The 273,258-nt window shown below is 39.5% G+C and overlaps 6 protein-coding genes across 9 annotated transcripts; 3 read left to right on the forward strand and 3 right to left on the reverse strand.

Moving 5' to 3' along the window:
* Nucleotides 1-82,302: 82,302 nt before the first annotated feature.
* dsc2l (desmocollin 2 like) lies at nucleotides 82,303-104,945 on the reverse strand. Its single transcript, XM_057858397.1, has 16 exons — nucleotides 104,670-104,945; nucleotides 104,485-104,575; nucleotides 104,202-104,398; nucleotides 100,106-100,204; nucleotides 97,488-97,643; nucleotides 96,924-97,068; nucleotides 96,679-96,833; nucleotides 96,463-96,597; nucleotides 96,076-96,261; nucleotides 95,755-96,002; nucleotides 95,532-95,674; nucleotides 94,912-95,133; nucleotides 94,587-94,808; nucleotides 94,103-94,218; nucleotides 87,576-87,827; nucleotides 82,303-83,567 (listed from the first exon to the last, which is right to left on the reverse strand). The coding sequence occupies exons 1-16, from the start codon at nucleotides 104,706-104,708 to the stop codon at nucleotides 83,367-83,369; spliced, it is 2,607 nt and encodes an 868-aa protein (XP_057714380.1). The 5' UTR covers nucleotides 104,709-104,945; the 3' UTR covers nucleotides 82,303-83,366.
* LOC130930437 (uncharacterized) lies at nucleotides 101,653-192,136 on the forward strand. The gene is made up of 2 exons (XM_057858402.1): nucleotides 101,653-103,579; nucleotides 191,978-192,136. Exon 1 carries the CDS (start codon nucleotides 101,971-101,973, stop codon nucleotides 103,036-103,038), a length of 1,068 nt encoding a protein of 355 aa, XP_057714385.1. The 5' UTR covers nucleotides 101,653-101,970; the 3' UTR covers nucleotides 103,039-103,579; nucleotides 191,978-192,136.
* On the forward strand, nucleotides 114,993-129,983 carry LOC130930432 (desmoglein-2-like protein). The gene is made up of 14 exons (XM_057858396.1): nucleotides 114,993-115,194; nucleotides 117,532-117,645; nucleotides 118,567-118,722; nucleotides 118,796-118,937; nucleotides 119,009-119,172; nucleotides 120,656-120,790; nucleotides 120,858-121,043; nucleotides 121,159-121,436; nucleotides 121,519-121,661; nucleotides 121,776-121,997; nucleotides 124,767-124,997; nucleotides 125,204-125,325; nucleotides 125,411-125,725; nucleotides 126,861-129,983. Exons 1-14 carry the CDS (start codon nucleotides 115,144-115,146, stop codon nucleotides 127,926-127,928), a joined length of 3,327 nt encoding a protein of 1,108 aa, XP_057714379.1. The 5' UTR covers nucleotides 114,993-115,143; the 3' UTR covers nucleotides 127,929-129,983.
* LOC130930435 (tubulin beta-2A chain-like) lies at nucleotides 132,717-141,623 on the reverse strand. 2 transcript variants are annotated; one of them, XM_057858401.1, is made up of 4 exons: nucleotides 141,477-141,623; nucleotides 140,347-140,455; nucleotides 137,906-138,016; nucleotides 132,717-133,975 (listed from the first exon to the last, which is right to left on the reverse strand). In XM_057858401.1, exons 1-4 carry the CDS (start codon nucleotides 141,531-141,533, stop codon nucleotides 132,903-132,905), a joined length of 1,350 nt encoding a protein of 449 aa, XP_057714384.1. In that variant the 5' UTR covers nucleotides 141,534-141,623; the 3' UTR covers nucleotides 132,717-132,902. The 2 variants fall into 2 exon arrangements, with proteins under 2 accessions (XP_057714384.1, XP_057714383.1); XM_057858400.1 differs by lacking the exon at nucleotides 141,477-141,623 and having other exon boundaries at nucleotides 140,347-141,470.
* LOC130930434 (solute carrier family 22 member 23-like) lies at nucleotides 149,653-216,011 on the reverse strand. Of its 2 annotated transcripts, none has more exons than XM_057858398.1 (10): nucleotides 214,923-216,009; nucleotides 202,566-202,669; nucleotides 202,310-202,464; nucleotides 183,779-183,947; nucleotides 177,590-177,717; nucleotides 163,907-164,009; nucleotides 161,228-161,463; nucleotides 160,823-160,855; nucleotides 159,076-159,199; nucleotides 149,653-155,436 (listed from the first exon to the last, which is right to left on the reverse strand). In XM_057858398.1, the coding sequence occupies exons 1-10, from the start codon at nucleotides 215,373-215,375 to the stop codon at nucleotides 154,344-154,346; spliced, it is 2,598 nt and encodes an 865-aa protein (XP_057714381.1). In that variant the 5' UTR covers nucleotides 215,376-216,009; the 3' UTR covers nucleotides 149,653-154,343. The 2 variants fall into 2 exon arrangements, with proteins under 2 accessions (XP_057714381.1, XP_057714382.1); XM_057858399.1 differs by having other exon boundaries at nucleotides 155,342-155,477; nucleotides 214,923-216,011.
* Nucleotides 216,012-247,088: 31,077 nt separating this feature from the next.
* On the forward strand, nucleotides 247,089-267,340 carry LOC130929955 (desmoplakin-A-like). 2 transcript variants are annotated; one of them, XM_057857593.1, is made up of 24 exons: nucleotides 247,089-247,539; nucleotides 249,043-249,127; nucleotides 249,287-249,405; nucleotides 249,480-249,627; nucleotides 252,217-252,342; nucleotides 252,461-252,520; nucleotides 252,596-252,763; nucleotides 252,838-252,942; nucleotides 253,086-253,181; nucleotides 253,284-253,409; nucleotides 253,916-254,074; nucleotides 254,333-254,487; nucleotides 254,567-254,693; nucleotides 254,771-254,957; nucleotides 255,051-255,241; nucleotides 255,337-255,518; nucleotides 255,600-255,738; nucleotides 257,596-257,789; nucleotides 257,887-258,049; nucleotides 258,138-258,221; nucleotides 258,345-258,452; nucleotides 260,641-260,739; nucleotides 260,822-262,636; nucleotides 263,621-267,340. In XM_057857593.1, exons 1-24 carry the CDS (start codon nucleotides 247,286-247,288, stop codon nucleotides 266,819-266,821), a joined length of 8,091 nt encoding a protein of 2,696 aa, XP_057713576.1. In that variant the 5' UTR covers nucleotides 247,089-247,285; the 3' UTR covers nucleotides 266,822-267,340. The 2 variants fall into 2 exon arrangements, with proteins under 2 accessions (XP_057713576.1, XP_057713577.1); XM_057857594.1 differs by having other exon boundaries at nucleotides 247,092-247,539; nucleotides 260,822-261,319.
* The last annotated feature ends 5,918 nt before the right edge of the window (nucleotides 267,341-273,258 follow it).

Genomic DNA, 273,258 nt, shown 5'->3' on the forward strand with positions numbered 1-273,258 from the left:
TTCTATATTGTGGCACTGGTGGATCCATGCTGCTGTATTGTCATATCTATGTTGTGATTGTCTATGAGCTAGAGGGCCGCTGAGGCTAGACAAAAGAGTGCCGCATTATAGCCGGACTGTCGGCATTTAAGTTAATTGAAAGCAAGAAATAAAACGTTGGATACGGCACTCGAAGTATTCTATTTTTTTTCAAGACAAGATAAAACAGACATGACAGTAACAATAGGAACTATTGTTATTTGGGTTAGTTGACGGACACACACAGGAAGTCTGTGTTGTTACGTTTGTTATGGTCCGAGTTGCGGAGCTGCAATAAACGTCGACTCAAATGAGTTCAAGAAACTAAATTCTGTGCTTTATGAAGAGTGAAAAAAGCAGAATTTAACACAGACGAAATAATTCGGCAGATCAGAGTGAAGTATTACCGAAACAAAACGGTGACGTTAGTATATACAGTGCCTTGCAAAAGTATTCGGCCCCCTTGAATCTTGCAACCTTTCGCCACATTTCAGGCTTCAAACATAAAGATATGAAATTTAATTTTTTTGTCAAGAATCAACAACAAGTGGGACACAATCGTGAAGTGGAACAACATTTATTGGATAATTTAAACTTTTTTAACAAATAAAAAACTGAAAAGTGGGGCGTGCAATATTATTCGGCCCCTTTACTTTCAGTGCAGCAAACTCACTCCAGAAGTTCAGTGAGGATCTCTGAATGATCCAATGTTGTCCTAAATGACCGATGATGATAAATAGAATTCACCTGTGTGTAATCAAGTCTCCGTATAAATGCACCTGCTCTGTGATAGTCTCAGGGTTCTGTTTAAAGTGCAGAGAGCATTATGAAAACCAAGGAACACACCAGGCAGGTCCGAGATACTGTTGTGGAGAAGTTTAAAGCTGAATTTGGATACAAAAAGCTTTCCCAAGCTTTAAACATCTCAAGGAGCACTGTGCAAGCCATCATATTGAAATGGAAGGAGCATCAGACTAGTGTTGTATCGGTCGCGAACGATTCGTTCTTTTTGAACGAATTGTTTGGGTGAACGAGACCGAACTAATCACCATCTGCACTGATTCGTTCTATGAAGTTGGTCCTTGTTCACTGCGTGGGAGGGCGTTGAGCAAGCGGCAGCGTCTTCTAACATCGCACACGACTAATCAGACGCCAGCCTCATCGCGGGCAGGGGAGGGACCGGAAACAGAATCAGGGCGTATGTCACTCACTTCCACGTGTGGCCAATGAGCAGCCAGCGTGCAGGCAGGGGGGCAAGACTGAGTTTTGTCACTTCCCGTTCAGTGACTCGGTCCTCCGGTTCCTGACCTAGCTTGCTGCTAACTTGACTTTCCAGTAATGAATATGTGGTGAACGAATCAAAAAATGAAAGGAAAGGACTTTGTCACATATTTGTTAACGTGGAGCCTATCAAATGCAGCTCAAAAAGACAAAAACACCACACAAATCTAGCGAGCATGGTTTAGTGTACTACTTTTCTCAACAGACTCGCGACTACCTATTACCACATACTATCAAATTTACAGTAATTTAAAACACGGGTAGCTACGAGGCAAGCAAAAGCTGAGCTGCGGTCGCGTGACGGCAATGAAGGGGGCAAAGAACTGTCACTATAAGGAGGCTTCATGGCAGCGATATTTACCTCATGTGCACAGAAAAAAATATTTAGTATGATCACCATAATACTGATTTGCAATGAAACGGTATATACATGTCCATTTTTTCCAAGTGTTTTATTATTTTTTTTCGTGTCAGGTGTTGGTTGGTTTGACAAATTATGTCAATCCGTCCATCATGTGCTACTCAAGCGCCCCAAAATAACGCACATGGACACGGGAGATGTCGCAATATGTCTACATTTTTCTTAACAGACTAATGAGAGTAGAAAGGCGATATCGTAAAGAGCAAACAATTATTTCTCGTCAGCATTTGACGATCTGAGATGCGGGGTCGACAGGGGAACTGACCGGATTATTTTATTTATTAATACCAGTGCAAAAATTCAATACGATCACCATAATACTGATTTGCAATGAAACTGTATATACATGTCAATTTACATGTCAATTTTTTCCGAGTGTTTTTTTTTGTTTGTTTTTTTTGTGTCAGAGCGTGTCGGTTGGTTTGACAAATTATGTCAATCCGTCCATCATGCGCTACTCAAGCGCCCCAAAACAACGCACGCAGACACGGGAGATGTCGCAATATGTCTACATTTTTCTTAACAGACTAATGAGGGTAGAAAGGCGACATCGTAAAGAGCAAGCAATCATTTCTCGTCAGCATTTGACGATCTGAGATGCGGGGACGACAGGGGAGTTGACCGGATTATTTTACTTATTAATACCAGTGCAAAAATTCAATACGATCATCTTAATACTGATTTGCAATTAAACTGTCAAATATCAAAATGTAGTGTTGTCTTCATTTCAGAGCAGCACATTCGACAACTAGCTATTTACACTTATAGTTTTAACAATAGTAACTAAAAATAATAGTGATGAGCATAAAAACAAAAATACAACAGAGCGAGAGGTAAATATGATGTGTTGGTCGTTCCATATTTTGAAATTAAACTTTCGATTTATTTTTATTTTCGTGACAGCAAGCATTGTAAATGTGATCAAGAACATGCTAAAGAAAGTCCGTGCGCCCCCGACCCCAACCCCCCGCTCCCCCCACAAAAGGAAAATGTTTAACCGTGTCCTCAATCGAAATGCAAGCACGAGCCATGACTTTGAGCCCATAGAACTAGGACAGACGACGCGGAAGTTCTCCCCCGCTTTTGCAGCAGCGGGAGGGAGACGAGGCTGTCTGTGAAAGCAGAATGATATTGCCTGTCACTCATTACTGAAACTACGACGAGCGGTCAATGAGGAGCCTGTGTGCAAGAGAGAGGGAGGGACCAAGAATGTCACTTCCCGTTCAGTTATACTGCGAAGCGGTCTTTGGTGATTCGTTCGGCAACGTCACTTCCCGTTCACTAACCGAACGATTCATTTGGGCGGGGAGGGAGATGAGGGGGGCGAACGATTCGTTGAACGATTCGTTTGAACGAATCTTTTTACTGAACGATCCGGAATGGATTCGTTTACTCAAGTGAACGACAGATCCCGTCACTACATCAGACCACTGCAAATCTACCAAGAACGGCCGTCCTTCCAAACTTTCTTCTCAAACAAGGAGAAAACTGATCAGAGATGCAGCCAAGAGGCCCATGATCACTCTGGATGAACTGCAGAGATCTACAGCTGAGGTGGGAGAGTCTGTCCATAGGACAACAATCAGTCGTACACTGCACAAATCTGGCCTTTATGGAAGAGTGGCAAGAAGAAAGCCATTTCTCAAAGATATCCATAAAAAGTCTCGTTTAAAGTTTGCCACAAGCCACCTGGGAGACACACCAAACATTTGGAAGAAGGTGCTCTGGTCAGATGAAACCAAAATTGAACTTTTTGGCCACAATGCAAAACGATATGTTTGGCGTAAAAGCAACACAGCTCATCACCCTGAACACACCATCCCCACTGTCAAACATGGTGGTGGCAGCATCATGGTTTGGGCCTGCTTTTCTTCAGCAGGGACAGGGAAGATGGTTAAAATTGACGGGAAGATGGATGCAGCCAAATACAGGAACATTCTGGAAGAAAACCTGTTGGTATCTGCACAAGACCTGAGACTGGGATGGAGATTTATCTTCCAACAGGAAAATGATCCAAAACATAAAGCCAAATCTACAATGGAATGGTTCAAAAATAAACGTATCCAGGTGTTAGAATGGCCAAGTCAAAGTCCAGACCTGAATCCAATCGAGAATCTGTGGAAAGAGCTGAAGACTGCTGTTCACAAACACTCTCCATCCAACCTCACTGAGCTCGAGCTGTTTTGCAAGGAAGAATGGGCAAGAATGTCAGTCTCTCGATGTGCAAAACTGATAGAAACATACCCCAAGCGACTTGCAGCTGTAATTGGAGCAAAAGGTGGCGCTACAAAGTACTAACACACGGGGGCCGAATAATATTGCACGCCCCACTTTTCAGTTTTTTATTTGTTAAAAAAGTGTAAATTATCCAATAAATTTTGTTCCACTTCACGATTGTGTCCCACTTGTTGTTGATTCTTGACAAAAAATTAAAATTTTATATCTTTATGTTTGAAGCCTGAAATGTGGCGAAAGGTTGCAAGGTTCAAGGGGGCCGAATACTTTTGCAAGGCACTGTATATATGTATATTTCTCTCTCCATCCATGTACCCGTTTATAATGCGCACCATGATTTTACAAGTTGATTTTGTGGAAAAAAAGTGCGTGTTATATTCGGGAAATTAAGGTAAATTAAACTTTGGTTTCATCAGTCCACAAAATATTTTGACAAAACTTGTCCAAATGCCTTTTTGCGAACATTAAACGAGCAACAATGTTTTTTAGACAGCAGTGGCTTCCTCTGTGGAGTCCTCCCATGAACACCATTCTTGGCCATAGTTTTACATATAGTTGATGTGTGCACAGAGATATTGGACTGTGCCAGTGATTTCTGTAAGTCTTTAGGAGACACTCGAGGGTTATTTCTTCATTATTATTATTATTATTATTTTTTTTTTTTTTTTTTTTTAGCTCTCTGAGTATTCTACGCTGATCTCTTGGCGTCGTCTTTGGTGGACGGCCACTCCTTGGGAGTGAAGCAACAGTGCCAAAATCTCTCCATTTATAGACAACTTCTCTGACTGTCGAATGATGAACATCCAGACTTTTAGAGACGGATTGTATCCTTTCCCAGCTTTATAAAAATCAACAATCCTTCACATTTGATGGTGATTTTATGCCGAAATGTGAGAAATTCCAAAAGGTTCAGATACTTTTTCATACCACTCTATATTTCTCCTTTTGCTATAAACAACCCGTTTGACTAATGTCTGAGGTGAAGGACTATATGGTGCTAGGCCTAAGGGTGAGTCGCTTCTTTTGCAATGACAGTCAAGTGGGGGTCGTGAGCATTGGATGAGTGAGCATGTGAGGGAAAAAAACAACATTTCACTGCTACTGCATCGACAACTTAACTGAGCAATACATTCTTGTATCCCCCAGGACTCAATACAGCTCTACTTACTTTTGACTTTATCGAGAAAGCAGGGACAGCAATAGAGATGATGGGTGATGGAGGTCTAAAATGGTTCTATATCTTTACCTTGCTGTGTTGATTATATCATGGCTAGAAAAACCTTGTGTAGGGGAGGTTATCATATAGGCTATTATTGTCACAAAACAGAAAGGCAGGAGTGTAGAAAGGCAGCCTACAGCCTACGCAGAAAAGTACAAACATTTCTATAATATTTTAACAAGCTTCTATGCATTTCAAGTTTTACATACTACCTCAAATTAAGTTAGACACATCTGCAAGGAGGTTTGTCTGCAATATGAAAGTAGCCTGAAAGACTATCACTGTCAAGTTACAGTTCAGTTTCCTGCTGAAGGATAGTCGTGAACACCGCAAGCATCAGTTTGTCCTTGCGACTAGTTCCACAAAAGCGAGATGCATGGAGAAATACTGCCGAGTGCCACTAAATCCACTCAGGTCAATGGGAATGACAAATGCTGCGGTTTCCCGTGGACTCATTTATCAGCATTAAGTCAAATAAATAAGAGATAGAGACAGGTAGTGGAGGGTTGCGGTGAGCGTGCGTTGATTATTTAGCGTGTGTGCGTATCCAAACAACACACACCTCCTAGATAGTGGATTGAAAAGCTCAACACAAACTGTCGTTCCCTACTTCCTACTGCATCCAGCTCCAGTGGTTTTAATAATGTTGTACCAGCTAAGACACCTCTGAATAATGTGTAAGCACTTGCATAAGGCCTTGAAATCATGTTTCGGTGGTTTGGTGGCTTTTCAACAGAGAGAATTGACAATTCTGCATTTACAAAAATGCTCCTGCAGTTACACTAAAATGTATTTCTCATTTGTAGATGGGAGGGGAAGAAAATAAGGGGAAAAAACACAGGCAACTATTCCTTACAGCATCATTAGTGTAATCACATTGCATTTAATCAAAAGATGTGATTTAATTAAAATAATCGGAAAAGCAGAGCTGATTCATTGTGTTTGTCTTAACAAAGATTTATTGCCCTCATTCTTTTTTCCTCATTAATAATTAGACACACACCCATTTACACAAAATGCAAGTCAAAGCATCATGCATCAGCAGCATGCAAACTTGGCTGAAGGTGGACATGATTTAGTCCAGTGATGCTTTATCAATAAGAAAGGATACAAAAAAAGTTTTTTTTTGTTTTGTTTTTGTTTTTTTTATTATTATTATTACTTTTAAACTATAATATAAATTTTTGGTCTAGCAAATATACAGTATATCCAGTAATCCTGTTTTTTGTGGTTAATGGGGACCACAACCCGCAGAGTTGGATCCACCTGTCCTTCCCAAAAAGAAAAAAAAAAGATCACAGCAGTATTTACAGGTATTTACATATTGTATACTTCACATATACTGTAAAGAAATCAATGTGCTCACTGAGGACCCGATGGTGCGCAGCCAATCAGCTTACAGAGTAAAGCCACTCTTATTGGCGGTCTCGTCATGTCGGTCATAGTAGAGGCTGCTTTGATGGTGCTCATTGGTTTTGTCATATGTCAATCTCGCACCAGGAACCAATCACGGGCCTCGAATGAGGTGTGTACAAAGCTCCTGAGTCATGTACAACGGTGGCTGAGAGGTGTCAGGCGAAATCAAAGTCCAAACATTTTGCAGATAGAAAAAAACACGAACGCCAATTGCAAACGCTTTGCAAAAGAAAAAATAAGCACAAATGCAAGCTGGCACAACAGGACTCCCACTTTTCAAAGCACAACTGCAAGTTGGGAAAAGCTCGAACCCCAATTGCCACAACAAAAATACAAAAGAAAAACGCACGGATTCAAACTGCCGAAACACGATCCCCAATTCCTAAAACTCGATTGCAAATTGCCAAAAGCACGAACCCAAATTGCCACAACACAAATGCAAATGGCTCGCAAGACGAATGCAAAAAGCCACAGCACAAGGGCAAGAGGACGACCCTGAAGTAAAAAAAAAAAAAAAAATTATATGAAAATGATGTTCATCGTTTGTGCTATAACGTTTTTTTTGTCCTGCTATCGTTTGAGATATTTATAACCTTAACATTAATCTGAGGTCAATCAGCCTCCCATTTTGAGTGAAAATTGTGTCACTCGTTTGTGTTGTAAAAAATTGTCATTTGTGCTGCTATCGTTTAATAGATATTGAGATATTAATTTCAAGTGAGAACGTCATAACTCCCGTGGCTGACGTGGCTCTCTCAATAACAGAGGGGTGTCCAACCAATTAGCACAAACGTATCAGAAAAGATTGACCCCACTTTGTGTCCATTTTGCAGTAAATGATAGTCTGAGGCTGACGTCATCTTCCGAAATTCAAATCTCAAGCCCCCCATTTACTACAAAATGGACCCAGATTTGTTTGTACTAGTTGTTGACAGTTTTTGAGAGTTGATATGCTGTCAGCCACGGAAGATATGACGTCCTCGCTCGAAATTAATATCTCAATATCTACGTACAAAATGATAGCAGCAGAAACAACGTTTTTTTTACACGACAAATGTTGACATCATTTTTGTATAAATTTGTGTCTGATGGGAGGGGTGGGGGGGGGGGGCAATTTCACGGAGGTCCGCAGAGATGGTCCCAAAGCACATTTAGCAAAATACAAAGTGTCTGTGTCTTCTTGCGGTTTTACTTTTGCAAAGTGTTTGCAATTGGTGTTCGTGCTTTTGTCTATTTGCAAAGTGTTTTGACTTTCCATTTCGCCTGACACCTATAATGCACAGTTTTGCTGCGAAACATTCTCGTGCCTCAAAATGAAATGACACATATTTATTTCATTTCTATTTTTATGAATACTTTTTAAAATGCTGCGGATAACTGAAACCGCAAATTGTGAAGCGTGATTGCTGTACATGAAATTCAGTGAGGACAATAATAATATTTATATCACTATTATCCATCCATCCATCCATCCATCCATCCATTATCTATGACTTAATCCGGGTCGGGTCGCGGGGGCAGCAGTTTATTTATTTATTTTTATTTTTTTTCAATATTATATATTATACACTCACCGGCCACTTTATTAGGTACACTTGTCCAACTGCTTGTTAACACTTAATTTCTAATCAGCCAATCACATGGCGGCAACTCAGTGCATTTAGGCATGTAGACATGGTTTAAGACAATCTCCTGCAGTTAACCGAGCATCAGTATGGGAAAGAAAGGTGATTTGAGTGACTTTGAACGTGGCATGGTTGTTGGTGCCAGGAGGGCTGGTCTGAGTATTTCAGAAACTGCTGATCTACAGGGATTTTCACGCACAACCATCTCTAGGGCTTACAGAGAATAGTCCGAAAAAGAAAATATATCCAGTGAGAGGCAGTTCTGTGGGCGGAAATGCCTCGTTGATACCAAAGGTCAGAGGAGAATGGCCAGACTGGTTCGAGCTGATAGAAAGGCAACAGTGACTCAAATAACCACCTGTTACAACCAAGGTAGGCAGAAGAGCATCTCTGAACACACAGTACGTTGAACTTTGAAGCAGATGGGCTACAGCAGCAGAAGACCACGCTGGGTGCCACTCCTTTCAGCTGAGAACAGGAGACTGAGGCTACAATTTGCACAAGCTCATCGAAATAGGACAATACAAGATTGGAAAAACGTTAACTGGTCTGATGAGTCTTGATTTCTGCTGCGACATTCGGATGGTAGGGTCAGAATTTGGCGTCAACAACATGAAAGTATGGATCCATCCTGCCTTGTATCAATGGTTCAGGCTGGTGGTGGTGGTGTAATGGTGTGTGGAATATTTTCTTGGCACTCTTTGGGCCCCTTGGTACCAATTGTTCATCGCTGGAACGCCACAGCCTACCTGAGTATTGTTGCTGACCATGTCCATCCCTTTATGACCACAATGTACCCAACTTCTGATGGCTACTTTCAGCAGGATAATGCGCCATGTCATAAAGCTGGATTCATTTCAGACTGGTTTCTTGAACATGACAATGAGTTCACTGTACTCAAATGGCCTCCACAGTCACCAGATCTCAATCCAATAGAGCATCTTTGGGATGTGGTGGAACGGAAGATTCACATCATGGATGTGCCATCATGTCAATATGGACCAAACTCTCTGAGAAATGCTTCCAGCACCTTGTTGAATCTATGCCACGAAGAATTGAGGCAAAAGGGGGTCCAACCCGTTACTAGCATGGTGTACCTGGTGAGAGTTATGTATTATTGTTGTCTTCTTTTTGACAATGGTTCAAATCCATCGCACACTTGTGTGTGTTGTCGCTGTGTCCTTGGTCAAGACAGTTCACCCTACTTGCCTGTGTGAAAGTAATGCTAGAACGAGTGGCTGGTTGGTCAGAATGGGCAACAGCCAAATTGGCTGCCTCGTTTCTGTCAGACTGCCCCAGGGCAGATGTGGCTTCTATTGTATTTTACCATCCAGGCACAAAAATGTAAGTCAAATAATTATGAAAGGGGTTTTTGAGTGTCCTTAAAAGCACTATATAATTCCAATCCAATATATTATCATAAATTTATTATTATAATAATAATAGTTATTATTATTATTATTTAGACCAAGCTAATGATTTAAATGAATGAATGAAATGTGAACTATTCACATTTAGTTTGTTTCTGGCTGTATCCTAATTGTTGTCCACCTATTCTTCTCAGCCCTTCCAGCCCTTGTGTCGTCAGCTTCCGTCAGCAATTTGTGTCTTTTCCAGGGGTTGCTTTTGTGTGTTTTGAGTTTCCTACTTTCATCCGGTCTTGTTGGTTCATAGTTTCTGTCAATGTCACATCGTTATTTTACTCCCTAAGTTAAATCCCTGTTAAATCATGTTTCATTTCTCATGCCTTATTCCCTTTGTATATTTTTTGCAAGCCATGTCTACAATAACTGCCTCTATTCCATCGGTTCCCATCATTTGGGTCCACACTTCCTCACTCCATCCCACCATCCCTTTAACTCATTTGCTCCCTAAAACGTATAAATACGTTCTATTTTTAATTGTTTCAGTGTCGCAAAGATGTATTTATACGTCTTTTACGTTTTTTTTATTTTTTTTTATTTTTATTTTTTTCAAAAAATACCTCTGGGTCGTGATTCAATTTAGCTACAAAGCACAAAGCTGAAAATCCATTTTAAAGCAATAAAACTGGCCACTGGAGGGCAGTAACGCATTTAGTAAGACCCGCAACACGATTCAACGGCAACAAACTGCAAGACGACCGAATGGATGCCAGGCGGCGGACGACCGAGCTGAACAACCGGTAGGACGCCCGCAGCGTCATCTTTCAGGTAGATATGTGTAAATAAATTGTTACTTTGCTATCAAAAACAACAAGACAAATAGAGCTTATCTTATTTTGTAAAAGGAAAACATTATCCAGATGTTTGGGATGTAACTAAAGCAAAAAATAGCAGTGTATAAGTCAAAGTTATGTTTGAAATTTATGCTTTCACAAAAAGCTCAATTTCTCCGTTTTTTTCATCAGAAATTGGAAAACTTTTTTTTCTGCTGAAAGAAGAAAGTCTAATCCTTCCTTTGGTAGGTTCCTTGTTTACATAGCAAAAGAACAGAATTTTCTGTGGGCTTTGCAAAATCAGTCAAAATCCAGTAAAACGGCCGGGAGCGAAGGGCCTTGCGCCGGTGAAAATGGCTGGGAGTCAATGAGTTAAAGTTCAAGTGTGATTTAATAAGTTTAAAAATGTGTAAAGCCAGTGGAAGGGTTCAACCTTAAAATGTGTGTTTTTTTTTTTTTTAATACAGGCTCTCTTTGTTGAATTTTCACCAATTGCAGGCAGATCTGGGACATTTCACTTGCTATAAACAAGGCTTCATTGCATGCAAAATGGATGGATGTTTTATTTGACACGAGTTAACGGCTCTTTACAAGCAGCCAAGACACAGTTTTAATTGTTCCTTTTTGCGAGACTATTTGTCCACTAAAAGGACTGCAGAGAGCCTTGCTTGTAAATAAGCATGAAGTTTGTTAGTCCAAATGCTGTTTAGGCTCAGTAATAGATGTCAGATGATGATTGTGCAATAAAAGCCGTCGGCTTTTGACGTAGCACTCTCAGAAAAACATTCTGAGTAGTGATAAAATAAAGTGCTCATCTTTTGACCTTGCATTACCCCTTGTGCCCGGCAAAGGCTGGCACATAAATCATGCCGACCTGGTGTTTTCACACGGTCAGGACAAGCTGCTGAAGTATTCCAGACGAGTGAGAGGGGACTTTTCATGAAAGGTCTGGTTCAAAAGTCATAGTCTTGTTGAGGAGTAGGTCAACTCGCCCGATCAGGTAGAGAGCAAAGCGTGATACTGGTACATTTGCAGGTCTTGTCATAGACTGCTCAAGTTTTTTGTCTAAAGGAGCAATATATTGGACTTTTTATTGACTTGGATAGAAATACCGGGGTACCGCCACCAGTGTTGTTAATAACGGCGTTACAATATAACGGCGTTACTAACGGCGTTATTTTTTTCAGTAGTGGGTAATCTAATTAATTACTTTTCTCATCTTGGCAACGCCGTTACCGTTACTGAGGACGGAAAGGCATGCGTTACTATGCGTTAACATATTGGTCGAAAAGTCTGAGGGAGACGGACTCACCGAGACGACAGAGCAGAGCAGGAGTAGGTAGGAGGTAAGAAAGTTGTGACGCCGAGCAAACGCGATGCTAGGTAGCTCCAATAATACATGTTGTAGCCGATAGCTAGTACAAACTACGCCCGCATGTTATGGTAGATATGGTAGACATGGTAGATATCAAATGTACTGTACATAGATATAACTAGATGCACAATGACAGACATGGCACTAAATGAGTTAGTAGACAGCCGCCATCTTAAAGCAGTAGACTTTTTAGGACGGCTCTGTTGTAGAGACCCTTCCTAGCGAACCTAAGTAACTTTTTATCTAAAATACTTCTAACATCTTGACTTGAATCTATCTTTAAATGATGAAACAGTTTTAAAATTTTCATATGTCGAAAGTAGAGAGAAGGGAACTAATGCAATAATGGGAGCAATTTTAACAACTTTTAACAGTTGATTCAGGGTAAAGGGTAAATTAGGGTAAAGAATTGGGCTCGAGCCAATTGTACCAAAAAACTTCACAAAAAACTTCACATAGTGTGGCCATTTTTTTTTTTTTTCCTCCAAAAAAAAAAAAAAAAAAGTAATTATCACCAATTACTTTGCCAAGTAACTAATTACTCTTACATTCAGGTAATTGAGTTACTAACGCAATTACTTTTTGGGAGAAGTAATTTGTAACTATAATTAATTACTTTTTTTCAGTAAGATTAACAACACTGACCGCCACTAATAAGCATCCAAACATATACGTTTTTGGAGTTTTCTTGCTAAGCCAAAACTTGAAGTTACAAACCATTAAAACAACACAACAGTACTAATTGTTTCACCATGGAGACTCAGTTCTTTAAAGCAACGCCGCTTATGTAAATGAGCAATTACTCTCCTGAGAACCTTTGCACAGCATTGCAATACTTACCATAATAATAAAATTTGCTAAACAAGTGTCTGTGCACATTTGCCTTCGGATGTGATGCAAATGTCTCACCCCTCTTGCGAACTCTTACGTCTTTCAAAACAGGGGGGTTAAATATGGTGAATTGAAGCTGACTTGGTATATATAGATATATATTAGATTCCCTATCTGGGTCATGCCTATGTGAGCTTCCGCAGGGAGAGCTGCAAGATGTCAACTGAAGTGAAAGGGAGACAAATTTTAGAAATATCTTGTTCTGCCGCTGTTACATGGAAAATAAATCAGAGATCAATCAGCCGCACAGTGGGACCCAATGCTCCAAGTCTTACCGCCTGTGTCTGCTTGCCTTTCTCACATACACACACATTTTTTCAGTAAGAAGGGACAGCAAACGGCAGCAGTGGATAATTTCCACCATGCTAAGCCCCTCTGCTACCTCGAGCCCTTGTGTCGCCAGCCTGTTAAGAGTTTAATCATGGCGGCCTGAGCAGACAAGCTATGTTATTGGAGCACATTGCCTCCTTGGCTGGCCATCCTGCAACATGGGAAAGCGACGTGAAAGCCACAGACTGTCTGTTTTGGGTTGAGAGTGGGGCTGGTCATTTTAACGGTGCACCAAGCCCAGCAAGCGCTCCCAAAGCTGAGCGCGCGTGTGATGGATGTCCTTATCGCTCGGTGCACTCAGTCCAGGTGCCTGCACAGTGGGGAGTGGAAACGGGGTAGATAGCGTAAAGCGCTTCTGTTTTATGCCCTACTAGCTTCCCGTTGCTGGCAGGTGAAAAAAGGGGGCTCGGCCTCGGGTGTTAGGGAGGGGGTCTAAACAGCGCAGTCAAGAGCAACAACTTTGGCCGAGCTGCTTGCAAAATGGAGGAGTGACATACTACTTTTTACTTTTGAATGTTACCTACTTTTGCAAATAAGTAGCTATAGCTTATGACACAAAATGTCATCTGTCAATTGAGAAATTCCTCCTATTCACATTTTCATGAAAAGCCTATCTTTGACTATTGACTGAAAAACTTTCCTGTTCACCAAGAAAAATAATTGTGATCGATGACCTTGAAAGATTACTTGCTGATTTGGTGCTACCTTGTGTACATTATATGGTATTGAACAATGTGTGCTTCTAATTGGAGCATTGGTGCCATCATAATGGCAACCAGTGGAAAGTGACGTTCAAATCTTTGTGGTCATTTTTATCTTATACTCAGGGGTGAAAGTGGGCCTGAATGCTCTGGAACGAAGTTCCGGTATAAAATTCAGACGTAGAACGGTGCTTTGATCCCGAAAATACGACGGCAACTGTCAAACCTCCATGTTAAAAAAAAAAAAAGAAGAAAAAAACTTCCAGGCTGCCACACACGTATGTCCAAGCAGAAAACAATTTACTAACGACAGATTTACATACACAAGTGTTAACAACAACCCTAATAAAGTCCTTTGGTTGCATCATCCATTTCCACGGATATTTATTATTTATTTAGTTCTCCCAGCATGTGTCTGACAAGTCGTGTCGATGACTCGATGTGTGCTTGCGCTCAGCTAACCACAATCCCTGGTCTGGTCCGTTCATTGGGTGACATACTGACATGTGATCAGTATGGAAAGTTAGCTCTGAATGGTTCAAATGCACGTTTTCTGGGACAACAAAAAAGAAAAAAAGAACAAGCTTTTTGAATTAATGCAATCAAAAAGGGCAATGCAACGGAAAATTGGTCAGTTCTTAAAGAGAGAGGAAAGAGTTGAAGACTCATTTTCTCTGATGGGAGGTTCAGAACATGTTAACCCTATCACTTACTTCATAATTTACAGATGGGACACGGGGCGCGGGGCCGATTAATAGGGGCCCTATCTCCATCAAAGCTGACTGAGTGGAAACACAGACAGAGCGCTTTTTACATTGAAAGTTCTTGTACATAAATGCTTAAATCCCTGAATTCTTTATAGATTTTATTTTTACTTTTGTTGTTGAAAGTTAAAAAGAGTGAGTTGCTTTGACTTCTTTTGTTCACCAAATATCCCAGAGCTCCTGATCAGTTTCGCCCGCTTCCGGGCAACGTACTGACATTTTGTAGTGATGGTCCAACTCACTCAATGATGAGTCTAATCTTATATCGCCTGACATTACAAATAATGAACAGAAAAATCAGATTGTTTTAAATTTGAAAGCTTTATGTACCGTAGTCCTTAAACATAATACAAATAAATAAAACATTTTAATTGATTTGCATATATGTTTTTAAATTTGTATCATCAATGATACATGAAGTTCTCGTGGTAAAATAAATACAGGTTGTCCCAGGATTACGAACGAGTTCTGTTCCTACGCTGGCGAAACTCTACAGTTACCCTCTAAATAACCCGAAATACCCCCTAAATCTCAAAATAACTATCCAAAAACATATATTATACGTCATTGTAAGTCCTAGCTAAACAGCGAGCTAAGCTCCGAAATGATGATGTCAGACGTCTGTGTGGTTTTCTGACTTTACTCAGCTGCACATGACATCAATACTTGCAGAATAAAACTAAAATAAAAATGAAATCAGTTTCATCTTGAATAACAGCAATTCAAATTTGCCCTTATAAGTAGCTGCTGATAAAGCAAAAACGATCCACACAAACGATTAGCTTGTATCAGTTAGCGTCTCCACATCATCAAAAACAATCACATAAACTCACCCAAGTATTCGACCACTATTGAAAACGAACGATAAACAGTACAAAAGGTGTTATATAGAGGTGTTGCCTAATTGGATGCTTCACAAGGTACAAATGTGCGCGCAGGCTTTCATTTCCATCTCTCTCTTACTCGCCTGCGTGACTTCTTCGTTTGTGCCAAACAGTATTGTCACAGATTTATTGAAAAAGTCATTTCATTACTGATTACGCCTCAAAAAAGTAATCTATTGACTTTAATGATTACTTTATTATCAAAGTAACTAAGTTTCTTTAAAAGTAATTATCAGTTACGTTTTACTATTTTTTTCTCACTTTGCCACTTCAAGATAAGAATGACAACAGAAAAACGTAATCGCATGTAAGTGACTTTCCGACAACTGAATTTCAAAGGGAAGATCAGAATTTTTCACATACATATATCTAAATATTCGAGTTAGCGGAGGTTTAGTTAGTCGATGGAGTTCATTCCAACTACCATTGACTCGCGCTAGCTTAGCCATTCCGGAGCCCGGAAACTAACAAATAACCGAAAAACTGCATGGAATTTGTTGAAATCAACTCCACCGACTAATTAAACCTTGCTAACGCGAAGATTAAGCCTAATGTCAAAAATTCTGAATTTTGGGTTAGAGTTAACAGCATATCAGTGCCAATGTAAAACAATGCAAATTGACCGCACAATAATCAACAATACACAAATGAATTGCACAGTGCAATAAACACAAAGGTGGGGGTGGGCACACAACCTGGAAGTACGCCGTACACACACGCGGTCAATTTGGCCACAAAACGGGTTGGCAACTTAGCACTTTACACTCAATCGGATGTACAACACATCCCAAAGATACTAAACGAACACGTCACCTCACGGCATAAATGTGCAACACAAATATGATGTAAACAATGCTTCCCAGCTTGGAGCAATGACTACCCGTCGTTGCAACAGCAAAGCTACGAAACGGCCGCGCATGTAGGGGGTCCAACCTATCGCTGGAACCCTCCTGAATGAAGGAAAAATACGTTCATTCATTCATTGACGTACACTGATCAACATTCCCTGACACATCTCAACATGTGGCCTTTCTCAGTCCCAATACACTTAGCGCATGTTACTTGAAACCAAAACAGGAAGTAACTGTCAGCAATTACCATGGAAACGAACACGTAGCAGGAACCTTTCTAGCATTTTCTATTCAAAATGCTCTTCGCACATGACTACAATATTTTTCATTCTATATACATTATGAGGCAATAACAAAATAGTAACGCAATGACACTAAGGAAAAATGAACCCGTAAGATTACTCGTTACTGAAAAGAAGTACAGGAACGCATTACATAATATCACATTACTGACAACACTGGTGTTAAATACATTCTTTTTCGTGTGTACATGTGCTCATACTCACGTGTGGCAGTAATACCTGCTCATGCTTCCTACGCCAAAATAAAAGCATGCATCACAAAACAAAAGTCAAGTAAGTCGGGTACGTTATAACCCGGGGACTACCTGTATAACTAAAGTGAGGTTGAACACAATAAGGTTTTTAACAGTTTAGTTTTTTACTGCAATGAGATTCAAAATGGTTTTATCAAATGTGATACATTTGTCAATAGAGGGTTAGGGAAATCTGAATTATTCACTCAACAACACTTCACCATATGATCTTCGACCCTACTCTAAAATGAAGTCAGGCTAATGACTTACTGTATTTTCTGAGTTGCAGTGTTGCAAATGGACTTATACTATGATAACACTTGTCAAACTATTAGAACAAACATCATAACAATAATGATGGGGTGGCCAAAAGTGTAATCGCATGTAATTGACTTTCCAATATATGAATTTAAAATTAAGAGTTTGCCGGTGAAATACTGTCTATAAAAGTTGTAAAGCAATGAAACAAATAATAAAAATGAATAAAATGAACATTAAATATATTTTTATTATGGGTCAAAATTATTTTTCGAACAGATCATGTGACTAACACCTTAAAGACGGTCATTTGCTCTACTTAGCCAAAATTTTTTTTTAAATAACACCAGAAGAGGCAAGATGGATATACAGTGATCCCTCGTTTTTCGCGGTTAATGGGAACCACAACCCACCACGATAAGTGAAAAACCGCAACGTAGCGCTTAGTGTCCATGGAAAACGACATTGAGGCCGTCAATACGGTTGATTCGTTTAGAACGTAATGGCGTGCAACCGACACATACAGTGGGGCAAATAAGTATTTAGTCAACCACTAATTGTGCAAGTTCTCCCGCTTGAAAATATTAGAGAGGCCTGTAACTGTCAACATGGGTAAACCTCAACCATGAGAGACAGAATGTGGGGGAAAAAAAGAAAATCACATTGTTTATTTTTAAAGAATTTATATGCAAATCATGGTGGAAAATAAGTATTTTGTCAATACCTAAAGTTCATCGCAATGCTTTGTTATGTACCCTTTGTTGGTAATAACGGAGGCCAAAAATTTTCTGGAACTCTTCACAAGCTTTTCACACACTGTTGCTGGTATTTTGGCCCATTCCTCCATGCAGAGGTCCTCTAGAGCAGTGATGTTTTGTGGCTGTCGTTGGGCAACACGGACTTTCAACTCCCTCCACAGATTTTCTATGGGGTTGAGATCTGGAGACTAGCTAGGCCACTCCAGGACCTTGAAATGCTTCTTACAAAGTCACTCCTTTGTTGCCCTGGATGTGTGTTTGGGATCATTGTCATGCTAAAAGACCCAGCCATGTCTCATCTTCAATGCCCTTGCTGATGGATGGAGATTTTCACTCAAAATCTCTCGATACATGGGCCCATTCATTCTTTGCTTTACACAGATCAGTCGTCCTGGTCCCTTTGCAGAAAAACAGCCCTAAAGCATGATGTTTCCACCCCCATGCTTTACAGTGGGTATGGTGTTCTTCGAATGCAATTCAGTATTCTTTCTCCTCCAAACACGAGAACCTGTGTTTATACCAAAAAAGTTATATTTTGGTTTCATCTGACCATAACACGTTCTCCCAGTCCTCTTCTGGATCATCCAAATGCTCTCTAGCGAACCACAGACGGGCCTGGACATGTACTTTCTTCAGCAGGGGGGCACGTCTGGCAGTGCAGGATTTGAGTCCCTGGCGGCGCATTGTGTTACTGATAGTTTGTTACTGTGGTCCCAGCTCTCTGTAGGTCATTTACTAGGTCCCCCCCTGTGGTTATGGGATTTTTGCTCACCGTTCTTGTTATCATGTGGGTGAGATCTTGCATGGAGCCCCAGATTAAGGGAGATTATCAGTGGTTTTATATGTGTTCCATTTTCTAATAATTGCTCCCACAGTTGATTTCTTTACTCCAGCGTTTTACCTATTGCAGATTCAGTCTTCCCAGCCTGGTGCAGGTCTACAATTTTGTCTCTGGTGTCCTTCGACAGCTCTTTGGTCTTGGCCGAAGTGGAGTTTGGTGTGTGACTGACTGAGTTTGTGGACAGGTGTCTTTTACACCGATAATGAGTTAAAACAGGTGTCATTAATACCGGTAACGAGTAGAGCCTTGTTTGACCTTGTTAGAGCTCGTTAAAAGAAGTTAGACCTCTTTGACAGCCAGAAATCTTGCTTGTTTATAGGTGACCAAATACTTATTTTCCACTCTAATTTGGAAATAAATTCTATAAAAATCAAACAATGTGATTTTCTTTTTTTTTTTTTTTTTTTTCTTCCACATTCTGTCTCTTATGGTTGAGGTTTACCCATGTTGACAATTACAGGCCTCTCTAATCTTTTCAAGAAGGAGAACTTGCACAATTGGTGTTTGACTAAATACTTATTTGCCCCACTGTAGCTGTGGCCAAGTTTAAGCATGTCCAATAATTGTACTTTTTCGTGCACTGTCATCATATTTCTTTGCTTCTTGGGTTGGCCAGCGTTTTAAGCAGGTGTAGGACGTTTGGGAGCCATTTTCAACGACGTCACAAGCTTAAGAAGGCAGCATGCTTAAACGTCTCGGCCAATCAGCTTGCGATATTCCAGAGTGATGCAGGCCAGCGAATCAGAGTGGTGGATTTTGGCGGGCTGTCTTTGCCTTCTGCCCGGGAACGGGCAGCTTTTACATGATATTTTCTCAATTACTTTATTTTTTTGTGTACAAATTTATTTATTTCTGACTGAAAAAAATCCACGATATCGGGACGGCGCGAAATTCGAAGCGCGAAATAGCGAGGGATCACTGTACGTAATTTTTTCAAACCTAAACTTTCAAAAGCGACAACACCTACTGAGCGAGAACCAAGGATTGAAGATGTGGACCATGAAACGCCAGGGCACTAAAATGGTGAGTGGATTTTCAGTTTGCCCCAGTAAATATGTTAATTGTACAAACAAAAAACACTCATTTTCAACCTATTATTATAAATATTCCTGGCTGCAATATTCAGTCAAAAAAACATGCGGCGTCCACTTCACCACTATGTAAGACAGAAAAATGTCCGCGCTCACACACGCATGGACACGCACACACACACCTGGGATGCCTGTATGTACGAGCATGGGCTAAGCTACTATACGTATATCTTGTAAGCTAATTTTATTGCTGACCTTGTGTTTAGGAATGTTTTCATCATACTTTTTTGGCTGCTTTTGCAATGTTTGGCGATGTTTAATAAGACTTTCTCCGTAAATGCTGTCCACCAGGCTTACTTCTGTCAAAATGACTGCATTCATTTTGTCTGTTTCTTAGAATTAAACTCTCTCGTTGTTTTTTCACCAAGAATTGCAAGAAGGGTTGAAAAAGCTTTTACAAAGTAGATCCTTTCAGTTTCCAGTCTTCTTGTCAGTATGATCAGTGCACGTCAGAGGTTTTGTTGCATTAAATCGATCAATTGCCGTGCCTGAGGAAAGAGTGATTCATACTTGACTGTATGCAGTTTTTACTTTTCTCCACTAATTTCATTTTGTTATTTACTTTGACCTTGAGAAACATAAGCAAAAAAAGATCTGGAAATATAAAGCACTGTGTAGCTGGTTGCCTTTTGAATCCTGTGAATGTGACTCATGTTAGGTTTATGAATGTGCTGCTTTCATTCCAGTGTCTTTTGAAAGTACATGTAGTGAGAGGGCAAGAAGAACGCCCACGTTGTTCACGTTCAACAATAGAAAACTGCTGGATTTTAGGAATTGTGGTTCGTTTCGAAAGTCTCATGAATTAACCTACAAAGGAATCGACTTCTTTGTCTCGCAAGGTTTTTCTTTTGTTTCCATTACCTGTAACAACCTGCAATACCTACACTGTGTTATTATTGAAGAAAACTTTTTGATCAACAGATTCACTCTGACAACATGCATTGTTGTCATCTCAAACTTGTCACAAAGGAGCAAGAAAAATATGACTTATCACTACCTCCTAAACCATTATTCGACTTTACTAATCCACATCTCTGTTTAATTTCAAGAGAGCACTGTTGTTTAGTATGTTGGCTAGGCACTGGACAGCCATTGCAGTTCCTCTTGTGGCTCCTTTGGAAAATTAATTGCCACCGCTACGCTTTGCTATGAAACACAATATTATACAGGCCGGTTCATTGAAGAGAAACAGGAGTCCCACTAATTACAACAACTACATTTACAGTAGTATAGTATACTTTTTAATCATTTGTTTTTGTTTTCTATATTGCTCCAATGAACTATGTCTTCATTTGAAACTGTTCCCTGGACAAATAGAAGTCAGCTGCATTCTTTCCAAAAAAAATACTGACATTATCATTTTATTGATTTTCATTACATTGTGGTAGATGACACAAAATCTTAAAGGTGAACTAAGCCATGTTTTTCAAGTAAACAGCACATTGAATGTGCCTGCAAGAGTTAAAATATGGTACTTAGCTCTAAACTTCCAAATCCAACACTTAATATCAGTGTCTCGCCAGCCATGAATCACGCCGCGCTTCGTTGGTTTGAAGATAATGTGCAGAAATTCTCAGAAGTGTTACTTGTAGGAGGATCGGCTTCCTGAAGGATACAGTATGTCAGGCTGTTGGCAGAGTTTATGAGGTCTTGCTTTGCACTCCTGTGGTTCCACAGAAAGCTCATGGTGAGGTTTTCAGATCTCCAAAGCACTTCTCTGTCATATGTTCACTTTGAGTGCAACTTCAGAATTCCAGGTACCCATAATACCAAGAGATATGTCAACCAGAGTTTCTTGCAAACACATCTCATAGCCAGGGCACTATAAAAGATTAAGTACATGTGGGTACTGTACGTAGCTTGAAACAAAAAACTATTAAAAAATTAAAATAAAATTAAAATAAATACATTAAAAAAAAAAAAAAAAAAACATTTGGCTCTCTATTAATGCTATGGAATCATATATTGTGCTGCATTTATCACTTAAACTATCATGCCATCTTTCCTTTATCACAAACTCTATCACTTTTAAGTTAGATAAATTATAATATACTGTAGGCAGAAATATGCTATTGGCTCTGCCTGGTCAAGATCTAATTCTGCATGAATATTCTTTAATGATTTGATCCCCCAAAATTACCCGGAAGAAGTATACAGTACTAACAAGGTTTACAACTCCACACGTAATTTTGCTAGTGTGTGTTTCAATAGGGGTGGCACGGTGGCTGAGTGGTTAGCACGTCTGCCTCACAGTTCTGAGATCAAGGGTTCAATCCCGGGCTTCGGCCTTCCTGTGTGGAGTTTGCATGTTCTCCCCGTGCCTGCGTGGGCTTCCTCCGGGAACTCCGGTTTCCTCCCACATCCCAAAAACATGCATGGTAGGCTGATTGAACACTCTAAATTGTCCGTAGGTGTGAGTGTGTGCGTGAATGGTTGTGTGTCTCCTTGTGCCCTGCGATTGGCTGGCAACCAATTCAGGGTGTCCCCTGCCTACTGCCCGAAGTTAGCTGGGATAGGCTCCAGCACCTCCACGACCCTCGTGAGGAATAAGCGGCATGGAAAATGAATGAATGAATGTTTCAATAGGACACGCATGAAAAAATGTAAATAGCCTGTTTTGGGAATGTTCATTTTCTGCAAAAACTAGTTCAAAGTCAGAGGTGGGTATTAACACATTAGACCTACTCCGTTACATTTACTTGAGTAACTTTTTGAGAAAAATGTACTTCTAAGAGTAGTTGTACTGAGCTATACTTTTTTTTTTTTTTACTTGAGTAGATGTGTGAAGAAAAAACAATACTTTGGTTACATAAGAGTCATTACTATTTTCCTCTTTATTCTAAAGTACATATTAGATATATATATTTTTTTTTTTTTCACCAGCGATGCCAAGAATAGAGCCTGGTGTATTACCGGCAGTGTTGTTAATAACGGCGTTATAGTATAACACCGTTAATTAATTAAGTTAACACCGTTAACAATTGTGAGTAATCTAATTAATTACTTTTCTCATCTTGACAACGCCGTTACCGTTACTTAGGATGTAAAGGCATGCGTTACAATGTGTTACTACGTTGGTTGAATGACACGTGAAAAGTCTGAGAGACACGCACTCACAGAGACGAGAGAGCAGAGCGGGAATGGCGAAGAGGGGAGGGAGTTGTGATGCTAGGTAGCCTACAGACTATGCCCACATGATGATACGGTAGATGTCACATGTATATAGAACTAGATGCGAAATCGCCGGCATTAGTAAAAGCAGTAAACCTCTCAGGAAGGCTCTGTTGTAGAAAACCTTCCTTGCGAAACAAAGTTACTTTTTATATAAAATAATCCTAAATCGGCAAAATCTTGAATTGAATCTATCTTTAAATGATGAAACAGTTTTACAGCTTTCACATGTCGAAAGTAGGCAGAAGGGAACTAAAGCAATAACGGAAGCGATTTTAACAACTTTAAAGGTTGCTTCACAACATTAAATGACCTCCAAACATAGCAAAGGTTACTATGTTTTTTTTTTGTTTTGTTTTGTTTTTGGGGGGGGGGGGGGTTGGAAAAAAAAAACAGCATGAAAGGCAACACCAGTTACTTTGCCAAGTAACTAATTACTCTTACATTAAGGTAACTAAGTTGCTAACTTAATTACTTTTTGGGAGAAGTAATTTGTAACTACTATTACTACTATTACGCCTGTGTGCATCATCTTTTCTGTTGTTGTTGTGTGTTTTCCACCTGCGATCGGAGACTTAGAGCCAGTTGTGTGGTTGTTTGAACGATGTGCTAATGCTAGCGAACGCATGCTAACCAGTTGTTTCATTTCTGTGATAGCAGCTAATCATTTAATTTTGGTCTTTATTTGTCACATAATGGAACAGTATGACATCTCCTATCACGCCTATGCAGATGACAAACAACTGTACATTTCTGTGTCCCCACATGATTATAGTCCCTTAGTCTCCCTGAGTAAATGCATTTATCAAATCAATGAATGGATGTGCCAGAATTTTCTCCAGTTAAATGTGGAGAAGACAGAGGTGATCATTTTTGGGCCAAAAAAGGAAAAGTCAAAAATAAGCAGGCAACTTAGCCAATGTCACTTACAGCTACAAATCAAGTCAGAAACCTTGGCATAATTATTGACTCAGACCTAAAATTTGATAGCCATCTAAAGTCCGTCACTAAATCCGCTTATTACCACCTAAAAAATATAACCAGAATTAAGGGGCGTCTGACTCAACAAGACATGGAAAAACTTATGCATGCATTCATTTTCAGCAGATTGGACTATTGCAATGGTATATTTACGGGTCTTGATAAAAAATCAGTTATGAAGCTGCAGCTAGTACAGAATGCTGCAGCCAGAGTCCTCACAAATACAAGGAAGCTGGACCACATTACACCGGTTTTGAAATCGCTACACTGGCTTCCAGTGAGTCAAAGGATAGACTATAAAATACTACTGCTCATCTACAAAACACTTAATGGCCTTGGACCAAAATACATGCTTGATTTGTTAGATTCCTATGAGACATCTAGACCCCTAAGGTCGTCTGGAACCGGTCTCCTGCATGTTCCAAGAACAAGAACCAAGCAGGGTGAGGCAGCATTTAGTTATTATGCTCCTCACCTCTGGAACAAGTTACCTGAACGTCTGAAGTATGCTCAAACTATTAGCTCTTTTAAATCAGGGCGAAAAAACACTTCTGTTTAGCACTGCATATCCATAACTGTCTATATATTTCAATCTACTTGCTTTCTATTCCTCTTGTGCTTATCTCCATTGCTGATTTGTATTATTATTAGTAGTAGTAGTTTTTGTTTTATTTTTATTTATTTATTTTTATTCTATTTGTTATTAAATTTGATTTTTATGTATAATTTTATTTCCGATTTTGATTGTCTTGGTTTTTACTTTGTATTGATTTAAATGTGATTTTTATGATCTTCATGTGATGTAAAGCACTTTGATTTGCCTTGTGTTGAATTGTGCTATATAAATAAATTTGCCTTGCCTTGTCTTGCCTTGCCTATTTACGTTGATGCGAACCTGTTTGGTATCAAGGATGAAATTGATTTGTATTATTTCTATTTTTAGTGTCACTCTTTAAATGATGGTGTCATAACGAAGGCCAAAATAAAGTCAGCAAATTATACGGACGTCCAGCATCGTCATTTGGGATTTTAGCTCGCTGTATAGCCAGGACCGAGCCGTAGCGTCCTGGTGAGGACAGTATATTCGCATTTCGTTGTTCATGCATGTAACATTATCATACTGTACACTTATTCAACATGTTGTTTTTATGTTAAATTGCCTTTCAAGATGACATATTTGTTCTATGTGTTGGATTTTATCAAGTAAATTTCCCCCAAAAATGCGACTTATACTCCGATGCAACTTATATACTGTATGTTTTTTTCCTCTTCATTGGGCATTTTATGGCTGGTGCGACTTATAATCAGGTGCGACTTATATAAAATATGGTACACGTTTTGGATGATTACTTTTACTTGAGTAATATTATTTTGAAGTAACGCTACTCTTACTTGAGTAAAATTTTTGGCTACTCTTCCCACCTCTGTTCAAAGTTCATTTTGAAATTTTTTAAATGAACTAGCCAAGGCTAATACCTTTATGAACTCCTACTAGAGTACTGACAAGCCCCGACGTGAAGCAGGCAGACTCGACAGCTGGGTGATGTTAAATGTTAGATGTTTTCTGAGTTTGCAAGAGCAGGACATGAAGTTTGATCATTAAAATGAGGATTTGACATGAAAAGGGAGGTTTGCCCGCCATTCATTGGTGTTTGCGGCTTTGATTAAAAATTGTAACTGAAATATAAACAAAAAAGGCAACTTAGTACTACTATTGATATCATGCACCCGCTAATTAACAGAAGCACACTGTCTATTAGAACCAATGAACTGTGCTATTTTCATAACCTTCTCTGATTAAAATGAAATGGTTTTATAGTAATAATGAATAAAAATGATTTTTTTTTTTTTTCCCGTTTAATTAGAGTGCACTACTTTTAGTGTAAAATCTAATAAATTGTCATGACAACTGGCTGGTCCACTTACAAAAAGCGTACCGTAAATATGCCTTCAAGTGCGCTGCCCTGCTGAGGTGCCCCCATCTAAGACTTCACACTGTTAGCAATTTAAGTAAAAAAAGATTTATTTTTTTTTTAAAAAAGAAAGAAAACTTGATTTCTGAACAACCCCTTTTGCACACAGTGTTGTGCTCTTTGAATAGCAGCCTTACTGGACCAGGCAAGACTGTAAGGTTATGAGGTGGTTTGAGCTTATTTCACTCCATTTTGAGTCTCTCTCTCATGATCAAAACGATACCTCATGCAGACTAAAGCACAATAAATCCAATCAGCAGCGCAGAGCCGGTGGCTTTGGTACAAAAAAACAGAAAGGCTTGCTCCTGCTCACTATGGTCGGTCCCTGCCGAGCTGGGACGTTTACCTGGCGAGTCAGTTTTATAATAAGCTTTGCAAGTGAATGGACAGCGGGTGAGGGAAAACCATTAGAGAGGAACTTGACTCCAATAAACATGTAATGGCATTAAAAATGTTCTTTTTTGGCTCCACCAGCCAGGGATACGCCATTAAGAGGGACCAGAGTGCTGTAGAGTTGGCAAAATTTTACTCAAGTAAGAGTAGTGTTTCTTCAAAATAATATTACTCAGGTAAAAGTAGTCATCCCAAAAATGTAGTCAAGTACAAGAAAAATAAAAACATTCAGTGAAAAGAATACTGAAGTAATGAGTAGCATTGTGATTAACTTTTTGTTTTAAACAATGGTATGTTTTTTTCTCAGCACAACGTAATCCATATAAACTGTTATACTGTACTATAACCTTTTACGTATATAACCATATTAAACACACACACACACACACACAAAAAAAAATACACAAAAATCATCGAATTCCGACACACAAATAAAACATCAACTGTCTCTTTCAAAGAACACGAGAGCCCTCTAGTGGATTAAAAAAAATTGATCGTATCTCCAGTTTTCCGTGAATGAAAGAAAGGTTGAAATCCGCGCTTTAGAGTAATATGGACTCCATGTCGAATAACTAAATTTTTACTTTGTTTTATAGACCACCACATGATTGAAAAGGTAATTATAGGTCTTCCGACTGCAATGAAAGAGTGCCACTAAAAAGGTAAAAGTTTGGTTTTGCTAATTTTAAAGGCTATATTTGACATTTTTAATTTTACATCATAGTTATGCAAAAAATATTTGTTAATTGTCATTTCTTCATGTTTCAGGTCAAACTAATTCTATAAAATAAGGAGGAAAATGTACATATATGAAAGCATTAGAAAGTACAAAAGTAAAGAAAAGTGGAAAATAGCATTTCAAAGTCGTGACCACAAACCCAAACTTTTTGGGAAGCAAAAGTTTTTTTTATCTGTCAATGCGAAGAATCAAAGTAGGAAAAAACACTGAGAAACTGGGAAAAAATATGTGTTACATCGAGTTATGTGACATCTTATTGGTGAAACTGATAACGCCACTCTTGGCATCTCTAGAAAAAATAAGGTAAAATCAAAATGTTGCAGAGGAAAAATGTAACGACTCTCGTGTAGCCCAAATTAGCCGAGTGAAGGCTGAGTTATGCTTCGGCGGCAGACCTACGCAGTCAAGGCAGACCCAATTTACGCCCCTCAGCCGTAGCCTGACATGCACCTCCACAAAATCTTGACTAGGCGTCACATCAACGCGTGGTGATGTGACGCAAATGGACTGTGATTGGTCCGCTCAGGCTGTTGTTTCCGGTTCAGCGCGAGATTACCGCCATTTTCAAACATTGTTGTGCTACATGCAAAAATGGACCAAGCCGACGAGAGTATCATTGAAGAGGTTCGCAAGTACGACAACCTCTTCAACGTCTCGTTAAGATAAATAATAATAAACATAACAACGATAAAAACAATAAAAAACAAAAAAACAATAAAATATAACAATAAAGATTTTGCAATTTGCAAGCAATTAATGGAAGTGGAATTGCTGAAACGGGGCTGGAGGTCAGCAAATGCATAAAAAAAATGGAAGAACCTCAGAGAAAATTATGTGTGTGTTCGGAAGCTAATGGCCACACGAAGCACCGACCCAGCCGACCAAAAACTGCCAGCTTTTTATCAATTTCTGTTGTATTTTTGGTTGGTCCACTTTATCATTTATTGTGTAGGCCCTACATATGTTTGCTGTGAGTCTGTGACTTATTTACATTTTACATTTCAAGTATATGAAGCATAAAGCACAGGTTTGGTATCAAACAGTTGTTTCGTTGTTTAATTTTCAACAACAGACAGTTCACACACTAGATACATCATCACTGATTGAGAGTGCCTCGGTGCTTTTATGATAACGTGTTTACAATCAAGGCTTCCAAAGCATTTTGAGAACTTCCATAGCCGCCAGAAATCTGCTATGGCCTCCCACTGGTTGGTTGTAGCACACGGCAAAGACACCGGACAAAACGCTGGACAACACAGCTTACTGGCTTCCACCCGATGCTAGAATTAGTAATGTGACTACCAGTCTCTGTGTGGCATCAACAGTCGGACAAACCACCTCCGCAGCGTTCTGCGTCGCCTGTGCCTCAACATTTGTATGATCAACATTTGTTGTTCAATGTTGATGAGCTGAAGATTCACATTCAGGCGTTCCATCTCCATTGCCATTGAGTCCCGCAAAAACGCACAAACACAAGACAACAACACTTAAGTGGCTTGGCGGTGAATTACAGAACAACGCGTTCCCTTGCCGCAGAACTACTGAATACTCATTGACAACGTAGGGTCTACATTGTTGCTACGTCGTCACCGCAATGCAGGAGCATAACTCAGGCTTAACTAAGAATAGCATTTGTTCTTCACGAATCTACTTAAGAAAAAGTAAAAAATATAGCGTGTTAAAACTACTCGTAGAAGTACATTTTTCTCAAGTAAATGTTACGTGTTACTACCCACCTCTATAAGTCTTAGAATAGCTTTCCCGTTTAAAAATATAACTGAATTAAATTGTTAAATCGTACTTGACAGTAAGCATTCTGATTCTAATTGAAAGGTTTACTCATCTTGGGCACTGAATGAATTAATTGGAAAGTTTTCCCTTTGATACCTTCAAATAACTTCACTCTTGAACTCAACTTGATTCATGTCCTGTCCTGAACCACGCCTTCACTCGTCTACACTGTTTGATGAGAAACGGAAAAAGCGAACGTTAGCTGTTGCATGTTGCGGCAGCCAGCTATTAATTTGTTTATTTTATTGTTTCCACAATAAAGTGGGGAAAGCCATCATCGAATTCTCTCCTTCCCCCTAATCCGGGGTTATTACAATACAAATATTAATGCGCAGGCGACGCAGAAGACAGTTGCGGTAGAAGCCAGCAAGCTGCGTTGTCCAGCGTTTTGTCCGATTTCTTTGCCATGTCCTACTTCCCAAACTGCGTTGGAAGCCTCCATGGTAAACACGTTTTCATAAAAGCACCGAGGCACTCTCAATCAATGATGATGAATCAAGTGTGTGAACTGTCTTGTTGAAAATTAAACATCAGAACAACTCTTTTGACACCAAACTTGTGCTTTATTTTTCATGTACTTGAAGTGTGACGTGTAAATAAGTCACAGAATCACAGCAAACATGTGTACACAATAAATAATGACGCACACCAACCAAAAATACGACATAATGTGATAAAAAGCTGGCACTTCAGTCGACTGGGCCATCGCTTCGGGTGGCCATCCGCTTCTGAACACACACATACTTGTCTCGTTGGTTCTTCCATTTTTTTATGCAATCGCTGACCTTGCCATCAGGCAATCTTTATAATACTTGACGAGACTTGCTCTTTGATGATACTCCTGTCGGCTTGGTCCATTTTTGTGTGTAGCAGAACACTGTTTGAAAATGGCGGTGATTTTGCACTGAACCGGAAACAACAGTCTGAGCGGACCAATCACAGTCCATTTCCGCCACGTCATATGCTTCGACGTGGCGCTAGGGTTAAAGGCCAAGTTATGCTTCCCTGGCCGAGTTATGCTTCCACGTCAGACCTGCGCCGTCAGGGAAGACACAATTTACGACCCTGCGCCGTAGCCTGTCACGCGCCTACTGAATTTTCTAACCCTAGCGTCACGTCGACGCATATGACGTTGCGGAAATGGACTGTGATTGGTCCGCTCAGACTGTTGTTTCCGGTTCTGTGCGAAATCAGTGCCATTATTATTTTACATTATTCTTCTACATGCAAAAATGGACCAAGCTGACGTGAGTATCATCGAAGAGCAAGTCTCGTCAAGAAATCATAAAGATTGCCAAACGGCAAAGTCAGCGATTGAATAAAAAAATGGAAGAACCAACGAGACCTTTGTGTTCGGAATCAAGTGTCCACACGAAGCGGTGACCTAGTCGGCCAAAAACAGCCAGCTTTTTATCACTTTATGTCGTATTTTTGGTTGGTGCACTTCATCATTTATTGTGTACATATGTTTGCTGCGAGTCTGTGACTTATTTACGTGTCACACTTCAAGTATATGAAGAATAAAGCACAGGTTTGGTGTCAAAAGAGTTGTTTTGATGTTTAATTTTCAACAACAGAGTTCACACATGATACATCATCACTGATTGAGAGTGCCTCGGTGCTTTTATGATAACGTTAACATCAAGGCTTCCAACGCAGTTTGCGAAGTTCCATAGACGCCAGAAATCTGCTATGGCTTCCCACTGGCTGGTTGTAGAACACGGCACACAAATCGAGCTGGAGGACTCTGCAGACCTCAGACAAAAGGCTGGACCCAGTGCTCGACGCCAGTTTGAAGCTAGCCACCACAGCTAGCTGGTTTTCACCCGAGGCTAGAACTCTCTATGCAGCATCAAAAGTTGGACAGACCGCCTCGAAACCATCTTCTGCGTCGCCTGCGCCTCAACATTTGTATGATCAACATTTATTCAATGTTGATGAGCTAAAGATCCACATTGAAGCGTTCCATCTTGCATTCTTTATTTTATTTCCGTTAAACTAGACAAGAGGAAGTCAACTAGCATGCCCCAAAACTACAAACATAACGCAAAAACCCTCTAGTGGCTTGGCGGTGAATTACAGAGCAACGCGTCACCTGGCCGGAGAACCATCGAATGTCGAATGATGCCGTAGTTGCTGCGCAGTCACCGCAACTCAGGCTTTACTATTCAGACAAGTGACTGCATCTCACCAACATAAATATTAACTGACTGCCTGTAAGTATCTACATTTCACCTGCACTTCAAGTCACCACCAGGGGATGAAAAATAATTGCTTAATTTCTAACACATCCCTGAAAAGCCCAAAACCGTTTGCATGGATAAAGAAAAAGTAATAATTGATTACAAATATTTGATTTGTCTGAAAATCCAGATTATTCTCACTCAGGTTTATTGTAAGAAAATCTATTACTATTCATTTCGAGTTCCTGGATTGGTGCTTGAACATTAAGGGGAATAGTTGGGGTATTTTATTGTGCCACTGTTTAGAATAATCCAAGTCGCATAGTGTCTTTCCAGCTACAAGCACTGTGTATCCGCCATTTACTGGAGGGTGCATTAATGTTGTTTGTATTTTAAAGGGCATGAATGAAATCCTATTTCTGGTTAATTCCCCTATCCAGTTGAATTAAAGCTGAAACAAAAGAAATGAGCTGATCACTGCCATACTCTTAAAAAAATAACCATATTGTAAAACAAAATTGATCGAAAAACGTGTGACATTTTAAATTTGCCAGATCCTAGGTACTACACCACATTAACCCAGACAGAAAAAAACTGCCAAAACATTAAGCTTTTAGTTTTCATTATTTTGTGAGCAAGTCCTTCAAAATTAGTAAGCACTGTAGGGGGTTTAAATGGACTTGGTCATCTTAAGAACATTACAGTTTTCTCTCTGGAGCTTTGCTCGTTAATTCAAATGAGTCATTACTTTAAATCTCCATCACTAAATAACAAATCTTTCTGCTGCTCCATGCCTCCACCTTTTTCCATTTCCTCAATTTTTGGCTTCTTGCACACATGCATGCTTGCTTTCACAAGCCTGTTCTTAGCAACTAATTACTTTAAATGAAAAAAAAAACTCCTTTGGGGCGTACATTTCATCTAGTGTCTGTTGAGCAGAAATTACATCTCTAATGGAATGGAAGAGTGGTGTAAATTAAAGAAATGACACTTTTTTTTTTTTTTTTAATCTTGACGTCACCATAGAATTAGATTTTAATTTGGCCCACACATGCTCAAAATGGAGTAAGGTAAGCTCTTTGGCACCTTTCCTAATGGCCTCTGGCTCTTCTTCCGCCTGCAGGGCTCCTGCTGTATTCATTATCAGCTCCACTGGGCCATCTTTTTGTGGCGAAGTTTAATGTGATGGCAAAAGTGGTAAACCCCGGCCCAACTCTAAGAACAGAACTACATGAGGCAGCAACGCTTTCATGCTGCTCTTAACTGGTATACTGCGGCATCACTCAAACTTTTGGAACTCTACAGTACATAATAACTGTCATTCTCCTTTGGATATAGGTAAGGGAGTTTTGCTACCTAGATAAACAAGTTAATAACAACAGCTCTTTAAAACTCTCTATCAGCCAAATATTTACCTCTTTGTCCCAAATGCCCCTCATGGTTTTAAGCATAGGCGGAGATTGGGGAGGGGGTGGCAGTGCTCTCCCTGTGGCCGAAAAATGTGATTGCATGTAATTGACTTTCCTATGAATTGATTTAAAGTGCCAATGACAGCAAAAAGCATGTTTATCTCATATTTCATGCGGTATTTTATGCTCCTGAATGAAATGGACCTCTTGGATGTGTGTGGAAGCAATCGATTTATATATTCGATTTTTTTTAATCCCGCACCATGATAATAAGTGACTTCCTGGATTGAGGAGGAATGCGAATGTGACGACACCCGGGTCAACGTCTCACAATACATGATTGCTTTATATCATGCAGATGGACTGTGGATTCAGCTGATTTTACGGATTAATTCGTTTATTTTTTGCATCACGCCAGCCAAATGTGCTGCAGGGTTTTGTTGCTGCACCAGGGAGAGGCGTGTGAGCCTTTTTGGGTTTTAAAAAGCTCCCATTCACCACGGAGATTGGCCAAAACAAGTACGACAATCAAGAGACCATTGGGCGGATGACTAAGTGAGTAAGATACGTGTTTTATGTTATGTCAAATAGTGTGATTATTGCACACGGTTTAATAAGGAGGTGGCTTGCATTTTGTGGCTGACAATGCTCCTTGTCCAACGAGAAGGCCACTCGGGCGACGACCGGCGGCTTGTCGCACACCCCCTTTAGTCCTCTTCACGTATCCCCCGGAAGAGCGCTATACTTATACTATACTCATGCCCGTGCAGCCCCCCGCTGTCGTCTGCGGTTCTCCATTTCGTCCAGACTTCCAGCCCCCTCTGCCCCCTACATGTGCCCGACAATAGACCACTATCCTCGGGTTAGGCTCAAGCAGCAACGCGCTCCTCTGACGTCGGCTGATTTGTCAGGCAGTCATTTTCCGGCTGCTTCTCCGGCAACAAGCACTCCTGGCCGCAGCAGGGGAACGATGAGCTGTAACTTGTTCACCAACGGGGGCGTCGCGATCAGAGAAGAAAATCGCAAACCCCGCCGCTGTGTGATATGGTCCAGGGTAGTTTTGTGATTTTTATCTTCGAAAGGCGAGAATAAAACTTGGAAACACAGCTCGGTTCGGGTTAGCATGTCGGCTAGCTGTCACGCCTCCTGGTTTGTTTACACTCTTTCCTCTGTCTGGGAAGCCGGGGCAGGCAGGAAAATGACAAACTCCGGTGGCATAAAATATCGTTCAGGAGGTGCAAGAAGTCGACAGTTTTGACCATTATGGAGTAAATTTGCCATGTCATACTGAATAAATACACTTTTAATATTTCATATTCCATTTAACACAAGACTGTTATTTGTCATGACCATACCATTTATTTAGCAATTGGGGAAAAATACTTGGATATGGAAATATTGGAGTAGAGAGATTGAAACAATGACATTTTGCTGCTTTCTTCGTCGCATTTTCCTCGTTCTGAATAATTCCTCCTCAATGGGCTGAATTCTAAATCAGATGAAATTGTGACCCTGCAGCTGGGGACGCTAGAGCGCTGTAATGGCAGGCGGGGCTAAACGCCAGATTTCCTAAAAGAATATTTTCTTGTCATCTGCGCTTTGCCAAGTTTTTGTATACAGTCGAATCGTCTCAAAATATTATTCTAATTCACATAATAATGCTATTTAAGATTTTTTTATGCTGTCACAGGCACTTTTTGAATTTTTCTGAATTTTTTACATGAGGATTAACCTTCGCGTTAGTGGGGGTTTAATTAGTCGGCGGAGTTGATTTCAACAAATTCCGTGCAGTTTGTCAGTTATTTGTTAGTTTCAGGGTTCCGGAGTGGCTAAGCTTGCGCGACTCAATGGTACCTGCTTAGTATACCAATAAAAAACAAAATATGCACGCATGAGAATCACCAATGACCCATGCAATCAATAGTGTTGGCTATGTTTTCGAGATAAAGTTATTAAAACTTACCATTGCATGTCAATACTTGTAGTATGAACAGCAACATTTGTAATCCAGCAGCTCTGTAGAAGCTGTAGGAGGAGGGAGAGGCGTGTGCGCCTTTTTGGAGTTTCAAAAGGTTCCCATTCACTGTGGATATTGGCCAATACAAGCCCTATTACTGTGGGACCATTGGACTTACGAGGAAGTGAGTAAAAATCTTGTTTTGTATTATGTCAAATACGAATACAGCGATTACAAAGTAAACACTACAAACTTTCTTTAAATAAAGGACTACTTACGTTTGATCATTGATAGGCATATAAAAAGCTCTCCTCATGCACATTAGCTGCTGGTTAGTGGCACAACAACTGCAGCCGCCCTCCTCCGGGGAACGAACTGTAAATTGCTCTCCGCCGGGTGGTTTGCCGATCCGCAAAGACAATCGACAACCCAGTCGTCATGTCAAATAATCCGGGCTAGTTATGTGTGATTTTCCGCCTCGAGCACTTTGAAACATCACTCGGTTCGGGTTAGCATGTCGGCTAGCTGTCACGCCTCTTGGTTTGTTTACATTCTCCAAAGCCGGGGAAGGGAAATGACATATGTCTGATTGAGGTGTCATAAAATATCGTTCGGGAGGTGCGACAGTAAAGGTGAAGTCGACAGTTTTGACCATTTTGGAGTAATTTTGCCTTGTCATCCTGATTAAGTGCATTTTTATTGTTTCATATTCCATTCAGCACAAGACTGTTATTTGTCATGACCATGCCATTTATTTAGCAATTGGGGAAAATACTTGGATAAAAAGAATATCCTGTAAAAATATTGAAGTAAAGAGACAGAAACAATAACATTTTGCAGCTCTCTTCGTCACGTTTTCCTCATTGTGAATAGTTCCCCCTCGACGGGCTGACTGGTCCTTCTCAAGCCATTTATTTAGCTATTGGGGAAAAATACTTGGATAAAAAAAATATCCTGTAAAAATATTGGAGTAGAGAGACTGAAACAAAAACATTTTGCGGCTCTCTTCGTCGCGTTTTCCTCGTTCTGAATAATTTCCTCTCAATGGGCTGAATAGTAAAACCGATGAGCCCAGTCTCCCGCTGACGTCATCCACCTGTTGGGGACGCTAGAGCCCTATAATGGTAGGCGTGACTAACCGGCAGATTAAAAGACTAATTTCTCGTCATCTGCGCTTTGCTAAATCTTTGTATATAGTCGAATCGTCTCAAAATATGATTCTAATTCACATAATAATGCTATTTAAGACTTTTTTTCTCCTGTCGTATGCTCTTTAAAGACCTAGTCGTTAAAATGTTGTCTATAAAAGTTGTAAAGTAATAAAACGAACAACAAAAATGAATTAAATGAACAAGAATCCTCCAAAGTATTTCATAATAGGTCATAAAAAAATTTCAAACAGATCATGTGACTAGCAACTTAGATACGGTCCTTTGCTTTGCTTAGCCAAAGCTATACCCGATGAGGCAAGATGAATATTTAGAATTTCTTTAAACCAAAGCTTTCAAAAGCTTCAACCACAACTGAGCTTGAACCGAGTATTGAACATAACCAGTGTCAAGATGTATGTACATATATATGACGGAATACACAGACAAGGCTGAAAAAACACTTTCTGCTCTTGCAAACCTCTTTAAAATAAACTGCTGTATTTTAAGCCAAAAGAACCGTTGTGTTTGATAGAACTATATGTCTATATGCTATTTATAATTTGTTCGTTTTATCCTGTACACCCCCGTTTATAGACACCGGCCAACCGCTTTTGTTTCAACCCAACAATAAAAAGAAGGTAAGTAATTATATTTATTATTCGAAATGTATATCATTTGTAGCTTAGAATCATTAATTGATTAATTGATTGATTGATTGATTGATTGATTGATTGATTGATTGATTGATTGATTAATATTTAGTTAAAAAAAAAAAAAAAACGACTTTGGAAAATTATGCACTCGCATATTTTAAACTTTTAAACAATTGTACGTCACAATGAAAAAAATAGTGTCTCTAAGTGGATCAAGGATATCTACCTCATAACTATCGCTTAATTGTATTTTTTTTTTGTTACTGTCGCATTTTCCACGGTATTATAGATGATAAATAATCGATCCAAACAAAGAAAAAAATGTTCTAAAGGGTAAATATTTGAAAAAAAAATCTCGACCACTCCTTGATGTCTGCGATTTCTGCATTGCAACCCTTGTTATATTATCGTGTTTCACCCATAAAATCCTCAAAAAGTCCGACTATGGCCGACATGGCTGTGTCTTGACACTCGGTGAGACATGCTACACGGAGTTTTTGGATCGAAACAAGGTAAGTACGCGATAATATCTCGTTAATATCATGGTGTCTTTTATTATGTTCTCTCATGCTCTCACCTCCAGTTAGGGTTTAAGGGTTTACATTTTTTTTTGAATGCCCTCCTCATCAAATTTTTTCTTCCCCCAGAAAATTGAGATTTTAAGCTTTCCAATGATGTATCACACATGTATATAGGACAATTTTGAAATTTGGCCAAATTGGGGGTCTCAGAGCGAAACAAGTCACCGAAGTGTTTTCCGCCATATACATATTGTAAGTTAATTTTATCGCTGACACTGCGTTTCGGGGTCATCAGCATGTTTTGCGCCCCCTCCCACAAAAGTCAAACTATGGTTAATGTGATGTCACTATAAAAAAAAATAATACATTGAAATGAATAACAAATCCTTCACAGGATAAAAAAAAAAAAACTTTCTAAAGGTGAGAGTTGATGGTTTGAACAGAATTGTCACGGCAGGGATATGGGTTATCATTTTGGAAAGAAAAGATACTAACACAACAAAGGAAGCCTAGCACAGTGGTGGTTCAAAGACAACTTGTTTGAGCTTCGCTATTCATGAACTGTGCTGTTACTGCTATTGTTTTCTCTTATCCTAGACAGATGGTCTTGTCTGACTTGGTCATCCTCTGACTGAATAAAATAGGAACTATACTCCCTGAATCCCACATAAGAGTTCAATCGGTCATTATGATGCAAGTCAGGAAATTTCAATTGACTAGGTGGTTTTGGACAGGGAGAAACACAGCTAAAAGAAAGGAATTTTGTAAATGCCTACAGACCAAGAAACCTAAGGGAGTGCAGGCAAATTTTTCAGTATTAGCCAGCACTTCCATGACAACATTAAGTACGATGTATAATGTTCTGCTACTGTTTAAATATTATCTGTGTGCACACACACAGCAGTGGTAATTGTATTTATTGAAAGTCTTCAGTGGCAACCTTTAGGATCATGACTTTTTTCCTCACAGCATGAAAACCAGATTGCCTTAAATCAGCATAGTTTATAGTCAAACAGATTCGAAGGGGCTTCTTACATATTAAACAGCGATCGACAATTCAGGTTTTGCTTGTATGTTAAATTCGTATCAGAGTACCTGCTTTCACATATTTGTTTTTCACCACATTGTGGTCAAATGAATGTAAAAAATCAGTATAATACTGCATTTGTAAAACTCTATAGCAGTACTAATTTACAGTTTGACAGGTATGATATATCAAGATTAACAACTTGTTAAAGTCTCATCACAGTAAAAGGTCACTCTAAAATGTGCAGTTTATCTAAAATAAATACATTTATTAGAGGCTCTTATCTCTTCTCATGTGGCATTTTAGTGCAGGGAGCTTTTTAGTATCTGACATGAACGCAATTTCTACAAGTTACTGGGATGATTGGCTGTTTGCACACCTTTAAAATGCCCTGAAAAAAACAACAAACAAAAAAACGCCATAATACATCCTTCTACGTCATTCAATGTGTTCCACAAAAGCTTGCCACATTGTTTAAAACTGATTATCCATTATAATCAGTGTTGGTCATCTTACTTTAAAAAAGTAATTAATTACAGTTACAAATTACTTCTCCCAAAAGTAATTGAGTTAGTAACTGAGTGACCTCACTGTTAGAGTAATTACTCAGCAAAGTAACTTCTACAGGTTATTACATTATACATTCTATAACATCTTTCACATCAAATAATTTTGTATTAACTGATTAAAGAATAAAAACCATATATACAGTATTTTAGAACATTTGGTGTTTGTTTGGATCAAATACAGTGGGGCAAATAAGTATTTAGTCAACCACCAATTGTGCAAGTTCTCCTACTTGAAAAGATTAGAGAGGCCTGTAATTGTCATCATAGGTAAACCTCAACCATGAGAGACAGAATGTGGGGAAAAAAACTCAAAATTACATTGTTTGGATTTTAAAGATTTTATTTTCAAATTAGAGGGAAAATAAGTATTTGGTCACCTACAAACAAGCAAGATTTCTGGCTGTCAAAGAGATCTAACTTCTTCTAACGAGGTCAAACGAGGCTCCACTCGTTACCTGTATTAATGGCACCTGTTTTAACTAATTAACGGTATAATTAGACACCTGTTCACAACCTCAGTCAGTCACACTCCAAACTCCACTATGGCCAAGACCAAAGAGCTGTCGAAGGACACCAGAGACCAAATTGTAGACCTGCACCAGGCTGGGAAGACTGAATCTGCAATAGATAAAATGAATGGGGCCATGTATCCAGAGATTTTGAATGAAAATCTCCTTCCATCAGCAAGGACATTGAAGATGAGACGTGGCTGGGTCTTTCAGCATGACAATGATCCCAAACACTCAGCCAGGGCGACAAAAGAGTGGCTTCGTAAGAAGCATTTCAAGGTCCTGGAGTGGCCTAGCCAGTCTCCAGATCTCATCCCCATAGAAAATCTGTGGAGGGAGTTGAAAGTCCGTGTTGCCCAAGGACAGCCCCAAAGCATCACTGCTCTAGAGGAGATCTGTATGGAGGAATGGACAAAAATACCAGCAACAGTAAGTGAAAAGCTTGTGAAGAGTTACAGAAAACATTTGGCCTCCGTTATTGCCAACAAAGGGTACATAACAAAGTATTGAGATGAACTTTTGGTATTGACCAAATACTTATTTTCCACCATGATTTGCAAATAAATTCTTTAAAAATCAAACAATGTGATTTTCTGGGGCGGGGGGGTCACATTATGTCTCTCATGGTTGAGGTTTACCCATGTTGACAATTACAGGCCTCCCTAATATTTTCAAGTGGGAGAACTTGCACAATTAGTGGTTGACTAAATATTTATTTGCCCCACTGTATATTACTCTCTGTTGAGACATAAATGTAAACTGACTATTAACTAGTGTTGCACCGATACAATATTTTGGCCCCAGATACCGATACCTGGCTGTGCAGTACCGGCCGATACTGATACCACTTCGTTTGAAAAGTAGTGTTAATTCGTGAAATTAAAACATGTATAATACTGACCCAACAGTAAGGAAGTAAAAATACAATGAATGAACTGAATAAAGTTTTTGAAACCCTGAGTTTTGGCTCTCAAAGGCCAAACAGTGCGACTTAATGAAATTATAAGTAATAATAATTGACCACAGCATCCTGTTGTTCTTTTAGCCTCCCTCTCTGTGCACCAGCAGCAACACACACTTAGCCACCTAGCTTAGCTTACTTCTACTGCACTTTTGAATAGGCCTGCCACTCGTCCTCTGAAATAAGGAATCGTTCTGAATTGGGAATTAAAAGTTGCGTCCCCTACGGAATGTATATAAATAGATACATTTCGATACATTTTAGGAGTTTTGGGGATGTCCCTTATTTTAGTAGCCTGTACGGCTTTGGGCGGGAGGGGGGGTCACTTATTTCTATGTCTGAAAGGTGGCAACCCTACTTTGGAAACAGGTCTCAAATTACTGCGGCATTTCTTTCAGTAAAAGACAAAAGTAAAGTAGGTGGTGAACTGACCAGGGATTATTGCTACGGTCCAGCACCCTTCCTTTGGACAGCACTCCTGCTGTTGCGGCCTCAAACTCTTTGTGTTCGTTCACATGTTTCGTCTTCTAATGCTTTATTAGGTTCAAAGTATTGAAACTGAGAGATTATCAGTGGTCTAGTATGTCTTCCATTTTCTTATACTTGCTCCCACAGTCGATTTCTTTACACCAAGCGTTTTACCTATTGCAGATTTAGTCTTCCCAGCCTGGTGCATGTCTACAATTTTGTCTCTGGTGTCCTTCGACAGCTCTTTGGTCTTGGCCATAGTGGAGTTTGGAGTGTAACTGACTGAAGTTGTGGACAGGTGTCTTTTATACCGATAATGAGTTAAAACAGGTGCCATTTATGAGGGAATGAGTGGAGCCTCGTTAGACCTCGTTAGAAGAAGTTAGACCTCTTTGACAACCAGAAATCTCACTTGTTTGTAGGTGACCAAATCCTTATTTTCCACTCTAATTTGGAAATAATTTTTTTTTTAATCAAACAATGTGATTTTCTGTTTTTTTTTCCCCACATTCCGTCTCTCATGGTTGAGGTTTACCCATGTTGACAATAACAGGCCTCTCTAATCTTTTCAAGTAGGAGAACTTGCACAATTGGTGGTTGACTAAATACTTATTTGCCCCACTGTACGTAGTTCGCATGCAGTTTCGATAATAATGATTATGTTTTGAGGTGAAAATAAATTAACTCTATTATATAAACTGCACATAGACTACTTTTCATTGTGTCAAAGTGTCATTTTGTCAGTGTTTTCCCATGAAAAGATATACTTAAATATCTGCAGAAATGCGAGGGTTGTACTCACTTTTTTGATACACTGTATATAGCAAATGAATGAGACCCCTTTGAAAACCTAAAGGACCAACCTTCAGACAAATGTTGTAGTGTGAACGTTGCCTTGGTTGAGAACTTTGATTGTATGCATCCATTGTTACTTTTTAGTGGGTGCTTTAGAGTTCTCTCCTCATACTTTAAATGATCATCTTTGGCTTTTCCCTATACAGACTCTTGCTGGACAAAAAAGACAAAAAAGAAAAGCCTCGACCTTCAGAAGTGGTCATGCAGACTTGTTTGCTCAGCGCGTGCAACAGCCTGCGCTGAACAGGCTTCAACCCCTGCTGTGCAAGAAGCAATCAGTAGTTGCATAAGACTTCTTTTAAGAAAAGCCCCCGAGCTAGCAGAGGCCGTCCAACTGGAGTTGCATTTACATTGACACGCTGCTCTATCTTCAACACGTCTCCTGAAATATTGTCAACACTGTTATACTGTGCGCAAGCTACTACCTAGGCTGAGCTTAGTGTTTAACAGCGCCGTCCATGTGATACACCCGCTTTTAGAATCTATTCCACCTGAGCGGGCTTACTGAAATCCTTTCATTGTAAATGAGTGAGAGCGCCCAAAGAACTTGTTGTGTGGAATGTTTGCCTCCTCCGTCTTATCTTATCTGTCAGATTTGCCCAAAGACGAAAGCAAAAGAAAGGACAAGGTGCAGCCGCTGGAGTTAAAAATAAATAGAAGTGGTGCCTATGGGAGGAGAGTTGCCAAGAGCTTTAGAGTGTGCTTCAAGAGGCCAAAACTAATGGCCCCGCAGGTCACGCTTGTGTTTATGTTAGCAGAGGAAGCTGAAAATGTCAAACAAATATATTTTTTAAGGCCAACTCAAAATAAATAGACTCATAGATATATCATTTATTATATATAATGTTTATCCTGTGCTGCACTGCGGGCATACTTCACGATTATGTAGAAATTGGACAGACACTTTTGCCAACAGTCTGTTGGTTATCGCAACGATTAATGTAAATGGTAAATGGTAAAAGTAAAAAGAAGTAATTTGCTCAACTAGTCATCATTCCTCAATCTTCTTTTCCATTTAAAAGAAAATACCATTGCAGACCGTCAAATATAAGTTTTAGAAAAGTGGTTTAACACTGTGGATTTCTACATTCTGTCATCCAGTGGAAGAAAATTTCATTTTGTCTGGTACTATAGAATATGTAGATACTACAGTATTGTATTTATATTAGGGCTGTCAAAATTATCGCGTTAACGGGCGTTAATTAATTTTTTAAATTAATCACGTTAAAATATTTGACGCAATTAATGCACTAGGCCCGCTCAGACAGATTTAAATGTCAGTACAGTGAAAGGCCAACTTGTTAATTGTGTTTTATGGAGTTTTTCCGCTCTCTGCTGGTGCTTGGGTGTGACTTGCATATGTTATGTGGCATAATGTCGCCCTCTGCTGGCGATTCAGTGCAGCTGATTATTTGGGTTTCGGCGCGCTTTTCTGACGTGATTATATGTCGACGCGAACTCACACTAATAGACAGTGCTATTCAGAGCAGCTAACGTCCGCATCCAGTATTCAGTAGCAGTTCTCATAGCCCCATCACACTGTTTGTGTCTAATACATGCATCGCTTGTGAGTTATATTCCTCCTTTGTTTATATTCATGAGCATTAGATAGTTATTGATGATGTGTATTTGAATTTGTTCACATATATGGTGAAATGCAGTTACATTGTTAGATGCTTGTGAGCTAATTGGCTAGTGCTACTGCTCAAATGGACACGTGTGTGTACATTTTATGTTATTTTGTGATTTATGCAAGTTATTGACACATTGCCTTGTTGTTTTCAGTTTTACAAAAATACAAGAAACGTGCTCCTGTCAAAAAGAGATGACTTCAGTAAAGCCCATGCAACTTTGCCACACCGTCTGATTTCTTTTTGGAACTTATGTTCGCTATCTGTCAATTTGTGTACTCACACACATTGAGGACAGAATAGGGATACTAGTTTATTTTTTGATTGAAAATTTTACAAATTTTATTAAAACGAAAACATTAAGAGGCATTTTAATATAACATTTCTATAACTTGTACTAATATTCATCTTTTAAGAACTACAAGTCTTTCTATCCATGGATCACTTTAACAGAATGTTAATAATGTTAATGCCATCTTGTTGATTTATTGTTATAATAGACAAATACAGTCCTTATGTACCGTATGTTGAATGTATATATCCATCTTGTCTTATCTTTCCATTCCAACAATAATTTACAGAAAAATATGGCATATTTTATAGATGGTTTGAATTGCGTTTAATTGCGATTAATTATGATTAATTAATTTTTAAGCTGTAATTAACTCGATTAAAAATTTTAATCGTTTGACAGCCCTAATTTATATTAATAATTTTCAGACCAGGTAAGTAAAATGTGGACAATTTTCCCCAGCAGACAGCCTTTATTCACTGGCTGCATCGTCCACTAAAAACAAGCACTTCCCCAACTTAGACATTAATAGACACATTGACACGGAGACCTGAAAAATTAACAATTGAGCACATTTGACTCTGTTGCTGACCAAAACAGCAGAACTGGAGAATGTAATATCTCTAACATTGAATGATTTGTGATGAATGGGATTTTTGTATAATAAACTTGTCTTCCTGTACTTTCAGTAGAGAATTGCAACTCTTGGGACTAATTAGATTGTTCAAGATTATTCAACCCATTCCTGGTCAGACCTTTGACATGTTTCATGTCTCCATGTCAAATTGTATGACCTCTTTCCAAAGACAATGAACTATGCAATTAACTTTCCAAGAACTTGGTTCATGTATTCTCTATCACAGTTTTGGGCTTTGTAAAGATCGGGTCTGAATCAAGGATCAGCGTTTTCCAGTAGATACTCATGCTGTTATTGAGTGTGTCCATTATTTTCCTACTTCAATTTTTACTATTGTGTGAAGCATACAAACATTGGAATAAATGGTCAGATAAATGTGCGGCATACATTGCAATGTTAAATAGGAACGTGAGCCGCAATATAAATTCAGTCAAAAGCTTTCAGCGCACACCTCACACTAAGCTTTTTGTTCAATGTAGATTATAGTGGGCATGCACTGTTTGCATTTCCCACAAGACGTTAAACAGACGTTGCAAGGCTGAGTGCTTTTTCTTTATTCACACTCATAAACTTCACTTCACCATCATTGATTCAAGCATGTTTTTAACCTGAATCTTGGACAGGCAAGTAATTTACTTCATGTAAGGTGTCCACTCATTTTTTTTTTTTAAACAACAACCTTTATTCGATAACTGAAGTGGTCCCATCAAGCTCTAAAGTATGCATCTAGCATCTCAACTGAGCTACCAATACTACCTATTTCCGTTTCCCAAAGTAAGATACTCTCAGGAAGTGTGGAATAGAACATTGATAAGCATTGCAAAACTGGTATGGTCTTGGTAAAACATAACTGATCAATTCCTAACAAAACCATAAACCATTTAATAAGAATTCATCCTGTAATAAAGGATGATGCCACAGTTTACAATACTGGATTCTTTTTTTTTTTCTCAAGTCGTAAACCATAATTTTCGGAATTATGGAATTATTGTGGAACTCATAGTTATCCACTCATTGTGTGTGTCTGGCACATACAGCAAAGCAGATACCTTTAGAGTTCCATTTTTCTCTTACAAACTGCCAGAACAGAATAGATTTGTATGCTTGTGATAAAATGTCAGTTCAATCTTTCAAGAGTAGATGGTGAAAAACAACCTAAAAATCAATGGACATTTGAAACTTGCTAGCATACTACCCTGCATTGCAAAGGCACACTTCTTAATTTGAAAATAATAAATAAATAAATAAAATAAAATAAAATAATAATGATGTCCTTGTTGCACCATTCTCCACATAGACTGTTTTGCTTTCATGCAGATTTTATCCTGATGAAACACTGTCTCTGATGACAATTACAGTTTGGATTCACATCCTAAATTCAGATTAGCTATTCGTGTTGATAGTAGCAAATGCCATTCAAATTGAATCAAATGCTTGTGCCTTGCACATTTCCTGGGGACAAAAATACAGTATGTTTAAATTGGGGAATTTGGTACACCACTAAAGCGCTTCATCTACACCTCAAAAACACATATCCTTAAAACTAGTTAAATTCCCTTGTTTTCAGTGTAAATCTACTAGAAATAAGTAGGGGTGTAACGGTACACAAAAATCTCGGTTCGGTACATACCTCGGTTTTGAGGTCACGGTTCGGTTCATTTTCGGTACAGTAAGAAAACAAAATCCAAAATATAAATGTGCTTGTTGTTTATTACACACCTTTGTGCTTTCAACAATAGGAACATTAGCCTATACAAAGCTAGAATTCTGCTAAAAAAGTAGCGGGTATTTAAAGATAATCCAACAACAATTTGCGTTTCAGACCCCGCGTATTGGTCAGCTTTCTTTCTGAAAGAAAGAAGAAAAAAGAAGTCCGGTGCTAAAGAGAAAAGCAATCCCAATGACAAAGATTTTAACATGTATTTTACAAATGAAATGCCTCAATGAATATTTTTTTTTTTCTTATGAACGGTTTTCAAAAGCTTTATTGTTGGATTTTCTCAAGTTAAAGCGCCACACAGAAATTAATAAATTTAATTGTGTAAGCAGGATCTGTGTATTATTCTTTTTAAATAATTACAGGTATTTTAGCTCATTTCAATTTATTTTATTCAAATGGGCTATTATTTGTTTTATTATGTGTTTATATTTTACAAATGTGATGTAGTATTCATTTATATTGTATATTTTATGTTGTATAACTTTAGTTCCTACTTGCTTTGTTGTGGAGGGTTTTGTATTGAACACAGGGCCGTGTTGGTTATTGTTATAGCAGAGAAGACAGCAGTAAATCAACAAAGACAAGTCAACTGTGCCCCGATCTACCACTGAAGAGATCTGATGGACTCAAAAAGTGGGTTACGAATGCATATTAGTATGAAAATCGACCGGATCCACCATATTTTTACATGAGTGACTTCCGGTGTGCCCGATCCTAGCTACCGGCAGTAGTATTGACGCAGGAGGGTCGCGTCTCGTGTCAAATAATAAACTCTGCCGTTCTTTTCATGTGCATCGTCTTGAGCTGCCTCTGGGACGCGTCTAACACGGAGCCGCACTGCGACTGGTGTGCATTGGCTGATTGACTTAAATGCCCGCGTTTTGCTGCGTTCTCGCTGCGGCCACGTTGTCGTGCCGTTGATGTTTCTGGGTTATATACGGTCCTACCGTTTTTGTCCTCATTATAGCAGAGAAGACGGAGTACATATAATCTACACAAAGAAACTGTAACCCGATCGACTCACAGCCTCGAAAAGTACGGGTTACATTACGTCAGAAACTCATTCGGTACGCCTCCGTTCTGAACCGAGCACCACGTACCGAAACGGTTCAATACAAATACATATATTACACCCTTAGAAATAAGTATAATTATCTGTCAGTGCTTCAAATAAATTTTACTCACTTAGATTACTAGAAATAGGAGAAAAATAGCTAGGATTCCTTTGAAGGGTACCACAGATAGAAAGACATTTAGTTCTTAAAAGATCAATGTTGTTATGAGTTGTAATATTTGATATTAAAACCCCTTTTAATATTTTCGTTTTAATTAAAATTGTAAAATTTTAAATCAAAATATGAACTAGTAGCTCGCCATAGTTGTTGACGTCGCAGGACGGAGACGTCACATGGGTACACTGCCGTACTTCCACAGTGTCACTCTTTCACTATGTAAGGTAGTGATTTAAATACACCACAAAGTGTCGATGGCGACTTTTTGATTAATTAGAGATCAAGCCAATGCTTGCGTTTTGTCCCTCGACTGACGCCGTAGTTTTCTGTTTAGTGCGGTTCCATTGTACCTTACGTTCATTTGAGTGTTGTCTTCACAACATATAAGACTCCTGATAATGGCTCCCAGCATCATAGTTTGTATATTGTGACTAAATATTGCCAACAAGTGTATTTGCTGAGCTAAACGAGTTGCTAAAAGGTTTAAATAGTTTGACCAAAGTCTGACTAAGTTTTATGTGTATTTTGCATCTCTATTTTGATTGTGAATTTGTGAATGCCAGTTCTCTTTGCATTGTTGTTTAACTGTGTGAGAATAGGGCCTCATTAATAAAGATTGAAGCACTTTTCTTTTTGTGAACATTATTTTTTGGGGAGATATGAATATTATTTCTCTTGTATTTTTACTATATGATACTTATGTTTGTTGTGAAGGAGTTGCCGAAGCTTACGCCAATAAACGGCGCGGTGCGAGCTAAAATAAGGTGTCATTATAATCTGTTGGGCAGAAAATGCCACGTGGTGCATTCAGGTACAGCACGCAAAACACAACCGCCACATTAGAACCCGATTCGTTAGATTATTACAGGAATTATTATTATAATCATTATTATTATATTTCTATTATATTTATTGTTTTTCTGATATTTATATATAATTTATTTGTTTCGCTATGTGTAATTGCCATTTGTAATAGTACCAGCAGTATTTATCAAGGATTTAGTGTAGGTTTCGGGCAATCTTCTTTTGGGAAAATCCTGCTGGGCATACGACCATTTTGATTTACAAACAAGGTCCTGGAAGGAATTAACTTCGTATGTAGAGGTACCACTGTACATCTGTCATGTTTTTGTGTGTTCTCAGTTCCTTTTTTCATTCAGCACCTGATTGAGCCGGATGGGCGGGGCTGTACGACACACCTGTAGAGCATCAGGAACGCTTAATATTTAAGGATGCCTGTCACGATTTGCGAATGTCGGACCATTGCTTGCTTGCTTACAGCTGTGTGCGTCATCTTGAGATCTCTTGCCTGCTTACTGTTATATTCATTGTTATCACTTTGTAGTTGTGCGAGTATGTTTGTTGGATTTTGCTATTATTTGTTTTTGTCTTTTCTGGCCATTGTTGCTTTCCCCTTGGTTCCCTCGCCGACTCGGTTCGTGCCGTTTTTGTTTGTATTTTTCTCGACTGTTCTGGTGTGCTCCCTTAGTTGTTTTTGTTTTAATAAATACTAAGCAAACTTCCCTGTCTGTTTTGGGATCCATATGTAACCGCTCACCGTTTCATAACAACATTTTAGCCTGTCAAAATTATTTTGCTTATATCTGGACTAAGGCATGCTTATTTATTTTGCCGACAATTAGTACACTTAACCTCTTCAATATATGGAGAAGTCATCCACAGTCACAGGAATACAATGTTGAGCAGAAAAAAATCCAACGCTATTGTGACAAAGGGAGCGTTGCCGTTCCATTGCACCGATAGGGCATCCAATTTGTTGCACTGAGAATTACCTGCTGTAAACGAAAGCTTGGGCAGGGTTGGTGGAGATAAAGTGTGAGTGGGTGAAAATATAGAAATGCACACACCGCCTGCCGATTTGTTATACGAAATAACTGTCCATTATCTAGCCGGGCCAGCATGCTTTAGCGGTGAAAGGAATGCTAAGGCCTGTGAGTGCGTGGGTGAATATGTGTATGTATCTATTCTTGCATGCAATTAAAAGATAAAAATTGTTGGTTCATTAGGCGTGTTGTGCTGTTATGCATTCAATATTCCAGTATTGATCACCTGGACATCCCGGCTCACAGGACTTCTGACACACTCCATCCATCATGCCACACACCTACACCATATTTATAGAATTCTAATTAGCTCTAAGTGCAAACCATCGTTATTAACATCCCCCCGCTCTTCCGACAAACAGCCGTGGATGGAAAAGCGACGGGTATTTAGACCAAGGACGGTGCAAAAGAAACACAGAGCGCAGGAGTAAAGGTTGACAGTTTAAAATGACAATGAAAAATGGAAGCAACAGAAGAACAGGCGGGAGAAGAGGGGGAGTTTGGTCACAGTGTAACGTGGAATGCAGGCAATAATGTCACCTTGGAATAATTCAAGTGCGATTAAATGAGCAGCCAAGCCATTTCTCTGTGATGACAGTATCTGGAAATAGTCAATAAAATGGAATCTCAAGTACATACCTGCCCACTCATACATGCTTCACATAGTAGCTAGTACACAAAATGAAGTGGCGACAGCTTGCAGCGTTAGGAATTTCCACATTGAAAGTGCAGTACTTAAAGGAGACATACATTATTGTGTACTTCAGTTCACTGCACATCAGTTTGAAACATTTGTCAAGTGTCTTCCAAACATTTTTTAGATTCAATCACTATATATTTTAATATCCAAAAGATCAAGAATACTACTATTTACATGCTATATCTTGCATTGATGGGATAAACCTATTTGAGGAACTCTGTCTAATGCAAGACAGTAAATGTCCAGTACGTGGGTCATTCCAGAATTGAAAGACATTTGGGCTTCTAAATTTTTGTAAAATAAACCTTGTCTTTTGTGATTTTCTGCTACATTTTCATCAATAGCAGGTTATAAACTTCCAAAGGCGTGATTATCTTAAATTAGATATCAATATTATAATTCTTTTTCTATTGCTTATTTTGTGTTGACGATACTTGGTTATAAGGAGGGAGCAAACTAAAACATTACAGGGTTGCATATTATGTTACTATTGGTACCTACACTATTTACCAAGCAGTGATATAAGCCTCAGCAACCCTGCCCATGAGGTGCATTTTTGGTCAAAGTGAATCTTCACACTTTTTTCACTGCCATTGACATCTTTCGCAGTCAAATGTTATCTGCGATGGCAGTTAATGAGTTGTTAACTCATTCACTCCCAGCCATTTTCACCGGTGCAACCCCCGTCTCTCCCGGCTTTTTACTGGATTTTGACCCACGGAATATTCTGTTCTATTGCTATAAAAACATGGATCGTACCAAAAGAAAGATTAGACTCTCTTCTTTCAGCAGGGAAAAAAAACATTAGTTCATATCTTTTTCCATTCTTTAGAAATCAGCATTAGAAAATTGCTTAGTTTGAGCAATTTTCCAATTTCTGATGAAAAAACAAAAATTGAGCTTTTTGTAAAAGCATACATTTCAAACGTACCTTTGACTTTAACACAGCTATTTTTTGCTTTCTGACATCCCAAATGTCTGAATAATGTTTTCCTTCTACGATATAACTTAACAAGACAAATAGAGCTTTTGATAGCAAAGTAACAATTTATTTGCACATAACTAAACTATTGAACTGAGAGATGACGCTGTTGTGACAGCCGGGGTAAACTTTTCCCTCATCGCCGCCTCTCATGAAGATGGATTTTTTGGGAGTCTTTCTTTTGTGGTGACTACTGCCTCGTGGCGGAGTTCGCCTGGGGAACTTGTGTTTCTGAGGGAAATGGTTTGGCCGTGCGCGTTTCCGGCTGAGTCACGGGACACTGGAGGGTGCAGGGGATGTGAGCGGCCGTGCGCGTCGCTGCTGACTCTGCTCGGCGAGCAGCACGGACTCAATGGCATTGTCCACTGTACTGGTGGTCATGGTTGTTCTGCTCGGTCGTCCAACGCCTGGCATCCCGAGCGTCCTCCCAGTTGTTCTACTCGGTCATCCTCCACCTGGCATTCTGGACGTCCATTCAGTCGTCTTCCGCTGGCACCCCGGCCGTGCGGCACGGCCGTTCGTTCCGTTGAATTGGGTTGCGGGTCTTACCAAATGCACTACTGCCATCCAGTGGCCAGTTTTTGTAAGGATTTTCAGCATTGTACTTTGGAGCTATGTTGCATCAGAACCTAGAGATGTCTCTTGTGAAAAAAAACGTAAAAGAAGTATAAATACATCTTTGGGACACTTAAACAATTAAAAATAGAACGTATTTACACGTTTTTGGAAGCAAATGAGTTAATGGTAATGCTGTAAAGAGGTAATTTGTGTTTTGTGGCATTTTTTTTTTTCCATTTTAATCATGCGCGGAGATTAAGAGGGGCCGGGGGAACATAGCCCCCCCTAGTGAGCAAAAAATGTCATTGCATGTAAATTGACTTTCCTATACGGTGTATAGACAAGTCTCCGAGGTACTTCCGCTTTACTTCCTTATGTCTGCCAGCAACTTCCGTTTTAGAATTACTCCATTCAAACAATAGTGGAGATGGATTAACATTACTCATCAAAACCCCTTAAAAAAAGACAATTTGGTAATACCGCATCCATCTGCCATCATTGCGACAGGGGAGGACAACATGTTCATGAAGGCAGATGTGGAACCAAGTTCGTGCCTCCACAAAGACCAGGTGTTTTGTAGCCATGTTGCCGTTTTGTTATGGAAGCTATCCCTGCATTTTCATGTGTACGGTACTCAAGAAATACTAAAGCTAAAATCTTATGCATGAAATGACTTGTTGCCTTTCATATTGTTATTATGATGATGATTGTAATTATGATTATCTTTAATATTATTTACTACAACTACTGTATCTGCTGCTAGCCTGTTACTAATCAGTATATGTAGATGGCACAATTATGTCAACGCATAAATGCAAGTGTTACAGGTTTTTTGTTCGTTTGTTTAAAGGTGGAAAACGTTGTTAGGCAAAGGAAGATAAGTTGATGTGCCTTACATCAACACTTACTGTACATTGATGGACATATATCGAGACTACATGCGTTCTATCCGGGTGTGACCGAGAGGCTGGGGCTGGAGACGGTGGCTCGTCTCGCGATAGACCGTCAGCTCGATCCCGAGATCCAAGTACGAGCTTTTTAAATGCAGCAACTTTAAGATATGCTATTGGAGCTGGAATTACCGAGGTCAGCGGGAGTATGCCCGTTTGGATGCCGCCGAAGGTCTGCGTATTGTTGGGTGAAATTTCGGTGAGGCTCTCATGCCGCTCTGGAGCTCTGCTGTCGGATATCACATTCTAGTATGCTATTTTTCCACTAATTTTATAAATTGTGATTTATTGACCTGTTTTGGACATGCACCAATCATTTTAAATAAAACAATAAATTGAATCATGTTGTCCAAATTATTTATTGCAATCAATATCTGCAATTTAAAAAAAAAATAATGACAGACTATTATTTTTATAAATGCAATACATACCTTGTAGTATTTCCTTGTAACAACAAAATCCGTGTTAGCCCTTCTGCATTCAGCAAGTGTAATATAAATTGTAATTTCACCTCATTTTGGTCACTCAAGTGGCCGGCGTATCAATCTACAGTATATACCTCACGTTAACACAGGCTGACAGGTTGTTATAATTTTGTCCACGAATGATCAACGAAGTGATAACAAGAGTCATCCAATCTCATCTAGGTCTCATTTACGTCGTGCTGAATCCATTTTTGGAGATTCCATGAGCTCCTCTGCTTTAATTTTACAGTTTTAACTTTGTCAACACACTGCTTACTTCAACTGTAATTCAGGTTGTTTTTTTTCTGAACCGGAAATTTGAGGCAGACATTGTCCAAAATGGCGCCGCTCATATTTCGCTCAGGTAACTTGTCTATATGAATTTTAAATAAAGACTTTGCAGTTAAAATGTTGTCGATAAAAGTTGTAAAGCAATAAAACAAACAACAATAACGAATGAAATGAACAAAAAAAAAATTATAATGGGTAAAAATAAATGTTCAAACAGCTCATGTGACAGAAGAGGCAAGATGGATAATGACGTAATTTTTCCAACCAAAGCTCTTAAAAGCGACAACAACTAATGAGTGGTAACCAAGGATTGAAGATGTGGACCATGAAACGTCGGACAGCACCTCCAAAATAGTGAGCGGCGTTTCAGTTTCCCCCACTAAAGACCTAATTGTACAACAGAACCACCACTGGCGTACCATATTCAATGGACGATGATCTTGGCCAAAAGCATAGCTGTCCTAAGCAGCCTAATTATGAATTCCCCTAAAAAAACATAATGGGAAACAAAAAAACTAGGGCTGTCAAACGATTAAAATTTTTAATCGAGTTAATCGCAGCTTAAAAATTAATTAATTGTAATTAATCGCAATTCAAACCAGCTCTAAAATATGCCCTATTTTCTGTAAATTATTGTTGGAATGGAAAGATAAGACACAAGACGGACATAAACATTCAACATACTGTACATAAGTACTGTATTTGTTTATTATAACAATAAATCCACAAGATGGCATTAACATTATTACCATTCTAAAAACATTCTGAACATTCTAAATTAAAGGGATCCACGGATAGAAAGACCTGTAGTTCTTTAAAGATAAATGTTAGTACAAGTTATAGTAATTTTATTTTAAAACCCCTCATAATGTTTTCGTTTTAATAAAATTTGTAAAACTTTCAATCAAAAAAATAAACTAATAGCTCGCCATTGTTGATGTCACCACGCAGGACGTCACATGGGCTCCCTGCCGTTCTTCCACAGTGTCTTTAACTATGTAAGGTAGTGTTTGAAATACACCACAAGGTGTTAATGGCCAGTTTTAAATTAATTAGAGATCCAGCCCAGGCAAAGTCTGAGTAAGTTTTATGTGTATTTTGCATAGCTGTTTTGATTGGGAATGCCAGTTCTCTTTGCATTGAGCGCTTTTCTTTCCGTCAACATTATTTTTTTGAGAGATAGGAATATTATTTTTGTTGTGCTTTCACGAAAAGATACTGCAGCGACTTAACTGTTCCACCCAAATGCATGATGGGACGTTGGGCAACTATGACTGTCAGTAGTGGCTGCAAATGGTATATGTTCTGCGTTGTGTTCAATAAAGCGTGTTAAGAAAAAGCTCGTCTCCTGTCATTCTTCCCCACGTCGCTCACCACAATCTTTATATTTATTTTGAAGCAGTTGCCAAAGCTTATGCCAATAACAGGCGCGGTCCAATGAACACCTGTGTCCACTCGCATTTCCCTGCCTTTTCACTTTAAAAATGTGCTAAAACAGCATCATTGTAAACTGTTTGAAGCAATGCATGAGCGGGTCATTCTGTGCATGCGTTAATTGCGTCAAATATTTTAACGTGATTGATGAAAAAATTAATCACCGCCCGTTAACGCAATAAATTTTACAACACTAAAAAAACATTCATTTTCAACGTATTAGAAATATTCCTGCCTGAAATATTCAGTTAAAAATGGATGCTGTCTCCTGGTTTGCTTGCCGCCATTTTCAAACTGACCATGGTGAGGATTTGTTTCGCAAGGGTGCGAGTGACTGGAAAAAAGGTGGCAGTAAATTGGATATCTACGCCGAACGCAAAAATCAGCGTCTACTTCTCTACTAGGTAAGACAGAAAAACGAACGCCCTCACACACGCACGCACACACACAAAACCCCACACACGCCTGTGATGCCTGTGTTTATAAGCATGGACTAAGCTACTAACTGAGCATATATCTTGTAAGTTAAATTTATTGCTGACACTGCCTTTCAGGGTCATGAACATGTTTTGCCCCCCTCTGCCACAAAAGTCAAATTCCGCTAATGGTTTTGATGTGATAATATAGGCACTGATTATTGTTGGTCATCACTTAAAAGTCGCACTGAATCTTTTCATAGCCAAGCTGCAAGTCATAGGTTCAGAAAACCTAATTGTGACTTTACAATTGGGCAAAATAAAGGCTTTAATAAAGAAGACAATTGGACCATGCAATGGATTCATCTGATTTCCATGATTTCCTAAGGGAAAAAAATCAGAAGTCTGCCAGCATCCCAACACGGATTGTTTTAGCCCTGAGAGGTTGTGCGAAGAGAGTAAAAAAAGAAAAAGCCAAATGGATTGTAGAAATCTGTTGCTTGTTACTCTAGCTTGCTTCAGCTTGTCAGCTGCTATCTGAGTGAACGCAACACACTCATGCTTTATGCAGGAGAAAGATGAGTGTCGTAATGATGATGATGATGATGAAGATGTGTTCAGGCTCCATTATTAGAAACAATCTGGAAATACAGTATGTCAAATTTTGTCATCCATAATGACTCCATGCTCAGCTGTTGAGAAGACATGACATGACAGTAAGGATAAACAGTATGCCTAGGAGTCTGAAACATGCCTGTCAAAACAATATCAACCTGCATCATCCCACATGATGCAAATAAACATGGCTATGAAAGCATGTTCCATTGAATATGCTCCCATGTGATTTTTTTTTTTTTTTTTTTTTTTTAACATCATACTGTATGTTCTCATTCATGCGCTATCACACAACACTCACTTGAAGGTGATCTTATTAAGCCTACGGGTAGATGTAATTACACATAACCTTCATCCGACCTCTTTTCTATTGTTCTGGCCGCTCACTGCTTATGGTCAAAGCCACTGAATAATGTGGCTAGGAAATAAACATCATTCATATTAATAAAGATATAGTACAGTTCAGCTCAAAGCCTTTGTTAACTTTCCGTGCGTATACTGCATGTATGTGTATCCCATTAGGGTCTCGTCACTTAGCCTGATAAAGAAATGTTATGAAATAATTATTCACATGAATAATGAATATCTCCTTGTGTATTTTAAATGAGCAAAAATTTCAAGTGGAATTCTCTATTCACTGGCTATATGTGTGCTCCTAATGAACCAGAAGATTGCTCTTCAGGTGAAAACAAGCTTTTTAAAGCACTCCGGTATGTTCTGGAGTGGAAAAAAGCAAATTATCACTTCAAGGTTTTCAGCCACTTTCCAACAACCTTGCTCCCAAGTTTTCAGGTTATCCAGAGAAAATACTAGGTGAGTAAAACTGCTTCTTAAAGCACAGAATTTAACCAACCAAACGCCAATGTATTGAGTTATACAGTATGAGAAAGCGTTTGAGGAGGAGGATTTTATATACTTTTAAGTTTTGGCGTATATGAATTATAAAATGAATGGAAAAGAATGAGTCATGAATTAGATGGAATCACCATATTGGCCCGAATATAAGACGGCCCTGATTATAAGACAACCCCCTCTTTTTCAAGACTCAAATTTGAAAAAAGGCTTTTTGAACACCAAATTAATTTTTATTCAGAAAATAATTACAGCACATCTGAAACAAATGATTATAACGATATATTTGAGAGAACAAGCATGTTATTTTCCCACATTTAAATATGTAAACTAAAGTGCAATCACATTCGTAAATGAATGACTTCTGGTTTTTGAAACGTAAATAAACCTATTGTGATAATACAACAAAATTGCAATAACTACATTAACCATCAAAGTGAAGTCTAACTGTAACTGTAGTCTTGAAACAAATCTGAATAAGGAAAAATAAAATAATAATAAAATTCTGTCACGTTATGTCATGACAGAACATCGCTTCAATGATATCTGGCGCCATCTAGCGTCATGAATGGGTATAATGTCTAGACCGCCAATATAGGACGACCCCCTCTTTTTCAGTGTTATTTCAATGCAAAAAACATCGTCTTATACTCGGGCCAATACGGTAGTTATGGAACTTTAATACTGTAATCATGTGAAATTTTGCATTGAAATAATTTGTCAAATCCCTACTTACCATAAGTGAGTAAGGGATTATATCATTCAATTAATTTTAGACTATTGTAATTTTGGGATTATAAAGCACACATGATTATAAGCCGCCACCCGCAAATTTTAACACAAAAACTGTTAGGTTTTGTGTTGGTTCCCTCCGAGTGTGTCCCTGTGATTGCCCATTGATTTGACCTGTTGTGCCTGCTCCTAGTGTATCCTCCAACCTGCATCCTCCTGTGTCACCCACCTGTTCTTCATTGTCTCGTAACCCCTTGTCTACATGTGTATGTAAGCTCCCAGTTTCTTTTCACTCCTTGTTGCGTCATTGTCAATGTCCAGGTCCATGTTCTAGTTAGCATTATTCGCGTCTATTCAAGCCCTCATGTTCTAAGTTTTTTGAAAAGCAGTCTTTTGTTAGTGACAGTTTTGTTTGCCTCATTGCTTTCTTTGGATCACCACAGCCTTTGTTTTGTACTTTGTTTTTTTGTTTTTTTTGGCTTTAAATAAATCATTTTTTGCACCGTTCATCTGCCTCGCCTCCCGTCCACCTGCCTGCCCGTGTCCCTGACAAAAAAATGGCATTTGTTTATAGATAAGCCGCACCGGACCATCATTAATTTAGGGGAATTTTACACTAAAAGATATTAACCAGCAACACTTTATTTGACAGCGGCGTCATAAGACAGTAATAATTATGACATGACACTGTCATGAGCATTACTAAATGCTCATGACATATGTCATTTATTGTCATCTGGCAAATTATCTCACTTATGTATGGATGTAAAAGATCCGAGATTTACTGGACTGTCTCAGAAAATTAGAATACACAATATTCTAATTTTCTGAGACAGTCCTGTACATTAATCCACCATTTAAAGCAGGGGTGTCCAAACTTTTTGCAAAGGGGACCAGATTTGGCGTGGTAAAAATGTGGGGGGCCGACCTTGGCTGACGTCCTTTACATAGAACAATATACAGGACTGTCTCAGAAAATTAGAATATTGTGTATTCTAATTTCCTGAGACAGTCCAGTAGATAAATGGAGTTCATGATAAAATTTGCCGAGAATTTGAATTTATTGAATTAGCAACATACAGGCAGTCTCCTTCCGCGATTTCGGCTTTACGATGCCAGAGGCTCTTCCGCCATTTTGTCTCCATTGTTTTTTTTGTTTTGTTTTGTTTTTTTTTTTTTTTTTTTTTTTTTAGCATAAACACGACCTTATTTTACCTTCCAAGAATCTTATTTTTACTTTACTTTATTGATATAACATGTTCTATCCTAAATAAGCGTGAATTTGTTCTGCTTTACAGACAGCAAACAAGGCGATTGTGCTTTTTGAAGCACTTCACTTTTTCACTTTTGACATTTTGTAAAGCTGTACACTTATGTTCAACACGGCATGCATTTTACCGATAAAACACATTTGAAACAAAACAATTGGTGCTAAAACATCCATCTAGTCTCATCAATATGTAAATTTAGAAGGTTAAAATAGCCTAATTCGCATAACAAAGGTTGCTAGCTTAAATACTATGAGTGCTAAGGTACAGTATTTACAATTCCCCTAGCAAAATGCTCACATGTAACTCCACAAACTGTAGCTCTAAGCTTAATTATGAATGTATACACATACATATATTAGCTGAAACAACTTACAGCCTTATGTGGGCCAAACCAGAGTTCAGCTATCCTTTATCCATGTCAGACAAGGCGACAGTCCAGCCAGACCCAACGCTGCCGCCAGAGGGCCGTGTACCCTCCATCATTAAACAAAATACAATACTGTTGGACTTTTTGGATTGTTATTTTGAGATTTAGGGGTATATAAAAGGGATAATTACGACTTAAACGGAAATTCGGGTTACTGCGTCAGCTTAGGAACGGAACTCATTCGTAACCTGAGAACTACCTGTATACGTGCATTGTAATGTGATACATTTGGCAAGAAAGGGTTAGGAGTTTTGTAGAGTTTTCATAAGGATCATACAAAATGGTATTTCAAAATGCAATATTGATTAAGTCGGCAAGTAAAGGGAGCAAATTAAACTCGTAAAGGCAAGGTATCACAATACCAAACAATAAGTAAGGTGAGTCAATACCCTTTTACAATGAATCTTTGAACAAAGTATTCCTACTAAAAAATGACATAAATTAGCTCCAGTGGGATCTGATGTAGCAGTATTTTCTTTACACTTTTATTGTTCCATTAGAGTTTTTTCCCCACTACGCCTGCCTGGAAAAGCTAATGGCTATGTTATTGTAAATTAATAATGTTGTTTACAAACTAGTCATACCAAGAGAACATGATAGTAGATTCAGATCAATAGAACAGACTCCAAAGATTTTAGCTACTCGCAAAGAATACAGTATATCTACAATACAACAGTGTTGTGTAAACTTACCACATTTTATGTTAACAATTACCTCTAGGTGTGATCATGATTTATCTTACTAGCACCAATTAATGATATGTGAAAGTGAAATTACTGTACGTATTAATTTCTCTTTTTTTAATCAGAGAATCAATCATGGCTCGACTGAAAACTTCCATGAGAGAAGCTTTAAATCAGGACTGTGTAAGTTATGGAAGGGTCTGGTGATGGAGGTCTCTGATAAGAAATGTTATCACACAAGCTGTCACCCATGGCAGCCATTTGCTGTTCGTAATTAATCACCGGCAGCAGCGCATACATTCATTCCATCTAAGGGGGATTCATCGTCTTGGACCCTCCAAAGGTCAAATTCCAAAACGGCTTTGCCTTGTGGAGGCTTTCGTTTGTAAGATGTCAATAGAAGTTCATCACTATGCACATATCAACCACTTTCCACCATCATTTACTTGCTTAGCGCGCTTTAAACTAGTGATGGGACTCGATTTGTAATTCATTAAGAGTTTTGGTTTAATATTTGCCTTTAATTAATTACAAAACAGCCAACCCAGACATCTATATTTTCAATGCAAATATAATTCATTGAACGATCTTAAACAACTGTTGTCAACTCCTCCTTTAAATATAACTCGATACACCTAGTGGGCTTATAATGTCTAGACATACTGGACTGTCTCAGAAAATTAGAATACACAATATTCTAATTTTCTGAGACAGTCCTGTACATTAATCCACCATTTAAAGCAGGGGTGTCCAAACTTTTTGCAAAGGGGACCAGATTTGGCGTGGTAAAAATGTGGGGGGCCGACCTTGGCTGACGTCCTTTACATAGAACAATATACAGGACTGTCTCAGAAAATTAGAATATTGTGTATTCTAATTTCCTGAGACAGTCCAGTATTTAATACGGTAGAAAGTGCAATGCTAAAACATACAGAGATTCATTCCTCGCTGTGAGAATTGCAAATGACAAGGCTTTGATTTGACCTCTTTGAGGCAAGGATTAAAGGTCAGAGGAGAGGAAAGACTGCGGAATGTTCATGCATCGATTTACCACCCTCCATCACTCCTTTATCTGCCACTCAAAGATGGATGGAGAGGGGATTTGGTGACTGGGACGTAATGTGTCAGTCAGTCGAAAAAAAGCACAAAAAGAGAATTCAGTTGGATGAAGATGATGATGGAGGGGGGGGGGCTCAATCTTGCTGGTATGAATTTTGGTGAACCATGAGGCTGAAAAAGCAACGTCAGCTGACTTGGTCTTGTAATCTGACACCTCTATTCCAAAATATAGTGACATTGTGTTTACATATTATATTTTAACTTATACAGTACTTCATTCAATCTCAAAGATAAATTGTACCGGGTTGTGCAAAGCAGACTTGTGACTAATGCAAGTTACATTTATAAACAATATACTGTGCATTATCGGTGTTGATTTTTTTTTTCCATTAGAGTCTCAATAGTTAAATATATCAAGTCAAAAAGGCAGTATTTGTTGTGAGTTTTATGTGAAATAAGTGTTATTATTTTTTTAAGTAAACTGAAAAAAAAAAAACTTTTTTCCCCTAAAAATATTATTCGTGAACACGATGAAATATCAGGGAAAAAAGTGGTTTTGTCAATGTTAAACAGCATTGCACAATGTAACTAGTAAACCAACTTGTAATTTAACTTTGTTGCTTTCAAGTAATCGATTACAGTGGTACCTCGACATACGATCGCTTCAACAAACGATCCTTTCAACATTCAATGTAACATTTGACTAATTTCGAGCATGTCGTCATTTGTCGAGACAAATGACGACGTGCTCGAAATTATTTATGATTACTTCGGAATTTCATTGTTTTCTGGCAACACGGACGCACAGCGGATTTCCTTGTGAGAGAAATCAACATGGGTCCCGAGAAAGTTAGTGGAGGTGGTGAAAAAATGAAAAATGTGACGCTTACTATTGAAATTAAGAAGGTGATGACATAAAAATAAGAGGGTGATGTGCGTGTCAGTGAACTGGCTCGACAATACCGCTGGAAAACAGTCTTGAGGACGACTCTCATTATTATTATTATCATTATTATGCTTTCAGGAACAGCATGCGAAACACAACAGCCACATTAGAATAAGATTCGTTAAATCACTATTATTATTATTATTATTAGACTATTATTATTCCGGTTTGTATTTATATATATATATATTTTTTTTTTTTTTGCTATGTGTGATGTTAGTCCAGCTCCACTGTTGTTTTGGATGGAGAAATTCTAAAACGGAAGTTGCGAGCAGACATGCGGAAATAAAGCTGAAATACCTCGGAACTTACGACCATTTCGATTTACAAACCGGGTCCTGGAAGGAATTAAATTCTTATGTAGAGTTACCACTTAGTCCAGGGGTCGGGAACCTATGGCTCGCGAGCCAGATATGGCTCTTTTGATGGCTGCATCTGGCTTGCAGACAAATCTTCAGTTATTAAAAAAAAAAAAAGTTTTGTTATGTAATGGCAACGGCGCTAGGACCTCGGGGGAAACCTGGTGGGCATAAGAGCCACAGGGGAAGCGTTAAAAAGAGCAACCAGTAAGGGGCTCTCACATTTTTTCCATTGGCAAACCCAGTGATCAGGCGACATTCGGGACACTACAGGTGCGGCAGTGGAGAACGTCTGAAGTCTGATGATGTGTGTGGCAGTCGGTTGAAATAATAGCTATGGATCTGTAGCGTGGTGCAGACAGGGATTAAATGCTTCAGTCTGTTGCTTCCCATTTCATTTTGCTTTATTTTCATTTTTCGTGTACAGCTAAAACAAGAAAAAAAAAAAAAAACGTCCGTCTCGCACTGCTGCACACAGATGGCTCATTTCTTATTTGTTCTAAAGTGTGGACTCTTACATAATTATATTAATAAACAAATACAAGTTTTTGTGACAAAACATTTGACTTCTGCATTTTAGACACTACTAGTATTCACTCGTCGTCCGCTCGCCATTACAAACACACTGCACATACTGTAATGGCCCCGAATGGGGAAATAGGAAGGAGAGGAGTGGGTGCTGACTTTCCCACTTTATTGTGGCAACCATAGAAATAATAAACAAAATAACAGCGTTATCCGCAACATGCTAACTTCGCTCTCATGCCGTACGCTCTCTCCTCCTTTTTTCCCGCTACTTCACTACTCTGCCGTCTGATGGCCTCTTCAAGGGCCCACAAATAGTTACGGACATTACAATTTTTAATAATTAACATATTTCTGAACTATATTAACACACAGCACACATCGCAATCATCATAAAATAAAGCAATCCGCTAATATACACAGTCAAATTATACTCTTTGTCTCACCTCAAACAAGAAAAAAATACTAGTTTACAACGTCCGTCTCACATTGCTGCCAAGACGGCTGATTTCTTATTCGCTCTAAAATTCGAACATTTATTGCCCATGCACGCCATGTAGCGAACGCCTCCCCCCTGCTGGTTCAAAACCATAAGTACAACAGTCTATCTGTGGACACAAAATGCTAAAATAATTATTTTAATATTATTTAATAATTATTATTTTATTTAATTATTATTATTTATAAGTTATTAAAAATAATTCAGAGACTTATTGTACTTTAAAAGTGTTGAAATTATATAAAATGCACATATTACTTGTATTTTTAGTTTTAAACTAAACTTTGTATGGCTTTCACAGAATTACATTTAAAAATATGTGGTGTTCATGGCTCTCTCAGCCAAAAAGGTTCCCGACCCCTGACTTAGTCAGTTAAATAAGTTAAGAACCACTGATTACAACACCAAAACACTGATAAAATTTCTGAGTATGCGACTGTTTGTATTGTTAATATTAGGCTGTGCAGACTTTTTTAAGGCAAGCGACATTGCTTGCCAAAAGTATTGGCACCCCTGCAATTCTGTCAGATAATGCTCAATTTCTCCCAGAAAATAATTGCAATTACAAATGCTTTGGTAGTAATATCTTCATTTATTTTGCTACAAAAAAAGAGTGGGGGAAAAAATTTTAATCATTATCATTTTACACAAAACTCCAAAAATGGGCTTGACAAAAGTAATGGCACCCTTTGAAAAATCATGTGATGCTTCTCTAACTTGTGTAATTAACAGCACCTGTTACTTACCTGTGGCACATAACAGGTTGTGGCAATATCTAAATCACACTTGCAGCCAGTTAAAATGGATTAAAGTTGACTCAACCTCTGTCCTGTGTCAATGTGTATACCACACTGAGCATGGGGAAAAGAAGACCCATGAACTGTCTGAGGACTTGAGAAACAAAATTGTGAGGAAGCATAGACAATCTAAAGGCTACAATCTCCAAAGACATGAATGTTCCTGTGTCTATCGTGCGCAGTGTCACCAATAAGTGTAAAGCCCATGGCACTGTGGCTAACCTCCCTAGATGTGGACAGAAAAGAAAAATTGATGGGAGATTTCAACGAAAGATTGTGTGGATGATGGATAAAGAACCTCGACTAACATCCAATCAAGTTCAAGCTGTCCTGCAGTCCGAGGGTGCAACAGTGTGTTGGCGTCTGAATGAAAAAGGGACTCTATTGTAGGATACCCAGGCAGACTCCACTTCTGACCCAGAGACATAAAAAAGCCAGGCTGGAGATTGCCAAAACTTACCTGAGAAAGCCAAAAACGTTTTGGGAGAATGTTGTGTGGTCAGATGAGACAAAAGAAATTTTTGGGAAAAGGGATCAACATAGAGTTTACAGGGGAAAAATCGAGGCCTTCAAATAAAAGACCACTGTCCCCAGAGTCAAACATGGTGGAGGTTCCCTGGTGTGTTGGGGTTGCTTTGCTGCCTCTGGCATTGGACTGCTTGACCGTGTGCATGGCATTATGAAGTCTGAAGACTAGCAACAAATTTTGCAGTATAATTTAGGGCCCAGTGTGAGAAAGCTGGGTTTCCCTCAGAGGTCATGGGTATTCCAGCAGGACAATGACCCAAAACACACTTCAAAAAGCACTAGAAAATGATTCGAGAGAAAGCACTGGAGACTTCTAAAGTGGCCAGCAATGAGTCCAGATCTGAATCCCTTAGAACACCTGTGGAGAGATCTGAAAATGGCAGTTTGGCGAAGGAACCCTTCAAAACTCAGAGACCTGGAGCAGTTGGCCAAAGAAAAATTGTCTAAAATTGCAGCAGAGCATTGTAAGAATCTCATTGATGGATACTGGAAGCAGTTATTTTGTCTAAAGGTTGTCCTACCAAGTATTAGGCTGAGGGTGGCAATACTTTTGTCCGGCCTATTTTTGGAGTTTTATGTATAATGAAAATTATTTAATTTTCAAATTTTTTGATTTTTAATTATTTTTTTTCTCTCTCTCTTTTGTGTTTTTTCATTGCACCGAAGCATTTGCAATTGCAATCATTTTCTGGGAGAAATTGAGCATTAGCTGACAGAATTGCAGGGGTGCCAATACTTTTGGCCAGCACTGTATGTGCTTGTCTGCAATACAGAATTTGGCACTCTCGCTGTTTTCTGTTTAGTTTGAGAACTTGAGGCCTCTAACATGAAGAATTGTCCACTCAATACTTAAATTGCTGTGTATTGTAAATTTGAATAGAGCTGAGTTCACTGCCACCATCCAGTGCATGTCTTTAAAAATGTCCATGACCTGCTAGCAATATTTTAGGATTTAGAAGGGAAAATGCATTTAAAGAGTGCACACTTCAATCACGGTCATCAGAATGATTGATTGAAACAGCAGATATTGGTTGGATCGTGCGCCTACGCTACTCGGAATAGCAGTCGAGCTTGATGCTCTGAGTCTTTTGTTTCATATTGATAATTCAATACACCCACTCAGTTGAATCAGATTTTCACTGGCTTCATGCAGCTGTCAATATTTAGGGAAAGCAATCCAAGTTTGCTCGGCTTGGCTCAATCCTGTAGCCTACTGTATCGGGGTGCCAGCCACATGACATGCAGAGGGTCAAACTCACACACACACACACACACACACACACACACATTTTCATTTGTGCTCTATTTGTGTTTTGCTGGTCACATTGTGAGGTGCTCAACCCCCTGATAGGAGTTGAGACTGGCAAAAAAATCCATAAATTGTATTGTTCGTAGCTATACCAGTCTTTAAAAATGAAAGGAATCAGATTTTAATCGTTTGCATCTAAACCATATTTTTTGTTTGTTTTTTTTGCCAGGAGATCGTAGCCATGCGATATCTTCTTGACAACTAACATGGAGCCAAATCTGATCTTTTGAATGTTGTTGGAAAGGAACGTGACAGCTGAAAGTCATTTCCACTCTCGGAATTCACAAATCATTGGAGATTTCTGAGAGAGAAAACATGAAACCAGTTGCATGGGCAGACTGATAAATACCAAATACCTCAACATTTATCTTCACATAAGAAATAATACAAAGCTTTAATGCCACATACATTTTGGTTGGTCTGTGTGGACACACCTCTAATGTAGATGTAATGTCTACACTTCCACTGTAGTTTAATATAAAATTGATATTTTTCTATGCGATTCGTGTAATTTTGCAGACACGGATGCACTTTCTGTTCAGAACATCTCTCAAAGTTATATTTCAGTAATGTTGGTAAACTTATATAGCGCCTTTCCACCTTTCAAGGCGCTCTACACTATCTCGCCATCTACCTACTGGTGTTGCAACACCAGGAGCAACGTGGGGTTCAGTATCTTGCTCAAGGACACTTAGACGAGTTCATCAGGACGGAGAATCGAACCCACAACCTCTGGTTTTGGGGGACAGCTACTCTACCACTGAGCCATGCCACCCCACGTTAGCCATTGAAATGTCATACAAAATGTCAAATCAAAATGTATTGACGGGACACAGGGCGCGAGGCCAATTAATAGGGGGCCAGCATTGTTGGCGAGGCTGTCAAAGCTGACCGAGTGGAATCACAGACAAAAAGCTTTGTTCTTGTGAATAAATGCTTAAATCCCTGATTTTTTTTAATCGATATGGACGTAAAACAGTCTCGATTTTTTGTTAAAAGCAAAAGAACGTGCAGTTAGCATTTATTTTACGTAAATATGTTGAAGTACAATGCTAGTCTGTTAGCAAATGTAGCTAGTGGCCTCCTTATGTAAACAGAGCTTTTCCGGTAAAAAAATTATTGTGAATAAATGCTTAAATCCCCAAATTCTTGACAGATATGGACGTAAAACAGTGTCGATTGTTGGTCAAAAGCACGGGAAAAAAGACAAAAAACGTGCAGTTAGCTTTTATTTTAGGCAAATATGTTGAAGTGCAATTCTAGTCTGTTAGTGAATACAGCTAGCGGCCATGTTATGTAAACAGAACTTTCCCGGTGAAAATTCTTTAAAAAAATGCTTCACTCCCCAAATTCTTGTTAGATTTGGACGTAAAACAGTCCTGATTCACGGTTAAAACAAACAAAAAAAACATGCAGTTAGCATTTATTTTACATAAATATCCCGAAGTACAATGCTAGTCTGTTAGTGATCGTAACTAGCAGCCACCTTACCTAAACAGAGCTTTTCCAGTGAAAATTCTTATGAATAAATGCAAGAATCCCCGAATTCTTTATCGATATGGACATAAAACAGTCTCGAGTCTTGGTTAAAAGCAAAAAAAAAAAGACATGCAGTTAAACATTTATTTTACGTTGTCGACGTACAATGTTAGTCTGTTAGTAAATGTAGCTGGTGGCCGTCTTATGTAAACAGAGCTTTTACGATGAAAATTCTTTTGAATAAATGCTTAAATCCCCAAATTCTTTATAGATATGGACGTAAAACAGTCTCGATTCTTGGTTAAAAGCAAAAAAAAAAAAAAAAAAAACCTGCCGTTAGCATTTATTTTACGTAAATATATCGAAGTACAATGCTAGTCTGTTAGCGAATGTAGCTAGTGGCTGCCTTATGTAAACAGAGCTTTTCCGGTGAAAATTCTTGTGAATAAATACTTAAATCCCCAAAGTCTTGGACAATGAAAGATTTGGACGTAAAACAGTCTCAATTCTTGGTTAAAAGCAAAAAATAAAAAAAACATGCCGTTAGCATATATTTTCCGTAAATATTGCGAACCATGATGCCAATGCAGTAGCAGCTAATTTCTCCCATTGGTTTTTTTCACGTTTCAAAATGCATGCATGTTACGAAAAATCGAATAATTTCCTTGAATCATCGAACAAATCACTCCTGAAACAATCTTTCCCGTTTGTATGCGGTAGAGCTTTCGTACTTGTTCAACAGAAATCTGGCATTAGATCGCTGCATGCGAGTGTTTGTGAATAGCTCCTCTTGATGTGTGCGTCCCCCTACTTGAATACGAGGCGTAGTGCATGACCAATCTGACCTGTCAATACCATTATAAGGTCTATGCGTTGGCATATCACAATTACAATACGCCACTTGCTCATTCATTGCCGTACAGTTAAGTTGACCGCGAAAAACGTCCAGTCCATTTGAACCGGAAGGATGGCATTGATCATTCACCATTAGGTATCCCAGTTCAAACGGATTGAATATCTATCGCTGTCATCACCAGTAAATGAGTTAAGCGCAATAAATGGGAATATTTTCATTTTAGCGTTGCAATGAAATATCACCCTGCGACATCTGTCTCGCTATTGAGCGCAGGGACGGACTGGTAATCTGTAGCTTCTGGAGGATCACAGAACGGCCGGTGCTCTGGACGGTCGGCGGCCGTCATACATACATCACTGTTTTTATACCCCCTATCCTCTATGATGATCTACAGTTCGCATCCAGTCCGACAGGTGGCAGCAATGTGCCTGGCTGTTAGACGCCAATCTGATAAGAGAAGAACGAAGAAAGCACAGAGTAGCCTACTTTGGTAAAGCCTTACTCCTTGTGGAAGCAAAATAGCGACGAGCGTGGATAAACAATATGGATGGCCGTGGCATAAAAAGAAAAGAGAAGGGTGGTGCGGAGAAGGTTGGAGAGAAAAAACTGAAGAAACTCAAGAGCGAACCATCGAAATGTCTCAAGTTGACACACGTTCGCAAGCAGCAGTCTGGCTACAACGGCCACGCCGGCTAGCAACAGCCCAGCCCCCGGTGATGGTGAGAGTGAGAGCGGCAGCTGCTCTCACGTGCAGCCGGTGCAGGGAGGGACAACAGACGAGGGAGAGGGTAATGATGAGCTGGTGAAAGTTCCCCAGACAAGCGCAGGGCAAGTAAGTAGGGATGAAGTGGGTTACTTACTAGGTATATTGGCAATTGTTATCCACCAGGTAGCTACATTTTAAATGAAATAAATGGCAATTTAAAGGGTTAGTGCCAGCTAGTCCATGTCCCCATTTGCAATCGTGTCAAGTTACAGTTTGCTAGTCCTACTATCCCTCTCCTAAGAAAAAATATTTTAGCTGTAAAACAACGTATGCACATGCAGCAGCAATATTAATTCAGAAGAAATATAGTCTCCTGACTTTTTCTGGTTCTACATAGAGATCCCGAGAGTGTTCTGTTCATTTCTCAGTGAATATTCAAGTTAAAATATATAATTACAGCCTCTTTTCATTGAGATTTATCATAACTCATACCATGTTTTCTTTGTGCATCAGGCAGTCTCCTGCCTTTTCTGGTTCTACATTGAGACCTGGACTGTGCTGTTAATTTCTCAGTGAGTATTCAAGTTAAAATGTATAATAATGCAATGTGTAGTTCTCCATAGCTGCTTCATTTCTCCCAAAGTGCACGAAATTGATGCATTTTACAATAAAATGTAAAAAAAAAAAAAATTCTCCCGGGGGGGCATGCCCCTGGACCCCCCTAGAGGGTCTGTGTTTCCCTTCATATAGCAATTCTTGGGGGCTGGGCTGAGTCAAATTCCAGTGCTGCTTTTTAGTCTCACTCCACCCCTGATTGTGCATAAACTCCCAACACTGTCTTGCCAAGCTCAAGCTGATAAAATCGACTGGACAATTAAAAGACGGGAACAATTGACATTCTTGAAGGAGATTGAGGCAGAACCTTCAAGCCTCTATAAAATAGTTGTGAATGACGAAATTACTTTCAAAAGTTTTAACAACTGTAAAAACATTGCCTGAAAGGGATGTTTAAACCTCCTCCTCAATGTTTAAGCAAAAACACCATTTCTTTGGTTTCTACTCTTCAACTATGCTCTGTCACAGTGTTTTCCCTCGCAGTTCTTTGAGGTAGTGACACAGAATTGAAGTTGAAGATTGCTTCCCAGGTCGTATCAGCACTTCAACAGAGGCAGGACTGTAGTTTTGTGAAAGGAAATATCAAATAGATGGCCCGGAAAGCAATTGTTACTGTCTGTCAGGTTTTGCATACGTCACACTAGAACAGACACGTCTATTAGTCTATTTGCGGCAATGTCTCGCCACAGTGAGATGTGTCTGAATAGCACAAGCGAATAAATGCTCTTTACTTGCAATAATTTGCCAGAGCAGAAGTTTTATCCCAACTAAACAAACATATTCCATAACAGAAGACGTTTAACTCTTCTCTGTAGTCGTTTTTTCATTTACTTTTCTACTTGTTAGTCTGGTTTAGCTTTTGTGGATGGGAGTGCTTGTCCAATCCCCTTCCTAGTTATTTTAAGTCCTTACCCTTTTTCCGTTTTTATCAGCACCTTCCCAGATGGATTCGTAAAGCAACCCTCCCTATCTGTGAATCCAACCATCTGGCGTGTCACATTAGTGATTCTTGGTCTTTTTGTTCACAATTGTACACATTTTTGTTCTGGCAGCCAGGGCCAAGATCTTCTGCTTCCACCTCTGGCAGCCCTTATTTCTGCCCCGACTAAGCGGAAAAACCTTGAAATCAAAAGTGCAAGCAGCCAATTATACTCCGCACAAAGTCTGTGCGGTTATCCGGCCACGACCCCCGCGTGAGAAGACAGGTTGTCGTCTCTCAGCCTCAAAGTGCTGCCAGAGAAGGAAAAGCAGCAAGTCGCACAGAAGGTGGTCTATAGATCCTCACGGCAGGAAGAACAGGCTGAGGCCCGTTGACTTAAGCCGTACATCAAACTGTGGAATCGGCTCACAAGCCCACATGCTGCTTTTTCTTCACCTCCTTGTTTAGTGTGTGCGAGACACCTGTCATTCAAGAGGAATACAGTATTACTATTATATCTGCTGTTCTAATTCTGACAAGGCACACTGAGACAATTAGTTTCCTCACCATTTTTCTTGGAATGACTATCATTGACTGGAATGTTTTTGTGAGCTGCACTTTTAGTTTTGAAGTTTGTTTTATAATCCTTTTCGCGCTCTTGTTCAAGAAAATGCTTGGTGTTTACATAAAGAATCAGGACTGATGTCAGTTCTGGCCTTTGTCAACTTGATCTCTCCGTGCTTGTATAGGTTTTCTCCAGGTACTTTCGATTTCGTCCACATTTCAAAAACGTACACGTTAGATTGTGACAAGAGTTATCTAACTTAAGATTCTAAGTGTGTATGTGAGAGTGAACATATCCAGTAGTATATAAAGACATTCAAAAAATATTTTTAACTGTTTATCACCATATGTTATTACATTTGAAACACTTAGAATTTCAGGATTTTGAGACTCCAATTCACAATATTAAAATGTATTTCTCCAAAAAAATTGATGGGTGCAAGTCACCAAATGCATCTGCAGGTTCCATGAGGTAAAAAAAAAAATCTGGATTTAGCCTGGGTTTTACACAGTGCTTAATTTGTAAATCATAAATTGCCGGAACGCAAAGTACATTTGACAGGGCAGGGATGACGAGACGGGCACAGGTCCTGGAACGCATGCAGAAAATGGTGCTGAAAACAACACGCAAATGCCCAGTTGCCATACTGTGGGACTTGCAAGCCTCAATTTCAGATAATATCCATGGTATAAATGTTATGACAATAATTTATAATTATTTTGGCTATACTCTGCGTAGCATGGGCAATTGCCCACATAACCACAGGTAGGACTGACAGTACACAGACAGCAAATAGTTTCTCAACAGGTCTAACTTGTACAACATTTTTTTTAAAAATCAGAGGTTACAATAAATAACACAAATCTCCCATTATTATTATTTATTATAATAACGGGTGGGTTTGAGAAAGCTCTTTGATTGGTCAGTTGCCTTGTATTAATGACGATATAACATGGCTAGATGATTTATACATGGCTATAGGGCCTCATCACCATATGTACAGTGCCTTGCAAAAGTATTCGGCCTCCTTGTATCTTGCAACCTTTCGCCACATTTCAGGCTTCAAACATAAAGATATGAAATTTAATTTTTTTGTCAAGAATCAACAACAAGTGGGACACAATCGTGAAGTGGAACAACATTTATTGGATAATTTAAACTTTTTTAACAAATAAAAAACTGAAAAGTGGGGCGTGCAATATTATTCGGCCCCTTTACTTTCAGTGCAGCAAACTCACTCCAGAAGTTCAGTGAGGATCTCTGAATGATTCGATATTGTCCTAAATGACCGATGATAATAAATAGAATCCACCTGTGTGTAATCAAGTCTCCGTATAAATGCACCTGCTCTGTGATAGTCTCAGGGTTCTGTTTAAAGTGCAGAGAGCATTATGAAAACCAAGGAACACACCAGGCACGTCTGAGATACTGTTTTGGAGAAGTTTAAAGCCGGATTTGGATACAAAAAGATTTCCCAAGCTTTAAACATCTCAAGGAGCACTGTGCAAGCCATCATATTGAAATGGAAGGAGCATCAGACCACTGCAAATCTACCAAGACCCGGCCGTCCTTCCAAACTTTCTTCTCAAACAAGGAGAAAACTGATCAGAGATGCAGCCAAGAGGCCAATGATCACTCTGGATGAACTGCAGAGATCTACAGCTGGGGTGGGAGAGTCTGTCCATAGGACAACAATCAGTCGTACACTGCACAAATCTGGCCTTTATGGAAGAGTGGCAAGAAGAAAGCCATTTCTCAAAGATATCCATAAAAAGTCTCTTTTAAAGTTTGCCACAAGCCACCTGGGAGACACACCAAACATGTGGAAGAAGGTGCTCTGGTCAGATGAAACCAAAATTGAACTTTTTGGCCACAATGCAAAACGATATGTTTGGCGTAAAAGCAACACAGCTCATCACCCTGAACACACCATCCCCACTGTCAAACATGGTGGTGGCAGCATCATGGTTTGGGCCTGCTTTTCTTCAGCAGGGACAGGGAAGATGGTTAAAATTGACGGGAAGATGGATGCAGCCAAATACAGGAACATTCTGGAAGAAAACCTGTTGGTATCCGCACAAGACCTGAGACTGGGACAGAGATTTATCTTCCAACAGGACAATGATCCAAAACATAAAGCCAAATCTACAATGGAATGGTTCAAAAATAAATGTATCCAGGTGTTAGAATGGCCAAGTCAAAGTCCAGACCTGAATCCAATCGAGAATCTGTGGAAAGAGCTGAAGACTGCTGTTCACAAACACTCTCCATCCAACCTCACTGAGCTCAAGCTGTTTTGCAAGGAAGAATGGGCAAGAATGTCAGTCTCTCGATGTGCAAAACTGATAGAAACATACCCCAAGCGACTTGCAGCTGTAATTGGAGCAAAAGGTGGTGCTACAAAGTATTAACGCAAGGGGGCCGAATAATATTGCACGCCCCACTTTTCAGTTTTTTATTTGTTAAAAAAGTTTAAATTATCCAATAAATTTTGTTCCACTTCACGATTGTGTCCCACTTGTTGTTGATTCTTGACAAAAAATAAAAATTTTATATCTTTATGTTTGAAGCCTGAAATGTGGCAAAAGGTTGCAAGGTTCAAGGGGGCCGAATACTTTTGCAAGGCACTGTACTACTAAGCCGTTATAGTCGTGCCTTGAGTCTGTGTTTTACAAACAATATTTATCCGTTAATTCATTATAGTTCTATAATAATTTATTCCAATAACACAGTTGTAATTATTGTATAGGCCCAGCCGCTTATGTAAGCAAATAAATTGAAACTAATTCAAAACGGTGTCGCCTACTTTATTGCATTCAGCTTGTACTGAGCTGCTGTCCATCCTTGACCTGCCGTTGGATGTCCCACATTCTTCTCCGCTCAGTGCGCTCTCCTCTCCTTCTGAATCTTCCTTTAAGCGAGCTGATGTCGCGATTCCCGCCTTTTGCTCCGGTGTAGCTTTTCTGACTCGTTTTGAACCATCTTCCTTCTTTTTGAAAAAGGACGGTAAATGCAACTGTCTTTTGGCATGTTGAAATACAGTTTGATCCTAGCTGCTTGCTCCCCAGATGCCGAAGTTTTTGCTGTTTTTGTGTCAGTGGCGTGATTTGTTAGTCCAGCTTTTCAATGCATCAATACATTTCGGACTCTTTCAAATGACGTTAAATTTTTATAAACCACATTGCTTCCGGCATCCCGAAGGGGCTGATGTCCCGTTTCAGTGTGACTGACATTGCCAATTTGGTATAGAAGAAGAAGTAGGCAAGTGTAAGGGGGAGAGAGAGGAAGCGAAAAGGAGAGTTGCTTGAGGGCGCGTTGTTGACTTTCTGACTGTCCCCCGCTGGTTTTTGTTTAGTTAATAAAAATCTCCATGCAACAGCCATCCGAGGCGTCTCTGTGTTTTTACACACTACACCACCTCCCCGAAGGAAGAACTGGACGTAGGAGCGACGATGAACGAGCCACGGAAATCGCCGGTCCACATATTATTATTATTTTCTATACACGAGAGGTGCCGGATCAGCACAAATAAGTCCCGGAATACAGGGAGGCCAAAATCAAGAGGTAGCGGGTCTTGTTCCGGCAGGATCTGGCACAAATTAACCTCTGGTTATAGACTGAAAAAAGTAAACGTTTAAAAAAAATTGGCCAATCAATCACACCAAAATTTTTACAGCAAATATAATGTAAATAAATAATTTGTTTCTAAATAAATTAACGTTTTTAATATCTACAGTGAAAAAAGTTGGCTCAATTTAAAAAATATTAGCTAACCAATCTCACCTAAAATTTTACTGCTAATACAATGTAAACAAATTAATTTATTTGTACGTAATTAATTTATTTACAAACAAATTAATTTTTTTACCATAAATACAAACAAATTAATTTGTTCCTTGTGTGTTGAAAATGTATATTATTGTATAAGAGTTTCACGTTTTGAATGTAAAAACTTAAATTTTAATTTAAAACCATAAATGTTAAAATGTTTGTCATATTTACTTTATTGGGATGCTTGCTTCTGCGTTGTACACAGTTCTAATTAATTCGCACGGTAATGCCAAATCATAGACTTTAAATCCATGAAAACTCGGAGGGTTGGCATTGATCAATGTATTTGATGTCAATGTTAGCCAATGATTTAAATTGTACAAAATAAAGTGGATCAGTTATCTCCACTTTTACCCAAATACACACTGCTGTGAAGAAGACACTTTCAAGTGATTGAAAGATTCTGTTTTTCAGTTATGAGGTTTATATAGTGAATTGCTCATCAGCTCTTGATAGAGGAATTCAAGGAGAACACTACAGAAACAAAAGAGTGTAGTGTTCCTCGTATGTAGCCCACCGGAGTTGTTGGCGCCTCACCTATAATCTTTCTCACATTAAAACAACACTGGGTCTAATCATGCTGTGCTGGACTTTAATCAGTTTTCTCAGAACATCGCTCCAAGCTGTGGCATCTGAAGTGTATACCAACAACAGGCCAGACAGTAATGACCAGAAAATGCACCATGTTGCGCTCTTCTCGCTGTATAGGAACAAACACATTTTGGTGTGAGCGTACAGATGAATAGCTACAGGACCACAGGCCTTTACACCTAATCATAATGAATGTGCGACATTTACTGTGCTGTACTGTACATTCCATAGTGAGAGTTATGTGACAGATTGTGCAGTTTGATCCGTGTTAGTTTCTCGTTAGAAAGAACGAGATGAAAGACTTGCTTTCATCCCACACTTACTTTGTTGTTTCATCTCTATTATTTTGTCATTTGCCATTATGGAGAGAAAACAGGTCAATACAATGAAAAAAAACATCTGTTTTGGTCTGTTCAGTCTCTTATTTCCCAGTCTATTACTCTTTATTTGTGATTTATTCATACTGCAAACGCCCACTCTGGAACTTTCTGGCCATGTCTGGGTTGGAACGGCTTGTAACTTTGGTATGCAGTAATTCCAAGGAAATTCTTCTGTGCCTTTGTCGGCGATTGATGTTCAATCCATTTGAAGCGAGACGGCCTGCAGTAAAAAATCAACTGCCAACACTTCTGATTTATAAATAGGTTGGATTTCTCGCTGTCAATGTCAACCAATGCGTTTATGTGTTTCTCATGAGAAATTGAATACATTTTGTGTATTTTGCTTTAATATTGATTACATGATACTACAGGCAGACTTTCTAAAGTTTCCCCTCTTCAATCCCATCAACAGGCTTCAACTAAATAACTTCAAAGTGTGCAGTTGTGTATTGAATGTTGTCGTAGAGCAGTCTCTTGTGACTTTTAATGAGGCAGCAGGTGTGAATGCAGGAATAAACTGAGATGTTGTCAGGCAAGTGACAGTTCATGTCTAATTGAAGGTCTGTTGGGTGTTTGCCTGTCTCACGTTCTTCTTGCAACACCCTCACGCAGCATGTTTTCTAATCCACTGAAAGGTAAATGCTGCCATCTAGTGCAAATCTGTTTGGGCTCAGCTCAACCTCTTTGGGATAATCAATGATTTTCCAATCCACGTCTTCCCTTTTTATGTGGTGGTGGCAGGGGCGGACTGGGACTAAAAAGCAGCCCTTGACTTTGACTCAGCCCAGCCCACAAGAATCGCTATACGAAAGGAAACACAGAACCGCTAGGGGGGTCCGGGAGCATGTCCCCCCGGGGAGAATTTTTATTTTATTTTATTTTTTTAACATTTTATTGTAAAATGCATCAATTTCGTGCACTTTGAGAGAAAAATTAAGAAAATGTGTCTATACTGTGACTGTCTGACTTGGGGCGCTCAAAGTACTGCAAGTCTGAACTGGAGTTGGATTCATTTTCTGTACTAGCTCTATGATCAACCTGAATAAACAAATTAAAGAATTTATTTTTCAAAGCAAGTTTTATATATCCAATTGATTATAATATATCTCTATATATAAAATGACTTCATTGTTTATGCCATAATTCAGTGGTCTCCAAACTATTCCACATAGGGCTGCAGCGGGCGCAGGATTTCATTCTAACAAAACAAGACAACACCTCTGCACCGATCTGGTGTCTTACAAGTGTAATCAGTTGATTGCAGTCAGGTGCTGCTTGTTTTAGCAGAAACTTCATTGGTTAAACTGTCGGTACTCGATCGGTTGAAACAAAAACCAGGCCCCACAGCGGCCCTTGAGGACTGGTTTGGAGACCCCTGCCATACAAATAATAAATTTCAATGAAAATACAATAAACATTTCAAGACAAATCCTGTATACATAACCTTCATTGGAAAGTATTAACCAGAAAACAAAACGATATATAAATTATTAAAAATATACTGTATATCATATCAGTTTAACTACCTAAACTTTAAAGTAAAACCATTCATTTTATTAATATTTTGTTATATTTCTTCTGAATTAATATTGCTATGCTGCGTGTGCATACATTGTTTTACGGCTAAAATATTTTTTCTTAGGAGTGGGATAGTAGGACTAGCCTACTGTAACTTGACACGATTGCAAACGGGTACATCGACTAGCTGGCACTAACCCTTTAATTGTCATTTATTTCATTTAAAATGTAGCTACCTGGTGGATAACAATTGCCAGTATACCAAGCAAGTAACCCTCTTCATCCCAATTTACTTGCCCTGCGCTTGTCTGGGGAACTTCCACCAGCTTACCCCCCTCTTCTTTTCTCTCTCCCTGCACCGGCTGCACGTCAGAGCAGCTGCCGCTCCCTCTCACCATCGCCGGGAGCTGGGCTGTTGTTATCCGACGTGGCCGTTGCAGCCAGACTGCTGCTTGCGAAAATATTTGTCAACTTATGACATTTTAATGCTTCACTCTCCAGTTTAATTTTTTTCTCCCTAACCTTCTCCGCGCCATCCTGCTCTTTTCTGTTTTTTGCCACCATCATCCATTTTGTGCATTAACGCTCGTCGCTATTTTGCTTCCACAAGGAAGGAACCAATGAAGGCTACTCTGTGCTTTCTTCGTTCCTAGTCTATCAGATTGACAGTGAACAGCCAGGCGCATTGCTGCCACCTGTCGGATTGGATGTGAACTGTAGATAATCAGAGGATAGAGGGGATAAAAACAGTGATGTATAATGAATGGCGGCCGCCGGCCGTCCAGGGCACCGGCCGTTCTGTGATCCCCCAGAACCCACAGATTACCAGTCCGCCCCTGGGTGGTGGTGGTGGTGGTAGTTGGGTTGGAGGTATCCTAACTGGAGAGATTGTTTTCACACCAAGCTGCAATCTCATTAACAAGCAATAAATTAATTTCACGCTACTGCTTTGGAATTAATTGCATCTCAGCAGAAGTGGCTGTGATAAGGATGGACTTGACGCCGTGGATTAAATGAGGCGCTTTTATCAGACAGTCCTTGACTTGATGCACTTGATGATCTTTGAGGCAAATATCTTTTTTTTTTTATTTATTTATTTTTTTTATTGTTATTATTAGTGCAATCCTTGGCAGAAGGCTTAGCACGTCCACAGTTCTGAGATCAAGGGTTGAATCCCAGCCTGTGTGGAGTTTACATGTTCTCCCCGTGCCTGTGTCAGTTTTCTCCGGGTCCTCTGGTTTCCCCCCACAACCCAAAAACATGCATGGTAGGCTGATTGAACACTTTAAATTGGCACTAGGTATGAGTGTGTTTGCAAATGATTGTTCGGCTCTTTGTGCCCCGTGATCGGCTGGCAGTCAATGCAGGGTGTACCCCGCCCAGAGGCGTCGCGCCCCATTAGGCAAGCCAGGCAATTGCCTAGGGCCCCCAGCCAGCAGGGGCCTTCAGAGGGCCAACAGATTTAGTACAGGCAGCTTTACTGCACTATTGCAGCGACAAGTGTAGGGAGTGTTTCAATACCATGGAATCATTTGGTAGATTATCTAATGATTCTGTTACCAATCCAAATCAGCAATAATCATGTCACGTAGATTATACATGTTTAAGAAAGTCCAATCAGCTATTAATACCACATGAATGTTTACAGAGTGCCTCACCAAGTACTCTCTGAAAAGTCCTTGCTGAGTTGTTTTACGTTCATTTTCACAAGCCACCTCATTATTCATGTGAATACTTAAAGAAATAGTGATTTTTGCAAAAAAGTCTATTAATGGGTCTATCGTATTCCTCGTCGAATACTCTATAAGAAAAATATAACATATATGCATCTAAACCAATCCTAAACAATATTATTAGCAGATTTAATACTCATTTCGGTCGGTAGTCCACCAATCAGTGGTTTTTACGGAATAATTTGAATTTGGTGGGTCTTAGGGCCAATCTGACTACTGATTTCACACAAACGTATATAACGCTGCATCCAATGGTGGTATTTTTGTGTTGCTACTCTTTCTTCTATTGCTCAAAGTCCAACTGTCCCCCTTACTTGCACACGCTCGAAGGGCCCCATGTTGCTTGTTGCCTGGTGCCCCCGGGGACCCTTGCTACGCCTCTGACCCCGCCTACAGCCCATAGTTAGCTGGGATTGGCTCCAGCACACCCGTGACCCTAGTGAGGATAAGCAGCTCGGAAAATGAATGAATGAATGAATATTATTAGTACTATTTATGGAGTATGTGAGTCATGATCAGGCAGGTGAAGTAGCTGTTAGCACTTCTGCCTCTCGGAGAAGAGGTCCTCATTTGCAACCTCTACAAAAAAAAAAAAAACTAATTTGTTTGTAAAATGTGGCTAATAGAAAAGCTTCAATGCTCTTAGAGAATTCATTAAGTATTTAGGTTAACTGTTTATTTTTATTATTCTGACTGTTCAAAACTCTCTTAATTGGCCTCGCTGGGATTTGGATTTGATGTTTACATCTCGACTGCATGCTGACAGTGTTTCTGTAATCCCTACTGATCATACTGTTGTATTTTAAACAACATTTCTCCTTTGTAATGTATCATACTGATGCATGATCAGCATACTTTCCAAACAAAGGTCTGTGAATTGTTTACTGCATGTGCACACAAAATCATTTATGAATTAATCATGTCTTTGTCTTCATTTAGGACAAATTTCATTTTGGTTCATAATTCATTTTTCATAGCGTATCACTTATTTAGAATATCATGGTCGCTGCGTAATGTAGATAAGCTTGTTATCTACAGAATCTGTCCCATTTTAAAATATGCGTTGAATAATTCATTCAAAGGGCTGTTGATTGCATGCTGCAGTGCTTTTTCTTATTACTTTTTTCCACTTCAAATAAGGCCTATCAAATACTGCTTTGCGCTACATCTATTTTTTGTACAAAGGAACACACGTGCACAGCAATGGTTTGAGATTAATTTCCATATAACAATACGAAATGAATGCCTATTAAAGTATAAAACAATATTGACAGCATATTGCAAATTTTTTCAAGTAAAAACATGAGTTTAAGCTAAATTTAATTCACTAGCTGGCGGTGCCGGCAACTTCTGACAGTCTCAGTTCAAGTGGATTGGACGTCCATCACAAATATTTAGGGGAGAATGATATGAAGGGAATGTTATGGAGAAATTCTGTAAAATTGGTGAAACACACCAAACCCTAGTTTACTGCATAGGCTATCTAATACTGTCCTGATTTAGAACATGCAAATATCTCGACTGGCATGTCCAGACTGTTCTCCTTGTATTTTTCAAACACCGGGAGAACAGTCTGGGACCCAGCTCCTCATTGGCCTCGCAAGCCCGAAAGAAAGTAAGCGTGCAATCAGATTAGTTTATTTACGTGACATGTTCTTAACGAGCAACGTCACTCTTCCACGTCGGAAGTCGTCTGTACAACAACACAGATGGCGAACGGGAGAGCCGAGAATATGTTCCAATCCGCGGTAAATTCAGTTTTAAATGAACAACAGCAACTGACAGCACTTGAAGGATTTCTTTTAAAAGACGTGCTTCCTCACGCTAGAGTTTCTTGTCGCTTTACCAACGTCACGTCCGCCGGTCGCTGATTGGTCCACTCCGCTGTCTGTTTGCTGTAGCTTGCTCCGCCCTGGGAATTTAATCTGTTTCAGCAGTGAGTCTGGAGTTCTATGCAAGTAAAAATCCACACTTCACTACTGAAAGACTGCTTTACAGCCTTTGGCGCCAAGATTTAGCTAGCAACAAATGGGTTTAGCAGCTAACTCTTCAACCCTCTGGACATACACAGAGATTAAAGGGGGGGCGGGGGGGGGGGATCATAGCATCCCCTGATGGCTGAAAATGTCATTGCATGTAATTGACTTTCCAATACTGTATATGAACTTAAAATTATAATAATAAAATAAAAAAAACCTAATAATAATAACAAACAACAAAAATGAACGAAATGAACAAAAAAATATTTTTAATAATGGGTCAAAATTATTTTTCAAACTGATCATGTGACTAGCACCTTAGAGAAAGTCATTTGCTTTGCTTAGCCAAAAAATCCCCTGAGGACAGAACAAGATGGATATACGTAATTTTTTTTCAAACTTAAGCTTTGAAAAGCGACAACAACTACTGAGCGAGAGCCAAGGATTGAAGATGTGGAGATAGCTGTCCTAAGCAGCCTTATTTACAATTCCCCTAAAAAATGATGGGAAACAAAACTCTCATTTTTAATGCATTCTTATAAAATTGCTGGCTGAAATATTTAGTCATTTTTAGTCAATATTTTGCCATTTTCCAACTCACCACAGTGAGGATTCGTTTCGCAAGGGTGTGACTGGAAAAACTTGGCACATGGATATCTCCGCAGAATGCAGAAATCGGCGTCTACGTCTCCACAGAAAAACGTGCGCGCTCACACATGCACGCACACCCACACACACATAGCTGGGATGACTGTATATACGAGCATGGGCTTAGCCAATGTTTTTCAACCGGAGTGCCGTGGCACACTAGTGTGCCGTGAGAGATCGTCACGTGTGCCGCGAGAAATGATCCAATGTCACATTTATGTATATATATATATATATATATATATATATATATATATATATATATATATATATGTCCGTAACTGTGTGCGGGCCCTTGAGGGGTCCATCAGACTGCAGAGTGGTGACATAGCGGGAAGCAAGCAAAGAGGGAAGGAGAACGGCATGTGAGCGAAGTTAGTGGTCGCATTTTGCGGATGCCGCTGTTATGTTGTTTATTATTTTCCATTATTGCCACAATAAAGTGGGAAATTCATCACCGACTCCTCTCCTTTCTGTTTCCCCCTTCGGGGCTATTACAATTTTTTTTTTTTTTTTTTTTACGTCGTCGGGCGGAGTTGCAGTAGGACGGAAGGAAGGAATAGGTAGAAAGTTCTCGGTCATGTGTAGAGGACTAAGTATCGCATGTGTCGCGTTCAAAAACTGCTCGGATTTTTTGCCATCAACGACCTTGCTGTCCGCGACAATGTGGACCACAGCATGTCTACTGCACATCATTTGGTTAGACTCGTCATGTGTCGATATACTCGAAAGTGTCCTTTCTATTTTATCCAAATGTACCGTCAATCCTCCCCCTGTGTTTTATTCCAACACATTGTTGGGAACAGCAAGAGGGCTAATGGCTAAAAATCCGAGCAATTCTTGAACGCGACACGAGCATCGATCCATTCCCTCAGCGCCATGGTACCAAGCAAGCTTAAACGTCATCTGCAAACGAAACACCCGTCGCTTCAAAACAACTCGATGGACTACTTTGTTCGCCTTCGTGAAAACACAGAGAAACAGGCAACTTTTTTGATGAAAAAACTACGAAGGTAAATGAGAAGGCCCTCAAAGCCAGTTACCTTGTTGCTAAATCCAAAAAGTCCCACACCATGACAGACATTAATTAATACTACCTGCCTGCAAAGCCTTGTCTGCAAGATGCTGGGCCCTGATTTGGTTAAAGACATTGCTCAAGTCCCCCTGTCTGATAATTCTGAGCTTTATCAAGCCTAACTGCTATAAAAAATTAAAAAAAAAAAAAAAAAAAAAAGAAATAAAAACAGAGGAAGACTGAGAGCTGTTGATGAATGAGGATATCGACTTTGTGTTCCTCTAAACAGGCTTTTCACACTGAGTAAGTTTATATGCTGAGAAATTATTTTATAATGAAATATACTGTACAGAAAATAATTTTGGAACATTTTTGGTTTGTGGTGTGCGAGATTTTTTCCAATGTAGAAACGTGCCGTAAGTCAAAAAAGGTTGAAAAACACTGGGCAAAGCTACTAACCGAGCATATATCTTGTAAGTTTATTTTTTGTTGTTGTTGCTGACACTGCGTTTCCGGGTCATCAACATGTCTTGCCCCCCTGCCACAAAAGTCAAACTCCGCCTATGCCTTTAGATCGAGAATCTAGCAACTGAACGTAACTGCAAGGTTATTGCATGGAGTTATGCAATACCAGGTTACCACACCCCAGTAAATCATTCACAATGAGTAACATTCCTCCTGCCAGAGAAAACAGTCACACTTGTACAAAAACTTCACTTGATACTTTTATTATTCTAAAGCCACACACAATACAAGTGTTACAGTGAAGACATTCAGCCTGTTAGGTCCAATGTTCAATAAATTAAGTGTGTACTTTCAAGTGAGATGTTTAGAAAGTTCATAGGTAGATTTCCCACCAGCTAGCTTTTCTGCTACGTCCTTGTCAGTCGTACGTCGGTCGCTGAGTAAACGCCCTTGTGCCAACTTTCACTTCTTTAGCAGAATGTTCAATAATTGCTGCCGACGGCTGCTGCTGCCACACCCATTCAACATTCGACAATCCCAACTGCAACTGGAATGCACGTGCACAAATCTTGTATGGTTTAGAGCAAGTATAGTAGTCTAAAAAGGAATCATTTAAAGTAGGGTTTGACATCTGACGCCAGTCATTCATTAATTTTTCTTGTGTCAGTATTTGATTCCAATGAGAATCACTGAATTGAATAAGGGTATCTTATTTGAACTTATAATAGTTGACATCATGTTGCAGTTGTTTAGACAGCAACTAATAGACAATCAAATTATTATTGATTATATAATGCCCATCCCTACTTCAACATTTCCAGTTTAATGTTTCTTAGGTCACTGTATATCTTAGTTCATATTATTTGGTCATAGAAAAAAATATCAAAACTCTTTAAAAAAGACTCTGGAAACATTTAAACAAATATTAAACCTAACTTTGAACAGTGTGTCATTACTTACACATGGATTTAGTATGTAGAACTCAAAATACCTAAAGTTGTTCCCGAATATTACAAATACCCAAAGCCAGTCACTTACGACACATCATAGTTTCAGCTACCAGCAACCAGCAAAACCAAAAATGCAAAAGGGAAAATAAGCGCAACTTAAACACATATGTACAGCAAGGTTTCAGTGCTTAGGACTAAGGTACAGGCAGCAGAGATTAAAAAACAGAAAAAAAACAAATCAAAATTGACACAAAACCGTGACTCTGCTTCTTTCTCCCCTTTCTTTTCAGGTGGCACGTTGTAAGGTGCTGCATCCTGTGCACCAAAAAGGCAAAAGGCCATTATCTTCCAGCTTAGCTGTTCATGTCTGTTTGGAGACGGCCGCAAGATTTTTGAACTTGGGTCCAAGTGTATTTAAGAAGTCGAGGTTGTCATTGTTCCCGCCATCGTCACTGCAGCATCCGACCGAGCCAGCTGCCGAGCCCACCCCTTCGAAGCCGTATTGGTGGATAATGTCATCCGCATATCGTCCATCCTCCTCGCCTCCGAAATAGGTTAGTTTCTGGAAGCAAATTCAAAACTCTTACAAAAGCCCCAAAATCATAAAAATTTAACTCAACGCCAAAATGTTTCCTTATCCAATCATCTGTTATATGTGTGGCCACAGATTAAAATGTGGCATTTTGATTGATATTCACAGATTAATTTTTCTAATTTTGTTAATCTCAGAAGACTTCATTCTGTCCAATAATGCTATTTGCTGTCGAATGAAAGTGAATTCCTAGCGTCTTTAATGCAAGGGATGTGAATGTCCAAATCCGCAAATTGAATTTTATCGTATATCTCACCATAACTTGCATAACCATGTGTTGGCGGCATTCTGGTGTGCACCAAAAGAAAACAAAAAAACAAATATAGGTAAAACTTTCATATCATCAACCAATATTCATGCTAGTTGTCATAGATACACAGGTTTGGTCATGTGACATTCACAGCCCGACCCTTCCACTTCACAGGTGTGGTGACTCTAATACTGGTTGACAGCAGAGAGGTGTATTGGACAAAATGGCAGCTTGAACACAATACAAATCAGAATTCTCTGTTTTGTAAATACGTAATAATATTCTTGCCCCCTTTTTCATTCTTTCTTTCATTTATTCATGCATCATAGACTTCACGATTAGTTGACGGGAAACGTGGCGCGGGGCCAATCCGTAGGAAACCTATTTTTAAAAACTTTTTTCAAAAAGTTTTTAAAAATAGAAAAAATATTTTCAAAACCAAAGCCGCTAGTGACCTAAAACCAAAACAGGCATCTTCCTTAGGTATATATGAGTCTCCATGAGCAGCGGCATCAAAAAGTCGTTCCCCAATAAAATCCCGATTAATTATTTTTATATAAGTATAACAAAACTTAAAATTGCTTTAAAAGTTTACAACAGCTAATAAATCACTCAATTTTCACATCAGAAACTTAATACTTGAGGAAAGCATGCAAAAACATCTTAATTTTCCCTAACAAAAACAAATTTTGCATTTTTCTACATACAATCATAACTTACATACAGTAGGTTGAATTCCAATGTCACTATTGCATCAGCACGTCTTGCCGGCTATCTGGCCTTGGCCATTTTTTGATTGAAATGTTACATAAAATAAAACACGTAAAAGATGGGGGGGAAAAATTGTATGGATGCAGAAATTATTTATTATGATTATTTGAATGTAAAGTTACTCTATTATGTATGGATACAAAATCCAAGATGGTGGCCATCACAGAAAAAGAGCTTTTTAAGTTGAAAATTCTTGTAAACAAATGCGTAAATCCCGGAATTTCGATAGATATAAATGTAAAACAGTCTAGATTCTTGGTTAAAAGCAAAAAAACGGGCAGTTATCATTCATCTTAAGTAAATATTTCAAGCTAAAGTTACGCTCATTTTTTCCCTTTCATTTTATTTTTTTTCACGTTTCAAAGTGCATGCATGGTGCTATTTTAAATAATAATTACCTTAAATCCTCGACCAAAACACTCTTGAGACATTCCTGCCTGCTTGTATGCCCTAAGACTTTCGTCCCGTTTCTACCTAAATCCAGCGCAGCGTGTTTGAATTTATCGCAGTGAAAGCTGGCACGAGATTCTGCCTGGCCCGGCCCCCTAAAGGAAGCATTGGCGCAATGTCTGTTGGAGCTGTCTCGTCAACTGACTGAAATCTACGCATTCATTTACTCATTCATCTTCCTTATCCTCATGAGGGTCAAGGGGACCTTTTTCATTAACTGTGAAAGTATACATTTATCAACCAATTTAATTGATCTTTCACAAAACTCCGCCTCCTAATCGGCTATCGACCAATCATACATCTACAGTACGAGACCGTTGTAAAGGAGCAAGCTCCGTCAAGCTTTCCTAATTGATTTATTTGGTGGTTTTGTGATAAATGTTGAACCTTTAAGTGTTGAACCTGTATGCTTTTGCGTCAATTGCTTGCTAAAGTTTTTTTGTTTTGTTTTTTTTTTTCAAATTTTTTCAATTTTACCCTTCCGCCATTTCATATTGTAAACCCTTTAGCCTAAATCTGGAGGATGTTGTGCTGGAATTACTCCAAAATAAATAGCTTGCTATATTTTCAGTATAACCCTCATGCCACTGTATTTAGTAAACCCTTTTGCCTTAATCTGTTGCACTGGTTTTGCTCCAAAATAAATCACTTAAAACGCTCCGGTATACAGTATACTGTACGTCCGCCTGCGATGGCTGTGCCCTTAGAGTGACAAAGCTTGTATGATTAGCAACCGTAACTAAGGGGGGCAGAATTTTTGCAAAAGGTTAATTTATGTGAACAAACATTTCTTATTTTGCTCCAGCCTGTCTCTCAGCAAATCCTCCTGTAATAATATTCAAGACGTAAAATTTATCAATTCCACTTGGACTCTAACTGAATCTTGTTATTTTGTTTTTGTTGTTTGACCTACTAATGCATTTGATATAACTCACTAATATTACACCATTATGACGCTAGTTCTTAAGGTTTTGTAGTTCGTTGGGCAAACAAGTCTGGAAACAATAACGAAAAGTAAAAAACAAAGACCGCAGCAACACATTGGGGAAAGGGAGGAGAGAGCTATGAAATAGTTTATTTTTGGAACAATGTACGCAGTTCAAATTTTCCGATTACCGTATTAACTATGAACTGAACTAGTTTATTTTAAAATTTGTGAACTTAACCTTGAACTTATAAATGGAACTTTCCCACACTGTCAATTGTACTTAATTGGTCTGACTACAAACATTGTTCTGTGTTCATTATCATTCTTGTCCGCACGCTGCTGTAGATCTTACCTGCAGCAAAAGCATAGACGATTAAAGATTGTCTAATTATGTGACATTACAGGCGTATCCATCCTTAATTACGCTTCATAGCCAAAGGTAGCTAGTGGAAATGACCTTAATTCAAATCAATTGGGAGTGAAAAATTTGTAGCAGTATATATAGGCATGTGCCGGTATTAGATTCTGATGGTATGATAAACTTCAGCAAAAACATCACAGTTTCACTGTATCGCAGTATTGCCATTACAGCTCTAAAATGTGTTACTCTGAGGTATCTGGGTTGAAAAAAAAATTTTTTTTTTTTACTTTTTTCCATTGAACAGGATTTTTATTTTTCGAAACATATTAGCAAATTGGAACATAAGTATAATGTGTAGTTAAAATAAGTTGTAAAAAATAACAAAAAATAATCAAAATATTCGAAATAAATTTAAAATAAATGTAGTCATTTAGGTGAATGTAAATCTAATGCCACAGCTCAACATTATTACCATCAGAACAAAAATAATTGAATTATTTTCCATAAAAAGCACGTGTGTATGACTTCTATCATTTATTTACACGATGCACACACTCTGTTTCTCAACACAGACAGTTGCCAGAGAGAAAAGACACATGTTTTACCACCACTAGACACACTAAATAGGCTGGAGTTAACTCTCGTAGCTGGTGGGAAACTTTCATGACAGTATTTACTAACCTTTAATTTTGTATAAATGCAAAATCATATTGGAGGTATTGCCTCCTCGGCAGCCACCCCGCGCAAACATGTTTTACATGTCGGTTGGCCCTCCTTTTAAGCCGCGGCTGTCTGTAACTTTTTTTGTAACCAAAGTATTCCCACACCAGCTATTTTGTTTTCTTTGATGGGGCGAAAAAGTTCAGGAGTGTCACCTCCTCCAGCCATTGTGTAGCACAGCTGACTCACTGACACTGGGCAACAACCGGTGGGGGAGGATTGAGCATTGCGGCTGCAAGCGAGGGATTTCTCCCTGCATTTTTTGGGACAAAAAAATAGCTAATACCGTAGGGACGATATGACGGAAAATTTTTGTGGTTTTGAAATCGTGACGTTTTCATATCACGGTATACCTTGAAACCGGTAATCGGCACATGTCTAAGAATATATATTGTTTATGTATTATTATTTACTTCTGTATTGTCAGTGCTTGCGTCGTCAGCCTAACAAACCAACTAACAACAGACATGGCACGTATATAAGGTAGCAAAACATTACCTGGTGCAAATAGCGTCCGTTTGTTTGCCAGGTATTGAGAAAGTTTGCGTCGTAGTTCATCCCTCCATTGAAGCGTTGCGTTCCATACTGGCTGTCATACTGGCCGGTGAAGAACTCAGTTTCCGTTGCACCAAAGCCGGTCTTGTAAATAGAAGTGTCTTGCCGTCCAATGGTGGAGCCCTTAATTTGCCAATCCTGATTCACTTCTGAGCCCTTTATGTCGCTGATGGGAACCTTAATAAGACTGGCATCCTGTTGAGGAAAAACAAATTAAAAGAACAAAAAAACGTTATAAAGTTATTCCTTTAGATAAGGGGTGCCCACTGCCCCCACCTTTTAATTGGCTAACCCACAATTTTAGATATACAGTGGGGCAAATAAGTATTTAGTCAACCACTAATTGTTCTCCCACTTGAAAATATTAGAGAGAGAGGCCTGTAATTGTCAACATGGGTAAACCTCAAACCGTAAACCCCAGAAAATCAAATTGTTTGATTTTTAAAGAATTTATTTGCAAATCATGGTGGAAAATAAGTATTTGGTCAATACCAAAAGTTCATCTCCATACTTTGTTATGTACCCTTTGTTGGCAATAACGGAGGCCCAAAATTTTCTGTAACTCTTTACAAGCTTTTCACACACTGTTGCTGGTATTTTGGCCTATTCCTCTATGCAGATCTACTCTAGAGCAGTGATGTTTTGGGGCTGTCGTTGGACAACACGGACTTTCAACTCCCTCCACAGATTTTCAATGGGGTTGAAATCTGGAGGCTGGCTAGGCCACTCCAGGACCTTGAAATGCTTCTTACGAAGCCACTCCTTTGTTGCCCTGGCTGTGTGTTTGGGATCATTGTCATGCTGAAATACCCCGCCAGGTCTCATCTTCAATGCCCTTGCTGATGGAAGGATAATTTCACTCAAAATCTCTCGATACATGGCCCCTTTCATTCTTTCCTTCAGATCAGTCAGATCAGATCAGTCGTTCTGGTCCCATTGCAGAAAAGCAGCCCCAAAGCATGATGTTTCCACCCCCATGCTGCACAGTGGGTGTGGTATTCTTCGGATGCAATTCAGTATTCTTTCTCATCCAAACACGAGAACCTGTGTTTCTACCAAAAAGTTCTATTTTGGTTTCATCTGAGGATAACACATTCTTCCAGTCCTCTTCTGGATCATCCAAATGCTCTCTAGCGAACCGCAGACGGGCCTGGACATGTACTGTCTTCAGCAGGGGGACACGTCTGGCAGTGCAGGATTTGAGTCCCTGGTGGCGCATTGTGTTACTGATAGTAGCCTTTGTTACTGTGGTCCCAGCTCTCTGTAGGTCATTCACTAGGTCCCCCCGTGTGGTTCTGGGATTTTTGCTCACCGTTCTTGTTATCATTTTGACGCCACGGGGTGAGATCTTGCATGGAGCCCCAGATCGAGGGAGATTATCAGTGGTCTTGAATAGGGATGGGAATCGAAATCCGATTCCAATTCGGAACCGGTTCCGAGTGTTTCGAGGCCTCGACATCACAATGAAAAAGCCTTAACGATCCCTTTAACGATTCCTAAATACGCGTATTGCGTCGTGACATGTGTTGTTGTCCAGACGCATCAAACTAGCATGGCGCCAAGAACCACTCGCTCCAAAGTTTGACTACACTTCACCAGGAAAGAGTGTGAAAATGAAAGGTTAGGACGGGTAAGCACGAGCATTGCAGCCATAAACATAACAATGACAGCACGTAGGTTCAAACGCTCGAAAGTGTGTCTTCACTTCACGAGGAAAAATTACAACAAAGCGACTTGCAGTCATTGCAAGGTGGAGATAACTGCATCGGGAGGGAATACGATTGCGCTGTCCTCACAGAGAGGCTAAGGCTCAGTCCTGGCTATAAAAATAAATCAATAAAAGTCCCGGCTATACAGCTAGCTAAACTCCCAAATGACGATGCAGAAGACGTTGGTATAATTTGCTGACTTTATTCAACCATCACCTGAAGAGTGAAACTAAGAATAGAAATGAAACAAATCAATTTCGTCCCCAATAACAAACTGGTTTGCATCAACGTAAATCAGCGATGATTAGCTGCTAATAACAGTATGGTTAGCATTCGTTCGCTAGCATTAGCACTAGAGCTGGGAATCTTTGGGCACCTAACGATTCGATTACGATTACGATTCAGAGGCTCCGATTCGATTATAAAACGATTATTGATGCACCCCACTCCTTTTTTTTTTTTTTTTTTTAATTTGTTTTGTACATTAGTTCCAAAATTGTTCAAAAATCCTCTCAGGCTAAACCAAACTACTATTTCAGTATCAAGTTAACATATAGCAGTAAACAAATATACAAAAAAAACAGTAAATAAAAAACTCCAGTCCCCATTCTATATCAGCAGCTTTAAACTACTTTCAATTAATTTAATGTTGTGAATCAACCGTTAAAGTTGTTAAAATTGCTCCTGTTATTCCATAATTTCTCTTTTGTCTACTTTCAACATGTGAAAGTTTTAAAACTATTTTAAAGATAGATTCAAGTCAATATTTTACCGATTTAGGAGTATTTTAGATAAAAAGTTAATTAGGTTCGCTTGGAAGGTTCGCAACAACAGCCTTGCAGGGAAGTGTACTGCTTTAAGATGGCGGCCGTTACTAACGCCCGCATCTAGTTTTTTGTAGATGTGCTGGTAACGATACCGAAGCTATAATGCATCTAGTCCTACATAAATTATATCTACCGTAACATAATGTGGCTTGTAGCAGCTTTTCGGCGGCAGTCAGGTATGTTGTTGTTTTTTTTTTTTTATCTCGTGGCATGAGTTGAGCTAGAGCCGTGAGTTGAGCATTGGCCTTACCCGAGGGGCCGGGTAATGAGAAGCATGATGTTTAGCTACTCTCGCTCCGTCCCTAATTGTACCGAAGACCGCGCGGCGCGCTGAGTGTGTCGTACTTCTGCTTTACTTGGCATATTTCAATAATCGGAATTTGGATGTTTGTGAATCGTTCTCGAATCTTCCACGGCCGAATCGCGAATAATCTAAGAATCGGAAATTTTGCACACCTCTAATTAGCACATCGTTCAAACCACTACACAACTGGATTTAAGTGTCCGATCGCGAGTGGAAACACAACAACAACAACACAAAAGATGATACATACAGGCGTTGCCTCTGTAGATATTAACATTAACAAAGAACGTAGGCTCGTAGAAGTGTTTCCCTCTCTCACTCACTTGGATGCGGCATTTCTTCTTTGGGTGTATGCGCGCTCCAGGAGTCCTCAAACTGCGGCTCGCGGCCCAAATACGGCCCGCCTCCACATTTGGTCCGGCCATTTTGATTTTTTTTTTTTTTTTCTCGATCGTGTTATTTATTTTCTGGCCTTTTCCTTGAAGAATTCTGAGAGGGTTATTTGGTTATTATCTATTTAATTAATAGTGTTTTTATTATTAATTATTATTATTATTATAAAGAATCCAGAAAGGGTTATTTGATTGTGGCTTTCTGAAAAACAATAATTTTTTACATTTATGCACTTCTGCAATCGTCACACTTTTTCTGTAACAAACTGACCCCGGCCCCTCATCAGAGAAGGGAAAAGTTATGTGGCCCTCACAGGAAAAAGTTTGGGGACCCCTGCTTTAACACATATTGCCAAAGGCAGAACAAAAACCTATCTGCCAATATATACCAATATTTTTTATTTCTATTAGATAAATGTTTCAGTAAAATGTTACACATTCTTGTGTATTTGCCACTTATTGCCACAGTTAACATTGAGGCTTTGGGCCTCTTTTGATCTCGTTGTGAGTTTGTAAGGTTGTGACTTCTGATTAAACAAACTCGATGCCAATCAAAACGTTTGTTCTTTTTCCCCAAATTAGAAACGATAAGAGAATCGATAAAGAATCGAATCGTTAAGCAATATCGATAATGGAATCGGAATCGTAAAAATCCTATCAATTCCCATCCCTAGTCTTGAATGTCTTCCATTTTCTAATAATTGCTCCCACAGTTGATCTCTTTACACCAAGCGTTTTACCTATTGCAGATTCAGTTTTCCTAGCCTGGTGCAGGTCTACAATTTTGATTCTGGTGTCCTTCGACAGCTCTTTGGTTTTAGCCATAGTGGAGTTTGGAGTGTGACTGACTGATATTGTGGACGGGTGTCTTTATACCGATAATGAGTTAGAACAGGTGCCATTAATACAGGTAACAAGTGGAGCCTCGTTAGACCTCGTTAGAAGAAGTTAGACCTCTTTGACAGCCAGAAATCTTGCTTTTTTTGTAGGTGACCAAATACTTATTTTCCACTCTAATTTGGAAATAAATTCTTTAAAAATCAAATAATGTGATTTTCTGTTTTTTTTCTTCCAGATTCTGTCTCTAATGGTTGAGGTTTACCCAGGTTGACAATTACAGGCCTCTCTAATCTTTTCAAGTAGGAGAGCTTGCACAATTGGTGGTTGACTAAATACTCATTTGCCCCACTGTATGTATATAATAGGGGTGAGACTTAAATTTTTAAAAACGTAATTAATTTGAGTGTGGTGGTCCTTGCCCACACTCCCCTCTTCTGGCTTTTATTGTTGTAACACTTCCTTTTTTATGTGGCATGAGTTCAAGCTTGGCAGGCTGGGTGTGGCAGACCTGGGAAAGCACCTGCAGCTCATCGCAATCAACACTGCTTTTAAGGAGCGGCCTGGGCAGCAAGCAGGTGCCAGTTGATTCTGCCAGTCAGCATTGGTACATCGGCCAACTACGCCTGTAGTTTTTGACGATTGTTTTTTTAACTCTTGATTAATCTTGTGGTTTTTTTGCCATCAGGACACCCACTCACCAAGCCTTCACAGCCATAGCCATTGTTCAATAAAAACCCTTCACTCCACTTCCGTTTCCTGGTCGTACTTTGGTCCCCATCAACTTTGCCGCGACATTGAGGCTGTGATATTAATCTTGATCAGTGTTTTTAATCTTACTGAAAAAAAGTAATTAATTATAGTTACAAATTACTTCTTCCAAAAAGTAATTGCGTTAGTAACTCAATTACCTGAATGTAAGAGTAATTAGTTACTTGGCAAAGTAATTGGTGATAATTACTTTTTTTTTCCCTCAAAAAAAAAAAAAAAAAAACATTGGCCACACTATGTGAAGGTTTTTGGTACAATTGGCCCGAGCCCAATTCTTTACCCTAATTTACCCTTTACCCTGAATCAACTGTTAAAAGTTGTTAAAATTGCTCCCATTATTGCATTTGTTCCCTTCTCTCTACTTTCGACATATGAAAGTTTTAAAACTGTTTAATCATTTAAAGATAGATTCAAGTCAAGATTTTGCCGATTTAGAAGTATTTTAGATAAAAAGTTACTTAGGTTCGCTAGGAAGGTTCTCTACAACAGAGCCGTCCTAAAAAGTCTACTGCTTTAAGATGGCGGCTGTCTACTAACGCATTTAGTGCCATGCAGTGTTGTTAATTTTACTTTAAAAAAGTAATTAATTACAGTTACAAATTACTTCTCCCAAAAAGTAATTGCGTTAGTAACTCAGTTACCTGAATGTAAGCGTAATTAGTTACTTGGCGAAGTAACTAGTGATATTTTTTTTTTCTCAAAAAAAAAAAAACTGGTCACACAATGTGAAGCTTAAAGGGTTTGGGGGACAATTGGCCCAAGCCCAATTCTTTACCCTCCACTTAACTAGACACAAGGGTATTGCGATAACTAGCTAGTAACCTTTGCTATGTGTGGAAGTCATTTAAAGTTGTAAATCAATCGTTAAAGTTGTTAAAATTTCTCCCGTTATTGCATTAGTTCCCTTCTGTCTACTTTAAGCATGTGTAAGTTTTAAAACTGTTTCATCATTTAAAGATAGATTTAAGTTAAGATTTTGCCGATTTAGGAGCATTTTAGATTAAAAAAAATTACTTAGGTTCGCTAGGAAGGATCTCTACATCAGGGCCTTCCTGAGAGGTCTACTGCTTTAAGATGGCGGCTGTTTACAAACTTATGTAGTCCTTAAAACATGTTGGCAATGCAGCAGTGTCTGTCATTTGCATCTAATTCTATAATATGATATCTACCGTGTCATGTGGGCGTAGTTTGTCGGCTATGGCTGCAGTCAGGTATTATTGGAGCCATCTAGCATCGCGGTTGCAACGGCGTCTTCCCCACTCCTGCTCTGCTCTCGTCCCCGTGAGTCCGTTTCTCTCAGACTTTTTTTAATTTAACCAACTTAGTAACGCATAGTAACGCACGCCTTTCCCGCCTCAGTAACGGTAACGGCGTTGCCAAGATGAGAAAAGTAATTAATTAGATTACTCATTACTGAAAAAAATAACGCCGTTAGTAACGCCGTTATATTGTAACGCCGTTATTAACAACACTGATCTTGATTAATCACATTATAGTCATATAGCAATATTTATCCCAAAAAGCTACATTTGAATTTGAAAGGACAGACAGACAGATCGATATACGTATTGGGCTCATCTTTGCCTTGATTGAGCTCACATTGAAGGAAACAACTCTTTTTGTTCCTTACCACTTCTTCCCCTGGGGCTTCTGTGTTCGACTTTATCAGGATTCCACCGCTGTCTGTTGTATCCTCTAAGATCTGCAGCTCTGGCTTTGTGGTACAGAAGCAGACGAGCAACAATACTGCAAGAGCAAAATGAGGTGTATTAGATGTCATTGCTGAATAAACAGTCCAAACTTGTCAACCAGTAAGTCACCATTCACAGACAGAAACCTCAGCACAAGCTTTGTTCGTTTACTAGTTTGTGGAAGCACTCGCAGGTAATGATTGTGTTTCACGGCCAGTGACTGCTATAGATGTCTAACATATTTATACTATTCATGTGTTGTGGACGTCTATGGTCTTTAATGGCAGTTAATGAGTTAAGAAACATTATTAGACTATTTATGCTATATTAGCTTACATTACTCTTCCATAAAATTTCTACTGTATGTTTCACACCAATGCACTATTTATATGGGCTGTGCAAGTACGTAAGAGAGGAACTGACATAGCAGCAGGAGGAGGAGCAGAGGCAATAGGAATGCCAGCCAACCCAGCGGTCCGAGCGAGGCTGACCAGGGCTTGGTCAGGCAGGCCCCGTTCCTGCACTGGCAGAGCCTGACATTTACTGTCTGGATTTTTCCATTGCCTTGCAGATCCTTGACCTCAACAGGAACATGGTGCACCTTCAACGGAAGGTCTTTCAGCTGGTTCAATGTAGCAGCAGTGTCTAAAGGGGAACCATGCAATGTATTAAGCCATGATGAGAGTATGTTGAATAAATAGATACAGTAGCTGAGGCTGATTGATCAGTACGGAAAGCAAGATATTACCATTGAATCTGGTCAAAGACCATTTGCCATCTTCGCTATTTGGCAGACTGAATGTGAAGGGGCCTTTGAATGGTGCCTCATCAGCATCTTCAGCCACAAGCAGTGTAGAGCCAAGTTCACCTTCCTTCTCACACACCACTCTCTCAGCAGGCGGGATAATCGGTACGTTGTCATTCACATCTTCCACCTGAATTATGACAGTTCCCGTACCAGTCTTGGAAGCTGAAACATATCGAATCGATCACGCTAAAAAACGTCATATATTTGTCGGTTCATAAAAAAATATTTGGGCACAGAGCCAGGTTTTCTGTGAGTCACAGTCAATCAGGTCAGACAACGCGAGGGCGTAAGTAGCATAGACAGATACTGCTGAGGAGAGGGCGGAGTTGGCGCTCCTCAAAACCTCAGACAGAAACAAAAAACACCAAAAGGAACAGACAGGGCAAACATTATCTGCAATGCCTTGACGTAGAGATGCCTTCCATAACGAACTTGTCTGACTGACTGGTTGCTTGCATCAATAGACATGTAAAGTGTTTCGGTATTTTAACAGAATTGTATTAGAGTTTCATCCTGAAAATTCAGACAGCCAACTATCCTTAACATTTTGTAAGACATACTTGCGTCAACAGCTCTCATGGAGATGTTGTAAATGTCATCCTTGACAAAATGTGACTCTCTGTCAATGGTGTTTGCCACTCTCAGCTCTCCTGTGTTCCGATCCACATTGATCCAACCAGCAGGGTCCATGACCTTGTAATACCTGGAAGAAGGTTTAAAAACTCCTTGTCAGTAAAACATTCATTAGCAAGTATTGTCAAGTAACGGGAAAGAAACGCTTACTTAATGCCGTCACTGCTCTTGGTTTCTGGGTCTATAGCTTTGTAAATTCCAATGGAAGTGCCGTTTGGCGTGTTCTCTTTCACTTTGAGCCGAATGGTTGGTGCCGTGAATTCAGGGCCTTCATCAATATCGCGAACGGCCAAGTCCACAGGGACAATCTGCCACTTTGCCGTGGTACCGGTCAGTTCAGGTTCGTTGCGCGCCATAATTTCCAGCCTCATTTTGGGGGTTTTCTCAAAATTTAATGGCTGGAGAGACAAAAAAAACTCTTATGATTAACTTACTTCTCGTGGCGCTACTTCCAAGTGAAAGTTGACTCACCTTTGAGACGTATAGAAGCCCCTCATTTGTTTTGGGGTCAGTCTCCATTCGGAAGTTTCCATTTTCGTTTCCCTTAGTGACAATGAATTTAGAGCTCCAGTTGGGTGTGTCTTTCAAATCCTTGTCTTCAACAGGAATTCGGAGAATTAGTTTGTTGATTTCATTCTCATTGGCAGTGGCTTGATACTGCAGGGTGAAAAGATGATAATATGACAATTACTGATCACATTCTGAAAATCCAGAAACTCATTTAAGATGTTGGCGGCTATTGATGGCAATGAGCATCCTACTTCAACACCTTGTATATGATCTTCACGTTGAGAAACTTGATATTTCCCGCCATTTTCTCCACAACTAAAATGCTGTTTAAATTGATCAATCAATTACCAATTCCTGTGTGAAGGTCGGCGGGTTGTCGTTGATGTCATTCAAGGTGATGGTTGCTGTGCCAGTGGTGAACAAACCATTGGCTGCGCCGTCCATATCTTTGATTTGCATAATCACGCTATACTTGTCTTTGACCTGATGAAAGAAGATTCCACACATTTCATACAAGATAAAGCTGACGTCAGTCAAATAGATAATGGCTATACTGGTCATCACCTCTCTATCTAATGTGTTGGTAGCTGTGGTGATGACACCAGTTGTTGGGTGAATTGCAAATTGCCCCAATTCGGATAACAGGGAATATCGGATCTTGACATGATCGGTGCCCGGTTGGTCTCTGTCAGTGGCGTTCACCTTTCCAATTATTGTCCCTGTGGTGTAAAATGTAAAAACAGGTTATTGATTGTTGATAACACTATGCAATTAACAACCCAGAATGGTGGGTTTGTCATGTTACCCACCTACTTTGCTCTTCTCGAGCACAGAAAATTGCAACTGCCCTTGAAACTGTGGCGCATTGTCATTCTGATCGTCTACATTCACAAAGACACCTAAAGGATCATCGGTTTCCTTACGTGTTGTTCTGTCAAAGACCCTGGCTATCAACTGTAAAGAAAAAGGGCAAGTAAAACAATTGATTGGTTGAGCTATTCAAACATAGTTAACTCAATGGCTGCCAGTGACAGCAACAGATATCCAATCTATTTGAAACTCGGAGGGGCTAACCATGGGTAATCACTCCCAGCTTCCATTTAAAATGGACTGGATGTCCATTGCCGTCAATGGCAGCGAATGAGTGAATTTCATTGTTAGATGGACAGATAAAAGGAAACAACATATATTTATTCTTACAGAAAGGCAAAAAGGTGCTTGATGTTTTGGAGAGGTTTTTTTTTTTTCAATTTAACATGAAGCCTATTACCGGTAGTCATATTTCAAACCATGCACTCCTTGTGAACATGCAATATTGGTAAAATAAATTCAATTTTACAGAAATATCTTAAAAAAATAAAAAGCAAACTCACAGCAAACTGCGGGTACTCCTCACGATCAACTGGTTTAAGCACAGTCAACATTCCACTGTCGCTGTCAAATCTAAACACTCCCACTGGATGCTTGTCGTAACCGGGCCCCGTGAGAGTGTAGTAAACCCGATGCACTGCTTCAGTGTCTGACACAAGCTGCAAACCAAACCAAAGACGAGAACATTAATATAACTTTTACCAAGGCAAATATTTTCCTGTCCATTCATTGCTGAAATTAAGTGTTTTATGTAATGTGGTTGGATGGCAACAATTCAGTAATTTGTGATAACTTTCCTTGTCAAGTCAGTTCAACAGGGCAAATCCAAACAAACAACTCATTCGGGGTTCAAAATGTGTATCTCTGCTATCAAAAGTCATTTTAATTCAGACAAAAATACTGCAATGAGGACCAGAGTGATACCTCTGAAATCTGTGACCTTCAAAGACAAGACGAGAACAATCATAAACTAAGACTTTGAATGACAGGTGTTTTAATTAAATATAAAATAAATTTCAAACTCTTTGTAATTAGTGTGTTGTACTTGAAGAAGGAAGCAGTCCATTCTAGATGTGTACACCGCTTTTGATAAGATTTGGACTATAACATAGTATTATATTACTCTTTTATGTAATCGTTTGTGTTGTGTGTGTTAAGCCCAGTACAAGAAAGCTCTTCCCTTTTTATCTTAAAGCTGCTGAGACAATCATAAAAAGTCAATGACAAACACACACACGAGCATACACGTGCATGTATGTCTACTGTAAGTGTGAGTCACAGTGTTGAAATAATTGTCCCAAGTTACTGTGACGAATGAGAAACTGTTTTATGGCACCTAATTTACAACATGAGACATGTAATCATGTGTTGTTTCCTACAACTGAAATAAAAACAATATCAGCGTTTACAAAGGTAACAACATTGAGTTTCGACTGGCTGAGGTATCCTGGAAGTTTAAATAGTCTTGAAATAGAAATGCAATTTCTAATTGTTTTGCAAGTCATGTAGGTCAATAGCAGTGTTGTTAATCTTATTTTAAAAAGTAATTAATTACAGTTACAAATTACTTCTCCCAAAAAGTAATTGAGTTAGTAACTCAGTTACTTCAACGTATGAGTGATTTTTTACTCAGCAAAATAACTGATCTTACTTTTCATGTTCTACACGTTATTACATGATCCATTCTATAACGTCTTTCACATCAACTATGTTTATATTAACTGATTGAAATGAACTGTTTTTTTCATTCCAAAAAAAACATACGTAGATCGCCCATTTTACATTGTCTTAAATTTCACCTATATGAGAGTGTAATTTAATTGTATACAAATTTTTAAATGCTGTGAGAAAAAAGCCTTTTTGTTTCTCCTGTTGTACTGAACCCGTAAAAAACCGTGACCCCCGTACCGATGTACGTACTGAACCGTGACTATGTGTACCGTCACATCCTCAATATATATACCGTAAATTTATTTTTCAATATACAAGTGAAGCTCTGAATCTCTTCCCTCTTCTATCTTTGCTCTAATTGTTTTGATTTTTTTTTAAATCACACAAGTTTAAAGATACGTCATTCAAGAAAATTTAAGGGCAAGTGCCTATTTTTGGTAATAAAAACAAATTATTATTATATTGTAGCATCTACAAGGACAACATCCACTTGGTGACGATAATGCATACTGAACAGGAAAAAAGTCCATTATTTTTACTTTGCGTTGCAAAGATTGGAAATGTAATTAATTAGATCACTCACTACTAACAAAAATAACGCTGTTATACTCTAACACCGTTATTAATGACACTGGCCAATAGATACAGCACATATTTGTGTTACAGTGCAGTTGTACACCAATGTTACAATAGTACTCTGACTATCATTTAAAAATCCTAATATGGACAGATTATGCATCATAATTCAATCATCATCAAGTGTTTTAATGAACACAAATACACAAATACACACAAATAGTGCTAGACACGTTTTGCCATTTGTAACAGTAAAGAAGAATTCAATATTCAATTCATCTTTTTTGGGAAACTACCAGTTACTTTTATCAGAAGTCAATAAAAGAACATTTAATAATTCAACTGTTTTTCTTTCCGTTCAATAATGTAAGTAAATAACTACAAACTCATTTTATAATAAAGACATAATCATCCACTTTACTATGTCCTTTAGTTACTTTGTAAAACGGTCATTTGATATTACAGAACGAGCACCAATAATTGTTGGTACTGTTTCTGTAACAGCATTTCAACATATGTGTATTAATCATTTCAGGAGTGAGGAGGGTTTACCTGAGCCTTAAAATGAATGGCACATACATTGAAAAAAACCACATGTCAAGCAGGATTTTGTGACAACAAACGAGCATTGTGTGCCTACTTATGGCCAATAAAGAACATTTTACCTTGACAATTGGCAATCTTATTTAAAAACTAATATATATATTTGAAAATTATGCATCCATTTTGGATCCTAAGCCTTGGTTGGTAAAGCCAGCATTGGTGTGTGGTGTTTCTGTTGTTATGACTGATGAATTACCAAATAAAAAAGTGTATATCGAATTACATATGTGGTCAAATGCTTAGTGAGTAATGTATGTTTTAATTCAATTACCCTTTCAATGTCTCTTGGATAGGGGCCGGGGTCATTCTCCAGGATATTGAAGGGTGGAGGGCTCCAGCGTCTTTTGAACCGTTGCAGAACTTCATTAGGCTGCACACATTTTAAATACAGTAAATTACAGTACACCAACAACAAACAATTTATTACTGTGTTTAAGTTCATGAAACAATTTGGCGTGCTAAATGTTTTCTTTCAATGAACAGCATTATCAAAACGAGTATCGTATTTAATTTAGATTTTTGTTCTTTCACGCATGATTCACTTCAGAGTCTGCGCATTAACTCATTGGCTGCCTTTGACGACGGAGCTTGATGTCCAATCCATTTAAACTAGGAGTGTTTGGCAGGGAATTGGACGTCTAGCGCTGTCAATAGCATCAAAAGATATACTATAAGCCGCAACCTAGCAAATTTGATACGAAAACAGCATTTGCTCCTAGATAAGCCGCACTAGACTATAAGCTGCAGCTGCCCTCACTGTATTATGCGATATTTACACCAAAAGATATTAACCGGTAGCACTCTATTTGACAGCGACATCATACGACTGTCATAAGACCAAATGAACCGTGATGAAGCTTTAAACCAATTGGCTGCAAAGCTTCATTGCTTCAAGAAGCCTCATTTGGCCATCACTGCTCCTTTAGGGGAGACAGTCAAACTCTGCTGCCATCTGTTTTCAACACTGTTGTCGTCCAACATGCCTCCTACCATGCATTGCAGCGCTACAGATGTAAATTTCAATCAAAATTCATGTTCTGCGCTAATTATTTCTTCAGTTACTGTTCCAACTGTTTCATTAATTGTTAGTTATGGTATTTGGTAACACTTCATGGTATTTGGTAACACTTTATTTGACAGTGGCGTCATAAGACTGTCATAAGACCATCATAACTATGACATGACACTGCCATGAGCATTAGTGAATGCTTATGACATCAAATGATCTCACTTTTGAATGGATGTAAAATATCCGAGCTGGATATAATTGGAGTTAGTGACATAATTTGCCGGATGACACTATGGCTCCGTTCATACTACAGGTCTTAATGCACAAATCCGATTTTTTCGTGTTTTTCCGACTCAAGTGAGGCATTAACTTGACGGTCTGAACGTGACAAGTTGCATAGAATTGGACCATTTCAGATACGATCTGGGTCACTTTCGTATGTGTTTCAAATCCGATCTGGGCCACATTTTTCCAGACTGTCGCGGCAGTCTGTACTGTCCAGTCTCTCAAATCGGAATTCATGCAGCATATACGGCATCAAAAAGTCAGAGAGACGCTACGGTAACGGTGCAGCTGTGCGTTATTAGCGCCTAGCTTGCCTTGAACACGGCTTTTTAGGACGGGTCGGACTTGACAACAGTCATAAAAAAATGGGTTGAGGATAAGCCTGAGAAGGATCAGTTTTCTGTCTGCTCCATATAAGCAATATTTCAACATTGCTTACACGGCCGAGAGTCGGGGCAAACTCCCCATGTGTGTGTGACATTAGGGTGGTCCTTATTTTTCAACTTTCAAATACTCATGCTCTCACCCCACCAACATGTTACAATCAATGTAAAAATAATTAGGAAAAATTTTTTTTGAGATTAGAGAATATTTAGAGGTTGCTCAAGAAGTTTAAAAAATATTGTCATTTTTCTGTATTTTTGAGTTTTGTAAGATGTATTGTGTGACAGATTATGGTATTTTGTATCATACATTTATGTTGAAATTGACTTGGCTATTCTTAAAAACACAGCCGTGAATTAATATTGATTCATGTTTGTCACATTCAGTGGTTTTATCCAGTCAGGAATCCATGATGAATGAGCTAGCGTCACTGACTGGTTCCGAAGACAACACAGAAGATGATAGTGATGACGAGTGCTATTTTGCCCCAGCATGTGCTTCCAGTGGGTCCAACCTCTGGTCCTGATGTTCAGATTTTCAAAAGGTTTCAGAAGCACTGGGAGTACATTGACCGCACAGATTTCAGGCCGGCTGTGACAACTGATGATAATGATTTGATTGCAGACATCAAAGATGATACCACTGATTTTGTCATGAAACACCTCGACTGTTTTCAACCAAGAGATGATTACAGAGAGCTCCTGGAACTCGTCATAATTTTTCTCGGCGGTAGTCCTCCTCGTGGTGTTCATTTCAGGATTCCTGGAGCTATACATCATGCACGCTGGATGGCGAAGGCATTGTATGCGCTCAAGATTTATCTATTTCGAGAACAGTTCAAGCTCACTGCTCATGAAAACAAAGGCATTCGTGATGTTTGTGTGTTCATCGTCCGATTGAACGTCCGAGTCTGGTTCACTGCTCCTGATGCCGTCTCTGCTCCTTGTCATGATTTGTGGTTTTTGCAAAGTTTGAAGATGTATGAGGACATCAACCCAGCAATTTCCAAAGCTGCAGTCAGTAAGTTTTCAGGACACCTTTGGTATTTAAGTGAAGAGTTGGTAGCGTTGGCCCTCTTCGACCCAGCAGTAGCCAATGATACAAAGAGAGCCATGGTGGAAGCTATGTTGGAGGAAGGATCTGCTTCTGATAGTTTGCCAAAAGGTCCAAAGCGCATAAAAGCTGCCAAGAAGTCCATCCAGGAAATGTCCCTTGTGGGGTGTGTGAACCGAAACACCAAGATTTTCTTCACAAATTTGGACATAGCTGCAGAATTTCTCCAGGCTGAACCAGAAACATGGGACTCCCGAGACGACTTCAAGGCAGCATCTTCCATCGTGCACAGTCCGAAGGTTGTTAACGATTTAGCTGAAAGGGGAGTGGCACTCATCGAAGAGTACAATCCTTTGTTAACTAATGATGAGGAACAGAAACAATACTTGCTGCAAGTCGTACAGGACCACAGGAAGAGATTCCCCGATGCAAAAAAGGCCACACTGCTCCAGACTAGTGAAATCAATAAATAATCATCAGTCACTGATAGTGAACCTTTTGTATGTTGCCATACTTTTTAGTTTATTAATCAGTCAAAATATCTTGACAATAGTTTGGTTCAAATCAATTTGTTTCTTGTTTTGAAGCACTCCTCACAGTTTTGCACTAGCTGTGAACCTGAGGACACCAGCGGTATTCTGTAACAATGACTGTAATCATAAGGCGGTTGCAAATTAGGTTTATGATTCCACAAATATACATGTAACCATGTGTTGTTTGTATTATGCTTTAATTTTTAGATTTGTATCTGGTGTATGCATTGTGAAGTTTCACTACATTCAGTTGATAATAAAGAAATTGAAAGCATTTTTTCCAAAATAACCGATAACGGTAACATTTCTAAAAATACGAACATTTTGGAAATTTCAAAGGCTGTGAGCAACCTCAAAATATTGCATAATTACTTTGAAAATTTGCACAGTTTACTTTTTTTTATTTCCTAACACATTGAGGAGGTGAGAGTTGAACATTTCCCCCCCAAAAAATTTGACCCCATATAAGGACCACCCTAGTGTGACATGCACAGACAATGCGTGCATGCTATCGATCCATATACTTTGAATATAAGCCTAAACTGGGATTATTTATGTCTGTTATTTGTGTCCTCTTTTTAAAAAGCAAAATATGATATCCCTGAATTTACGGATGACAGCCAGCATGTGTGGTCATTTGTTTTGATGCTTCTGCGCATGCGGGTCGTCTTGTTCAGCGCATGTCGGACTGCGAATTAGTGCGCATGCGTAATACTTGAATGGTCTCAATGGACAAAGGCAGTCTGAACGGGCACGCCGAAAAAAACGATATGACAAAAAATCGGATTTGTGCATTAATACCTGTAGTATGAACCTAGCCTAAATGTCAACTGTCATATGCATTCATTAATGCTCATGATAGTGTCATGTCATAAAAATGATGGTCTTATGGCAGCTGTCAAAAAAAGTGATACCTATTAACCCAAATAAATCAACAAATAAGACACACTGGACTATAAGCCGCAGGATTCAAAATGATGGGGAAAAGTAGCAGCTTATAGTCCGGAAATTACGGTAAGTATAGTAGGTGAATCAGTAGCCTGCTTCCCTTCCAAAAGTATATTTTACCAAAGTATCTGTACTTATTGGTGTTGCTTTTGTACCTTTCTGCTCATGAGGGGGTTGGCGATGAGTTCGACGTTCATCTGCATCTGCTGCCCGTCTCTGCGCTCAACCAGCACGAAGAAAGTTCTGCCTTTGGCCAAGACCTCAACGTTCCTTTTAGCCGTCACCGAGCCATTGGACCAAACTCTGAAAGCACTGTCGTTGGAAGTGACGCTCTCACAGCTCGCCACATTGACTAAAACACACGAAAAGGCAAAACATAAGTGACATTTTTTTAACTGAACAAATAATGGACCGGTTTGTTCATTATAAAATAAATACCTCTTGTTATCTCGTATCCGGCTGGGATATATTGCGGCACAGGGACGTAGATCAAGCTCGGGACAAAGCACGACTCGACTCCAGCCAGGATCTAAAGTTACACGGCGTTAGTGTCAAATATCACAATTGACTGAAAAGTTCCTGTTTACACTTTCTATGTCCACTAAAAACCTGTTTGGACTCACCAGCGCTAGGCAGACGTTGAAAATGACAGCGTTCGCCATTTTTAAACACGGTTATGCACCTTGCCCCAAGCTGAATGTAGTCCTCCAACCAACACAAAACGAAAAATAAGTTGAAAGCGTTCCCGTGGTGATTGGGGAGCCAAAATAAATAAGAGAAAAGAAATCCTGCTGCTTCTCCTAAACCTCCATGGCACCTTTTGCGCTCGCGGTCTCCCTCGCTGCTGGCGGTGTGTCAATAATCCAGACACACCTTGAACGCCCCACCCAAAGGCTGAGCCTCCCCAGCAGGCTCCAGAGTGCAACCAAGACAAGACGACTGAAAATTCCTCCAAATTTTGCCAACTATAATATCGTCCAGCAGGCGGAGCCTTTTCACCAATGGTCCTTATCATTTTTACACTAATTTTTGAGATTTTTAGAAAGTGATTGCATAATGTCGCGCATAATGGCTCATAAAGGTTTATGTTTTAAACACTAATTATGCTGTTCCATAGCTGTAAATGTAATGCATGCCTTTGAGGGAGAATATGAAGGTTTTTTTGTGCATCTTGCCTCACCACAATTGTCCCTTCTACTTGTTTTTCTAGTGTATCCGGTCTGTGGAAGTTTTCCCAAGTCTGCACAGATGAACGACCTCTGCGTGCCCCTCCTCTTTCCCTCAACACAAGCTCCTCGGTTAGTGCTGCAGGAATGTGAAATAAATGAGCCTGGCAAGGGGCGGCCATCTTCCCACTCACTATCTCTGAAAACTATTTGCAAAGAAGACTAAAAAAAAAAAAAAAAAAGGGTCAAATAGTGGTCAACAACATTTCAGGCATGTGTCCTCAAGTGTGAACTTTGCAGAGAGAGACAAAAAATTACGTGAAGATGAATGTGTGTGGGGGACTACTTTTTTTGTACATACAGGAAAGGTGAGAAAAATGTCAGGAAGATTGCAGTGAGTCATGGGCGTGTATGCAACACGAGGAAACCGCCCAGGGCTGGGAGCCATAACAGTAAACGCAAAACAGACTCAGCAAATAGTATTGTCACTCCCAGAACGAAAGTGACTTATGAGCCACACTCAAGCTGGGACGTGTGCATGGACGTGTATATTAACTTCACCAATCTTGAACTCTTCACTTTGAGTGACAAAGTAAAAAATGAATCACTTTCCCTGTGAATTTCACTGTTTCAGTAAAGTTCTTTGGAAAGTGAGGAACAGTGTGTAGTAAAGTTGTTAGAAATAGGTTTCATTTGTAAGCATTAGTCAGGAAAAATATGAAACTATGACACTAAAGTGCTGATCCAAGTCATGAATTTTGTGTAATATACGGTGTAAACATAATCACAGTTCAGGTTAGGGTTTGAATGTTTGCTTTGGGCCACGAGTTTGGAGTTTCCATTGTTTTTCCCCCCGAGGTTCTCCGACTTCCTTGACCCCGACTCACGATCAAAGTCAGCTGGGATCGGCTCCAGATATGAATGAATGGGGTTGAAAAAGGAACTTTACTCTCACTACTACCTAACCCGAACTACAGTACTTGACTCCCTGACTGCTGTTTGTCAGGAAAATGCGGGCAGGCAGGTGGACCCAAATGCAGCGAAAGGGAGGCGAGGCAAATGAATGGTTGCCTGGCACGGCCAGACTGTTCTCCCTGTGTTTTTCAAACACTGAGAGTATATTAACGGCCTCTCGAGCAAGTACAAAATCAATCGACAAATCAGATTCGTTTATTTGCGTGACGTGTTCTTAACGTGCAACGTCACTCTTCTGCGTCGGAAGTCGTCTCCACAACAACACAGATGGCGAACAGGAGAGCCGAGAATATGTTCCAATTCACGGTAAAATCAGTTTTAAATTACCAAAAATGCATAGACACAAGTCATTGACAACAGTCTGTCTCGCGCTAGCCATGTTGAATAAACTCCGCTCTCCTCGTATGTTTACTTCCGCGCAAGTCCCTCGTCCCGCCCGTCGCTGATTGGTCCACTCCGCTATCTGTTTGCTGTGGCTTGCTCCGCCCTGGAAATTTTATCCGCTTAATGGTGGCCAGACCCAATAGCTGGAACAGCGGTGAGTCTGGAGTACCAGGCTAAATAAAGCCAACAAAAAACAAAGTACAAAACAAAGGCTATGGTGATCCCTAGAAAGCACAGAGGCAAACAAAATTGTCACTAACAAAAGACTGGTTTTCAAAAAACTTACTTGGAACATGAGGGCTTGGATAGACATTGACATAGACAATGACGCAACAAGGAGTTAAAAGAAAATGGGAGCTTATATACACACACGCAGACAAGGGGTAACGAGAACGAAGAAACAGCTGGGCAACACATGAGGATGCAGGTTGGAGGATACACCAGGAGCAGGTACAACAGGTGAAATCAATGGGCAATCACAGGGACAAGTCACACTAGGAGAAAACCAACACAAAACCTAACACCGTTGACATCAATAGACATTGAATCCATTTGAGGAGTTCAAATAGATTGGACGTCCATCACCGTCAATGGCAACAAATAAGTTAAGAGTCACTTCCTCAGTAAATTGTTTTGAAACCACAAGGAATCAACCATTGCCTCACAGCAGATTTTCAACCTGACTTTACTTGAAGAATCCCACCCAAACATTTAAACAACCCACACGTGTCCACACTTAACGCTACTTCTGTGCCATTGTATATTTAATCTAATTGCAAAGGTCACTTTAATGTCACAAGATTGTACATGTGTACTTGAACGGCTATGAGGCAAGCCAAGGCTTTGAGTGCCCCTTATGTAACTGCTCCTCCTGGGCGTGTGTGCGGCAAAGTGGCAACTCCAGTGGGCACGTCACGTGTGTGTTGGTTGTGTTTTTGGCCTGACACGTTTGTCAGCAAACACACACCCTACTATTCGTGTGTAATTTATCCAACACCTTTGTGATAATGCCAGAAAGTTAGGGATGAAACTTGTGGAGCCACTTCCTGGCAGACTTAGGTGCTATTAATGTTCATAGTTGAGTGCAATGGTTGTACAATCTGTGCCACACACTAGAGTGAGCATACAATGTTGATTTAAGTCGGCGTATGATTAAAGCAACAATGTGTACTAGAAAAATATCCTTCAAGTGACAGATTTTAGGTCAAACAAACATTAAATGGAATCTCCAAAACAACTCAAGCCTAATGCTTAATTGACAGGCTGCTACTATAATTCATAGAGTTGGCCTATTTTTTTTAACAACCTTCCATTGGATTGATGTGTTCTCACTTGAATGTAAAAGTTGCCCTATACCCGTGAAATTCCCTGGAAGCCCATCTTTGGCACAATGTTGCATTCCCTGTGTGCGTGTTTGTTTTACAGTCAAGGGAGAGGCGGGTGGAAGAAGATAAAGAAAAAGGCTCGCATTGGCTGACAGCGTTGTCTCCATGCAAAGTGCAAAGGCGTGTCAAAGGGGAAGTTCTCTGGCATAATTACAGTACACTTTTTACAAGGAAATGTTGAATGTGTGTTTGTGTATTTGTGTTATCCCACACAAAAACAGTATCTTACAGTCAGTGTGATACAAAGCGGAACAGGTGGTTTGGGCGAAAAAAGGCTATGACAATTACATGCTAAAAATCCTCCCATTGTGTGAAAGATACAGACTCATGGTATTGCAAGAGACTATCTGCTCTAGATAAAAATGAGTCACTTTGTCTCATAGTCTTTTTGCGGTATGAATGTGTCAGTATGCACGTCTGTCAAAACTTAGCCAGTGCGTGGACAGAACACAACAACACAAACACAATATTACTATGTAGGTTAGCATTTACATGAAACCATTCACTACCTTCAATGGTGATAGATGTGATCATGTCCCAGTGCCATTTATGGCAATAAACTTCCAATCTGTTTGACTTTCACTTCCAGCCTACAATTTCAAAGACAACTCCCCGAGTTCAAATATATTGGATATCTAACACTGTAAATGGCAGCCAATGAGGTTACTGGTTGTGGTCAGTTTTCAGATTATTCTCTGATTAAATCCAAACACAACACAGGAGCACTGGAGGTGGCATTCAGACACAGAACCTCAGAACTATGAGGCGGACTTGCTTTTTTCGGTCTGTAAGCCATTAAACCCCTGTTATTGGTGTAAATATGCCATATAACAGATTGGACACCGGCGGTTTGTAGTCTACTTTGTCTCATTCATTCATTCATCTTCTGCATCGCTTATCTTTATTCGGGTCAGGGGAGTGCTGGAGCCTATCCCAGCTAAATATGGGCAGGAGACGGGCAGCGTGATTTATATATGAACAAATACATTTTTCTCGTAGAATTTGGTGGTTGCAGCTCATAGTGAGATGCGCCTTATAGTCCAAAGATTATGGTATGTCCATACCCTTAATTTACAATGGTAACCCCTGTCTCTCTCACATACCATAAAAACATAATATAAAAAAATTAAGATAATTCAAATCCACTGTAAGAAAGTCGGTAAAGTAAGTAAGCTTAATTCCTACAGCGCCTATCTCAGACCACTCACAAGGCACATTACAATTAAAAAAAAAAAAAAAAAAAAAAAAAAAAACATACCAAATAGTTCAATTTAATAGGCAAATAGAACTTAATAACAATCATAACAGTCCCAAGACCGTAAAGAAAAGGCTTGGACAGGTATTGTTGGCCTGCGTCTAAATGTGAATAGAATAGAATAGAATAGAATAGAATAGAATAGAATAGAATAGAATAGAATAGAATAGAATAGAATAGAATAGAATAGAATAGCTTTTTTGTCTTTTCTTTCCTTGTTTCTTTTTTTTTTTTTTTTTTTCATTTATTAAGACACAATGGTGCTTCTATTTATGAAATTAATTGGTTCTGGAAGTAGTTTCGTAACTTGAAAATTCGGTAAGAATAGACGCCTTTTTCATATAAAGGCCCTAATTCGTTCCAAGTTCCCCCAAAATTCGGACATAAATCTATTATAATGCATACAAATAACATTAAAACGTGTAACAAGTACATGTTACAATTAAATTATTACACAATAAACATAAAATCAGAGTTGTCCATACTGTTAAAAACCAAGAATAGAGTTAAGAATAAAAGGTAATACACTGATGTAAAGCTGTCGGAACACGAGAGGCGAATGAAGAGGACGCTGGGATACACACATACAGTAGAGGTCCCTCTTAGCCAATTGGATGGCAGAAATGCCAGGCAATAGCCAATGGCAGAGCAGCTAAAGGTATGTTACGTTCAGTAAATTCTGGGAGCTGCAAGTACCTGCCATACTGTAGTTTTGCCTTTCGTATCCTGAAATTTCTTTCGTAACAACAGGCAATTTTCCCAATGAGGCGTGTCTTAACCTGAAAATTATATATGTAGAGACGTTCATAAGTAGAGGAACACCTATATTTTGTTATTAATTTTTTATTATTATTATTATTATTTTAAATCATCATCATAGATGAGAACTACAGGAGCACTCTGAGAGAGACCTCTGTCTAATAGGGAATTATGGTCGGGGTCTGTTATCGAGTTCTCCCAAAATTCTTACCTGACCTCCGTGACCTTTAACCAAGTTGGCCTAATCACCTCGTCCTTTTCATAAACATATCCTGCTAAGACCAAACAGACTGGGTGAACGGGTGTCAGGGCTACATTTCTCATAAATATGAACTTAATTAATTGATAGGCTCATGATCATTGCAAAATAAATCCGCATTGACTTGTACTAACTTCAATGTGTATTGATTCAGGTGATACACCTTTCGATTAAAACCTTTAAAAGAAACATTTTGGAAACTTCCAGGAATGCAAAAAATAAACATTTGTCTTAAGACCACTCAAAATTTTCTAAATAAATAATCATAACTGAAAAAACTTCTTAGTCAGTGTATAACAAAAATAAATAGAAATGGAGCCTTTCTTCAGCTAAAACACTACTTCTTTTGTCCAACAGTACTGCTTTTGTCCACAAACACAGCTAAATGCAACCAAAATATGAAAACTTTTTACCCCGACTATGATTAAAGTATTTTTATCAGAACAAAATGTCTGCATAGGCTGCAAATAAAATATTTTTAAATACATAATGTAGAAAATAAATAAATACATTTTAAATAAATGCAAATTAGTCTTCGTCTTTTGGACGATAATACTTATTCGTCTTAGTCACATTTTAGTCATCTCAAAAAGTCTGTTTTTGTCTAGTTTTTCTTAATGAAAACTCAAGACTAATTTTGTCTAGTTTTAGTCGACCTAAAATACAAATGTTTTCGTCAGTAAAATTAAGAAAAATAATAATTATACCCACCTGGATGCCACGAACTGTGAGTAAAAAAAGTTGTACGAGAGTTTAAGAGGACCCTCGCCGTTAGCAATGTCCTGTTGCTAACGCGAATGTGAATGCTAAGCTAATGCTACCAGTTACATTTAGTGTGTGATGATCACCCAACGCAGACATTTGAAGGCTAAAGCAACATTTCATAGTCTAGCTTCCCAAGATAAGACAACTTATCTTAGCATGTTTCTCAAAACAAGCAATGGGGTGACTGGAGAGGACACCAGCGGGTGAGTTGGGGGAGGCGGATCACGTAACATGAGTGACGCAACCAGACACTGCTACTATGCGGGCTAACTACACATAAAATGTCACGGACATTGTGGACGTGTGACAAAAACTATGGTGCATTTTCGTCTTGTTCTTGTCTTGTCAGCCGTAAACTGGCATTCGTGTCGTGATGTTTTAGTCTCCCATAGACACGTTTTTAGCTCGTTATCATCTCGTCATCATCATGAAAAATTTGTTTGTCGACGAAATATTTTCGTTAAAGTCATCGTTGACGAAAACAACACTGGTCTAAAAATAACAAAAATATCTCACTTAGTAATGGTTGGGTCAATTCTACGCTTACAGCATATGGGAAGACAATGTAAATTACCTGTATAACTGATTTAATTATAAAATGCAAATAAGGTAGCTTAAAAGTTGGTAGGAACAATTTGAGCATCCTGGAAAGTTGGTAGTGTTATGTCCCTACCATCTCTGTGCAAACCTACGCCTTTACCAGTTTTTCAAAGTTTGTGATTCCCAGAAGGAAATTTGTGATAGTTTTTTGAATTACTGAAATAAATACCAAAGAGGTGAAATCTGTGAGCAAGCATCCTGTGCACGTTGTATAGAAAAAGCAGCTGGTCAACAATTTATTAGTTGCATTTGAAACTACACTGCTGTGCAAAGGTATTGGCACCCGTGCAATTCTGTCAGATAATCAATTCAATTTCTCCCAGAAAATGATTGCAATTTCAAATGCTTTGGTAGTAATATCTTCATTTATTTTGCTTGCAATGAAAAAATACAAAAGAGAGTGGGAAAAAAATTTAATCATTATCATTTTACACAAAACTCCAAAAATGGGCTGGACAAAAGTATTTGCACCCTTTGAAAAAAATCATGTGATGCTTCTCTAATTTGTGTAATAACAGCACCCGTTACTTACCTGTGGCACATAACAGGTGGTGCCAATGACTAAATCACACTTGCAGCCAGTTAAAATGGATTAAAGTTGACTCAACCTCTGTCCTGTGTCCTTGTGTTTACCACGTTGAGCATGGAAAACAGAAAGAAGGCCAAAGAACTGTCTGAGGACATGAGAAGCAAAACTGTGAGGAAGCATGGGCAATCTCAAGGCTACAAGTCCATCTCCAAAGACCTGAATGTCACTGTGTCTACCATGTGCAGTGTCATCAATAAGTGTAAAGCCCATGGCATTGTGGCTACCCTCCATAGATGTGGACGGAAAAGAAAAATTGATGAGAGAGTTCAACGAAAGATTGTGCATTGTGGATAAAGAACCTCGACTAACATCCAAACAAGTTCAAGCTGTCCTGCAGTCCGAGGGTACAATATTGTCAACCCGTACTATCCGTCGGCGCTGAAGGAAAAGGGACTCTATGGTAGGATACCCAGGAACACCCCACTTCTGACCCAGAGACATAACAAAATCCAGGCTGGAGTTTGCCAAAACTTACCTGAGAAAGCCAAAAACAATTTGGAAAAATATTCTCTGGTCAGATGAGACAAAGTACAGCTTTTTGGGAAAAGGCATCAACATAGAGTTTACAGGGAAAAAACGAGGCCTTCAAAGAAAAGAACATGGTCCCCAGAGTCAAACATGGCGGAGGTTCCCTGATGTTTTGGGGTTTCTTTGCTGCCTCTGGCACCGGACTGCTTGACCGTGTGCATGGCATTATGAAGTCTGAAGACAACCAACAAATTTTGCAGCATAATATAGGGCCCAGTGTGAAAAAAGTGGGTCTCCGTCAGAGGTCATGGGTCTTCCAGCAAGACAATGACCCAAAGCACACTTCAAAAAGCACTACAAAATGGTTTGAGAGAAAGCGCTGGAGACTTTTAAAGTGGCCAGCAATGAGTCCAGGGGTGAAAGTGGGCCAGAACGGTCAGGAACGCAGTTCCGGTATAAGATTCAGGGCCGGAACGCAGGTCCGGTACAAGATTCAGGGCCGGAGCGATGTTTCGGTATAAGATTCAGGGCCGGAGCGCTGTTCCAGTATAAGATTCAGGGCCGCAGCGATGCTCCGGTAGAAGGTTCAGGGCAGGAGCGATGTTCCGGTATAAGATTCAGGGGCGGAACGCTGTTCCAGTATAAGATTCAGGGGCGGAATGCTGCTCCGGTACACGGTGCTTTGATTCCAAAACTGTCAAACTGTCAAAACGCTATGTAAAAAAACTAATTTTATTAAATGCTAAGCTGCCACACATGCGTTTCATCTCCAAGAACAAAACAATCTATCAACATCAGATTTACATACACAAGTGTTAACAACAAGCATAATAAAGTGCTTGTGTAGTGTAATCCCTTGACACCAATATTTATTATTTATTCTATTCCACGGACGGCATGGAGGTTTCCCCAGGGGCTGCAGTTATCTGAGTCTGACGATGATGAGTCACGTCAATGTGCAAATGCACGCAGCAAAGCAAAATGCCTGGACTCATTTATCCGTTCAATTGGCTGACATACACGTGATCAGCAGAGATATTTAGCTCTGGTTGGTTCAAATGTGCATGTTTTCTGGAACGGCAAAAAAAAAAAAGGGTGTTGAATTGATGTGACAAAAAAGGGCAATGCAACATAAAATGGATCAAATCTTTAACCGCAACAAAAGAGTTGAGGACGCTTATTTATCATATGTAGTTTTATTTGCTCTGATGGGGAGGTCCAGATCATCTTAGCTGTCAATGTGCACTTTGGACTTGTATCTTGAAAATATATTCCATTTCACTCCTGCATTATATAAGTCATTTGTACTTATTTTTCTAAATGTATGTTACTTATATCTTTGTTATTAAATTTAAAAAAAAAAAAAAAAAGTAAATGTTTACATTAACTTGAATTTGAATATACATTCTATGTTCTTAAGTAGTTAAATTTGAGGTATGGCATTTAGTATGTGAGAAAATGAGGGAAAATAAAAATTAGGAGATGGAGGTTGGGGATATTGTTGTTTTAACTTTTATTTTGCAAATCATTGAAAAAAAATACAATTTTATACAATTTTGAATGAAAATCAGTTTTTGTATGTGTTATAAAAATAACTGAGTAGTTTAAGAGGTTTGACCCCCCATCCCCCCCAAAAAAAGGGAAAAAAATGAAAGAAAAAAAATGTATAAATAAATAAAATTTCTGGCTCCGTGGCGACCTTCACATCGGGGAGTTCTGGCAAGAAATTCTAGCCACTTTCACCCCTGAATGAGTCCAGACCTGAATCCCATAGAACACCTGTGGAGAGATCCGAAAATGGCAGTTTGGAGAAAGCATCCTTCAAATCACAGACCTGGAGCAGTTGGCCAAAGAAGAATGGTCTAAAATTGCAGCAGAGTATTGTTAGAAACTCATTGATGGATACCGGAAGCGGTTGTTTGCAGTTATTTTATCTAAAGGTTGTGCTACCAAGTATTAGGATGCTGGTGCCAACACTTTTGTCTGGCGTATTTTTTTCTTTTTAGTTTTGTGTAAAATGATAAAGATTTCATTTCCCCCCCCCCTATTCTCTTTTGTGTTTTTAAATTGCAAGCAAAATATACAAAGATATTACAACCAAAGCATTTGTAATTGCAATCATTTTCTGGGAGAAATTGAGAATTATCTGACAGAATTGCAGGGGTGCCAAAACTTTTGGCCAGCACTGTACATCCTACATCCAGAGCAAAGTGTTCTGCAGTGGTCTTCAACTCTCACAGAAAGCAAATATGGCAGCTATGCACAAGTGGACGACCAGCAGTGCACGCACCTCCTCTCCCACGGCCCGTTATCAGCAGCAGTTTGCCGAAGGAGGGAGGGAGGGAAGGAGGGACCATCCCGTCCACCCGCCCGTTGCTGCTGTACATGTTCTTCCTCCTCGCCCCACGAAGGGTCAAAGTTTGCCAGCAACAATAGACGGAAAATAGCGTCGAAAATTAAGGATTATCAAGTGGAGATTTGGCCGTGAGACAATGGCCCCGCTGTGGAGATGCACTATTTTAGGTCTACTTTGCTGTTTTACGGTGAGTACGAAGCAGGTCGAACTGAGTAAGTATGTCGTGTGGTGGTGAATAACGGACCGTCTTCAGGTGTGGCTGCGAGTTTATGAGCTTGCGTGTCAGGACAAGCAAATGCCTCTCTGCCGAAAATTCGAGCAGAACAAAGTAATTGCGTTAGCTTTCGTGTTGACGTTAAAGTGATTTGAATGTTATGGCTTCACTGTTTATACTGGTTTCCCGTGGAAACCAAAGCGAAAAAGTTGAGCCAGAGAGACCAATTTGCAAAGGGCTCAGTCGAATGAGATGTAACTCAAAAAAAAAATAAAAATAAAAATAAATCTATAAATATAACTGTGAGAAACTGCATTATTCTGACAACTCTGAAATTAAATGTAGTGGGAAGGGCACAATAATCCCTTTTAAAAGAGAAGAGTTGGGATTTTAAGTAGCCTACTTTACATCTCATTAATTTGTAATCATAGTAAACGAGAAATTATACTATACTATATACTCGTATAGTAGTATATACTAGTATATTTATATACTACTATACTATATACTAGTGTATATATATATCCTAGTCCTTCTAAAAAAAATAGCATATTGTAATAAAGTTATTATTTTATTTACTGTAATGTACTGATAAACATTAGACTTTCATATATTTTAGATTCATTACACACATCTGAAGTAGTTCAAGCCTTTTATTAGCCTTTTACTATACTATATACTAGTATAGTAGTATATATTAGTATTTATATACAGTATATAGATATACTACTCTACTATATACTAGTGTATACATATACTAGTGTATATATAAAATATATTTGTATATGACAGGTTTTTTCTTTAATGTCTTGATTTCTGGACATTGGTACAATAATAACATCAGAATATTATTTATTTATTCAAACTTCAACACTATTTTTATTATTTATTATTTGAATCCACTCTGAAAAATATTGTTAGATTATTATGTATTGATTGAACAATAATATTCTCATGGAGGATAAGAATAATTAAAACATTATTTCTTTATAAAGATTCACAACAGTGGAGTATGTCTTTATACTTAAGGAATAGAAAAGTATTTATTCAATCAAAATTTTATATTAATTTATCTCCTAAGTTATCCATTATATTTCCATTTTTAATTTTATTTATGCATTGAAGTTTGAGAATAATAAATGATATCAACGTTATAGAAATAGAATTTATCTATTTGAATTAACTAATTGAATTTTAAATGCATATTAACCTTGGAGCTAATTGAGACAAATAGTCAAACACTGAAGAAACATATACCATAATTATCGGACTAAAAGGCGCACCTGACTATAAGCCGCCACCCACCAAATTTGACACAAAAACGGCATTGGTTCATAGACAAGCCAGAATGGACTGTAAGCCGCAGCTGTCCTCACTGTATTATAGGGTAATTACACCAAAATACATAAACCGGTAACAGTTTATTTGACAGCGGCATCATATGACCAAATGAACCACCATGAAGCTTTGAACAAGTTGGCTGCAAAGTTTCATTACGTCAAGATGATCCATTTGGCCTTCACTGCTCCCTTGAGGGAGACTATCAACGTCTGCTGCCACCTGATGTCAACACTGTTGTCATCCAACATGCCTCCTAGCATGCATTGCAGCGCCACAGACGTAAATGACAATCAACATTCATGTTGTGTGTTAATTATTTCTTCAGTTACTGTTCCACTTGTTTCATTAATTGCTAGTTATGGTATTTAGTAACACTTTACTTGAGAGTGGTGCCATAAGACCGTGATAATTATGACATGACACTGCCATGAGCATTAATCAATGCTTATGACAGATATCATTTTGTGTCATCCGACAAATGATCTCACTTTTGAATGGATCTAAAAGATCTGAGCTGGACATAAATTGAGTTAGTGACATAATTTGCCGGATGACGCTTAATGACATCTGACATATGCATTCATTAACGCCCATGATAGTTTCATGTCATAATTATGACGGTCTTATGGCAGTATTATGACGCCGCTGTCAAATAACGTGTTACCTATTAACCAAATAAAAAAACAAATAAGCCGCACCGGACTATAAGCCGCAGGATTCAAAATGATGGAAAAAAAGTAGCGGCGTATAGTCCGAAAATTACGGTAATGGTTCTAATTAGTTTGTGTAAGTACCGTACTCATAATTGATGCCTGTCTGTGTTTTTGGATTAAAATGTGATTCATCTTAACATTTGAAGGGCTTCTATTTGATATTCTGAAGCACCACGCTTATTTTCAGTTGTGACACACTTTTCATAATGTCTATGTTTATTTCCACCCTCCATCTCTCCCTTGTGCATACCTGCAGCTTGTTCCTGTGTGGGCAGAAGGAAATGGGCTGCACAGGCAGAAAAGAGATTGGATTCGTCATCCCAGGCAGCTAAAAGAGAACCACGACTACTCTGGCATAAACATTGGCAGAGTGAGTGCTTTTTTGCAATTGCGAGTATAAATATGTCATTAACTAATTCGCTACCCTTGACAGAGATACACGTCCAAATCATTTGAACTGGGAGGAGCTGGTAAATGCTTTGAGTGCTTTTGCCATCAATACCAACCAAAGAGTATAATATTGTGAGCAGGCAAACATTTTCTGTGATACATAAATTACCATATTGGCCCGAATATGAGACGGCCCTGATTATAAGACGACCCCCTCTTTTTCAAGACACAAGTTTGAAAAAACCTTTTGAACACCAAATTATTTTTTATACAGAAAATAATTACAGTACATCTGAAACAAATTATTATAACAATATATTTGAGAGAAAAAGCATTTTATTTTGCCTCATTCCAATCTTAATACCTGAACATTTAAATATGTAAACTAAAGTGCAATCACATTCATAAATGAATGGCTTCTGGTTTTTGAAATGTAAATAAACCAATCTATTGTGATAAAACAACAAAATTGCAATAACTGCATTTACCATCAAAGTGAAGTCTAACTGTAACTGTAGTCTTGAAACAAATCTGAATAAGGAAAAACATTGCAATAAAATAATGCAAACTGGTTAAACTTGAGAGCAGCTGAGATTTGTCATGACAGAACATCACTTCAATGATATCTGGCGCCATCTAGCGTCGTGAATGAGTATAACGTCTAGACTGAGAATATAAGACGACCCCCACTTTTTAAGTCTTATTTCAACGCAAAAAACACTGTCTTATATTCGGGCCAACGATATAACGGTATAATGTTTATCCAGAAAGGTCACAAGGTTTTAAAGTAGGGTGAGATGAATTCAACAGACTCATGGAGAAGAACAGGCCTTTTATAAAATGGTTTATTGTTCATAATATGGTTCATTGTTGTTTGTGTGTCATTTTATGTTTCTTACAGATTCGTTCAGATAAGGAGAACTTCACGAGGATACTATATTCGCTGAGGGGGCCTGGTGCCGACGAGCCCCCTGTTCGAGTGTTCGGGGTGGACGCAATAACTGGCTTTTTAAAAGTGTATAAAGTTTTGGACCGAGAAGAAATAGCCTTTTATGATGTAAGATCATTCACACCAAGCTACACCTTAAAGCCAAATGGTATTTATTGTTAACCCAGAGGTCTGTCTTTAGTTAAAAGGAGTGGCAAAATATGAAGACGGGACTCGTGCCGAGAAAGATGTGGACATCAGAATAACTGTGGTGGATGAAAATGACAATACACCCATAATTAAAGCAAACCAAGTGGGATCCGTCAACGAATCATGCGCTGCAGGTATTGGTCGTCAACTGCTTGGTTACAGTTGCAACAAGCTTTTTGGGAACTGTTGATCGTTGGGTTCACAGGAACAGTGGTCATGAGGGTGATAGCCACTGACGCAGATCAAGAGAACACCCTAGCTTCCCAGATGTTTTACAGCATCGTGGAGACCAGCAGCTCTGCCGGCATGTTCTTCATCAACTCTCAGACCGGAGAGGTCACGGTTCTACAAAACACACTGGACAGAGAGGTGAAGACACTTTACGGAAAACTCATCAGTGGTTTCTGGCTGAGATTATATTTTATGTCACCAATACAATTAATAACATCATCTCATTAAAAAAGGCTTCGGTTGGTTATTTTTTTATGAGACTGTGGTTGTAAACTTGCTTGAAGTGCCCCAAGTTACATTTAGTTGTGAATTGGTGCTTTATTAACACAAGATAGGCCTATCATTTTCTATTCGATAGATTGACACTTTTGAGAAATGCAACAACCACAGTCATGAGAATGAAAATCTCAACAAATTCTCAAATTGCGAATGGGAGGGTGTTGATTATTGTTTATTCAAAAAAAGTGTCACCCAACTACATGCCTCCTCACATCAGCAGTTGATAAAAACCTCTACTCAAGTTACCATGACTTGCTGCCTAAAATGCCCTTTAAGAAGTGAATGATAGTATGTACAGTATATAATTGCACTAAATGTTGACCGACCGTTTGTCATGCATTCATTGAAGTGAACATTTTGGCTTTATTAAAGACATGAAACAAGACAGTCCAGGTAGTCCCGTGTTACGACGTACCCGACTTACGTGATTTCAACTTTATGACACCGGAGTCTTTTTTTAATTTTTTTTTATAATGTTGACTTTTGTTATCTTGGCGCAGGAAGCGTAGAGCAGGTAGTACTAATGGCATGCGAGTAAGAGCGCATGTACACCCGAACAAGAACGTATTTGCGCACACGAATAAGAGCGCACGGGCACACGAACACACGAGGAAAAGCGCATTTGTTCCAGCGAAGAAGTCACGCAGCAGAGTGAGAGAGGGGCGAAAGCCTGCAAGCCTGCGCGCACATTTGTTGCTAGTGAAGCACCCCCGAAGGCAACACCTGTATATAACACCTTTTCAATTGTGGTTGAATACTTGGGGCGAGTTCATGTGATTGTTTTTGGTGATATGCGGACACTAACCGATACATGATAATCCTTTGTGTGTTTTGTTATTGCTGTATCAGCAGCCAGATTTAAAAACACATTTGAATTTTTGTTACTGAAGGTGAAACAGATTTAATTTCATTTTTATTTTAGTTTCATTCTGCAAGTGTTGATGTCATGAGCAGCTGAATAAAGTCAGTTAACCACACCGACGTTTGTCATCGTCATGTCGGAGCTTAGCTCGCTGTCTAACTAGGACTTAGCTCCAACGGTAATACCATCACGGTACAAAGACGTATAATACATGTCTTTGCATAGTTATTTTGAGATTTGGGGAGTATTTAGTGGTACTTACATGGTTAATTCCGATTTATGCGGAAATTTGGGTTACGGCGCCAGCATAGAAAAGGAACTCGTTCGTAACCCGGTGGCTACCTGTACAATTAATTAACTGGCTGCAATTGGCAGTGATAGACGTCCAATTTGAAATGGATTAGATGTCTATCGCCGTCACTGGCACTGACACATGATTACATTGTGTTCTTATTATTCCGTAAATGTCTACTCTTACAGACAAAAGATACATACAAGGTAGTAGTCAAAGCTTCTGATTTGAATGGACAAGCTGGAGGAAACGTCGGAATGGGAGAAATTGTGATTAAACTTCTGGACATAAATGACAACGTCCCCACCCTGGAGAAAGAATCGGTATGTCAAGACAACAAATAGCTTTTGACCAATCCCTTCGACCCACTTCAACTCCTGTTGTGTATAGTATGAGGGCAGTGTGGAGGAGAACACAATCAACGTGGAAGTGCTGAGGATCCAAGCCATTGACTTGGACCTGCAATACACGGACAACTGGCTGGCGGTCTTTCAAATTATCTCAGGGAATGAAGGAGGCTACTTTCACATCACAACTGATGCTAAAACCAACCAGGGGATTATAATGATTCAGAAGGTAGGTCCGTATGAGTTGAAAGATTAAACTCTGTAAAAAGTGAGTCTTTGATAGCATACAGTGGAGATACTTACTTTCTAAAGACAACCTTCTAAAAATGTCATTTCACACCCAGGAGCTGGATTATGAGGAGATAAAGTCACTCAATTTGGGAGTGGTCGTTTCCAACAAGGCAAAGTACGATTTCGGAAGCTCCTCATCGTCCTCTTCAGTTATCTCAAAGTCCTACTCAGTGAAGGTCAATGTGATCAATCAGAAGGAAGGACCCCGTTTCCAACCATCTGTCAAAGTTGTCACTCTGTCAGAGGACCACACTTCGATCTTCATAAACAAAGTCATCACTACTTACGCTGCCATTGACAGCGACACGCAGCTGATCGCCACCAACGTGAGGTACAAAATCTTTTTGCCTGAATGCGCATCTCATGCAATAAGTCTCTCATATCATTCAATTCAAAACTTGTCTATCTTCCAGATACGCTAAGTTCCGTGACGATGATAACTGGTTGATCATTGATGAAAGAACTGCTGAAATTAGGCTGAATAAACTGCCGGATCGAGAGTCCAAGTTCTTGATCAATGGAACGTATTATGCCCAAATCATATGCATCAGTGAGGGTGAGTTCTGTTTAAATATGTTTGTTTAGCACCTTAACTGTCCAGCTCAAACATGCATCCTAATGTAACAAACCATATTGAAAATGGACGGATGTATGTTTCCTCGCGTTTTAGAAATAACGTCAAAGACTGCCACAGGGACCATCGCTATTCAGGTGGAAGACTTCAACGATCACTGTCCCATAGTCACCACCACCAGTCATACCATGTGCTATGGCGAAAATGTCCTCTTCATCACAGCCGTCGACAAAGACGAATTCCCTAATTCAGCCCCATTTGACTTCACTGTGATTTCAGCAAGCAGCCACGGGAAGTGGTCAGTGGAGCACTTCAATGGTAAAGAACAATACAGTTAACCTCTTGTCTTCGCATGATCACTTGTAAGTGAATTACCGTATTTTTCGGACTATAAATCGCACCTGAGTATAAGTCGCACCAGCCATAAAATGCCCAACAAAGAGGAAAAAATATATATATAAGTCGCACCGGAGTATAAGTCGCATTTTTGGGGGAAATTTACTTTATAAAATCCAACACAAAGAACAGATATGTCATCTTGAAAGGCAATTCATTATGAAAATATAATAGAGAACAACATGCTGAATAAGTGTACACTATGATAATTTTACATGATGCATGAAAAACGAAATGCAAACATACTGTCCTCACCAGGACGCTACGGCTCAGTCCTGGCTATACAGCGAGCTAAACTCCCAAATGACGATGCTGGACGTCCGTATAATTTGCTGACTTTATTTTGGCCGTCGTTATGACACCATTATTTGAAGAGTGAAACTAAAAATAGAAATAATACAAATCAATTTCGTCCTCGATATCAAACAGTTTCGCATCAACGTAAATAAATGATAATTAGGTGCTATTACAGCAATGAAACAAACGGTTAGCATGCGTTCACTAGCATTAGCATATCATTCAAACATCCACACAACTGGCTCTAAGTGTCTGATCGCGGGTGGAAAACACACAACAACAACAGAAAAGATGATACACACAGGCATTGCCTCTGTAGAGATATTTTACAAGCATAAACAATGAACGTAGGTTCGCAGCCGTGTTTCTCTCTCTCTCTCTCTCTCTCGCTGCCAGGGGTCGCGTTAACCGAATATTTTCCGTCGTTGACCGGTTTTTTAAAACGGTGATGGAAAAAACTGAAGTCCATCTGTCATTTTTTACAGGTTGCAATTTACACCCCAAACCACAGGGTGGCGAGTGAGCATATTAATTAGCTATTGTCGCTCTTAATGCATGACGTCGTTGGCCTTACTCGGAAAAATGTCAAGGCAACTGAGTGTCCGAACTAAGTCGTCTGTCCGGGGCAAAAGTCCAAAACCTCATGACAATAGCCTCTGAAGGAATCCCACTTGAGACATTTGATTATGCACAAGCGGGCACGCAATTCAAGTCCATGCGCACCAGGAGGAAGACTGCGTTCAGGCCACAGCAGGTGAACTGTTAATTCCATTGTTGCATATGTAGCCTACCTACTGGGGCCACAGTCAGCTGTTTTTGTGACTGCGGAGAAAAAGTTACATATTCATATGCTTGATGGCACGGTGTGGATTCTGTTAAGCTTGTTCGGACAGTATATTGTAGCGTCACCGGGGTCTGGCGGCGGCACCGTGATTGACACATCAACGCGAGGTTCTTATTGGTGCACCCGGTGTGCCAGCGCGTCATCCAATAGGTGGACTAGATTGCCGCCTGTGTATATAGTTGCCTCTTTTTCTTTGGGGGCGGAGTTGTTGTTTTGTTGGTGTTGCTGGCGGTAAGCAGAGTAAAAAGGAGAAAAATACCACGACTTCCGTGTCTAATTTTTCGCCGCCAAACAAGCATTACAATATTAATTAAAAATGAATGAAAACTAAATACTATTGAATATGTCATTATTATCATTTTAAAAATTTAAGTGACGGGTAAAAATAGATTATGACCGGATTTTTATGACCCTGTCAGTCAAAATGACAGACAACGAAAAAGTCTAGCGCAACCTCTGCTCGCTGCATACCTGTCCATCTTCTTCTGGCGTGTGAGCGCTCTTCTTCGCGTAAACAAGTGCGAGTGCGCCCCCACTTGGGCGTGAAAGTACCACAAACTAAAAGCATGCATTTCAATTAGGGCTGTCAAACAATAAAATATTTAATCGAGTTAATTACAGCTTAAAAATTAATTCATCGTAATTAATCGTAATTAATCGCAATTCAAACCATCTATAAAATATGCCATATTTTTCTGTAAATTATTGTTGGAATGGAAAGATAAGACACAAGATGGATATATACATTCAACATACGTACCTACGTTGTCATAAGTACTGTATTTGTTTATTATAACAATAAATCAACAAGATGGCATTAGCATTATTAACATTATGTTAAAGCGATCCATGGATAGAGAGACTTGTAGTTCTCAAAAGATAAATGTTAGTATAAGTTATAGAAATTTTATATTAAAACCCCTCTTAATGTTTTTGTTTTAAAAAAATTTCAATCAAAAAATAAACTAGTAGCCCGCCATTGTTGATGTCAATAATTACACAATGCTCATGGGTGCTTAAGCCCATAAAATCAGTCGCACCCAAGCGCCAGCAGAGGGCGACAAAACTCCAAAAAACACAAGTAACAAGTTGGCATTGCACTGTGCTGTCATTTTAATCTGTTTGAGCAGGGCATGTGCGTTAATTGCGTCAAATATTTTAACGTAATTAATTTAAAAATTGAATTACCGCCCATGAACGCGATAATTTTGACAGCCCTAATTTCAATATAAAAAAGTCAATAATACAATTGACCACACATTACCAAAGGCAGAACGTGCACATGGTCATAGCTATTAAGTTATTCAGATAGCTATATCATAAAGAACATGCTAACAAGTTTACCAAACCATCAGTGTTACTCCAAAACACCAAAATAACATGTGAAATGATATCATAATGTGTTAATAATTTCACACATAATTCGCTTCTGAGTATAAGTCGCACCCCCAGCCAAACTATGAAAAAAACTGCGATTTATAGTCCGAAAAATATGGTATGTGTTCATGGATTTACCTGTTTTAAAATGTGTTCTTTTCCTTGAACTTCAGCGACAACGGCAATCCTGCGGGATCAAGAGCATTTGTGGCCAGGCATGTACAAATTGGCCGTTGAGATAAAGGACCAGCAAGGAGTGTCATGCGCTGACGTACAGATGCTTGATGTGGTTGTGTGCACGTGCGAAGAAACTACTAAAACGTGTGTGTCGCGTATCGAAAGACGTTCGGATTTTGGTGTCGCAGGAATTCTGTTTCTGCTCTTGGGGCTACTGCTGCTACTCTGTGAGTCTGTTTTGTGTATAAATTGACACTAAACATTTGTTCCAAAGTTGAAACCGTCAATCATTATTACTTGTACAATGAAAGCTAGTAGCAAAAAAAAACCAAAAACAAAACGCTGATGAATAATGGTTGCGTCCTTCATCATTTTGCTTACATTACACTTCCAAAGTGTAGCACTGATCTGACTTGATGTTGTGTCGTCTTAGTGGTGCCTCTTCTGCTGCTTTTTTGCCTGTGTGGAGGAACCGGAGGAGACTTCAAGGCCATTCCATTTGAAACAAAACAGCAGCTTATCTCCTACCATACTGAATGCCAAGGAGAAGATCGGGTACTTGGATTTTTCTGGTTAGTCCATAAAAACAAGACTTCACATCTGATGTTTTTTTTTGTCTTGCCATCTTCTTATCACATAGGAAGTCCCTCTCCTCCACACACCAGATGCTGGACAGGTGACTATTTCGAGAGACATCAACACCTTAGGAGGAAAGAGCTACATCGGGGGATTGGCTGAAAGTGGTGGAGCGGTCATCGGTGGCAATGAAAACTCCGTCTTAACAACAGATAATGTGCACATGTATAATGAATACAACCAATTCTCCGGCCAAGGAAGGATTAATGTCGTAGATGGCGGGATGATGACTGGACAAGGTCAATTCTCCCAGTACAGAGGCGGAGCCTGGGACGACTTGGCGCTGTCTGATCACTTCCTGGAGGAATACTATTCTAGTGTAAGTATCAGACAACACGATCTAGTGTAAGTATCAGACAACACGAGGTAGTGTGACAGGAAAAGGGAACTGTTTTCCTCTGACTGCCATTCTGAATTTTAAACAAAAGGTAATGTAATCTGCTAGATGAAAGTACTAAATTCTAGGGGTGTGACAAAATGTCGAAATAAAATATAAAAATATAGAAAATAATAAAGAAAATATATCGTGATACTTTGTATCCCAAAAGGTTATCGATATGCTCCTGTCAAGAATCGAGATATAGTTTTAAAAAGGTGTCAATGTTTTTAAAAGAAAAAAAAAGAAAAAAAAAAAAGGAACCATCAAGTTGCTACCAAAATCTTCCACCATAATAATGTCTCAGTTAACTCTCAGGCTGCCATTGACGGTGCTCGATGCCCAATCCATTTAGACTGGGAACGTTCGTTCATTCAAAACCAGAGCATTCACAGTCATTCAGTCTGATTTCCGGGGTATTAACAGGTCACTTACTGTCCATTTTATGGCATTTACAGGTCATTTCCTGTTGAGTTTGAGTCACTGCCTATTCATTTGGGTGATTCCCAGGTCACGTCCTGTTCTGTAACTCAAAATAAACAGGAAGTGACCCATAAAATACCCCAAAATCAAAAATAATGAACTGAAAATCAACAGGTAAATGATCTTAAATGTCCCAAAATGACCTCATTGACTGGAATTGGCTGCCACTGATGGCCATAGACGTTCAATCCGTTTGAACTGGGAGGGTGGCAGCGAATGAACGAATGTTCATTCGCTGCCACCCTCCCAGTTCAAATGGATTCGACGTCTACTAGTGATAAACTCATTTCACAACAGATAAACTCAATTCACAACAGAAACTTGTTTTTCTGTTTATTAGTTGTTTGTAGAAAATCCTAGAATGATTTCCTGACCAATGTATCGATAATCGTTGTATCTCCATATCGTCAGTCATCACTATCGTCAGGTTTGTATCACAAATCGTATCGTATCGTGAGGTACCAAGAGTTTCCCACTCCTACTAAATTCCATGATTTAAAAAAGCGCTACCCTCTGTGGTTTGTTTTTTTCTGCCCACCCCTGAAATACAACATCATCGAGTTCTTCAATGAATGATTGTTCTGTTTCCTTGCAGAAGTCCAACCATGCTGCTCAGCAGTCCCAGGAGAAGGATGCTTTACTCGTGTATGACTATGAGGGCGGGGAGTCTCTCTCAGGTTCTGTGGGGTGCTGCAGCCTCCACGAGAACGACAACGACCTCTCGTTCCTCGATGACCTGGACCCTAAATTCAAAACCTTAGCTGAGATTTGTTCAGGTTCTGTTCAAGTGGATGCAGGCATATGTGTCCATCCACCAGCCAGACCAGTTTCCCCTATCAGGCCCTCCATTCAGAAGAATATCCAGACTCACACTGAAACATTTAGAGACAGGGATCGTGTCCACATTGACACCCTCAACACATCCAAGGCAACATCTGGAGCGTCAACCTTTGTCCAAGAGGGATCGTCCACTCTCTCGAAGGTACACATACAAGAAAATGTTGTGATTCCAGGTCAAACGCTGCTTGTGCAACAGCCTTTGTACTACGCTGCCGCACCCATGTATGTTGTCGAGCCTCAGTCCCAGATGGTGCTTGTTGGTGCCCAGCAGGGTGTAGGTCAGGTCGGGCTGACACAAGGCTTAGTTCAAGTCAGCCAGCAGGGAGCCGGGCAGGTCGGGCTGACGCAAGGTCTGGTTCAAGTCAGTGGCCTCCAAGGATCTCAAGGTGTGGTGCTTGTGGATGGGCAAGTTGGTCATGTGGCACAAGGATCCTTGCCAAGACAAGTACTGGTGGTGGAGAACGGCGCTACTAGTGGGGGGCAAGGTGCACCGGTGGCCCTTATACAAAGCGGTCAGGGATCTAGCGCGCAAGCAACCTTGCAAAAACAAGTATTGGTGGTGGAGAAGGGGGCTTCAGCCGGGGGTGCACAGGTAGCCATTGCCCAGACAGGTCAGGGAACAAGTGAGCAAAGATTGGACGTCAGGGGTCAACGTGTGCAGACTAAAAGTTTCTCACGGGCTTCTCAAGATTCCACAGGGTCCAAGGAGAACTTTGCTTTAAAAGCCACACCCAAGACACAAGTTGGCCAGAGAGTTGTGGTGCATCAACACAAAAAGGTGTCGGTCACAGAAAGGAATATGGAGTCTACGTCTAGAGCTTAGAGTAGATATTACTCTAGCTCTCAGCATGTCCACTGGAAAAGCACCCATGTATACGTCACTGTACACCCAGATGTACACGGACATCCATGTCCTCTTTTCGGTAAAGATGACATGGACATGTAGTTGGGATGACATTTATGCGGTCCTAATGTTCAAATACTGTATGTTGTTAGTGGTTCTTGAAGATTTACAGACTCCCGCTATCGGACGTTTTTATTATTATTTGGCTAAATGTTATATATCTGTATTTTGTTTAATTGAGAGAAACAAACTAGTCCAATGCGGGGGTGGGAATAGTACAATACAATATTATCAAGATATCTTGATAAGCACGAAACAGCAATTAAAAACAACAGTTGCTATATTCCAAGAAACGATCTGTAGTACCCTATTTAATGAATGACAAGAAACATCTTATACTTAAAGCTAAAACAAATAAAGAAATGAAATTTCTCTTGTAATTTTACTGTAAAGCCAGCGTGCATACACCATTTACTTATTTTCCTACTGAAGGGTTCGGTGCACCACTGCGACCCTCGTGAGGATAAGCAGCAGTTCAACAGTATACGTAGTTTTTCACACACACTTACACAACCGGAATGCAGTCTGGCCAATAAATTCCCTGTGCAGTATTTGAGAAAATCCTCCGTTTATGTGGCGACAGTATCTTTCATAAAAAATGCAGCAACTGTTGTGCCGTGTTATAGTGTGCATCCATGATTGTGTTTCTTATTTTGTCATGAATTGTAGTTTCATTTCAAAATTGTTATACACCAGTGTTTACTATTGTTCCAAAAATAAATGTTCAAAAACATCAGCAGTACAAAGTGAATAAACATTGTTGGCGCGCGGATACGCTCTCATGACAGATTACGATGCGATAGTGATGACCATATTTTATCCCACCCCTTGCCATCAGATGAAAGTAGTAAGTGTTTAATAAACCTTTTATAGAGGACAATGCTTTTGGTGTTATTCTGAAAAAATGACTAGTTTGTAGTAGTTAACTATAGGCATGCCATTAACTTACCTTTGCTGGTATTCAGCTTTAGTCATATTGTACCTTAACAGGGACTGTTGGGTTCTCGCTGTGAAGTAGATCTATTGAATTAACACAAGCCCCTTTCAGACCTACTGTACGCTGAACTCCGGGATTAAAACAGATAGCCCTTATGTCTGAAAGCAACTACACCGAGATGACACGGACATTAACCGGGTCGAGTCCTAGTATGATGTCCGGGACTTACCCGGGATGCGGCATGTGTGAAAGCAGCCATTTAATTCCCGGGTCACAGCGCAAAGGCTGATAACCTAAAATATCATGGCGGGCCGATCGTCATTTCTTCTTTCTTCGCAGTAAGACAAAAAGCGGTAAACAAACCTCAAAATTATCAACCTGACAAACTGGAAATAGAAAAACATTAAACTGGAAACATAACGAAATTAAGTTGCTACTGGATCATAGAGCCGAGGAAGAGAGAGTCCATCATCCGTCTTTGGAAATGTGTGGTTTATTTTGTTCCCGATGCGTCGAGTCGCCAAGTCGGAAAGTGTCCAACCTGGGTAATTCCCGGGACATCTCCCCATGTCTGAAAGCCATGATACGGGTAAATTCCGCGTCACCCTACACTGAAATTTACCGGGATAGAAGTCTGAAAGGGGCTATATTAACTTTTTAATCCTGCAATTAAACCACATTGTTGTCATTTTCAATTGCACTCCTTTTTTTTTCCTGTTATACAAACGTGCTGTACAAAGTTATTGATGTGTGTTTTGCTTGCGTGTGTGTGGGTGTTGAGAGAGAGAGAGCTTAAATCAATGGCTTTCCCATTGATGTCAAATATTGGTTTTGATACACGTCATGTACGGTCTAAGTTCTAACATGATGAATGTAAATATGATGTATTGCATCATATTAAAAGTAAACAAAAAGCAGGTTTATGTCTTGGCCTGTTATTTTCTCCATTTGCGTACAACAATCATAACAAGGGAATATGCAGAAAAGCTTTATTAGAAAAGGGGAACGACATACTGAACAACTGCTTCCTTGTCCAGAGTGAAATACAGCCGCGCCTTTTTGCTATGAAAAAAAAAAATATATATATATATATGTATATATATATATATATATATATATATATATATATATATATATATATATATATATATATATATATATATATATATATATATATATATGGAGATATATATATATATATATATATGGAGATATCAGGTTTCCCTCAAGGTTTGGTTAATATTGTAAACATTTCGTCATACTGTAATTGGAGGTAAAATCCTGACTTGCGTGATCTCATCCGCATTCCACTGTACTTCCAATCACTACTAGCCCCACCAACACACTCCTACATTCTCACGTAAAGGAGACTGACCCAACAGTGAATAGCAGAAGTGACGCATAGTGACTTATTCGGTGCACTGGATTCCACGCAAGCATTTTTCAGAATTACTCAAGTGTGTTGTGTATGATTAATTGTGCCTGGTAGTTTTGTTGTTGTTATTGTTTTCTAAATCTCGCTTTTCAAGATGATTTTCCTGTCATGAGACTTAAAACACTTGTGAGTGTCCCCTAAGGCCTCTTTACTAAGCTATAGGTTCTAACGTGTGTGTGTGTGTGTTGAGGTTATCAGTCATGTGATTGCAGATGTTTTCATAATGAGGCATTCCTGCCTGCCGCCATTGGGTGTGGTCACATTTAAAGAAACAGTGTCTGCAGTCAGGTCTCCCAACACTGTCATGTTTCGAGAGGGTCATTACCCTGCTTGTCAATGATTCATTGCTTCTTAATGTCTGGCTTCTGCTCCACAATAGTTTGAGTAAAAAAAAAAAATTTAAAAAAACAAGCTTAAACACGTTTAGTGATTTATCATTTACAATATGTTGTTGGTTAGTCTAGAAAGATCTGATTCAGCTTCATGGGAAATTTTGAAATTATTTTAGCTTGTTTATGTTACATTTTTAAATTCTATTTTATATACTGCACTATGGATTTTAAACCCTACACCTTTATGTACACCTTCCTGAAAGTTTTCTTCAAACTTATTTTTAATTAACCTTCTCTTTTGTTTTAAAAATGAGAATTGTTTGCTAAAAAAAAATACACTTAAAAAATATTATTTTCCAATTAATTAACTAATCATTTGCAGGATCAACAGTTCCATTGTTTTTTTTTTAATCTAATAATTTTTTAGTACCTAAAGAATGACTAAATTATTAAAGAAATAAGTTTTTTTCCATCATAAAATAACATCAGGGAACACAATTTTTGAGTTAGTTCTGACAGCTGTTTAACACTTAGGTTCAGAATTCAAAAGTGATTTTCATTTTTCTTGATCACGTTTTTCATCTATGGGATCCTTGTTTTATTCAAAACAAAAGCAAAAATCACTAACATATGTCCTTGCTTATAAAAATGGTCAATTATTGATATCCTGTGAAAAATCATGCATCAAAGAAAAGAAATAAAAAGAAGCAAGCATGACAACATGTTATATTTTTACACAAAAAAAAAGTGGTTTAGTTGTGTGCATGTCGTAAAAATTTAGACAGCAAGGCGTGGAGAAAAAAAAATTGTTTTGGATTTCTCACTCATAAATGTTTTTAAAACAGCTGTCAGACTTAAAACAACTTTTTTTCAAATCCTATTTTTATTTTAAAGAATAATTCAGTATTTTATTGATAAACCATAATTAATCAACTTTAAGGCGGAGAAACTACATTTTTACAGCGCCCTTGACAGGTAAATAAATGTGGGCCAGGTGTCACCTTTGACCAATGTGTTGTTTATTTGATCAGCTATCAGATTGGACCTTACTGGCTTGTTAAGCTATAGATAGATAAGTACATTTGGTTGCTTTTTTACAGAAATAAATATACTCTCTGTACCAGGGGCGTTACCGGGGAGTGGGGGGGGGGGGGGGGGGGGGCAGGGATGGGCAGTGCCTACCCACGGACACGCTCTGCCCACCCAAAGAAAACTGGATGTAGTACTGACGGCAGTCTGGGCACCGCGTATGGTATCCCATTCATTTAGTAGTGATGTTTAAATCTTTGTGTTGTTACCTCCTCTTTAACCTTAACAAAAAAAAAAAAAGAAATGTTGGTTTTGTTCCTAGGGGACACACATTTACGCATATTTTGAAATTTTTTTTTTGTTTTTTTTTTGTTACATTTTATCAAAGTTTCACTAGTGTTCACCTGCCTGTTGAGTTTGGAGAGTTTTGAAGCATTCTGAGAGGGTCAAAGTGGGCTCAAAGCGTCGGCGGGACAAAGAATGACTGCTAGGGGGCACTTGGCGCTACATAATTTATTTGGAATTTGTCTTTACATGGTATCAAAGATTGCACCTGTCTTGACCTGCCTGCCGATTTTGGTGCATTTTTAAACATTCTAAGGGGGTCAAATTAAGCTCAAAGGGGCTGCGGAACAAGAATAACTAATAATAAAACCGAGGAACCACTATAGGTTACCTAAAAAAAACATTGTCACCTGCATGTCCATACTGTTCAGTTATGGATGTGTTCTAAGTCAAATAAAATCTATTCAACTTTTATTTGTTTAGACCAAATCACAACAACAGTTATCTCAAGGAGAAAACAAAACTTGTTTTAAGGTGCAGAAGCCCTATGCTGGATTTCGACCTACTTGGGCAGCTTTTTTTTTTTTTTAGGCCCCCCCCCCCCGGTAAGACAAATGCCCACCCACACCTGACATCTTGGTAACACCACTGCTTTGTACTCATTTTACTCATGCATTAAAAAAGAGACAGTTGTTGGATTGCAAGTTTAACCTTTATTTGGAATTTATTGATGCTAAACGTTTTATTTGTTTTGACCAGAAAACAGCAATGGCAGCTTCTACTACTAGTGCGGGGCTGTACACTGACATCTCTTTCACGTTCCCATACATTATACGGCAGAGGTGGCTTTACAGTTCCTTTCAGGCGGTGCCTTCTCAATGGCGCCCGTCATCGTCTTCCTCCATTTCGTCTTCCTCGTACTCGCCCATTTCGTCAGCGGTGGCGTCCTGGTACTGCTGGTACTCGGACACCAGGTCATTCATGTTGCTCTCGGCCTCGGTGAATTCCATCTCATCCATGCCCTCGCCGGTGTACCAGTGCAAGAAAGCCTTCCGGCGGAACATGGCAGTGAACTGCTCTGAGATCCTACGGAAGAGCTCCTGGATAGCCGTGCTATTGCCGATGAAGGTGGCCGACATCTTAAGACCGCGTGGCGGAATGTCACAGACAGCTGTCTTGACGTTGCTGGGGATCCACTCCACGAAGTAACTGCTGTTCTTGTTCTGCACGCTCAACATCTGCTCGTCCACCTCCTTCATGGACATGCGACCGCGGAAAATGGCCGCCACTGTTAGGTAGCGGCCATGTCGTGGGTCGCACGCGGCCATCATGTTCTTGGCGTCGAACATCTGCTGCGTGAGCTCGGGGACCGAGAGGGCGCGGTACTGTTGGCTCCCCCTGCTGGTGAGGGGGGCAAAGCCCGGCATGAAGAAGTGCAAGCGGGGGAAGGGCACCATGTTGACGGCCAGTTTGCGTAGGTCGGCGTTTAGCTGGCCGGGGAAGCGCAGACAAGTGGTGACCCCGCTCATGGTGGCCGACACCAGGTGGTTGAGGTCGCCGTAGGTGGGTGTGGTCAGCTTAAGCGTACGGAAACAGATGTCATAGAGTGCCTCGTTGTCAATGCTGAAGCTCTCGTCCGTGTTCTCCACCAGTTGGTGCACGGACAGCGTGGCATTGTACGGCTCCACCACAGTGTCGGACACTTTGGGCGACGGCATGACGCTGAACGTGTTCATGATACGGTCGGGGTACTCCTCGCGGATCTTGCTGATGAGCAATGTGCCCATCCCAGAGCCAGTGCCCCCGCCCAGAGAGTGGGTCAGTTGGAAGCCCTGCAGACAGTCGCAGTTCTCAGACTCTTTCCTCACCACATCCAGAACCGCATCCACCAGCTCGGCTCCTTCCGTGTAGTGACCCTTGGCCCAGTTGTTTCCCGCTCCGCTTTGACCTGTGAGATGCACATTCTGTCACAAACGCCTACAGTTACAACTAAAATTACACAAGAGTTTGTTTCAAATTCCACAATTCCCGAACACCATGACAATGACCGAAGACACTAGTCAAAATTCTTCTTAAAAGATAGGTTTAATTAGTCAAAATGATACTGCAGATATCTCAAATGCAGGTTGTTCACACTTGAAGATTTTCAGGATTGTAAGGAGAAACTCACTGAAAATGAAAGGGTAAGAGTGATGTTATTTGTAAGCCTTTTCTCGGAAACCAGACAAATTGATCCATGAATGAACTCTCACCTCAGAAACATTCCCCTCAACATTTGCACTCTGAAGTTGTGATTTGTGCGTACTTTTGTCCAAAGACCAATCATAAGCCGTGAGAAAACAGGTTAGAAGAATAGACCAAAATTATGGTCAAAACCCCAATAGTTTGAATGAAGGATGGCGCAATGAACTTTTGAAAAGTTGACATGACTCATTGTATTTAGCCATTTTCATAGATTTGTGACTGAATTTCCTCAAATTTGAAGGAGAAAGGTTACTTTGACAATTGTACCTAGATTTCTAACATCTTCTCAGCTAAGGAACGTCCTTCAAAAGCAACAGTATAAGGATAGGCCAAAAAACATTTTTCAAATGCTGAACCCAGTGTCTGGTTTCCTTGGGATGGTTCACGTTTCTCGTTTAAATTCAAGGGTCAAATCAATTTGGTCTGTCTAGGTTACAGTATGTTTGAGCTTCATGCTATAAATCCCCAAAATATTCACAACCTTTGTGACATTTTTGTTTGCTAGTGTCATTCTGAAGTTTGGAAACACTTATCTGATCTACCCAGAGGGGTGACAGTAATTATTGGCCTTGCTGTCTAAGGCTACAATCGACTTGAAGGATAGATTTGAAACCCTGAATAGTACACTATACACTACACTAGATAATGCATACATTTCTTTTTCCCTAAGGCCAAAAGGGTAAAAAAATAAATAAAGAAAGAAAAAAAGCAAAGCATATTTTCAGTAATGAGGGTACCATTATAAACTGTGCTTCTCGCCCCAAAAAAGTGGATAACCCTTAATGTGTGTTGGGCACTGAGAAGCACCAAAGACCAGTTTTAGGAAGTATTTTCAAACACACACCACTTTACAATTTACTACCATTGACAGCTAAGTACCTACTTGTGAATGAAATATCCAAATATAACTTCTACAATCTATATTTGACACTTAACTAATTTATGCTGTCCAGGTTTACCGAAGCCTATCTTGTCTAAGATGTATATTCAGATGTACAGTGGTATGAAAAAGTATCTGAACCTTATGGAATTTCCCACATTTCTGCATAAAATCACCATCAAATGTTATGTGATATTTGTCAAACTCACATGGATGAAAATACAGTGTCTGCTTTAACTAAAACCACCCAAACATTAATAGGTTTTCATATTCTAATGAGGATAGCATGCAAACAATGACAGAAGGGGGAAAATAAGCATGTAAACCCTCTGCGTAAGGAGACTTAAAGAGCAATTGAAACCAATTTTTACCAAACATTTTAAGTCAGGTGTGTGCTCAATCACTGATGAGTGGCTTAAAGCTGCCCTGCACACTATAAAACACATCTAGTAAGTAACGTCTTGATGTGCGTCATGGCTCGATGAAAAGAGCTGTCTGAAGACCTGCGATCAAGGATTGTTGATTTGTATAAAGCTGGGAAAGGATACAAAACCATCTCTAAAAGTCTGAATGTTCATCTGTCAACAGTCACAGAAATTGTTTACAAATGGAAAGTTTGGCACTGTTGCTTCTGTCCCAAATAGTGGCCTTCCACCAGAGATGATGCCGCGAGTTCTGCGCAGAATACTCAGAGAGGTAAAAAAGAACCCTAGATTGTCTGCTAAAGACTTATAGAAATCACGGGCACAGTCCAATATCTCTGTGCACACCAGGGGTCGCGTTAACCGAATATTTTCTGTCGTTGACCGCTTTTTTAAAACGGTGACGGAAAAAACTGAAGTCCATCTGTCATTTTGACAGGTTGCAATTCACACCCCAGACCACAGGGTGGCGAGTGAGCATATAAATTAGCTATTGTCTCTCTTGATGCATGACGTCGTTGGCCTTACTCGGAAAAATGTCAAGGCAACTGAGTGTCCAAAGTTTCTTCAAAAAGCCCCAAAACGACGATGGTGTTGATAAAAGAGGTGAAAAAAGAGGGACTGATGCAGTGGAGGATGAAGGACAGCCTCTGCAGCAATCCCACTTGAGACATTTGATTATGCACAAGCGGGCACGCAATTCTAGTCCATGCGCACCAGGAGGAAGGTGTGAGACTGCATTCAGGCCACAGCAGGTGAACTGTTAATTTCATTGTTCCATATGTAGCCTACCTACTGGGGCCACAGTCAGCTGTTTTTGTCACTGCGGAGAAAAAGTTACATATTCGTCTGCTTGATGTGTGATGGCACGGTGTGGATTCTCTCTTAAGCTTGTTCGGACAGAATATTAGTTAAAAATGAATGAAAACTAAATACTATTGAATATGTCATTATTATCATTTTAAAAATTTAAGTGACGGGTAAAAATAGATTATGACCGGATTTTTATGACCCTGTCAGTCAAAATGACAGACAGCGAAAAAGTCTAGCGCAAACTCTGGTGCACACATCAAATATACGCAAAACTATGGCCAAGAATGGTGTTCATAGGAGGACTCCATGGAGCAAGCCACTGCTGTCTAAAAAAAAAACATTGTTGCTTGTTTAATGTTCGCAAAAAGGTTTGGACCCTCCACAGAGGTTTCGGCAAAATATTTTGTGGACTGATGAAACCAAAGTTGAATTGTTTGGGAGTAAAACACAATGTCATGTGTGGAGGAAAAAATGAAACAGCTCACTAACATCATCACCTCATCCCCACCGTGAAGAATGGTGGAGGGAGCATCATGATTTGGGGCTGTTTTACTGCCTCAGGGCCTGGACAACTTGCAATCATTAATGGAAGAATGAGTTCAAAAGTTTTGCAGGAAAACCTGAGGTCGTCTGTCGACAATTGAAGCTAAAAAGAGGATGGATGCTGCAACAGGACAATGATCCATAACACAGAAGTAAATAAACTTCAGAATGGAACAAAATACACATTGTGGAGTGGCAAGTTCAGTTCAAGTCCAGACTTAAACCCAATTGAGATGCAGTGGCATGACCTAAAGACAGCGATTCACGCCAGACATCCCAGGACTCTGACCGAAATACAGCACTTTTGTAGAGGAGAATAGGCCAAGATTACTCTTGATCGATGTGCCAGACTGATCTGCAGCTACAGGAGGCGTTTGATTGAAGTTATTGCTGCCAAAGGGGGGGGGCGACAAAATATTAAATGTGATGGTTCACTTACTTATTTTTCCACCTTCTGTCATTGTTTGCATACTATCCTCATTAAAATATGAAAACCTATAAATGTTTGGGTTGTTCTAGTTAAAGCAGACACTTTTTTTCATATTTGTAATTTTGACAAAGTAATTTTTTTTTCAGAAATGTGAGAGATTCCAAAAGGTTCAGATACTTTTTCATACCATTGTAGTCTTGATGTGGGAACTGATCTCACACTACCCTTGTAATTCCGCCCCATGTAGCACTATACCACTACCTGTCTCGCTGTTTGTTTCGGCCTTAGGACAAATAAGTCATGTCAAAGGCTTGAATGAGTCCTCAGTTGTTGACGGCTATGCCAGCCCCGCCCTTCGGACCACCGAGGGTGTTGGCAGCGAGTCACGTAGGGCCATGCCATGCCATCAACGCATCACTCCCCTCGCACAATGCCGTGAAGGTTTGCTAGCCGTGGAATGCGTTAGGTGCTCGCAGGACAATCTTATAGTGTGTGTTACTGTGTTTTTTCGCATTTGGGGGGAGAGAGCATCATAATTCCACTCACCAAAGACAAAATTGTCAGGCCTGAACAGCTGGCCAAATGGACCTGAGCGAACTGAATCCATGGTCCCAGGTTCCAGGTCCACCAGAATGGCCCTTGGAACAAATTTGCTGCCTATGGGATGACAAAGAAGAGAGAATTGGAACTGAATGTCATTCCACACTTAGTGACTGAATGTCCCTCCATTTGTCTCTGACATTTGAAATTGGTCTCTGTTTTTTTCCCGATACGCCCTTTCAGCTGACTGCTGCGACATACTGCACGGCTTCTTCCAGACCACTGGGCCTCTTAAAGTGCTGAGGTCCACACAGCCCGTGCAAGCAAAGGCTTTTTTTTTTTTTTTTTACAGTCCGTGGCAAAGACCTTTCCAAAAATGTGTCTTCCTTTCAAGCTTTGTCTTCCCTTCAACAATCAGCCACTGTGCTCCCTTCGTTCGCTTTTCTAGTTTTTCCTTTGACTGCTACAGTGGAGCCAACCGCAGTTTGTCTCTTTGCAGCTTTACGACTTTTTCACAGAAAAGTAATTGTTCTTCCACTTTTTAAACTTCTAACGTGACCTTTTCATCCACACTACCTCTCACTTTTCATTTTTTCCTTGTGATATTAATTTCCTAATTCTTATATTGTCACTTTTTCCTGGAAAAAAAAGTATTGCATTATTACATATTATTGCTATGTTAAATATTATATATGCATATATATACAGTATATATAGTCTTATTATTTTACAACTGTGTTTTGGCATCACCACAGTCTTTTTTGTAAAGAAAAAAAATGACTTTTTGTTATATCATGTAATGTTGCTATTTTTCTCATGATGTCATTTATATATTCTTTAAAGATTTTTTAAACATGTCTCTTAAATTACTGTTTGTTTGTATTCTCCAAACAAATGTCATCTGTAATCTCAAAAACACACATTTATTTATATTATCTAATATATTTTTTTATCTAGGGCTGTCAAATGTATCGCGTTAACGGGCGGTAATTAATTTTTGTAATTAATCACGTTAAAATATTTGACACAATTAACGCATGCACTGAATGACCCGCTCACACATTGCCTCAAGCAGATTACAATGACGCCATTTATGCACATTAAGAGTGAAGAGAATGCCACCGGCCGCTTGGGGGCAGCGCCGTTCCATACTAATGTTATTCCTTCTAATAGTGGGAGAATTAGTAGTTGTGAGATGTTTATGTTGTTGCATTGTGCTATTAGTGCTCCACACATATATCTGTAAGTTTTCTTTCTTTTAGTGGCAATTATGTGTGCCTTGTTGTATTTTGGGTAAGATATGTACAGAGATATATATGTTATAAAAGCGAGTGGACACAGGCGTTCATTGGACCGCGCCATTTACTGGCATAAGCTTCGACAACTCCTTCACAACAAACATAACTATCATTTAGTGAAAGCACAACAAAAATAATATTCCTATCTCTAAAAAAAAAGTAATGTTCACAAAAAGAAAAGCACTTCAGTCTGTAGTAATGAGGCCCTGTTCTCACACAGTTAAACAACAATGCAAAGTGAACTGGCATTCCCAATCAAAATAGCTATGCAAAATACACATAGAACTCAATCAGACTTTGGTCACTATATTCTTATTATTGTTATTATTATTATTATTATTATTATTATTATTATTATTATATTAACTCTACTTTTGATTGAAAATTTTACAAATTTTATTAAAACGAAAACATGAAGAGGGGTTTTTAATATAAAATTACTATAACTTGTAACTATAACATTTATCTTTTAAGAACTACAAGTCTTTCTAGCCATGGATCCCTTTAACAGAAAGAATGATAATAATGCCATTTGTGGATTTATTGTTATAATAAACAAATACATTACTTATGTACAGTATGTTGTATGTATATATCAGTCTTGGGTCTTATCTTTCCATTCCAACAATAATTTACAGAAAAATATGGCATATTTTAGAGATGGTTTGAATTGCGATTAATTATGATTAATTCATTTTTAAGCTGTGATTAACTCGATTAAAAATTTTAATCGTTTGACAGCCCTAGTTTTATCCTTTGTCCAAAAACATGAATGCCTTCTCCCGTAATAATATTACGTCTTTATATTTTTCTCTTAATATTGCACCATGTTTAGAAATATTACTAATATTTATTTGATCAGCTTGATAGCATTTCATGTATGAAATGTCATAAATAAGAAAAAGAATATTAGACAGATGAATGTGACGGACACTGAAGGTTTAATGAGCTGTGACCTGAAGTAACCTGACTGCAGCAAATGAGATGAGATGACAGTGCAGATACCTGTGCTCCCTGAGGACACAAGGGTGGAGGCGGATGTGATGGTGGTGACAAAAAAAGAAGGAAAGATATTTTAGCTTCAAGTTGACTGTCCTCCACTCTCTGGCATGAAGGTTTCCACTTTTAGAGTTTTGCTTTCTTGTTTACCGGAAGCTTCGTTGTAGTATACGTTGATCCTCTCCAGTTGCAGCTCGCTGTCGCCTTGGTAACTGCCCGATGGGTCGATGCCATGCTCGTCACTTATCACCTCCCAGAACTGCAGGACAACACGCACGCAGACGCGTCCTTCGTTTATTACGTATTGCATGGTTAGCTCAAGTGGTCTTTGTCTTGCTTGACTAATTGGCTGCCATTGATGGTGATTGACGTCCAGTCCACTTGAAATGGGAAGGACTGGCAGTGAATGATCATCAGTGCCATTGACGGTCTTAATGGTAGCCAATGTAACATAAAGATCAAGCATGTTTTTCATGTCCCCTTTGTAACAATATGTCCATTAAAGAACCAAATACATGTTTACCCTTTAATAAATGTTTGAGCTAGTAATTATTTTAACAGTCAGTACATGCTTTTCTAAAGTTGAATAAATGAGTATGATCTTAGGTAGGTTTCACATCCGTGTTTTGTTCTTGTTGATCAATGTCACATAGGTTTTGTAACATTGGCCTTCTCTAGTCTATGAGATACTCTACGTCTTAATGTCTTAATCAATCGCATTTTTCTCTCTCATTTTTAAAGTACATGTTTTAATATCCAAAGAAATGAAAATGGTTTTGACTTTCATTCATGTGACATAGGTTTTGTTTATTTTTTCTGTCCTTATCATAACCTACATTTCTTTTTTTCCCCAATTAGCCTTTCATTTATATTGCGTTTATAACCTATCATGCATGCTATTGGGAGAAAAAGGTTAACATGCAAACAACATGCAAACTCCTCACAGGAAGGACAGCGCCCAGCTTCGAACAGCGGACCTCAAAACTGCAAGACCTGCTCAGTGGAGCTCCATGATGTGCTATACTACAACTAACATGGATGTTCTCTTCCGGGAGGAGCAAAGGCACGCCTAAACAGAACCTCCAATGACAAAAGCCACGCCCTTGTGAGGCCTCCGTTTAGCAATCTGCTTAGTGACAAAAAAAAAAGGACATGAAAATTTTGTCCCTGAATGCATTGCTTACCTTATTAAGATGAAGGAACTTAAATATTATTGTTGTTTAAGCATGTGTCAACTTCCTGAATTTAGAGTTCTTACGAGCATTTAACAAGCTATGTACCTTGGCCCCGATCTGATTGCCACATTGGCCGGCCTGGATGTGCACGATCTCCCTCATGGTGTGCCGACAGATGACGGTCTTGTCTCGTCTGCTGGGTGCGTCTGTTCCTGTGGCGCCTTCGCCGGCGTGCGCTCTTCAGGGTTGTGGTGCTGCGGCTGCGAGTCAGCGCTACCCTCACACCAGAGGATGACGACGCAGCATCCTCAGCATCCCTGCCAGCCAATAGCAGGGCTCTGCTGTGATGCAGCATCAAATGTGCTGCATCATCAGCTGTCTGCATCAAGAGCAGAATCATGATGATGGTGATGATAATTCTATGTTCCGCAGGTGGAACATGTGAGATGTGCGTATACAGATGCGCAAAAAAATACTCCAAATAATTTCTTAAATTACTTATTTCCTGTGAGTGATGATGATAAATGTCTAATCCATTGGAATTGGGAGACTTGGCAGTGTTCTGCAGCCAATCCATCCCACTTGAAATGGATTGGACAATTAATGCTACTAATGGCGTTGAATGAGTTGAAGACACAAAAGCGTTCTGTGTCATATTCCACTCTAAATAGTTTATGGAGGCCATGTTGTTCCCAACCCCTGCATTGCATCGTTTTTGCTATAGCCGTATTTTGGTTCACTGAAAACGTTTTTTTGTGAAGATTGATGCATGTATATATAAAGCTGATGATAAATAATTGATTGAATAGAATAGAATAGCATTTATTGTCATAGTAACCAGTGTTCTTTTTGGCAGCCGTCATTCATTTTCGTCTTCGTCTTATTCTTTTGGATGATAATATTTATTAGCCTTAGTCATATTTTAGTCATTTCAAAATGTGTTTGTGCTTGTCTGGTTTTAGTCAATGTTTGCTTAAAATGGTTCGTCTGTAAAATTCAAAAGTTTTACTCCAAAATAAAGGTTTCCGACTATTTTGAATGAACATTGACAGACGAGCACATATTGTAGCATCTACAAGGACAACGGCCATGAACTATGCAAAAAAAAAAAAAAAAAAAGTTATCCGAGAGCTTAGGAGGACGCTTGCCGTTAGCATAACGCGAACACTATGCTAACACTATGAGTTACATTTGATTGATTGATTGATTGATTGATTTTATTTCGAAAACATGCATCACCTTATGGATATACAAGAATACAAACAAAACATAAGACTTGAAAAGGAGTAGGAAGAAGTAAAAAAAAAACTTATATGGTTATGAATCCCACCCCTTGGTCCGCTACATAATCATCAGCATGAATCAGACAAAACAAATACAATTCACAACAGTTCAATAATGCCTAAAGAACAATGGTTGGCATCAGTCAACATTTTCTCAACATAAATACTATGATTCATTTCTATAATTACAGAAAACAAAATCTTTGTAGTTTCTCTTAAACACGCTCAAAATAGTGTTTTTCTTTAGGTCCTCAGTAAGTTTGTGTGATGATCACTCTGCACAGACATTTAAAGGCTAATGCGACATTGCATAGTCTCTCTTGCCAAGATATGAAAACAAATCTTACCGTGTGTGCAAGCCTGCAGACCGGAGAGGACACTGGTGAGTCGGGGGGTGTGGAGCAGCGTGTCACATGAGTGACACAACCAGACACTTCTACGATGCAGGCTAACTACACATAAAATATAACACATTGTTACCATGTGAGGGAAACTAATGAGCATTTCTGTCTCGTTCTCGTCTCGTCAGACGAATTGACTGGCATTCGTCTCGTTATGTTTTAGTCTCCCAAGTTATTAGCTCATTATTGTCTTGTTGTCGTCATGGAAAAATTGATGATACACTGATTGTAACATTAACATACAACGACATTGCGTTGCTCCTTCGTGCAGAAATAAAAGTTATTATACTGTGACATTAGATGGCAAGTAGTGGAGGGCCGCTACATTCTTCGGCCAGAGATGAAGAATCAGTCAAAATGGCCGCCAGCCCAAAGACTACGCTTCCCAGCATGCCGCACAGCTCCTCCGAGTGTGGCCGCTTAAGCCACTTAATTGCAGCCGGCTTGGAGGTGTATATAAGAGACAACCAGGTGGAGAGAAGCGAGGCGCGGAAGGAGATGAACACAAAGACCTGGAAGAAAGTGTTTTGATTCACGAGAACAGATCAAAGTTGCCCTTTTTGAGACCCTTAGTTTGTTGTTTGTTTTGTTACGTCTTGTGCCACATTTGCGCCACTTTATTTTGGGCAAACCCGCTGCTTTTCTCAATAAAGAAGCTGTTTGATTGGAAACCTTGGCATCCCGAGCTCTTTCCCGGCCAGGTCTGCCACATGTACTATCACGATACTCTATTAAAAGACAACACACACACGCACACACACAATAAGAAATAAATACCAGTATATACAGATTAAAGTTACCAGCAAAACCCCAAAATTCTTGAAAACGCAAAGATGTAGTGCCACCAAATATTATTTGTCAAATCTCACATCATGTCATGTCAAATATTTAACCCCGAAAAAAAAAAATAGCTAAAGAGCGAATCTGCGGTTACCGCACATATACCAATGGGTCATCCATTTTAGTCAATTGCGTTGCATCAAACTGCACAGTGACACCCAATCAAGCTGTGGAATACAGTGGGGCAAATAGTTCTCCTACAAGTTCTCCTACTTGAAAAGACCTTACAACATGTGTAAACCTCAACCATGAGAGAGAGAATGTGGGGAAAAAACAACAGAAAATCACATTGTTTGATTTTTAAAGAATTTATTTCCAAATTAGAGTGGAAAATAAGTATTTGGTCACCAACAAACAAGCAAGATTTCTGGCTGTCAAAGAGGTCTAACTTCGTCTAACAAGGTGTAACGAAGTCTAACGAGGCTCCACTCGTTACCTGTATTAATGGCACCTGTTTTAACTCATTATCGGTATAAAAGACACCTGTCCACAATCTCAGTCAGTCACACTCCAAACTCCACTATGGCCAAGACCAAAGAGCTGTCGAAGGACACCAGAGACAAAATTGTAGACCTGCACCAGGCTGGGAAGACTGAATCTGCAATAGGTAAAACACTTGGTGTAAAGAAATCAACTGTGGGAGCAATTAGTAGAAAATGGAAGACATACAAGACCACTGATAATCTCCCTCGATCAGGGGTTCCATGCAAGATCTCACCCCGTGGCGTCAAAATGATGACAAGAACAGTGAGCAAAAATCCCAGAACCACACAGGGGGACCTAGTGAATGACCTACAAAGAGCTGGGACCACAGTAACAAAGGCTACTATCAGTAACACAATGCGCCGCCAGGGACTCAAATCGTACACTGCCAGACGTGTCCACCAGCTGAAGCCAGTACACGTCCAGGCCTGTCTGCAGTTCGCTAGAGACATTTGGATGATCCAGAAGAGGACTGGGAGAATGTGTTATGGTCAGATGATTTGGTAGAAACACAGGTTCTCGTGTTTGGAGGAGAAAGAATACTGAATTGCATCTGAACAACACCATACCCACTGTGAAGCATGGGGGTGGAAACATCATGCTTTGGGGCTGTTTTTCTGCAAAGGGACCAGGACGACTGATCTGTGTAAAGGAAAGAATGAAAGGGGCCATGTATCGAGAGATTTTGAGTGAAAATCTCCTTCCATCAGCAATGGCATTGAAGATGAGACGTGGCTTGGTCTTTCAGCATGACAATAATCCCAAACACAAAGCCAGGGCAACAAAGGAGTGGCTTCGTAAGAAGCATTTCAAGGTCCTGGAGTGGCCTAGCCAGTCTCCAGATCTCAACCCCATAGAAAATCTGTGGAGGGAGTTGAAAGACCGTGTTGCCAAACGACAGCCCCAAAACATCACTGCTCTAGAGGAGATCTGCATGGAGGAATGGGGCAAAATACCAGCAATAGTGTGTGAAAAGCTTGTGAAGAGTGACAAACAACGTTTGGCCTCTGTTATTGCCAACAAAGGGTACATAATAAAGTATTGAGATGAACTTTTGGTATTGACCAAATACTTATTTTCCACCATGATTTGCAAATAAATTCTTTAAAAATACAACGATGTGATTTTCTGGGTTATTTTTCCACATTCTGTCTCTCATGGTTGAGGTCTACCCATGTTGACAATTACAGGCCTCTCTAATATTTTCAAGTAGGAAAACTTGCACAATAGTGGTTGACTAAATACTTATTTGCCCCACTGTATGGTACCCATGTACAGTACAGTGTATATCCCAATCCAAGCCTTTTTTTTTCTCTTCACAGGTTTGGCCCAGGATTTACGTCATCTACGATGGGCTCCAGCTCAGCCACCATCTTAATAAGGATGAGCTCGACAGACAGTGTGAATAAAAAAATAATATTTTTCATCATTGGAGAAAAAGCTACATGAACAAATAAGCACCAAACAAAGTCTTCAGTGAATCCAATCATGCTTATGCTTCAAGTCAAAGTTCTCTTTTGTCTCACATCCTGTTTGGCTCGGGATTAAATAGCGGCCTTCAAAAGCATGTTCACGCCATGCTTTTTCTTCCCACACACACATGCATTCCTGTGTTACCTTTTTACTGTCCCGGTGAGCTATTCATTAAGCTGCCCTTTGTCCTCGAACTCTAAGTCGAGCTTGTTTTTGGCAGGGATCTAAATCCTGTTGCTGCATTTTGGGGGGAAGAGTTTCTTGTGTCTGTTGGAGTGTGTGGCTTTAGGACGATGGATAGCATTTGCTGAAATATAAAGCTGCAGTCAAGAGGTGGCTACAGTGGAAAGCATAAAGAGGGGACATGTTCACAGTGGGGCCATTCTTCCCGCAGAGTTGTCAAGTTGCCAAGCAACGTTGTTGTGTTCCTCGCAAGGAAATTGTCCAGACAGGATTTAGAGTTTTTGTTGCAGGATTTTGTTACATGGAGTCACACAGAAACAGGCGCATTCATTCTTAGTGTGGCACGAAGCTTCAGTGAGGCAACGCACAGCTAAAGTGGAAACTTTAGGGACACCTGTATAAGAGCTGAAGATAAAATTGAAAAGCATAGATTAGATAGCGGTGAAATGCGTTTGTAAGTTGTAATATGGAGTTTGATCACTATCGTATTGAGTTAAAAATGAAATAAACATTTAAAAATAAAGAACTGAAAAAACTAAAATACACAAATGCAATTATCAAACCTTTTATTTCAATGATACGTTCTCAGAAGTTTTAATATAACGATATATTTGTTTGGTTTTGGTTTAATGCAATACTTCACAAATAGTGGGGTGCGCCCCTCCCAGGAGGGCGCAGAGCGATGCCGGTGGTGCATGTGACCTCTGGAACATACTTTTTTGCCGTACTAGAATAAAGTGTAATTGCACTTCCACTCGGTGGATGGCAAAGGTGCTCCCATTTTCAGAGTGTGCGCAGTATTTTTGAACAAACAAGAGCACACAGCAAAGAGCACTGGAGATATGAAGAGCCTAAGCCAAGGAATTACAGTATGATGCAGCATATGTAGCGATTGGCTTTGACTTTTAATACATTGGGAGACGAGGAAAAAACATTCTGTTTCCTGTGTCTAAAAATGTGTGCAGCTGACAGCAGAAAGCCAAATCATTTAAGACATCACTTAAAAACATTAGACCCCAATCACATTGATGAGCCGCTTGATTTTTTTTTTCATCGAAAACGTGCCGAATATTACCAACAATCATCCCGCTTTGTCAGTGTTATATCAGTAAACCAGCGAGCAATGTTAGTATCATATTAGGTGGCATACCAAGTTGCTCAGTGCAAAATAACCCCTCACTAGGCATGTGCTAAAATTTTCCGTCATACCGTCCGTAAGGTATTAGCTATTTTTTATGTCCTTAAAATTCAGGGAGAAATCTCTCGCTTGCAGCAGGCTGAACCATCCTCCACCGGTTGTTGCTCAATGTCAGTGAGTCGGCTGTGCTACACGATGGCTGAAGGAGGTGAAACTTTTTTCCCAATCGAAGAAAACAAAGTCACTGGTATGGGGACACTTCAGGTACAGGAAAGTTACAGACAGCCGCAGTTTACGTGGCCCAACCGACATGTAAAACATGTATGCTGTGGATGGCTACCAGGGAATTTTCGCATTTACTGTATACAAAATTAAAAGTTAGTAAATGGTGTCTTGAACGTTTCCCACTTTCCCACTAAGAGAGCTAACTTCAGCGTGTGTAGTGTGTCTAGCAGTGGTAAAAAATACTGTAACCTAAGCTTGTTAACGAGGCAGATAACGTGGCCAATTAGCTTGCCAATTTAATTTTATTTAGAATATTTCACATATTTTCTCTTTGAATGTACTTTTTTAACATCATGATTGTATTACAATTTGGTAATATGTTGTTTTGAAAAATAAAAATACTGTTCAATGGATTTTTTTTTCTTGTAACTCAGAAATCTCAAAATAAAACATTTTAGAGCTGAAAGTGCAAATACCGTGATACCGTGAAATTATTGCTTAAGGCTGTCATACCATCAGAATCTCATATCAGCACATGCCTACCCCACACCACAGCATAGTGGTGTGGGGTAGGTAAATAATAACTGCCCTACTGTCCAATGACACTGTCGTTTTTGTTTCATTAGTTTTTGTTTTTTGTCGGTCAAATTGTTTGGCATATTGTCCTCATGAGTTAATGTTGCTAATAGGGCTGTCAAACGATTAAAATTTTTAATCGAGTTAATTACAGCTTAATAATTAATTAATCGTAATTAATCGCAATTAATCGCAATTCAAACCATCTATATAATATGCCATATTTTTCTCTAAATTATTGTTGGAATGGAAAGATAAGACGCAAGATGGATATATATTTTCAACATGCGGTACATAAGGACTGTATTTGTTTATTATAACAATAAATCAGTTCTAAATCAGTTATAGAAATTTTATATTAAAACCCCTCTTAATGTTTTCGTTTTAATAAAATTTGTTAAATTTTCAATCAAAAAATAAACTAGTAGCCCGCCATTGTTGATGGCAATAATTACTTACACTATAAAATCAGTCGCACCCAAACGCCAGCAGAGGGCAGCAAAACTCCGCAAAACACAATTAACAAGTGGGCCTTTCACTCTAGTGACATTTAAATATGTCTGAGCTGGGCAAGTGCGTTAATTGCGTCAAATATTTTAACGTGGTGATTAATTTAAAAAATTAATTAACGCCAGTTAACGCGATAATTTTGACAGCCCTAGTTGCTAATCAATTTGAATTTAATATTATTTATTGATGTTATTAAATTTTATTTTTCAGTGTCAAATGGTCAAAAATGTAACTCGAGTGTATTTTTACAGTTTAGATTACTTTTTTTTGTTGTTGTTGTTATTCAGGCAAATTGATGTGCTTTAAGTCTTATCTGTTACAAAACTGTTAACAAAGTAATACTTTATTGTAAGTTGGTCTATATTTTTTTGTAAATATTAAAAAGGACATGTTATGCAGAGGTGTACTTACAGATAAATCAGAAGCACTGCTTTGATTTAAATTCCAATGATGTTATTATATATAAAATGAAATATTACAATAAAAAAATGTTAAGCAAAAGAGCTTTGTGAAGCTGTATTTTTAAATCACGTCCTTTAGTCTGAGTGTAATCTACACACCCCTGCTGAAATGTCAGCTTTAACTGATAGTAAAAATGTCAGCATTTCAACATTGTAACCTATGCAACGCAAGAATTATTTTTACAGTGTATCACAAAAGTGAGTATACCCGTCGCATTTCTGCAGAAATTTAAGTATATCTTTTCATGGGACAACACTGACAAAATGACACTTTGACACAAGAAAAGTAGTAGCAGCTTATATAATAGAGTTAATTTATTTTCCCCCCAAAATAACTCAAAATATAGCCATTAATACCAAACCCCTGGCAACGAAAGTGAGTACACACCTTAGTGAAAGTTGTCAATATTAACATACAACATGTCAACTGTCAATATTTTGTGTTGCCACCACTGTTATCCAGAACTGCCTTTACTCTTCTGGGCATGGAGTTGACCAGAGCTTCACAGGTTGCCACTGGACTGCACCTCCACTCCTCCATGACGACGTTGCGGAGCTGCCGGATATTTGAGACTTTGCGCACCTCCACCTTTCACTTGGAAAGGAAAATGGAGGGAATTGGAGGGGAAATGACAAGCAGTACTCAATTTGGACATTTAGGGATGTAGTTTCTAAGGGGTGCATTCACTTTTGTTGCCAGGGGTTTAGATATTATATATAAGCTGCACACAGACTACTTTTCATTGTGTCAAAGTGTCATTTTGTCAGTGCTGTCCCATGAAAAGATATACTTAAATATCTGCAGAAATGCGAGGGGTGTACTCACTTTTGTGATACACTGTGTGTATACCCCTGCAAAATTAACCAATCATACGGAAACTACAACACTTTCCCCTCCATGCATTTTTTTGGGAAAAAATAAACATTTCAATAAATAATGGTTTATTTTAACAACAGGTATGGCTTATATACAATTGTAAGAATGTTAAAATAAAGTGAAATCAAACATTCTGAAATCATAAATGGTACAATCTATGTTTTTCTCTTTTTACATTCATTCAAATCCCTCTTCAAGTGAGGAAGAAAGCAGAACCTGAACACTTGGTCACCTTTCACTCATCGATCCTTCACTGTTACATTCGCTGTTCAGTACTGCTGTGCAGTATTCACCTTAACGCACACTGTAGGATGTTCGCTCACAGTTTACACTGGTGCCAAGTTGGATTTGTTGTTTTGCGATGCTTCAGTTAGAACCTTGCAAAAGTTGGATGAGATGTGACTTGAGTTTTGTCGTTTTAATTTGGCCGCTGGTGTGGCGACACAAGAAAACACATGCACACATAACACACATATCGAACGGAAGGAAGCAGAGTTAAAATAAAATCTCTGCAGCAGATGTCACCCTTTCCGCTGGCAAAACCGAGATGGTCAATTGTTAAAATTAAGCTCCTTCTTCCCTTTTCTATTGTATTTTTCATCCTATTTGGGAAATGCTTCTTTGAAACAACATTATAAGAGGGCCACACTGAAAAAGAAATTGTGAAGAAGTATATTTAAAAAAATAAAAAATAAAAAAAAAGTCAAATTCTTTTGGCACATGTCAACTCATTTACTGCCATTGACAGTGATAGGCGTCCAACTCGTTTGAAATGAGAAGCAGTTTAAATTGATTGTATGTCAATCACAATGAAGGCGTACATATGTCATGGTGTGAGAAGAGCCAGTGTAACAATAGTAGTGGTTCTGCTTATTTAAAAAAATGGTTAGGATACAACATCTCAAGTTAGGGTATCTAGTAAAAAGATATGTGACGAGGAGGAAAAAACATGTTGAAAAAAAAAAAGATTGGAGGAAAAGTGAATATTAAGGAATGAGTTCATTTTACAAAACATTTCTAATATAACAAAAATGTCAGATGATCATTTTTGCTGGTCTTTTATGAATTCTCAAATAACAAAAAAACATTTGTTCTTTAGAAGAGACAATATTTTGAGATTATATTTATTCCTGTAGAATTCACGTTTTTAAAATTAGGTTTTCCCAAACAAACACAAATTTAAAGTTAAGTGAATAACCTTTAATCACACTACTGAGTGCAAGTGAAACGTAAAACACAAAATCTTGGGCTACGTTTACACTGCAGGGCATGACGCCCCATTTTTTTTTTTTTTTGTAATTGCGATATTTTTGTGTGCCTATTCAAATTGCACAAATATATGTGATTCACAGTGTGACGGGAACATATCCTTGACGTGACAATTTCCGTAAACACTTCATCACATGAAGTAAATATGGTCTCCTATGCCATCCTGGGACTTTTGATGTAACTTTTGAGGATTTTATGCAACTGGCACCAGTCCTCAAGAAAAAAAGTCCTTAAATATTAAGAGTAAATTTCATTTCATGAAAAAAAATCAATAAATTTAGATTTTGAACAATGATTTGAAAAAGACTTCTGTTAAACTAGAAACTGCAACTTCTGGAGAAATTACTATGAGGCGTTGCTGTGGGGAGATACAGATCCTAACCTCGCCCAGGTTGACATGGGGACATTTCAGGGACAATATCAGGCCACTTCCTGTTGATTTGGGGACATTTGGGGGACATGTCCTCGTCATATCAAGTCACTTCCTGTTGATTGGGGGGCATGTCCAGGTGATATCAGGTCAATGCAATGTAAATGCCATTGGAAACGTGTGGGAAATTTGGATGTACATGGCCGTCAATGGCATCGAGTTAGATATGCGTCAATGGAATCCTTGTACATTGATATCAATTGAATCTAAATAAATGGGGTATATGAGCGTCAATGCAATGTAAATGCCATTGGAAATGAATGGGAAATTTGGACGTACATGGCCGTCAATGGCATCGACTTACATATGCGTCAATGGAATCCAAGTACACTGACACCAATAGAATCGGGGACACCTGGGGATTTGGGACACGTCCTGTTGTTATCAGGTCATTTCCTGTACATTTGGGGACATTTGAGGGACATATCCTGGTCATAATCAAGTCACTTCCTGTTGATTTGGGGGCATGTCCAAGTGATATCAGCTCAATGCAATGTAAATGTCATTGGAAACGAGTGGGAAATTCGGACGTACATGGCTGTCAATATCATCGACTTACATATGCGTCAATGGAATCCTTGTACATTGGCATGAATTGAATCAACATAAACGGGGTATATGGGCGTCAATGCAATGTAAACGCCATTGGAAATGAATGGGAAATTTGGACGTACATGGCCGTCAATGTCATCGACTTACATATGCGTCAATGGAATCCAAGTACATTGGCCTTAACAGAATCGACATACATGATTGTCAATCGCATTGACGTGCATCGTCCTCATTGGAACCTGTTTAAATGGGCGTCAATGCAAAATAAATGCTATTGGAAATGAATGGGAAATTTGGACTTATGAGGCTGTCAATGGCATCCCATTAGAAATGAATGGGACAGTTTTTGGTGGTTTTTTTTCCAAATTCTGTAAACACCTTTTATGCCCCTCACTGTCCCAAAATTTTGATGTCACATTATGTGATTTGGTCAAAAATTGTCGGACTACATACATTTAAAGATTTTTATTTTTATTTTTTTTCCCGATAAGTCGGCGTTTACGGGCGAACTGAACATTTTTCGGGGTCATTCGAAAATGCGCCGCGCGAAAATTCCCGTCGTTTCAATATTTCAACTGTGCCGATCGGTCGAGCTGTGCAGCACACTGATATACCAAAACAATTTTTGTATGTTTTGCATCAAATCCAATATTAAAGTTAGTTTAAAAAAAAAATAATATATATATATATATTTTTTTAAGTTTTAGCTGCTTAAATGACCTTTTCCCAAAACATTTTTGATTCCTCCTCAGTGTGGCCCAAATACTACTACATGGTTTCAATGTGGACTTCACATGATTGCAGGGAATTTGTGCTTGGCGTGGTGTAGCAGCATCACATTGGCAAAAATGTTCCATGTATGATCATCTATCATGAATTGCCATCTTAAAAAAACACCATTGTACTTTGATTTAAGCTGCATTACATCATTCACAGGAAGGAAGGAGAAAACAAGCACAATCTTAAGGTCAGTGCATATGGCGGAAGATCATTGTTGCTAAGTACCTGTGATATTTGGCGGGGTGTTTTCATGGCCGTACCACGACAGAGCGAGACAAACCTCATTTCGGTCTTTTAAAAAAATAAAAATAAAAAAAAAAGTAAATTGTTGTCTAGCTTCGAGATTTACAGTTAGCAATTGTAAACATCTCTGCAAGACTGTATGTGTGTGTGTCAAGTATAGACAGAAGAGTTAAGTCTCTTTATAAGCAGTTACATGTGCGTGAATGTGAAAAATAAATATTGTAGCCGAAAAATGGCCGTATTTTGTGTGCTGTCTGAGGTGTGACTTATTGCAAGGTTAAGCTTTGTACATAAATCGGGTCAATCACTTTTTAAATTTGCTTGACACACACACAACTATGCATTTGCTGACAATATCAAGGGAGTATTACGACAGTCTGTTTTTACCCCTTGTTTTGGGGAAGATACATATTTGTGTGCGGCTCGTTCCTTGGAAACACTCCGATAGTCATCCGATTCACTCCATCCACATTAAGTCTATGACAGGGAAACATGCAATATTCATTTTTGGCACTTTTCATTTTGGTTTTATGGGGGGAGTAGTTTTTTGTGCCGTTTCTTGTGATTGTTCGCCCAAGTTACAGCCCAAGAATTAATAGTTATTTGTTCCATGCAGTGCATAACAAAAGTATCAGACCCGTTTATGTTGCCCAAAATGAGCAGCGTTAAAAAAAAATAGGAAAGGTCTAAAATTTCAAATTGTAATTATTTTTGCCTCCCTGAACAGAAAAAAAATGTCTTTTAATGTTTAAATATATTATTTTTTACAGGTCATATTTGGATGAAGTCAGTTTAAATTTCTCATTACTGCTCAGAACAGCTATTGAAAATGACATTTTGTGTCAACTAGAGGAAATTCACCATTAACTTGCAGATTTTCGCTTTTTGTTGAATCACTATTTTCATTTCTCATTCGAGGTTATGAAAAACCAGTCTAAAAAAAAATCGTTCAGCACTGCATGTGTGACAAACATGTTTTCATTTGGACTTTTCAGCATTTCATCGTCACTTTCTGATCGACTTGAAAAGTTTTTTAATCCATTTATACGTTTAAAGGCTGGTGATGTTTCTTTTTCCTGTTGACTGACAAAAACAAAAAAAAAACAGTACAAGAAAGCAGTCTCTTGTGCAGGAAGAGGAACAGGAGAGAGATCATGTGACCCCCCCAACTACAAGCTGGGACGGTCTTCTTTTTAAGTGCGAGAGCATGTATTTGCCGTAGCACACAGGCAGTCATTGTCATCATCATCATGACGACGCCACACTATTGATGGCGTTACTTTCAGTGCTCACGCTGATTGACAGCACGCCAGAGTCTATGGGGGAGGAAACTGTACAGACCATTATAGAGGGAGGGGGCGCTCCTGAAGGGCTAGAATCAGAGTCTGAGTCAAGAGAAACCCGTAAAGGAGGATCAGTCAAAGTGGTTGCTTCTGTGATGAGGGGAGTGGGGGGAGAGGGAGGTGGGGAAGGGGATTCAAGTGGGGACGTGGGGCTCGACGGGGGTAAAACAGAGTCTGGGATGGGTGTTGGAAGGGGGGAACAATGGTTGCCGCTGGGAGGCAACGGCAGCGTAGATTCGTCTTCTATCTCCATTTCTAAGTGGATGTCTGGCAGAAGGGTGGCAGAAGCATCACTATCTGCCGTGGGGGGTGGTGGCGCCGGTGACGGCGAGTCAGCTAAAGAGTCTTCTGGGGACGGTGGATCAGGTTGTTCGGACGTAATATCCTTGTCCACCTGGTCGGGGGGGTCCAGAAGCGCTTCTAGGGTTGGGGACGGATGCAGACCGTCGTCCGTTTGGGAGATGACGGTGTGAGCAAGGGGCTCGATAGAAGCGAGGACCACTTCTGAAGGCTCATCATTGGGCGACATGGGTTGTGAACGCGCAGAACACAGAAGGCGCTCCTTGCTGGCGTGGACGATGTCATCTTTCGTGAGCGCCGCGTCATCGTCGTCAACGGCCGTCTCGCCAAGAGTGTTCACGTCGGCGGCCCCGTCCATGGTGGAGAGGGCGGTGGCGGCCGCTTCGTGCAGCGGCGTGTCGTGCACGCGCTTGTAATCGCGGGTGCTTTCGGAGGTCGCCAGCAGGAAGTGCTGTTCGCCAGGCTTGCGCGGCGGGAGCAGCGGTTGCCGTGTGTAGCTCTCACCGTCGGCAAGCGTCTCGGGCAGCGGGCGGTAGCGCGTCTCGGGCAGCAGCAGGATGCAAATGATGCAGATGAGCGTGCAGCAGGCGAAGATAATGTGATGCAGGAAGTAGCCCTTCTGGTTGTGGAGTTCCATGATGGGCGCCGTCAGCATGCCGAAGCCGGCGCTCGCTAGGACCAGACCCAGGCCGCCGCCCCTGCACGCATGTCCATCACATTACATTATTTCTTTTCTTCCCTGTGGCAAAATGTTTGAAAAATGCGTCACTGAAATGTGGACACAGACACACCCCCTGCCAGAGGTGGGTAGTAATGAGTTACATTTACTTGAGTTTTTTAGAAAAATGTTTCCTAAGAGTTGTTTTACTACAGTAAACCATACTCTTTATTTTTTATTAGATTTGTAAAGAAGAAACACTAATCTTATTCCGCTAATTTGGGCTACAATAGTCATTACATTTTTCTTCTTTATTCTACATAATAGATTTTACCTTCTTTTTTTTTGCCAGAGACACCAACAGTGGCGCTACCAGTTCCAACACTCCATTATACCGATCAGACTCAAGTTTGCCGTTCTATGATAAAGTCGCCTGTTCAATCATGTGGCGTCTTTAGCGCACCGTAAAAAATTAAGTATTGACATAGAGCGCTGTCATCAACATGACTCGAAAGCGCAGATTTTAGGCTCTCTGCCAGTTTTTATTTGGCACCGATCGACCACGGAAAACCGGAGATATGATCGTTTTAGTTTCATAATGTTTTCTCCACTCGAACGCACTCAAGCTCTTTGGACGAATGACGCTTCAGTTCTGTATTTTTTTCTCTCGCCGGAATTCAATGTTTTTCTTTTTGTTTGGCTTTATGTGGTTGTATAGTAGGTTTAGTGTTCTTCTTCAAAGTATAATAATAACAGTCCATATAGATAACTTGGTGCATAGATGAAAAAAAAAAAATCAAAAATTCAATCATCGTAAGAAGTTACTCACAATTTTGCTCATTACTTGAGTATTCTCTTCAACAAATACTTTTTTAATTGTACTTGAGTAATATTATTTTGAGTTAACACTACTCTTACTTGAGTAAAATTTTTGGCTACTCTACCCACCTCTGCTCCCTGCTCAGTACAGGCTAGCGGTGTGCCCAAAAAAATCGATTACTAGATCCATCGAGATTCTATGTTGAAAAACGATTTTCCCTAATAACTTTATGACAGCCGCTAGTAGCGGAATGAAATTCAAGACACGTCTGCCGCCCGGACACCTTTAAAGGACGCACGCACGCACGACGATATGATGGACGCAGCTGAAGTTACTGAGCGAGATATTTACTCTTGTTTAAAAGACTCGAAAATAAATTTGTGTATGAGACAGGCAGGGACCCAGCGGTCGCGCTTTGGGTCCTGTTCAGTGCCAAGTTATTTTTTAGAGCGAAAGGGGAAAGGAGCTCGTTCGTTGCTCCTTGTCTTTCAGTTGTCCAGCAGTAGTTTCAAGTAGGGTTGTTTCGATCATGTTTTTTTGCTCCCGACCCGATCCCGATCGTTTTAGTTTGAGTATCTGCCGATCCCGATATTTCCCGATCCGATTGATTTTTTTTTTGCTTCCAATTCAATTCTAATCATTCCCGATAATTTTTCCCGATCATATACATTTTGGCAATGCATTAAGAAAAAAAATGAATAAAACTCGGACGAATATATACATTCAACATACAGTACAAAAGTACTGTATTTGTTTATTATGACAATAAATCCTCAAGATGGCATTTACATTATTAACATTCTTTCTGTGAGAGGGATCCACGGATAGAAAGACTTGTGACTTTGTATATTGTGACTATATATTGCCATCTAGTGTATTTGTTGAGCTTTCAGTAAATGATACTGTAGCCATGCCCCGATGCATGATGGGAAGTGGAACCATGACTGTGCGTAGTGCTACCAATTGATATATCTTCTCTGCGTTGGGAAATAAAATAAGATGTTAAGAAAAAGATCAATTGCTACTTTGCTTCCCCACATTGCTTCCCAAGATATTTTTAATCATAGGGAGAGGGATTGTAAGGCTTTAGCCAATTAAAATAAGCCTCCAAAGGCTGCCAAAATTCACTCTACTCATTTTACGCTGCCTTTTATCTCTCTATATAGGTAAAATGGCGCCATTACAGATTGAGCGCGACAATGCGTGAGTGGGTCGTGCAACGCATGCATTAATTGCGTTAAATATTTTAACGTGATACAGTTATAAAAAAAACGTATTACTGCCGTTATCGGGATAAATTTGATAACCCTACCTTAAGCTTAAACTAAACACTCTGGATGAGTGTAACATATTATTATGTCTGTAACGTTAAATACAATTAGAAAACGATTTAATAATTAAAAAAAAAAAAAAAAATATATATATATATATATATATATATATTAAAAAAAGGCATGGCCGATATTTTTTTGCCGATTCCGATACTTTGAAAATGACGTGATCAGGATGCCGATCGATCGGGACATCTCTAGTTTCAAGTCATGTCAATTGAAAAATGTCCTGAGTGTGTTGCTAAGTCCTGTGTGTGTCTATAAGAGGTGAGTACACAAACCCTCTTGTACGGTTTAGCCTTTATTGTTTTTGTTTTTGAGATGTTAACAGTTAGTGCCAAGCGCTAAGCTAATCAGCGAATTCGCTAACGTATATTTCCATGTCCATTTCTGCGTTGTTTGTTTGTGTACAAAAGTTACTCCATGTGCAGAATGTGTAAAACCATGATTAAGTACAGTGGTAACACTACAAACATGCGAAATTGTACAGAAATTTGTGGGGGAAAATTATATTGGTTAAAAGAAGTCTTATTTTTAATTTTCATTGTATTGTTGACAAAAATAAGTACTGTCTTATTAACAGCTAATGTTTTTGCATCTTATTTTGAAAAGAGCATCTCAAGGTCAGCTGTGTGATGTATAGGCATATTGAGAAATAAGTACTGCCTTTAAAATGGTTAATGTTTTTGCACTTACCTTGCAAAAAAACAGCTTATGGGCAGCTTTTTGTTGTATGGGCATGTAATATAAATTTTTTTGGGCTACTTTATTAATTAGTAATGTATCGATAATCGTGATAATCGTTCAATAATCGAATCATAGCACCCTGAATCGAAATCGAATCGAATCATGGGGTGCCTAAGATGGCACACCCCTAGTACAGGCATGTGTTAAGTTTGTGAGTGAACAAAATGGGTTAGAGAAGGTTTGAGAGGAAGCGCAGTGGAATTTGAACCCAAGCCCACCATCCCATAAATCAAGATTGAATGTTTTAGTGCTGTACAAAATTGGGGGACCGATCAGGAAACCTATCTGGGGAAATATAACGGCTAATCCCTAAATCAATATTTACAGAATACAAATTACGGGCTGTTCTTTCCGATGTGATTTACAAAAACAATGAAATATCCTCTAATGTCTGCAGTGACATAATTTAGTTTGGAGAGCTTGTTCAGGACAGCAGAGAGCGCTCCAGCACTACATTATTTTCCTGCCGACACTACTCACAAGCCACGAGGTGGCGCCCGTTCAAAAGCAGATCTTTCATATACTACAGGGCCACGTTAGGTAAAACCATGCAGAGCTGAGAGAAGATTCGCACCATCTGTGGCCACCATGTGACAGTGATGACGACAAAGAAGAAGCCTCTGGCACTTAAGGTGGAGTTGCAAAGCTACGCAACAAAACATTAATTGCCACTGACAGTGAATTTTGTTCAACCCATTTAAAGTGGGAGGGATGGCAGTGAATGACAAGTAAACTCTATGAATAAGTATTCCCCGGACCATAAAGTTGTGTTGGGCTATACCTGATGACGGTGGGTGTGATCTCAGCACAGAAGAAGATGCTCAGGTTGCTGACGGCATGGGACGAAAACATCCCGATAATGGAGAAGGCAATTGAGAAATTCTTTTTCAGTGTGCTTGAACTATCTACAATCATAAACGCATAAGAAGACACATATTACATTTTAATACAATATGTGATTCGACAACAATAATGGCATGCAAACATTTGGAACTCTTAAGAACCTGGAAAATGGTGAAGAGCAAAGGATTTTAGTATTCAGATGTTATTCTATTTTTTTTAATACATAAATTGACTTTGAAATATTCATAGTACATGCACTGTTATCTCATTACTACATATTAGTAATAATATTCCATCTTATTTTTGTAACAAGTGGTAAACAAACAAAATTGCTAAATTAATTTACAGTCCCTGACAAAGGTCTTGTCGCTTATCCATTTTGCAGAAACAATTGCTAATAACCCGACTTTTAATTATTCAGTTGGTTTCAGAAATGGCTCATATGAAAGCTAAGACCCTCCCAAATGATGTTGAATGGACAAAAATATATTTGTTTCACTGAATAAACATATAACTTAATGAAGACATAAAGGTCAAATTTTAGCAAGACAAAGGTTTTGTCACCTACAGAAAGTAGTGTGAAAATTGAACAAAAAATGTACTTCAAATACAAAAATATGTTACATAACATAAGCGAATTAAGTAGTGGTGCTGTGAGATCCAAATATCTTGTATGACTTCCATTTTCTTGATGGACTGCATCCATGCGGTTCGGCAAGGATTCATACAATTTATTGATGAAGTCATTAGGAATATCAAAGAAAGCAGTCTTGGTTCATCAACATTCTTGGGTTTCATCTTCCATGCTCCCTCTTTCATCCTACCCCAGACATGCTCAATGGTGTTCATGTCTGGTGACTGGGCTGGCCAGTCCTGGAGGATCTTGATCTTCGTTGCCCTGAGAAACTCTGAGGTAGAGATTTAAGTATGCGATGGAGCACCATCCTGCTGCAGAATTTGTCCCTTTTTATGGTTAGAAATGTAAGAGGCAGCTAAGATTTGTTGATATTTCAGACTATTTATGTGGCTTTCATAAGAGCCATTTCTGAAACCAATTGAGTAATTAAAAGTCAGGTTATTAGCATTTGTTTCAACAAAATGGATAAGTGACAAGACTTTTGTCAGGGACTGTAATAAACAGTATCGTTAATTTGTGTATTATAAATTGTTATTCTTTTCATCAGTATTTTCTTATTCTTAACTGATCAATCATAGATGTGGTACTAATAGTATTATGAGCAGTAGTCAATAGCTGTACCTCTTTTTAGTCATTATCTGTACCCCACCCCCGACCCCCACTGTCGAAAATACCCACAAAATTCTTGAAACGCAGGTGAAAATTGCAAAAACACTTTTTGGACAGGTTTCTCCAAAAAAGAAAAATATATATATATATAATGTTTTAAATCAAGCAGACATTTTTCTATGTATAGGGTGGGGAAGGTGTTCCTGAATTTCTTAACATACAAAAAAGTGTGTATGATACACTGTACTGTACAGTATACTGTAGTAGTATTGTTTTATTTTAGCAGCACATGCGGCCTGTAGGGGCGCTCTAGCAACACATATGTATTTGGGCCTTTTCTCTCTAAATGTGCCAAAGTCCAGTTAGCTGTTACTTAGTGTTTCGACACAAAAATAGAAAAATACTAAACAAAAAAAAACAAGAAAAATGTTACTCTTACCTATATTGAGATGAGTGCTGTACTTTCCAAGCACTGGAAATCAGAAAAAAGAATGAGTCAGTCGTGAGAAAGAAAAAAAGCAACTCATGAGTTTCAATGAAATCCAAGATCAAACATGCCAAACAATGCACGATACGAGCGTGACACCTTTATTTGTTTACACAAGTTGAATATTTAATCAGTCCCTTGTAAGTGCACAAACGAACTCATGCCTTCTTGGTACACATTGACCACTCTAGCCGTTTGCGATCCATGTCCAACCACTCTATTATAAACAGCTGACAAGAGCACAGGGCATGCCTGCATGTGCAAGCACTGGATGCTTCATTAGCTACACCGGAACAATCAAAGTTCAACACGATTCACGCGTTGTGTGTAGTATGCGGTGATCATGAATGAACTCACAGTTGGGCAGGCCCAGCTGCAGCAACGAGGCCAAGGCAGTGATGATCATGAACGTGAGGAGGCCGCCGCGCCGGCCCATCAAGCCCACCGCAGGGCACAGCGCCAGGCAGGACGCCACGGCGATGCCGGCCATTGTGTAATAGTCAGCGTAGAAATTGTGAAACATGGTGGTTTCCTGGGCCTCCGGGTCCATCATGCTGCGAGCGAAGCAGTGGTGAATCCCATAGCCTGTTAGCCTGCACAGATCACACGTGTAGGGAAGGAAAGATTTCAAATGATAAAGTGAAAAACAAGTACCGTATTTTTCGGACTATAAGTCGCATTTTTTTTCATAGTTTGGCTGGGAGTGCGACTTCTACTCAGGAGCGACTTATGTGTGAAATTATTAACACATTATTATATCATTTCACATGCTATTTTGGTCTTTTGGAGTGGCACTGATGGTTTGGTAAACTTGTTATTATGTTCTTTATGCTATAGTTATCTGAATAACTCTTAATAGCTATGTTACATTATCATATTGGCCACGTTAGCATTCATCATGCATCATGTAAACATTATCATGCTGTACACTTATTCAGCATGTTGTTCTCTATTGTATTTTTTAAAATTGCCTTTCAAGATGACATTTGTTCTATGTGTTGGATTTTATCAAGTAAATTTCCCCCCAAAATGCGACTTATACTGCAGTGTGACTATATGTTTTTTTTCTTCTTCGTTGGGCATTTTATGGCTGGTGCGACTTATACTCGGGTGCGACTTATAGTCCAAAAAATACAGTACTAATTGATTAAAAAATGCCTCTAAATATATGGCGGAAAACACAGACAAGACTGAAAAAGCAGTTTCTGCTCTTGCACTCCTCTTTAAAGGAAACTGCTGTATTTTAAGTCAAAACAACGGTTTTGTTTGACAGAACAATATGACTATATGCTGCTGTAGCAGATTCATGGCGCATTAGTCCCCCAACTATTTTTAATTGGTCCGTTTTACCCTGGAAATCCCCGTTTACAAACCGCTTTTGTTTCAACCCAGCCATAAAACGAAGGTAATTAAATTATATTTAGTTTTCAAAATGTCTGTCATTTTTAGCTTAGAATTATTAATTGATGTCCAATATTTCGTTTAAAAAAAAAAAACGACTTAAAAAAAATCATTCAGTCGCATTTTTTAAACTTTTAAACAAATTACGTCACAATGAAAAAAATAGTGTCTGTAAAAAAGTCACAGATATCTACCTCATAACTATCGCTTAATTGTATTTTTTTTGTTACTGTCGCATTTTCTCCCATAGATGATAAATAATCGATCCAAACAAAGAAAAACTGAAAAAGGAAGTTTAAAAGGGTAAATACATGAAAAAAAAAATCTCAACCACTCCTTGATGTCTGCGATTTCTGCATTGCGACCCTTGTTTTATTACCATGTTTCACCCATAAAATCCCCCCAAAATCCAGTTGTGGCCATTCACCGCTGTATCTTGACACTCAGTGATACATGCTACATGGAGTTTTTGGATCGAAACAAGGTAAGTACGCGATAATATCTCGTTAAAGTCATGGCATCTGTAATTCTGCTCTCGCGTGCTCCGACCTCCAGATAGGGTTTTGCTGTTTAAAAAAATTGTTTTTTTTAAATGCCCTCTTGTTCAAAAATTTTCTTCCCCCAGAAAATTGAGATTTTAAGTTTTCCAATGACGTATCACACATGCATACCACACAATTTTGAAATTTGGCGAAATTGGGGGTCTCAGAGTGGAACTTCAAGTCATCTGAGTGTTTTCCGCCATATACATTTCTCACAATGTCAATCAAAACGAAATGAGATGACGAAGTCGTGAGAGTGTAGATTCAACCCTTTACTAAGATGACATTTCAAAGTCCACTGTGCGTGGTGTAATTCAAATCAATCCATAACATACTCTGTCAACACGAACATGTTAACCCACAAACACACACACCCTCCGCACCAGGATACATAAAAAAAAAAAACTGAAGTGAAACTCCCTGTCTCACTCTGCTTGTCTCACATTTCCTAAGAACACCCGCTCATGTAAAATTTACACCGACTTCAGGAGTCGGCGACGCGATACACTGTGGTGAGTGTCTGTACGTGCTAAAGAGCAGGTCAGGGAAGGAGGGGAAAAAGGGATTGAAGGATAAAAATGGAAAGGTGGTGCTTTTCCTGAAATACAAAATAGCTCAGTGAGGAAAGAATTTAGGAGTCGTGATCAATATGACGTGAATTCACAAGTAACAAGTTAATGCAAAGGCCAGATTGACACCACATGCTTCAAGTTACAATTCCCATTGTGTGATTTTAAGTGGTGCAAATGGGATATGCACAATGCCAGAAAAATAGAAAACAATCAATGACTCAGATACATTCCAACAGGAATGAGGCCTCTCCCCAAAAATCTGATGCATATGCAATATGTGGCTGGTGGATGATCATGCTTCAGTATTACTGACGGCAAAAGATGATCACTCCTTGCCAGCCCCCGCAGTTAAAATGGATTGGATGTCTGGCAGATGATGAGTTAAACGCAAAATCATCACCTACCACTTAAAATCATCCAAAACAAATCCTATATAGCAACTAAATTAAAAGTAACCTTGACATTTTAAACCAGCCAGAAGGAAATGCGACATGCAAACAAACACACACAAAAACACTTACGAATTGACACACAGCACGACAATATTCTTCCACAGGTTTCTTGTGCGGGCCATTTTCACGATGCACGTCTTCTTAGGCTTGCGCTGAAGAGCTCTCTGCAATTCTGGAAAACGAAAAGTTCAAATTACGGAGCAGTCCAACAGAACCTGACATCTACATGGCAGTGTTGATTTAGTTTAAAACAGCTAGTCACCGATGACGATGACGAGCTAAAAAGGTGTTTTGGGGGACTAAAACATAACGAGCCTAATGCCAGTTTTCGTCTGACTAGACGAGAACAAGACAAGAATGCCCAATGGTTTTCGTCACATGTTTACAATATGTGATATTTTATGTATAGTTAGCCTGCAAAGTAGTTGCCTGGTACACCACACTCACCGCTGTTCCAGCGATTGAGTCTGGCGACCGTCCGGCGGATCAAATTCCCAGGGCAGACCAAGTCACAGCAAATAGACAGCGGAGTGGACAAATCAGCGACGGGTGAACTCGATGTTGGTAAAGCAACAAGAAACTAGCGCGAGCGGAGAATGGAGAAGTCTATTCGACATTGCTAGCGCGAGACAGACTGTTGTCAATGACTTGTGTTGATGTGTTTTTGGTAATTCAAAACTGATTTTACCGCGGATTGGAACATATTCTTCTTATTGTGGACACAACTTCCAATACGCAAGAGTGACATTGCTTGTTAAGAACCCGTCACGCATATAATCGAATCTGATTGGACGGATGATTTTGTTTGCCTCGAGAGGCCATTAAGGAGCTGGGTCCCAGGCTATTCTCACAGTGTTTGAAAAATACAGGGAAAACAGTCTGGCCGTGCCAGGCAAGCATCGTAGCAGTGTCTGGTTGTGTCACTGATGTGATGTGCTGCACCCCCCCCTTCCCCCAAATGTCCTCTCTACACTGTAAAGGCTTGCACACACAGTGTTTCTGAAGATTTCTTTTCTTATCTTGGCCAGAGAGAACATTCAATGTTGCTTTAGCGTTTAAAGGGATCCAGACAGAAAGACTTGTAGTTCTTAAAAGATAAACGTTATCATGAGTAAAATAATTTGAAATTGAAACCACTCTTCATGTTCTCGTTTTTATACAATTTGTAAAATTAGTTTAACTCGTAGGTCGCCATCGTTGTTGACGTCGCAGGGCAGTGACGTCACATGGTTATGCTGCCGGGCTTCAAGAGTATGACTCTAGTGACATAAACATGTCATCTGTTCAATCCTTGCAATTTGAACCCGAGAGGAACATTAATGAGCATGACAGCGCTGACGATATTTCACAAAACAAGCAGCAAAAGCAAAATGAACAGGAAAGACGGGATGAGACGAGACTGTAGTAGGAAAAAAAAAACAAGTGTTCTGCCAAAATGTGCTACACTGACGAAACGTCCTACAAGAGGCGAATTTGACACCAAAAGTACTAAGTACTTAAGAAAATACTTAAACATAGTAATATCAAATAAGGGTGGTAATAAAACGTAATAAAAGACTCAATAAAAACACAAATATATGTACTCGCCGCTTTTGACCGATGAGTGCATGTATTGGACGTCTCGCCGCGTAGAAGGAATTGCAGTAACCCGGAAGTATTTGTCGAGTGACAGTGACACCTCATCACCCCGAATGCCTATTGCAGGTATAAAAACATGGCGCCCTCCGTAGGTCAAAACATGTACTAAATATTATAGGTTTTTTAAATCAATGGCAATATTTTATGTGTTTCTAATAACATATTTTAGTAAAAGAGAACAATTGTGGCTTACTAGAGCCAACAAGTCTTAAGTCCGAGGTTCCATTTAAAGGTCTGTGCTGAATGATCATCGCACACAAAATGTAAATCATACCATTCGCGTTAGCAATAGGCTAATGCTAACAGCGAGCATCCTCTTAAACTCTCGGTCAATTTTTTTCATATAGTTCATGGCATCCAACTGAGTATAATTATTAGAAAAAAATGCTCTGTTTTCCTGCTGAGCGTGTATGATCACAAAGTTGGCGTCTCCCAAAATGAGCAGCAAAAGCAAAATGAACTGGGAAGACCGGATAAGACAAGAAGAAAGCAGGGGAAAAGAAAACTGTGTTCTGCCAAAATGTGTTACACCAGTGAAATGTCCAACAAGAGGCGAATTTGACACCCAAAGTACTACCGTGCGATTTCAGCTTGTTTTGTTTAGATGCATACAGACAGAACATACTAAAGCTGCCTTAAAGAAATTACTACATTTTTAAGTGTTATCAAATAAGGGTGGTTTAAATATGCTATGTGACTAATGTGGTCAATAGAGGTGGGAATCTTTGGGCACCAAACGATTCGATTACGATTACAATTCAGAGGCTTCGATTCGATTATAAATCAATTATTGATGCACCACAACCACCAACCCCCCCCCCCCCCTCGCTTTTTTGTACACTAGTTCCAAAATTGTTCAAAAATACTCTCAGGCTAACCAAACTACTATTTCAGTTTCAAGTTAACTGTTTAAAATGGTAAATAAAAATACTCAAGTCCCCATTCTGTATCGGCAGCTTTAAACTACATTCAATTAATTTAATGTTGTGAATCAACCGTTAAAGTTGTTAAAATTGCTCCCGTTATTCCATAATTTCCCCTCTGTCTACTTTCAACGTTAAAACTGTTTCATCATTTAAAGATAGATTCAAGTCAAGATTTCGCCGATTCGCCTGTTTACTAGCGCGGGAAAGTCTGTCATTTCGCATCTAGTTCTTGGTATATGATCGAACACGGCCGTCGTCTGTCAGTTCACATCTAGTTCTAGATATATGTGATATCTACCATAGCCGTATGTTGCCGTATGTTTGTAGCTAGCAACTGGGCGCTGTTTGTAGTGGCTGACAGCCGCAGTCAGGTATTATTGTTTGTTTTTTTTATCTAACGGCATGAGTTGAACATGATATTTACTCTCGGCCCTTTCCTCATTGCGTCCTGAAGACCGGGCTGACTGTGTTTTATTTCCGCTTTACTTGGTATAATTCAATAATCGGAATTTGGGTGTTTGTGAATCGTTCTCGAATCTTCTACGACCGACTTGCGACTAATCTAAGAATCGGAAATTTCGCACACCTCTAGTGGTCAACAGATCAACAATCTGCTTTACAGCTACCACAAAAAAACACAATACTTAAAGTATGAGAAGGAAACACTTGCAAAAAGTATTTTGAGGCAATGAAAAGGTAATAAAAGACTCAATAAAAACACAAATAGTAAATACTCGCCCCTTTTAACCATTAAGCGCATGTGTTGGACGCCTCGCCAAGTAAAAGGAATTGCACTAACCCGGTAGTATTTGTTGAGTGACAGTGACAATCTACGTACGTCATCACCCCGAGCATCCATTGCAGGTATAAAAACATGGCGCCCTCCATAGGTCAAAACATGTATTACATATTATAGATTTTTAAATCAATGGCAATATTTTATGTGTTTCTAATAACATATTTTAGTAAAAAAAGAACAATTGTGGCTTATTAGAACCTACAAGTCTTTAAGTCTGAGGTTCCCTTTAAAGGTCTGTGCTGAGTGATCATTACACACAAAATATAACTCATAGAGTTAGCATAGCGTTCGCGTAATGCTAACGGCTATCTTTGGGGCAATTTTTTTTGTTTTTGTTTTTTTTTTTTTACATACAGTTCGTGGCTCTTTTCCTGCTGAGTGTGTATTATCACCAAGTCGGCGTTGTTTCTTGTAGATGCTACAATATGTGCTCGTCTGCCAATGTTCGAAATATACCGTAATTTCCCGAATATAAGGCGCACCCATGTATAACGCGCACCCTAATTTTAGCACCAATAAATAGAAGAATACAAGAAAACAGAGCTCGTGTACAGATACAGAAATGTCATTTTACTGACTGGTGAAACACAGCACAAGCATAGCACACTGGTAGTTCAAAACATTACCATAAACTGACAATATGCACGTTAATATGATCTGATTACTTCTTGAACTTACCAGAATCCAGGAGAAAACAAAACAGATGTGACTTTTCTTTTAAAGGCTGCTGTATAACTTGCTCGTTTCATCATGATGAATAAATGTTTCCTCCATGGATTGATACGGTAAAATGAAAGTGAGAACGTAAGTCGGAAATCCAAGAGAGCTCATCGCTGTCGACAAGACAGAACAGTAGGAACTATTGTTATTTGGGTTTGAGTTTCCCGAGGGACAGATATAGTTGACGGACACAGGAAGTCTGTGTTGTTACGTTTGTTATGGTCCGAGTTGCGGAGCTGCAATAAACGTTGAATCAAATGAGTTTCTTCAACACAACATGGCCGTGTCAATAAAAAAAAAAGAAAACATCGGTTTTTATATAATATGTAGTATATGTATATTTCTGTCTCCATCCATGTACCCGTTTATATTGCGCACCATAATTTTACTAGTTGATTTGGGGGAAAAATAGTGCGTGTTACATTCGGGAAATGACGGTAAACCTTTTTTTTTTTTTTTTTTTTTTTTTTTTTTATATTTGGAGTAAAATTTTCAAATTTTACAGACGAAAACATTTTTAGTAAATGTCGACTAAAACTAGACAGAATTTGTCTTGACTTTTCGTCAAGAAAAACTAGACGAAGACACATTTTGAGATGACTAAAATATGACTAAAACCAAAAAGTATTGTTGTCCAAAAGACTTAGACTAAGAAGAAAATTATAAGGGCAGCAAAAAACAACACTGACAGCAAGGCATAGTGGCAGAAAAAAGCAAAAGGCGGAAGGTTTTTCTGCATGTTACATTGGGAAAGTTTGCGTCAGCCAGTTGTCACAAAATACCAAATTCATCAAAAACAATAACAATCAATAATCTCTTCACTAAGAACAAATGTCAAGCTTTGTAGCGATGCCCTTTCAGATTAAGTCCAGGAACCGAAAGGACAATCCTGTGTGTTTAAACGGGTATTCTGCTGACTTACAGTATATTCTTATTTAGTCAACACAGACAAAAATTGAAAAAGACAGGATTACTAAAAATGTCCCAAGGTTTACTTTTGGGTTTTCCTATTTGAACTCCTGCTGAAGACATGAGCATTTTTCTCCAAAAACATCTTGACTCTATTGTAGTGGTGAGCGATAATTATCGGTCCAATAATTATCGGTCCGATAATAGGAATTATGACGTCATCCCAATAAATCCGATAACAATATGTTAACGGGCCTATTAATAACATTTTTGTCACGGTCGCGGATTGGGATGTGTGCATTTGTTTCTACTCCTGTTTTGCCAGCATGCAAAGTTTTGTTACTGTTCGAGAGGCCGTATTTTTTCTTCCCTGAGCTATAAACCTTACTATGGCAATTAGCAAATGTTTGCATTTTACAGTGTAACAGTGGGGAGAACAAGTATTTGATACACTGCCGATTTTGCTGGTTTTCCCACTTGCAAAGCATGTAGAGGTCTGTAATTTGTATCATAAGTTCTCTTGAACTGTGAGGGACGGAATCTAATACAAAAAACAGAAAATCACGTTGTATGATTTTAAATAATAAATTTGCATTTAATTGTATGAAATAAGTATTTGATACATCACAAAGATCGAACTTAATATTTGGTACAGAAACCTTTGTTTGCTATTACAGATACTAAATGTTTCCTGTAGTGCTTGACAAGGTTTGCACACACTGCAGCAGGGATTTTGGCCCACTCCTCCATGCAGATCTTTTCCAGAGCCTTCAGGTTTCGGGGCTGCTGCTGGGCAACACGGACTTTCAGCTCCCTCCATAGATTTTCTATCGGGTTCAGATCTGGTGACTGGCTAGGCCACTCCAGGACCTCAAGATGCTTCTTACGGAGCCACTCTTTAGTTGCCTTGGCTGTGTGCTTTGGGTCGTTGTCATGCTGGAAGACCCAGCCACGACCCATCTTTAGGGCTCTCACTGAAGGAAGGAGGTTGTCAGCCAAGATCTGGCGATACATAGCTCCATCCATCCTCCCCTCAATACAGTGCAGTCGTCCTGTACCCTTGGTAGAAAAGCAGCCCCAAAAAATGATGTCTCCTCCTCCATGTTTCACGGTTGGGATGGTGTTCTTGGGGTTGCACTCATCCTTCTTTTTCCTCCAAACACGACGAGCCGAGTTTAGACCAAAAAGTTCAATTTTGGTCTCATCCGACCACATGACCTTCTCCCATTGCTCCTCTGGATCATCCAGATGGTCAGTGGCAAACTTCGGACGTGTCTGGACATGCATTGGCTTCAGCAGCGGGACCTTGCATGTGCTGTAGGATTTTAATTACCGTAATTTCCCGAATATAAGGCGCACCCGTGTATAACGCGCACCCCCAATTTACCTGCAAAATCTAGGGAAAATTCTTGTACCCGTGTATAACGCGCACCCTAATTTTAGCCCCAATAAATATGGTAGAATACAAGAAAACAGCTCGTGTAGAAATACAGAAATGTCATTTTAATTTAACAAATTATAAACAGACATAACACAGCACAAGCATGGCACAGTGATAATTACCGTTCCGGTAGTGCAAAACATTACTGTAACAACCTTTAACAACTTCTCCAACTTAAGAGAACCCGTGAGAAAACAAAACAGCCATATCTGTATTATACATGAACATCTAAAGCAATCTTATAAGTGCTTTTCTGCCCCTACCAATTGCTTTTGCTGATGACTTTGCTTGTTCCAGCTGCTTCTTCATTCATTTCCAATACCGCACACTCGATTCTCCGACGTCATACCGTCTTGCCGCTTCACGAATTTCTGCTTCCTCAGATAAGGAAATTACTTTCCTTTTGAAGGCTGCCGTGTAGCTTGCTCATTTCATAATCATGAAATACCGCAAATGTATCTTCCTTGGAATTATACTGTTAAGTAAAAGTGACGACTGAAGTGGGAAAACGAAAGGAGCTCATAACAGTGCAGACGAAACGAACTCACGGAAGTCATTCGACCAATCAGAGTGAAGTATTACCAAAACAAACGGTGACGTAATATACCGTAATGGCGGCAACAGATCACCGTATGAGTTTTCTTCAACACAACATGGCCGTGTCAATAAAGAAAAAGTCTTAAAATATACATATTTATATGTATTTATTTCTGTCACCATCCATATACCCGTGTATAATGCGCACCCTCGATTTTACAAGTGGATTTGGGGGAAAAAAGTGCGCCTTATTTTCGGGAAATTACGGTAATGACGGCGTAATGTGTTTCCGATGGTTTTCTTCGAGACTGTGGTTCCAGCTCTCTTCAGGTCATTGACCAGGTCCTGCCGTGCAGTTCTGGGCTGATCCTTCACCTTCCTCATGATCAGTGATGCCCCACGAGGTGAGGTCTTGCATGGAGCCGCAGAACGAGGCAGATTGACCGTCAACTTGAACTTCTTCCAATTTCTAATAATCGCTCCAACTGTTGTTACCTTCTCACCAAGCTGCTTGCTTATTTTCCTGTAGCCCACCCCAGCCTTATGCAGGTCTATTATTTTATCCCTGATGTCCTTACACAGCTCTTTGGTCTTGGCCATTGTGGAGAGGTTAGAGTTTGTTTGTTTGAGCATGTGAACAGGTGTCATTTATACAGGTAACAAGTTCAAACAGGTGCAGTTACTTCCGGTAATGAGTGGAGAACAGGAGGGGTTCTTAAAAAAAGAACTAAGAACCGAAATATGTACTAGTTGGTAATGTATCAAATACTTATTTCATGCAGTTAAATACAAATTTATTATTTAAAAATTATACAATGTGGTTTTCTGGATTTTTGTATTAGATTCCGTCCCTCACAGTTGAAGAGAACTTATGATACAAATTACAGACCTGTACATGGCTTGAAAGTGGGAAAACCAGCAAAATCGGCAGTGTATCAAATACTTGTTCTCCCCACTGTATGTTTACAACTTCTTGAGACGCCTTTTGGTTATTGGTAGGCTTGCTGTTCTGTAATTGCCAAGTTAAGAAAGTTGTTTCATGGACCAAGACAACAAAAGTCTACTCTCCTGTTGCACCAATTTTTTTTTATCTGCTGACAAAGCATAATACCTGTTGGGTTTATGTTTGTTTTAGATCAGTGCTCATTGTTCAGGGGAACACATTGTCAATGACATTGACTGATGAATTGACTGTGATAGACTCAAATTATATTCATTTGAAAAAAAAAAAATTAATATGGACACTTTATTTAAAGTTTAAACTGTTCTTGTCTTTGTTTTGTTCATTATAATAATGTTCGTGTCATCATGAAAATTCTGGTCCAGTCAAAAAGCAAATCTATGCTGAATCAACAACTAGTATTTTTGACCTACAGGTGTTCAAAAACTCAGGTGAAAAGACATTGAAAAATTAAATATACAGTATATTATCGGTTATCGTATCGGTATCGGCCTTGAGGAGCAGGAAGTTATAGATATCGGTTTCAAAAAAGGGATATCGTGCACCCCTACTCTATTGGTTTGAAATGTATAACTCTCCCAATACATACTAAACCAAATAAGCATGTGTGATCTCCCTGTGCCACTTTGGGAGTTAGATGTGACATTGCTCTGAACGGTTTCTAAGAAAGTAGCACCCAGGAGGCGTCATTAAAGTAGAAATGGCACCTACGGATGTGTTTGGTGTCTGACGAGCGATTGCCGGTGAAACACGCATCACACCTCGTGCTTCTGCATTTCCACGTCAACTTGGGCATGTGACAGTATTCCACATCACTTGGCTCCAGAGTTATTGCTGACTGGAATGCTCTGCTTTTACACGGATCCTCTGACTGAGCTGAAAACCTACGAGCGAGGCTCTCAAGGCCCTTGCTCAGTGTGCCATTGAGTTCTCTTCAATTGACTGTTTCACATGCGCGGGCATCAGAGATTTTGAAAAAGCTTCAATGAAACTCAGATGTCAGAAGAGAGCTATAGACTATCAGGGAACAAAATCTTCCTATAGTGTGGGGACATTGACTGTATACTAGGCCTGTCGTGATAAAAAATTTAAGTAGGCAATTCAGTGTCTTATAAATTATTGCCAATATGCGATATTATCGTCGAATTGTTTTTTAACTAATTGAACCACTAATGTAGTGACAATTCATCTTAATAAACCATGCATTCAAATGCAATAAATTGTTATTCTTAATTAAAACAAACTATATTAAAAATAATAAATTTTTAAAACAAAAAAAAAAACAGACACACATTGGATGACAAGTCATTGGAAACGAAGTGCAGAATATGAAATAGGTGAGAAACTTAATGCCCTTTTTGTTCTCTGCCAAAAGTGTTTATTTGATCCAAAATGACTGTCATCTTGTCCTGCAAAGTGCACGTTAGCAAATTTGAAGCCAAAATATTCATTGCCAATGAGATTTTTCATAATGGGTGTCATTTTAAAGCTATTCTTTGTGTAAAATCTGAGGTATGTGAGACTAAAGTGCCTATGACAGCAAAAAGCATGTTTATTTCATATTTCACGCGGTATTTTATGCTCCTGAATGAAATGGACCGCTTGGATGTGTCTGGAAGCGATCGCTTCATATATTCATTTTTTTTAAATCACGCACCATGAAAATGAGTCATTTCCTGGATTGAGGAGGAATACGAATGTGGCGTTACCCAGGTCAGCACCTCACAATACAACATTGCTTTAAAACATGCAGATGGACTGCGGATCCATCCGATTTTGCGGATTAATTTGTTTATTTTTCGCATCTTGCCAACCAAATGTGCTGCAGGTTTTTGTTGCTGCACCAGGGAGAGGCGTGTGAGCCTTTTTGGGTTTCAAAAAGTTCCCGCTCACTGCGGAGATTGGCCAAAACAAGTCTGACAATCAAAAGACCATTGGACGGATGACTAAGTGAGTAAGATACGTGTTTTATGTTATGTCAAATACTGGGATCGTGGTACACGTTTTAATGAGGAGGTAGCTTGCATTTTGTGGCTGACAATGCTCCTTGTCCACCGAGAAGGGCACTCGGCCAACGACCGGCGGCCTGTCGCACACCCCCCTCGGTCCTCTTCGCGTGCCCGCACAGAATGCACTTTCCTCGGCTTGGCGACGAGCACTGGACGCCCGCCGTGGCCGCAGTAGAACCACGAGCTGTAACTTGCTCGGAGAGGAAGAGGTCGGCAGTTTTGACTATTATGCAGTAATTTTGCTGTGTCCAACTGGATAAATGCCTTTTTAACATTTCATATTCCACTTAGCACAAGACTGTTATTTGTCATGACCAGGCCATTTTTTTAGCAATTGGGTAAAAATACTTCGATAAAAACAATATCCTGTAAAAATATTTGAATAGAGACATTGAAACAATTATCATATTTTGACGCTGTCTGTCGCATTTTCTTCGTTCTGAATAATTTTCCCTCAATGGGCTGAATTCTAAATCAGATGAAATCGTGACCCTGCCGACGTCATCCTCCAGCTGGGGACGCTAGAGAGCTACAATGACAGGCAGGGCTAAACGGCAGATTAAAACACAAATTTCTCCTCATCTGCGCTTTGCCAAATTGTTGTATTAGGCTCGAGCGTTTACGTCACAGCAACACGGGATCATGCGAGATTTGCGACAACGCCGCCTCATTGGAAGCACATCTGCATCACTGGACATTTAAACTTAAAACAGCAAATAGAATTCAACTATGAGTTCCAAAGATGGAAAAAAGTAAGGAAAACTTGTCAGTTCGATACAGAGACAAACTTGTTACCACGGCGAAGGACAGATATGTGAGCAAACTTAAGGATGTGAACAATGTTGCTCCTTACGAGCAAGCCGAACACAAATGGAATAAAGATGTCGACAAGCTTCCACCACTACGCGAAATGGACATCATGCTGTATTTAGTGTTTGGTGTAAGTTACTACACTCATCAGCAATTCTGAAACTACAAATCGCTACAAAGCTATGAACAGTTTTGCTGTGGATCGGTGCAGGACCTGTACATTATGACCGTAGCAAACACCAACGTTCTTGCAAAGGTAGGCAGTGTGGGTTTACATTTTCATTGTCATGAACATCTGAATTTGTGCTGTGCTGAGCTGTGATAGTTAAGTGACAAATCAATGCTGTGTTTTAGAAAACAGATTTGTTGCAGACAATGTAGCCTGTGTACAAATTCTTTGCCACTCTCTCACGGCAACATGTTACAGCTTTTTTTATTTAGAAACGAAAGGAATTATGTCTTATGAAGATAATGCACGTGTATGCATGCTAGTTATTTAGCTGTAGCTATAGCTAACAACAGGCCGACTTAGGGCATAAAGTTACCGAAATTTGCGTAGACAAACGAAATTAACTTACCGGAGTGGAAGTGCATAGAGCAAACTCTATGTGTAACTGGAGAATCAAACGTTATGCCCTTCCTTCTGATCGAGGCCACTCATGCCATTCTTTGACGTTTGGTAAGTTCAGATATGACCTTTCCCTCGCCTTTTCTCCATGTAGGGATCCGGAAGAAACTCAATGGGGTTCCGTCGAGCTGTACATTCTCCTTTCTATACGATCGGTTGTTGCAATTCTTTACCGAACAATAATTTCCAATCATTTTTAAAGAGCGACCTGAGTCGAAATGCCTCACTGTTTATGTTTCCCGGAGTTCTGACACCAAACTTCCTGCTTCCAACATGGCGATAGGGGCGGAAACCTCACGAGTGCCACGTTATACGCTCCAGCCTAATATAGTCGAATCGTCTCAAAATATGATTCGAATTCACATAATAATGCTATTTAAGATGTTTTTATGCTGTCACAGGCACTTTAACTCCAGAAATCTTTATTTACATGTTCAACATGACGAGTTTTTATTCTGAAATGTTCATCTGAAGCACGTTCGCTAAGCCGCTAACCGTAAGCTTTACACTATGTTAAAAAAAGTGCACTTTTGTTTTCGTTATTCATTGATGTAAGTAATAGATGCTAATGTTTTACAATTTTTAAAATAGATGTGTTTCCTTATTTTTCATGTGTGAACTTTAATTCTAAGTGCGTGTTGATGACCAATAAACATCTGTGAAGGGAACTGGCGTCTCCTATGCAATCAACACGCACATGTGCCAAGTGCACACAGAAGACGCACACACAAATGTATGCACGCACACACGTGCACGCACCTTTGTTTGCTATTACAGATACCAAACATTTCCTGTAGTCCTTGACAAGGTTTGCACACACTGCAGCAGGGATTTTGGCCCACTCCTCCATGCAGATCTTTTCCAGAGCCTTCAGGTTTCGGGGCTGCTGCCGGGCAACACGGACTTTCAGCTCCCTCCATAGATTTTCTATTGGGTTCAGATCTGCTGACTGGCTAGGCCACTCCAGGACCTTAAGATGTTTCTTACCGAGCCACTCTTTAGTTGCCTTGGCTGTGTGCTTTGGGTCGTTGTCATGCTGGAAGACACAGCCACGACCAATCTTCGCGGCTCTCACTGAAGGAAGGAGGTTGTCAGTCAAGATCTGGCGATACATAGCCCCATCCATCCTCCCCTCAATACGGTGCAGTCGTCCTGTACCCTTGGCAGAAAAGCAGCCCCAAAAAATGATGTTCCCTCCTCCATGTTTCACGGTTGGGATGGTGTTCTAGGGGTTGTACTCATCCTTCTTTTTCCTCCAAACACGACGAGCCGAGTTTAGACCAAAAAGTTCAGTTTTGGTCTCATCCGACCACATGACCTTCTCCCATTGCTCCTCTGGATCATTCAGATGGTCAGTGGCAAACTTCGGACGTGTCTGGACATGCACTGGCTTCAGCAGCGGGACCTTGCATGCGCTGTAGGATTTTAATTCATGACGGCGTAATGTGTTTCCGATGGTTTTCTTCGAGACTGTGGTTCCAGCTCTCTTCAGGTGATTGACCAGGTCCTGCCGTGTAGTTCTGGAGTGATCCCTCACCTTCCTCATGATCAGTGATGCGCCACGAGGTGAGATCTTGCATGGAGACCCAGAACGAGGCAGATTGACCATCAACTTGAACTTCTTCCATTTTCTAATAATCGCTCCAACAGTTTTTACCTTCTCACCAAGCTGCTTGCTTATTTTCCTGTAGCCCATCCCAGCCTTGTGCAGGTCTATTATTTTATCCCTGATGTCCATACATAGCTCTTTGGTCTTGGCCATTGTGGAGAGGTTGGAGTTTGTTTGTTTGAGCATGTGAACAGGTGTCTTTTATACAGGTAACAAGCTCAAACAGGTGCAATTATAATGCAAAAAAAGTAATGAGTGGAGAACAGGAGGGGTTCTTAAAAAAAGAACTAAGAGCCAAAATATTTACTAGTTGGTAATGTATCAAATACTTATTTCATGCAGTTAAATACAAATTTATTATTTAAAAATTATACAATGTGATTTTCTGGATTTTTGTATTAGATTCCGTCTCTCACAGTTGAAGAGAACTTATGATACAAATTACAGACCTCTACATGGCTTGAAAGTGGCAAAACCAGCAAAATCTGTATGTACCCCAATGGACACTACTATATTTTTCTGATACATGATAATATAGGTAAATGTTATTAGGGCTTACAAGCGAAACGGACCAAAAATACTTGTCAGAATATGGTAATAATGTACCAGTAATGTGATGTACAGTGCCTCAGTTCAATCTCCAGAGTAGACAATTACCATGGCAACCAGACAAGAACAGTATCATTTGTGCCTTTTTACACAGAGGTACCACTGTCAACTGACTGTAGATTCTTCTTGTTATTTTTTAAATTAATTGTGTTTTACCTGGGAGGATGTTGTCCGGATCCTGGTCCATTTTGATGCAATTTTTCTTTGCAATGTGTCCCATGATCCACTTGGAGCGGCAGTACTGCTGTGTGGCAAGCAGCCAACGCAGTGACTCAGGGAAGATCCTGACAAGTAGACGAGAGGGAAGTCCTCGCTCATCAGTCATGACAAATGAACCCGCATGAAATGAAACCTCATTTTAAGGCTAGATGAGGTTACCCACTAAGAGTAAAGACTGTTAAAACTCTTTTTCATGAATCCAGTACCAAATTTGTGTCCAAATGAAATGCAAGAGAAAATCTATCTTAGAATGCTGGACTGTAGAACATTTTGCATGTATATCTAAACTATTTTTTTCCTGACCTCAGGTGCCACAGTCTGCATCCGCATTTCAATTCATTTGAGAGTTAAAACACCTTGGGTGATGCTTGTTTTATTTGTGAACACAGTTGATGGAAAAAGTGCATTTAAATACTTTCGATGTTCACCCATTGGCTGCCAATAATGGTGTCAGGCGTCTATTGCCTTCAATGGCAGCTAATGAGATAAGGATCGATACCAGTTTGGGTGTTCCAATTCATTTGTCTCCATTCAAAATGACTGCATTTGCATTTAAGGTCACTTGATGCACTCTGAAAAGAATCATACACTTTGATCCTTGAGCTCAATATACTGTAACTTTATACGTATACAGTATGTTTAAAGTTTAAACACAGAAAATCACACACTCCTAGGGGCTGCCTTTGTTGGATGAATTTGACATCAAATATTTCCAAACTGCTTTGTGCCAGATGTAATTTACGGACTTTCAACCAGGATGTCAGAATGCTAGAGAAGGCTTCTGGCTTATCAGTTTTAGGCTGTGAAGCATATTAGAATGGCAAAATGAACTTCGTTAATTCGAGCGATAAATCTTTTCTTAAATTATGTATTGGATGCCTGCAACCTGCCGCTTAATACTGTGGTTTGAGCAGAGATAGCCATTGGATTTAGCGTCTTCATTGGAGGAATAATCATCATAAGCGACCAAGAAATCCAGGTGGGGACGAATTCTTTATCATACCTACATACTTATTCTGATTTTTGTGCACAATATTAGCAGGCCCTGTGAATGCGCACAGCACGTAATCGCTGATACTCACACAGGTATAAAGGAGCAAAAATAAAATAGGCATACACTGTTTATAGTTACTATACCTCTTGAGGTTTCACATGCATGATTTCAAACCATGATGTCTTAGTGTTTACCAACAATAACCTTGGAAAAAGTGGTCAGAGCTCTTTTCAGGTCATTGACCAACTCCTGTTGTGTAGTTCTGGGCTGATTCCTCTCACGAGGTGATATCTTACATGGGAATCCACTCCGATTGAGATTGACCGTAATGTTTAGCTTCTTCCATTTTCACATGATTGCTCCAACAGTGGACCTTTTTTCACCAAGCTGCTTGGCAATTGCTCCATAGCCCTTTCCAGTCTTGTGGAGGTGGACAATTTTGTCTCTGGTGTCTTTGGACAGTTTTTTTGTCTTGACCATGTCACAAGTTTGAGTCTTACTGATTGTATGGGGTGGACATGTGTCTTTATGCTGCTATCGATGTCAAACAAGTGCAACTAATTTACGATAATGCATGGAGTGGAGGATGTGGACTTTTACTAGGCAGACTAAAAGGTCTTTCAGGGTCATAATTCTAGCTGATATACAGATAGACAGGTGTTCAAATACTAATTTGCAGCTGTATCACACAAACAAATTGTCAAAAAATTATGCATTGTGATTTCTGGAGTTTTCTTTTTTGATTATCTCTCTCAACGGACATGTACAGTACCTACAATGATAATTTCAGACTCTTTTATTATTTCTAAGAGGGAGAACTTGCAAAATAGCATGGTGTTCATATACTTATTTTTTTTCACTGTAGACAAGGGGTGCCCAAGTCCGGTCCTCGAGAGCCCCTATCCAGCTTGTTTTCCATGTCTCCCTCCTTGAACACACCTGAATCAAATGATCAGCTCATCAGCAAGCTCTGCAGGAGCCTGATAATGATCCTGATTATTTGAGTCAGGTGTGTTGGAGGAGGGAGAAATGGAAAACAAGCTGGATAGGGGCTCTCGAGTACTGGACTTGGGCACCTCTGCTATACACTAACCTACAGCAACATGAGTAGGACAAAATCCTTTTCATACATTGTTTTTGTGAGCAAAATTGGTGTATATACAGTTATTTAAGTGAGGACTTACATGTAAACAACATCGCAATTGCTTTTGGGGATATCTGACATCACGAACAACGCTCGTTATTTCGAGCTATATGCTATACTCACACACACCTCTGGCTTTTAAAAATGGTTGCTCAAGGCAATTTTGCCTACTTCCTGAAAATGTTGGCTTTTATTGACATTTTTCGCCGCTATTAGACAGTAGAAAAATTAAGCAGAGCAAAACTATAACAACACAACATCGTCCTGCTGTTTTTAATGGAAGGCTAAATAAACTTTATAATTTATAAAAATTACCATTATTGCTATGTTCACGCCACAGGGCGTGATGGCTAATTCATATTATAGTTGTGTATTCCAATATTTTTGTGGAACTGTTCATACTGCACAAATATGACAGTGTGAATGGAATGTGAACCGTGACGTCACACGCATGCGTGTGAGAAATGTGTGACATGCCGTTAGGTGTTGCAGTGTTTACTGAAGTAAATATGGTCTCGGCCGTCAAGCTTTTGTGGCAACGTCTGACATGTTTATGCAATGGGAACCAAAATTTTTTTAACCTTGATAGCTGCACATGCGGAATCAAGAAGCAAAGGTTATTTTTCGACGTATTTCCCTTTTTGATGACATATTGATCGAATGTGTATGGATAAGAGTTCATCGTGCAGAGGCATCGAACACATAACCGATTTATATCGACATATGAACGAAGCCATGGTCGGATTTGAAAAGATCAGAAGTGAACTGTTCATACTTCATAAAAATATTTGATATTTTTCATATTTGGGCAAAGAAATATGATTTGACCTGCAGTGTGAACGCAGGCTTTATTGAAATGAACTTATGCTAAGAGTGAAGCAACTGTAATTACCGATATGTGTTCACCCAGTTTACCACTGTGTTGACAGCACACCCGGAAAAGCAAAGTTGAAAGGAGATTCGTCAGAGGTGGCTTGACTCATTGTGACTGGTTGGTCCAATCCAGCACTTTGACACTCAAGCTAAAAAACGGCGCAGCTGAATCGACAATATGTGGAAATAATTTTTGTTGGCATAATGTTAACAAATTTGGCTGCACTTCCCCAGCATGGGTTGGTTCAATGGTGCCGTTTGCTCCCTTTTAGATAGACTAATACTATAGGAGCCTGACACAGACACACAACAATTCTCAACAATAGTGCTTTTTGATCGCTGAAACCTGAACCATTTCATTTTCCTTTGGGAGTAGGCCGTAGGGTTCACTAGCAGACAGTGTTCACTAAAATCTAACAGAATGCCGCAGGGACTAAGCAACCAGAAATAGTTGAGCTGGACAAGATTTTTTGCATTGATGTCCCGCCCTTTCTGTGGCATAAACCCCATTTGAGGGAGGCGTTTATTTGCCTTAAGTAGCCAGCCCACCAATTGACTAAGAATAGTTTGCCTGACGCCTACAATACATCATCCTTCCACTGAATTGGAAAGCCCCATCAATCAGCTGAGCCCACTAGTGTGCATTATATCTCCTTTATTGATATTTGATCAGATTAGCCCTTTCAAGAGCTGCTGAGCGTAACCACCTTGAGTCGCACAGGTACGCCTTGGAGGAACGCCAAACTCCAGCATACAGACGGCAATAAAATCTAATTCCCTGTGAGTTTGTCGACCTCAGCAGTGTACAGCACTAGACAGAGTGTGTTTATATATGGCGCTTTCAGCCCCAGACAAGGTCACTAGAAAAGTGGACAAATAAGTGTAACATTGAATTGGCCACTGGAAAATGACTTCTTCAAACGAAAAATCTGCAGCAATGATCATTTTCATTTCAAGTGGTCAATTACAACAAGCAATGTTGTGTCTTCACAGCAACAAAATATGGTGCATGTTAGGGAAATACTGTATGCAATTTAGGAAATTGACATTGTAAATCTACAAGCCTTCAAGTATTCAAGCATCACCCAAATGTGACGAGTATGATTTTGTTTTTTTTGTTTGTTTTTTTGTTTTTTTCTTGGGGGGGGGGGGTTATGCAATTGTTAGTATGTATTTCTACTTGGATGAAAGCGCCTCCAAATGTTTTCTTTAATGTTATCAAAGCTTTAATGGTGGCGATACTGTGAGGTCAAAATCTTTTAAAGCGGATGTGTCTGTCATAGTGAAAAACAGTTATACAGTACAGGCCAAAAGTTTCAACACACCTCATTCAGTGCAACACAAATGAAGGTCTCAACCCCATTGATAAAACAAAAAATTCCACTAATGAACCCTGAAAAGGCATACCTGTGAGGTCAAAAACCATTTTAGGTGACTCCCTCTTGATGCTCATCAAGAGTGTGCAAAAAAGTAATCAGAGAAAATCATGGCTACTTTAGATATACGAGAATATTATACATTTTTTGTAGTTATTTCACCTTTTTTTGCAAAGTACATAATTCCACACATGTTCATGAATAGTTTTATTACATTCAGTGAGAATTTACAATGTAAACAGTCATGAAAATAAAGAAAATTCACAAATGAGAAGGTGTGTCTAAACTTTTGGCCTGTACAAAAGAAACAAAAATATACATGTTTTTTTTTCCTCGGCAGTAAAGGTCAACTGATTTGAGGGTTTTCAAATGCCGATGCCAATACAGAATTTCAGCCGATTGCCGATATACTTTATTTAATTATTATTATTTTTTTTTTTAAAGCACAGAGACTTAAAGGATTAATCCGGTCTAGTGCTACCACACCAATGAATGCAACACTCCTTTTTATGATAATACAAACTCAGCAAGAACAGTGCATTATTTTCAAATAATTAAATCCACCAGGATGTCACGAAGAGATGTAAACAAGTGAGAGTGTGAGTTGAAGAGGATGCTCACCATGCTAAAGGTAATGCTAACGCGAATGCTACGTTAATGTTACAAGTTACATTTCGAGTGTAAGGATCACTTAGTAAACACCTTTAAACGCTAAAGCAACATTGCATAGTCTCTCATGCAAGATAACAAAAAAAATCTAACAGGATTTATAGAGCCGTGGGAAATTTCCGATTCTTAGATTATTCTCAATTAGGTCGTGCAAGGTTCAAGAACGATTCACAATCGTCCAAATTCCGATTATTTTATTATACCAGGTACAGCAGAACTAAAACAGTCAGCACGGTCTTTCGGACGCAATGAGGAATGGACCGACAATTTATGCCGCTAGATTAAAAAAACATTAGGACCTGACTGCAGCCAACAGCAGCTTCAAACAACGACCACGTTGCTACAAACTATGTCCACATATTGCTACGGTAGATAGCTTATGTATATAGAACTAGACGCAAAATGACGGACTCGCCAGCGTTAGCACATGTAAAGAAAACTAGATGCGAAATGAAAGACTTTCCGGCGTTAGTAAACAACCGCCATCTTCATCATCGCCAATAGTAGTTTATTTAAACCAGAGAGGATTTTTGTACAAATTTTGTAACTAATGTATGAAACTTTCAAAGCAGCTAATAGCTGAGGGGGGGTTAATCGAATCGTAGCCTCTGAATTGAAATCTTAATCGAATTGTTAGGTAAGCTGGCAAGCTTGAAGCTTCTTAACGCAGCCTGCGTTCAAGCTGCTGTAGGGTCCTTCCAGAGGCCACATCAAAATCCTTTTTTATCGGGTTGTTTTCTTTGTAAATCGGCTTGTTGGAAGACAGTCCATATATTGGCCGGCCGATATATCGGTCGACCTCTACTCCGCAGCACTCACGGAAAAAAGCGTAAGAAGTACTATAAACAGTACAGTACTGGAACATGTTTGGAACTTTTGTTCAAATTTGAAAAAAAAAAACACTTGTTTTCGGTATCGGATCGGGACTCGGTATAGATTTTCAAAATCAGGTGACTCGGACTCAGATGCAAAAATATGCGAAAAGGACATCCTTAATTCATATATAGAGTTTTCAATTCTGTGTCCGCCTGAGCGAAAGGAATACAATAGGTACCCGTGTCTTAACATACCAGATATAGGACAGCATGAGCAGCAGGGGGCAGATTATGACTGCCTGGAGCACCTGCCAATCACGGCAAAGGTAGGCCACACCTGGCATCAGCAGCTGGCCGCCTAGCATGACGAAACTGGCCACCATGGTCATGGAGAAGCGCCAACCTGGCAGGCACAGCTCAATCCCTGGTGAGGAGGAGAAGAGGTAACACCATGAATACTTCAATGAGGAGAACAGTGAATTGCAACCATGGGATGAGGCTCATGAGTCACAGTTCAAAACAAGCAAATAACACTGTTCATTTTAGGCTCACAGGTAGTGACATGAATTTTTGGTGATGTCATTCTTCGGAAAACACGTCTAAGACTGACATGATGATACATTTATTGCCCCAAGCCATAGTACATCTTCCACTGTGTTACCATGACTCCCAAGAAAGCATTTGCATTTCTTCAGAACCAGCACAGAAAAAAAATAAATAAATAAATAAAAAACAATAAACACAATATACTGCATAAATATACGCTCATACCAAATGGTAAATTGTATACACTTACTCTATATACAGTTTTGTTTACTCATTAGTTTTGGGTTTATGAAATTGGGAAATTGAACAAGCTTGAGGCTGTGAAATGACAACCTCAGCCCAACAGCCCAGAAGTAAACAAGATAATGTGAATCTGTTGAAGACCTCCAATAAATCTACAACCACTGTTATTGTGAAACTGTCAACAAAGCAGCACAGTGCACAGTTGTAGGGGTGGAAAGCGTCCTTGTCCTCATTTGTCCACTATTAGAATGACACCGATTCATTCATTTCAGCATTAGTATTCACACCACATAAGCTGCCAGTCGCCACTGACAGTCGAGGCCTTTAGTGACTGCAGTGGGATGGATTCACACCACAACCCAGACGGTGAACAGTACAGTAACAGTGCTGTTGTCACATTCTTCATTCATCCATCCATCTTTTTCAACATCAAATATGCTGCTGCACCGGAATGTAAACTCTCTCCAAACTGGACTTTTCAAGGTGACACAGGCCAGCATAATAAGGTGGGTGTTGGGGCTGGTGGTCCCGCTCCATTCCAGCAGAAAAAGACTGGAATTTCAATTAGGATGTGCCCCCCCTTCAGCGGACATGAATTATGTTCTCAGTCGGCAGATAGCGTCACAGCTAGAATGACGGGGCCATTGAGTGGAGAGCGGGCCATTGGGTGCAAGGCCCGCTGAGTTTGACCCGACTCAACTTGTCGCGAGACGGTTGACTGCTCGTGGACTTCATGCGATTAGAATTCCTCAGCTTGGTGGAGGGCATCATGTGCAAGAAACGGGCCAGTGAGTTGTTATAGGGGAATCTGAGAAAGTGCTCATAGATGCAAGAACACAGCCATTTCACATTGATATACCACCGTATGATGCTGAACATTTTATTTTATTTTTTAAAAAATGAAAACCAAAGTAGCCTTGAGCTCTTTACACTTCAAACTGACCCTAATCTTCATCCTTAACTCACTGGATCCGCATTTGCGCAATGCTCAGCTCGAGCTAGTGCCCAACTGACATAAATCTCCCGCTAACCAATACCATATCTCTCACCACAAACTCAAATGTGTTGCCGCCAAGTTCTTCAGGATGACAAACCAATCAATAATACAGCGCAGAGTACTCTCTATGTTGCATTAAAGAAATTGAACAAAATGTGTCCATTGTGTGCTTAATGGAATTGTTTGGCAAAAAGATTCAATAAGAAAGTGATGTATTACACTGCCATTTGGGTTTAGCAACAAAATAAAAAGTGATGCAGGTGCAAGACCCAAAGAAAGTCAAAAGCGATCTCAGTAAAAAGACGAAAAGAAGACAGCCCACATTGGCATATCAGATTGTGGATGAAAATGCTATGTTCGTCTGCAATGGCATGATAATTATGATTAAACCTGTATTGATTTGAACTCTTTTATGATCTGGAATGCAAGCAATTCTGCATCTAAATAAATTGTAGCCAAAACCATGTTCTGAAATAATCGTCAACTAATAATCTTCAACTTTCCAGGTTAGGCAGTAGTGTACTTTTCGTTCCAACAATGATGTAATCAACTGTACTTCAGAGCCAATTAGCAATGACAATAATCCCAAAAGGAGCTTTGACTGCTTTGCTGACTGGCCAAAGCAGAAAATGCATCAGATACAAGCCAGCGCAGACGTCTAGTGCAGCTCAGCTGAGGAGACTTATTGTTTTACTCAGTTGACCACTACAAGCACTCAACGCAGCCGCTTCCTGTGCCCACCATGACCTTTTAACCGGTCACATGATGTCCTACCAGCTATGCAGCTCATCAGGGCCATTCATCAAACAGTACTTTTTGGTCTTTGCTTCAAACGTTTTCACAGATAGGTGTCCTTATCTTGAGCAACATGCCTTTTTGAGGGCCTCACTGATAACATGAGAAAACTGAAAAATAACGGCACCTTGTTGTCCCGTGAAATGAACATACAAAACATGACATAACAAAACAGTGTGCTCAAAAAATGATATTCTGTATTACTAACTAAATACTGTATAACAATGTTTTATAAACAGATATCAAGTAATTTCACGTCAAATAAGAAATGAAAAAATATTTAACATAGCAGAATTGCATGATTGAAAACAAAAGAAATTTCTCGAAGTAACATTTTATGTCTTTTCCAATCAAAGTCAGACTAGAACATACTTCGTATCTTGCTATTAGTATTCTGTTGTATAGCCAAGATTAAAGAAAGACTCCTCTTCAAAGCTTAAGTCACTTATGGAAATGCTTGTCTGGTCCAAGGCGAGCTTAGCCATGTGCTGTTGATGAGTTTTGGCTCGGCATGACTGACAGGCCAGTGTGGCAATGTCAGCACAGACAGAGCGTATCCCTGATCTGCAGCCAGCCAGGCTTGCTGCTATGCTGAACTTACTAGAGATGGAAATGCTTTTGTGTAGGGAAGGAAAAGTGCTTTGTCAGTGTGAGGTGGAGAATTTTAGCATATATAGCAGCCCATTTAAGCCACTGATAATTTGAATTAAGTAAGAACATTTATTTAAATCTTAATCCTTCATCTGAGTAAGGCTTTCTTTTCATTCTTTGCATTTAACTTGAGGTATGTCAATTTTCTCAACCCATTCACAACACTTATATCCCTTTTCCACCAAAAGAACAAGTGTAACTGTTCAGCACTAGTGCCGTTCTTTGTTCCTTCGAATTACCGAAATTTTCGGACTAAAAGGTGCACCTGACTATAAGCCGCCACCTACCAAATTTTACATGATAACGATTTGATTCGTTCATGATTTGTTCAGAGATACCCGTACTGGACGATAAGCCGCAGCTGTCCTCAATGGGATATTTACACAAAAAAGACATTAACAGGTAACACTTTATTTGACAGAGGCATCATCACATTGTCATAACACCAAATGAACCACCATGAAGCTTTGAAGCTAAATGGTTTCAAGAAGCGTCATTTGGCATTCCCTGCTCCGTTGGAGGAGACTGCCAACCTCAGCTACCACCTGCTCTCAACACAGTTGTTGTCCAACATTAGTAGAGCTGGGAATCTTTGGGCACCTAACGATTCGATTACGATTACGATTCAGAGGCTCCGATTCGCTTATAAAACGATTATTGATGCACCCCCCTCCTTTTATTTATTTATTTATTTATTTATTTTTAATGTTTTGTACATTAGATCCAAAATTGTTCAAAAATACTCTCAGGCTAAACCAAACTACTATTTCAGTATCAAGTTAACATATAACAGTAAACAAATATACAAAAATGACAGTAAAACAATCAAAAAAACTCCAGTCCCCATTCTGTATCAGCAGCTTTAAACTACATTCAATTAATTTAATGTTGTGAATCAACCGTTAAAGTTGTTAAAATTGCTCCTGTTATTCCATAATTTCCCTTTTGTCTACTTTCAACATGTGAAAGTTTTAAAACTATTTTAAAGATAGATTCAAGTCAATATTTTACCGATTTAGGAGTATTTTAGATAAAAAGTTAATTAGGTTTGCTTGGAAGTTTCGCTACAACAGCCTTGCAGGGAAGTGTACTGCTTTAAGATGGCGGCCGTTTACTAACGCCCGCATCTAGCTTTTTGTAGATGTGCTGCTAATGCTACCGAATCTATATTGCATCTAGTCCTATATAAATGAGATCTACCGTAACATTACGTGGATGTACTTTGTAGCAGCTTTTCGGCAGCAGTCAGGTACGTTGTTGTGTTGTTTTTTTTTTTATCTCGTGGCATGAGTTGAGTCAGAGCCGTGAGTTGAGCATTGGCATTACCCGAGGGGCCGGGTAATGAGAAGCATGATGTTTAGCTACTCTAGCTTCGTCCCGAAGACCGCGCGGTGCGCTGAATGTGTTGTACTTCAGCTTTACTTGGCATATTTCAATAATCGGAATTTGGATGTTTGTGAATCGTTCTCGAATCTTCCACGGCCAAATCGCGAATAATCTAAGAATCAGAAATTTTGCACACCTCTACTTCCTAGCATGCAATGCAAATCTACAGTAAATAATGGATGTCATTTTGTGTCAGCTGTCAAATGTTCTCACTTTTGAATGGATGTAAAAGACTCGAGCTGGACATAATTTGCCAGACGACACTTAATGACACCTGTCAGAAGCATTCATAAATGCCCATGCTAGTGTCATGTCATAATTATGACTGTCTTATGGCAGACTTATGACACCGCTATCACATAAAGTGTTACCTATTATTTCAAAAAGCAAATAAGCCGCAGTGGACTATAAGGCGCAGGATTCAAAACGAGGGTAAAAAGTAGCAGCTTGTAGTCCTAATATTACGGTATAAGTTTCCCAAGAGCCAATTTGGTTTACCATTGAGGGATGCAGGTGAGCCAGGCGGGGCCCCACCGAGAGCCACGTACGGACTTGGGGTTACAAGGGCCGGCCAGCAACTTCACCAGCCGGTATCAATAACTCAACGTCGAATAGCGGCTGCAAGTTAAGTTGGAGTCGGGTGGCAATGGAGGCCATTTCTGTGTTGCTGCCACCCACTTGCCCCAACCCAAAAACCTCCTGAAGTGGTTAGTGGCCAGCAAGAAGTTGGTGCCTGCTAAGCACTCGATTTAGCCTCTGGAAACAGTTGAAGAAACTGTTCTAACCTAAGAACAAGCCTGGAACGAGCACAAACACAAACTCAGTGGAAAACGGTTCTTAGATGAGTTTGGTGAGGAACTGGAGAGCCCCAACTATAGAGTAAAATGATGACACGGGTCATCTGTTTACAACAGTCGTGAGGTACAGTATGTCACATTGAGGTTTGGAATGACACCCTGTGAACTAGTATGTCAGTAAAGTAAAATTGCATTCCTCAGCCACTGATGCATTTACTGTATTTATGTGATATGTCACGTTACGTACAAAATCACACTATGTTAACAGTGTAGGAATTTATAAAGTAAGGGCATCCTGCATTTAAATAAAGTGGGGCCTAGACAGTTAATTGTTTGTGCCACCAATACACAATTAAACTAAAATTGGCTTTTAACTGTCCCAAAAAGTTGAAGGGCTGTTCCACAGTCTTACTCTATTCTTGATTATACCAAAAGGGTGACGCTCTCAAACTCTGCACACAAATATCCTGAGGCACTGTCAATACTGAGGAGCAATGAAAGGTAGCTATTGATCCTTAATAAGGTCATAGCTATTGCTTATTGACTTGAGCAACACTGCCAAAAAGCCGCAGGTCAAGAACTTTTTAATTCATGCACTTGAGTGTCAGCCATTAAAAAGTGAAGCAAAACACTAAACTTGGGTGAGTGCTTCCTTTTGAATGTATTTGTCTGATCTGACCTTACATCCTTCCTCCCACACACATACGCTCAATCAGCAAAAAAATAAGCCATCGCCCCCACAGGAATCACGTAAAGGGGACAACGACACAGAAAAATAAATGTTGGAAGAATTTCAAAAGGAAAACCTTAATCAGAAGTTTTATATTTTGGCATTTTCCGAACATAGCCAGTGCCAATAGTAATTTGGTCAACCAAAGGACAACACTCAGAAATTTGGAGATAGCTTGAGGTTATGTGACACTACCCGAAACGGCAGTTGAAGTAGATGACCATTTTAAACAGGGAAGTTTGGAGTTTTTCTTTTTTTCAGCCAGACGAAGGTGAAGTAGAGTCATATTGCAGCAGAATAGGCTATTCTGAGTATGCATGGACTACACCGAATGGAACTTTAACCCTACTTGATAGGAAGAAGTATGCACTTTCACCCATTTATCAAGATGATGACTGACGGATTGCAGAAAGTTGTGTGCATGCGTGTGTGTGGAGTGGGGGGTCAAGGACACGGAAAACCATATTGCAGAGAACTGAAAAATACTAGTTCCAGTAAAATGCTGAGGCTAATATTTAACAAGTGTACTTACCATAAATTGTACTGCATTGTGATTTTTGGGCCATGAATAAGTGTCATGAACAATGAACAATTAGCGAGATAGGATGGTTCCTCCCACTTATTAGTTTGTTAAATCGAGGTTTAATCACAACGAAGTATTATGTGACGTAAGATAAAGTAACAATGACAGAGCAAAACATGATAAAACATACTGTACCATCACATTACCTAGCATAGCAAAGCTTAAGATGACTCCTTCCTATGTAGTTTTGTTCAGTTGATGTATTATTATTCTTATTTTGTAAACACTGCGATGTGCTGTGGTCACCCCTGGATTGTTCAACAAGGGATTATTAAGTGATCATCGTATAACATAAAGCCAAACATAACATAGAAGGAGGCAAGGCAAGGCAAGGCAAGGCAAGGCAAATTTATTTATATAGCGCAATTCAACACAAGGCATTCAAAGTGCTTTACATCACATGAAGACCATAGAAATCACATTTAAATCAACACAACGTAAAAACCAAGACAAAAGATCGCATTTAATCACAGAATAAAAATAAATAAGTAAAAATAAAACAAAAATAAAAATAAAGCAAAAACTAATACTACTAATAATCATTGAAATCAGCAATGGAGATAAGCACAAGAGGAATAGAAGGCAGGTAGATTGAAATATATAGACAGTTATGGATATGCAGTGCTAAACAAAAGCGTTTTTAGCCCTGATTTAAAGGAGCTAACAGTTTGAGCATACTTCAGACGTTCGGGTAACTTGTTCCAGAGGTGAGGAGCATAATAACTAAATGCTGCCTCACCCTGCTTGGTTCTTGTTCTTGGAACATGCAGAAGACCGGTTCCAGACGACCTTAGGGGTCTAGATGTCTCATAGGAATCTAACAAGTCAAGCATGTATTTTGGTCCAAGGCCATTAAGTGTTTTGTAGACGAGCAGTAGTATTTTATAGTCTATCCTTTGACTCACTGGAAGCCAGTGTAGCGATTTCAAGACCGGTGTAATGTGGTCCAGCTTTCTTGTATTTGTGAGGACTCTGGCTGCAGCATTCTGTACTAGCTGCAGCTTCCTGACTGATTTTTTATCAAGACCTGTAAATATACCGTTGCAGTAGTCCAATCTGCTGAAAATGAATGCATGCATAAGCTTTTCCATGTCTTGTTGAGTCAGAAGCCCCTTAATTCTAGTTATATTTTTTAGTTGGTAATAAGCGGATTTAGTGACGGACTTTAGATGGCTATCAAATTTTAGGTCTGAGTCAATAATTACGCCAAGGTTTCTGACTTGATTTGTAGCTGTAAGTGACATTGTGCTAAGTTGGCTGCTTATCTTTGACCTTTCCTTTTTTGGCCCAAAAATGATCACCTCTGTCTTCTCCACATTTAACTGGAGAAAATTCTGGCACATCCATTCATTGATTTGATGAATGCATTTACTCAGGGAGACTAAGGGACTATAATCATGTGGGGACACAGAAATGTACAGTTGTGTGTCATCTGCATAGGCGTGATAGGAGATGTCATACTGTTCCATTATTTGAGCTAACGGAAGCATATAGATGTTAAATAAGAGTGGTCCAAGAATTGACCCTTGAGGGACTCCACACGTGAATTTGGTTCGTTCAAACTGATAGTTTCCAATTGACACAAAGAAATCCCTATCATGTAAATAGGATGTGAACCACTGAAGAATAGTGTCAGTAAGGCCTACCCACTGTTCCAATCTGCTGAGTAGTATGTTGTGATCAACCGTGTCAAATGCGGCGCTGAGATCCAATAGTAGCAGAACAGATGATTTGCCTGCATCGGTATTCCGACGAATATCATTTAGGACTTTGATAAGCACGGTCTCGGTGCTGTGTTGTGGCCGAAATCCAGACTGAAATGAGTTAAAAAGATTGTTTTGCATCATAAAAGTCTGGATCTGTTCAAACACAACCCTTTCGATAATTTTCCCCAGGAATGTCAGATTTGATATTGGCCTGTAATTACTAATGGTTGAGGCATCCAGATTAGGTTTTTTTAGGAGAGGTTTTATTACTGCAGTTTTTAAAGTCTGAGGAAACTGTCCTGTTTGGAGGGAAGTATTTATAATCTGAAGTATGTCTGGGGCTATGCAATGAAAAACAGTTTTGAAAAAGTTTGAAAGAAGGATGTCAAGGCAGCATGTTGTGGGCTTTAATTTCGACACAATTTCTGTTAAAGTGGCATAGTCCAAGAGGCTAAACTGTCTAAGATTGACGTGGGGGACATTTTGGGAGGCATTTAGTGTAACATTTGTTAATCCGGAGTTGCACACAGTCTGTCTAATCGTTAGTACTTTGTGTGTAAAGAATGCTGCGAAATTATTACAGGACACCTCAGATGACAATTCCTGAGGTATTGATGCTTGTGGTAGTAGTAAGTAGTAAAATAATATTTAAAAAACATATATATATTTATACAGTATATGTTGAAAAACTAAAAAAAAAATCACATACCTTACAGTAATGCAACAGCATAACAAAAAAACGTAAAACAAATTATTTAAAATAAAACCTAAAATTGGAGATGTCCCGACTAGTCAATGCATTGACAAGCTAGAGCCAAGCCACAGGCTAACGCTAGCGGCTAACGCTACAAATGAATGTGATGCAGTTGGATAGCGACTCTAACCTGGCTGAAATTAATGAGTGGATTGGGCACGGACTGCATGTAGTACTCATTATGACACATTATTTTGTATCTCTGTATGTGTGTGATTTCTCTGATAGCTTTTATGATGGGGAAGCATTCAACATAAAGTATAATCCAACAGTGAAGCCTATAATATAAACCGTTTAATGGCCACAGCTATTTTTCTATATGTTCTTGCTTTATTCTATGTCATTACTGCCATCATAAAATCTTAAATGTTTCATTGGCATATGAGCAATATAGCTTTAATGTGGTTGTGTCTGTGTGGAGGGTGCATGTGTACGTGCAGTTATTAAAAAATACTCTTGGGGAAAAAAACTAAACCTGAAACCTTGAAGTAAACACTTGTGTTGAATAATTATGTCACAGCAGCCATTACCAATAAGTTGTCTGTTTGAAGTGTACTGTTCAAGCTCTCAGTCATTTGTGTTACAATGACATGTTTGCAAATTCTTCGTATTGATTTTTATAATGTTGTACATTTTTCAAGTCAAACAAGCTGTTATAAATGTTCAGACTTGAATTCTTATTGTTTACAAGAAATGTTTATACACTTCATGTTTAGACTGCATGTACAATTGTTAATTTGAAAGCTGGTAAATAAATTTAACGAGAAACGGTTAATTTGTATTTCATGCATTGATTAAGATTTTCAAATTATTTAACAATCCACTTGGGCGAAAGTTATCGTCATTTATCGTTATTCAGATAAATCTGCTCAATTTACCGTGATACGTACTTAAGGCCATATCGCCCAGCTCTATGACAAGCACAACATCCCGTCGACGGTTAAAGGAGAGTTAAAAAAAAATAAAAAATACTGTAACGTCGACAAAGAGTTTAGCTTAGTCAGGTTTACAATTCTTTATTTTTGGAACTTGTGGGAACAACACTGCTCCTGTCTGCCGCAGCCAGCACAACAACTACCAGCAACAACACGAAGACGTCTCGTCGTCTGTCGCACCTCCCTCACTCACGTGGCGCATTTAGGAACGCATGCAAATACACTCGCTACATCATAACCCTATTCGTTACAATATTATGCTAGTATATGCGTGGAAAGTTGAGAATGGCGGACACTCGGGGTGCAAGCGGCACAAAGTCCAAAAAGCAGATCAGAGTGGCCGAAACAGGGATTTATTTTAACAACACAAAGGAGGGTGTCACTGTCGTGTGGAGCAGGGCGGCTGCATGTCGGCCATGAATGAACACCTGAAGCGCCGTCACCCAGGTATAGTTTTGAAAGATGACGGGAGACAACAAGCTGGCCGATTGTAAGTCCATATAACGACATTATATATTGAAGCTTCCTTAATGTGCGTCGTACGATGGATTATTAGGGGCTAATGTAGCTGAATATGCAGCGAACTTTACGGAGCGCGTTACCGCCTCCGTTAAAGTCAACAATATTGAAAGCATCTTGTTTTAGAATCAGTTTTACAAATAAGGAAATCCTTATTATTTTTGCTTCAGCTACATCAAATTATAATAAAAGAATTTATACTAATGCTTCGTCGTAGCTACCAGGAAAGGTACATGAATGTAAAGTGCGTAGCGACTCACATCTACATTACCCCTACGTAATAATGAGAATTTTTTTGTTGTAGCAATAGTACAACTTTAATTTTTAGTCCTTTTTTTTTTTATTTCATAGATTTGGCCCTAATACTCCACCGTAGCGCCTTATCAACGTGCATCATTATGTTTTTTTTCACGCTCTTCACTCCAACGATACCTGACATTTATTCATCTGCTCTGCTGGTGCTCACTCTTAGAACAATATAGACATACCACAAAAAGAGAAAGTAAGAATTGTTTTGAATCCTGTTGGAACAGTGAAGTCACAGTGTTTACATTCCATTCATTTGCACTCGGTAATGCTATCGGCATTTGACCTCGTGGTTTATTTGTGTTTTTTTTTTTTATTGTTATCTATGTGTTTATTTGTACTTTAATAAAGAATTTAAGTGTTCAATATGTTTTGTGAATTAATAATCTTCAGCATAAATGTAATTCCAAGATTAGTAAAAAAATATATATATATATTAGACTAGTCGACTAATCGTTAAAAAAAAAAAACGGGAGAAAAATAATCGTTCGGGACAACCCTACATAAAATTGAATTGACAATGAATCAACAAATAAAACAAAAAGTGCGCTGCCACAGCATACAGTAATGCAATACAAAAATAACGAATACAATGTAGTCGCTCTACATTCAAAACTCGAAAAAACAAAATATAAACACATTTTGGTCTAAAGAGCTGTCATCAAAAGACATCATGAAACCATGTTTGAACAGGTGTTCAGCACTCATATGGCAAACACAAAGTTCCTTAGTGAACAAACAAACATGGAGCCTAATCACGAGCTTGAGAGATTTGGGTGTTAACCGGAGCCAAACGGAAGCATCTCATTGAGGATGGGATGGCCTTGAGCTACCTAACATGCTAGACAAGGTGCAAATAAGCTTATGATTTAAAAAAAAACTCTTTTTAAAAGCAACATTATGCATTGTGTCTGGAAAAAAAAAAGACTATACAGTACTTCATGACACATACAGGTGGGATTTTCCTCATCCTTTTTCCATTACACGTTCACACATAAGCGTGTGCATGACACGCACCGACATGCCAATTCCACCGCCTAAAATAAGAGAGGAAAAATATTGCTTCTGGCAGCCAGGCAACTACACAGACAGCTCACAGTGAGTAAACATCAAAAACAAGTGTCTTTTGCTAAATACATAAGTGTTTAGCACATGCAGGCCCACAAGCGTACTTTGAGCAGCAAATAGATCATTAAGTAGGAAGCAGTTTGATCACATTATTACGGATTCCCTAAGAGATTCATTATTTTGAAAACTTTTTTACCCATGCATGAAATTCCACCTTGCCAAAAAAACCTTCAATATGTTTTACTTTACTTAGTTAATGTGAACCTTTACCACAACCTTATTTTAGTAATCCTAACGATGCACAATAATATCGGTTACCGATATTTATCGGGCGATAATGGCAATTATAATGTCACACAAATAATCCAGATTTTAAAAGATTTAACCGATAATGCAATCCGATAATTATATACTTGATTTAGCCTACAAATATGGAAAATATGGGATTTCGGCTGCTTTTACAATATCTGGAGCCCCGCTATCAGATATCGAGACACCGGATGCGTGCTTACCTGCCTTATACAACCACCTTCATGAAAAACATGGTGATCACATCAGTTTCACCACGGACATTTAGACAAGTGATGTCAGTCGAGTAAGCAGCATGCTTAGCATGACGGCACAGTGGTTAGATGATCATTTCAACATGCACCGACCCACACTCCACTCATGAGAACTGCCTGGTCACAGCAGAGGCAAGTAATGCATTCAGTACACTGCGAATTTATAGCATCTTAATAAAATTATTTTTCTTAAATCTAGTCAAATATTCTCCATCTTGTTTTAAGCGTTAAATACTAGTTAACAGATGAAAGCGTCAGATTATTCCATTTACTTGAAGTAAATATTACTAGTTGTTTTTAAACCCATACATCTAAAAATTGGTTATTTGTCACCTAAATCAAGAAAAAGTTGCTGTCAAAGAAATGTTTTGAATTAAATCTATTTTTGAATAAAGAACATTCAACAAACAAGTTAAAATATTAAATATAATAATTTACTGCTTAATGTAAGGCTGTTAAGCTTATTTCCAACTTGCCATTTTTCTTATTTCAAGAAATCTAAGTGAGTGAAATTTACTTGAAGCGCTCGTAATTTCACTTATTTCCAATATATTTACACTGCAAACAAGGGAATTTAACTACTTTTAATGAGTTGCTTTTGCTGTGTAGTAATCTTATACAGTATATGTTAAGAATGGCTTACTTTTAAAGGCATTTTTGTGTAACTTAGGTATTTTCTATGTAAGTAATTGTTTCCAAAAGCTTACCATTACACAATGTCATTGTAATTGCCATTGTTTAGATGTTGGAATCAACTACTTGTTCACATTTAAGCACTAAATTATATTTTTGCAGAGTAACATTTGCTCTTGTGTATACTTCTAAACTTTTAAATATATCTTTTGATAGAATTATCACCTTGACATTATCAGTTATCGTCTGAAGTTGGAGGAAATTATTGGTTATTGGTATCGGTAGAAAAATGTATTATCGTGCATCACTATGTAACACTGCATGTTAAATGTTTACCATTTATCTTAATAATGTAATGTTACTTTAATAAATCCAATATCTTCGGGAAGAGAATAGATTAAAATAATAATTTTTGGGAATTATTAAACATTTGTAGTTACATTCTTCTGTCAGAACATGAATTCAATACTTAAAAACATAGGCCAAATAAATTAAAAGTATTACAAGGACCAAAAAATCATCAAGAATAAAGTAATATTTTTATTAGAAATTACAAAAGCAATGTTACAAAAGTTGAACAAATTCATAACGTCGTGGTACTGCAAGAAGTACGTTATAGGTAGTAAGAAGAGTCATGTAAATAAGTAAAATTTTAATTTTAAGGTCACGGCTCTACATTTTTTATTGGAAAATTTCTTTTTAATCTTTTTTTTCCATCATTCTCTTATTCACGTAAAATTGTGACTCATTTCTTCAATTATATTTTCAGAGTTATATGCATTTGACCTACTGCCTAATTAAACCGGACACAACGCATTCATTACATTTCCCGCTTATCCACACAAGGGTGCTTAACTGGACACCTGCTAACACATGTCTCTCAGCAACTCACAGCTTCACTTAGCAATAGACCCATGCAAACAAACTCGCGAAAAGTCTGCTTTTTCTCTTGCAGCCAGCATAGTGCAAATCAGTGTACTGATAGTATGCTACATGACATTTAATTCCATCACCTTACCAGATACAAAGTCAGTGCAAACTACAGGTGAGAAACCTTGTCAACCCTGTCCAAACTCCGTAATCCTCCATAGACTCTTCAATTAAACAGACTGCTTGGCCAGTTGCCTAATTTTTTTTTTTCCTATTTCTCTTTTCCCTCTGTTTTACTCATCTCCTTGTGTGGCAGACAGCGTCAGTAGCTGTACAAGTGTCACATCGTATTAGCCATGTTTGAACCCGGTCTGTAGCCTAAGCACAGCAGGCCACTTTGGTGAAAGGACTGCGGGTTTTTCTTCTTTTTTTTTTCCTTTCTTTTTTTTTATCATTAACAACCATACAAAATGAGTTAGTGGACAGAGAGGTATCTTTTCGTTGCAACAATTGTCAGAGGTTTAAAATTTCCCCTACTTGGCAGTGTGACTTGTCTTGACAGTTAGAGCATTATTGAGGGTCTTGGTCTTGTCTCGGTCTCAAGAACCAAGTTTTGGTCTTGCCTGTCTCGGACTGTCTGCCATGGCGTACTCAGGTTTTTTTTTTTTTGTCAAGACCAACATTTGAACTTCATCAATTTAAGGAAAAACAATTGGTTAAAAAAAAAAAATGTGTTCCTAACATTTCACCACATTTGTATATGATTGCAACCTAAACAAGTTTTTTTTTTTTTTTTTTTTTTTAAATCAATAATTTATCTGATTAATAGATTTTGATGTTTTTATCTCATCCCGCTCTCAGTTTGTCTCGTCCCTAGTCTTTTCTCAATGAGTTCTGGTTTGGGCAAGAGTGGATCATGAATAGTGTGGTCTAAAGCAGGGATCCCCAAACACCGAGCCGGGAACTGGTACGTGGCGCATTTGCTACTGGGCCGCAGAGAAATAATAAATAATTTGTTAACGACCGCAATCTGGCCTGTGCCTCTTGACACATCAATATTTCCCTGTCCACTCTACAGATATAATAATAAAACTGGATAGGAAGTAGTCATTGAAATCCACTGTCGCTAGCATCTAGCATCTATTTTTTATACCTATGTGTGCTTGTCCTCTATGATGACGTAGGCGAATAAGATTTGTTCCCGGATATGATAAGCCCACATGTTAGCGAAGATGACTGAAAAACAGACGTATTGGGACAGCTTTTTTGAAGGGGGGGGGGCAACTGCTGAGCCAGAAGAGGAGCATACAACCAAGTCCATTATGCATAGTATGTGGCTAGTTTTAGAAGAAGCCACTATTAAAAAAAGGTTGATTCAGCACATGGCAAGTTAACATTTTCCTTGCACTTAGGGCACTTTCACACTAGTACTGTTTGGTCCTTTTTAAACAGACCAGAGTTCTTTTTATCAGATAGTCTGCATTGTGTTGTAAATGCAAACGCGCATCCGAACTCTAGTTCGGACCAAACAAACGAACTCTGGTCCACTAAAAAATCGTGGGTCTCAGTCCGCTTTAAGCGCACACTGTTTCACTTGTGAATGCAAGATGAGCTGGGTGCGCTTATGCTATATTACGTGCAGTGTTACCGCACCATGCTGTGACGCTCCATGCTCCCTCCATCCCAAAGGGGATTTCCACTTCTAAATTTGTCCAATCAATGAGTGCACTTTTCGTCCACGTGATGCTACACGGAAAGTTCGGTTGGCGGAGTGTGAATACGGAACCTTTCAACAAGTCATTTGCAAGTGTTCTTGCAACGTAGCTCTCCAAACGGACCCTTGTCCTCTTGGTCTAATCTAAAATTGCCATTATTGTTTGTTTTTAGCCCGTTGTGTTATTTTAAATTTACTGTAATTGTCTGCCACACATCCATCCGTGATAAAAATGCCCACATCACACCGCCGCTCAGTGCTGTAAAAAAAGGTTGGGGACCACTGGCCTAAAGCACATGAATTTCTCTTAAGGGGTTTTTTCAATATCAGACTTTGAAGAGGTGGGTTACAGGTTTAAAAAATTACAATTGCACAGATTATTACAGAAGGTACTGTTCGCAATATGACTGAATAAGTAATATGGTACATCAAGAGTTTTTGCCGAAATTTGACTTTATGGAGATGAGGTTAAAGTTTTTTGTGTGTTTTGGAGAGGCAAACTTTGCCATTCTGCTGAACTCAAATGTTTCACAATTTTTCCCATTTGTCTAGTATACAGTGGTACCTTTACAAGTTTACATACAGAGTTAATTCGTTCCAGGACCTTGTTTGTCAATCGAAACGGTAATATGTCGAGCAGGATTTTCCCATAAAAATACATGATAATTCCATTAATTCGTTCCACAGCCTGAAAACCTACACTAAATCCTAAATAAATACTGCTGGAATTATTACAAATGGCAATTACATAATCGGGTTCTAATGTGGCGGATGTGGTTTGTGTGCTGTATCTGAAGGCACCGCGAGGCTGACGTCACAGTGCTGTTAATGTTTTGGTGCTGGCGTCAACTGCACCGGACAGAAGTCGTGTTATGTTATGTTGTGTTGCACAAGTTGATGGAATAAATGATTACAAACCTGACAAAGCTGGCGATATCACCACAATAATAATTGTCACCTTAACTTATAAAGACTGACGAACGGTGGTCAGAGGAGGACAGTCGAGATTGGAGACATTCTAGGCCCGTATTGTCGAGCCAGTTCACAGGCACGGACACCACGTTCATTTTTTTTTTTTTATCATTTCCATCTTCATTTCAATGGTAAGTGTCACGTTTTTCTTTTCTTCACCACCTGCACTAATTTTCTTGGAACCCACGTTGATTTATCTCACAAGAAAATCCGCTGTGCGTCTTTCTTGCGGGAAAACATAGAAACTGCGGCGCTGTCATTAATCAGCATATTTCGAGCATGTCGTCGGATGTACAAACAAATGGCAAAAAGTCCAATCTTACGTCGGACGTCGAAAAGATCATGTGTCGAAGTGATTGTATGTCGAGGTACCACTGTGCATGTATCAAATTTAGTATCTGGAAAAACTGTCCACAGCGAATTGCACACATAACAACAGGCCAAACTTGAGCATGTCCATTCAAACATAAATGACTCATTTCCTGTTTGTTTTTGGACATATGGTAGATTCTTGTGACTCTGTAGTGCCTCTTTGAATGATACATCTTATTCATGTGGTAGGCCAATTTTTTTTTTCCAGCATTGAGTTAGAGGTTACCAGATTGCTTTTCGAGGCGCATGATCAAGTCATCTAAAAGAACCACATGCTGAGGTCTTAAATACTCTGTTGGGGATGACGTAAAAGGATAAAGTGCACCATTAAACATGGGGGAGACTTAACTGCACGTGGACTGATGATCAAGGAAGGAGATTAGTGTTACATCTCCAATGTGCACAAACCAATTCTGAGATTTGCAAACAAATGCAGTAACATTTTGTTGTTGCATGTTTAAATGACCGCAACACTTTTTGCAAACGGTGTTGTAGATGGCCACTGTCCATGTTAGTTTTTAAGCAAATGCTTAAAAGAGAACGCCTGGAGGTCAGACGAGATTGATTCTTCCGCCTAATGTGTTATTGAATGACCGTCCATCCCTTAGTCTCAGCGCTCTCGCCGGGTTTTGTCAATACAGATTGGCTCCAGGGTAAATATCAAGTGTCACACAAAAACACTTCAAAAATACAGGTAGGCCCTCATGGAAAAAAACAAACCCATACAAATATGAAAAAAATGCTTTAAAAAAACGAGCAGGTGTGCTTTATTGCGCATTTTGAGGGTTAATCCCAACAATAATACAATTTCCTTAAGCAAATAAGGCATATCATTATGAAACCTTCATTTCAGTATTATCCATCCAATTTTTACACCATTTATCGTTGTCAGAGTTAAAAAGTGCTGGAGCCTATCCCAGCTGACTTTGGGCGAAAGGCAGACTACACTCTAAACTGGTCACCAGTCACCTGAAGGGTACACACAGACAGACAAGCATTTGCACCCACAATCACACTGCTACTGAGTGGAACTTGATCCCATACCTCCTGCGCCAAAGTCAGGCGAATGCACCGCTACACAACCAGTAACTTCTTCTTTATACCATTATAAATCCAAACATATTACCACATCAAACCCAGCTTCTTCATTCATCGGCAGAATGTGGTAAGCATAGTTTAAAAGTGAGGCAGGTAAGCATAATAATTACACCAACTTTAAACTGTTGCAGTTTCGAAATGCTGAAATATGGACACGCCTTGTATGACGGGGCTTCCCCAACTGTATGCATAATTGATCACAATTCCTTGAGCATAATTTGGCTTCGACTTAAATTTTTGTGGGGTCAGTGCTGAGGTGAAAGGATCCGTCAAATCTGTGGGGGCGTTGAAGGGGATAAGAGATTTTAATGAGGGTGATTCTTCCAAACCAAATTCATCCAGTGGGATCTGGTGGAGCGCCTTTTGTACGTAGACTTTGAAATGGGCCTTCCTCAAAATGCTACCGACTTACCACAAATCTAGAAACCTATAATTGCTGTTGACTATTCCACCACTTTTGTCAATGAAAAGCAGTGATTGCGAAACGGGGTCCATGAGAGAATTTCATCATTTCTAAAACCATATAAAACTTAAGAGGATGTACTTACTGAGGACGTAGAGTGACAATGTGATTCCAGACAAGCAAAAGCCTTCAAAGAATCGTAGTGTGCTGAACATTGGAACGTTGACAGAGAAGGCCACAGTGAGGCCAAACACTAGCATGAACAGCACAGATATGATCAACACTGGGTGGCGGCCAAACCTACAAAATGACACACAATGTAAACATATTTACAGCTTAAACTAACACTTATCATATTTAAAGTCCAATTATTGTCGTGGTATGCTATTGGGACGTTTTACCAGTCTGCGAGGATTCCAAACACCAGGTATCCAAAGATAGAGCCCACCAAAAGAGAGAACTTTGCGATGTGGACTTTCCATGCAGAGTTGCACACTAGACTCCACTGCAGAGACAAAAACAGTTTAACTTTAGATAGTCAATATTAGTAGACACAATACTTTGCTTGAATAAAACAAAAAACAAAACACCCGATAATATTATGGTTCACAATTAAATGCATGTTTTCTTTATTTTAGTGTTAGTTTGGTGTTGGTAGGGTTGCTTGATTGAGTGAGCTGCTAAGAATGGAACACACCAGGATTACACAGAACCACCCAGTCATCACATGATCAAGGAATGTCACTCATTCACACGTTTGGTATCGATGTCAGCCGAGGAATAAGATGCAGGGTCGCAAAACAAGTTCCTGTTATGCAACTGCTTCACAGATGAGGAACAGAATGGGGAAAAAACAAAAACAACAACAAAAAAAGGTAATAGTAGTGTGAATCAAAGAGGCTAGATTAGCTGCTGTGTGGTGATTGTGCTGAACACTCTTCTGTGGCCCACCGCAGCTGTGTGACCAGTGTTGTGACGCACTGAGATGCACAGAGGTCACACGGAGGCAAAGCCACGATTTAATTGTTTAAGTTCTGCCTAAATGTAGAGCAGACATATTGAGGAAAATTGTGCTTATCAAAATGTCATTAGCAGCACTGTCTTTAGAGGCATGTCAATGCGCATGTATTATTAACCATGTCTCTTGTTTGTCCGAGTTTGAGCATTCATTGATAGGAACTTGCTTGCACAAGCAAAAACAGAAGTGGATGGGGTCTTCAATTTATTTTACACTTTTCAATACACACGCAGGTTTTGTTAAAGGGAACCAAGGATAGAAAGACATGTATTTCTTCAAAGAGAAATGTTAGTACAAGTTATAATAATTTAATATTTAAAACCCTTTTAATATGTTTGTTTTAATAAAATTTAAATTAGTAATTAGTTAAACTGGTAGGTCGCCATTGTTCTTGACGTTGCAGGGCGGTCACATCACATTGGTATAGGCAGCCGGACTTCCACAGTGTCACTCTGTGATGGCCCTGGCCGTTCAACTGTGTTTATTTTGAGAAGCCAACAGTCAGCTGATCCTCGCCTCTGCCAGCTGGCTGCTTCCCCTCCCACTGTGACGAAAGCTGATCGACGCCGGACGGACCAACGACGTCACCGCCACTGATTGGCCATAACGAAAGGGCACCAAGCTTCAAAAACCTGCTGCTGTCAACACTCTGGGAGGTCGCATTTGACAGCATTCATGCCGCGGTCCTCCTCGCCAGCTGTTTGCTCGCCATTCACTCTCGTGTGCATTTGACCGATAGTTTGATACACTCCCGCTTTTTCGGTGACGTCTCTTGTGTTTTGCCATTATTGGACCGTTTTTGTTCACGACTGTAAATAATAGCACTGAAGCAGTAGGGGTAAGCTGCCATTTCTGTTCAACCCGTTTTCTCCTGTTTTGTTTAGCGTAAGAAGCTAGGGTAGTGGCTTGTCTTTTCTTTATTTCCTTTTCACGATCAGGGTTTAGTTAGCGGGCGGGGTTTAAGTGCAGATTCCTTTCGCTTGTTATTTTGGCCTGGGCTTACCCTGAAGCCAGCTTCGTTCTTATTTTGGTATGTTCTGTTCATTGCGAGTTTGACTTTTGTAAATAAATTGTGTCCACTCGTACCTTGAGTGGCTCGTTTTATGTTACACCCTTAGCGAGCCGTCGTAACACACTCTTTAACTACATAATCATGTCATCGGTTCTGCCCTTTCAATTTGAACCTGAGCGGAATAATGAGTAGGACAGCCCTCTCGATATTTTACAAAACGAGCAACAAAAGCAAAATTAACAGGACAGACGGGATGAGACTGGTAGCCTACATGTGTCAAGTTCGCTAGTGACACCACTCTCCTTTTCTAATGATGGAGCAGGAGAGTGTTTGATGTCAAAAAATGTTTGCAGATCTTCACTGTAAACTATTGTGTGAGCCAACTTATTCCAATTATACTATGGAGATAATAAATTGTATTACATCATAAAAAGAGGGGTTTTAATATCAGATTAGTATAACTCATACTAACATTTATCTTTTAAGAATTACATGTCTTTCTATCCGCGGTACCCTTTAAAGCAAGTATATTCTGTCCAATATAGCACACAGACTATAATAACTACATAATGATGATGATGTTAAATGTTGCTTAAAACATTGCTTGTAAAGTTTAACGAGGACCAAACTGGTGGGGGGGGGGGCTTTTTAAGTCAAGCGATGTCCATACAGTAGCACCTATTTCAAACCTTTCAGGTGCTACTTTCTGTATGAATACGGATGTACTCTCAGCAACAATTCCAAACATTCACATTTAGTCTAAGTCCCATCATGCGTGGCTCTTCGCCTGTGCAGCCCATTATTCCTGTGTTCTGCTGCTTTGCTATTGTGTTGCTCATTAGAGAATAATGAATAGAATGCAGTGTGCAGAGTTGGGTGAGACGTGTGTATAAACCTATTAACAGACAGAAATGCAAAGCCATGAAGAGACGACTGGCGGAGCAGTGTGGTGAGAGAGAAAATCCGTTAAAATCCTCGGAGCGTCTGCTGACTTCTCTCAAATGACTGAAACGGCATTAGAACAATGGTTATCTCATATAGGTTCATGCTGCTCAAGCAAGGCCTTTGCCAATTGGGACCAACAGAGAGTTGTTGGGATGTCTGTGATTTGGAGAATAAACGACCGAGGATTCCCTAAAGCCAAACACTGCGTTCTTTGGCCAATAAATTTAAGAAACAATGCTGTGGTTCAATTTAGAATTCATAGTGAGCATTAAAGCATGCTTTTGTTTGCATTTTTGAACAACAAAACAGGTGTTGGGGAAAAAAACTTTTGACAAATGGTAGTAAGATTTCAGGGTCACCAAGCGTTCCGTTACGGTGGTTTGTAATAAGGGTAGCCTAATTTGTTTTTACCTTTTTATGGCTTACTGAATCGATGGCATTTTGAGGAACAAAATAGCAAAAGCCATTACCACTACTAATTTTAAAATGCACACTTTGGATTGAAAATATCAAACAGAATTAGATGGGTGGGTTGGTTTTTTTTTGTTGTTGTTTTTTTTAAATGATCAAAGGAATAGTGAAAGAATACGATGGGTTTTTTTTTTAATCTGATGAACTCTTAAATAGTTGATTGGCTTTTATAAAGAACTAGGAGGTGAGAGAAACCAGAAGACTAACTAGGCTAAAAGAGAATGTAAACCTTATTTTTCGGACTATAAATCGTTCCGGAATATAAATCGCAAAAGCCAAAAACTGCATCATAAAGAAGAAACAAAATCATGTTGGACTGGAGTATAAATCACATTTTTAGAGAGAATTGTTTTTCTTCTCTTGTTGTAATTCTATAGTAACTGCTCAAAATAAAAATAAATCACTCAGCAATGTATTTGATCAACTTCAACACCAAGAGCAGACATTTCATCTCAAAAGGCCAAGAACAGACATTTCATCTCAAAAGGCTGTTTATAAACCTAATTAAAATAATGATTAATAATAATGTTGAACGCAGCAGACACGCATGTCATTACTGAACAACAACACTTTCAGTAACGGTGCTCTAACAAATTACCCATCAACCTTAACGGGCGGAGCAGACCAAATAGAACCGTCACGACAAACAGTTGCTACAATAAAAATGAAGAGCAATCGACTGACTAGGGGTTCGGTAAACTAATGTAATGCCTTCAGCTAATACTACATGATCATAAACTACGGACTGAGAAGAGATCTACAAACACAACCGAATGGAATTTTGTGTACATGTGTTGTTGTGTTTGACATTGACAGTGACAGAAATAAAGTGCTCTTCTCCATCTGCGTTGGCATTGGTGAACAATTACCACAGACACACCATCAAATGTGTTCAACTAAAGATTCTTCCTGCACGGTGTTTATATTTTTAATACGATTTTCACTTCTATCTTGGTCAGTCTTCCTTTTTTTTAATTTTAAATTGGCTCGAACTGGAAAGGCTGAACGATTGAGCTCATCGCTAGAGATAGCCGCTAAAGCCAGTAGTACCATTTACGTCACTACCCAGAACACATTGTGACCTAAACAACAATGATGACTTACATCAAAATAAAGCTTTTGACATCATATCAAACTGAATTATTTTCAAAGGTTGTATGTAATAGATGAGTTGCTAACATTAAAATAAATAATATAGAACCAACATGTCATTTTAGTCTTGCCGTCCCTTTAATAATTTTACATATATGTCGCACCGGAATATAAGGGCATATTCACACCAGGCCAGGCCAAAGTTCGCTTTCTTTAGTCCGCACCAAAATACATTTGCGGCGAACGTTTTTGATGCGGTTCCTTTTCACTTTGGAAATTGAGCAAGCGACCCAAGATTTGACAACAAAACAACGCATGTGCAAAGACCCGCCCACGATAAAATAAGGAAGTATACAATCACGGAGCTCCAGAGTATTGCAAACGTGCTCATAATGAATTGTTTTATCTAATTACAAGCGTTTGAGTGAGATTTGGGGCATCAGAGGCCTTTCATGTCACGTTCATTTTACAAGGACAGTAAGCTTTCTGCTCCTCATTGCTCCACGTTGAACCCTGACTCAATTAGCCAATGTAGTGCTAACCACAGACTGTGATGCTAACCAAACATTTCCTTGGTATGGACGCCTCTCACGTGCAAAGAGGTATGGGATTTCAGCTACTTTCCAGACCACGGTGCGGTCGCTTTCACACCTATAGCGAAATGCACCACTGTCCGCTTGGAAGCGAACCATGACCACTTCTCCAGGAAGGTCTCAGACCGGCTGTTTGGTCCACTGGTTTGTATTCACACCCGCATAAAAGGTGCGCACCACAAACTTTTTTGGTTAGGTCTCGCCCAACAGGGCAGGTGTGAATACACCTTTAGTCGCACCTCCGACCAAACTATGAAAAATAACTGCGATTTATACAAATACAGTGTATTTCAGACTACAATGTGAACAGTAGATTTATACAATATGAAGAGGAATGCAGAGAAAATGACTGAATTACAAGAAGAAAACTGAGAAGCAGAGAGGAAAGAGAGCAAGCCAGAAAGCTATAGAGAGACAGCGAAAGAGACTGCTGCATAGTTACTGCCTAGCAACAGTGATTATCAGACCCTTCCAAGTTTTACCTCACCCATGGGTGGAAAACACTGAAGTAGTGGGCGTACAGAGTGGGGCTTAAAGACAATATCAAGTTAAAAAGGAAAGCGAGCAACTGTGGAATCCACACTTCACTTTTCTTCCATTGTACTGCTGCAGTGGTAGAAAAAAATTAAAAGAAACAGGAGCAAGTGACTGTGTTGAATGATTGCATAAAATCCCTTACAGGTCAATCACCACAAATTACGGAGAGAACAGTTTTCTACCCTAGTCTAGTTGCCCAATATGCTAAAGGTGGCCTATTTATTTATTTTTATTTAAATATCTTCATCTTCTAATACTACTCCATCTTTGTAATTTTTCCAGCAGTCTGTGTGCCCTTGTGGCATAGGCCTCTCACAGGTAAATTTGGTCCTACATAGACTCGAGTTGGGAATGAAAGCTCATATTCTTTGGCTATATGGTTGCATGTGATTTCAAGTCCAATACACCACACACTGTAAGAGCAGTAAACAAACATATTGACTTTTTTGTTTATTATTATTTCCATATGCAGGGTTTCTCAAATTTCAAAACATGTGCATCTGACTGAAGGCAGACCAACACTCACGTTAGCACGTGTGGATTTTTTTTCTGGCCAAATATGCTAAATCTACATTTTGTCCCACCCCAGTACCATACTTTAGTGATCTATGATGTGATCTAATTCCACCTCCCTAAAAGTTCAAGGTACTGTAACTTATCAGAAACAAAGCTGACACGCAGAGCCTTCTCGTACATAAGTTTTATCAGTGGCAAACACCAGTGTTTTACGTCCCCGGAGACACTGCCAAGTGACGATCATACGATCATGTTGACAGTTGGAAGTGTTTGAAAGTGTCCCACACTGATCAGCGGGGGGTAGGCAGGGGGCGGTAGGGTGGGGGTGGTTGAGCAGCTGGCTAAACATAAAAAGTCACACAGTACAGGAGGGCCTCCTCACATCATGGGGATTCATCCTTCAGTATCATCTTCCACATCTGAGGCCCAGCCACTTTTTACGTAACCGTCTCTTTTATCACACCCACCCACACCAGTCGGACCTGAGATGCTCTGGGGTCTCGCTCTAATGTTTCAGACAGAGTGTGAGCAGAGAAGGGTCAGTTACACACCGGAGTAATGATACATTCTCATTTCAGAGGCTCAGTCCAATTAAGATGGACCCTAAGGAGGGCTCTGACTCAATTAGAGTGGGTCTCCACATGAACCACTTTGGATCCTTCACCGCCTCTTGGAAATGGTACTTTCAGTACCAGCGAGGAAGGAATTTAAACATTATAACTGGCACTCATTAACACAAGTACATCAAATGCTAATATGCATTTCAAATAACATTAAAAAAAATCTGGGCCAATGGCTTTTGAAGGTCACTGGCCCCACTATCAAAACCACTGGCTCAGGTCAACGCGTCAGTTCCCAAAATCACAATCAACCCATCGTCCCAATAATCATGAAAAAGAACAATTTGCTTGTATAACATGAATAACATTTATGTTTCTGTGGTACAAAAACACGAATCTAGTGCACTTAATCCTATTCCAATTCCATAATAATATACCGTATTGGCCCGAATATAAGAAAGTGTTTTTTGCATTGAAATAAGACTGAAAAAGTGGGGGTCGTCTTATATTCACGGTCTAGACATTATACCCATTCACAACGCTAGATGGCGCCAGATATCATTGAAGCGATGTTCTGTCATGAGAGATCTCAGCTACTCTCAAGTTTAACCAGTTTGCATTATTTTATTGCAATGTTTTTCCTTACTCAGATTTGTTTTCTAGACTACAGTTACAGTTAGACTTCACGATGGTTAATGCAGTTATTGCAATTTTGTTGTTTTATCACAATAGATTGGTTTATTTACATTTCAAAAACCAGAAGCCATTCATTTACGAACGTGATTGCACTTTAGTTTACATATTTAAATGTTCAGGTATTAAGATTTGAATGAGGCAAAATAACATGGTTTTTCTCTCGAATATATTGTTATAATCATTTGTTTCAGATGTACTGTAGTTATTTTCTGTATAAAAATTAATTTGGTGTTCAAAAAGTCTTTTTTTACACTTGAGTCTTGAAAAAGAGGGGGTCGTCTTATAATCATGGCCGTCTTATATTCGGGCCAATACGATATAATGTATAATGTACAAACAAAAGGCTTAGCCCATCTCTTGCAGCCAGTGGAGTGGTGTCATCCCACGCAGATTTTGAGTCCATTTGTCAATTGACCAGGGAGGTTTTGTGCTTGAATGATGTTTATGATTTTAATTATTTTTATGTAACGTCAGCGTGTAACAAACTGGCGTGTGGCGTCAGCGTTTACCAGTTTTCAACTTTATGGCGTGCACCAACCGGGAACGCAAATAACCCAACCAGAAGCATGAATAAACCCAAATCGACTACATTGACCACTTATACATGATTAAATGTTTTCGGGAAACACAAACCAAAAAAACATTTTTTTTCTTGGGAGGTACGGGGGGAGGCTGGCCCGCGGGAGAGCCCCGTGCCTAGGCGTAGCTTTCGTGTCATCCCCTTACCGCCCTCTGGAAGTCTCCCACTGGCTCGGTTTTCGTGGCAACAATTTAGAAGTCAAAGAGATGACCAAGTCAATTATTTTGAACATTTTCAAGCTAAACCTAATGATATTATTTTCTCTGCAGTCACGTGGATGTATTATCATGTTATGTTTATACCAAAGGTTTCATATTTGTTCACTTTTCTCGAATTTACCTGTCTGCATATGTGGGCATTGATCGGCACACCTCACAGTAAACCTCGTTTTTTGTCTTATCATTCCCGAGCCAATTCCAGCAGTCTCACCAATGGAGCTGAATCTTTCTCTCCCTTTTCATTTCATGTTGGATATCGCTCTCCCTCAACTCCTCCGGTAACTTTCTCTTTCTTGAGTGGTCTTTTTTCCCCGCAGTGCTTGGCCAGGTGCTGGGGGTTTCAGAAACATGTCGTCTTGTAGTATAACATTAGATGGGTACTGAGATACTGACGATCAATCAGCAGCAGCAATCAGGTTGCGTGCGTTTACATGGGAGCGAGCGAGCGAACGAGGTGTGTTTACGCCCCATAGAGAGCAACAGCTGTTGCATAGCCTGTAAAGCATAGGTGTCCAAACCTGTCCTCAAGGGCCGCTGTGGGTCATGGTTTTTGTTCCTACCAATCGAGCACAGACAGTTTAACCAATGAAGTTTGTGCTAAAACAAGCAGCACCTGACTGCAATCACCTGATTACACTTGTGAGACATCAGATTGGTGAAAGGTTGTCCTCATGATGGGTTTCAACAAAAACCCGCACCCACTGCGGCCCTAGGTGGAATAGTTTGGACACCACTGCTGTAAAGGTTGTCTTCGATCGGGATTGCGTAACATCATCAAAACACAGAACCACTGGGAATTAATGTGAAGTAAGATTATTATTATTATTTTTATTTAATTTTTTTTTTTTTTTTAATCGACACATAATTTTTACTTGCCCTACCGGGCCAGTTGTGGGAGCATTCTGGTGGCCCTGACGGTTTTAAAACTACGCCCAGCCCACCGGGCCATTTATATTGTTGACCCCTTGCAAGGATCTACCTAATTACATTTGGGTGGGATCCTACATAAGATAGTACAGTAGACAGTTCCTCGGTTCTCAAGCATAAATGATGCAGAAATGTACACAAAAAAAAAAAGATTTTTACCAAATTTGAATGTGTTAATTCAACTGTACTGTACTGCACTGGCCATACTGAAGTTAATGCATCACAATTCTCTCCCTGTTCCCAAAGACCATTAGTGAGCATTGTTTGGATGTAACGTATAACTAAATTCTATTTGATTATGTCATTTCAGCAATCTACGCTGAAAAATTTTCATCCCTATTCCCTCCCAGCTGAAGAATGGATCAACGCAGAGTACACAGTGTGGCCTGGAGTAGTTCACACATGATCATAAGGGTCCAGTCACATGAGGCCTGTGTGTGCGTGCGTGCATGCGTGCGTGAGGCTTGTGTTGACACTTGCCTTACTTACACAGTGTCACGGATAGCTGAACCCAATTGTGACCACACAGTCCAAACACGGGCACAAATGCAGATTCATCAGTTCCTGCTGCTATGTCACATCCTATTTTATCAACTAGTACTTGGAGATGGGAACATGTGGCAATGCAAACACGTTGAAGCACAAGTGGGAGAGGCGCCTTAATTTATAGGCAGTGGAAGAAGAAGCTGAAACATCATTCTCATAGGTTGTATTGTGAAATAAATGTGTCAAAGGCAAAAGTCTTACTTAAGGTCTTTTTGGAATAGGGTATTTAATTGTCCTGTTCCTTTCTGTCAAACAGCCCAGTGGGCAAAACAAGGCATGTGACATTTTTCTATTTGTCTATTTGTGTGTGATTTTGTGTGTGGGTAGGAGACATTTTGACCGGGTAGTTTTCTTAATGCTAATATTTCTGTTAACAATCTTGTCACTATGATCACTAGGCAGCCTTCTAGTAGACAGTGCTGGCCTATGACATGGTCCCTCAATTGGAAATATGATTGCTGTGCAAATTTGTCTAACAAGAAACCATAAAGTTGCATGACCTCACCACTAACAAGAATTTGAAACAAGTTAATCTTATAAATCTTGCGCTTTTTGGGGCAGTTTTGTTAGTGTTAGCTAACACTAGCTTCCAGTCAGCTGTCACTCAAGCAGCCCAATGAAGATGCTTGGCATATGTCACTTTAAAAGAATAAATAAATAAATGTGACAAGACCAGGAAAAAGGAATCTGAGCATTTGTGATATGTGCCTTATGAAATTGTAGTTTTCTAACAAATGTAAACAGTTTTATTAAAATAGTATAGTGAAGAGCCATGTAGGAAGCGTACATACAATACAAGGCTGACAGCACCACATATTTAATCTCTCCCAATGATGACCTTGTTACAAGGTTGAGAGTCTTACTAGCCATTCTACATGTAATGGCATCAACATGACATTACTGTAAGCATGTGCCGGTTACCGATTTCAAGGTATACCGTGGTACGAAAACGTCGCAGTTTCAGAACCACTAAAATTTTCCGTCATACAGTAGTTACGGTATTAGTTATTTTTGAGGTCCCAAAAATGTAGCGAGAATTCTGCTCCCCTATTCCCTTCCAAAAATAGACAAAGTCGCTAGTATTACTAGTAGTACTTCGGCTACCGAAAAGAAACAGACGGCCGCGGCTTAGAGGAGGAAGGACACCTGACGTTCAGGCAACACCTCCAACATGATTTCACATTTACCTGATCATCATCTGTAACTTTACACAAAACTTAAGGTATGAAAACGCTGTCATTAACATTTCCCACCAGCTCAGAGAGTTCGCTCAAGCTGGTTTAGTGTGTCTAGCGATGGTAAAACAAACCATGACGTAAGCTTGTTAGTGAGGCCAATAACGTGGCTAGTTACCATGCCAAGACCGCTAACTAGTTTCCTCTCTACCATTAGCCTACTTTTGTAAAGTCTTCTGCCATTGTAAACATCTGCCAATTTGCAAATATGTTGTGAAAATAAAAAAAAACCTTGTTCATTGGAAACAGTTTTTTTTTTTTTTTTTTTGTCAACCCATACATCTCAAAATAACATATTTTAGTGATAGCGTGAAACCGCGGTATTTTTGCTTAAGATTATCATACCGTCGAAACTGGCACATGCCTACATGACATTCTTGATGTACTTAAAACTACACAAAACCCTCTTGATGTATGCAAAACAACTCAAAACCCAAATGTGTAGCAGTTACACCTGCATGAGTGGGTGAGTCAGTGGTTTTATTTTTTTTAATTAAATCTGGATTATTATTATTAAATTATTTTGCATAAGGTATTTTACATAAGAAAAATAAAAAATTGACCAAAGTTTGCTCTTTCCCTTCCAATCAAAGTCAGCATAGGACTGATTATAAACTGTCCAATCAAGTGGTTTTTCCTCCTTTCTTATCTGCTGGGGATTGAGCTGAACTGACAGTCATAATCCTGTTGAATGTAAATACAGTGATATGTTATGCGGACAACAACAGATATGTCTGTCACACATTATTCTACAGTAGTACTTCTATTACTTTCTTCTTTGCTTTTCCCCATCTCCAAAAGCCCTGTGGCATCATTCTGCATCTCACAACTTGGTCTTGGTACCACAAAGTGTATGAAAACATTAAGAACATCTTTATATGGGGGTCTGTCACACTATAGATGTAAAACATGCCTACACTATAAATGAATCAATTATTCTGACCAGAAGATTTAATCAACTACTGCTCACTTTTGTCCTGGGTCGCTGCGGTTTGTTTGCTTTATTTAAATCAGACATTATTGGAGATAAGCAGATGGGTTGTTGGCACCAGCATGTACACAAACCTGGGCTGCCCCAACCGCCATTAGTGCAGACGCCGAGATGTTTCAAAGCTTGGTCTAACATCAGACGGCATGTGTGCTGATAAGCCCGCAAAACTTAACTGGCATTCATTTGCAGAAGCAGGATAAGTTCCTCTTGTCCGCCAGCAGCTGTGAGCTAATCAAATTGCACTTTCATCTCCATTGATTCTCCTTGCAGGGTGCGTGTTGAAGATTTCATTACATTATGCAATCAAGGTAATTTTAAACACAAATACACTTAATTTTCTGTTGCCTCGCAAATACGGCAAATGTACGCTAGTTTATTTGATTCACAAGTGACATGAAATGAAAAAAGCCCCCAGAATGAGCTGGGTATCAATATGTTGTTTAGTCATGGGGTGGCTGGTGGGCTCGGGTGGGGGTGATGTTTGTTCAGGAGTTGCATTATTCCAGAGCGTGCGTACTAAAGACCTTTGGCCCAAATCGAACAGCTCCTGTCTATTATGTCCTTTTGGTTTGCTGCCAACACCGGCACATTCTACCAGGCTTGTCAGTAAGGTGAAACCAAGGCTCTGACTAGCAAATATGGACAGTTGTCAATAAGACAATAGAAATGGTGAGTTTAGAGTGTAATGACAATCAAATGGACATGGAAATGGGGGGATATTTAGATGGAAATGTGGAAATTAAGCAGGTCAGCAGACAGTATAGAAGAATGAATGAATGAATACTGTGTGTCAAGAGGGGAAATAGTCATGTGCATCTTACCTTTGTCACAACATTCTGCACAAGGCCGGTATGAAGCTCAAAGGTCCAAGCGTTGCACATGCACTGTGTGTCGTCCGTGTCGTTGCGGACTCCAGCAGCCCGCCCGCTGGCATTCTGGGGGCCACCCGAACCCCAGGGGCGGCCCCACGTCACGTTGCCACCGGCTGTAGTAGTGGCAGCGGTCGTGGTGGCGATGGAAGCGGTGGTGTTTGCCAAGGGCAGGATGCATGTGTTGTTCGGCTGGGCGAGCAGGAAACTGTCCGAATACTGGCTGAATCCGATGAAGAGCGCCGGGATCCATGTGAGCAGGATCAGCTGTTTTTGGTACTTCCCGAAACCGCCGAGGAAAGGCAGGACTGAGCCGTCGATGCGCGACAGCGGACCCGGCGACGACGACGTGCCCTCGGGAGACACGAAGCCGTTCTCCGGTTGATGGTCGTCGGTGTCGGCCATCGCGCTTCCGCCGGTGGATGCCTCCTCAGTTGTGTTCGGGAAGGAGGGGTTGCAGTGCGCGCCCCCTCCACCACCACCACCACCACACTACCAACACCTCCTCCTCCGCCGCCGCCGCCTCCTCTCCCCCCCACCCTGTCGACTCCACAATGCGTCAACGCGCTCAGCTCCGGCGGCGGATCCAAGCCAAGTGGACTGGAAGTAAGACTCTTCTGTTGTCAGGAAACACGTCTTCCTCTGCATTAAGTGTGTATCGCCGACAGACATGTTACGCGAACTATAGGGCGACCTTCCTCCCGGTTGTCTAACCCATTGTGTCGCTGCCAGTGGTCTGAAGAAATTCTGCTTCCGGAAGTGAGAAGCTAGTGCACCTGGGCAGAGAGAGAGCCCGGCGTAGAGGTGGACTCGCCCAACATGGCTGATCGCTAGAGACGGCCTTTTTTTTCAATCAAGAAGATTTACTTTCATGGTCAGCAAAGAAAAATAAAATAACAAATAACACATAAAGATGAAAGCATTCAATGTAAACGTGTAAATCCTATCAAACGCACGGGATCTGTTATAAATATAAAATACGTGACGTTTATTTAACTTTGATTTTCTATACATTTCCTTTTCCTGTTGACAGTAATTCGTTGACGCTATTGTGACCGACAGGCATAAGCGGATTTTATGGGGGGCCAGGCCCCCCCGGTGTCCGAAAAGTGTCATTGCATGTAATTGACTGTCCTATATACCGTATATAAAAGTTGAAAAGCAATAAAACTGCAACAAAAATGAATGAAATAAACAAAAAATATATTTTTTTAATGATGCGTCAAAATTAGTTTTTGAGCACCTTAGACGGCCATTTGCTTTGCATATAATTTAAAAAAAAATTGGGGGGAAAAAAAATTATTTTAAAAAATGATTCTATTCTTTGATCATATTTATTTTTGATTGAGGTGATTTTCTTTTTTAAAATCTGCATTTTTTGAAGCAACTTATTTTTTGACTGAATAATAAAAATGTGGCGCAAAAACAAATTGCTTCAATCAAAAAAACTTGACTTCAATCCAAAAAAAAACAAACAAAAAAATAGCTTTCACATGCAGTTTTTGGTGGGGGAGTTTTTGGAGTTTCAAATTTATTTTTGCATTCAAACACATATATATATATATATATATATATATATATTTTTTTTTTTTTTTTTTTTTTTAATTGAAGCGACGTTTTTTTTGGGGGGTTGAATAGTAAAGACACAAATCTACCTCCATATGGCTCCGCCCAGGGGATACAATTTTTGATGGGGTAACTACATTGGCAGGACACCGGCGGGCGTACCATATTCAATGGATGACAATCTTGGCGAAAAGTATTGCCTAAGCAGCCTAATTTAGAATTCCCCTCAAGAATGATGGGAAACAAAAACGGCTCATTGTCAACTTATTATTATAAATATTCTTATAAGTTAATTTTATTGCTGACACTGCGTTTCGGAATCATAAACATGTTGTGCCCCCACTGCCCCAAAAGTCAAACTCCGCCTTTGCCGACAGGGCCAATGATGGAGGTGATAAAATACTGGTCCTTCTCAAAAAAATTAGCATATTGTGATAAAGTTCATTATTTTCTGTAATGTACTGATAAACATTAGACTTTCATATATTTTAGATTCATTACACACAACTGAAGTAGTTCAAGTCTTTTATTGTTTTAATATTGATGATTTTGGCAAAAAAAGTCAAGAAAAAACAAAAATCCCTATCTCAAAAAATTAGCATATCATGAAAAGGTACTCTAAAGAAGCTACTACTAAACGAATCATCTGAATCAACGAATTAACTCAAAACCCATGTGAAAGATTCCTGAGGCTTTTAAAAACTCCCACCCTGGTTCATTACTCAAAACCGCAATCATGGGCAAGACTGCCGACCTGACAGAAGGCCATCATTGACACCCTCAAGCAAGAGGCTAAAACACAGAAAGAAATTTCTGAGCTAATAGGCTGTTCCCAGAGTGCTGTATCAAGGCACCTTAGTGGGAAGTCTGTGGGAAACAAAAACTGTGGCAGGAAACGCTGCACAACCAGAAGAGGTGACCGCACCCTGAGAAAGATTGTGGAGAAGGGCCGATTCCAGGCCTTGAGGGACCAGCAGAAACTGTGGACTGAGTCTGCAGTAGAAACATCCAGAGCCACCGTGCACAGGCGTGTGCTGGAAATGGGTTGCAGCGGCAGAAACGACTGACCTGGGCTACAGAGAAGCAGCACTGGACTGTTGCTCAGTGGTCCAAAGTACTTTTTTCAGATTAAAAGCATATTTTGCGTGTCATGCGGAAATCAAGGTGCCAGCGTTTTGAAGAAGACTGGGGAGAAAGAAATGCCAAAATGCCTGAAGTCCAGTGTCAAGTACCCACAGTCAGTGATGGTCTGGGTTGCCATGTCCGCTCCTGGTGTTGGTCTACTGTGTTTTATCAAGGGCGGGGTCAATGCAGCTAGCTATCAGGAGATTTTGGAGCACTTCATGCTTCATCTGTTGAGAAGCTTTATGGAGATGAAGACTTCATTTTTCAGCACGACCTGGCACCTGCTCACAGTGCCAAAACCACTGGTAAATGGTTTACTGACCATGGCATTACTGTCCTCAATTGGCCTGCCAACTCTCCTGACCTGAACCCCATAGAGAATCTGTGGGATATTGTGAAGAGGAAGTTGAGATACACCAGACCCAACACTGTGGATGAGCTTAAGGCCGCTATCGAAGCATCCCGGGCCTCCATAACACCTCAGCAGTGCCACAGGCTGATTGTCCTCCATGCCACGCCGCATTGAAGCAGTCATGTCTGAAAAAGGATTCCCGACCAAGTATTGAGTGCATAGCTGATATAATTAATTGAAGCTTGACTTTTTTGTATTAAAAAACACTTTTTTTGTATTGGTTGGAATAAATATGCTATTTTTTTTAGATAGGGATTTTTGGTTTTTCTAGACTTTTTTGCCAAAATCATCAATATTAAAACAATATAAGGCTTGAACCACTTCAGTTGTGTGTAATGAATCTAAAATATATGAATGTCTAATATTTATCAGTAACTTACAGAAAATAATGAACTTTAACACAATTTGCTAATTTTTTTAGAAGGACTAGTATATACAGTACATGTCAGAAAACACAGACAAGACTGAAAAAGCAGTTTCTGCTCTTTCACTCCTCTTAAAAATAAACTGCTGTATTTTAAGGCAAAATGTGTGTTTGATAGAACAAAATTTCTATATGCTGCCATAGCAGATTCATGGCGCATTAAGCCCCCGAACTATTTTTAATTTATCCGTTTTAGTCTGGAAACCCCCATTTACAGACGTCGAGCAACCGCTTTTGTTTCAACCCAGCCATAAAACGAAGGTAATTAATTATATTTATTATTCAAAATGTCTGTCATTTTTAGCTTCTAATCATAAATTGATGTCTAATATTTCATTTGAAAAAAAAAAAAAAAATTTAAATTATTCACTCACAGATTTTAAACTTTTAAACAAATTACGTCACAATAAAAAAAATTGGTGTCTGTAAAGAAGTCACGGATATCTACCTCATAATGATCGCTTAATTGTATGTTTTTTGTTACTGTCGCATTTTCCCTAGTATGTTAGATGATGAATAATCGAATCGAAAATCCAACTGTGGCCATTCAAAACTGTGTCTTTACACTCAGTGATATATGCTACGGTACGCGATAATATCTTGATAACATCTCGTTTAAATCATAGCGTCTTTAATTGTGCTCTCTGTTGTTCTCGCCTCGATTTAAGGTTTTAATTTATCTATATATTTATTTTTAAATGGCCTGCTGTTCATTTTTTTTCTTTTTCAAGAAGATTGAGATTTTAAGCTTTCCAAAGATGTATCACACATGCATATAGGACAATTTTGAAATTTGGCCAAATTTCGGGTCTCAGAGCGGAACTTCAAGTCTGAGTGTTTTCCGCCCTTATATATACATATACAGTGCCTTGCAAAAGTATTCAGTGAACCTTGCAACCTTTCGCCACATTTCAGGCTTCAAACATAAAGATATAAAATTTTAATTTTTTGTCAAGAATCAACAACAAGTGGGACACAGTCGTGAAGTGGAACAAAATTTATTGGATAATTTAAACTTTTTTAACAAATAAAAAACTTAAAAGTGGGGCGTGCAATATTATTCGGTCCCCTTGCGTTAATACTTTGTAGCGCCACCTTTTGCTCCAATTACAGCTGCAAGTCGCTTGGGGTATGTTTCTATCAGTTTTGGACATCGAGAGACTGACATTCTTGCCCATTCTTCCTTGCAAAACAGCTCGAGCTCAGTGAGTTTGGATGGAGAGTGTTTGTGAACAGCAGTCTTAAGCTCTTTCCACAGATTCTCGATTGGATTCAGGTCTGGACTTTGACTTGGCCATTCTAACACCTGGATACGTTTATTTTTGAACCATTCCATTGTAGATTTGGCTTTATGTTTTGGATCATTGTCCTGTTGGAAGATAAATCTCCGTCCCAGTCTCAGGTCTTGTGCAGATACCAACAGGTTTTCTTCCAGAATGTTCCTGTATTTGGCTGCATCCATCTTCCCGTCAATTTTAACCATCTTCCCTGTCCCTGCTGAAGAAAAGCAGGCCCAAACCATGATGCTGCCACCACCATGTTTGACAGTGGGGATGGTGTGTTCAGGGTGATGAGCTGTGTTGCTTTTACGCCAAACATATCGTTTTGCATTGTGGCCAAAAAGTTCAATTTTGGTTTCATCTGACCAGAGCACCTTCTTCCACATGTTTGGTGTGTCTCCCAGGTGGCTTGTGGCAAACTTTAAACGAGACTTTTTATGGATATCTTTGAGAAATGGCTTTCTTCTTGCCACTCTTCCATAAAGGCCAGATTTGTGCAGTGTACGACTGATTGTTGTCCTATGGACAGACTCTCCCACCTCAGCTGTAGATCTCTGCAGTTCATCCAGAGTGATCATGGGCCTCTTGGCTGCATCTCTGATCAGTTTTCTCCTTGTTTGAGAAGAAAGTTTGGAAGGACGGCCGGGTCTTGGTAGATTTGCAGTGGTCTGATGCTCCTTCCATTTCAATATGATGGCTTGCACAGTACTCCTTGAGATGTTTAAAGCTTGGGAAATCTTTTTGTATCCAAATCCGGCTTTAAACTTCTCCACAACAGTATCTCGGACCTGCCTGGTGTGTTCCTTGGTTTTCATAATGCTCTCTGCACTTTAAACAGAACCCCGAGACTATCACAGAGCAGGTGCATTTATACGGAGACTTGATTACACACAGGCGGACTCTATTTATCATCATCGGTCATTTAGGACAACATTGGATCATTCAGAGATCCTCACTGAACTTCTGGAGTGAGTTTGCTGCACTGAAAGTAAAGGGGCCGAATAATATTGCACGCCCCACTTTTTAGTTTTTTATTTGTTAAAAAAGTTTAAATTATCCAGTAAATGTTGTTCCACTTCACGATTGTGTCCCACTTGTTGTTGATTCTTGACAAAAAAATTAAATTTCATATATTTATGTTTGAAGCCTGAAATGTGGCGAAAGGTTGCAAGATTCAAGGGGGCCGAACACTTTTGCAAGGCACTGTATATATATACATATATATACTAGGGCTGTCAAAATTATCGTGTTAACGCGCGGTAATTAATTTTTTAAATTAATCACGTTAAAATATTTGACGCAATTAACGCACATGTCCAGCTCAGAAAGTATTCTGCCTTTTGGCAAGTTTTACAGCAAGTTCGCTGTTGGACAGCACAAAAAGGTGCTGTCCAACAGCGAACTCTTCTGGTCGCTTTGCGACATGGTTTATTGTTTTCTTGCCAGTTCATTATGGCTGCACGACGTCTCGGGCTGATAATGTTGTGCTTATATGATCCTTGGACAAGATTTGTCCGTAAGTATGGTTGTTGTAAAGAATGTACATATTATGTTAGTCAGCGAAATGTTATATTTTTTGTATGAGACGCTTTTTGTTTATGTTTAGTGAACCTGTATAGCGTGCTAAGCTAACGTTGTTGCTAATGCAATGCTTGTGTACTTCTATTTTGTAGTTTTACGACTGTCTAAAGAGGACAATGGTTTGAGGCCATTTTATTAATAAATCAGATGAAAAAGGAAGAAGTCTGATTATTAAGGCGTCGTTCACTAGCTGTCTAGCTTTGGAAAAAGTAGACGCTTCGGAGTGAGGACAGCATAGACCAGGGGTGGGCAAGCCGGTCCTCGAGGGCCGCAGTGGGTCCTGGTCTTTGTTCCGACTGACCAAGCACAGATAGTATAACCAATGAGATTTCACCAGAAATGAGAAGCACCTGACTGCAATCGACTGATTGCACTTCTAAGATTACAGATTGGTGAAAATGTGTCCTCTTGATGGGTTGCAACAAAAACCCGCACCCACTGTGGCCCTTTGTGGAATAGTTTGCCCACCCCTGGCATAGACAGATTTAAATGACAGTAGAGTGAAATGCCCACTACAGTCCTTATGTACCGTATGTTGAATGTATATATCCATCTTGTGTCTTATCTTTCAATTCCAACAATTTATTTTACAGAATATATATATAATTTACAGAAAAATATGGCATATTTTATAGATGGTTTGAATTGCGATTAATTACGATTAATTAATTTTTAAGCTGTAATTAACTCGATTAAAAATTTTAATCGTTTGACAGCTCTAATATATATATATATATACACATACATACATTTATACATACATACATATATATATATATATATATACATACATACATACATACATACATACATACATATATACATACATACATATATCATATATATACATACATACATATATACATACATATATACACATGCATATAGTGTTTTCCGCCCTTATATATGTATATATGTATGTATATGTATGTATATGTATATATATGTATGTATATATATATGTATGTATAGACCCTACCCACCGACGTCACAAAATCACGTGCTCGCTGTATGGTTCCGCCCCCTTGTCCGTCATTTTGTGTCTGTTTTATCAATGGTCTCAATTGATCGAGCAATTTATAATGCATTTCATGGAAGACCCGGTGCTTTCGGATGCCGTAAACTCACTTGATGCGTTGCATAAAAGGCGTTATATGGAAAAGCTTCAGTTTATCCATTCGCCAGATCCATATTTGATGCCTAAATCGATGTTTTTCGACCCGCTGTCTCCACCGTATTTGCCTGACATCTGCTAGCTACCCTGATATGTACAACTATCTTGTCCACACAAAATCAGCCTATTCTCACGAAAGTTTGAAAAACTTTAAGAGCTTGGAGGCTTATAAATACTTCGTTGCTGGTTGGGTGAAACAGGTCCTCGTCCACGAAAATTCGGCAGGAATCTATCTTGTGCTTGGAAAGGTGAGTTACGAAATTTTCAATTCAAAATCTTTTGTTATTGCTAACATCCACTGTCAAGTCTAATGTATTTCATGTCGTTTGTCAATGGAGTTAGGGCTTTTAATGTTTATATGGTTTAGCAATAGCACTCTCACTACATACATACGTGTATGTTGTCGGCGATTAGCCTAGCAATGATCTTAATTGTGGTTGTCGGCCCAAAACCCTCTAAATATATATTAAATGCATCTTACCAGATATAAAATGACTACTACATAATCTGTGGTAATAGTTTGGAGCCCAGTTTTCTCGTCGAATTGCAGCAGCCCATCTCGCTCTCTCCTCTCCGGGTCTCTCGGAATCCGGTAGAACTTCAAGTCTCTCCGTCTTCTCCGTCTATCTTCTCTGTTATTGCAACCGACCGCCACACACGCCTTCACCATTTTGATTATTAATGTTAACGAGCAGAAAAACACGTCGTAAATAGGAGGAATGTACGTAGCCGTAACAGGTAAACATGATGTGTTGACGGACAATTGGGCGGCACCAGTGAGGAGGAAGGAGTTGTGACGTCACGTGGGTAGGGTCTATATATATATATGTGTGTGTATGTATATATCTATATATATGTGTATATATATATATGTATATATATGTGTGTGTATGTATATATCTATATATATGTGTATATATATATGTATATGTATATATATATGTATATATATTAGGGCTGTCAAACGATTAAAATTTTTAATCGAGTTAATTACAGCTTAAAAATTAATTAATCGTAATTAATCGCAATTAATCGCAATTCAATCCATCTCTAAAATATGCCATATTTTTCTGTAAATTATTGTTGGAATGGAAAGATAAGACACACGACGGATATATACATACAACATACTGTACTTAAGTACTGTATTTGTTTATTGAAACAATAAATCCACAAATGGCATTAACATTCTTTCTGTTAAAGTGATCCATGGATAGAAAGACTTGTAGTTCTTAAACAATAAATGTTATAGTTACAAGTTATAGTAATTTTATATTATTATTATATTATTATCATGTTTTCGTTTTAATAAAATTTGTAAAATTTTCAATCAAAAGTAGAGTTAATATAATAATAATAAGAATAAAAATAACAATAACAATAATAAAAATAGAGTGACCAAAGTCTAAGTTTTACGTGTATTTTGCATAGCTATTTTGATATGGAATGCCAGTTCATTTTGCATTGTTGTTGAACTGTGTGTCAGAATAAGGCCTCATTACTATAGACTGAAGTGCTTTTCTTTTTGTGAACATTTTTTTTTTTTTTTGAGAGATAGGAATATTATTTATGTTGTGCTTTCACTAAACGCCACTTTTAACAAGTTATCAAATACTTGTTCTCCCCACTGCCAATGAGTTTTCCCATTGGCAATGTATCAAATACTTGTTCTCCCCACTGCATGTTTGTTGTGAAGGAGTTGCCAATAAACGGCGCGGTCCAAAGAACGCCTGTGTCCACTCGCCTTTACTGTATAACATACATCTGTACATTCTGTACATATCTTACCCAAAATACAACAAGAGAAACATAATTGCCACTAAAAGAAAGCAAACTTACCGAAATATGTGTGGAGCACAAATAGCAATTTGCATTGAATTTGTGAATACAGCATAAACGTCTCACAACTACTAATTCTCCCACGATTAGAAGAAATAACATGAGTATGGAACGGCGCTGCCCCCAAGCGGCCGGTGGCATTCTCTTCACTCTTAATGTTCATAAACGGCCTCAGTGTAATCTGTTTGAGGCAATATGCGAGATGGACATTCACCCAAGCGCCAGCAGAGGGCGGCAAAACTCCATAACAACAATTGAGCGTTTCACTGTACTGTCATTTAAATCTGTCTGAGCGGGGACATCTGCGTTAATTGCGTCAAATATTTTAACGTGATTAATTTAAAAAATTAATTAACGCCCGTTAACGCGATAATTTTGACAGCCCTAATATATATATATATATGTATATATATGTGTGTATATATGTATATATGTATGTATATATGTATATATATACATATAAATGTATGTATATACTGTATATATACATACATACATATATATACATACATACATACACATATATACATACATATACATACATTTATTATATATATATATATATATATATATATATATATATATATATATATATATATATATATACATATATATATACATATATATATATGTATATAATGTCTCGCCCCACCCGGGCGGTATGGTCTCTCCTTTCAAGCTCGGGTCCTCTAACAGAGGCCTGGGAGCTTGAGGGTACTGCGCAGGATCTTAGCTGTTCCTAGGATTGCGCTCTTCTGAATGAACCATGCACCCTGCTTGGGGGTTACTGCCCCTACTGTCCCGATCACTACTAGCACCACTCTTGCCTTCACTCCCCACATTTTCTCCAACTCTTCCTTCAACCCTTGATATTTCTCCAGCTTTTCATGTTCTTTTGTCCTGATGTTGCTATCGCTCGGGATTGCTACATCTATCACTACTGCTGTCTTCTGATGTTTATCCACCACCACTATGTCAGGCTGGTTGGCCATCACCAGTTTGTCTGTCTGGATCTGGAAATCCCACAGGATCTTGGCTCGGTTGTTCTCGACCACCTTCGGAGGGGTCGCCCACCTTGACTCTGGGGTCTCCAGTCCGTACTCGGCACAGATGTTCCTGTACACACTGTACACCTGGGGTCTTTTGGACGTCCGGCATGTTGATGCATTCTTCACATTTTTTCCTCCGAGTTTTTGATTTCAGAAAACGTATGAATGAAACATCCTTCATATGTTGTAATGTCGAGAGTCGTTTCTACAAGTTCCATAGCAGCCATGTTTGATCGGCATGTTCTTTTTTGAAAGACTACCGGAGAAAACAAGCAGAAATAACATGGATTGCATGCGAGGGCGTGTCTATAATGACCCACTTCCACGTTACAATGGCGACATCACGGTCTAAAAATAGCATTCGTGCAGTACGCTATTTAGCTGCTTTAGCATCAGCTAGCTGGGGTGGAGGTGGGCCAGCAAATTGGCAACCAAGGCAGTTGTTTAGGGCTCCATCAAAAAAAGGGCCCCTGACGACTGCCAAAATGTACTCCATAGAAACAACAAGAATTGCCCTTTTGAAATTACAGCGCAGTCGCCAACTGCCACCCTATCTGCCTTATCAACCTGCTCTTAAAGGCATCCTTATTTTTCTTTTGATGTGGCCTCATTCATTTTTTTACTTACCTATTGTACAATTACAGTATGTGCGCAAAAACACAACAACACATTTTTGCAGTGTGTACAGGTTGGGTGGGAGCCCCAGGTAGTTCTTGCTTGGAGACCTTAGCAAACCCACTGTAAATATCTGTTCAATAAAGCTTATTTTAATGTGGAATTAAAACCCCTCCTCAAAATGCTTATCCCGTGACAAATTTGGATTCAGTGTTATTACTTGCAGTGAACTTTCATTGACTTGTGTTTGTGTTTTTAATTCACTTACATCTGCTATGGAAGGTGAATGTTATTTTCCCCAAGTGCCTGTCATAATTATCAATTTCGTGAAGCTAAAAAACTGCAGATCAGTGCTGTTCTCTACCGTTCTTGATAGAAAATCCTAAATTCTGCTGCCAGTTAGACTGAGACTAGCCTGTACCAGGCTCTTTAAAATGTGGTCCTGAGATCAACACCTGTCTTTAGTGTTGCAACACTACTGCTGCCGAAGAAGACATAAATATATTTCAAACAGCCCCAGGATGTAATCAACAAACTGATATAGATTTCAAATTCAAACCAATTCAAAGAGTTAATGTAACCTTACGTTGTGCATGTGTGTGTGTTTTTTAAATAGTAATAATAATAATAAATTGTTACAATACTGTTTCTTGAACTGTTTAAAAAGTACAGAGTAGGGACCAGTATTGGATAAAACTCAATCGATACCCAGCTCTAGTTTCCATATATGTAAATGGGCCTAACTCATGTTGGAAAATATTTTTGAGTGTGTTGGGGACTTCTTTAAGCTAATGAGGGAATTTAAAAGATGTATTGAACACAAATTGTTTGAAAGACTAAGGCTAATACTGAGCGTTGTTGTCCGTGCTATGAAACACAATGAGAGCCGGACAGTGCACTGTCCCAATTTCAAGTCCCCATTTGGCCACGTCTGGTTGAATACCCCATCTCACTCTGCCCATTTTATGGAGCATGCATCGATGCTGACTTCTCTGTGTAGGTATGCATCCCAGAATGCTGTTTGCTATTTATGCAGGCCTGTTACTAGACCAGTGGTTCTTAACCTGGGTTCGATCGAACCCCAGGGGTTCGGTGAGTAAGTCTAAGGGGCTCGTCGAAGGTTAAGACACACAGGGCCCGATTTTCATACACTGACCAATAGAGGTGTGCATCGGTACTGCCCTCACGATTCGATTACGATTCGGAGGGCCACGATTCGATTCAATTCGATTCGACTCGATTCAGAGGGTCACGATTCGATTCGGTTCGATTCGACAATGCATCGCGATGCCTTAAAGCCTGGGATGCATTAAAATTCTAAAGCAAAGCATATTTTTCGTGAATCATGAGGCAACACAAGCGGTCAGACATTAAACAACTTTTTAATTGGCTCTTGTGTCACTCCTGGTTGAAGTCAAATGAAAATACTTTTAGATATATTTAAAAAAACAAAAACAAAACAGATCACAGCATTTAATTGGTGCTTTGAATGAGACCAGGGCTTTCTCTTTTTTTACACACAGTAGCAGCCTTTCACACAGTGCAACATCTGAACTCCTGTGCAAAATCAGTAATAACAGTCACTGTATTTTAATCACAACAACCCATCGATAAAAATATTCAAGTAAATATTAAAGAAAGCGACAAAGAAAATATTGTTAATGCAGCAGCATCTTTATCGCAATATCAATCCAGGGATCAGTTCAGTTGCAAACAAAACATCCAACTAAATTGCAATGTAGAACAAAAGTAAAATGTAGGCCTAGCCCACTATAAATGTGCAATCAACTTAGAAAGGCAATCAGTAACTACCACATAACAATAAAAAATAATGAATTAAAATGAAGTGCAGCAGCATTTTAGCAGCCATAACAATCTGTTTCAACATGAGGAAATATCATTTTTTTGCAATTGAGAGAGCAGAGAGATAGTAGAGGTTAGATGGGGCCTAAAAAATCCAGCCCGACCCAACACGGTCCGCTGGTATTGAAGCCCGACCCGGCTTGGAGTGACGTGAAAAAAAAAGAAAAAACGCAGCAGCAGCAGCAATTTATTTTCATTTTTTCGAGATGGCAGAAAAAACGCATGTTTCTTAAATGGTCTACATATTTTTGCGATCATTATAGAAGCATTTACACAACGAAATAACGCTGGGAAAGTTTAATATAAAAAAAAAAACATGCGATTTTGCAGACACACAGAGGAGAAGATTCAAAAGGATCACATTTGTGTTGCCTTTGTGTGCATAAAAAAAGTGTCTTTCGGAACGAATTCTCAGTTGGCAGAAAAAAAACGCAAGTTTTCTTAATGTTTAAATAGTCTACTTATTTTTGTGATCATTATAAAATCATTACACAACGAAATAACGCTGGGAAAGTTTAACATGAAAAAAAAACAAAACGAGTTTGCAGAAAGGATCACATTTGTGTTGCCTTTGTGTGCATAAAAAAGTGTCTTTCGGAACGAATTCTCAGTTGGCAGAAAAAAAACACAAGTTTTCTTAATGTTTAAATAGTCTACATATTTTTGTGATCATTATAAACTCATTACACAACGAAATAACGCTGGGAAAGTTTAACATAAAAAAAAAAAAAAAAAAACGAGTTTGCAGAAAGGATCACATTTGTGTTGCCTTTGTATACATAAATAAAAGTGTCTTTCGTAACGAATCGCAAGCGCCACAGCGGAGGAGAAGAAGAAAAAGCGGGCGGCGCCACTACTTCATGTGAGTGCACAAGCAAATGCACAATACAGAGAGCCTGCTCTCGGTTTTATCCCTTTTTTTTTTTTTTTTTTTTTTTTAAATAATTTATTAGTCCGGCACGGGGCGGCCCGACCTGACCCGACCCGAACGTGAATGCTTAACATTTTGGGCCCGACCCGTTCGGGTTCGGGCACAAGATCTAACCTCTAAGAGATAGGACATAACATAACAATGGCTGAAGCGGAGAAAGAGGGAGCAAGAAAGATTCTTGATGCACCTAAGACATTGAAAGCTGACATCTGGAGACATTTTGGCTTCTATGAGGTTGGTGGGAAACTTGACCAGAGTTATGCAGTGTGTAAAAAATGAAACATGACAATAATAATACAAATGGAGAAACCAAATCCATTGCATCACCTGAATTGCGCAGGGAAGATTTTTGAACGTACTTACAGTGCCTTGCAAAAGTATTCGGCCCCCTTGAATCTTGCAACCTTTCGCCACATTTCAGGCTTCAAACATAAAGATATGAAATTTTAATTTTTTGTCAAGAATCAACAACAAGTGGGACACAATCGTGAAGTGGAACAACATTTATTGGATAATTTAAACTTTTTTAACAAATAAAAAACTGAAAAGTGGGGCGTGCAATATTATTCGGCCCCTTTACTTTCAGTGCAGCAAACTCACTCCAGAAGTTCAGTGAGGATCTCTGAATGATCCAATGTTGTCCTAAATGACCGATGATGATAAATAGAATCCACCTGTGTGTAATCAAGTCTCCGTATAAATGCACCTGCTCTGGGATAGTCTCAGGGTTCTGTTTAAAGTGCAGAGAGCATTATGAAAACCAAGGAACACATCAGGCAGGTCCGAGATACTGTTGTGGAGAAGTTCAAAGCCGGATTTGGATACAAAAAGATTTCCCAAACTTTAAACATCTCAAGGAGCACTGTGCAAGCCATTATATTGAAATGGAAGGAGCATCAGACCACTGCAAATCTACCAAGACCAGGCCGTCCTTCCAAACTTTCTTCTCAAACAAGGAGAAAACTGATCAGAGATGCAGCCAAGAGGCTCATGATCACTCTGGATGAACTGCAGAGATCTACAGCTGAGGTGGGAGAGTCTGTCCATAGGACAACAATCAGTCATACACTGCACAAATCTGGCCTTTATGGAAGAGTGGCAAGAAGAAAGCCATTCCTCAAAGATATCCATACAAAGTCTCGTTTAAAGTTTGCCACAAGCCACCTGGGAGACACACCAAACATGTGGAAGAAGGTGCTCTGGTCAGATGAAACCAAAATTGAACTTTTTGGCCACAATGCAAAACGATATGTTTGGCATAAAAGCAACACAGCTCATCACCCTGAACACACCATCCCCACTGTCAAACATGGTGGTGGCAGCATCATGGTTTGGGCCTGCTTTTCTTCAGCAGGGACAGGGAAGATGGTTAAAATTGACGGGAAGATGGATGCAGCCAAATACAGCAACATTCTGGAAGAAAACCTGTTGGTATCTGCACAAGACCTGAGACTGGGACGGAGATTTATCTTCCAACAGGACAATGATCCAAAACATAAAGCCAAATCTACAATGGAATGGTTCAAAAATAAACGTATCCAGGTGTTAGAATGGCCAAGTCAAAGTCCAGACCTGAATCCAATCGAGAATCTGTGGAAAGAGCTGAAGACTGCTGTTCACAAACACTCTCCATCCAACCTCACTGAGCTCGAGCTGTTTTGCAAGGAAGAATGGGCAAGAATGTCAGTCTCTCGATGTGCAAAACTGATAGAAACATACCCTAAGCGACTTGCAACTGTAATTGGAGCAAAAGGTGGCGCTACAAAGTATTAACGCAAGGGGGCCGAATAATATTGCACGCCCCACTTTTCAGTTTTTTATTTGTTAAAAAAGTTTAAATTATCCAATAAATTTTGTTCCACTTCACGATTGTGTCCCACTTGTTGTTGATTCTTGACAAAAAATTAAAATTTTATATCTTTATGTTTGAAGCCTGAAATATGGCGAAAGGTTGCAAGGTTCAAGGGGGCCGAATACTTTTGCAAGGCACTGTATATATTTTAAAATGCGCTGAATCGATTCGGCTTGTTGCCCGCATCGAATCGAATCGTCCATGCCCCGCATCGGGATGCATCGCCGCATCGATTATTGTTGACACCATTACTGACCAAAGTCTTTTTAGACTCGGTTTTGGACTGGTTTTCCTCTAATTTACATGCTTTATTCCATTTCTTTCAACTGCTAGTCCTCTATCAAGGGGGGGAGGGGACTGGTTTGCTCAGTGGAAGGTTGACTAGCACTTGGTATGTGCAAGTATAACAGACCTGCAGGCAGCATGGACTGTGCAGATAATGAAAAAAAAAAAAAAAACACTTGATTTTCAATCCATACATACGTACATTTTTTTTCCAATTATCAGAGGTCGGGTGGGGGGGCAGCAACTTTAGCAGAGAAGCCCAGACTTCCTTCTTCTCAACCACTTCATCCAGCTCTTCCTGGAGGATCCCAAGGTGTTCCCAGGCCAGCCAAGGGACATAGTTTCCCCAGCACGTCGTGGGTCGGCCCCGTGGCCTCCTCCCAGTGGGACATGCCCTAATCTGATGCCCGAACCACCTCATCTGGCACCTCTCAATGCTGAGGAACAGTAGCTCTACTCCGAGGCCATCCAGGAAGACCGAGCTTCTCTCTAAGGGAGAGCCTTGACAACCTACAGGGATAACTCAGTTCGGCCACTTAAATCAGGGATCTTGTTCTTTCAGTCACGACCCACAGCTCGTGACCATAGCTGAGGGTAACAATGTAGATCTACCCGTAAATTTTATGCAATGAAAACAGTATGTGATGCGAGGATGCGACAATAAAATGAGAATATATACATTAAAACGAAAAACAGGAACAGTTTAAATGAGTTTCATTCCATTTCCCAACATGAAAATCAAACACGAAAGGCAAAATTATTTTTAGTATATTGGAAATTTTGAAGAAATTTGAATGGGAATTTACTTAAACATTAGCTTGCTTGCTTAGTTTATTCGTTTTGAATTGGGGGGGAAGCTTTTTTTTTTTTCTTTTCTTTTTTTGATAACTTTCAAAGGGTTCAGTAAATGCACATGTGAAACTAGTGGGGTTCGGTAACTTTAGCAAGGTTAAGAACCACTGTATTAAGGACAGTATTAAAGGAACACTCCAGTGAAAATCAACATGAATAAATTGAATGAATTTAAAAACATGAATTTGATTTGGTCAAAGAAAAAAGTGTTATTAACAAGCAGGCCAAATTTCATTTTTAAAACTTGCTTCCTATATTTATTGAGGCTCTAAAATGGGGAAAATAAGGCCGTTTCATCAGGTTTCAGACACTGTTGGCATGTCTGCTGGCTGTACTCAAACCACACACTACTCAAACATCTACCTTTTACCTTAGCTTGCCATAACTTGGATGATACGTTTAGATGTTTCCCATGTCTACAGAACTCACCACCAAGCCAGTGAAGCTTTGTGAACCAAAGGAGAAGCATCCTGGTGGTGAGCAGTGGCCCGGGGAGCCCACAGCCAAGTGGCAGCACCTGCATCAGTTGCTGTTGATAAATGCGTAAAGCAGCATAGTCGCCAAGACTCGCCATACGTATGGATCCACCACCAACTGGTGCCAAAGGAAGGACTTTCCGGCCGTGGGTAACCCGCAGTGCTGCTCGTGGCCAGCTGTCATACTCCTGGGTATAATTACACAAAGCTCACATTACATAAAACACTTATGAACCCGACAGAAGAAGCATTTTGGTGACAGGAGTTGGAACTTTTTTCGCTGCTGCCCCCGGAAGCAACACAAGAAATTCAGAGGACCCTTGGCACGACTGGAGCTGACAACAATGCACCCAATGTCAGCCGCTGCTGCATGAGACACCACTGCTTATGGGGCCTGTCAGCCACGCTGCCTTGTTGCCCACAGATGACCTTTTGTCTCACCAAGACATAGCCCAAACAACATAAAACATATACATAAGAGAATATATGTATTCAGGGGGTTAGGGGCTTTAACTTGATGAAAAAGTAAATGAGGACGCTGCAATTGTGCCGGGTGGAAAGCCACCCATGGTGGACTTTCTTGTACTGTATAAGTCAGGGATCCCCAACGACCGGGTCGCGCACCAGTACCTGTCCGTGGCGCATTTGGTATCAGGCCGCGCAGAAATAATACATGATTTATTAACGACCGCATTCTGGCCGATTGACTTTGGCCTGTGCCGCTTAACACACCAATATCCCTGTCTACTCTAGAAATACAACTAGAGGATAGGAGGTCGTCATAGAAATGCATTGATTGGACTGTTAGCAGTACATCTTGTTTTGTATATCTATGTGCGATAATAACGTATGTCGTAGGTCGTCGCCCGTCACATTTGTTCCTGGAAATAATTAGCCCCCACACTAGAATGACTAAAAAACAGACGTGTTTGGACAGATTTTTTACGGGGAAAAGGGAACCTGACGAGCCAGAAGATGAGCCACAACCTCGAAGAAAACAAAATCTACGCTACTTCCCAATCACTAAAGACCCACGAACTGTGAAGGAGTGGATTCGTGACCCGTATGTAAATAAACCGAGTGATTCGAGCGTGTCTGTGCAACAGGAATATCAGCTTGTAGAGATCGCAAATCACAGCGACCTTAAACGTACATTTGAGACAACAACTCTACCGACGTTCTGGATTAAAGTCATTTCGGAATATCCTGACATCGCTAGGAGAGCACTGCAAACTGTGCTACAATTTCCAACATCGTATCTTTGTGAAGCGGGCTTCTCTCACTCTCCCATCTCAGGACCATCTCGTCGCAATGAAACAAGTTCAGGCGTTCCACTGATTCAGCGGGTGAGTTGTATTTTCCCTGCATTTTACACGATGGGGCTAAAAACAAATGTTATTTTATATTTGCTGTATTTTTCTGCCGCACATTGCCGGTGTTCTGACAAATTTGGCATGCGCATAAGGTTAAAATTGACTGCGAAGGCAGTGATTCCAAAGTACACACTACAAACTTTCTTTAAAGAAAGGAATATTAACTTACGTTTGCCATGATAGCTGCACACAACAACTGAACGCAGCTCTCTCACTTAACGACTTCGCCGTGTCGTTAAGCATTAATTTACGCCATTTTCGTGTTGCACATGTATGTTTATGATGTAAATAGTTTTTTTTTTTTTAGCACCGTTGGATAACATTGAGAGTCCAATTGAAAATAAAAGAGGACTTTTTTCACCACCACAAAAGCTTTAGATGCAAAATTTTATAAGGGTGGAAAATTTGACAAAACACCGGTCCGTGAAAAAAAGACCCAAATCACACCGGTCCGTGGTGCAAAAAAGGTTGGGGACCCCTGGTATAAGTGATAAGGCAGGGCCAGAAAGAGCTCTAAATGATGTTACCCTAGCCCTTTTTAAGCCTTTCCACAAAATCCTGGAAGCTCTGCAAAAAAAAAAAAGGGGGGGGGGGCTGATGAGGAAATTATAGCTACAGAGTACACGATTATTCTGGTTGAATAAGTGGAAGATTCATTTGTACAGAAATCTCTTAGTAAAACAGTTGTTACTTCTCGAGGGAGTCGGGAGGAGAAGAGAGCATGTCCTCCACCTTAATTTTAAATAACCCAAGAAGAATCTTCAGGATTCTTTGTGAAAATGTTTTAGCCCGGTTAAACACATTAATACCGAAATAACTTAATGAAATAATGGTTGCCTAATAAATCTGTTATCACCCCCCACCCTCCCCTTCCCCCAATGTGAAAACGTCATAAAAGTGCAATTTAAACCACGTTGTCCACCAGGAACTGTTAATCTACAATTAAGGGATGTCCTAATCAGTTTCTTGGTTGGAGAAAGCACATTTATGGAAAACTAGGCAAGGCAAGGCAAATTTATTTATATAGCACAATTCAACACAAGGCAATTCAAAGTGCTTTACATCACATGAAGATCATAAAAATCACATTTAAATCAATACAACGTAAAAACCAAGACAATCAAAATCGGAAATAAAATTATACATAAAAATCGCATTTAATCACAAATAGCATAAAAATAAATAAATAAAAATAAAACAAAAACTAATAATAATAATAATAATTGAAATCAGCTATGGAGATAAGCCCAAAAGGAATAGAAAGCAAGTAGATTGGAATATATAGAAAGTTATGGATATGCAGTGCTAAACAAAAGTGTTTTTAGCCCTGATTTAAAAGAGCTAACAGTTTGAGCATACTTCAGACGTTCAGGTAACTTGTTCCAGAAGTGAGGAGCATAATAACTAAATGCTGCCTCACCCTGCTTGGTTCTTGTTCTTGGAACATGCAGGAGACCGGTTCCAGACGACCTTAGGGGTCTAGATGTCTCATAGGAATCTAACAAATCAAGCATGTATTTTGGTCCAAGGCCATTAAGTGTTTTATAGACGAGCAGTTGTATTTTATTGTCTATCCTTTGACTCACTGGAAGCCAGTGTAGCGATTTCAAAACCGGTGTAATGTGGTCCAGCTTCCTTGTATTTGTGAGGACTCTGGCTGCAGCATTCTGTACTAGCTGCAGCTTCCTGACTGATTTTTTATGAAGACCCGTAAATATACCGTTGCAACAGTCCAATCTGCTGAAAATGAAACCATGCATATGTTTTTCCATGTCTTGTTGAGTCAGAAGCCCCTTAATTCTGGTTATATATTTTTAGGTGTTAATAAGCAGATTTAGTGACGGACTTTAGATGGCTATCAAATTTTAGGTCTGAGTCAATAATTACGCCAAGGTTTCTGACTTGATTTGTAGCTGTAAGTGACGTTGTGCTAAGTTGCCTGCTTATCTTTGACCTTTCCAATTTTGGCCCAAAAATGATCACCTCTGTCTTCTCCACATTTAACTGGAGAAAATTTTGGCACATCCATTCATTGGCCAAATTTCTTCATGTGTATACATTCCTAGAACATACCACCTAAACTTAATTCTGATCGGTCAACAGATAAGGTAGGAGTAGCAATTTTAGTTAGTTCCCTCACTAAGAAGAAGAACAAAGTGATCAAGACTGGGCAGTCTAAAAAGAATGCATACAAGGCACATCTACAAAATGGATACATTTTTGATTTTCAGCTAAGTTATAATTTATTATGTCATATATTTCTATTTGTGATTTTATGGCATGCAACAATTTACATTATACAAGGTTGCCAAACCATAATATTTTCACTCATTAAGTGCGCCATGGTGATTTATGATTCAATTTTATTACAACTTACTACTCCTTTGATTAAATGAGTGATTTACAAAGTATACATTGATATATCAGTGATTAAGCGAATTACATAACCATTGGTAAAGACATAACCATAAAGCATAAACAATTTCTAGTTTTTAAAAGGGATTTTTATTAGTTAATGTAGTAAATACGAATGAAATAAGAAATAGGGCTATTTAAAAAGGCAATAAATGCCACACAGGGAAATGATATTTTACCTACTTCTACTTGTTTTAAGTTCACCCGGGCTCTTAGGTTTTGAGACTTTTCACCGTTTGATTGAATGTGAAAGACTCTCATAACCTTTGACAGGTAAGCCTATTCCAATGAGTTCTGCAATGCTTCACCCTTGTGGTCATATATTCTAATTACACGCAATGACTTCTTTATGTTAGAAGTATTTAAACCTCTAATTATGGAAAATATAATAAGTATGCTATTGTTTTGCATTTAAAGAATGATGTCACAATTTTAATCTTAAAGTTAAATCTTAGAACTCAAAACGTGAGGGAATATTATATGAGAAAGTCCAGAAGAAGAAAGGCCTGCGATGTTTTTTTTTGCACATTAGGGCTTTCTGCAGGAATTTGAGAGTAACTGGCTTCACTTTTTATGCCTTGTAAGTAATTCAAGAACATAGTGGGCTTTTGAAATGAAATCTAAGCGTTTTGCAGTGCTGCAGTGGAGAAACAATTAAAAACACATTATAATATTCTTTCTATTCAAACACACCCTTGGATCGAAGCTGGTGTGTACACTTAAAAGTAAAACAATTGGCTGTTCTCCAACAGAAACCAGCCAACCGTCATTTTCCGTCACACTTGTTGCCATTCTAACCTGGATTGCACTCCTCCCTAGCAACTAATGCAGGTGTGTCTTCAGCTGCCCCGCCCTGTACCATGCAGTGACTCAGTAAGCGAGTGAGTGAGTAAATGTCTGGCTTTGACTCTCAAACCGGCCTGACATACTAGGGGGTTAAAAAAAAAAAAAAAAAAAAAAACTAAGGTGTGTCTCTAGTTATTATGCTCTTATGAAAACAGAGCTATGCTGGTACTATAATTTGATTTTCACTGATTATATGTACTTGTTAACAGATGAAGACAGGAAAACACTTCATTAGATTCAAAGTCTAGTTGAGATTGTCATCAATGACTATATAATGTATTTCGAACAAAGTGTATGTGTGTTTGCGTGTGCGGATGTTTTACAAGCATGCAATTAAATTGAGACTGTAGTAAACGGTGCTGTGTTTGTGTTTATCTTGTTGGAGATGAGAAATCACTAATTGGGTGTTTTCTATCTTCATATTAAACTTTCAAATTAAACTGTGTGTATTGGGTGTACTGTATGCTGGCAATTATTTTGACTCAAAATGGCAATATGACCATTAAATGACTTAGAATTTTGCTCAAATAGTAATACAAAGCTGTTCCTGTGATGCAGTAATCATTTTTTGTGCAATGTGAGGAGTTGAATGTCAAACTTCAGAATTCTACAGTTGTGAAAATGACCCAGACAATAAATAGCGCCATTATGGTTGTGAGTGGGCTGAAACTGTCCAAGCTAACGTCAAAGGCAAAGTACACTCTCAACTGTTCGCCAGCCAATCGCTGTGTGATTATACACAGTTATTTACACTCCCATTCAGACCCACGGGCAATTTAATCAGTTAACTAATTAACAGATTGGATGTCTACCGCTGCCATTGACAGCAGTAGACATCCAGTCTATTTGAATTGAGAGGGTTGGGAATGTATGGAATCAAACTTTACTAAACTTTAATCAAACTTTACTAAACTAAAATTTAATACATTGTTCAATTCAATTAGAAGTGAAATAATTTTAATCCACTCAAATTGAGAGGGTTGACAGGAACTGAACCATGATAGCCCTGCCAATTTTTAAATTGAGTGAGCCACTCAGCCACTGAGTTATGGTTGATGATTATGGTGGTTCTTGGAGAATTAAGAATCTTTTTAAAGTGTTTCTTGGTGACCTAGATGAATAACATTACTACAGCATCTCTTTTCTACTATTATATCAAAACAACTTAATATGAAAACACACTACATTAAGTTTGATATACTTTCAAATGTCTAAAAAAAAAAAAAAAATTAAGTCAAAGACCATTTGCAGCCCTCCCAGTTAGAATGAATTGGACGTCTATCATTGTCAGTGGCAGCCAATTTATAATTTTTAAAAATATTTGTGCAATTAGTTACAACAAATACATTTAGCTTACAGTGGTATGAAGAAGCATCTGAACCTTTTGGAATTTCTCACATTTCTGCATAAAATCACCACCAAATGTGATCTGATCTTTGTCAGAATCACACAAATGAAAAAACTGTGTCTTCTCTAACTAAAACCAACCAAAATACACATTCTGGAGTGGCCAAGTCAAAGTCCAGACTTGAACCCCATTGAGATGCTGCGGCATGCCCTAAAGACAGAGATTCATGCCAGACATCCCAGGAATCTGACTAAACTACAGCGGTTTTGTAGAGAAGAATGGGCCAAGATTAGTCCTGATCGATGTGCCAGACTGATTTGTAGCTACAGGAAGCGTCTGGTTTAAGTTATTGCTGCCGGGGGTCACAAAACACTAAATGTAATGGTTCCCTTAATTATTTTCCCCCCTTCTGTGTTTGTTTGCATACTATCCTCATTAGAATATGAAAACCTATAAATGTTTGGGTGGTTTTAGTTAAAGCAGACACTGCTTTTTCATCTGTGTGATTTTGAGAAAGATCAGATCACATTCCATGGTGATTTTATGCCGAAATGTGAGAAATTCCAAAAGGTTCAGGTACTTTTTCATACCACTGTACATTTAGCTTGCTTATTCATGACAAATGAATTTATATCAGTGTCATGTGATTCTTTATATATAATATATTTATCATGCATTGTATAGTTTTTGTCCACTCAGCAGATGATTTCAATGATAGTTTGGAAATGAAGTCATGGCGTCTCACAAGGTGGTGTCACAGTAGTTGTATATTGTAACATGGAAGAGTCAAGCGGGTGGGGTGTTTAAAGCAAAATGTGTCACAGGGCTGTGTTGTTACTCCTCATTGACAACAAGTTCCTCCTGGTTTGCAAAACAGAGGCCAGCCTGCTATATTAACAAGTAAACACTGTGTTAAAGATTTACCTTCCCCACCAGCTCTGACACTTACTACCTTAAAATCATTATGTGAATAATGTTTGTATTGTATGTTCCGTTCTCTGAAACATTCTAACAATTTAGAAGTGGTAGAATTTTGTTGGGTGAGTTTCAACTTTCACCTTTGGGAGTTTATGTTAGAAGTTGTGATGCACACTTAATTCCTGGCAACACACAGGCTGAAAAATGCAATAAAGTTCACTGGCCACAGTGCTGTTGCTCGCTCTACATTTGCCAGAGCTCTCAAACTATTACAGTCAAGTTTAGTTGGAAGAATAATCAAAAAACAAAACACAAAAAAAAAAACACCTGAGCTAGAGCTATGTGAGGGAAAAATGTTGGGTGTGTCCCAGTGGGTGTGCTCATCTTGAGACTGGCCTTTCCAGAAATTGTGGTTTATAACAGACTGTCATCATTATTTGGAAATGGAGATTATGCTGTAGCTTTGATGAAACACACACACACACACACACACACACACACACACACACACACAGTGGAGGAACAATTCCACCTCCGGGTGTTGGTTTTTTAAGACATTATGAGTTCACTTCTTATGCACGGCCATGCCTCCTCCTACTCTCTGCCTTTCTTTGTTTCCCACGCGTTTACGACGGGACGCTGCTGTTTGCTGTAGATCAGCAATTCTAAGGCCGCAGGGCACATTGTCTTTTGCTGTCACTACATTCTAAAGTATATGTATATTGGTGCCACCACGGGCAAATTTCAGGACTAGGACTCACAGCAGTACTAAAAGAAACACTCTCATATACTCTCCTGAAATAAATGTTTTCATGCTCACAGTAACTAAAATGCTTTCATTTACATTACTTAACTTTCATGCTGACTACTAAAAGCACACAACACTAAAACGCCCACTAGTTTGCTCATTTATAATAGTTTGTACTGTATAGTTAAATGCTTTCAAACAAACTATGGAAAAATGGTCATCAAGTCCTGACGCAATTACTGTTTTTTTTTCTCACACACTACTGAAAAACAACTATTTTAAATGTTGCACATGTATGCACATAAAACCTAACTGAAAAAAATACCAGCATGCATATTTCAATATATTATATGAGTGCATTTCAGTATTATATGTGAGAGTGTGGTGAATTAATCCTAAATTATGTCCCTGACGGGCACTCAGACGATGCATGCGTGCTCTTATTAAATCACACGTGTGCACCAATTGGTTACTTTCTCGCCACTTTTGTTGCAAGCATGTATGCATGCTGACCCACCCTTGTACCCCTCACTGCCTTTCACACAAGTGGCTGACACGCCTACTCGCATGTAGCAGCATGCAAACTGTGCAATTATGCAGCGTGAGAGCGCACAGCCAGACGTGAGGGAAGGGCTGGTAGCCACAAACAAGTGACACTTGCTTTTCGTCACTCAACTTTCTCGAGTGGACCTGCTTGTGACCTCAAAAATGTTGAACCTGTGATGACACATTCTTTTTACAACCACTGTTATCTGTTTAAATTTTCCCCACTGCTGCTGCTGCTGTTTTAAACATATTAAAAAGTGCAATTTGTGCATTAAAAAATGAGACTGAAGACCACTTTTGCGGATGGTACTAATATGGTCCAATGGCAATATTATATATTGGTCAAGTTCAGAACAATTGTCCATGTCACACAGGCGTGCAGTTGCTCTCACTTTCGTGACATTTTAAACTGTCAATTTTTTTACCACTTACAGGACAGCGGCCGCCCTGAGAGGCTCCGCCTTTCTCGGCCACTGTCACTCTCACACGGTATGTTCAGGAACAGCAGTCAACACACAACAACCACATTACAACCAGATTCTGTGCATCAAATGCAACTGCTTAGTGCAGCACAATAACAACAATATTTGGCTATGGTTAAGTCGGTCATCTTGCCATTGTTGATTTTGAATAGCATGCGCGCTGTACTTCTGCTTCCAAGGTTGCCCTGTGTGTAGTGTCACAGCCTGGAGCAGGGGTCGCGTTAACCGAATATTTTCCGTCGTTTACCGGTTTTTTAAAACGGTGACGGAAAAAACTGAAGTCCATCCGTCATTTTGACAGGTTGCAATTCACACCCCAGACCACAGGGTGGCGAGTGAGCATATTAATTAGCTATTGTCTCTCTTGATGCATGACGTCGTTGGCCTTACTCGGAAAAATGTCAATGCAACTGAGTGTTTGCCTGGCACGGCCAGACTGTTCTCCCTGTATTTTTCAAACACTGAGAGAAACGTCTGGGACACAGCCTCTCGAGTAGGTACAAAATCAATCGACAAATCAGATTTGTTTATTTGCGTGACGTGTTCTTCACGAGCAACGTCACTCTTGCGCGCCGAAAGTCGTCTCTTCAACAACACGGATGGCGAACGGGAGAGCCGAGAATATGTTCCAATCCGCGGTAAATTCAGTTTTAAATGAGCTAAAACACATCACACGAGACATTGACAAAAGTCTGTCTCGCGCTAGGCATGTTGAATAAACTCCGTTCTCCTCGTATGTTTACGTCCGCGCGCAAGTCCCTCGTCCTGCCCTCGTCGCTTTGCTAACGGCACGTCTGCCCGTCGCTGATTGGTGCACTCCGCTGTCTGTTTGCCTCTTGTTAAGCTTGTTCGGACAGAATATTAATTAAAAATGAATGAAAACTAAATACTATTGAATATGTCATTATTATCATTTTAAAAATGTAAGTGACAGGTAAAAATAGATTATGACTGGATTTTTATGACACTGTCAGTCAAAATGACAGACAACAAAAAAGTCTAGCGCAACCTCTGGCCTGAAGCATCACAGCTCTATGCTGTGATGCCGCATATAAAGTAGCAAAAGTGCATCCTGCTCCGGTTGCATTCACAAGCGAAGCAGGGTTCGCTTAACGCAGACCGAGACCCACGATTTTTGAGCGGACCAGAGTTCATTTGTTTGGTCCAGACTACAGTTCGGATGCATGTTAACGTTTACAAAACGAAGCGGACTATCTTAATAAAAACTTTATGTCAATTTAAAACTGACCAAACACTGGTAGTGTGAAAGTACCCTATGTCTTTCTCCCGCTATTTTACCTTTTGCTGAGCAATACAAATTGATATCATTGTTGCATAAATTCAGTTTTCGGGGCACTTTGCTGTTCAGACCTGTTAAATTCTGAAAATTCAAACCCATGCCAGCTTTAAAACCATACTTAAATTTTACAAGGTAAAATGAGCAAATATGAGGGAATAAACATACAGTGGGGCAAATAAGTATTTAGTGAACCACTAATTGTGCAAGTTCTCCCACTTGAAAATATTAGAGAGGCCTGTAATTGTCAACATGGGTAAACCTCAACCATGAGAGACAGAATGTGGGGGAAAAATACCAGAAAATCACATTGTTTGATTTTTAAAGAATTTATTTGCAAATCATGGTGGAAAATAAGTATTTGGTCAATACCAAAAGTTCATCTCAATACTTTGTTATGTACCCTTTGTTGGCAATAACGGAGGCCAAACGTTTTCTGTAACTCTTCACAAGCTTTTCACACACTGTTTCTGGTATTTTGTCCCATTCCTCCATGCAGGTCTCCTCTAGAGCAGTGATGTTTTGGGGCTAATTCTATCAGTTTTTTAATGCGATCTTTATGTATAATTTTATTTCCTGTTCCTCTTTCATTTGATTTAATGTGATTTTTATGATCTTCATGTGATATAAAGCACTTTGAATAGCGTACAGCACGAATGCTATTTTTAGACCGTGACATCGCATCGTAAAGCAGAAGAGGGACACGCCCTCGCATACTAACTATTATATTTTTGCTAGTTTTCTCCGGTAATCTTTCAAAAACGAACATGCCGATCAAACACTGCTGCTATGGAACTTGTAGAAACGACTCTAGATATTACAACTGTCCACATATGAAAGATGCTTTCTTCATACGTTTCCCAAAACCAAAGACTCAAAGGAAAAAATGTGAATAATGGATCAGATTGTGCGGACGTCGGAAAGACCAGTTTAACGCCAGCAAGGTGAAGTCATTCACTTGGTCATGGTCCTACAAATGACAATCCCGACCCATTGCCTGCCACAGAGTCCCCCGAAGAGGTAAGCCATTTTGATATTTTTACTTATTTTTTAGCATGGTGTTTTGCCGTCCTGCTTCTGTCTGACAATGAATGACCTGAAAAAAATTAAAGTGGTATCTGACTGCCACCGTTGTTACCTTTTCTGCTGTAAAGAAATAACTTTAGTAAGGGGGAAGGATAAATAAATTAAGATTTGTTATTGATGAAGAAAATTAAAAGTGTTCGTTGGCTGTCAGTGAATAGCATTTGCGATCGCTACACAAAATTACCAATACAAATTACCCCCAAGAAAGGTCAGAGACGTAAGACAACCAGAGGATATAATATATAAGAAAGGCAGGGCATATGTGGGTAAAGGATAGCTTGTTGAAACAGGAAAACGTCATTGTCAGTGGTGTAAGGAAAAAGGTGCGGATCAGCTCGGCTCTTTTTCAGCCCTCGGCACTAAAGTCATCTCTTTAACTGAACATTTGTATGTTCTTCCACAGCTTTACCAGTAAATTTGGCACTAGGGACATGATTTTATAACAGAATTGGTAGGTTTAGCTCTGTAAACATCTCCTTCATACACTATTTCCATTCATTTACTATTTGGGAAAAAGGGTAGCGTATCCCCCCTTAGCAACAATTGCTAACATCATGAATATTAATGAGCGGAAGTGACGTGTAGTGTGCGGTAGAGCCTAGTTCGGGCCTAAAAAATCCAGCCCGACCCGACAAGGCCCGCTGGTATTGAGGCCCGACCCGGCCCGAGCTCGATCACTTAACTAGATTTGCAGGCCTGAGCCCGAAAAACCCGATTTTTTTTTTTTTTTTTTTTTTTTTTGAGTGACGCGGAAAAAACGCAGCAGCAGCAATTTATTTTCATTTCTTCGAGTTGGCAGAAAAAAACGCAAGTTTTCTTAATGTTTAAATAATCTACATATTTTTTTGAGAATTATCAAAGCATTCACACAACGAAATAACGCTGGGAAAGTTTGTTAAACATATTTCTGAGTGTGTGGGATATTGTTCTCACATGGACGCGCCTCTCTGACAAGGAAATGAAAAAGCGGCCGGCGCCACGGCGTTCGTGCACACGCACAAGCAGAAGCGCAATACAGAGAGCCTGCTCTCCAATTTTTTTTTTTTTTTTTTTTAAATAATTTATTAGTCCGGCATGGCGGCCCGACCCGAACTGACCCGAACGTGAATGCTTAAAATGTGGGCCCGACCCGACCCGAATGTCGGGTCGGGTCGGGTCGGGTCGGGTTCGGGTTCGGGTTCGGGCACAAAATCGAACCTCTAGTGTGCGGTACACCATTGCCTTGTGTTGAATTGGGCTATACAAATAAATTAAAATCTGCCCCCCCTAGGGGGGCGCAGAGCGATGCCAGGGGTGGCGAATGTGACCTCAGAGAACATGCTTTTTTAAAAATGTTTTTCTTTTATTGCCGTACTAGAATAAAGTGTACTTGCACATCCACTCAGTGGGTGGCAGTGGCGCTCTCGTTTTCAGAGTGCGCGCAGTGTTTTTGAACTAAGCAAGAGCACACAGAAAAGTGATATGAAGAGCGCAGCGGTGCGCCGTTCGAAAGCCGTTTTCACCGATTCACGCAGCGACCCACTGTCTTCTCCGGTTCTCTCGTGTCCGCCCGAGAAGTGCCATTTTCGGTTTGGGATCATCACAACGACCACCCTCACCTACGGTTCTCCCTCGGCCGCCGAGAATGCGCTTTTTTCGGGCCGTTTGCCTTTTGGCTTTGACTTTTAATACAGTCGGAGATGAGGAAAGACCACTGTTTACTGTGTCTAAAAATGATTATAGCGGACAGTCTGAAGCCAAATCAATTAAGACGCCACTTAAAGATATTAGACCTCAATCTCATTGATAAGCCGCTTGATTGTTTTTCAGCAAAAACGTGCCTAATATTGCCAATTGTCACAATCGTCCCGCTTTGTCAGTTTTATATCAGTAAACCAGTGAGCGCTGTGGTGATACTGTGAGCAGCAAGAATAAAAACTGTCCTTCTGTCCAAAGACCCTTTTTTTCCTTCTATTCAGTTTTGTTTTTTCGGTCAAATTTTTTTGGCATATTGTCCTCAAGAGTTAATGTTTCTAATCAATTTGAATTTGTTATTATTTACTGATTTTATTACATTTTATTTTTCAGTATCAAATGGCATCAAAAATGTACCTTGAGTGTATTTTTACAGATTGGATGTGACTTTTTTTTAATTCAGGCAAATTGATGCGCGTTTAATCTTTTCTGTTACAAACAAAACAATGTTAATAAAGTTATACTTTATTATAAATTGATCTATGTTACTTTTTTTCTTTAAAAGAAAAAAAGGACAAAATGTTAGGCAGAGGCGTACTTATAATAGTAATATTATAGACAAATGATACTATTTACAGTGGCGGCAGAGAGTTGGGGGGGCACGAAACATTTACGTCTTCCTTGGGGGGGCGTAACAGAAAATAATTGAGAAGCACTGCCTTAAGACCAGTGTTGGGAGTAACGTTGTTATAAATAACGCCGTTACGTAACGGCGTTATTTTTTCAGTAACGGGGTAATCTAACTAATTACTTTTTCTGCCGTTACAACGCCGTTACCGTTACTGATGGTCAAAAGCGGTGCGTTACTTACTCTGAATAAATTGAAGAAACTACCAGCCGTGTCGAGTCGACTCTGCTCTGTTGATTTGTCATCCAAGACTTGGGGTGCGTTCAGGTTCGAGAATAGCGCACGTACTCCTGACTCCAAGCTGTTTGTCCCTGCTCATTCAATTAGACAATGCTTTCCAAAGTTTGGTAACATTTCTGTGTTTGCTACACCTGATGCTAGCCTCGTTCCCATCTCCCACTGTCAGCCAGCAATAATTCTGCTTCCATCTTGAGGACGGCAGACGCTTTGAAGGTGACGTGAATTGTCGGGAAACGAGCCTACCTGAATGCAGCCCCTCGACAGATGCGATGGAAGTGATTGTGATTGGCTGAGGGTTAGAGTCATGTGTCGTGGTAAGCCAATCAGAGCCGGTGATTTCACAAGCAAACCGGAACAGCGCGTGCGGCAAACACACACACGCAAAACAAATGCACAGGGTCGGGATGGCAGAGCAGTCAGAAGAAAAATTGTCCTTTAAGAGGTGGAGATATAGACACTATTTCGAGTTTGTCGAAATTAAAGGAAAGAACCTGCATGTAATGTGTAATTTATGTCCCGGGGCAAAGCTTTTGTCGACATCTGTGGTAAGCAATTCAAATCTGCTGAAGCACCTAACAAGTTAACTACCTGTCTGTTCTTCTCTTTTCCAATGACTCGAATACTGCTCAGAAAATTTCAAATTCTTTGACGTACAAAAAGTTCTTTTTAAAGTAACGGAAATAGTTACTTTCCCTGGTAACTAGTTGCTTTTACTATAGAGTAATTCAGTAAGTAACTCAGTTACTTTTTGGAAAAAGTAGTGAGTAATGTAACTAATTACTTTTTAAAGTAACGTGCCCAACACTGCTTAAGACAAGACACTATTTTTGTCCACCAGCCTCGCTATCATCAACCAAAACTGAAAAGTTACCTAGTGTTGCTTTACGTATACTTATACTTCAACTTGTGAGAATAACTTTGCAACATCTACTAGTAATAATGATTCGATTAAAGTTTTTCCACGTTAAAATATAATGCACAACGTAATTCCCTCTCATCATAATTTGGACGTGCAGTCAGTCATTCTCTAGTACGGTAGTGAGCGAGTGCTCTTCTCTTTTCCTGTCAGCGAGAGAGTGAGGAGAGGAGTGTTTCGTAAACACTCACACAAGTCAAAGGTGTGGTTTCTCTGCGATCCAAAAGCGAGGAGCTTCCGCCTATTCACAGCAGACCGAACTCTGCCCACCAAGAGACGGCCACAGGGGGGATAAGGACGCACGGTCTGCCCGAGAAATACCCACACCTTTCTTGCTGATTTTTACCCCTCACTCCCTCAGGATAAAAAAAAAAAAAAAAGTTTAAATCCCCCCCCCACAACCACACAGCCAAGATGAGCATGTTCGGCGGCTCTACGTCCAGACTGGCCTCTATGGGCCAGCGGAGTAATTCCCGGCCGGATTTATCGTCGTCCAGCTTCAGGAATGAGGTGTTCATGTCCGGGAACGGCTTCCAAGGAGGGGATTTCCAGATGGGAGACGGCGGGTACACGTACAAGTCGTCCTACTCCAGGTCCTCCATGCACGGCCGAGGGGCCACCGGCGGACGGAAAATGCAAGTTAGCATGGGGGCTGGTGGAGGTATAAGGTAAGCCTTCCATAAACACCTGTTGCTTTGCCCCAGACACTCAAAAAAGCCTATACATTTTAAATGTCATCACTGTTGTATGTTTAAAAGGCTAAAGTAATTCACAGAATAAATAAAGTTAGGAGAGAAAAAAAAAAGTTGGCACCATCGGCAACGGTGTTGAATCAGCATGTTACGAAAAATCCTTATCGTAATAGCTGCACGGTTACTTCGATTCCATGGAATCCTGTTGCTTAACGTTGCGAGCAAAACAGAGGAAATACTTGGAACGCCCCTCCTTAATTTTCCGTCACAGTCGTCCCACTTTGACCTTTGGACTAATGCAAACTGTAGTTTGATTTGATCAAAATCAGGCCTTCTGTATGAATGTTAATTTATATATATGTGTGTGTGTATATATATATATAGTATTTGTTTTATTTTATTCATTGTTTATGCAATAAAAAAAAAAAAAGTCAAGTATAACACCATTATCATTGTGACACTTGGTATGATAACATTGTTATGAATGGTGCATAGTCCGAACCAAGAATCTCAAATCTTAATAAATTTTGCTTTACACTTTCATGATGGCTTCAAATGTCAAAATTTTACTTAAAGTGTCATCTATAGAGTGCAGACGTGAGTACTTGTTTCCTCTTTGGTAGTATTTATTTATTCAGTGGCAGTATAAAGTTGTACAATTTATATAGTTGAAAATATATAGCCATTCTGGCTCGTGGGAATCTGAATAATCATTAGGCATCACCATTATGAGACCTCAACTCAGTGACTGAATTTTGTTAGCCAAAAATGCTTTCTTCAAAGTGTTTTTCATGAATCAAGTTGTCTTTATAATTGGTGGTAGTTTAAAGTGTTCAAAAGATCTATTATAGCCTTTAAAAAATAACGCTATAATACTATTTGTTTGATGGTGAGCTTTGAGTCTTTATTTCTTGTGTGTCTAGTCATTTTGTCAAATCTGTTGTTGATGTGTATAATCTAACAACCTGTTATAATCCAACTTTATGACTTTTTAATTGTATTTTTTAGATGGTATATTGTACCTCTCAAACTAGTAAAAGATACTGACAAAATATCCCTGATCGACATTCATACTACCCTAGTTTATCAAGCAGTAAATGCACATAAGTGGGGAAATTGGGCATTTTGACTTAATGTTGTTAAATGTTGTACTTGCTAAAAATATACGGTAACTACAGAAGACCTGTTTGTGTATCTATGCAGGGCACATGTAGTGATGAATTAAATTCTCTTCCACTAGATGACAAATACCTACATGCCCATTTATGTAATCCCCCCAGTCCCCCGATTTTATTTTTGTAAATGTAAAATACTGTATATGTCATGGCACAAACAGGTTTGGAACCACAGACTTAGATGAAGTCCACAGTATAACCACTTAGTTTTAAAACTATAAGCGAGAGCAATTTATCTCTGAACCTGTTTTAATCAAAGTTGTCCTGACAAGATGGGAGTATTTATTGCTTTCTCGCATTGCAGTGTGGAGGACATTCAGGAGAAAGTAATGCAGCTGAAAGCCATGAGTCATGAGTACCTGCAAAGAGCAAAGATGATCCTCCAGAGCGTAAGTAGCACCACGGTTGCTAGAAATGAACACAAAGCAGAGGAGTGGTCAGTTGTTGACTGCGTGACACTGATAATATGCTTTTTGACATACCAATATGATGATGATGGTGGTTGCTGGAAAACACAGAATGCTAACATTTTTTCGTCGCTGTGCCAGGGTGGGCCACCCGCAGAGGCCGAGAAGATGCTGATAATGGCAGCTGAACATATGGACATGTTGAAGATATACGGCACGGATCTCCAGCAGATGCGCATACCTAACGACGCCTTTGCCAGGTAAAACAAAAAAAGCATCTCCTGCTAAGCATGCCTGATGATTTACATAGCTACATTACATTCTAATCTTACAGTTTAAACCAACTGGAACACATGCTCGGCGGTATGCAACAACAACTAGTGGGCATCATGACCATCAAACGGAACACTGCTGGCAGTTTGGGTGCCACAGAGGGCAGCAGGCACTTCAAAGATGCAATGGCCTGGATTAGCCAACAGAAAGTAAGATAATAGAAATACGAATTGGTTTTGGGACCTTTGGAAATCGAATATATAGAAGACAAGGGCATACAGTAATACAGTACACTTAATGGTTTGTTAATTACAGGTGGATGTCAATCAGCCCCCCCCCCCCTCCCCCAATTTTTTCACCTGTTCTCTGTTGCTCTCTGAAAAACTCATCTATTAGCTCTTTGTGTGTGTTTGGGGGGGGGGGGGAGGGGGTTAAATTGATCATATTGTGGCATCTGGGTGCCCAGAAACTATGTAGAAGTGAGTTGAGGAGCTTCATTTGACAAAAGCAATGCTTTGCAGCCAACCTGCGGCATCTATAGGCAATCATAAACAGTTTCCTTTTAATGAGGTGTGAAGTACTTGGCGACATAAATTTTATGATATTTTAATTTATTCAGATGCGTATGTATGTGGTATGCGTATTTTCTTTTTTAAATAAAATGAGATTATAAAAACAGCGCACTGTGTGATTGCTACCAGTAGAGGTAGTAATTATTCACAGTTAACTAAGAATAACAAGAGTTCAACCTTTAGAGATTGAAGTGTTCTGCATCCACTATGCTGTCATCCAAGCAGCATTATTTTGCATATGCAGCTCATTTGCAGTGCTGACCTGGCAACAAAATAAAACAAAAATAAAAGCAAATACAAACACATAGAAAACAAACATGTACATTGTGATTAGGGGTGTGACAAAATATTGAAATGGTGATATATTGTGATACTTTGTATGCCAAAAGGTTATCGATATGCTCCTGCCAAGAATCGAGATATTGTTTTAAAAAGGTGTCAATGTCTTAAAAAAAAATAAATAAATAAAATAAAAAGGAGCCAACAAGTTGCTACCAAAATCTTTCACCATAATTGTGTCTCAGTTAACTCTTAAGGCTGCATTGATGATGCTCGACACCCAATCCATTTAGACTAGGAACATTCGTTAATTCGAAACCAGAGCATTCACAGTCATTCCGTCAGATTTTCAAGGCATTTATAGTCACTTGCTGTTCATTTTAGGGTATTTACAGGTCATTCCCTGTTGAGTTTGAGTCACTGCCGATTCATTTGGGTGATTCCCAGGTCACTTCCTGTTTTGTAACTGTGACCCATAAAATACCCTCAAATCAACAGGAAGTAACTGAAAATTAACAGGTAAATGACCTTAAATGGCCCAAAATCATCTCATTACCTAGCGCTAGTTGCCACTGACGACCGTAGACATTCAATCCGTTTGAAGGGATGGCAGTGAATGAACATTCGTTCATTCGCTGCCACCCTCCCAGTTCAAATGGATTGGACGTCTACTAGTGATAAACTCATTCCATTACTCAGCAGAAGCTTCATTTTCTGTTTTTGTTATTAGTTGTTTGTAGAATATCCTAGAATGATTTCCTGACCAATGTATCGATAATCATCGTATCGCCATATCGTCAGGTCATCGTTATAGTGAGCTGTGTATCGTATCGTATCGTGAGGTACCAAGAGGTTCCCACTCCTAATTGTGATATAGTTAGAACATTTTGTGATCATATTTGAACGAATGGACAATTTGAGAAAGTCTGTTGCCAAGTAAACACACCATCATGAACACTATTAAGATGCGTGTTTGTGTGTTTTTTATTATGGTCTTGTTGCAACACGTCTGACATTTTGGCTTTGCGATGTTGAAGTTGCTCAAGCTGGATGAATAATTGCATGGGTAAGGCTAGGAGGAGGGGAAATAGGGTGTACACTCTCGCTATCACTCCTCCTGACCTGATGGTAACTGAAACCATCTTGACACACTGCCAAAACCCGATCTGCCGGTCAACGAGGCCTAGGAGTGAAACAATGACGTGAAAGGGGGTTGAAGCAGATGAGGGAGCGAAGTTGCATGTAGAGGGAGGACAAAAAGAAGAGTAAATGCATGTGAAATTTGACACTCATCAGTCAGATGTCATAATGACGGGGCAGGTCCACACGTTTATGGGAAAACGCCCGCCTGACCTCTCCAAGTTCTGTCGTTCAAACCGCACCACTCACACTCAAGTAACAGCCTCACAAATTCTGTTTACTAACACTAAAGTAACAACTGATCTGATCTGACTGTCTCTTACTGGAAGTTTTAGTGTTGCTGGTGAAAGAGGTTGTCGTTATGTGTGGCCTCAGCCCAGTAAGCATGGAAGAAAGGAGTGGCGGGTGAACAAAGGCTCGAAAGAGAAGCGAGAGTTAAAAAAAAAAAAAAAAAAAAAAAATGGGAGTAAAGTGCAGGGACAGGCAGAGGTTGTTCTTATCAAAAGACCAGGGCTGAACAAAGAGGGACATAGTTGGAATAGTTTCCTTCTTGTAAATTGATGTTATATTGGCATGTGATGCCATCTAGAGGAAAAAGAAGAGAATGCTAGGTTTCAATTTGGAGAACAAGAAGTAAATTTACTGTGTTCTGCCTCATGACTGCACATAGCTTCCCTACTATTTAGGCTTGTGTGCTTGTGGTGCTAAATAACGTATAGTCGCACATCATTGGGAAATGAAGAAATTACAAAAAAGGAGTAATTTTAAGTGTATAAAAACAAGTACTAATTTAATGTATTTTTCCAGCGAATGATTCAGACTGCTCCATGGGGTGAGGACTCGGCCACCATCGATAAACAAATCATGAGCCACAACAAATTCCACAGTACTATTCAAAGGAGCCAGGAAGTAGACCGTGCCCGGGACGAACTGGTACGTAGCCTCAGTTTGCTCCACTCTGCTGTGACCTTTTGTGTGTCTGTTTTCTAAAGAGCCTCTCAACTGAGCTCATGTGTAAAAATAAAGAGGCAACTAAAAAATATATCTTTAGGGCATGAGGGGTGAGAAGTCCAACCTTTACATTATGGAACAAGAATGGGACAGTCTGCAGGTTGGGAAAATATAAAGTCATGCACCAGGGATTTGGTCTTACTCAATAATTCATTTACTGTGCATTTGATGACAGAAAATGTCCCACAGCCGAGTGAATCAGTTGCGGGAGCTGCAGAGCATCATCGAAGAGATCTCCCGCGCCATCATGTGGGTGAATGAGAAGGAGGAGGAAGAACTGGTCTTTGATTGGGGTGACAAAAACATTGAACAGTACATCCCTAAGAAGCAAGAGAGCTACTCTGTAGGTTTACAGTCATCTGCTTCCCCTACTTGGCGGTCCCTTTGTCTCCTTCCTTCACCATTTTCCTCACGCAGAGGCTGATGAAAGATCTGGAGGAGAAGGAAAAGGAACTTAACAAGCTAAAGGTCAAAGCAGATACCCTACTAAGCAACAACCATCCAGCCTCGGATAAGATTGAGGTGAGTTGAACAATTAGATCAATTAGTGGATGTATATGTAAAGAGGACATCTGATTTAATCTTTTTTTTTTTTTAATTTAACATCCATACAAAGCTGTTCACAGATCATGCTGCTGTGCTAATGTGTATGCATATGCCCTCAGGCGTATATGGACACCTTACAAACCCAGTGGAGCTGGCTTCTCCAGATTACCAAGTGCATTCACATTCATTTGAAGGAGAACGCTGCCTACAGCCAAGTAAGCGCAAATTAGTCCTGCCTTGGAATGGCACTAGATTGGGTTCATCACAGTATTTATATGGTCAAAACTGACATTTTGTTTTTTAAATTTCATTCTTAGTTTTTCAAAGAGGCGAATGAGACCTATGCGAAGCTGAAAAAGGACCGCGATACCATCCAGACTAAATTCACATGCAACAAGAACACCCCACTGGAAAACCTTTTGGAGCTCCTGAAACTCTTGGAGGTATCAAAAGGCTCTAATGTGGAATTTCATTAAGTTTTTAGACAAACTTGTCATATTAAAAAAAAACTTGGTTTTGAATACCTGCTTCTCAGTTTTAAGTTGTTTTACCAGCCAACAGTCCTCAATCTTTGAGTCACAGACTGGTACTGTGCCACAGAGATCGAATAAAATATTTTAATGCTCAATAAACTCCGAACAAACTTTCCACCTGTGCCTCTGTCAAAATGCTTATAATGGTCACACACGAAAAAAACAAAGCCTGCTCACTAGAAGAAAAATGAGTACAAAAACAAATCATCTTCGAGGTCTTCTTAGAAAAGTGAATAGGTCAGAAAATGAGACAGACAATTCTATTTGAACTAAATTACAACTACCTTGATTGAGTTGTTGGCTCAAAAAAGGGTTGAGGACTGCTGTTAAAGTGCTTAGAACATAACATTAGTAATTAGCGCATGGTCATTAAAATCTTTTTGGGTTAAATTGACCACATTTTTTTCTGTCAACAGAAAGAAAAAGAGCGCATCATGGAGAATAAGAGACAGGTACAAAGCCTGGTCAACAAGTCCAAGACTATTGTAAGGCTGAAACCACGGAACCCTGAGGAGCCGACAACAACCAGCAATCCCATCATGGTCCAAGCTTTGTGCGACTTCAAGCAGGACCAGGTGGGTCCTCAAAGAGCAATAAACTACACTTGGTAACTTGAGTGGCTGCTCAAACCAGTCTCCTATCATGAAATTCCAACCAACAAATATTAAGTGTTTGGTGAATTTTCCAAGCAAAAATAACCATTCCTTCAGTCGGTGTGTTGTGATACAAGCGTGATATGAGTAACAAATTTAAAAGTCTTGACTACAAACTTTAATTTGGTATATGGATTTGACATATTATATTTTGAATGAGTTTCATTTCTGTTTTGTCAGAAAGGGATACTGAAAGGGAATGAGGGTATACTGAAAGACAACACACAGCGCAGCAAGTGGCTCGTGACCGGACCAGGCGGTCTGGACATGTTGATTCCCTCTGTGTGTCTGTTAATTCCACCTCCAAACCCCCTCAGTATCGGCCTCGCCAACAAGTAAGAGTAGTAGTAGAGGATATGGATATCTAACAAATACACATTAAATTCATCCGTTTAAGACTCCGGTGTTCCCCAGGAATGAGCAGTACTATGAGGCCATCCTGGGCATCTGGAATCAGTTCTACATTAACATCAAGAGCCTCATCTCATGGCAGTACTGCCTCAAAGATGTCAACTACATCAACTCTCTCACTTTCTCCATGGTATTACTACAATATTGACTCCACTTGAGTAGTCGTCCTGATTTTGCTCACCTCACGTGTTGTCATTGGCACGGTAGATATCTAAAATGCGTCCCGAGGAGTATCGCAGCATCATCAAAAGACTGGAGACCCACTACCAAGAGTTCCTGCGTACCAGTCAAGGTTGTGACCTTTTTGGGGAAGAGGATAAAATCACTATCCAGAACAGCTTTGATAAAGCCCAGAACCATTATGATACCCTGGTTGTCCAGCTGACCGGCTACAGTGAGTTGTCTAGTGCACCTTTATTGTTCTGGCACTTTCTTAACTATCAAGCAATTTCTTAAAATGTTTTTTTTTTTTTTTTTGCATTTGAAGAAGAGGATACCAACAAGGAAAGCAAACCTGCACCTCCCAAAATCCACGCACTTAGCATCGCTCTGCTCAGCAGCTTGCAGGAGCTCCGGCGGAGACTGGAGCTGGCAGAGTCTGGACTCACTGGCCATCTGCACATTTGCTCGGGAGAAAACAGTTTGAAAGACTGCTTGTTTCACATTGAACAACTGCAGGTATTGTATATCACTCACAAAATAAGATGGCCTCGATGATGCAGATTACAGTAGCAACGGTGGATTTTAAAGTGTTGTCCAACATTGATGTCCAGATTGTGCACCAAGATCTGGACTCCATTCATGACGAGTACCTGCGCCTGAGAGAGAAGATTCTGAAGCAGCTCGAAGGGATCCCTCCTGACTCTGAGCAAGCCAAGTTCCTCCGTTCAGAGCTGGAAATCATCAGCCAGAAGCTGGGTGGTCTGCAGGGGCTCTACTCAGCTTACATCCAAAGGTACCTATTCCTTTTGTAATATACTGTAACACATTCATTTTTATGCTATTTAAATTGCTGATGTCACGTTGTTGTTGACAGACTGTCAGCGCTGAAGTCCTTGCTCGAGTCACTCCTCCAGGTTGAAGACATCGTCAAAGTCCACGAGGCCCGTCTGACAGAAAAAGAAACCACCTCGCTCGACATGCGTGAGCTGGACAACTACCAGAGTACTCTGAAGGTTATTAAATATTTCGTCTTCCTTTGAGGCATTAATTATAGGGAGATATTAAGAATCAATTAGTTTGTCTGGGTTTTTCCCCATAATTTTCTCAACTTCACTTTCTATGCCAGTGACAACTTAGGCTGATAAAGTGTCAGAAATTGGTATTCAGCTAAGGCACATATTGTTCGCGTCAAGCCAAAATGTCTAAATTATTTACTTTTCAAAGATTTAACATATTATTTTTACATACACTGACCAAAATAAAGTGTTGAAAATGGCTGATAAGTGTTCCCTTGCAAGAGGTAAACAGTAGGTTATACTTGTTACGTACGTTACACATGTTTTTGTTTTTATTGTACGGCGCACCGGGCTATAAGCTGTTGCCACAACTTCCATTTTTTTCCCCTTTTTTTTTTTATCACCAGAAAACCAAAATTGTTCGTATATAGGCCACAGTGGACGATAAGCCGCAGTGTTCAAAGTTGAAGAAAAAAAGTAGCAATTTATGTTCAGAAAATTATGGCATTATGTTGGAAATTTAATAAATGTAACATTTTTACCGTATTTTTCGGGCTATAAGCCGCAGTTTTTTTCCATAGTTTGGCAGAGGGTGCGTCTTATACTCTGGAGCGACTTGTGTGTGATTATTTACGGTCGGGTCTGGCCGGACTTCTCTCTCGCTAACTTTTTAAAAAATAAATATATATTCATATATGTATACCAAAACAATATATGGATGTTAAATGAAATAAATAATTTGGTTAAAACAGAGAAGGCGCTGTGCATGCCTGCGCATGTGAACGCCGTGGCCCTGCTCTCTTTTCAATCCCTCCCTCCCACCCTGACGCCCTCCACGAGTCCACATCCTGGTATTTCCTTTTTGATATGCAGCAGCTAGGAGTGAAAAACAAACTGAAAACAGGGGAATTCAAAAGCAAACAACTGCGGTAGGAGTAGGGTATGGAAAGGATTCAAATTGTTGATGCTATACAGAAACCTGTGTCGGCTTTGCTGAATGTAAACGAATGTGGCACTTTGGTCTCATACAAGAAATATATTTAACAAACTTTCCCAGCGTTATTTCGTTGTGTAAATGCATTTATAATGATCATTAAAATATGTAGACTATTTAAACATTGAGAAAACTTGAGTTTTTTTTCTGCCAACTTGAAGAGATTAAAATAAATGTCAAATCCACTATCCGCCTGTTAGAACAGACACACAAATATAAAAGATATAAATGTTTATTGAATATCCAACTTAGTCTTGTTTACCTGGGAGAATTCATTACAAAAGACAGGCTTTAATTTGTTATCATTATGCCAATATACACAGGTATCGTCACAAATGTGATCACACAAAACGTAACCACGCATCGCATCCCCGCATTTCCCTCCTTCTCCTGAGTCCTCACAAATAAAACATAGAGTTTTTTTTTTTTTTTCGTCGTGTCTACAATTAAAAGATAATTTTTTTTTTTTTTTCAGGCAAATCAAGTTAATTGATTGGCGGGCCGGGTTGGGCTTTAATACCCGCGGGCCGGTCTGATCGGGCTGGATTTTTTAGGCCTGATCTAACTTCTAGCGTCATGTAATGTTAGCATACCGTACACCTATTCAGCCTGTTGTTCTCTATTGTATTTTAAATTGCCTTTCAAGATGACATGTCTGTTCTTGGTGATGGATTCTATCAAATAAGAACCCCCCCCCAAAAAAAACGTGACTTATATTCCGGTGCGACTTATATATGTTGTTTTTTCCTTGTCATTGCGCATTTTTTGGCTGGTGCGACTTATACTCATGTGCGACTTATAGTCCAAAAATACGGTACATGTTATTTCAAATGATGTCAAATCTCCATATTCTCTTTCAGCAAATGAAAATTGACCTTGACCACAAAAAAGACTTGCTGACCAATATGGAATCTGAGCTGTCCAAAGCAGTTCAATGGAACGGTCAAGTCTCAGAGTCCTTCCACAGGTGCGATGTGGATTTGTCGAAATACGCAGAGCTTGTAGGTCAACTGTCTGACCGCTGGCGCCGCATTCAAACACAAATTGACACCCGGTTAGTACGCCGTCACATTTTATTCTTGTGTTACTTCTGGTAACAAGTTTTATAAATATCCCGTCATCCTTCCTCCTCCTACGATTTCCTCTTTCAGATTGTGGGATTTGGAGAAGCACGAAAAGCAGCTGAAAGATTACCAGCATAAAAGTGTTTCCATTGACCAGTGGATAAGCAATGCCCAGAAGCGTCAGGACGGCCTTCAGGCTGTTAAACTCACCAACATCCAGATGGTCATGGACTACCTCAACCAGCAGAAGGCACGTTTCCACCACTGCTTACTTATTCGCATGTACTGTACTTACTGTAAACTGGTAAACCATTTTTAACTGATAAACCCTACCCTAGATACTTCACGGTGAAATTAAAGGAAAGAAGGACAAGGTTGAGGATGTCCAGAAAGATGCAGACACTTGCGCTGCCTCTATTAAGGTTGGTCAGGCTTGCAACCCCCCCCCCGCAAAAAAAACAACAACAACAACAACTTTTTCCGGATAACACAATGCCTATAGCCTAAAATAACCTGACCTCCCCCTCTTTCTTTACATTATTCAGGACTATGAACTGCAGCTGGCTTCGTACAGTTCCGGCCTTGAAACACTCCTTAATATTCCAATCAAGAGAACCATGCTGAAGTCCCCTGCTGCTGTTATCAGACAAGAGGTATGTTTTTGGTGTTATTCAGTCACTGCACTCACTGGTCGCTTTAAATACATTTGTAAAAGCTAACGAGAGCCCATGCAGTAACCGTATTGAAGAAAGATGCAAGCTACAGCTAGAATTCAAATTTTTAATGGCTTGTAGTGGTTTACACTGTACAACTGCATTATTATACCAGAGGCTATCTATTATTTGCTAACATAACATTAATTGTTATCATTATAAAGAAGAAGTAGTTTGTGTTTTTAATAATAATAATTTGCTTGTAGATATACCTTATATTTGGTTACTTTTTTAAAGTAATAAAAAAATTCTCTCCATTGATGTCCAAACATGTAGCAAATATTAAAACTAGGGATGTACCGAAAGCAAAATTTTTGGCAGAAACCAAAAACCCGAATATTGGAAACACTTGGCCGAAAAACCGAAGTCCAAAAAATACAAACGTATACAATAACATTTTGTTCTTTTGTTTTTTATTTCATTATTTTCTGATGAATGCCTTTTTTTTTTTTCTTTTTTTTTTGTAATGATCATGCATTGCTAAGAACTCTCGATGTACGTTTGTGTGGAACTGCAGTTCACAACAACAACAAAAAACTATTCCGTTCTTGCCAAACCTAGGAAAGCTCTTTACAAGGCTATTACAATCTCTCGTACTCCTTAAAATAAGATTCACTGTTTTCTTGTGCAACAAGTGGAATCGATCGAGAGCCAAGCGAGTGGGCTGAGTCCTAGCGGCGACCAAGCCGAGCGAAGTCACCCCTAGTCGAATGAAGCGGCGACTAGAAGAGGGGGTGTGAAAGTTGTGGAAAAAATGTGCCAAAAAGAGGAAGTGGTCGTGCCATTAAATGATTGTAATAAACCACAGCAAATCCACATGTATGCATTTAGATACTACTTTATTTGTATACTGATCGCTACATTAAACTCCAAACTACTCACATACGTGCTCAAATGCACTGTACTTGATGTGACGCGGGACATCAATGGAAAGCAACTTCAGAACGAGCGTGTAGCAACGATGAAGCAAATTTATTTTCCTTCATTGCATAATTTATGTATTTCTTTGATTCTTCAAAATACTTCCAAACCACGGACATGTTGGCTGTCAGCCAGTAGCCATTTGCTTCTCGCAGTGTTTTGATTACATCATCACAAGAGGACTATGGTTCTTCACACTATTAGGTGGGAGACTTTTGGTCTTTTGACCAAAAATGCAATTTTAGCCATAATAAGCCCAAAGTTTTCGGCACCGAATTTTCGGGCACATCTCTAATTAAAACTACATTAAACAGTTTGCAGCAGTGTAGAACTGCTTACTCTTACTCAGAATAGTTTGAGCAGAACTTTGGGCAATATACTTTATTTTAAAGGTGTCCTTGCATTGTTTTCCTTTTTACAGTATGTTTCATAACCTCTGATGTCATTGTCAAGACAGTTTTGTTGAAATTTTATTTGGCGTTTTTGCTTGCCTTTATGTAGTGGACTGGATTGAATGTATTAATTCAATAGTTTAAACTCTTCACACCCATTGACTGCCATACGAGTGTTTTGGTGGCAAGTGTTTATATTGCAGGAACCTCATTTGGCCGTTAGCAGTGGGTGTGTTGATGTCTGAGTGTACAAAGATTGAAATCTCACGTAGTGATTGTTTGCTTTGGAGTGAAAAGTGTTATTGCCATCAGGAGTCAGAATTACCGTAGCATTCACACTAGCATGCTGAGCAGACGAAATAAAACACAGAAGATTTTGTTAAGGGCTCACATTCAATCACTTGACGCCCAAGGACTAGCTCATGCCTTAATAACTGCAAGCTTTACTATTTACTGTAATCCACAACTACACACGATATTAAATATTGGAATAAACCACAAAATTTATGCATTTAATGTGTGCTATTTTTTTAAATTAAAAAAAAATATATAGTACGTATTATTATTATTTATTGGTGACAGCTGTGGCTCGGCACCCTGCTGTCAGGAGTAGGAAATGTGCACATAATTCATGATTGACAGTCAATCTTAACGAAATAAGTAAATACGTTATAATCCTTGTTTTGAAATTCTTAGGGATTTCTCTCAAAATAATATATTTAAATCAATTGACACCTTATGCAACCATGCTCCATATACTCAGGTAGAATTTATTACTACAGGAAAGCTCATTCTGTACTTCTACTTCCAATCAGGCATCTGACATCCAATCCCACTACATCGAGCTCCTTACCCGCTCAGGTGATTACTACAAGTTTCTTGGGGAACTGCTGAAGAACATGGAAGAGCTGAAGGTAAAACTGGGTACTATTCAGTCCAGTATGTTTGACAGGAGATAAATTACCAAACAGACCTAAAACAGTTGTCTGTTCACAGATTAGGAACACAAGGATTGAGCTGCTGGAGGAGGAACTAAGACGCCTCAAGGAGCAGCTTGGAGATAGTGGCGGGAAAAATAAGTCACTGGAGGAGGCCTTGGCCCGCCTTAAGCTAGAGCTCAGCCAGTCAAAAGACCAGCTCATATCACTAGAAGAAGTGAAGAGAACCACGTCAATTCAAGTGTCTGCCGCCAAGGAGAGCCTGGAAGGTACCCACAACCAGATCCAAGAGCTGACTGACCAGCTCAACCGAATTAAGTACCAGCTGGAGGAAGAAAAGAGGAAAAAGCGGCTTGCCGAAGAGCGCTACACCAGCCAACAAGAAGAGTATGAGGCGGCTGTCCGCCGCAGACAGAAAGAGCTGGATGAACTTAACTGGATCAAGATTGACTTAGAGAAGACTGTCAAGGATAAGGAACGGGAACTTGAGAGGCTGAAGATACTGCTGGAGGAGGAGGCGGCACTACGCCGCAATGCTGAGTCAGATATTTCAAAGGTAAGAACACAGTGCACCCAGGAGATCAGTCAACTTAAGCAAACGTATGAGACCCAGATCCAAGTCACCAAGACCACCGTCCTGAAAGCCTCGCAGCAGAAGGAAGAGGACTCGGCTGAGCTAAGGCGGCAGTACGAGAAGCTCACCGGAGAGAAAAGAGATCTTGAAGATGAGCTCCGGAGACTCAAACTCTCCATCGCCCACGCTGAAGAGCAGAAAACCAGAGCGGAGCTGGAGACTAACCAGCAGAGGACTTCGTTGACTCAAGAGACAAGGATGCGGAGTGAGCTGGAAGTGCAAATCAGGAAGATCACTCAACTAAGATCTGAGGATGAGCTCAAGCTTAAGGAGGCTAACAAAAATATTCAGGAAAAAGGTCGGCAGATCAGCATGCTTACACATGATGTAGAAGAGGAAGGAAAGAAGAGGAGGGCCTTAGAAATGGAAATAAATCTGCTGAGACAATCTGAGGCAGAGCTAAAGGCGAAGAACAATTCCTGTCTGGAGACGATTAACAAGTTAAAATTGTCTGAGAAGGAGATCCGCATCACCCGGGTGGAATTGGAGAAGCAGACAAGTGACCGAAACAAGGCAGAGCAAAGTGCTGTGAGGCTCCAGAGCCGTATTCGAGAACTACAATGTTCTCTGGATGCAATGGGAGCAGAGGTGGAGAAGCAAAAGAAGGCAACCCAAGAAGAGTTCACACGCAGAAAGAGGCTGGAATCAGAATTAGAGAGGGTGACACAAACTTGCAAAGAGTACACCACCACAATCACAAGTCTCAAGTCAATGCAGCTCCAAGTTTCAAACAATGAAAGAAAGTATGAACAAGATCTCAGAGCTCTTCAGGAGGCTCGAGACAAGAGCCTAAAGGAGCATAAACTTACCAAAGATGAACTGGCAGCTGTGACCGCTGAGCTGAAGACACTGAAACAGAAGCTTCACCAAGATCAACTCCAGATTGTGGAACTCAACCAGCGCAGTGAAAGTCAGTACAAAACCATCGAGGACAAAACCCACCATCTTAATCAATGCACCATTGAAATAGAACGTCTGAAGATTCTCACAGACAACTTGACAAAGGAGAGACTGAGGTTGGAGGATGAGTTGAGGATCCTTAGGCAGGAGAGAGATCAGCTGAGGCTTAGCAGGGATGCCATTGATGGTGAAAATGCCTCTCAGATTTCAGCCTTACATGTCCAACTTCAGAGTAGTAACAAGAGGACAGCGGAGCTCCAGGCTCTCATCAACGACCTGACCAAGGAGAGAGAAAAGCTAATGGTCGAAATAGACAAATTCCAAAAGCAGTCCTTTGAGGTATTTTTGTTTGCACTGAAGGATTGCCTCTGCACAATTTTCATTTTTCATTTTCTGCAAATGCATGAACATTGATAGAGCTTTAGGGCTAAACACAAACTATTTGTGCAATATTACCAAACACATGATGGTGTATTCAATTCTTGCTGCTTCTCAGAACTGCATGCGCTTTTGACTATACCCAGCCACAGAATGCAACTCATAATATCATTCAATAGGAGGTGGGAAACTTGAGTCAGTACTTGACTTGCCAATTTTTGGACTTGCTAGGCTAAGATTTATGACTTTGACTTGTTATTAATGAGACTTGACTCAGCTTTGACTTGAACCACATCACTTAATTAGTCAAAATGTTTTCAACACACAGGAACTAGCAAAAGCAATACAGAAAATAGAGAAAGACAATATGGTAAAAAATAGGCCCCACCTGTACCATCAACCTTCCAGCACGACCCTTGAGTGCCTTTGTCAGAGTCATTTTAAGAGCTTAAACCAAGTATGGAATTGTATGAAATTTGGTGCCAAGTCAACTTCACTTTCTTGATTGTTGAAACTTGAAATTTTCGCTTGAGACTTAATCGCAATTTCGACACACTGACTGTGACTTACTCCCACCTCTGAGGCATACTCATACACGTCTTATTACAGTGGACGCTCGGAACGCTTGGAATCATTGTTCATTGCAGGAGGCTGTTCTATTTGTTCAGATGTTAAATGCGTTTTTAAAAATATGACAATTATTATATGCAATCAGCTAAGTTTCAATACTCCTATTTAAAATTTGCATACTCTGGTGAATGTGTATGCACACTATTTTATGCATGTTTTACTTCTTAAAATTTTATAATGAATGAATCAGTCCAATCAGTCAATGACTGACTCACGGAATTCCATGAGTCCACTGTAACTGTAGTTCATGTAGCTCCTTTTTTTGTCAGCCGCTAATTCCATGTTTATCTCTCTTGTTTGCTCATATCTCTACAGACATCCATCATGGTGCACGAGTCTCAAAGCAAGTACAGTGAAGTGTTGCTTGAGAGAGATGATTTGCTTTCAAAGCTGAAGTTGCTGGAACAGGACAAACACCGCCAGAAGCGCCTTGAAGACGAATTGTCCCGTGTCAAACACTCTTTGGAGACTGAGCTTCGCAATAAGCAGCGCTTAATCGATGAGAAAAATAATGTTCTAAAGGATTTCAATCTTTTGAAGAGCCAGTATGAGCTGAAAGAGACTCAGCTCAGGCAGTGGGAGTTGGATAGGTCCAAAACAGATCAAGATAGGTTGGGTCTAAAAAATGAGATTGAGAGGTTGATGAGAGAGCTTAGAACTGTTGAGGAACGTTATAAAAGCAGGTTGATGAGCTCTGAGAAGGAAGTGACAGAGCTCACTCACAAAAGAGATGTTCTGCAAAGGGAGATAGAGAGGTTACAGAGAAGACCCAGTACGTTGAACAGGCAGACCCAGACAGATATGAAGATTGCAACTATTGACCCTTCTAAGCTTGTATTTGATGGGGTACGACGCAAAGTCACAGCCCACCAGCTTTGTGACTGCGGTATTATCAGCAAGGCGACTCTAGAACTACTGTTGCAGGGGAAAAAGACAGTGGATGAGGTAGCCGTTGACATTCAAGTAAATTTAAAGGGTACAGGCATTATTGCTGGCATGACAACAGGTTCTCAAGGGAAAATGCCGTTCACCGAAGCGAAAAACAGAAATCTCCTCAGCCCAGAAAGTGCGCTTATGTTGTTGGAGGCTCAAGCAGCAACAGGCTACATAGCAGACCCTGCTTTTAACGACAAGATGCCTGTGGACACTGCTTGTTCCAGAGGGATTGTGGATACACAAGACAGAGACATCTTGGTGAAAGCCGAAGCTGCAAGTGTTGGTTTCAAAGATCCTTATACGGGTAAAGTGTTATCTGTGGGCCAGGCTTGCAAACAAGGCCGTATTGACAAGGAGGCAGCACTCCGCTTGCTGCAGGCACAGGAGTCAGTTGGAGGCATACTGGACCCTGTTCTGAGTGTGTTCCTGCCGAAAGATTTGGCCCTCGATCGCAATCTTATTGACGAGGAGCTCTACAGGGCTTTGAACAGAAGACCTGCATGCTATATTGATCCAACAACAGGAGAAAAGATAAGCTATAGTGACCTTAGGGCGAAGTGTATTGTCGAACCTGTTCATGGTTTACTCTTGCTTAATGGCCCAGAAAAACCCATGACCGTAAAGGGGCTTCGTGGACAAGTCTCTGTTACAGAGCTCATACAATCTGAATTGCTTGACGAGACTGATTTGCAAAAACTTAGACAAGGGGAACTCACAAGTAGAGAAATTGAGGAGAAGCTGAAGACTTACCTCTATGGATCTACCTGTATTGCAGGGATCTATGATGAGGCCAATGAAAGAATATGGCCTTTTTATCAAGCAATGAAGGAAGGTCTGCTTATGAGGGGAACCACTTTAGAGCTTCTTGAAGCCCAAGCTGCATCTGGCTTCATTGTTGACCCAGTCAACAATGTCTTCTTGACAGTAGATGAGGCCACAAAGAGGGGTCTTGTAGGAAAAGAATTTAAGAATAAATTGCTATCAGCAGAAAGAGCAGTAACTGGATACAATGATCCTGCAACTGGAAAGACAATCTCCCTTTTCCAGGCCATTGAAAAAGATCTTATTGAGAAAGGCCATGGAATCCGCCTGCTTGAGGCTCAGATTGCCAGCGGTGGCATTATTGACCCAAAAGAAAGCCATCGTATTGATGTCTCTGTTGCTTACAAACGAGGATATTTTGATAAGGAGATGAATGAAATACTATCTTATGAAGGGGATGACACAAAAGGGTTCTTTGACCCTAACACAAAGGAAAACCTTACATATCTCCAGCTGAAGGAAAGGTGCATTACTGATGCCAAGACTGGCCTTATACTCCTCCCTCTTAAAGACAAAACAAAAACTCAAACATCACAAGAGAGCCGAAGCAATGTCCTCCGCAAGAGGCGGGTAGTGATTGTTGACCCAGACACTGGTCTGGAGATGTCAGTGAGGGAGGCCTATCACCGTGAGTTAATCGACTACGACACCTTTCTGGACTTGTCAGAACAGGAATGTGAATGGGAAGAAATCACCATCAAAGGGTCGGATGGCTCTACACGCTTGGTGATAGTGGATAGAAAGACGGGAACCCAGTATGACATTCAGGACTGCTTGGAACGGGGCATTGTTGACCAGAACTCCCTTGATAAGTATCGGGCAGGAACGTTAACATTGACCCAGTTTGCTGACCATATTTCCAGCAGAAGCAGCAGCACCGAGATGACAATTGCAACCAGCAGTGCTGAAGACGTGATTACCTGCAGCAGTCCCACCCAGGCTAGACCGTCCTCTCCCACTGTTCGTAAACGCTTTGACAGTATTTCCATTACAGTCTCTCCCCCTGAGATGTTTGATGACCAGAGCCCAGTGGCAGCCATATTTGACACCGAGACTTTGGAGAAAATAACCATTCCCGAAGCACATCGAAGAGGGATAGTGGATACCCTTACAGCACAGAGGCTCTTGGAGGCTCAGGCATGCACCGGAGGAATCATCAATCCTGCAACTGGCCAGAGGCTAACGCTGCAGGACGCTGTCCATCAAGGTGTCCTCGACGAAGCCATGGCCAATAAGCTGAAGGCCTCGCAGAAAGCCTACCTTGGTTTTGAGGATGTGAAAACTAAGAGAAAGATGTCCGCAGCAGAGGCAGTGAAAGAGACATGGTTACCTTACGAGGCTGGGCAACGGTTCCTGGAGTTTCAATACTTGACCGGAGGCCTGGTAGATCCTAGCACTGGACAACGCATTACCATTGAGGATGCCATCCGCAAAAGTTGGCTGGACGGGCTTGGGGCCCAGAAACTTCAAGATACCCGTAACTATCCCAAAAACCTGACTTGTCCCAAGACCAAACTGAAGATCTCCTACAAGGAAGCCATGGATAGTTGCATGGTAGAAGAGAGCAATGGTATGAAGATGCTGCAGGCCTCCTCGGTGTCATCAAAGGGACTCAGCAGCCCTTACAATGTATCCAACCCAGGCTCTCGTCCTGGATCTCGATCTGGATCCCGAAGTGGATCTCGGCGAGGCAGTGTAGATTATACATCGACATACACCTACTCGTTCTCCTCCAGCAGTACAGGTGCCACCTATTAATTGTCGTTATTAGTGCAGCTTCAAACAACTTGCGATTAGTAGAACTATATATTTTAACAACCATTTTTAACATTTTCAAAAGGTTTTTCTGGTATATATGGGATGTTTTACAAATTGAACATGATTCTGTCTGTGGATGAGTAATCTGCGGCTGTGTGTGTGTTTTTTTATTTTCTTTATTATTATTTTAGATACACTTACTATAATTCACTGCCTTGCGTAAATGAATATTTTCGTAATAGCTTATTTTAATATATGGCTTATTTTAGTACAGTCTTATTTGAAAATGCTTTTTCAACTCAGTTTTGTTCAATCTTGCATTTTTTTTTAAAATATCAGTTTGTTGGAATGTGACTTTTGATGTGTTTTATCCTAAAACCAACAAAACATTTATATTCCATTGCTTTTGTGCCTTTATACATTGACTTGGTAAAGTACTGATCAGCTTTAGAAAACACTACTGCCACTAGATTTTACTAATAGTGAATGGAAAAGAATAAAGATATTTCCATTTTTTGATTCCTGTGTATTATTTAAATGTCGCTGATGGTGGAGTGATACATTCACCTGATTTTGGTGCAGGCAGCATGGGATTGATTTAGAGTACAGCACTGGTGGGGTGACTATGAGTTCGAATGGTTGTCCGTATTTGTGTGTGTCTGCAGACCAGTTTAGGGAGTAATCTGCAATTTAGGAGTGGGAACCTATTGGTACAGTGGGGAGAACAAGTATTTGATACACTGGCGATTTTGCTGGTTTTCCCACTTGCAAGCCATGTAGAGGTCTGTAATTTGTATCATAAACTCTCTTCAACTGTGAGGGATGGAATCTAATACAAAAATCCAGAAAATCCCATTGTATAATTTTTAAATAATAAATGTGTATTTAACTGCATGAAATAAGTATTTGATACATTACCAACTAGTAAATATTTCGGCTCTTAGTTCTTTTTTAAGAACCTCTCCTGTTCTCCACTCATTACCGGAAGTAACTGCACCTGTTTGAACTTGTTACCTGTATAAAAGACACCTGTTCACATGCTCAAACAAACAATAAGACACCTGTTCACATGCTCAAACAAACAAACTCCAACCTCTCCACAATGGCCAAGATCAAAGAGCTGTGTAAGGACATCAGGGATAAAATAATAGACCTGCACAAGGCTAGAATGGGCTGCAGGAAAATAAGCAAGCGGCTTGGTGAGAAGGTAACAACTGTTGGAGCGATTATTAGAAAATGGAAGAAGTTCAAGTTGACGGTTAATCTGCCTCGTTGTTGGGCTCCATGGAAGATCTCACCTCGTGGGGCATCACTGATCATGAGGAAGGTGAGGGATCAGCCCAGAACTACACGGCGGGACCTGGTCAATGACCTGAAGAGAGCTGGAACCACAGTCTCGAAGAAAACCATCGGAAACACATTACGCCGTCATGGATTAAAATCCTACAGCGGACGCAAGGTCCCGCTGCTGAAGCCAGTGCATGTCCAGACACGTCTGAAGTTTGCCTCTGACCATCTGGATGATCCAGAGGAGCAATGGGAGAAGGTCATGTGGTCGGATGAGACCAAAATTGAACTTTTTAGTCTAAACTCGACTCGTCGTGTTTGGAGGAAAAAGAAGGATAAGTACAACCCCAAGAACACCATCCCAACCGTGAAACATGGAGGAGGAAACATCATTTTTTGGGGCTGCTTCTCTGCCAAGGGTACAAGACGACTGCACCGTATGGAGGGGAGGATGGATAGGTCTATGTATCGCCAGATCTTGGCTGACAACCTCCTTCCTTCAGTGAGAGCCCTGAAGATGGGTTGTGGCTGTGTCTTCCAGCATGACAACAACCCAAAGCACACAGCCAAGGCAACTAAAGAGTGGCTCCGTAAGAAGCATATTAAGGTCTTGGAGTGGCATAGCCAGTCACCAGATCTGAACCCGATAGAAAATCTATGGAGGGAGTTGAAAGTCCGTGTTGCACGGCAGCAGCCCCAAAACCTGAAGGCTCTGGAGAAGATCTGGGCCAAAATCCCTGCTCCAGTGTGTGCAAACCTTGTCAAGGACTACAGGAAACGTTTGGTATCTATAATAGCAAACAAAGTTTTCTGTACCAAATATTAAGTTTGATTTTTGTGATGTATCAAATACCTCTTTCATGCAATTAAATGCAAATTTATTATTTAAAATCATACAACGTGATTTTCTGTTTTTTTGTATTAGATTCCGTCCCTCACGGTTGAAAAGAACTTATGATACAAATTACAGACCTCTACATGCTTTGCAAGTGGGAAAACCAGCAAAATCGGCAGTGTATCAAATACTTGTTCTCCCCACTGTAAATGTTAACTTTTTTTTTTTTTTTTTTTCGCTTTTAGCCAAGAATCGAGACTGTTTTATGTCCATATGTATAAAGAATTCAGGGATTTAAGCATTATTCACAAGAATTTTCAACGTAAATAGCTCTTTGTGGTGATAAGGCAGCGCCACAGTGGTTTAAAGACTAGCAGTAAAATCGGCAGTGTATCAAATACTTGTTCTCCCCACTGTGCCTCACGATACGATTCGCGAAACACAGCTCACGATAACGATGACCTGACGATATGGCGATACGATGATTATCGATACATTGGTCAGGAAATCATTCTAGGATATTCTACAAACAACTAATATACAGAAAATGAAGCTTCTGCTGTGAAGTGGAATTAGTTTATCACTAGTAGACGTCCAATCCATTTGAACTGGGAGGGTGGCAGCGAATTCGCTGCCATCCCTCCCACTTCAAACGGATTGTCAGTGGCAGCCAATGCCGGGCAATGAGTTCATTTGGGGCCATTTAAGGTCATTTACTTGTTGATTTTCAGTTACTTGACCTGGGAATCACCCAAATGAATAGGCAGTGACTCAGACTCAACATGAAATTACCTGTAAATGTCCTAAAATGAACAGCAAGTGACCTAAAAATGCCCTGAAAATCGGACAGAATGACTGAATGCTCTGGTTTCAAATGAACGAACGTTTGTAGTGTAAATGGATTGTGCGTCGAGCACCGTCAATGTAGCCTTAGAGTTAACTGAGACACTGTTATGGTGGAAGATTTTGGTAGCAACCTGTTGGTTCATTTTTATTATTTTTTTTTTTACACATTGACACCTTTTTAAAACGATATCTCGATTCTTGGCAGGAGCATATCGATCTTTTGGGATACAAAATATCACGATATATCACCATTTCGATATTTTGTCACACCCCTACTGCAATTCGTTCAAAGTCAGCTGGGATAGGCTCCAGCACCTTGTGATCCTTACAAGGATAAGAGGTGTTGAAAATGGATGTATGAGTATTTATTTCCTTATTGAATACTAATTTTAGATTGAATGCAAAATGCACAGGCGCTTAATATCAAGTTTCGCCAAAAGGTGGCGCCAACTGTCAGTTTAAAAATATACATAAACATTTGTGTTGAGAGAAAGCGAAGTGGGCAATTTGTAATTTTAAATCATATTACGTATGAAAAAAGAAAAAGAAATTAGCTATTGAACTGCTGGAATGACGAATCACGATAAAATGCAACTGCACTTTAAAGAAGACGTTTAATAATTTGTTAACCTACTAATTAATCTTAGGTGGGGATGTTATTTAGTTTGATTACGCCTTGTCAAAATATTAAGCAACTGTTTGTAATCCCTACAGCAAGGGAGTAGATTTGGTCTCAACATTGGTTGGGACAATGTAACAGCATAACAAACATGTACTCTTTTTGCTGGGGATGGGACATGCCTCCTGAATATTAACCTAAATATTTAACTGTCTAAATGATCAATGCCAAATAAATCTGTATAAACATATGCAAATTTTTTTGTGTATTGGTTCAGGCAATACAACGTTCGATTCAAACCTTCATTTTCAAAAACTACCAAAGAAATATTTTGAAGTGCAAGCCCCTTTATTAAAAGAAAAATGGGGAGCTTTTCAAGAATAGGGGTGCTCCAGTGTGGACCCAGACTAGAACTAAAAAATTGTCATAAAAAAGTGATTTGGGAAAAAAAAAAAAAAAATAGTGAAACAAAATCTGAGATATCCAAGGACAAATCTACATCTGAGGCATACTAGACTACACCAAGACTCATACTAAAGTACTCTCATGAAATCCTGATGCGTGATTTCATTACACAGATTTTTTCCCCCATGTCAGTTCATGTTCATGCCAGTGTCCCCGTGAAGTGGACACATTCTTGGATAGCTTCCCGTTTTTTTTTTTTTTTTTTTTCAAATAAAGGGACGTGCACTCTGAAGCCACTGCGTTGCATTACCGTAACGATGAAACAATGATCTAAATGAGGGACAGCTAGCTTTACTTCGTTGTTCCTTGTGGAGGCTGGCCTAAACGCAGTAGTTTTACAGGTTAGCATGTTCACAAATTTTAATGTTATGCTAACTCTGATGCAGCTTGGACTTTCAGTAGCAAAATTAGTGGTATTTCTCCCACCTCCACAACATTGATGTCTTTTTACGTTACAAACAGTCGCTGCTGCTGGCCTAAAAAAAAACTTTGAAAAACTTAATATACCTCCTCTTTGAAGGGGTCGGAGAAGGGCATGTTGTCGACATGAATCTTTCGGGGCTGGGTCAGGGTGTGTGCGTGTGCCTGTGTGACAGGGGCTGGGGGGGCAAGTCATCAGCCAATCAAACGTGTGTTTGAGGGGAAAAAAGCGACCGGCACACTCAACAAGTGAAAAGGGATAAATGTAAAGCTTATCATTATTAAAAATAATTCACTTAATAATGGTAGGGACGATTCTATCCTTACAACATATGGGAAGACAATCTCAATTTCCTATACAACTGAAGTCATTAAATAATGAAAATAAGGTTGCTCAGAAGTTGGTGGGGACAGGGACAATTTGAGAATCCTGAAAAGTTCGTGGTTTTATGTCCCTATGCCAGGGGTCGGGAACCTTTTTGGCTGAGAGAGCCATGAACACCACATATTTTTAAATGTAATCCCGTGAGAACCATACAATATGTTTAAAACTAAAAATAAAAGTCATGTGTGCGTTTTGTACAATTTCAACACTTTTAAAGTACAATAAGTCTCTGAATTCTTTTTAATAACATAGTTATGCTGTTGCTAATCAATTATGAGTATTTTTTACCATTACAGCGACTTCTGGTGCTGCATGGTTTTGCTGATGGCTTTGTAGGTAAGCATCATGCAGGCGTTGAGAAACTTCTGCACGGAGCACCATCAGTGCACACCGAAACAAGTTTATCCATTTGTAGATTTTTTAATTTACCGAACTCAGTGAAGGACTTGAATAAATCCTCCCCTCTTGTTGTCCTTTTCATTGTCAAAACCTTGCAATCACGCTGAACTACGAAAAATAGCTTACGTCTGTTGACTCATCCAAAGCGAGAGATAAAACGGTCTCGCATTTATGTCGATACTCTTCGTCTTTTTTTTTTTTTGCCATCTTCTCAAAAGGGTTCCTAAAATTAGATGACAACGCGGAAAACGAAACTGAAAATGAATTTACTTCCTGATCTCACGTGCACATAGGCCGCTATTTTCGACAGCAAAATAAAATACGGCAACCCCACTTGAACAGTGTCTCTGCCTCATCTGCATTGCCTTTGCGATTGATAGATTTATAAATAGATAGATATAGACACAACGGCATGTATGTCTGCCACTTTCCCACTAAAATTAATGCGAACCAGCTTTGTATTCGCCGGTTGTAGTATATGGACTAAGTGTCCCATGATCACCCTGGGCTCACGCAGCCAATGGCATGGGACTTGGGGGAATCTAACGAAGCACATCTAAGTTGCAATTTGTTGATATCTAGTCGAAGTGCGGGAGTGTTGTCAGAAGTTCAGAACATTAAAAAAGTTAACATACGCCGCAAGAGTCACGTCTGCTCATTAATGCACAACACCAGCGTAAACTGGTGACCGTGGAGTATAACGCAAGTTTTTTTTTTTCAATAATTAAAAATTTGTCTGCAAGCCAGATGCAGCCGTCAAAAGAGCCAGATCTGGCTCGCGAGCCATAGTTTCCCGACTCCTGCCATCCCTATGCAAATCTACGCCTTTACCCTGCAGTATTTATGTGGCAGAAAACACTCAGGTGACTTGAATTTCCGCTCTAAAACCCCCAATTTGGCAAAACTCAAAATTGTCCTATATGCATTTGTGATACACCATTGGAAAGCTTAACATCTCCCAATTTCTGGGGGAAGAAAAAAAAAAAACATAATTGGAGGTGAGAGCATGAGAGAGCATAATTAAAGAAACCACGATTATAACGAGATATTATCGTGTACTTACCTCTTTTCGATCCAAAAACTCCACGTAGCATGTATCACCAAGTGTGAAGACACAGCTGTGAATGGCCACAGCCGGATTTTTGGGGGATTTTATGGGTGAAACATGGTCATTTAAACAT

The sequence above is a fragment of the Corythoichthys intestinalis genome, chromosome 14, assembly GCF_030265065.1.
Source record: "Corythoichthys intestinalis isolate RoL2023-P3 chromosome 14, ASM3026506v1, whole genome shotgun sequence".
NCBI lineage: Eukaryota > Metazoa > Chordata > Actinopteri > Syngnathiformes > Syngnathidae > Corythoichthys > Corythoichthys intestinalis.

Coding starts and splice junctions, on each gene's coding strand:
- LOC130930432 (XM_057858396.1), top strand. CDS start 115,144: ATGGCCCCGCTGTGGAGATGCACTATTTTAGGTCTACTTTGCTGTTTT. Junction 117,646..118,566: donor CTGGCATAAACATTGGCAGA/GTGAGTGCTTTT, acceptor TGTTTCTTACAG/ATTCGTTCAGATAAGGAGAA. Junction 121,662..121,775: donor AATCATATGCATCAGTGAGG/GTGAGTTCTGTT, acceptor CTCGCGTTTTAG/AAATAACGTCAAAGACTGCC.
- LOC130929955 (XM_057857593.1), top strand. CDS start 247,286: ATGAGCATGTTCGGCGGCTCTACGTCCAGACTGGCCTCTATGGGCCAG. Junction 252,764..252,837: donor AGAAGCAAGAGAGCTACTCT/GTAGGTTTACAG, acceptor TTCCTCACGCAG/AGGCTGATGAAAGATCTGGA. Junction 252,943..253,085: donor CAGCCTCGGATAAGATTGAG/GTGAGTTGAACA, acceptor ATATGCCCTCAG/GCGTATATGGACACCTTACA.
- LOC130930437 (XM_057858402.1), top strand. CDS start 101,971: ATGATAGTGATGACGAGTGCTATTTTGCCCCAGCATGTGCTTCCAGTG.
- LOC130930435 (XM_057858400.1), bottom strand. CDS start 140,671: ATGAAAAACATGCTTGATCTTTATGTTACATTGGCTACCATTAAGACC. Junction 138,017..140,346: donor ATACTACAACGAAGCTTCCG/GTAAACAAGAAA, acceptor GTCATCCCATAG/GCAGCAAATTTGTTCCAAGG. Junction 133,976..137,905: donor GCCTGACAATTTTGTCTTTG/GTGAGTGGAATT, acceptor TGCATCTCACAG/GTCAAAGCGGAGCGGGAAAC.
- LOC130930434 (XM_057858398.1), bottom strand. CDS start 215,375: ATGGCCGACACCGACGACCATCAACCGGAGAACGGCTTCGTGTCTCCC. Junction 177,718..183,778: donor CTCATGCTGTCCTATATCTG/GTATGTTAAGAC, acceptor TCTACTTGTCAG/GATCTTCCCTGAGTCACTGC. Junction 155,437..159,075: donor ATCACACCCACCGTCATCAG/GTATAGCCCAAC, acceptor ACATGCGTGCAG/GGGCGGCGGCCTGGGTCTGG.
- dsc2l (XM_057858397.1), bottom strand. CDS start 104,708: ATGGCGAACGCTGTCATTTTCAACGTCTGCCTAGCGCTG. Junction 96,003..96,075: donor GGCTTCTATACGTCTCAAAG/GTGAGTCAACTT, acceptor TTGTCTCTCCAG/CCATTAAATTTTGAGAAAAC. Junction 95,675..95,754: donor AAGAGCAGTGACGGCATTAA/GTAAGCGTTTCT, acceptor ACCTTCTTCCAG/GTATTACAAGGTCATGGACC.